The sequence below is a fragment of the Spermophilus citellus genome (assembly GCF_964194105.1).
Source record: "Spermophilus citellus genome assembly, chromosome: 3".
NCBI lineage: Eukaryota > Metazoa > Chordata > Mammalia > Rodentia > Sciuridae > Spermophilus > Spermophilus citellus.
In genome coordinates, this window is record NC_138184.1 from 78757317 (window position 1) to 78989816 (window position 232500).

General features: G+C 43.5%; 10 protein-coding genes and 1 long non-coding RNA gene across 14 annotated transcripts in view; 6 read left to right on the forward strand and 5 right to left on the reverse strand.

The window, feature by feature from the left end:
• Positions 1-5830: 5830 nt before the first annotated feature.
• LOC308643740 lies at positions 5831-10592 on the reverse strand. Its single transcript, XR_014020797.1, has 2 exons — positions 10374-10592; positions 5831-6122 (listed from the first exon to the last, which is right to left on the reverse strand). It is a non-coding gene; the product is annotated as an uncharacterized lncRNA (long non-coding RNA).
• Positions 10593-10731: 139 nt separating this feature from the next.
• On the forward strand, positions 10732-13514 carry POP5 (POP5 homolog, ribonuclease P/MRP subunit). 2 transcript variants are annotated; one of them, XM_081283865.1, is made up of 5 exons: positions 10732-10848; positions 10925-11067; positions 12142-12291; positions 12461-12544; positions 12651-13514. In XM_081283865.1, the coding sequence occupies exons 1-5, from the start codon at positions 10829-10831 to the stop codon at positions 12761-12763; spliced, it is 510 nt and encodes a 169-aa protein (XP_081139991.1). In that variant the 5' UTR covers positions 10732-10828; the 3' UTR covers positions 12764-13514. The 2 variants fall into 2 exon arrangements, with proteins under 2 accessions (XP_081139991.1, XP_081139992.1); XM_081283866.1 differs by lacking the exon at positions 12142-12291.
• Positions 13515-14476: 962 nt separating this feature from the next.
• RNF10 (ring finger protein 10) lies at positions 14477-50543 on the reverse strand. 2 transcript variants are annotated; one of them, XM_081283858.1, is made up of 17 exons: positions 49911-50543; positions 39344-39540; positions 34116-34315; positions 32159-32249; positions 29827-30011; positions 29611-29747; positions 26045-26205; positions 25147-25272; positions 24493-24763; positions 24147-24280; positions 21674-21791; positions 21351-21452; positions 20248-20403; positions 18196-18296; positions 15900-15957; positions 15643-15801; positions 14477-15040 (listed from the first exon to the last, which is right to left on the reverse strand). In XM_081283858.1, exons 1-17 carry the CDS (start codon positions 50065-50067, stop codon positions 14964-14966), a joined length of 2430 nt encoding a protein of 809 aa, XP_081139984.1. In that variant the 5' UTR covers positions 50068-50543; the 3' UTR covers positions 14477-14963. The 2 variants fall into 2 exon arrangements, with proteins under 2 accessions (XP_081139984.1, XP_081139985.1); XM_081283859.1 differs by lacking the exon at positions 49911-50543 and adding an exon at positions 45292-45394.
• Positions 50544-53932: 3389 nt separating this feature from the next.
• On the forward strand, positions 53933-71991 carry COQ5 (coenzyme Q5, methyltransferase). The gene is made up of 7 exons (XM_081287543.1): positions 53933-54155; positions 54884-55033; positions 58136-58357; positions 64244-64350; positions 66740-66828; positions 68655-68766; positions 68849-71991. Exons 1-7 carry the CDS (start codon positions 53969-53971, stop codon positions 68948-68950), a joined length of 969 nt encoding a protein of 322 aa, XP_081143669.1. The 5' UTR covers positions 53933-53968; the 3' UTR covers positions 68951-71991.
• DYNLL1 (dynein light chain LC8-type 1) lies at positions 68967-105748 on the reverse strand. 2 transcript variants are annotated; one of them, XM_081287550.1, is made up of 3 exons: positions 105495-105748; positions 76133-76270; positions 68967-74647 (listed from the first exon to the last, which is right to left on the reverse strand). In XM_081287550.1, the coding sequence occupies exons 2-3, from the start codon at positions 76262-76264 to the stop codon at positions 74510-74512; spliced, it is 270 nt and encodes an 89-aa protein (XP_081143676.1). In that variant the 5' UTR covers positions 76265-76270; positions 105495-105748; the 3' UTR covers positions 68967-74509. The 2 variants fall into 2 exon arrangements, with proteins under 2 accessions (XP_081143676.1, XP_081143675.1); XM_081287549.1 differs by lacking the exon at positions 105495-105748 and adding an exon at positions 76475-76630.
• Positions 105749-105897: 149 nt separating this feature from the next.
• Positions 105898-113989, forward strand: SRSF9 (serine and arginine rich splicing factor 9). Its single transcript, XM_081287544.1, has 4 exons — positions 105898-106209; positions 109068-109228; positions 110674-110846; positions 112242-113989. Exons 1-4 carry the CDS (start codon positions 106022-106024, stop codon positions 112383-112385), a joined length of 666 nt encoding a protein of 221 aa, XP_081143670.1. The 5' UTR covers positions 105898-106021; the 3' UTR covers positions 112386-113989.
• Position 113990: 1 nt separating this feature from the next.
• GATC (glutamyl-tRNA amidotransferase subunit C) lies at positions 113991-122944 on the reverse strand. The gene is made up of 4 exons (XM_081287545.1): positions 122786-122944; positions 122532-122704; positions 115127-115230; positions 113991-114163 (listed from the first exon to the last, which is right to left on the reverse strand). Exons 1-4 carry the CDS (start codon positions 122864-122866, stop codon positions 114060-114062), a joined length of 462 nt encoding a protein of 153 aa, XP_081143671.1. The 5' UTR covers positions 122867-122944; the 3' UTR covers positions 113991-114059.
• On the forward strand, positions 122930-125229 carry TRIAP1 (TP53 regulated inhibitor of apoptosis 1; the record flags this gene model as incomplete). Its single annotated transcript, XM_081287548.1, has 2 exons — positions 122930-123115; positions 124252-125229. The coding sequence occupies 2 exons, from the start codon at positions 122930-122932 to the stop codon at positions 124333-124335; spliced, it is 270 nt and encodes an 89-aa protein (XP_081143674.1). The 3' UTR covers positions 124336-125229.
• A 3050-nt stretch (positions 125230-128279) lies between these two features.
• COX6A1 (cytochrome c oxidase subunit 6A1) lies at positions 128280-130747 on the reverse strand. Its single transcript, XM_081287546.1, has 3 exons — positions 130600-130747; positions 130324-130466; positions 128280-128546 (listed from the first exon to the last, which is right to left on the reverse strand). Exons 1-3 carry the CDS (start codon positions 130706-130708, stop codon positions 128463-128465), a joined length of 336 nt encoding a protein of 111 aa, XP_081143672.1. The 5' UTR covers positions 130709-130747; the 3' UTR covers positions 128280-128462.
• A 63490-nt stretch (positions 130748-194237) lies between these two features.
• On the forward strand, positions 194238-216783 carry MSI1 (musashi RNA binding protein 1; the record flags this gene model as incomplete). The annotated part of the gene is made up of 15 exons (XM_081285105.1): positions 194238-194296; positions 194466-194506; positions 195068-195149; positions 195251-195335; positions 198243-198284; positions 199801-199893; positions 203336-203384; positions 204776-204858; positions 205290-205407; positions 209841-209921; positions 211454-211510; positions 214273-214341; positions 215107-215261; positions 215727-215790; positions 216654-216783. The coding sequence occupies 14 exons, from the start codon at positions 194238-194240 to the stop codon at positions 215766-215768; spliced, it is 1056 nt and encodes a 351-aa protein (XP_081141231.1). The 3' UTR covers positions 215769-215790; positions 216654-216783.
• Positions 216784-230935: 14152 nt separating this feature from the next.
• PLA2G1B (phospholipase A2 group IB) overlaps positions 230936-232500 on the forward strand; it is a gene marked incomplete at both ends in the record, with an annotated part of 8272 nt that continues 6707 nt past the window's right edge. Inside the window, one exon of the mRNA XM_081287721.1 lies at positions 230936-230969. Within this exon, the coding sequence (XP_081143847.1) occupies positions 230936-230969 (34 nt within the window). The remainder of the gene's footprint in view (positions 230970-232500) is intronic.

Sequence of the window (232500 nt, forward strand, 5' to 3'; positions counted from 1 at the left end):
GACCCTGTCTCTAAATAAAATACAAAAAGGGCTGGGATGTGGCTCAGTGGTTAAGCACCACTAGGTTCAATCCTCCATACAGAAAAATAAAAAGCCAACAACAAAAACTAACTCAAATTGGATCAAGAACTTAAATATAAGAGCTAACAGTATAAAACAATTAGAAAAAAACATAGGGGTGGATCTTCATAAAGCTGGGTGTGGTGGTATAATATAAATAATCCCAGCAGTTTGGGAGGCTGAGACAGGAAGATCGTGAGTTCAAAGCCAGCCTCCACAAAAGCGAGGCACTAAGCAACTCAGTAAGACCCTGTCTCTAAATAAAATACAAAATAGGGCTGGGGAGGGGCTCAGTGGTTGATTGAGTGCCTCTGAGTTCAACCCTAATTCTCCTCCCCCCCCCAAAAAAAAAATCTACATGACCTTAGATTTGGCAATGCATTCTTTATATATATATATATATATATATATATATATATATATATATATATATATATATATAAAACTTTATTTTACTTGTTTATTTTTTTAATGTGGTACTAAGGATCAAACCATGCATGTGCCTCATACATGCCAGGCAAGTGCTCCACCACTGAGCCACAACCTCAGCCCCTTGGCAATGCATTCTTGATTTGATATCAAAAGTAAGAACAATAAAAGAAAAAAAAGTTGGACAACAAAGTAAAAGTAAAAATGTATGTGTATCAACAGATGCTATCAAGAAAGTGAAAAAAAAGAGCTCATATACTGATAAGAGTCTTAGTGTCTGCATGAATGAAGAACTCTTACAGCTTAACAACAAAAAAGACAAACAAACCAACTAAAAAATGGGCAAAATAATTGAATAGGCATTTCTCCAAGGACTAGATGCAAATATATGCCAAAAAGCACATGAAAAGAAGCTCAATATTATCGGTTATTTGGTAATTGAAAAACAAAACTACGAGATACCACCTCACACCGGCTAGAGATGGCCTTAACTCTTTTTTTTTTTTTTGGTGTTACTGGGACTTGAACCCAGGCGCACTTATCCACTGAGCCACATCCCCAGCCCCTTTAATATTTTCTTTAAAGAAACGGTCTCACCGAATTGGTTAGGGCCTCACTAAATTGCTGAGTCTGGCTTTGAACTTGCGATCCTCCTGCCTCAGCCTCCCAAGCTGCTGGGATGACAGGTATGCACTATCATAACCAGCGCCTTAACTTTTTAAAAAAAGATGGTGGCAAAATAGGGACTTTTGTTGTCTTAGCAAGTTAGGTCTGTCTTAAAGCACCATTTGGGCACAACAACCTATACCTGTGATCCTAGCTACTTGGGAGGCTGAGGCAGAAGGATCTCAAGTTCAAGGTCAGTCTGGGCAATTTAGCCAAAAAAAAAACAACATTTTTTTTAACTAAAAAACTTTTTAAAAGTATTGTAGGGGCTACGGTTGTGGCTCAGTGTCATCCTCGCCTAGTATGTATGAGGCACTGGGTTTGATCCTCAGCACCACATAAATATAAAATAAAGATATTGTGTCCACCTAAAACTTAAAAAAAAATTATTGTAGACTGGATGGCTTATAAACAACAGAAATATATCTCTCACAGTTGTGGAGACTAGAAGTCCAAATCAAGATGCTACCCGAGCTATTTTCAGACCCTGTCTGAAAGTAAAAAATGAAAAGAGCTGATGATGTAGCTCAGAGGGAAAGACCCTGGGTTCAATCCCCAACACACACACACACACACACACACACACACACACAAAGCCAGCATGATCCAGTTCTGGTGAGGGCCCTCTTCTGAATTGCAGACTATGCCGGATTTCTCATTAGCTCCTCACATGGCATAGAAAGAGCAGAATTGCTTTCTGGGGTCCCCTTTATAAGGGCTGCACCCTCATGATCTCATTAACTCCCAAGATCCCACCTCCTGATGGCATCATGTTGGGGGTTAGGATTGCCACAAATGAATTTTGGGAAGACACAAACATTCAATCCATGACACTCGTACTTTGCCAGCAGGAGTGTAAAATGGTGCAGCCGCTGTGGAAAACAGTTTGGCGGTTCCTCAAAAAGTTAAACATAGAGCTACCATATGACACAGTAATTTCATTCCTAAAAGAATTGAAAGCAGGGACTCAAACAGATACTTGTTCACCAATGTTCACAGCAGCACTATTCACAATAGCCAAAAGGTGGGAACAACCCAGATGTCCATCTGCAAATGAGTGGATAAACAAATTGTAGTGTGTATAGACACAATGGAATATTATTCAGCCACAAAAAAGGAATGAAGGGCAGGTATATCCTACAACTTGGATAGTCCTTGACAATATTATGTTAGGTGAAAGAGACACATATTGTATGATTCCTTTTATATGAAGTGTCCAGAACAGATCTATCTGATGAGATAGAAAGTGAGTTAATGGTTGTCAGGGGTTGAAGGAAAAGAGCATGGGGAACAATTGCTCAAAGGATATGGAGGGTACAAATGTTTTGAAACTAGGAAGAAGTGATTGTTGCACATTGTGAATGTGTATAAGTGTTACCATATTGTACACATAATTATATGTATATCGACTAATCACTGTTATAAAAGAGGTTGAGCTTGCTTACCCTCCCCTTGAGTCAGACTGGTCTTGAGACTGATGTTGACCATTAGGCTGCAGCAGAAGGAATGTTCTGGAACTTCTGTGGCCAAGCCTTAAGAAGGCTGCTTCTGCTTCTTGGAAGTCAGTTGCCATACTGTGAGCAGTCCTGCCCACAGAATCCTAAGAAATTAAAAAGATAGTTGTTTAAAGCCACAAAGTTGTGGGGAGATTTATTATGCAATAACACATAAATAATTCTACCTCTAAAAACTTCACAAGGCCAGCCGGGCACAGTAGAACATGCCTGTAATCCCAGCAACTTGGGAGGCTGAGGCCGGAGGATTGCTCAAAGCCAGCCTCAGCGATTTAGTGAGGCCGTAAGCAATATAGCAAGACCCTGTCTCTAAATAAAAAGGGCTGAGGATGTGGCTCAGCGCTAAGCACCCCTGAGCTACATCTCCAGTTCCCCAAAGAATAAAAAAAATAAGAACTTCACAAGGCCACCTATTTCACTCTATCCCCACCACCCTAGTCTGAGTCTCTCTTCTCCCTCCAGGCAGCAGACTCCAGCTAGAGTTCCTGTTCTCAGTCCAGTTCTGGAACTTCACCTTCCCTTGTAGCCAGAGGGAAGCTTCTAGGCCCATCTCATCCTCTCAGTCCTCCAGATAGTAACCGGGCTCTTTGTTGTGAGCTGCACGGTGTCCCTGCCCATCTCCCCAGGCCCAGCGCCCTCACCCACCTCCACCCCCTACTTTTTTTTTTTTTTAATATTTATTTTTTTTTTAGTTCTCGGCGGACACAACATCTTTGTTTGTATGTGGTGCTGAGGATCGAACCCGGGCCGCACGCATGCCAGGCGAGCGCGCTACCGCTTGAGCCACATCCCCAGCCCCACCCCCTACTTTTTGCAGTTCCTGGACTCAGCACTTCCCCTCCTCAGCAAAGGCTGTTCCCTCCACCCAGAGCGTTCCTACCGCCTTCCTGGGTGGAGCTCAGCCCAGACACCAGTAACTCCAGGAAGCCCTCCCTGACCCCCAAGCAGAGTTAGGTTCCTCCTCTGGGCAGCCGTTGGCCCTGTTTTTATGCCTGTCCTCACAGCAGCCGCTTCTGGGTGGTTCTGGCCTTTTAACAACCCGTCTGTTTCATCATGCCACGAATAATTTCAGGTCAGGAAGAGACTAGCGTGGGGCCGGCACCTAGTAGGTACTTATGGAAACCCAGGGAAAGGAAGAGAGAGGTCTATGATGTGGTCTGGGGCTGTCTAACTTCTCACATGGGACTGTTGTGTGAGAGCTGGGCTTCCCTCACACACACCTGGCCCTGGCCACCTGGAGAGGCCTGGAGAAGAGGTCTTGGAGGAACGACGAGGGGCTTGAGTGATAAATGACAAGGTGTTGGGAGTGGAGTGCTCTTCTGTGTGCTCAGCATCTCCTACCCAACCCCTGTATGGCAGCAACCCAATGGCTTATCCATCTCCCCATTGAAGCTATGCAAATATGCAGAGCTTATTTGCATAGGCTATGCAGGTAGGCAGACCAGCTTTCAAATCCTGACTCCACTAGCTCCCAGCTGCGTGAGCCTGGAGGATCGCTTCACGAACTCTCTGATCCATTCTCCCTTCATCTGTAATAAAGGGCAAGATAATGGCACCTCATAGGTTGTCATGAGGATTAATGAGATAATGTGTCTAAAAAACACTTGTCACAGTTGCTGAAATGTTAATGAGATCGCTTCCTGTCACCCTGTGAGCTGTACTGACCTAGGTCCAGCACGGTGCCTGACATGTGAGAGGTGATCAGCCAATGCCTTAGGAATGAAGGAGTGAGGGTTCAGAGAGAACACAGGAGCGATCACAACTGCATGTAAATACCCACTCACTCATTCAGTGTTTACAACCTCTAAAGGACTCGAGTGGTACTATTGAACCCACTTTATTGGTAGGAAACTGAGGCTTAAGGGTGTGCAGGAACTAGGGCATGGAGGATGGATTTAAGCCTGGCAATGCAAGTCCTTAGTCCTTGAGCCACCAACCCGTGCTGTGCTGCCCCACTAAGCACCACGTTCACCTCTCCTGTCAGTGTGGCCTCTATCCCACTCTGTGACCTCAATCATGTGCACCTCTTGCTGGGCCAGTCACCCAGGGTGCCAAAAGAGGACTGGAGGAGCCAGTGTTGAGGGCGCTTCCTACCAGTTTAATAATCTAGGCCTTGGCTGGCGCCTGCTAATGACCTGATGACAGGTGGGTTCATGGGCTGGACTGTCACCAGGGGGTCACCGCAGGTGGTCTGCTGCACTGTCCACACATACACACTGGGGGAGGGGTCTAGCCTCTGCCTCTTCCTAGCCCCCTGAAGGCCCGAGAGAGGCTGAGACAGCCACCCCCAGATGTCTATTCCTGTCCCTGGCCTAGTGCCTTGCTGGGGAAGCAACAGCTATTTTGAGGCCCTTCTCCCTCCAAGCGTGAGTGGTGGGAAGACGCTGGGAACATCCTGAACTAGGAGGCTGCCGGTCGCAGCCTTGCCCTGGATCTTGGCCACCCCAAACCACCATGGCCCTGCCTCAATTTTTCAGCAAAGGCATTATGACCATCTCTGAACAGAGCCACCACACGGGGATAGCCCAGGGGAATTGATCCCAGGGGACTTCTGGTGTCTAGAGCACAGAGCGACTGGGCCTGGCTCTTTGGGGGAAAGGACTGCAGCAGCTATAGCTGGACCCACTCAGCTGGTCTGAGCTTGACATTGGGAAAGAGAATTATCAGAACAATGGCATAAAAATACCTGCCGTTTCTTGAGTGCTCACAATGAGGCAGGCTCTGTTCCAAGCACTTGACACAGAAGTGATTTAACCTTTGCATAGAGGAAACTGAGGTTCAGAGAAGGAAAGCAACTTGCCTGAGGTCAAACAGCTGATGAGTGGCTGAGTCGGGACTAGAACCTAGGCAAGCTGGTTCCAGAGTCCATGTTATAACCACTTTTCTTCCCTTGAGCCCTCCAGGCCCAGGGAACTAATGTGAATAAGGAGAATGAGGCACTGGCTCCAGAATCAGTTCCCCTTTTCAGGTTTCCACCCACAGCACTGCTCCCTCATCTGGAAAATGGAGATAGGATAGTGCCCACTTCCAGAGTGGAGGTAAACATTAGTAATATCATACTTTTAAGCTGGGGGTCAGTAACTTCTTAAAAATTGTGGAATTAACATGTACGTGCCCATTCATTTGTCCAGGCGGTCATAACAAAAACACCACAAACTGGGTGGCTTGCACATCAATTTATTGTTCATGGTTCTGGACACCCGGCAGTCCAGAATCAAGGCACCAGCAGATTGAGTGTGTGATGATGGCCCACTTCTTGGTCCATAGGTGGTGTCTTCCTCCTGTGCACTCACATGGCAGGAAAGGGTGAGAGAGCAATTGACATCTCTTCCATAAGGGCACGAATCCTATTCTTGAGGGCTGCACCCTTATAACCTGATCCCTTCCAAAGGCCCCACCTCCTGATACCATCATGTTGAGGGTTAGGATTTCAACACAAGGATTTGGTGGGAGCTGGAAGACACAAACATTCAGTGCATAACAATGTGGTAAAATAAAATGGTACAAAAGGAACCAGGGATTGAACATGGGACACTCAAACACTGAGCCCCATCCCCAGCCCTATTTTGCATTTTATTTAGAGACAGGGTCTCACTGAGTTGCTTAGTGACTAGCTTTTGCTGAGGCTGGCTTTTAACTCAAGATCCTCCTGCCTCAGCCTCCCAAGCTCCTGGGGTTATAGGCATGTGCCACTTTGCCTGGCAAGTCCCTCTTCTTAATGCACATTTTTTAATTTCTCTCCCCAGAGGTAACCACCATCAACAATTTCTTGTGTCACCTTTTGGAAATGTTCTATGCAAAAAAAAAAGTCAGAAAAGCTCTATGGAATAATAGTTACAAACACAGTCTTCCTGGTCAAACCATGGCCCTGAGCTTCTAGCTTCAAGAAGCTTGGGCAAGTTACTTCTTCTGAGTCTTTGTTTCCTCATATGTAAAATGGAATTAGTAAAATTAAGTACAGACTTGAGTGTGGCTCAGTGGTAGAATGCTTGTGTAGCATGTGCAAGGCCCTAGGTTTGATTCCCAGGACTGCAGTGAAATAAGTATGTACTTTATAGGTAGCTGCAAGGACAAATGTATCAAGCTTTGCAAAGTGTCTACAACACTCTCTGGCACATAGCTGTCCAATCACTACGCATTCTGATAAACATTGAGGTGACTTTTTGCCATTGCAAACAATGCTGCAAGATACATCCTTGCTCACCTGTCCTCTGGCATGTGCAAGAATCCTGTGGGATAAATTCCTGGTGGAGAAATTGCTGGGTCAAACAACAGTGCCCTTGGATTCTCAATTAGTTTTTGGATGAGCCAATCTCACAGGACACAGGGGTGGGATTGAGTGAGATGCAATGTTCTATCTCTGAGGTTCAGGGAGGGCTGTGTCTGCTCCAGCAACCTGGAGGAGGTGGTGGCTCCCCAGGCCCCCGGTCAAAAGTCTTTACAGGAAATTGATTGATAGGATTAGAGGAGCAGGAGCCCCTAATGAGCAGTGGTTGCTTTCCAAAATGCTGAAGCAGATTCAATTTTCCTTTGCCACCAATTTTCCAAGGCAGCATCCAGATGCTGGTAGGGACTTCCTAGATGCCAAAGGCACCTTAGAATGGCACCAGATCAGACCTTCCTTCCTTGAACATCCTTCTAGTTCCTGGACATCCCAGAGTTGGGAGTAGAGAATAAGGGGATAAGAGCACAGGTTTGGGGGTAAGACAGAAGTTGGCCCAAATTACAGTGACCTTGGGCAAATCACTTCCCTTTCTAACCCTCATGGGTATGGAGTCACACCCAGAAAGTATTTAGTGCAGTGCCTGGTACACGTGAGAGCCTAGTAAACCGCCCTGCAGGAGACAAGCATGAAGAACAGCAGCTACTCTGGACCCCACATCAGAAGACCCAGGGAACATTCCTGCCCCCTGGTAGCCTCCTACCCTCACCTAACTGCAGCTGCCCCAACCGCCTCCTAGGGAATGCTCCAGATTTTCCAGCCTATGAAATGGGTTGTGTGAGTTGTAAGGTAAATGGGAGCAGGAACTCTCAGACGGGCAGGAGGGGAGGAATCCAAAGGAAGTTTTCCAAGCCCCAGCTCCGCCCCCCACCACCACCATTTATCTGATCTGATTTAGGATCTACGACTGTAATAAAGAGTAATAATAGCAACTACCCCATTGATCCAGGCGGCAGATGAATCTGTTAAGGGCACAAGCTCCGGCTCAGGCTCAGACCGACCTATTCTGGAGTGAATCATGCTCAAGTTCACTTCTCTAAGCCTCAGCCCCTTTCCTCACCCTAATGCCAGGTAAAGGGATGGGAACCAGGAGGGGGCAGACTGGCGTATTGGGGACCGGGAGGCCGCCGCCCCTCCACTCCTCCGCAGGCGGAGTCCCCAGCGGTCTCCCGCGCCGCGCGGCGGGGACCCGGGTGATTGCAAACAGCCGCCTGCCTCATTAGGAGACGTGTAATTAGCGGCTGATGGAACCCGAGCCGTGCAGGCTAATTATCCTGAGAGGCTGCTCCGCCGCCGCGCGTCTGCACCCCAGCGGGGCCGGGAGGGGCCGGACCTGGTTCAGAACCAAAGACCGAACCCGCGTTTGCTCCCCGGGCCGTGCTGTGCATCAGGAGTAAATCGTTCATTCAAAACAGCGTGTATTATGCGTTCATGGTGCCGGGCACAGTGCCCGTGTAATCCCGCGTAAACTTCCATTCTAATAATTACTAATAATAGACACTATTATTAACCTATTGCAGAGACCGGGAAACTGAGATCCAGAGACGTGAATTAACCTCCTCGACAGCACCTGGCTAGTAAGTGAAGAAAGAGGGGCTGGAACCTACGATGCCATCGCTCCATTTTATTACACCAAGTGGATGGTGAAACGGGGCACCGGAGGACAACAGTCGCATAGATGGGATTAGGGACGCTGGAGTCGGAAGATTTGGGGTTCGAATTCTGCGCCTGCTCCTTATTGAATACTTGACTCTATTCTGGACCCCAATTGCATCTATAAAATAAACGCGGCGTTAAGATTAAAGGAACGAAGGCTGAGAAGGGTTAGGGATGGGTATTTTTAGGGAGGTAGGAAGCTAGACACTCAGGCTGAGTCAGGCTGGGTCTTGAGCTCTCCGCAGAGGGCTTCTGGCGCCCCCTGCCGACCAGAGGACGCTGGAGATCGTGTTTCTGGATCATGAGGTAGTTCTACAGTCATTGATCCCTACACAGCGCTACCACCTACCCTCACGTTTTTCCTTCCGGTGGAAAAAAGAGTAGGGGATGATTGTCAATTATCAGTTGTGAAACCTGTCTCTCTTCTTGAACCGCACAGAATGAGCGTCATGACAAATAGGGGTGGACGTAAAGACCTAGCTAGCTACACGGCTAGCTACACGGCTATCCATCCAAGTATTGGGTGTAACCAAAAAAAATCTGGAGATGTTTTAAACGTCCATCAAGGGGATATTGACTAACTTAACAGTGATTCATTCAGACAATGTAATAATGCATAAGAATATTGTAACAGAACAACTGATATGATAAGTCAAACAAGAACGAGTCTTACAATGATGTTGGATGAAATACGCCAGACACAAAACATGCTGTAAATTATTTATATAAAGTTCAACAAGCAAAACTAATCTATTGTAATAGAAGGCAGTAGTTCCTTCCTAGTAAGGGCTTTGACTGGGAAGAAGTCTACACACACATAGACATTCATTTAGTTGTACATGTAAGAATATGCCATATACATTTTTTTTTCATGAAAAGGAAAGAAATAGTATGATCCTCTATTCTTCAGTGTTTTATTTGTCTCAGGATTCCTATAGAGTCTTACTGAGGATTCCAAAGGATTTTTTTTTTTTTTTTTTTTTTTTGCGGGCTATTTCTATCAATATTTACCATGAACATTGGACTTTTTGTGTGCGTGGTGCTGGGGATTGAACCTAGAGCCTTGTGCATGCAAGGCAAGCACTCTGCCAATTGAGCTATATCCTCATCTCCTAAAACTGAGAAATGTTTAAAATAAATACACAATTCCATTAGAAGTCAGAGCAATGGTGTCATCACATGTCACTCAACCTCTGGAAAAAACTTCACTGTCCATTTTGAGAGAATGAAAAAGGCAAATGACATCTTTTTTTTTTTTTTTTAAAGAGTGAGAGAGGAGAGAGAGTGAGAGAGAGAATTTTTTTTTAATATTTATTTTTTAGTTCTCGGCGGACACAACATCTTTGTTGGTATGTGGTGCTGAGGATCGAACCCGGGCCGCACGCATGCCAGGCGAGCGCGCTACCGCTTGAGCCACATCCCCAGCCCCAAATGACATCTTAATGTTATTATGAAAGTAATTTTGAAGCTGGGGACTCCTTGAGTGGTCTCAGTGGTCCTTGATCCATACTTTGGGAATTTATTTTATTTGTGTATAGTTTAAAAAAAAATCCGGAAATATGGGCTGGAGTTGCGGCTCGGCGGTAGAGCGCTCATCTAGTATGCGCGAGGCTCTGTGTTCGATCCTCAGCACCACATAAAAATAAATTATATACAGGTATTATTTAACTAAAAAATAAATATTTTAAAAATCCGGACAATACAATGACTATATATTGTTTTTTGCTAACAAAAATGTTACTAAAGCACCCACCTTCATAAGACTGCTGAAAAGCCCAAATAGTAACATAACTTTTAATTGTACCGAAGAAAAATCGAGCTCTAACCTGAAAATAAGAGTCAGATTTCCCGAGTGTTAATTCTTGGCAGGCCTTAAGATTTTGGCCTCAAAAGTTCCACCGTCCGTTTGGGGGACAGAATATAATGGCATACATAACTGAACCGGAGGGTCCCAAGGGCACCAAATACGGCGGCTGACACCAAAACTGTAAATCCGGATGTGGAGCAAAACCACCCATCACGGCCACAAGCCACTCAATTGCCGAGTCCCGCCCCCAAACTAATTTAGGAAGGCTCCGAGGACTCACGCGCCCTCACAAGCGCAAGGGAAGGCGGGGCTTTGAGGAGACTGACACAGAACTCGGCCTCTCAAGGGCCTGGTTCCGCCCCCGTCCTGCCTCCCTCTGCGAGTGGCTGCGAGGCCGAGAAGGCCAACTTCCCATTGACCACGGGCGGGACCGACATCCGGTGTGTACGTCATGCCTGCTGGGGTGAAGCCGCCATGGTGCGCTTCAAGCACAGGTAAGCGGCTGCTGGGGCACCCCCGCCCGGCCCCCAGAGCCCCACCTCGCGCTCACCGCCTTCTCGTCTGCTGCAGGTACCTGCTCTGCGAATTGGTGTCTGACGACCCTCGCTGTCGCCTGAGTCTGGAGGACCGAGTGTTGGGCGGTCTTTTTCGGGACACGATTGCCCGCGTACACGGGACTTTCGGCTCAGCCGCCTGCTCTGTTGGTTTCGCGGGTGCGAGGGCGCTGGGGGACGGCGGGATTTGGAGCAGGCAGGCGCCGTAGAATGGGGAAAGAAGGGGCGCGAGCGACCCCTGAAGCAACCAAGTCCGTGTACCATCCTTTGTATTGGAGGTTTTGGGCGTCTGGGACCCGGAGCGGGAGATCGCTAGGAACCGGAAATTGGACAAAGAGCTTAGAGTGGGGACCTGAAGGCATTGGGTTTTTGGACAAGAATCTTTTCTGTACCTGACTTCTCTTGAAGATTGTGATTGAATTTAATACAATTGAGGGAAACCATATATAACTCCTGATAAGAGCTACTATTTGGATGTATTGACACCACACGGAATGTGTCACAATTACCCCCTTAGACACACACCTGGAAAAACCTTGAAAGACTAATATAGACTTCGATTGCTGTGTATGTAAATGCAGAACGAGCCCACGCAGAGGCCCTTCTTCCAACAAGTACCACATAGTTTACAGTTCTCTTCCTTCCTAAACCCAAACTTGAATTCTGGAAAATTAAAAGCATGTAGACATCACAGGTGAAGACTCATCTGGCTACTGAAAGAACCCACACAGCATAATCCCAGTTACCTGGGAGGCTGAGGCAGGAGGATCCCAAGTTTCAGGCCAACCTGTGCAGTTCAGCTAGACCCTGTCTCAAAATAAACATACCCAGAAAGGACAGGGTGTTGGGTGTGTGGCTCAGTGGTAAAGCACTCCAGGGTTCAATCCCCAGTACCACCACCAAAAACAAACTATAGAGCCCAATTGTAGTACAACCACCTGTTTTTCAGGTAAGGGTCCCTCTGCCCAGTGAGGATGGACCTCTCCCATCCCATTTATTTGGTCAGGGACAAGAGTATTTTAAATAAATTCATTTACCATTCATTGTGTACAAGGCAATGCCTCTCCATAAATAAAGGTTTGTCCTAAGGTTTTCTTTCAGGGATCCATTTTTTACTGATGCATCCTCCCAAGTGCCACTTGTCTAGAAGAGTCTCTGGTACATAGGCTTTTCTCCCAAGGTTGTTATCTACTGTGAATCCAAGGTTTTCCAAAAGTTTTTCTTTATTTATAGTTCGATACATCAATGCTTATACTGGAATAGTGCTACTTCGGTGTCGAAAAGAATTCTATCAGCTCGTGTGGTCAGCTCTTCCTTTCATTACGTACTTGGAGAACAAAGGACACCGTTATCCTTGTTTTTTCAACACCTTACATGTGGGAGGTAGGAGTGCCATGTGGTATGGCTGATGATTTTTAGTAGGTGACAGATTCAAAGATCAATCATGACAAATGGGTGGGCGGGCTTCCTGCTGACCCATTGAGAACAAGATACTTCTGCCTATCTCTTTTAGAAACCTTTCACAAGCTGTTGACCACAAAATCTCTTTCAGGTACAATTAGAACTTGTCAGAAGTTTCTGATTCAGTACAACAGGAGACAGCTGTTGATCCTGTTGCAGAACTGCACTGATGAAGGTAAGCAACACTAGTTCAGTGCCTACCAAGCAGTGACTGAGCTTCAGTTGAATAAGAGATGCTCCCAAAGACACCCTTCATCCCTGGTTTGTATGCTTTTCTCCAGGAGAGCGGGAAGCCATCCAAAAGTCTGTCACAAGAAGCTGTTTATTAGAGGATTCTGGTGAGGAAGAGCTTTCAGACAGTGGTGGTGAAGAGGCTGCTGAAGCAATGGAGTGAACTTCTGCTTGCCACACAGAAGGCTGTTCAGGACTACTTGTGGAAACAGAACATTCTAGGAGGCACAGCATCTACATACAGTTCTCCAAACTGGAAGACTACCAACCAGAAGACAAGTAACCAGCTTGAAATGGAGGACTTAAGTTACCTTTATGTAACATCCCTTGGATCCTGGTCTGCAGGTTGTAAAGGCTCTCTAGTTACATTTTTGTATCTAATTGCTTGGTTAAACAATGCTATAAATTATAAAAGGGCTTACAGAATTCATGTGTGGCCAAGTCTCCCCATCTACAACCTGACCTTGGTGAGAAGACTTAACTCCCTCTGTGGTATTTTAACCTTCCACTTGAGGCTTTGTACTCTCAACCCCCAAATTGGATCTTAAGCAAAACATGTCACGTGAAGTAGAAATAAAGACAGCAACTCAACTTTGTGCAGACCTATAGCTGATCTAATCTTGGCTTTATAAATACCAGATTCCTTCCCAATATTTAATCAGGTGACTTGATAAGAAATACACTTTTGCACTTTGGAGACTGGCCTCACTTGCCCTCATTATTTACATGGCCCTAGAGCATCTGCCAAATTCAGTTTTCTACAGTTCCACTCTTTTCCTGTGGCCTTAAACGTAACACCAGAAGAGACTGCCACACTCATAGGAAGGAGTAAAAGTCTTGTGACCACATTTAGCCTGCTACCTCCTAATGACATCTCTAGGATCTCTTTTCTCCATAATAAAAGGATACAGAAGGTTTTTTTTTGTTGTTTTTTCTTGGTACCAGGGATTGAACCCAGGGGTGCTTATCCACTGAGCCACATCTCTATAGAAGCTATTGGGATTATAGGCATGCACCATCACATTTAATAGAAAATCTTTATTAAGATTTGTGATATTTACTTCAATATACCCCGTATCTAAGGCTAAGCACCTTCCTTGACCCAGGATTTCTCAAAACTGATAAAGCTAAATTCAGCTTTAAGCCTCATACCAGAGATATTAGTCCATGCTAGCTGCTATGAGTTTGCACAATTCTATTTAATCTAGAAATAATGTGCCTAGCTGACCTGTAAACAGAACTTTAAAAAAACAAAAAACCCCAGTGTTACTTGTGCAGGTGATTTATTGCAACTTTGTCTTCATTCTATTATACCTAGAGGTCACTTTTTTTAAGCAGCAAAAAGATTCAAACTGAGCTAAAACCCAGGCATAGGAAGCTGCTCTAGGGCTGGGTATTGTGGCAAATGCTTATTGTTCCTGTTCCTGCTAGCAGAGAGGCAAGAGGATCCCAATTTTGAGGCCAGCCTGGGCAACTTAGCAAGAAAAAAATAAAGGGCTGGCTAGGAGCTCAATGGCAGGCCACTTGCCCATGATGCCTTGGATTCTACCCCCAGCAATCGGTATAGGGTTTGGGAGGATGGAGCTGCTCTAGATAAAAGAGGCTAAGCATTGGTGACCTGGCTATTAGCCTGCTCTCCAGGAGTGCCGGATTCTTTCCTATAATTCATGCTACTGTCAAAATAAGCTTGTCCAAAAGGAAGAGATGTCCCAAAGGCTTTCTTAGTGACAACTTTTTTTTTTTTTTTTTTTTTTTTAAAGCAAAGCCAAGTTCAAGGGGCAAAACTCCCTCACACATGGCAAGTGTCCATCAAGCTGCCAACTCAAGTCTGGCACCACACCCTGGCCATTTGTCAGAAGAAAAACTTCAATTCAAACTGGGTGTCCCAAATCCATTTTATTCCCATCCCTCTGTTTCTTTAACAAAGAGAACTGAACAGGTAGGAAAGATTCAACCATTTTTAAAAAGACAACTAATAGTATGCAGAGAGACCAGGAAGCCTGACACATGATGTCACAGCAGAGCAGTGTTGTGGTTTGGGCTGCTCCAAGGGGTGCTGAAGGGGCTCAAAACTTGTTTGGGGTTAAATTACACGTGGATCAAAAAGGCTAACCTGGCAACAAACTAAAAGCTTTGGCAGGGAGAGATCTCATGTGAGTGTCAATACTTTATTTTGGTGTAAAGACGGGAAGCTGGAAAATACACTGTATTTAAAATTTTTTGATTCCCCCTCACATTGTGGAAACCCCCTCCCCCCACCCCAAGCTAATCTGTTCAAACTCAAATACTTAAAATTACAGCAGCAAAACAAAAGCACAGAAAAAAAGAAAACCAGATGAAGAAGGTAGCCTTGGCCAGTAGTGTCACTTGGTATGGACAACTGAGGTGCTGAACAGGAGCTTCTGCTTCTGTTTTTTCCTTTTCTTCCCTCCTTTCTCTTCTAAAGGAAAACAGAAAAGAGAGGCTCACTTAATTTACAATGCCATCTTGGTTCCCTGGCCTTTCCATTACCAAGACATTCAATGTCAGCCAAAGTACAGGCTCTGGAATTAGACTTCTGAACTCAAATGCCAGTCATAGCATATACTAATATTTGTCTTGATGCTACCTCCCTGGCCCTGGCTTTCTCAACTCTAAGTTACACCTATTCAATATGGTTGTCGGGAAATTAGCACAATGCTAGGGACATATAAAACACACCATAAATTTGTAATTCTTGTTTAATCGTGAGTACCAGAGTGGATACTGACTTACACATCTATGAATTACCTTTTATAGACTGGTCGACCAGTTTAGGTCTTCAACAAGTCAAGTATTAACTAATTTGGTTTGTCAGAACCTGTTTACCAACCCAAATAAATTCTTGAGGCCTAGAAGGAAAATTTGGATATTTTTTTCTTCCAAGACAGTGGAGAGTAGATCCTGCCTACACTTAGAATCTTGAGTTGGTAGTGTTTGCTGCCGAGTACAGGCAGGAATGGCAGCACCTGTGTGGTAAGTTTTTAGAGTCCTGTGTTGAGAACTCCAGTTCACTGCCCTTACCAGAGAGGGGATCTGAAGTAGCTGGTGTGTCCAGTTTCATGAAGGCTGCTTCAATAGCTTGGCTGAAGGAATTTTGGAAACTGGGCACAGGAACACGGTCAGAGTTATCACTCTCTCCATCACTGTCCACAGGGGCAGGAGGAATTAAGCTGTTCTCATCTGGGGGGAAAAAATAAAAAATCAGTGTTACACTCCTATGAACTAGCATTTTAATGAAAAGAGGACAAACTCGCCCTTCACCAGCAGGCCCTCCTCACCTTTCTTTGGTGCAGGTTTGGGCCACACATCTGCTTTTGCTTTTCCAACTCTCAGCATCTATGGAAGTGGAAAATGAGGTAAGTTTTTAGTTCAACTTCTTTTCCAGACACCAGTCTTGACATCAACTGGTTAGGAGGGCACAGAACCAACCATCACCTGTGAAATCTTTTCTCATTAATATACTATTTCAGTCACATCCATTATTATCCTGTGTAAACCACAAAGTGGTAAGGCCAATCTGCTCCTTTGGGAAACAGGTAAAGAATACCACACAGAAGGAGTAAGCGTTTCTTACTCAGATGCTCAAGCTGGAAATGCTTTTTCTAATCAACTTTCCTTTTCTCCTTGAAACCCCTAAAAACATCAAAATGTTGGAACAAGCAACATCGTACCCCCTCCAGTTTTAAAACCATGTGGCTACTGAACTTCAGTTATTTAAAGCTATAAAACTCAATTTTATCCTGAAAGAGTAAAACACTCATTCATTACTTTTTTTTTTTTTTAAAGGGTTTTTAAAAATATTATTTATTTTTATGTGGTGCTAAGGATTGAACCCAGGGCCTCACACTTGTGAGGCAAGCACTCTACCACTGAGCTACAGCCTCAGCCCCTCATTCATTACCTTTTAATCTTTGCTTTTTGAATAGCTTAATCATTAACTTTCAGATTCAGCCACAGACCTATAAAATTCTTCCAAGTATAGTAAATCAGAACAACCCTTCTGTCTCTGGATAACTGGCTTCATCTCAGTCAAGGCCACGTTTTTTTGTTTTGTTTTGTTTTTTTTTTTTTAAAGAGAGAGAGAGAGAGAGAGAGAGAGAATTTTTTAATCTTTATTTTTTAGTTTTCAGCGGGCACAACATCTTTGTTGGTATGTGGTGCTGAGAATCGAACCCAGGCCGCACGCATGCCAGGTGAGCGCGCTACTGCTTGAGCCACATCCCCAGCCCCAGACATTAGGTCTTAAGATGAATCTAATAAGGAGTTCTCGACTTTATAATGATGCAAAGTATACACATTCTGTTTTTCATCTTTGGAACAATAAATGACACCAAAGATGACAATCAATATATTATAAAATGATTCTGCTCTCAACTATAAGCTGGGCATGTTTTTAGGGAAGCTATGATGTTCAGGAGATTACGATGCATTTTTTTGACTTACAGTATTTCAACTTATGATAGGTTTATTATGTGTAACCCCATTGTAAGTTGAAAAGTGTTATTCTCTAAGAACTGTTAAGGAAATTATTCCAAACTAGCCCCACAGAAATTAACAGTAACTTCTTACAGGGGTGTCTGTCCATCATCTTTAGTTATATGGATGCAGGAATGCTGAAGGTTAGCATGTTAAGTGAATATTTGCTTAACAGAGTGATCTGACATCCAATCTCAGTAGCTTGGTGTTTTCCCACCTTGCTCCATAAGGATGCTGCTTTGGCTAGTTACAGGATAACCCAGATAAACTTTCCCTTCTCAAAGTGCAGAGGAATGATTTATTTTATGTAACAAATACCAGTTGAACAAGAGATCCTAGAACTAGAGAATCATTAAAATTAATTGATGTATTCCCTAGACTTTAGGACAGTGTCTAGTTTACAATGTAGTGGGTTTTGGTTTTTTTTTTTTAATAATTAAAACTCAAGATTTTTCTTTCAGCTATTCTTGGCCTCTTTCCTGGGTAAGTCTATAGTAATTGTTGAGACTAAACCCAAGAACTTCCCTCTTAAGAAAGCCTCCATAAGCTAGGCACAGTGGTACATGCCTGTAATCCCAATAGCTTGGGAAGCTGAGGTAGAAGGATCCCAAGTTCAAAACCAGCCTCAGCAACTTCATGAGACCCTGCCTCTAAATAAAATATAAAAAGGGTTTGGGATATGGCTCATGGTTAAGCACCCCGGATCCAATCCCTGTTACCAAAAAAAAAAAAAAAGCCTCTGACAATTATGTATTAGAATCAATGCAGCTTAAGCCTGTAAGGCCCTTCCCTTCCAACAGAGGGGATATCCACAGAATCTACTCTTAGCCACTCCTGGTGGCATACAGCTCCAAGAGGCAGGCAATTTCCCTCATACCTATCAAAGGACTAAATGGGTTCAGCTGTTATTAGAATGAGGAACAATACACTTGAAGCTAATGCATGAAATATGATATATCAAGAGCTTTGTAAGGTTTTGAACAACCAATTAAAAAAAAAAAAGAATGAGGAACAGTAATCCTTGGATGAGGTTCCCAGAAAAACCAGCAGCCGAATTCATGTTAAATACCTTGGGCTGCTTCACAAGCAAATTATTACCTGGGCAAAAGAAGGAAAGGGAGTGTCTTCTTCCAGACTCCCAACGCAAAATGAAGGACTGCCCTGACTGGCAGCGGGTGACACAGGGGTCAGCAGAAAGTCTGAAAAAGAACCAGACACCTGATTATATAAGTTCCAAAAAGCTAGCACCTATGAGATGACGAGATGAACCCTTGAGTCAGATCTGAATAATTACCAAAACCCACCCATCCCTGGCCAAAAAGAACCTTGATCCAATCTTCAATTCTGCCATGTTTTTCCAAAGCCAAGAACACTAATGATTATTTACATCAGTGATCAGTGGAGGGAGAGAAAAGGCTTCAGTTATAATGCTAGAAGTCATGGTAGAATCTGTTCCTACAGCAAGAATAACCCTTCTTATGAAATGCTACACTTTTCCACAAAGAAACGTGATAAAATTTAATTAGATAAGCCTTTATGTTCCAGCCAGCAGTTAATAATGTGGAAATGTTTGGTTAGGATTCACGACAGATGGTGGCACATGCCTGGAATCCCAGCTGAAGCTGAGACAGGAGGATCGCCAAGTTCAAAGCCAGCCTTAGCAACTTTGCAAGACCCTGTCTCAAAATAAAAAGAGTAAATAGAAAAGACTGGGAATGTGATTCAGTGGTTAGGAGCCCTTGGGTTCAATTCCCAGTAATCATGCACCCTCTCCACCCAAAAAAAGAGATGTCTAAAATGATGGTCAATAACTCTTAAGTGTTTCATTTCATAACATGGTTATACTTAGGAGTGCTTGTCTAGCATATGTGGCCCTGGAGCCAATCACCAGAACTGCAAAAAAAAAAAAAAAAAAAGACAAAAATGAAACACGAATACATTTTTGTATAAGAAAAAAGTGAGTGTGTGTGTTCATTTTTTTACTTTAAAAAGGACAAGGGTAGGGCTGGGGTTATAGCTCCAGCGGTAGAGCACTAGGTAATAGGTTCGATCCTCAGCACCACATAAAAAATAAATAAGATATTGTGTCCACCTTTAAAAAAAAAAGACAAAGGTATCTTTGAAAAATCTTTCAATCCTTATCTCAGAGTACTAGTCTGGAATGTACCTGTCCCAATATTCTATACACTTAGATAAATGCACAATGAAATGCTTTGTTACTTTAAAACCCACAAAATTCTACAACTTTTTTTTGAGCAGTACATGGATTAAAGGCAGGGCCTCAAACATCCTAAGCAAATGCTCTACCTCTGAGCTACAACTAGCCCTCTACAACTTCCTTTTATCTTTCCATGGTTCATAAAGACAGCTATTATTTTCTTCTTCAATATGAAGTATTTCATAGCATAAATGCTACAGTTTAGTCATTTCCCTATCAATAGATTCTGTAGGCCATTTCTTCTTTATTATTATTATATATGCTACTACAATAAAGAAATACATACAAAGAGGCTAAAACAAAGGGTAGTATCCCAAATGTGAACACTAGAGGTAAAACAGCTGGGTCAAAGTAAATTTCCTACATAGTGAGCTACCTTGAGGTTTTATTTTTATTATTCCTTGGTACTGGGGATTGAACGCAGGGGCACTTAACCACTGAGCCATATCATCAGCCTTTTTTTTTTTTTTTTTTTTAATTTTGAGACAAGACTTTTGTTGAGGCTGAATTTAAACTTGCAATCCTACAGTCTCAGCTTCTCCAGTCACTGGGATGACAAGTGCCACCACCTGGCTACCTTGAGCTTTTTAGAGGTTGGCAAGGTATAAAAAGTCAGTACAGGGGATGAGTGGCTCAGTGGTAGAGCGCTTGCCTAGCATGTGTGAGGCACTGGGTTTGATCTTCAGCATCACATAAAGTAAAGGTATTGTGTTCATCTACCAAAAAAAAAAAAAAAGAAAAAGTAAAGTCAACGTAAAAAGTAAATCAAATGGCAAGAATTTGATGTAGTTTAGAACTACCCAAGTAAAAGTCATCTGCCTGAAGAGAGCACCCCATGTTTATCATCCACCCGATTAAGTAAAACCCTTTAAGCAGCTGTGACCTAAAGTCTAGTCAGTGGCTGAATATATTAAATCTCAATAGTTATTTACCTGTATGGGAACCTGGACTTCTGCTAAGAGGAGAAAGGGAGAGGGCTCCAGGACCCTGGATGCTGGTAGGACCCAAAGCAGAATCAGAGGAGCAGGTATAGGAATTGAAGGCAGGAAACTGCTGTAGGTTTTCTAGGGGAATGTGGACTTCTGGATCTGCAAAGGAAGACAATAACACTAGGACCATTTACAATTCCTCAAATTTTCCCAACAGCCGAGGAAAGCCAGTATGTATAAACAACCTCAAGGTTCTGAAAGATGTAGACAGAAATTTAACAACTCAATTTATAGCAACTGCCATCCAATAATACGTTTTTAATATAAAAATGCTTGTTCTAACTAGTCATAAAAGGTGGACGATAAATATGGGGTGCTCTCTACCTGCTTGTTTGAATATTTCCATAAAAATGTTAAAAAAAAAATCCTGTTCTGTAAACATTTGTTTTCTCCAAGTTTAAGACATGTTCCAAATATCTACACAGTTTTGGAAGCTCAAGTATATATTTGGCACAGTTTGAGAAGTAAAATTTAGTGTTTGTCATACCATGTGGAATCACAATAACTAAGTCCTTTCCCTACCCAAAGACTCAAATCCTTGTTTTCTAATGGATAATTAGGCCTGTGGGTCACACTAATCCAGTGGATTCTCTTACACAGGAGAACCAGATCAGAATACTCTGTGCTTACTGACACAAGAGCTCTCAAATTTAACTTCCTGCATGCATTTCCTGGTTTTCAAAGTTTCTACTTTATTAGACATTTCTGGCACTCACCAGCACTGTTCCCTTTAATAGCTAGGAGGTAAGATCCATGATCTACACATCACATGGGATAACTGCCCCCAGCTTTCTCAGCAGAGTTTCAATTCCTTTCCCTGGAACAGATTTTTGTCACTCACTATGCCAAGGTGAATTTCATTTCCATATGTACTATGTGCTATGCACATTGTGACACATATGAACTCATTAAATTTATCAAATGAGTCTATAAAGGAGGCTTTCATGACCTAGGTAAAAACTGAGGGAACAAATGACAGAGCGAGACATGAACACAAGCAGCCTGGTTCCTGGTCACAGAGCCTTGTTGAGAGCTCCTGAACTTACACTTGCCCTGTTTCTTGTTCTCCTCCATTTCAATCCTACGCTCTCGGCGGCGTTCCTCCCGAGCCTTCTTCTGGCGTTGACGCTTCCTCTTCTCAATGTCATCTGTGGGTTGGTCAAGCTGTGAGAAGGCAGATCCCAAACCACCTGGCCATTAACTCTTCCCAGCTGATTAGCTGCTAAGCCCACACCAGTGGGCTGAGCTGAACTAGATGAATGGGGTGAGGTGTCTCAGGAGGAACTGCCCACCTTTGGTTTCCAGCATGATTTCCAAAGTCCCTGAACCCCATACCCACTATAAAGAAAAGCAAAATGGGTGTTCTCACCTGAAAACATCTCTAGGGTTTCTTTAGAGACCACAGGAGGCTGCAGAGCCAGTTCACAGATGCTGAACTCACAGGTGAGAGGCAAGTGAGAGAGATATCTATGACGCTGCCGAACATCCTACATGGGAAAAGTGACCAATACTCCAGTAAGGTGTGACTTAACTCTTGAGAGAAAAGGCTGCCAACTCAGATTTCCAACAGTATACATACACTCACAGACAGCACTGGGCTTAAAGAGTAGTTCTCAAGTTACCATCTTTTTGAAAAGCAAAGCAGAAACTATGGATACAGTCAGGCAGAAAAAGCAACTAAATTCAGTTTTTGCTTGTGCTACAAGTGAGTAAATTCAGCCTGGTAACAATCTAATCAGCTGTTTCCGATTGCCTGGGGTCCACAACTGATGGGAGAGAACAGGGAAGATAAAAGAAGATAAACATTTCCCACCGGGCGTGGTGGCGCACACCTGTAATTCCAATGGCTTGGGAGGCTGAGGCAGGAGGATTGCAAGTTCAAACCCAACCTCAGCAGCAACAGCAAAGTGCTAAGCAAGTCATTGAGACCCTGTCTTTAAATAAAATACAAAATAGGGCTGCGGATGTAGCTCAGTGGTCCAGTGCAGAGTTCAATCTCCAGTACCAAAAGCAAAAGAAAACAACCAGATTTCCTTACTAAAGTGTGGCCTAAAACAAAGAAGCCCATCAATTTAGTTTTTTTTTCTTCACATTTGAAAAAAACTGATAGTACTCAAAGAGTTTCTATTTTGAGGCATATGATAAATTTATCATCAATACAGGATAATATCCAAAGGGAAAAAAATTCACATATGTGAATTATAAGACCATAACTCAGATATCTGCTAAGCTAAAAATGCATTTCAAGCCTATATACCTAACTTAAAGCCTCCATAGATTTTTTCAGGGTTTTTCTTTCGTTTCATTTTTTTCTGTATGTTTGTGCTGAGGACTGAACCTAGGGCCTCTGGTATGCTATGTATAGAGTTCTACCACTGAGCTACTACTCCCTCTGGACTTTTTTTTTTTTTTTAGTTGTAGATGGACACAATACTTTTATTATTTATTTTTATGTGGTGCTGAGGATTGAACCCAGTGCCTCACACATGCGAGGCAAGCTCTCTGCCACTGAGCCACAATTCCAGTCCCTGGACTTTGTTTTTAAGATTCCCACCTCCCTTCTCTGGTACTCAAGATAGAACCTAGAGGTGTTCTACCACTGAGTTAAAACCCCAGCCCTTTTTATTTTGAGTCAATCAAAGCTACCTAGAGCATCACTAAGTTGGTGAGACTGGCCTCGAACTTGCAATTCTCCTGCTTCAGCCTCATGAGTTGCTGGGATTATATAGGTGTGCACCACTGTGCCTAGCTCCCTGGCCTTTTTATTTTTTACTTTTGAAACAGGATCTCCCTAAGTTCCTGAGGCTGGCCTTGAACTTGCAGTCCACCTGCCTCAGCCTCCTGAGTTGCTGTGATGACAGGTGTGTGTTACCACACCCAGCTTCTTATTGTTTAAGAAATATCCTAGGGCTGGGGATGTGGCTCAAGCGGTAGCGCGCTCGCCTGGCATGCGTGCGGCCCGGGTTCGATCCTCAGCACCACATACAAAGATGTTGTGTCCGCCGAGAACTAAAAAATAAATATTAAAAATTCTCTCTCTCTCTCTCTCCTCTCTCACTCTTAAAAAAATAAAAAATAAAAATTCCTTCTCTTTCTAAAATAATTTAAAAAAAAAAAAAAAGAAATATCCTAGCTGAAGCCAGGTGCAATGTTGCATGCTGGTAATCCTAGCGCTCAGGAGGCTGAGGCAGGAGGATCACAAAGCCAGCCTCAGCAAAGCGAGGCACTAAGCAACTCAGTAAGACTTGTCTCTCAATAAAATACAAAATAAGGCTAGGGGGATGAGGCTCGGTGGCCAGTGCCCTTGAGTTCAATCCCCAGTAGCCCCCACCAAAAAAGGAAAAAGAAAAAATATCCTAGCTTAGAAGCCCTCAGCAACTTACCAAGGCCCCGTCTCAAAATAAAAAAAGCTTGGAATGTAGCTTGGTAAAGTGCATCTGGATCCAATCCCAAGTACTAAATAAATAAATGAGGAATGAGAAGAAATCTATCTCTCAACACAACAAATGTACCTGAGAAGCAGGGGGCATAGAAAACTGACTTACCAAAATGCTGGCACATTAAGGAAGAACAATCTAATTTAAAAAAAAAAAAAAAAAAAAAAAAAAAAACAATTCACAGCACCATCACCAACAAAAACAGACTTCAAAATACATAGGGCTGGGGGTATAGCTCACTAGAATGCACAAGGTCCTGGGGTTGATCCCCAGCCCATCACGCACACAAATACATCAACTAAAGGCCTTGAAGGTTTAGGAACTTGGGCCAGCTCAGTCTACTCTAAATAAATTAGTTTAATGTTGCTTCCCAAGCACCACCTCTCCTAAAAGGCAAGCCCTTACCTCAGACATGGAGTAACCAGCAATCTCTACTACAGTCGCTGAGATCTTCTCTGGGCTCTGTTCCAGGCTGCCATACTCCCGCACGAGGCAACGTACATTCACAGGGTGCAGGAACATGTGTTGCCCATCCTCGGCTGAAGACAAGAGCTTTATCAACCAACAGTCTCTGCCAGCCCTCAGCACAGACCCTCTCATTGCTAGGCCCCTCCCCTTCCCAATGCTGAAAGGCACAACTAGCTATCCAACCCCCAGGACCAGGAAAGAACCGTCTGCTCAGAAATCCAGGCCATCCCTCTCAAACATATCTATGGCAGGAAACCCCGTCTTCCTCCTTGGGGGCCCTCACCTTGGTAAAAGTAGTAACAAGGAGAGCTGCTCAGGTGTGTAAAGCCTGGCTTGGTGATGGGTTCCTGCTGGCTGGACTCAATACGAATGGTCCCTTCCCCAAGATTGTCAGCAGCTAATTCCAAGTCATCACAGGCCTCTGAAAACCCCTCAGGCTCTGGTTCAGATACTGCTTCCTCTTCCTCTACCAGAGGGAGAGCAAGAGGATGAGAGTCCAGAGAACAAACTTCTGTGGTTTCTTCATCAAGAGCAGACAGATACTCTAGAACACCCTGTTGGAACAAACTCTAGGTCAACGGAAAGTCTATGTCCTGTTTTCAAGAAGCAATGCAATGGACTGGGGTTGTAGCTCAGTAGTAGGGTATGGGTGAGGAACTGGGATCGATCCTCAACACATGAAAAAATAAACTGTGTCCATCTACGACTAAAAATATATTTTTTTAAAAAAGCAATGTGACATAAGGAGGAGACATAAGAAGCTCCCTAGATGTTTATCATATCGACTTAATACCCACAGTAAAAAATTACAAACCAAAGATAGTCATAGTCCACTCTCCTCCAAATAAAGTTGAGGTTTCACAGCAATACCTACCAGCTTAATAATAGCAACTGAAGAATGGCTGTCACTTAAAGACTATAACAGGGACACACTAACCTTCCTGGGTTGAAAAACGGACTCCTTCGCCAAGGGAGCCATCAGCACCAGTTGTTCCAGAGCAGCCACAACACCAGTGACCTTCTCTCTGCTTTCACTCAATCCTGACAGAGCCTCTTCCCGAGTCTAGGGCCAGAGAGACCAGAGAAGGCTAAGTTTCCAGAAACATACTCAATGTGGAGAGCAAGGACTCAGAATGGCCCTTCAACATGAGCTAAAGATGGAATGGACTGGGGCTATACCTCAGTGGTAGAGCAATTGCCTCACATATGAGGCAATGGGTTCGATCCTCAGCACCAAATAAATAAAAATTTTAAAAAGTGGGGGACTTCTTCACTTGGGTAATTCTTGCTACTTAAAGGATCCTCATCAGGTATTGCCAAGGCCCAAATGGGCAAGCACTAATACTTTCTCCACATTTCTCTCAAATAAAACATCTCTAAAAACAAATCTAAAAGCCCACCTTGCTTAACCAAGAGCAGGGCTAACCTAAGAAACCCTACTGTCTAATTAGTCATAAAATTTGATAGGTAACTAGAGATTTATCCCAAGTACTTTTTATTTGAGAAAGGATCTCACTAAGTTGTTTAAGGCATTGCTAAATTGTTGAAGCTGGCCTTGACCTTGCAATCCTATCTCAGCTTCCCTAGCCAGTGGGATTACAGGTGTACACCACTATGCATAAAATCATTTGAACTATTCCTTTCAGCTCTAGAAAAAGCTTGAAAAACCTCAGCTCTTCCTTTCCATTACAACATAAAGCCCAGAGCAGAATGCTTTTTTAGCCATTCTGGCTTATTAGCCTCAATGTGGGGTTAAAGTACCTAGGTCCCACTGTCTATCCCTGAATAGAAAGGTTTAACATCTCTGGCTTTTAGTTTCTAATGCATCCTCTGACCTTGAGTTCCTGGATAGCTGCCTCAATAAAGCAGGACTCGGGAGTGTGCTTCTCCTCTGCCAGTTGCTGCTCCAGTGCTACTTTCTCTTCCAGAACTACCCGGTGCAGCACCTGTTCCTTAGAGGCCAACAGTAACTTGGAATACTGGCTGTGCTGTTCATCTACAAAAAAGTCAGTAACATCACAAAATGCAAAACTCAATGTTTGTGACACTGTAGTTAAACAACTTTCTCACACGCACCTTTTTTCCTAGGATTAAGATGGGGGTTAATTTAACCTAACTTCCTGAAAAATAATTTAACAGAAATCTCAAAATAAGGTTTATAATTGACCCTATAACACATGTCTAAGAGAATAGAGAAAGTAATCAAATGTTTATTGTATAATGTGTAATTACAGCATTACATGTAATATCAGAAAAGCTAAAACCAATCCATAAACCCAACAATAACAAATGGTTCGCTACATGATGAAATATTTATAGAGAATTCCTCTGACACTAGAAATGGTTTTCTAAGAGAGCAATTAGTGAGACTTGGAGAAATACCTACATTCTGTGAAAAATGCAGATGTCAGATCACTCTAATCCAATCTCATAGAAATATACATACATAGAAAAAAAGTTTGCATTTAACATTTTGGGGCACTTTCAGGTAAAAGGATAATAAATGATTTCCTTTACTTCCTTCCCCCATATTTTCTGTACTTTTACAAAGTTTTAAAAATGTTATCTTGACAGTGGCTTGGGAGGCTGAGTCAGGATTCCAAGTTCAAGGCCAGCCTCAGCAACTAAGTTAGGTCCTAAGCAACTTAGAGAGATCCTTGTCAAAATTAAAAATTAAAAAAAGCACAGGGATGGGAGGGGAGGGGAGAGGAGGGGAGAGGAGGGGGGGATAGGAAGGGCAGCACAATACAATAGACACTAGTATGGCCCTATGTATAAACGTGGCTGTATAACCAATGTGATCCTGCAATCTGTACACGTAGAAAAATAAGATTATGTACCCCATTTGAATCAAATGTATGATGTCAAGATCACTAATGTTTTGAGCAACTAATAAAAAAATTAAAAAAAAAAAAAAAGCACAAGGGATGTAGCTCAAAAGTTAAGCACCCCTGGGTTCAACCTCTGGTAACAAAAAAATGTTATCTTGAGACCCTCTTAAAATGCCTTAAATATTTGCCTTTCCTATCCTGGTGCCATTTAAAAGATGCCATTTACAAATTTGAAATGTAGCCTTCAATTTTTTTCCTATACATTTATACACATGTTCAGAAAAAAGGGTTTCTTAAAAATGATAAACTGTGCATGTTGTTCTGTAGCTTATTTCTCAACGTGTCTTTAAAAATCTATGTTGAAACAGATCTACTCCATCCTCACCTTCCAGTATACAATGATGAACTATAATAAAGTACTTTTCACACATTAGATTACTGTCAATTTCTCACCATTACACTAACAAAAAAAAAATCTTCATGCCTATTGTTAAGAATTTTATGTACTAATGTTAGATCAACTATTATAACTATCTTTAAATCTTACAAAAGCCTGTTATTAATTTACACTCCCAAGAACTAGAGCCTCCACCTTCCCAATTCTTTACAAAATCCAGTGTTACTAATATTTTGGCGGGGGGGGGGGGGGGCAGTGAATGCAAATCTGATGGACATCTCAGATATGTAGAAGTGGGTTTCCTTTACTGGGAAATGCTGTGTTACATGCTTAACTCATTCTTCCACTGAGTTAAAATAATTTATAGAACATCTCTATGTTCTGGACATTAATCTTTAGAGCACACTTGGGTTCAATCCCTTGTACAAACACACACACACACAAAACAAACATACCAACCAGTCTTACTTTATAGCATTTATGGTTTCAGCCTGGTTCAAAAATGAGAATATTAAATAAGAATGTACAAAGATAAAGTAATCAAATGTTGTCTTAGGGCTGGAGGTCTATCTCAGTGTCAAAACATCAGCTTAGCATAATTAAGGCCCTGGGTTCAAACCCCAGTACCAAAGTTAAAAAAAAAAAAAGATATCCAATATTTTGTTTGTCTGGATCCCTTTTTTCTTTAGTTTTTTTTTTTTTTCTTTTTTTCTCCTTTGGGACTGGGGATTGAACTCAGGGGCATTCAACCACTGAGCCACATCCCTAGCCTTATTTTGTATTTTATTTAGAAACAGGGTCACACGGAGTTACTTAACACCTCGCTGCTGCTGAGGCTGGCTTTGAACTCATGATCCTCCTGTCTCAGCCTCCCAAGCTGCTGGGATTACAGGCGTGCACCCCTGTACCCAGCACTTTAATTAGGTTTTGACTGCCATCCATTCCCCCCAACCCTATATTTTCTTTTAAGGTTTAAAATTTTTGGACTTTAAGTTCTTCAAGCTATCTGGAAGTACCTTTTATGACTGGTACAAAACTGGTATCTAATTTCATATTTTACCATGAGACCAGTCAATTGTTTCAATACCATTTATTGAGAGTTCCACCTTTACCCTAAAGATTGAAATGTACATATCACACTCTTATCCTGATGGCCTTTATGTGTGTCTACCAATGGCCTCTTCTTTTAGACTACCGAGTTCCTTGATGACAGGTGCCAAGACTTGCTGACTATGGAACCCCCAAGACTGGGCACAATACCAAACATTGTGCGGGAAAGCCTGGTAAAGCTGGGTGTGGGAGTACATGCCTATAATCCCAGCTACTCACAAGGATAAGGCAAAAGGACTGAAGTTCAAGGCCAGCCTGGGAAACTCAGTGAAACCCCGTCTCAAAATAAAACGTAAAAAAGGACTGTGGATATAGCTCAGAGGCAGAGCACTTGCCTAGCGTGCACAAGGCCCTGGCTTCAATCCCCACTACTAAAAACAAATTAAAAAAATAAATAAAGCCCAGTAAAAAGAAAAATGAGAGAGAGAGATGTGTGTATGAATGAAAGAAATCTGAAACCAGAGTTAAACCACTCCATGCAAACTCTAGTATTCTTTCTTATTACTTTTAAAATTTATTTATTTATTCTAATTTGTTATATCCTACTGGAATTCTTGACTAATCTGGAAATGCTGGAACTAGCTTGCCCAAAGGCTAAATTTCTTTCTTTTTTTTTTTGTCAATACAAACTATTGGGGCTGGGGATGTGGCTCAAGCGGTAGCGCGCTCGCCTGGCATGTGTGCGGCCCAGGTTCGATCCTCAACACCACATACAAAGATGTTGTGTCCGCCGAAAACTAAAAAATAAATATTAAAAAAATTCTCCGTCTCTCACTCTCAAAAAAAAAAAAAAAACTATTGAACCCACCCAGAGGCATTCTACCAGAGGTACATCCTCCATCTCATCCTTTCCTTATTTTATTTTTTTGATCAAGATCTTGCTAAATATCCCAGGCTGGCCTCCAATTTGCCATCCCCCTACTTCAGCCTCCAAAACAGCTATGATTATAGGTGTGTGCTACCACCTCTAGCTAAAGGCTCAATATTTGACGCTATAAAGATATTCAATAGTTTTAAAAGAGCATACTTGAGATTATCTGTCCCCAAAATCAATAGAACTCACCTCCTAGATGAATAGGGTGATCTACATTCATCCACTTGGATTTGGGCAAGGCCACCAACACTCCTTTCTCCCTCTTCATCAGCTGCATTGTAATGGTATCACCGACAACATACTGTCGAGATTCTGTAGCAACAACACTGTAACATGGATATTTAGGTGAAGCAGAACAAGGAGCAGGCTGACTGAGGTCTTACCCAATACATAGCTCCATCTTACCTCTTGAGATCCTTCTTATGCACAGAACTATAACAGATGGGACATTTACTCCAGGTCTTTTCACTCAGTGAAAGATAGTGCAGGATGCATGCCCAGCAGAAGATGTGTCCACAACGGGTTATCTTGGCTGCAGTAGGTGGATAGAGGCATATTGGGCAAGATGGCACTTCATGGCTACAGATGCGCTAAAACAAAATGCCACAATTTCATTACTTCTGGAATGACTAAGAGCTGTCAAAGTTAAGTCTCTCCTCTCTCATCCCCACACATTTTTTTTTTTTTTTTTTGGCACTGGGTGCTTTACCACTGAGCTACATCCCAGTCCTTTTTATTTTAAAACAGGGTCTCACTAAGTTGCAGAGGCTGGCCTTGAGCTTGCAATACTTCTGCCTCACCCTCCCAAGTCACTGTGATTATAGGTGTGTGCTACTGCACCTAGCCACTCAACACACCTTTATGTAACTGCCTAACAATGTAAGTATACAGATGACAGCACCTTTTCTTTTCTTTTTAGCACCAGAGGATTGAACCCAGGGGCACTTAGTTTAACCACTAAGCCACATTCAGAGCCCTTTGTATTTTTTTTTTTTTTTTTTTTTTTTGAGACAGGGTGTCGCCAAGTTGTTTAGGGCCTAAATTGCTCAGGCTGGGCTGGAACCTGCAATCCTCCTGCCTCAGCCTCCCAAGCCACTGGCAAATGACAACACTTTAAGCAAATCATTAAGAAAACCAAAGTAATGATTTAATAAAACAAATACATAGCTGGCTGCAATGGTACACACCTGTAATCCCAGCAACTCAGGAGTCTGATGCAAGAGGATCATGAGTTCAAGGCCAGCCTGAGCATTTTATCAAGATCCCATATCAAAATAAAAATAAAAAACAGCTGAAGGGTGTAGCTCAGTGGTAGAGCACCCCCTGGGTTCAATCCCCAGTACTGCCCAGTATTGGAAGGAAAGAAGGGAAACAAATACATAATGGGTATTCTGGAGGCTTTACATTAAAGGAAAATATGACAAGACATCATTTTTTTAAAAAATATGTAGATACATATATAGAAAGGCATTGAGAAAGGTCCAGCAGTAATCTACCAGTAATTTCCAAAACACTTTAAGATTTTCACTTTATATTTTATCAGTGTATATCATACACACCCACACCACACACCCCACCTCCCCAAAGGTGCTAATTAACCCAAAGGTGCTCTACCACTGAGCTACATCCTCTTATTTTTTGAGATAGGGTCTTGTTAAGTTGCCCAGGCTGGCCTCAAACTTACAATTCCTCAGTCTCAGCCTGAGCAGCTAAGATTACAGGCGTATTGTGCCACCATACCTGGCTATATATATATATATATATTTTTTTTTTTTTTTAAGAGAGAGGGAGAGAGAGAGAGAGAGAGAGAGAGAGAGAGAGAGAGAGAGAGAGAGAGAATTTTTTTTTAAATTAATATTTATTTTTTAGTTCTCGGCGGACACAACATCTTTTGTTGGTATGTGGTGCTGAGGATCGAACCCGGGCCGCACGCACGCCAGGCGAGCACGCTACCGCTTGAGCCACATCCCCAGCCCCCGAGAGAGAGAATTTTTAATATTTATTTTTTAGTTCTCGGCGGACACAACATCTTTGTTGGTATGTGGTGCTGAGGATCGAACCCGGGCCGCACGCATGCCAGGCGAGCGCGCTACCGCTTGAGCCACATCCCCAGCCCCTGGCTATATTTTTGAACCAATACATATATAAAATTAAGTTTTATAGACCTTCTGTCATTCTCAGATGATTTTATAAATTTTCACAATAGTGAGCCCAAGAGTTGGGTACTTATTTTAAAAAAGAGAAAAGAAAAATATTTGTAATTTTCAAGTTTAGTCTATATTAGATTCCCTATTAGGATCGACAGGGAGACACTGAGAGTTCATAACTTCAGTGCTAAACAAATAACAGCTTTGATGGAAAGTGCAGCTGTGTGCTAATTTGACACTGATTACACAAAGGGCTGCCAATAAAAAATGTCCACATAATCGAGCTCCTCTGGGTAAGGAGGGAAATTAAGAGTCTCTCTCTGGGTTACGACTTCCCAGTAGTAGCTGGTAGACAGATCTGCTTATATACCTTTGGATCAGAACCTTCTACACTCTATCTCCTGAGGCCAGACCAATTAGTAACAAAATAAACTCCAGGAAGAACCAGGAACTGACCTCTGAGAATGTCTATCATAAGGCCAGACAGAAAAGGAACTCAATCAGCAGTTAACACAGCCAGCAGATGCTTTGTCACCACTGTCCCTATTTTGTTCTCTCACCTACAACTTAAAACTTTTTGAGCTACTTACCACTTGTTCCACAAAGTCCCAGTTGACTAAGGTATCAGGATCAGCAAAATGAGCTGTGTAGTCTTGGTCTTCAGATACCACAAATTGGCAGCTAGAAATAGGGAAGAAAACAGAAAAAAGGCCGACTGTGAGAATCGCCACATCCTCAGCTGAATTCAATCATCTCTTTATTTAGAATTAAATGTAAGTCATTAGCAGCCCTGATTTGTGAAGCACCATCTTCACAATGCCTCAATTCCGAACCCTGAACCCTGATTCTGGAAGAAACTCAGCAGACCGAGGTCCAAGGCCAGCCAAGTTCTCTGTTGGTCTCCTTTGAACTAGAAGTAAACAGATTTCCTCCCTCAACCCCTGGAATCCCAGAACTCGACTCATTTTCAAGGAAGCTGAAAACTGTTCTCAAATCATCTGTGATCAGTTTTATAAAGCATACAATGGTTACTTCAGTCTCAATACAAGGTCAAACCATCATACCTAATGCCACACATGAGAAAACAAAGGGGAGCTGGGATGGAGTCATACACCCCTAGTCCCAACTACTCATGAGGGTGACATAGGAGATCACTTGAGCACAGAAGTTGAAGGCCAGCTTGGGCACCAACACAAGATCCCATCTCAAAAAGCGGGGAGGAGGGCTGGGGTTGTAGCTCAGTGATAGAGCACTTGCCTAGCACATGTGGGGCACTGGGTTCAACCCTCAGCACCATATAAAATATTTTGTCCATCCATAAAAGTGGGAGGTGCAGTTGCGCACGCCTATAATCCCAGTGACTCAGGAGGGTAAGACAGGAGGATCGCAGTTCAAAGTCATCTTCAGCTACATGGCAAAGCCCTGAGCAAAAAACTGTCACAAAATATAAAAAAATAAAAAGGGCTGGGGATGTGGCTCAGTGGGTGAGAGTCCCCTGGGTTCAATCCCTGGTACCAAAAAAAAAAAAATGCAGAGGTGGGGAAAAGTTGGGGATTTAACTCAGTGGCACAGCACTTGCCTAGCACATGCAAGGCACTGTTTTTGATACCCAGCAAGAAAAAAAAAAATGGAAATCAGTATTTCAGCAAATGTCTGCTAAGCATTTCAATCTGTCATTAAATTATTCCTTAAGAAATTTCCTCTTGGGGTCTGGGGATGTGGCTCAAGTGGTAGCATGCTCGCCTGGCATGCATGCGGCCCGGGTTCGATCCTCAGCACCACATACAAAGATGTTGTGTCCGCCAAAAAACTAAATAAATATTTAATAAATAAATATTAAAAATTCTCTCAAAAAAATGGGAAAAGGAGGAAAAAGATAGGTAGAGGCCTCCTTTAAAAAAAAAAAAAGAAATTTCCTCTTCTAGGGGCTGAGATTGTGGCTCAGCTTGCCTCGCATGTGTGAGGCACTGGGTTTGATCCTCAGCACCACATAAATAAACATAATAAAAATATTGTGTCCAACTAAAAAAAATATATAAAAATATAATTTATGTGTGTGTGTGTGTACACACACACACCCACAAAAATTTCCTCTTCTAGCCAGGCACAGTGGTACACACCTGTTAATTCCAGCTACTCAGGAGACTGAGGCAGGAAGATTACAAGTTTGAGGTCCCATCTCAAAAAATGGTCCCATCTCAAAAAATATAAAGGGGTGGGAATGTAGCTCAGTGGTAGAGGTCAAGGGCATGCTTACAATGTTCCACCCTAGGCTCAATCCCCAGCACCAAACCAGGGGGAAGAAAAATCTCTTCTTTATAAGGAGATTCAAATCAGATCCAATTCTACTTTTTCCACCTTTTCAATATACTAATGCCATTTATTAAAGCACCAAAAACACCTACTTGGAAAGAAAGTGAAAAAGGCAAAAAAGAGGCATCGGTTTCCTTTCTGCCTCTCTCCTATAGTTTAAAGGAGTGCTCCTCCCAGCAACCCAACTATCTCAAGTCTCTCAATTCCACTTTCTCCCAGAGAAGCAATACTTACTTGGCCTGTAAAAAGAGTTCCTTGTTAAAAGGCTTATGTCCCCACTTGTTCCTTTTTCCCCAGCTGCCATGTCCACTGCCTTCAAAGTGACCTGTCTGGCCACGAGGTTCAAAAGTGAAATTCAACAAGTGATTCAGGTTGATCTTCTTAGGACCAGAGAACTGGGCAGGGCTAAACTCTGCCCGTTGAGCCTCTGCTACCTAGGGAGAATTAAAGTGTTTAGGATCAGGACAAAACCAATTTATAGTAGAAACCAGCACAAACCCTCCTTGACACAGCTTAAAATATTAAAAAAAAAAAAAAAAAAGACTTAAATATTATCTTCCTAGGAGGAGATAATGCAAAACCCTATTCCAGACCTAGATGAGAGTGAAGGGGGTCAGGGGAGAGCCTTTAACATTCCCATTACTTATTTAGTCTGCGCTTCAGTTTGGAATTGTTGAAGACCGAAATTATTTAGTTGGCGCTGCTAAATGGCAAATCAACCATTAAATGACAAAGCCCAGCACAAACTCCTCCTAGCTATCTTAAAGCTCAAAGATCTATTTACTGGATTAATCTTCCCATAGTCCTATAGGACTCCTAAACCTCCATTCTTCTGTCTTTGTTGTTTTGTGGTGTTGGGATCAAATCCAGCACCTTCACCATGCTAGGCAAGTGCTCTACCTCTGAACTAAAAGCTGAAGTCCACACCTTCATTCTTATTAGCTTTTTTTTTGAGTTTTTTTTTTTTTAATTTTTATTTTTAGTTGTAGATGGACACAATATCTTTATTTTTATGTGGTGCTGAGGATCGAACCCAGGGCCTCATTTGTGCGAGGCAAGCGCTCTACCACTGAGCTACGATCTCGGCCCTTGAGGTTTTTTTTCTGACAGAGCAAGTCTGTGGAGTCACCCTCTGGAGGCAGTCCAAAGGCCACTGTAACTGCCATAGGTTTCTGGATCCTGCAAGAGACTTCCTAAGACCCACACTGCTATTCCTGGTTAATTAAAACTGACAGAATTAGAACACCTAGACAGACTACCTTTGTGTCCAGAAATAAACCCAATCAGCAGATTCAGAAACAGTTTACAAAGTGGCAAAAAAACATATATAATAGTGCTGCATACAAAGATGAAAGAAATGTCAGGACACATTTCAGTCTTCAACAATTCCAAACTGAAGTGATAAAGGTAAGTGCTAAGACAGCTAAGTACATTTCTCACCCTCGCTTTCCTATTGAATACTATAAAACATTCTGCCACATCAATATCAGTATACTATCACTTTACGTATCATTACATAATACGGGCATGCCATATTTTAATGCCTTATTTATGACAGTGTAATTTTCCCACTATTACAAATTGTTCCAATAATCACATTTGTGGATAGATCTTTGTACACAAATATGAAGGCACCTGCAATTTATTTATGCATGCATGCATGCAAGGGATCAAATCCAGGGCCTCACACATGCTAGGCAAGTGCTTTACTACTGAGTTATACCCCTAAACTCCAATTATTTATTTTCAACATACAGTAATAATTATTGGGCCAAAGGAAATACAAACGCAAGCCTTTTGCTGCTTAGTCAAATTACTGTGCACATCCATGGTGAAGATTCTAAAGAGTACAAAAAGGAAAACTACATTCTATTCCAGAGGCAATAAATATGCCGAGACATTTTATGTATACAGAATCATAGTACATGACCTTTTAAAATAAATATAACAAAAATAGATAAAATAAATATAAGCCATGGCATACCAGACAACTTTCTTTTTTACCTTAACAACCTATCTTGGAGCTTGCCCCACCCTATTTATGTAAATCACCACAGGAAGCACCAGGCTTCCCAGATCATCCCTTATCTCTTGTGCCCAGGACTCTGTCTACATGGCTCTGATCTCCCCTAATTAGTCTTCCATCCCCAATGCCCCAAACTCAGATCTGAGAGCTTGTGCTCAGTCAACAAAACCCTACCCATTCTCCATCTTCTATCTTCAACTATTGTCCTCATTGGTTCACTTTCTACAGTACCATCCATGTCAATTCCCGATCATTTGCCCAAGATGCTGACCTATCAAGTTCTCTTCCAATCAGCCTTCCTCACCCCATTTGAGGCACCCACTTCTATAGACAGGTATACCTTCTAGAGCTGTTATCAAATACAGGAGCCACTACCTAGATATGTCACATATTAAGTTTATTTAAGTATACTTGGTTAAATATGTCAAAATTAATTTAACTTGGCTGGGAGCAATGGCGCACGCCTGCAATCCCAGCAGCTCAGGAGGCTAAGACTGGAGGATTTTGAGTTTAAAGCCAGCCTCAGCAACGATGAGGCTCTAAGCAACTCAGTGAGATCCAGTCTCTAAATAAAATACAAAGACTGGGGATGTGGCTCAGTGCCCAAGTGCCCTGAGTTCAATCCCTGGTACCAATAATAATAATAATTAATTTCATTTGCTTTTTAAATTTTGTTTTGGAAACAAGGTCTGCTATATTGCCCAGGTTGGCCTGGAATTCCTGGATTCAAGCAATCCTCCTGCCTCAGCCTCCCAAAGTATATAAGACTATAGTTACAACTGCCTAAGCTTGTTTCTTATTTTTCATTTTTAATGTGGCAACTAGAATTTTAGATACACGATTTGCTTTTCCACTACAGAGCACTACTTTATAGTGTAGATCGTGCTTGTTAATGATCATATCATTAATTTTGAGCACCCTACTGTCCAGCCAGAAATTCATTCTGTTCAAGGGTTAGTCCTTATTGTAATTCTTTACCCTTAGGTCTCCAAACCAAGGATCCAATCTCCTAACTGCCTTGCTTTATTTGGTTTAGATCCTGTAGTTCATTGCCCTTTCTCTCATCTGCTGTATTCACCTTCACCTCCATAGCAGCCCAAAGGCAGCAAAACATAGCTAAAAATCACACAACTGGTCTCACCAAAGAAGCCCTTTACACAGCCTAAGATTCATACTGCAATCCTACTATTCTTCCACAGTCCTTTTAGTCTCCTATTCTCCCAGAAAACTCCTTCATGCCTCAGGCTCTCCAACCTCCTCTTTCAGCTAACTTTATGTATTTCACTAAGAAAATGAGCACGATATTCAGATAGAACTCCAATATTCTGCTAACGAGTCTTTCTCTTATTACTATGGATAAGCTGACAAAACTCCTAAACCAATTCTTTCACTCTGCACTAGATCACAAGAACTCACTGTTCAGCATTCTCCCCTTTTCCTCTCTTATCATTTTTTCCCCTCTCATCATAATCATTAGGTTAGACAAGATCTAACCTTCCAAATCTTAACATTCCTGTCAACATCATATTCTCAAGCTACTATCTTACCTTTTTACTTCTCAGAGCAAAGCCACTAGAAACTATCGTCTAACTTGCCGTTTCTTCTTCCCATCCTACTTTTCTTTTGGTACCGGGAATTGAAGCCAGGTGCACTTAACTACTGAGTCACATCCTCAGTCCTATTTTTTTTTTTTTTTTTTGAGACAAAGTCTAAGTTGCTGAGACTGGGTTTGAACTTGCAATCCTCCTGCTTCAGCATCCCGAGATTCTGGGATTATGGGTACGCACCACCACATCCAGCCCCGCTCTCTCTTTTTTTTTTTTTTTAACTTTTTTTTTTAGTTGGAGATGGACACAATACCTTTATTTATTTTTATGTGGTGCTGAGGATAACCAATGCCTCACACATGCTAGGCAAGCACTCTATCACTGAGCTACAACACATCCCCATCTCTTTTGAATCCATGTTGATCAGTTTTGGGTTTTTTTTTTTTTTTTTAACTGGGCATTGAACCCAGGGGTGCTTTCCCACAGAGCTAGCCCTTTTTGAGACGGGGTCTCACAAGATGCTAAAGCTGCAAAGTTACAATTCTGCTGCTGCCTCAGCCTCCCAGATTGCTGGGATTACAGGCATGACACCACCATTTTCAGCAACCTATTGCTGTTTTACAATTTAACTCCTTAATGATACAGCTCATTTAGTTTCATAGTTCTAAAAAACAACTATATGCTACCGGCTCTCCAACCTGGGTCTCCTCTTTAAATTTCAAATTCATAATTAACTGTCTACTTCTATTAGATGTCTAATAGGTATTCCAATGAAAAATAACATTTCCAAAATAAAGTTCTTGATTTCAATCTTTGTACCTCCTCCCTGCAAAAATCTGTACTCCTCTTGAAACCTTCCCTACTATAGCAAATGGTACCTGAATTGACCTCATGCCAAAAACATTACTCAGACTTTTCTCTTAGTCCCCATATCTAGCAAATAAAATACTGTTGACTTTAAAGTAATATCCCAGATCTGATCATTTCTCATCACCTCCACCATTACCACCCCTTGCATCACTCTCACCAAGAGTATCTTCACCAGGCTGGGGGTGTGGCTCAGTAGGAGTGGGCTTGCCTAGCATGAATGATATCCTGGGTTCAATACCCAGCATCAGCAAAAACAAACAACAACAACAACAACAAAAAAAAAAAAAAAACAGCAACTCAGAACGCTGAGGCAGAAGGATCAAAAGTTCAAGGCCAGCTTAGGCAACTTACTGAGACTATCTTAAAATAGAAAGCATGCCAGGTGCAGTGGTGCACATCTATAATCCCAGCTGCTCAGGAGACTGAAGCAGGAAGATCACAAATTCACAGCCAGCTTCAGCAACTTAGCAAGACCCTGTCTCTAAAATACAAAAAAGGGCTGGGCATGTGGTTCAGTGCCTCTGGGTTCAATCCCTGAGGCAAAACTAAAAATTAATTATTGTCTCTCCAAACTAGAATATAAGCTCCCAAAGGACAAAAAAACTTTTGTTTAATGCTGTATTCCCAACTCCTAAATGGTATTTGGTGCAAGTAGGCAAGGAATAAATTCCCAGTGACCGAGTGAACAACTATTTTATTCTGTAATGGTTACAGAGTATGGACCATTCAAGCAGAATAATTACTCACTCTTGCTGACAGGCGTTCAGGTTAATATACAAGTAAGGTCCCAAATTATGCCATAATTTCTCACACTCCAAAATTATGAAACCTTCTTCCTCAGAAAATTTTAATAACCTTCAGAAGAAAAAAGAGGCAAAGCTCCAGACCTAGTTAAATCTAAACTACTCAAGATTGCTTTGGTTACCCATTCTTCTACCTCTTGCTCCCCTCTCTCAACTACAGGAAAAACAAAAAAACTCATGCTCATATTCTAGGAATGACAATCTCAAAGTCCATACCTCATCTCGTCTTCCACCATTAAAAGAAGAGCTAAAGAGTTTGCTGCTGCCGCCGCCCCTCTGAGGAGGCATCTTGTTAAAAGTTTTGCTTTTCTGTGAATTGGAGCGACGGGACTGGTTGCTAAAATTTTCATTTTTGGGGTAGGAAGGTTCACGCTTGCGATTATAACGCTTGGATCCACTTGAATTCTTTCCGTCTGAAAAGAAGAAACACAAAGGAATTAGTTAAGAAGTTACATATTTAAATAAGTGAAATAATTTTTCTCCACCTCCCAGAAAAATTGTGTTTAAATAAAGAGAAAATGGACTTTTCCACAACTTCCAAAAAATATGCGTTTAGCCAGCCATTGGTGCTTTGAGGAAGACAACCCTTATGCAGGATTTTTGTTTTGATGATAGCCTAAGGAGTCCCTCCCCCAGGACAAATAGAGTACAGATCAAACTATGGAGATTATCAGTTCATAATGTCTCTTTTACAAGCCTAGGCATGTATCTTGTAAAAGTCCATTCAGATAAAGAGGAAAGGAAACAGCCATTCTATATTAAGAAAAAGTACTTTATCTGGCAGCAGGACAGAAGACATTATTCTATACTGCAAGGGCTGACCTAGGCTTAAGCAGATATAGTCAAGAGGCATAGAAGCAAAACAACATTTATGTTTTAGAAGCCAAACTGAGAAGCTACTAAATTGACAGAACAAAAGTTGAGCTCTAAAAGAATACTAGATGAGTCTGATTTATATCCAAGTTACATCCTTTTTAAAAATGTTTCTTATGCCAGGCATAGTGGTTCACACCTGTAATCCCAGCTACTCAGGAGGACCATGAGTTCCAGGCAAGTCTGAACAAGTTAGCATGACCCCGTCTCAAAATAAAATTTAAACTAAGGGCTGGGGATATAGCTCAGTGGTAAAGTACTTGCTTGGCTTTGAGGGAAACTCCAGGATAAATCCCAACTATTGCAAAAAAAATAAATTAAAAAAAAATGGCTGGGCACATAGCTGAGTGGTAGAGTGCTTGCCTTGCCTGTGTGGGGCCTAGGTCCGATCCCTAGGACAAGGAAAAAAAAGTCTCTTGCTTTTTTCCTTCAATTACATAAGAATATTAAATTTTGAAATTATCCAAAAATAAAGTTGCCAGTATCCACAAAACACTGACTTATTAATAGTTTTAATTTCCTTTCAATATACTTGCCACATGTTCTATGTAAAACAGCAAGCATACAAGATACATTGTCTTTTACTTGTTACTCTGAACATTTTCACCCATTCCTAGACTTCAAAAGCATAATTAACGACTGCACTACTGTCTGCCATACATTTACAGCACAATATATTAGGTAGCATCTAAAATTCTGCTGCTTTAATAGACTATGTCAAATTCTCAGAATGAAATTAGCTGATAAAGTATGATCATTAAAAGTCTTTTACACATCTTCAAGTTGCTTTCTAAAACTGTTATACCAATTTATGTTCTAACAGCACTATAAAAGAGAATGCTAGTTCATTTTACTCTTTCGAATACTCTAACTGAAAGATCAAAATGCCTTAATTTTAAACCTGAATTTCTCATAACTAGCAATAGGGAGGATTGCAGGGATTGAACTCACTCAACCACTGAGCCACATCCCCAGTCCTATTTTGTATCTTATTTAGAGACAAGGTCTCAGAGTTGCTTAGCACCTTGCCATTACTGAGACTGGCTTTGACGCCACAATCCTCCTGTGGGTTGGCACAATCCCAGCCACTGGGATTACAGGCTGTAATCTGCTGACCATGTGTATTTTGTGTAAAGAGTCTTTTTATATTCATTGCTCCATTTTTTTCCACTAGAGAACTGCATGGATTTTCTTTTGTCCCAAATTAAAGAACCTTCATGAGCATACTTCATACATGCTAAGTTTACCAACTTAAAAAAGAATAATAATAAAACCAAACCTATCTGAGAACCATATACAACTAAAAGTAGAAAAAGGTTGAAGAAGGTTGAAGATGTAGCTCAGTGGTACAGTACATGCCTATGTGCACAAGGCCCACAGTAACACCAAAAACAAAGTTTTTCCTAAATCACCCTATTATTATACTATTGCAATATGGAAATATGAACCAGTCTACATAATAATTTAATGACTAAAAGCAAAAATTTAGAGTGGAAAGTGAGGGTGGCTATTTCAAAGAGCAGGCCTGAACTCCTGGGCTCAAACTATACTCACCCTTTAACTTTTTGAGTAGCTGAGACTATAGAATAGGCATGCACTGAGCCTAACTGAAATTGGAGGACTTTTCATTAAATTAAAAAAAAAAAAAAGATCCATCAGTTTTATGCTCAGAATTAAGGGTTTGGTAGAGATAATTTATAAAATTAAGAGATTCCAGCATGAACTTCAGAAACTACAAAGGTTCCTACTCTCCCAAATATAGTTTCATCTTGCTTATATTAAAAGTATATAAATTAATAGATCCATGTAAACCAAGGAAATATACCACACTGTTAATGACAGTTAATTTGGGGGAAATGGAGCCATTCACTTTCATCCTATTACAGTGGTTTTCAATCCTGTTATTCACAGGAATCATTCAGATGAGCTTTTTAAGGGATTCCTGTGCTCAGGCCTCACCTCTAAGATTATGACTTAACTACATAGAATTGTTGTTCTGAAGATTTATCAGTAATTTTTAAAACCAATATTTATAAGAAATTTTTCCCAGATAAGTAAATTCACTAGCTTACTTTACAGCAGACTAAATAAATTCAAATAAAAGGAAATATGAGTTCAATCAACTAATGGGATAAATGAGAGATAAGCCATCCTGTCCAAACCTAACCAACTACAACCTGGAAATTGAACCAATAACAACATGAAATGGCAGCAATGTAAGCGGAATATACCATTACAGAAACACAGCCAGGGTAGGCTTAATCCACTAATAACCATAAAACAGGGAGAGTGACCAGAGTTTTAACCTAAAGAACTAAACTTGAGGCTGGGGATGTGGCTCAAGTGGTAGCGCGCTCGCCTGGCATGCGTGCGGCCCGGGTTCAATCCTCAGCACCACATACCAACAAAGATGTTGTGTCCGCCGAGAACTAAAAAAAACAAAAAAAAAACAAAAACAAAAAAAAAAAACTCTTAAAAGAACTAAACTTTTCCCTATTCCTCGGTTGGCAACAATTAGCAAACACAGCACCAGTGGTAGCAATTAGAAAGTAAAGCTAAACTGGGCAGGTGATACAGGTCTGTAATCCCAGCAACTCAGGAGGCTGAGGCAGGAGGATCTCAATCTCAATCTCAAATTCCAGGCAAGTTTGGACAATTTAGCATGACCCCGTCTCAAAAAAAAAAAAAGACTGGGGAGGTAGTTCAGTGGTAAAGCACCCCTGGTTTCCATCCCAGTACACCGCCCCCTGCCCTGCAAAACACACACACGCGCGCGCTCTCAAGCAAAAAGTAAAGCTTCGGGTCTCATTCACATTTTGCCTTATCCTCAACCAACGAAGTTAGTTTCATGAAAAAAATTTCAAATATGAAAACTGGGAGTATAGCTTGGTGAGAGCACTTGCCTAGGACACATAAGGTCAATATTTTAAGCACTGTTAAAAAAAAAAATTTCCCATATAAATGAATTCAAGGTATACAGAACTCCAGGCTAACTCTTCCCCTGCCCCCAGTTGTGTATGAACTGCATGTCTTTATTTTGTTTTTACGTTGTGTAAGAATTGAACTCAGTGCCTCACACGATAGGCAAGCACTCTGCCTACAGTCCCAGCCCAACTCTTCACCACTGAAAACTAACCTCAGCCATTTTCCTGCTTCGTTCTTCTTAACCCCATTCCACATCAACTCATGATAACAAATGAAGTCTTATAAGAATAGACATACAAAGAAAACAGGGGCTGAGAGCATAAAGCTAAGTAATAATAGCTTGGCACATGGAAGGCCTTTAGTTCAATTCCCCAGCATTGTAGGAAAAAAAAAAAAAAGAAAAAAGAAAACATTCCCCAAACGTCATCATTCAAGGCTGTTTCATATGATCCTGCATTTGACTCAACTTGTTTTCAAGAGAAGCACTTTCCTAGGCCAGGCACCATGGTGCATACCTGTAACCCCAATGACTGACAGGAGGACAGTGGATTGCCTCTGAAACAGCAAGGTGCTAAGCAACTCAGTAAGACCCTGCCTCTAAATAAAACACAAAATAGGGCTGGGGATGTGACTCAGTAATTGAATGCCGCCGAGTTCAATCCCCAGTACCGAGAGAGAGAGAGAGAGAGAGAGAGAGAGAGAGAGAGAGAGAGAGAGAGAGAGAGAAGGAAGCACCTTTCTACAGGCACGGTGGCACACACCTGCAATTCCATAGCCTTGGGAGGCTAAAGCAAAAAGATAACAAGTTTGAGTCCATCCTCAGCAATTTAATGAGACCCTCAGTAACCTAGCAAGATTCTGTCTCAAAATAAAAAAATAAAATAAAAAGGGCTGAAGATATTATAGCTCAGTAGCAAAGCATCCCTGGATTCACTTCTCATTACTCCCCAAACAAACAAGGCACCTTTCTGGGGATGTATCCCAATAGTAGAGCACTTGCCTAACATGCATGGGTTGGATCTCCAGCACACACACAAAAAAAGGTCAGAGGATCCTCCACCAGAAAGGCACTTCAGTTTCCACAAATTTAGGTGAAGCCAAATTCTACACTGTAAGAGCTTAAGAAAATAAACTAGCATTCAGCAAGAGGACTGTTTTCATTTCTTCATTTATTACCACACTAGCAAGGAAACCATTTCATAACACAGAAATGCTCTCTGGTGGACAGAGAACTGCTTGCTCATTTCTAAATCAGATTATATGACAGATCACATAAGAATTCGTGATTTTAGTGGCTAAAAATCAACTCCTCCTCATCTTCTACTTACTTGAGGGTATCAAGTCAGACCTCTCAAGAGACTGGCTCTTATCTCTCAATCCAGGCAGTAAGTAGCTAAAAACTGAAGGAACTGTCCTGCCTGGGACCCAGAGATAAAGTTTAGTAGTGCTATTTGAGATATTTTGTAAACAGCTTGCCAGAATATATATACAGAATTCACACTCTTTTCTCTAATAGAAGCAATGAGATGATTTACGTTAGATTTTGGAAAACAAAAAAGTCAAGTTCTTGGGAAAAAATGTCTATGATATTTTTCTTTTGGTCGTTTAAAAAAAGAATTTATTCTTTTTGTTTTATGGTGAAGTTTTAAACCTCAGCATGATGGCTCTCAATCTTTGCTGCACAACAAAGTCTCTCTTCCAGTTTTAAAATTATGCACACCCAGGACCCTAAGGCCCAATCCAGACTTAAAGAATCAGATTGAATTGCCAGGAAAAGGCCCCACAAGTATTTTTAAAAAGTGTCTTCAGGCTGAGCATAGTGGCCTGTATCTGTAATCCCAGCAACTCAGGAGACTGAGGCAGGAGGATTTCAAGTTCAAGTCCAGCCTCAGCAATTTAGTGGGACCCTATCTCAAAAAGCAAAAAGGACTAGAGATGTAGGAGATGTAGCTCATCAGGAAAGCACCCCTGGGTTCAAATCCTCAGTAGCAAAAAAATAAAAAAAGGTCCTCAGGAGATTCTGATGCACAGAGCTAAGAATAACTGCTAAGAATAAATAATGTTAAGACACAATCCAGAACGGAGAAGAGCATTAGTTAAATGGCTCAAGTCCAGAACTTTGGCTCTCAGGGTCAACAAAAGACTTAAAAACAATCAAGTGTCTTAGTTTTTCCACACTTCCCAAATGGAAAGTAACAGCGGTCTCTTCCCCCATTAAGGGGCATGAGTTTTCCAGAGTTAAAATTATTTGGCATCATCAACATTTCTAGCTCTAGTTCTAACAGGTGGCACAGCCTAGAGGTCAGAATACCAGCCAGGAAGTTTCTGTTGCTGATTCATGCTGTAATCACAAGCAAGTTGCTTACCCATCATCCAGAGTGGTTGACAAGCACCTCCAGAGGGGCAACACATGGCCTTACTATAGAATCAACTGACAACAAATTGAATCCAGCTGTAATTAGTAATTCTGAATGAAAGGAAGAGAGAGGTGGTATCAGGAACGATGCATGCGCCAATAAGTTTGCTTGCTAAGTGAGCTTATTATATAAAGTATATTTATAAATGTCTCCTAGGATTCCATAAGAATTTACTTAGACAAACCAACTCTAATGCCTCTTAAGCCCTGGTTTTCTCACCTTGTACAATGGGACTAATACTTTACCCTCCTTCCTCACTGAATAAGAAAAAAACTTCTATAGTGGCTAGCACACAGCTGCCTTGATTTGAAAGCCTAATAAATAAAAATCATTCTAGACAAGAGTACCCACTAAACTTCCAACTTGTTAAGCCACATAATAAATCAAGGACTCCAGCCAACAGACCCTCAAATTCTTACAACTTTTCTAAGTGGTTTTACTGAAGGCTTTAAAATCAGGATTTTCAAAGTCAAAACTCCCAGGTCCACTTACAACTCAGAGGTATTCTTCAAAGCAGATCACCTAGTAACCTAGCTTCTGTTACCAGAATAACAGGAAGAGTATCAGGACGGTGCTTCATACCACCAACCTCAAAATAACTGCTTCATAATAACTGACCTTCCCTTAACCTCCATTACAGTGCCATTGGCCCAGGATGGGGCAAGAGTCTAGTTCCTGGCCAGGGTCCACTCTTAGGCTATAAATTGCCTAGCCTCTTTCTTGCCTCTTTTTACTTTCTCTATGAATTCTCCACTCACTAAACATCTCTCTCCTCTGAGTTTTATATTCATGGGATATTCACTGTTGAAATGTTATAAGAACAGCATGTTAGCCCTACTGGAATAAAGCTATAGAAGTATACTCAAGAAAAAGAATGTTCTGTAAATATTTGAAGCAATTAGCCAAGGCAAAGAAACTGTGGTATGCAATTCTGGTCGGAAAGATCAAGAAAATCCCAGTACCAAATTTATCCATTTCCTGTGAACAAATGAAGCACAAACAAGCCAGCCACAGAAACAAAGGCTCAAGGAAATGCAGCTATGTAGCTAGGAAGCAAATGACCATTTGTGTCTCACATGATTTAAAGTATAGAAACAAAAGAGTTTTTTCCTCATGAGGTAGGAAAGAGAAAACGATTAAATATTTAAGTATGAAAAATCTTTTGTTCTTTACCTTAAAAAAAAGGCAAACTATGTCTTTGCATCTCACCCTCCTTTTTTCCTTTAACTCGGTACTCTAAAATTTGAGGCTGTCCTTTCAATAATTCCCACAGGATCAACTATATCAGGTGTTTAGTCAGCTTTTGAAATACTTCAGAAACCTTTTCACGAAATTATGCAAAACCTGAGTGTACCTTTTCTTTAGCACAACCATCTCTGAGTCATTGTATCAAAGGTTCTAAGTATCTGATGTAACAGTTTTGGCATCAGCTGTATCCCCTCCCCCATCATTTTGCTTTCTGAGACCAGGTCTCCTTATGTTGCCCACTACTGCCCAGGTTGGCCTCCAACTTGCTATCCTCCTGCCTCCGCCTCCCAAGTATCAGAATTACAGGTGCCTGCCACCCTGCCCCACCCAGCTACAATGCCCTTAAGGCAGCATTTGCTAATTTTTAAAAATATTTATTTTTTAGTTGTAGGAGGACATTAATATCTTTATTTTGATTTATTTTTATTATTTTTTTAAGGATCGAACCCAGGGCCTCGAGCATGCTAGGTGAGGCTCTACCGCTAAGCCAAAACCCCACCCCAGTTTGCTAATCTTTTAATCCCTTCCCATCAACTATATTTCTAAATGCAAGCTATTCCTAAATGCAAGCGGTACATTGTGGTTGGTATAGAAGTGTATATTCAGCCAAAGCAACATCCTTCAAGCCAAGAAAGTAGGTGCTGACAAGGGCAAACATGGTCAAGCTTTCTAACAAACACTTAAAAACTAATGCCACCTGGGAGCACACTTACATACTTCATGAAATCTAACATCCTTGACACGAATTTTTTCTTCCTCAGAAGTTTCCAATTAAAAAGGTGAACTAGTGGTGCTTGCCTGTAATCACATGGAGAGATTGAGGCAGGATGGTGGCACATTTGAGGACACTCCAGACATTTAGCAAGTCCCTGTCTCAAGAAGTTAAAAAAGGTTGGGCATACAGTTCAGTGATAAAGTGCCCCTGGGTTCAATTCCCATTACCAAAATAAATAAAGGGAACCAGAGTTTTAAGTTCACTTTGTAGTATTTAACCACATTAAAAAAACAGAAATCGGGCTGGGGTTGTCTCAGTGGTAGAGTGCTCCCCTAACACTTGTGAGGCACTGGGTTCGATCCTCAGCACCACATAAAGATTGAAATATTGTGTCCACCTACAACTTAAAAAACAAAACACACACACACACAGAAATCACTTTAAAAAGTCAGAGTGAACCAGGCATGTGGGGTACACATACAATCCTAGCAACTTGGGAAGTCAAGACAGGAGGATCCAAAGTTCCAGGCCAGACTCAGCAGTTTGGCAAGACCCTGTCTCAAAACAGGGCTGGGGATGTATCTCAGAGGTAAAGTGCTCCTGGATTCAATCCCCAGGACAAGAAAATAAAAAGTGAGAATGAACCAAACAATACCTATCCAAATTAATTGTTAGAAATATTAACACTTAGCTGGGCACAGTGGTGCATGCCTGTAATTCCAGCGGCTCAGCAGGTGCCGAGGCAGGAGGATTGCAAATTCAAAGCCAGCCTCAGCAACTTAGGGAGACCCAGTCTCCAAAAAAAAAAAAAAAAAAAAAAACAGGCTGGGGATGTGATTCAGTGGTTGACTACCCCTGCGTTCAATACCTGGTACCAAAAAAAAAAAACAACAACAAGAAAACACTGACAAATCATTTGCTTTGGTCAAGCTATAATAGAATTCACAGTTAGATAATCAGCTCCATTAAACATTCAAAGGGCATAGGAGTAAAATGCCTTAGACACCTCAGTTTTTGTTGTTTTGTCTGGGTTATCACAAGCTTTCACCTACTGCTTACTAAGGAATAAACTTTTTAAACAATAAAATTTATTGCAGCTGACTCATGAATGTTTGTTAGTGGCTTAAAGAAGGGTCCTAGAAAAACTGAGAATTCAGATAGTTGGAGATCCAAATCATTATATAATATCATACCTGGAAAACAGAGTGCAAAAGAAAAGCTATTATCAACTGCCTTGAGAAAAACGCAGACCACACTAAACCAATTCCAACACTGGCCAAAAGGACTCACTATCCTTAATCTTTGGAGGGATCATGATGAAGATCCACACGTATAAAACCCCCAAATTAGTCTACATACAAGTTCCTGATTGGCCTGAGAGTTTATGCTAATCCCTTAAATATTTAAAGCATTACTTTATTATGGAGACAAGCAGTTTCCACCTGAGTTCCATCAGCAACCTCTACAAGTCCTCAGGCACACCAGGTAAACAAGTTTGTCATAACCAGCTGGTAAACTCTGAACTCATCAGTAAACCTTAGAGTTTAAGTTAGCCTTCCAGTTTTTTAATCTTAAGTTTTAAGCAACTGGACCTCTACATTTAAGGATTCCAAATGTTTCCCTCTGCCATTACCCCCACTCTCACCAAAAACACCTTTCTAGTACCATTAATATAATGGAAATACAAAAGAGAAGAAACTAGTACACAGGCTTTGAAATAAGATGGAGAACAGACTCCAGACTCTGCCAACTCCTAACATTCTACCTTTTCAGCTTGTTCCTTCCTTAAATAGGAACAATTCTACCTTGCCAGACAAGTTAATGACTGGAGTAGTGATAACAGATGCAATAGCCTAGACTAGTACTTGGTCCATGGGAGCCCTCAATAAATGCCAGCTATCATATGGTCACAACTTAAATATGACCAGAAATATCTTCCCTGTTAAAACAAAAACAGGCATAATGTTTTGGGTGCCTAATAGGTGTCAGGTACTCTTAACTATTTATTATTTAATATATTAGTTCCACCTTGAAAGATAAGGAAACTCGGACACTCAAGGCCTGAACCCAAAAATATTGAATCCAGAGTCTGCACTCTTCACTGCTAACTATTAAATAAAACTGTATTAACTATATTAAATAAAACCATTGAAAGATGAGGACCGTATCCGGGGTCAAATTTTTAAATATTAGACTTGAGTTTGAAAAGTCCTTGGGCCCTACCCTCTCTTGTTTAAATTTTAATACTATCCAATGCTAATTCAACATAAAGGTACAACAAACTTAGTAGTTTTTAGAGCATGGACTGATGAGTCAGTTAAACCAGGTCTCAAGGCCTGCTCACAGCTGAGTGACCTTACCCTTTTCAAAACTCATCTGCAAAATGGGGAAAGGAATAGCATCTACTACTTTACCAGCTGTTTTAAGTTTTGATGCAAGGATCCACGTAAACCACGCTGTACGGTGCTGATTAACTTAATTGTAAATAATCTGAGCCATGAAGATGGTGGTGAGAAAGGAACTGGAGTAGACAGTGTGGTTTGTCCCTAGGGGACCCAACAAGACAGCAGTCGCCCCCAGCCCGCTCCCGTGGGCCCGATCTTACCGCTCTTGGGTTTAGACTCGCCGGCTGGCCCCGCCGAGGCGGAGCGGGGCGGTTGTTGTCCTTTGCTGCTGCCCGAAGAGGCGGAGGAGCTGTTGGAGCCGCTGTTCTTGTCCATGTCGGAGGCGGTGGCGGCGGCGCTGGGGGAGCTCTGCGGCATCAACGGGGGCCTCGGCGGCGGCGGCGGTCGGAGCGGAGCGGGCGCGGCGGGGACCCAGGCTCATGGCGTTCAGGGCCGGCGGGGGTCGGCGGCGGCAGCGGTTCTCGGCCTTCATGGCGACATTTTTCCTTGTTTCCTTCCTTGGCTTCTCAAATTGGGAGGAGAAGCGGCAGGCGGGGCTACCGAGCCCAGCGACGGCGGTGACCAAGAAGGAGGAGTAGGCCGGGGCTCGGGAGTCCGGGCCGGGCCTGGCGGGGCGGAGGCTTGCAGGGGAAGGGGAGGCGAGGGAGGGTGCGCGAGCCCCGCCGGCCGGCCGGACACGCTCTCCCGCCGCGGGGCAGGAGAGAGAGCTGGCTGTCTTGGTGTCGGGGACCAATGTCTCCGACACAGCGACCGACACTCGCCTCTAGGCCGAGGGCGAGCTGCTCCGGGAATGGCGACGAGTCGCCAAACAGCATCTCGAAGAACCCGGATGGAGTATTTATACTGGAGAAGTAGGAGTGATGTATTCTGGGAAACGTAGTTTTCACTTACATCCGGGTGCGATGATTATCCCCCACTACCCTCCGCCCAACTAAGAGCATGGGATTGTGGGATTTGTAGTTTCTGCCAAGTCCGGACTTTCTTAGCATTTGTTACTATTATATAGATTGTTAGAGTACTAACAACAATGCAGACAAACATTGAAATACTAATATGACTCCTTTATGGACTTATTTGATTTATGGTTCTTTTTCTAGTATTAATATCAATAGATATATAGCATTAATTCTCTTATGTTATTATAAATACTAGTGTTAATAATAATGACAGTACCTGCCGGGGTTCGTGGCCCAAGACTGTAATCCCAGAGACTCTCGAGGTTGAGGCAGGAGGTTTGCAAATTCAAGACCAACCTCAACAATTTAGCGAGGCCCTAAGCAATTTAGCAAGACTCTATCTCAAAATAAAAAAAAACTGAAAGGACCCTGCGGGTTCAATCCCACTGTCACTAAAGAAAAGAAAGAAACTTCCTATGTGCCAAGCATCGTGCTGGGCACAAAGAATGCCAAAGATTATAAAGTTAAATAAAACTACAATCAAGAACATGATAAGGGATACAACATAGTTAACTACAAAATGCTGATCAGAGTAGACACAAGAGAGAAGTACTGACAGTTAAGAGGAGTAAAGGACTTCCCATAGGTGATGTCACATGAGCTGAACACAGAAAGATGAGTGCAATTTCATTTATTTATTTTTGGATGCTAGGAATTAAACCAGGGCCTCATGCATGCTAGACAAGTGAGTTACCACTGAGCCACACATGATGTGAATAAGTGGAATTTAACTGTCATTTCAGAATGAATGGGCAGACATGATAACCTGCACCTGTAATCCCAGCTACTTGGGAGACTGAGACAGAAGGATGTCAAGTTCAAGGCCAGCCTGGGAAATACAACAAGACCCTGTCTCAAAGTCAAAAAAAAAAAAAAATGAGAAAGGGGATGGGGATGTTGCTCATTGGTAGAGTGCTTACGTAGCATATGTAAAGCCCTGGGTTCTAATCCCCAGTACTACAAAATAATGATGATGATGATGATGATGAAGAAGAAGATCTCTAATTGGGCCTTCTTGGCTCCTTATTAGTCATTGCATGGAATACAAGACATTAATAAGCACATAAATAAATAACTTTCTTGGAATTAACAGTTTAAACTAGGATGAATGAAAATAGCTGTGTGTGTGTGTGTGTGTGGAGATTAAAATCAGGGGCATTCTTCCACTCAGCTACATTCCTAGCTCTTTTCATTTTTTGAGACAGGATCTCCCCAGATTCTTCAGGCCAGCCTCAAATTTGCATTCTTCCTGCCTCAGTTTCCAGAGTTGGTAGGATTATAGGTGTGTGCCACTATATCTGGCTGAGTACCATATTTTTAAAATTTTTTTAAATGCCCTCTATCCATTCTTTTCCTGCTTCCCTTTTTATAGTTCCCCTCCACACACACAAATAATGATGAAGTAAGAAAATAGCTAAACACAATTAATCTGGAAACTTAATTTTATGTCCAGAAGGATCAGCCCCAAATCCTGGGGTCTATTCTTTTATATAACTAGGTGTGGAGATTTTACCAATTCCCTGATAAACCTTTACTTCCTTTAACAAAGACATGAAAATTCTGAGTTCATGGATGAATCATTTCTTCCTTCTATCATTCATAAAAATAAAAGAGAAGGAAATCTGAGTGTAGTAGGTGTCCATCTGTCAGGCTATATTAAACCAGGAAGAGACTTTTCATTTCAAAATAGTTTCTTTGGATCCTTGGCACTTTCTCCTTGTACAATATTTACAGAAAATATACATTTAAATAGGGAATTAAAACAGAAACGTACAGAAATTCAAGCAAAACAACAACCTACATTCTCTTTTGTGCAAGATGGTCTACGTTATTCTTTCCATAAAAATAAAAAGGACTGGAAATATGGGGTTTAAGTAAAACACTCATGACATGCCAATTGAAGCTAAAAATGTGGCATGTATCAGCAGGAGACAAAATGTGCATAGTGTTTGGTTCTAGCTTTCTAAAATGATACCAGAATTTTCATTCTCTTTAGAACTTCCTAGGTTCACAAAATGGACAGGCCAAAGAAGTCTTTCCTATGTTTATTTCTCAGTGTTTTTCCAGAATGGTGTGCAAGCCAGGCAAGGATGTGCAGAACTGTAATCCCAGCAATTTGAGAGGCTGAGGCAAGAAGGATCGCAAAATTCAAGGCCAGCATAGGCAATTCACTGATACCCTGTCTCAAAATAAAATATAAAAACGGCTGGGGATGTAGCTCCATGGTAGTGTCCCTGAGTTCCATCCCCAGTACCAAAAAAAAAAAAAAAAATGTAAAGTGTAAAGTCTGTTAATCTCTTCCATCATAATCACCAGAGAAGTTTATTCAAATAAAGATCCCATGCCTGTCCAGCATGCCCAAGGCCCTGGATTACGCGCGCGCGCGCACACACACACACACACACACACACACACTCACACTCCAGAGATACATACCAGATTTACTGATTTAAAAATCTCTGGTAGTTGGGGTTCAAGAATCTGTATTTTAAAATTAAATGAGCCAGAGGCTGGGGATGTGGCTCAAGCGGTAGTGCGCTCGCCTGGCATGTGTGTGGCCCGGGTTCGATCCTCAGCACCACATACAAAGATGTTGTGTCTGCCGAAAACTAAAAAATAAATATTAAAAAATTCTCTCTCTCTCTCTCCTCTCTCCCTCTCTCTTAAAATAAATAAATAAATAAATGAGCCAGGCAGGCCTGTAATCCCAAAGACTCAGGAAGCAGAAGGATCGCAAGTTCAAAGCCAATCTCCTCAGCAATTTAACGAAACCCTAGGCAACTTAGCGAGACCCTGCCTCCAAGTTAAATATAAAAAGTCTGTGGCTCAGCGGTTGAATGCCCCTGGTTTCAATCCTTGGTACCAATAAATGAAGCTCAAACGAGGTGATTCTTAGACTTAAGTTTTCAAGAACTGGCCCGGTGACCTTGGTCTTTTAACTACACCATGCCTCAGTTTCCCCCTTTTGCACCAGAAAAAAAGAATTACTAGTTATCTCGCAATTTTGGGTCCTAATATATCTGTTGTCAGAATTAAGACACGTCTGAGAGGTGATTGGGTGCTCACCCTGAGGTCTCCTCATACCTGGCGAATTCTAAATTCAATCTGGGAAAAGAGATAGGAAGGGCTTTCAGATGGATGTTCAAAGAGAAAGTAGCTTCTGGGTCCCAGAGATCAGTCCATGCCTCTTTAACATCTGATTCCAGGCGCGTTCCAATACACACTGTCTCCAGCCGGCCTCCGTCGCGCATCCGGTGATGTAACATGACGTAAGCTCTGGCCCCCGTCGCCCGGCTGTCAAGATGGCGGCCCCCAGGAGCTGTGGTCTATGGGGTTACGCCCGCGCGATGAGGAGCTACAGGTTCCCAGGGCTTCGTAGTTCCTGGCCCGGGAGCCTGCTGAGCGCCCGCCTTTTGTCCCAAGAGAAGCGAGCACCGGAAACGCACTTTGGGTTTGAGACTGTGTCGGAAGAGGAGAAGGGGGGCAAAGGTGAAAGGGGCGAGAGGGCGAAGGGAGGGATCTGTCCAGTCGTGATCTGGTTTTCTTCTGTCCAAGTAAGGGTTGATTTAACTCCTTTTAACTTCATTCTGTTGTCTGTAAGGTCGTGACATCAAAGGATTATCCCACTGCCCGACCCGGCAGAGCTTAGCCGCCCGCCACTTTTATATTACTATTATTATTATTATTAATATTAATATTAATATTATTATTATTATTTCATCATTATTGTTTTGGTCCTGGGGATTGAAACCAGGAGTATTTAACCACTGAGCCACATCCCCAGCCCTTTTTTATATTTTATTTAGAGATAGGGTCTTGCTGAGTTGCTAAATGCTTCCCTAATCTATCAGACTATCTCTGAACTCATGATCCTCCTGCCTCAGCCTCCCAAACCATTGGGATTACATGTGTGCACCACCATGCCCAGCTATTTTTTATATTGAGACAGGTTCTCACTAAGTTACTTAGGGCCTCACTAAATTGTTAAGGTATGCCTCAAAATTGTGATCCTCCTGCCTCCGCCTCCCAAGCCACTGGGATTACAAATGTAGACCACCACACCCCGCTTAAGGTATAGATTTGGGCATCAAACATTATGATTTAATATCACCTTTCAAAGACAGGCGTGTTCAGAGAGTGGCTTCAGAAGCTTCCTTTTTTCCAGGTAGGATTTTCTCATTCCTACTAAGAGCAATTGTGAATTTCTCTCATATCAGTCTATCAGGTGTTTGAAAGTGTGGCCAAGAAGTATGATGTAATGAATGATATGATGAGTCTTGGTATCCATCGTGTTTGGAAGGATTTGTTGCTCAGGAAGATGCACCCATTACCTGGGACCCAACTGCTCGATGTTGCTGGAGGCACAGGTAATATTGAATTTGGTGTCCTTAGGTACCATTGAGCATGTATTACAGAAATTAGTTTCTCTTGTTGGAATGAGTTAGCCCACTTACTGTTTTAGTCAGCTTTTTCACCATTGTGACTAAAAAAACCCCACTAAAACAATTGTAGAGGAGGAAAAGTTTGAGGTTTCAGGGGTCTTAGTCTATAGAAGGCTGGCTCCATTCCTCCGGCCTCTAGGTGAGGCAGAACATCATGGTGGGGGAGTATGGTGGAGGGAAGCAGCTCATATCATGGTGATCAGGAAACAGAGAAAGACTTCACTGGCCAGATACAAGGGGACATCTCACATCCAAACCATATTACCTACCATTAGTCCAAAGGTAATAACTGAAAATCTGAATACTTATAATATCCGAGAAGGGTTTGCAAAAATATTAGTCAAAAGCAGCTTTAGGGCTGCGTTGTGGCTCAGTGGTAGAGCTCTTGCCTAGCATATGTGAGGCACTGGGTTCGATCCTCAGCACTGCATAAAAATAAATGAATAAAATAAAGGCAGTGGCACATACCAGTAATTCCAACTACTGAGGAGACTGAGGCATAAGGATTGCAAGTTCAAGGCCAGTCAGGGCAATTTAATTAAGATCTTGTCCCCCCAAAATAATAAAGCCTGGGGGTGTAGCTCAATGATAAACCATTTGCCTAGCATGTGCAAGATCATGGGTTCAATTCCTAGCACTGGGGGGAAAAAAAAGAGCAGTTTTGTGCTTCTCACTTTTCTGTTAAAATAGGATTTCAAAGTAAAAAGACTAGTTTTTGACTCCAAACACTTTCCCATCTAAATGACTGGTTTATCTTTTTTCTTCTTTTCTGGTATGTGGGACAGAATCCAGGACCTTGAACATGGCCAAGCAAGTGGTCTACCACTGAGTTATACCCCCAACCTGTTTTATCTTCTTTTTAGCCCTCAACCCACTTTTCCTCTCTATTTGGGGAGAAAACCTCTTAGCACATTATATAAGCTTTCTAAGAAGCCCTTTCTACCTAATCTGCTATCACATCAGTTATCAAAAGCTTAATTGTTATGCACAGTCCTTTGTTATTTGTTGCACACTGGGCATCTGGGGAGAAAAATGTCCTGTTTTCTAAAACATATGTTGATGACTAGCACGCAGTGAGGCCTCAGGTTTGATCCCTAGCACTGTAAAACAGAAATCTAGTGTAATGTAAATAGTTATTATTCTTAATTGCTTAGGATATGATGACAGGAGAAAAAAATCTGCACATATCCAGTACAGTCAAAACCATTGTAGGCCTACTACATTTTGTTTATTTATTTATTTTTTTATTACTAGAGATTGAACCCAGGGCTCACACATGATGGGTAAGCACGTTTCCATTGGCTGTGTCCCAGCTGAGAGCCCAGGGAGAGTCCCACAGTCCCACTGAAGGCTGTCCCTCTAACTTGCTATCCTCCTGCCCTGGTCTCCTGAGTGATTAGGATTATAAGTATGCACCCCCACATCCAGTGCTAATTATAATTTTTTGGTACTAAGGATTGAACTTGAGGGGACTCTACTAGTGAGCATCTCCAGCCCTTTTTACTCTTTTGACGGGGGTGGTTACAGGAGGGATTGAACTCAGGGACACTCGGCCACTGAGCCACATCCCCAACCCTTTATTTAGAGACAGGTTCTCCCTGAATTCCTTAGTGCCTTGCTGTTGCTGAAGCTGGCTTTGAACCCATGATCCTCCTGCTTCAGCCTCCCAAGCCTCTGGGATTACAGGCATGTGCCACCACACCTGGCTCCTTTTTACTTTTTTATATTAAGACAGAGTCTCATTAAATAGTCGTAGCTAGCCTCAAACCTGTAATCTGGGGCTAGGGATATAGCTCAGTTGGTAAAGTGCTTGCCTTGCATATACAAGGCCCTGGGTTTAATCCCCAGCACTACACAAAAACAAACAAAACCTGTGGTCTGCCAGCCCCAACTTCTCCAGGCAGTGGGATTACAGGTACGCACTACTGTGCCTGTCTCTAACTGCATTTTTTTTTTTTTTTAACAATTTAACCTTAGGCAAGCATAGTGGCACACACCTGTAATCCCAGCAATTTGGGAGGTGAGATAGGAAGATTGCAGATTCAAAGCCAGCCTCATCAACTTATCAAGGCCCTAAGCAACTCAGCAAAGCCCTGTCTAAATAAAATATAAAAAAGGGCTGGGGATGTGGCTCAGTGGTTGAGTGCCCCTGGATTCAATCCCTGGTACTAAATAATAATAATAATAATAGTAATTATTATTATTATTATTATTATTATTATTATTATTTTATTATTATTATTATTATTTAGCCTTTATTTTATTAATTTATTTATATGAGGTGCTGAGAATTGAACCCAGTGCCTCACTCATGCTAGGGAAGTGCTCTACCACTAAGGTACAACTCCAGCCCTCTAACTGCATTTTTTTTTTTTTTTTAAAGAGAGAGTGAGAGAGGAGAGAGAGTGAGAGAGAGAGAGAATTTTTAATATTTATTTTTTAGTTCTCGGCGGACACAACATCTTTGTTGGTATGTGGTGCTGAGGATCGAACCCGGGCCGCACGCATGGGAGGCGAGCGCACTACCGCTTGAGCCACATCCCCAGCCCCTAACTGCATTTTTGATCCATAGTTGATTCAGTCTTTGGATGCAGAACCTGCAGATACAGAAGATCATCAGTATATATTTATGTTTCTGTTATAAAAATTATTTCATGGGCCAGGTGTGGTGGTGTACACCTATAATCTGGGAGGCTAAGGCAGGAGAATCACAGGTTCAGAGCCAGCCTCAGCAACTTATCGAGGCCCTATTTCAAAAAATAAAAAAGACTGGGAATGTGGTTCAGTGGTTAAGTGTCCCTGTGTTCAATCCCCAGTATAAAAAAAATATAAAAAGTGCTGGAGACGTAGATGTTTGTAGAAACAAAACAAGGAAGAGTTGTTGAAAAACAAAGGTTAACATTGAAAAAAGTAGAAATTTCTATTTTCATGCACTCATCCACTCCTTTTGTTACTCCTTTTGGGATTAGGAAATGCTTTTTTTTTTCTGTTTTGGTTTGTATCTTTCCTCCTATTGGCTTCCCACAGGTGACATTGCATTCCGGTTCCTTAATTATGTTCAGGCACAGCATCAGGGAAAGCAGAAGAGGAAGTTAAGAGCCCAACAAAATTTATCCTGGGAAGAAATTGCTAAAAAGTACCAGAATGAAGAAGATTCCCTGGGCGGCTCCCGTGTCATGGTCTGTGACATCAATAGGGAGATGCTAAAGATTGGAAAACAGAAAGCGTTTGACCGAGGATACAAAGCTGGTGAGTCTTACATAAAGTTGACACAGGGTATGTTTATAGAATTAGGTGGATTACATAACATTGAAATGCTTTTTAAAAAATATTATATGGAGGCTGGGGATGTGGCTCAAGCGGTAGTGTGCTCACCTGGCGTGCGTGCAGCCTGGGTTCAATCCTCAGCACCACATACAAATGAACATGTTGTGTCTGCCGAAAATTTAAAAAAAAAAAAAAAAATCTTAAAAGTTCTCTCTTTCTCTCTCTCTCTCTGGAAAAAAAAAATCTGAAAAAATATTATATGGTATTTTTTCATATTTTTGGGGCACATATTGATGAAATTTGTTGTTATATATTTGTACTGAAACACTCCCTCACCAATTTTTTGATATTAGGAATTTAAACCAGAGGCACTCTGCCACAGACCTACACCCCCAGCCCGTTTTAGTTTTCATTTTCAAACAAGATCTCACTATGTTGCCAAGGCTGGCCTCCAACTTGTGATGCTCCTGCCTCAGCCTTCTGAGTTGCTGGGATTACAGGCATGTGCCACCACACCTGACTCTTGAAATGCTTTTTATTCCAGCTTTCAGAAACTCATTGTTAGAAGTTGAAGATCGTTTATGTGACTAATTCTACATTACTATGGTATTCATTGTACATTTATTTCAGCAACCTGTTAAGCTAAAAAATGACTAGCCCTATGTGACAGGGAATATAACCAGAGCCCAAAAGGGTTAAGGTTCTTACTCAAGTCACAAAACTTAGTGGCAGATCCTAAATTGGAGCTGAATCTTTGGATCTCAGCTCTTGGACCCTAAAATGGAAGTTTTGCTTCCAACTCTCAGCCGCTCTAGGATGACCTCAGCATATCATATCTATTCTTAATTCATTCCATTCCCTATCAGTACTAGGATGGCTTGATTCATGTAGAATGTAAGCAAGCTGCTCAGATTTCCTGTGAAGACAAAACTTGCCCTTCAGCCCCAAGACTACACTTGGTTAGCCATTCCACTATTAGTAATTTATTCTCTCCCTCAGATTTCAAGCAAGGCCAAGCTCTTTCCTGGCAGCCCCCAGACCACAACTGAGCACTATGTAGTTTCCAGGGCCTGCACATTTCCCAAGCAGGACTCTTAACAGTCAGTCTTTGCTCCAAAGATCCCTAACTGAGTAGACTGAGGCCTCATTACAGCTGCATCAAGGTCTAAAGACTTTTCCTGCTTCATCTTTCTATCTCCTCCTTTTACCTTCCCCAAGTATTGCCCCTGCCACCACCAGAAAAGCAAAAATGAAAAAATCTTTCTACTCCTTCTTCTGTTTTGGCATCTGTTTCTCAGAAGTCATAAATGACCCAGAGAAATATCCAAACAGTACTCCTCAAACTTCCTTACTTTCACATACACCTGTAATCTCAACAACTTGGGAGGCTGAGACAGGAGGATTGCAAGTTCAAGGCCAGCCTAGCAATTTAGCAAGACCCTGTGCTCAAAAAACAAAAATCAAAAGAGCTGGGGATGAACCTGGCACAGTGGTGCACACCTGTAATCCCAGTGGCTCAGGAGGCTGGGGCAGGGGCTGGGGATATGGTTCAGTTGGTAGAGTGCTTGCCTTGCATGCATAAAGCTCTGGGTTCAATCCCCAACACCACCAAAAGAGAGAGAGAGAAAGAGAGAGAGAGAAAGGAGGATTGTAAATTCAAAGCCAGCCTCAATAACTTAGTGAGACCCTGTCTCTAAGTAAAATATGAAAAAGGGCTGGGGATCTGGGGATGTGGCTCAATGGTTGAGCACCACTGGGTTCAATCCCCAGTAACAAAAAGGAAAAAACAAAAAAGGGCTAGGGATGTACTCAGTGGTAGAATGCCTCTGGTTTCAGTCTCCAATACCAAAACAACAACAGTTTCCTTACTTTAGTAGATCAGGCAGATTGGTGACTGCAGGAGCCCTCTGCAAGCTCAAAATGGAACAAACTCAAAATGGAACAGTTGAGCTCCAGCATGAAATATAAATTTTAGGGGGGCTGCAGATATAGCTCAGTGGTAGAGCATTTGCCTAGCATGTGCAAGGCCCTGGGTTCAATTCCAGCTCTCTAACAAAAAAAAAAAAAAAGGAAAGAAAATGTAAATTTTACATTTGTCTTTCCATTTATTTTAATATTTTAAAATGTTTCTGCCCCTGATTTTTTTTTTTTTTAATTGTTGGCTGTACCCTGTTGACCCAGCTTTTCAAGGCCACTGCATTGCCCTCTTCTTAGCTGGCCAGGCACTGCAGGCAGCCACAGAGAGGCAACAGTAGGCAACAAAGAAAAGAAAGTACTTCACGTCAACACCTGCATTTGTCCTTTCCTCCTGCCCGCTTGAATGTCTGTGGTTATTTTAGCCCAATTCTTCTTCCTCCTCCTCCTTTCACCCTCAGAAGGAGCTGCCTAGATGAACTACAGCCTACTTGGCCCCCAAGATGAAGGGCTCTTTTGTTAACCATCAACACTAACCAGAAGGCAGACAGTCACTAGTGTTTTTAGACAAAGGCACTATGTTTTCTAACTCCTACTGATAACCCTGTTTCCGTCTCCCTGGTGTTCACCCTAAAGAATGGAGAACAAAGGGGCTGGGGATGTGGCTGAAGCGGTAGCGCGCTCGCCTGGCATGCGTGCGGCCCGGGTTCGATCCTCAGCACCACATACCAACAAAGATGTTGTGTCCACCGAGAACTAAAAAATGAATATTAAAAAAAAAAATTTAAAAAAAAGAATGGAGAACAAAGATATTGAAATGAGAGGTAACATTCTATTTATGGAATCATCTCTTAAATAGTAGCTTGCCTTCCAAGCTCTCCCAGCAGCCAGGAAAAATGTACCTGCATAGGAATTAAGTGTTCCATAGTATGGTTTTCTTTCCTTCTTGCTTTAGTAACATCCAGTAATGCTTTTGCAAAACATTTCATGCAAAAACAAATTGAAACTAAGTAAGGGGATCTTAGAAATTATTTAACAGATGTAAAAGTTAACATTTAAGGGAATTTTGTATGTCTAATACTATTGTATATTTTATAGATACACACACACACACACACACATTTGTGCATACATTAGGGATCAAATTCAACTCCCATACCAAAACAAACAAACAAACAAAAAAAACTCTTGTTAGATGTTGTTTATTTGCTTTCTGGACAGTTTGTTTTCATTTGCCTCTTCTAGCCTTCTTTTTATATTTTATGTCTGATTGGATACAGGTGAAAAGGACAGAATTACAACAGTGTAGTTAAAAGATCTTAATTGGTGTCATTTGCAATTTTTTACTCTGGCAACACTTCATTCCATAAAAAATAATAATTGTGTTCCCATGGGCCAAGCAAAAGAGGTTAATTTTTTTGTTTCATTGTTTTTTTGTGGTACTGGGATTGTACACAGGGGAGCTCTACCACCAAGTCACATCCCCAGTCCTTTTTTATTTTTTATTTTGAGACAGGATCTTGATAAATTTCCCAGGCTGTCCTCAAATTTGTAATCTTCCTGCTTCAGTCTCCCAAGGAGCTGATATTGCAGGCATGTACCACTATGCCTGGCAGGATGTTGGTTTCATAAACAGATAAAGGCTAAAGAAAGCAGCTCGGTGGGCTCACATCTGTAATCCTAGTGCCTCAGGAGGCTAAAGTGAGAGGATCACAAATTCAAACCAGCCTCAGCAATTTAGTGAGTCTGTGTCTCAAAATAAAAAATAAAAAGGGCTGGGGATGTGGCTCTGTGGCTCAGTTAAGCACTCCTGGGCCAAATCCACAGTTATGGGCCGAGGCGGGGCATATATATAAGAGTTGCTTTCTTTGTACTGAGGTTGCCCTTGAACTTGTCATCCTCTTGCCTCAACCTCTCAAATTGCTAGGGTTTATAGGTATCTGCCATAGTGCCCAGCTGAAATTACTCTCCTTGTAAAACAAGGCCAAAACAATAGAAAAATAACTGACTGGTCAACAACAGATTACATCAGTTTTTTTGTTGTTGTTGTTATTAGAATTAAAGTCAGAGAAAACTTCATGACCATGCTGATTGAAACTAGACTGGGCCAGGCACTGTTGTACACAACTGTAATACCAATGATTTGGGAGGCAGAGGCAGGAGGATTGCAAGATCAAGGCCAGCATCAGCAACTTAGTGAGGACCTAAGTAATTTAGTGAGACGCTGTCTCAAGATAAAAAAATTAAAAGGGGAGCCAGGCACGGTGGCATACACCTGTAATTCCAGCATCACGGGAGTCTGAGGCAGGAGGATCATGAGTTCAAAGCCAGCCTCAGCAACATAGTGAGGGCCTAAGCAACTCAGCAATGCCCTGTCTCTAAGTAAAATATAAAAAAGGGCTGAGGATGTGGCTCCTATTCCCAGTACCAAATAAAATAAAACTAGACTGAGAAATTTGGCTGTTATTTCTCATTTCTTCTAGTTTCTCAGAGGGTCAGATAAACAGCTTATTTTCAGCGTGGTGATGTAGAACTTTTGTATGAGTGACTCCAAGTTTTATTTTTAGCCTGGTCGGTGGGGACTTAGTGCAGGAACTCCAAAATAGTATCATCCTGTAATTTTTATTTAACAGCGTTAAAGTCAAATCATTGTCCTTAGAGGAGATAGTATGTTTCTGAATTTAAGACTATTCTTGGGGTCTAGACACTTTCTCTATGACTCCAATAGAACCAGTATAATAATTCTTTAATATCCACAAATAATTTATTTTAAGAACTCCCAGAAACTTAGTGAGACCCTATCTCAAAATAAAACATAAAAAGACTAGGGATGTAACTCAGCTATACAGTACCCCTAAATTCAACCCCCAGTACCAAATATAAATATACACACACAGCTAAAGCTGAGAGTGTGGGTCAACGATAGATTGCTTGACTAGCATGCTCAAGGTTCTGGGTTGGATGCCCAGCACTGGGGGGGAAAAAAAAAAAAAAAAAAAAATATATATATATATATATATATATATATATATATATATATATATATATATATATATCGCTAATGATGAATCTGGTATTAGAATCCAAGCAGTCTAACTTCAAGAACAGGACTGTTAACCACATGTTCTATCCAAAGCACTTAGTTGGATAAAAATTGCTTGAGGATAGAGCTGGGTATATATCCCAGGCTAAAGCACTTTGCCTAACATGTGTGAGTTCAATCCCTAGCATGATTTTTTAAAAATAATGCTCGAGTTTAGTATAAGTAAATAAACATCAGGTTATACTCTGAAACCCTAGGAGGAAAGACTCAGATCCTGCTAAACTTCTAGGATACCAGCTTCAAATGTTTTAAGATTAAGCCAGATGGGATGGCACATGCCTGTAGTTCCAGCAATTGCAAGGCTAAGACAGGAGGATCACATGTTCAAGGCCAGCCTGGGCAACTTAGGGAGACCCTGTCTCAAATTCAGAACTAAAAAATCCTGGGGTATAGCTCAGTGATAAAACATCCATGAGTTCAATCCCCAGTCCTAAACAAAAGCAAAAACAAAAAAAGACTTCTTAAGATTGAAGGACCGTGAAGATAGTGGCCAGGAATAAAATGGAGAAGAGAGGTTAATCATGTTTTCTGACATCACTTCTGATACCAGATGTGTGTGTGTGTGTCTTCCCAAAAGCAAACAATTCTTCAGTTTGCTGACACCTAGTAGGTGTCCAACAACTCAGTACAGTTCAGTTCTGACAATACCAAGTTTGTATCATACTCCATAGATTTAAGGGCTCAGTTCCACAAAACTGCCTCCACTTCAGATGCTAGTCAAAAATTGGCTAGCCTAGGCTATTCACAGTTCTGCCTGGCAGACTACAGATTCCTCAGGTTCAGTAATTCACTGGGTACAACAAGGTAGATAGCTACCCAAACTGAGACCCCAAACTGATTTTGTCTTCCAGGACTTGCATGGGTACTGGGAGATGCTGAAGAACTGCCCTTTGATGATGACAAGTTTGATGTTTACACCATTGCCTTTGGGATCCGGAATGTCACACACATTGATCAGGTATGGATGCCTGCATCCTGAGATTGTGTGACTGTCAGCACCAGGCAAGATGGTACATGCTTGTAATTCCAACAACTCTGGAGGCTGAGGCAGGAATATTGCAAGTTCAAGACCAGTGTGGGCAATTTAAAGAGCCCTGTTTAAAAAAAAATTAAAAAGACTGGGGATGTAGTTCAGTGGTAGAATGCCCCTGGATTTGATCTCCAATACTGAAGGGAAAAAAAAAAAAAAAAAAATATATATATATATATATATATATATATATATATATAAAATCAGTTGTCTGGAGCGGATCCATAGCGAGCGGGTGAGGGAAGGAGATTCTGCTCTGGGTTCAGCACTTGAGTGGAGTGAATATTTTAAGCTTAGAGGCTTCTTCCTTAAAATTGCCAAGTTTCACAGGGTATGGTGGCACGTGCCTTGTAATCCCAACAGGAGGTAGAGACAGGAGGATCAGAAGTTCAAAGCCAGCCTTGGCAACTTAGGCCCTAAGCAACTTAGTAAGACCCTTGTTCAGAATTTTAAAAAGGACTGGGGATGTGGCTCAGTGGTTGAAAGGCCCTGAGTTCAATCCCTAGTACAAAAAAAAAAAAAAAAAAAAAAGCCAACTTGCCTAGCTATAAAATTGAAAAGGTCAAAAATCACAGAGCAGCTCCCATAGGAGTGTTTGTTGCTTGGGTTGACATTTACATCTTTGGGATGGTTAGTCTTGCCCTGGCATTTCATCTGTTTCCTCTCATTTATGAAGCTGTGTGAGCTTACAGACGATCAGAGATATGATCAGAGGCTGACACTGAAAAATGTACTCAGGTACTATTCTGTCAGAAGGTAGCTTCATAGTTCCTCTGCAGGGAGAACGGAATGTTCATTTCTTAATCTGCTTCAGTTCTTTATTTCTATTTTAGTATTCTGTTCAAAACATTTGCTAGGGGCTGGGGTTGTGGCTCAGTGGTAGAGTGTTTACCTAGCATGTGTGAGGAACTGGGTTCGATTCTCAACACCATGTATAGAAAAATTTAATAAATAAAAGAGCCATTGACAACTAAAAAATATTTTAAAAGAAAAAATTTGCTAGCTGGGCATAGTGGTGCATGCCTGTAATGGAATTTGGAGGATTGCAAGTTCAAGACTAGTCTTAGCATCTTTTGCAAGATCTTTAGCAACTTTCACAATAAAAAATTAAAAGGACTGGGGATGTAGCTAAGTCTTAAAGTGTCCCTAGGTTTAATTCCCAGTACCAAAAAGAAGCAATATGTGATTATTACAATTATAAATAGTAAATGTTTATTATAAATGACACATTAAATGATAACATTAGATATATTAAAAATATAGATAATGTATCTATAAATATATATTTTTTTCCATGTTAGGACATAAAGAACACTGGTTCCTCTTATTTGCTTGTTTTTACAGGGAAGTGAACCCAGGGGTACTTTACCATTGAGCTACATTCCCAATCCTGTGTATTTTTTATTTTGAGACAGGGTCTTGCTAAATTGCTGAGGCTGGCCTCAAACTTGCCATCCTCCTACCTCAGCCTTTTGAGTTGCTAGGATTGCAGGCATGTGCCACTGTGCCTAGCCTTATTTTTTATTTTGAGACAGGGTCTTGCTAAGTTGCTGAGGGCCTCCCTAAGTTGATAAGGATGACCTGGAACTTGTAATCCTTCTGCCTCAGCCTCCCAAGATGTTGGAGTTACAGTCATATGCCACCATGACCAGCTGATTTCTCCTTTTTAAAACAGCTGAATAGATTCCTTTTGTGTAGCTATTCCCTAATTTAACCAGACTCTTGTTAATAACTAATTTAAGATGCCTCTAATCACGTGCTATTCAAACAGCAAATTACCCTTATTCATGACATTTCCACAGCAGAAACATTTCTGTAAGATTACTTAAAGTAAAATTGTTATGTTGAAGAGGACATCCAGCCAGGTGTGATAGTACATGACTGTAATCCTAGAGACTCAGGAGACTGAAGCAAGAGGATCACAATCTGGAGGCCAGCTTTAGCAACTTAGCAAGACCCTGTCTCAAAATCTAAACTGAAAAAGACTGAGGCTGCAGCTCAGTGGAAGAGTGGTAGAGTGCTCCTGAGTTCCATCTCCAGTACCAAAGAAAAAGAAGATATCCATTGATTTTGATCCCCAATTCTAAATTTGGTCTTCATGGAATTTTACCAATCCGTATAGTCAGTGAACTTCTCCAATTATGGGCAGCATTTAGGATATGTAGGGTTATTTCTGCTGTTATCTTTGTCCAACTGAGAGTAAATCAGGGATTTGTAGGAATTAATATTTATAATGCCCACAAAACTAACACTGTCTCAGCTACATTGGAATTGAGTGAGGTTGATGAAGCATGTGTCCTGTTCTTGTCTTTCTTAGGCTCTCCAAGAAGCCCATCGGGTCCTGAAACCAGGAGGGCGGTTTCTCTGTCTGGAGTTTAGCCAAGTAAACAATCCCCTCATATCCAGGTTGGTATTCATAAAAGGGCTTTATCTTCATTGTCTATCCAAAGGGTTTTCCACCCCAAAATGGATAGAAAATAGCCAGTAAGCTATAACATGAACTTAAAAATTGAGTCCCAGGGCTGGGGTTGTGGCTCAGCAGTAGAGCGCTGGCCTAGCAAGAGCGAGGCCCTGGGTTCGATCCTCAGCACCACATATAAATAAATAAATGAAAAGAAAGGTATTATGTCTGACTACAGCTAAAAAAATAAATATTGAAAAAAAAAAATTGAGTCCCAGAGTCCCTGAAAGACCTCAGAGGTCAGGCAGTTGGGAGTGATGATTCTTAGGCCAGAAGAGACCCAAGCTGGCCCACATTATATATTTTGTTTGGCTTATATGGTATTTTAAGAAATTGACTTAAAATATGGAAATTTTATGCCAGGCATAATGGTGCATCCCAAAAACCTCCGTGACTCAGGAGGCTAAGGCAGGAGGATTGCTAGTTTAAGGATAACCTCAGCAACTTCTTGAAGCCCTAAGCAACTTAGTAAGACCTTGTTTCAAAAAAAATTAAAAGGACTAGGGAGGGGCTAGGGTTGTAGCTCATTGGAAAAGCACTTGCCTAGCATGGGTGAGGCACTGGTATGATCCTCAGTACCACATGAAAATAAATAAGATAAAGGAATTATGTCCATCTACAACTTAAAGGGGGAGGGGGTTAGGGAGATAGCTCAGTGGTAAAGCACCCTGGGTTAAATCCCCAATACTAAAAAATAAAAAGTTGGAAGCTAGCCCCAGCAACTTAGTGAGACCTTACCAAATAAAAATTTTAAAAAGGCTGGGGATGTTGCTTAGTGTTAAAGTGCCCCCTGGGATCAATCCCCAGTCCAAAATTGAAATTTAAAAAATCAAAATTTTATGTGAAAATTTTAGTGAAGGAGTTCAGCTTCACTTGAGAAATCAGATACCTCGTGGCAACCTTGGGTAGGCCCATCTTCCCACATGCAGTATTCAGAACCTAGTATTAACTGCCTCTTCTTACTTTTTTGGTACTTCCTAACTGAACCTGTCACCATACTTCTTGGTCTTACACCTGACCCACTTCCCTTATTTTTTTGAGAAAAAGGAAAAAGAAGTTGTATTGCTTTGCTAACAAAGGAGAAATACAAGGGACTTCCATCCCAGAGGCTGTGATTCTCCCCTACTTCCCTTATTTCAGGTATTTGCTTAGCCTCCTCTAGGCATGAGAGGAATTGTGACCTGAACCTTTCTTAGAACCTGGATTCTTTTGTTGTTGTTGTTGTTTGTACTAGGGATTGAACCCAGGGCACTTTACCACTGAGCTATGTCCCCAGCACCGCCCCCAACCCCCTTCCTTTTTTTTTTTTTTCTTTAGAGACAGGGTCTCCTTAAGTTGCTGAGGGCCTCACTAAGTTGCTGAAGCTGATCTTGAATTTGAGATTGAGATCCTTCTGTATCAGCCTCCTGAGTTGCTGGGATTTAGGCACGCGCCACACCCAAGGCAGAACCTTGCTTCGTAAGGGAAGAATTCAGGCACTTTTTTCTCTTTTTTAAATTTTTTTTTTTTATTTTTAAACTTTTTTTTTTTTTTTAAAGAGAGAGAGAGAGAGAGAGAATTTTTTAATCTTTATTTTTTAGTTTTCGGCGGGCACAACATCTTTGTTTGTATGTGGTGCTGAGGATCGAACCCGGGCCGCACGCATGCCAGGCGAGCGCGCTACCACTTGAGCCACATCCCCAGCCCCTTTTTTAAAAATTTTGATAGAGTGTGGGGAAATGAATCCAAAGCATATTCTAATCTTAATCTTTTGCCTTTTTTGTTTGCTTAGGCTTTATGATCTATATAGCTTTCAGGTCATTCCTGTACTGGGAGAGGTTGTTGCAGGAGACTGGAAGTCCTATCAGTACCTTGTAGAGAGCATTCGAAAGTTCCCATCACAGGTACAGTATTTCTGTAGCTTACAACAAAGAGCCTAAAGTTGAAATCCAGACAATTCTTGGTGTACCTATCCTTCTGTTTTAGGAAGAATTCAAGGAGATGATAGAAGATGCAGGTTTTCAGAAAGTGACATATGAAAGTCTAACTTCAGGCATTGTGGCCATTCATTCTGGCTTCAAACTTTAACTCCTTTTCTATCCTGGAACATGAACCAGTCATGCCTGTTAAATGCCTGGAGCTGAAGAATAATCTGACTGATGAGGCAACAGCTGAGCAACTTAAGGATAAGTACCCTGGACTCAAGTTCTGAATCACCCAGTCTCAAAGAGGAAGAAACCAATTCTGTCGTTTTCTGCAGCTTTCATTAGGAGCTGCTTGGGCCTTCTCCCAAAGGCATTGGTCTGTTGTTTTGTTCAACTCCTGCCAACTTCTCTTAGCTATGCATTGTTGGATTCAGGTAAAACTAGCACTGAGCACTAAAGCACAGATTTGAGGTACATTTGTAGCTTTCTAACAGTGCTGCCTCCCAAAGGAAGGATCATTTGAACCCAATGATGATTTTGAGTCAGAAAGCTTAATTGCACCTGAATCACCTTTCAGCCTAGGACTGAATCTAGGGCCAGAAGCCAAAGCCCCAATCAAAAGGCTAACAATCAACACTCGAATTCTGGGCCCGAGGTAATATATAGCACAGTGGCAGACTCTGTGCTTGGCACTTGTGAGACTCTAAGCTCTATGCTCAGCATTCCCCCCACCAAAAAAAAAAAAAAAAAAAAACACCTTGAATTGTATGTTGAACCAGTAAATCAGTTTACAATTTGAGTGATTAGGAAAATACATTTTTTTAAATTCTTTCAATTCTTTCTGGTGGAAGAGGTTCCACCGGAAGACACTGTTGTGTACTATGTCAGAAAGAAAAGGACTCATAGCTTGGTGTGGTAGCATACACCTGTAATCCCAGCTACTCAGGGAGGCTGAGGCAGGAGGATGGCAAGTTTGAAGCCAGCCTAGGTAACTTGGTAAGACCACATCTCAAAATAAATATAAAACAAACCTGACACGGGGGCACACATCTGTAATCCCAGCAACTCAGAAGGCTGAGGCAGGAGGCTCGCAAGTTCAAAGCCAGCCTGGGCAACTTAGCTGTAAAAAGTAAAAACAGCTGAGAATGTGGCTCAGTGGTAAAGTGCCCCTGGGTTTAATCCCCAGTACTAGCAAATAAATAAATAAAGTATAAAACAACAGGGCGTAGCTCAATGGTAGAACATGCACAAAGCCCCAGTACCATAAAAAATAAAAATCACTCACTACTAAGTCCTTTTTAATAGAATAAATGTACTAGCAAAGTCCTGTTTTCATGTCTTGTAAAGGGAGTTTCTTGGTCAGAATATATTTGAAGAAAGGGTAATAGCAAAAAAAAAAAAAAAAAGTTTGAAAACTATTTATGTAGCCTAACCCCCACTTCAATACTCTGGGATGGATCTGGGCAGAGCTCATCTTCTTACTACAGTTCATTGTTTTTTAAGAGGCCATAAAAACTGGGCACATATCTCAGTGACTCCAGGGGCTGAGGTAGGAAGATCACCAGCTTAAGACCAGCCTCTGCAATTTAGCAAGATCATGTTTCCAAAAAAAAGTGGATGGGGGTGGGCATGGTGGTGCATGCCTGTAATCCCCAGTGGCTGGGGAAGCTGAGGCAGGAGAATTGCAAGTAAGTTCAAAGCCAGCCTCAGCTATTAGGGAAGGCCTTAAGCAATTTAGCAAGACCCTGGGGGTGGGCTGAGTGCTCCTGGGTTCAATCCCCGGTGCTTAAAAAAAAAAAAAAAGATACTGTAGAAATTCATCTCTGAGTTGGCTAACAGTTTAATTATAGATAACTTCATTCAAGGTTATTTGAAGACTTCAGATATGCTCCTTGGCTCAGCACAGTAGGGACAAGATCTTGCCCTGTCACTTCCAGGTATAGGTAGCTACAAACAACTGTCTCAAACAAGAACAGCTAAGAGCATTTGAGAAAATTCTAAACCTTAGAAAAACTTAGCTTATTTTGTTTTCAGCCAGCCAGCTGGAGCCTATAGGGTTTTGAAATAAATAGGAAAGAGCGGGTCCTGGAAGGAACTTCATAAAGCCATCAACTCAATTTTGTGGGATTTTTTTTTTTTTTTTTTTTTTTTTTAGTTGTAGTTGGGCATTTATTTATCTTTATGTGGTGCTGAGGATGGAACCCAGTGCCTCACATGTGCTAGACAAGCACTCTACCGCTGAGCCACAACCCCAGCCCATTAACCCAGTCTTTATCTTCATAGCAATATGGTTTCCTCACATCTGAATCAAAAAATGGAAGTTAAAAGTTGCCAACTTACTGGCAGTAGATAAGGTACAGAACACTTAGGTTAGAACTCTCATTGTCTACCTGTATGGTCTTGAATCAGCTCAAGGGTCTATTACTGAAGACTGATCATCTGTTTGGAGTAGGGCTAACTGAACAAGGAATTTGGAAACCAAATTCCTGTTGTTCTTTAAATAGAAATATAGCCAGGTCACCAAAGAGAGAAAGGGGATAGAAAAGAGATGATTAATGGGAACATTTTTAATCTGTTTACAGAAAAACAAACCTAAATCACCCCAATTATAGTCTCCTTCCTCAGTACTTTATCCTTCTTTTCCTGCAGACAGCAGGGGGAAAACTCAACTGCCTCAAAAAATAGTAAAATCAATTTTTGTACCCCCAACGCTGAAACCCTTCCAGTCCTAATGTAGCACAACTTCACTAGGATTCTAAAAGTGCTGATCAAAAAAATTACAAACTTCCAAAGATGTTACTAAGCTAATGCCACACTTAAGACAGAGTCATCACTTATCAATTCAAATCTAGGACTCAGCCATGCACAGTAGTGCAAACTTTGTAATCTCAGTGATTCCAGTGGCTGAGATAGGATTACAAATTCAAAATCAGCCTCAGCAATTTAGCAAGTCCTCAAGTAACTTAGACTCTGTCTCAAAAAATAAAAATGGGGCTGTGATTGTGGCTTAGTGGTAGAGCATTTGCCTGGCATGTGAGAGGCATTGGGTTTGATTCTTAGCACCACACATAAGTAATAAGGTCTATCAACAATTAAAAAATTAATTTAAAAATTAGTAAATATGGGGCTGGGGTTGTGGCTCAGCAGTAGAGCACTTGCCTCGCATGTGCGAGGTCCTGGGTTCGATCCTCAGCACCACATAAATAAATAAAGGTATTGTATCCAACTGCCACTAAAAAATGAATATTAAAAAAAAAGAGACAAGTTACTATTTAAAAAATAAGTAAATAAAAAGGGCTGAGAATGTGGTTTTTGAGGCAAATCTCCTGTGTTCAGTCCCCAGTAGCAAAAAAAAAAAAAAGGTAATAGAAACCTCGGGTTGCTCCGAAATTTCAAGATTTTTTTTTTCTCATAGATTTCTTATAGATCTTGCATCTTGTAGATCCCAGGTCTGAAACAAAAGCCTTATCTCATGTGAAAATTATGTGGGAGGGCTGGGGTTATGGCTCAGCGGTAGAGTGCTCGCCTAGCATGTGCAAGGCCCTGGGGTTCAATCCTCAGCACCACATAAAAGTAAATAAAGGTATTGTGTTCAACTACAACTAAAAAATAAATATTTGAAAAAAAAGAAAATTATGTAGGAAACCTAAAAGTCAAGATTTGTCTTAAAATTTCCCAAGATGGGTACAGGTTGTCTTAGCTCTGTTTCTTGGTGTGGTCCGGGGATTAAACCCAGAGACACTTTACCACCAAGCAACATCCCTATCCCTTTTATAAATTTTGAGACAGGGACTAAGTTGCTACAGCTGTCCTGGAAGTTGGGATCCTTCTGCCTCAGCCTGCAGAGTCCCTGAGATTGCAAGCATGCACCATTAGGCCCAGCCCCCACCCCCCGTTTTTTTCCCCTATCTACAAAAAAGCGAGTCTCAAAAGTGTGGTGCCCACACACGAACTCAAGGCAACTCAGGAGGTTGAGGCTGGAAGACCCCTAGTTCCAAGCCACAGTCAGCAATTTAGAGACCCTCAGCAACTTACTGCGATCTTGTTTCAAAAAAAAAAAAAAAGTCTGGGGTGTAGCTACGTGGTAGAGCACAAATTCAATCCCTGGTACCAAAAAGCTAAATCTCTCTCATATGTGCTTCTCTTCATAAGACTATTTGGTCTCCATAAAATTGGGAGGAAACTTTTGATGGTTACTTTGGTTGGGGGGAGGGGTTTACTGGGAATGGAAACCAGGGGCGCTCTATCACTGAGCTACATTCCAAATTCTTTTTATTTTGAAACAGATCTCCCAAAATTGCAGAGGCTGGTCTTGAATTTACAATCCTCTTGCCTTGGCCTCCTGAGTCACTGGGATTATAAACATGCACCACACCTGGCAATGGTTACTTGTCCACAATTTCAATTGGGTTCTTTAAAGAAATCAGTTTGAGGACTGGGGTTGTGGCTCAGTGGTAGAGCGCTTGCCTAGCATGTATGAGGCACTGGGTTTGATCTTCAGCACTACATAAAATCAAACAAAGATATTGTATCCATCTACAACCAAAAATATTTAAAAAAAAAAAAAAACTTTGACCACAGCCAATTAAAACACAGTGAGTACAGCAAGTATAAAATTCCAGCAAAGGCTTTATTAAGTGAACATGGAGGATGACTGCTCAGAAAATTTTGTTTTCCCCTTTTCAGGACCACCTTCTAGAGCTGGGGATGTAGCTTAATGGTAGAACACTTACATATGACAAGCCCTGGGTTCAAATCCCAGCAAAAATAAAAGACTACCTTATAGCCAGGCATCTACCTGGGAAGTGGAGGTTGAGGTAGGAGGTTTCCAAGTTCAAGGCCTGGGCCATTTAGTAAGACCCCCTTCCCAAAAAAGGGATATAGCCCAGTGCTACAATGTACTTGTGATCAGTCCCCCTTACCATCAAAATCAAACCAACTTCTATCATTAATTGTAGCCTTTGGGAGAATAGGGTAGGAGCAGGGAAGACAGCCTACACAGCACATTTTCTTTTCCCAATTCTGTAATGAGCTATTACCATTTAACAGCCATAGAAAGCTTAAAGGAGGCTGGCCTATAATCTCGAGGGAGGCAACTGTTGTAAAGTGCACCTGGGTTCAAACCCCAGTCCCCTACCAAAAACAAAAAAAAACATGCATCCATCCACTCCACTAAGGCTTGAAACACAAAATATTATTTTGAAAGAATACTATCCTTAAATGCCATTTCTTCAGACATAAGACAATCTCAAACTTCTCTGCCATGCGTTTAACATGGACAGCTGTTGCAGGATGGGTAAAAAGACTCAAGAGTACTCTAATGGCTAGTTCCATAGAAATTTGACTTTGAAGACTCGCTCTCACCAACCTGGTCACCTGACCCAATTAATAGGCCACCTTCAATCTTGTTATTTGAACAAATTGTACTTCACACACACATACATCTCCAACAGATTTATTTTTTAAAGGAATGGATTGAGAGAAAAAAACATGGGGCACAGAAGTATGGAATAGAAAATAAATACAAATGTAAGCTGTTTTGCTAATTGTTTTATAACCACAACAAACTAGTACAGAGAATGCCCTGTACAAAACACAATAAATGTTCAAAGATCAAGCTGTTCCCTTAGCAAGGCTAAAGATTTCAGTCTCTGGTATTTGGAATTTAGGCTGCAGTCCTTATTTTTGGATGGATCACTGGTGTGTGGCACAGTCCATGCTTTTAACCAGATTTGAACAGAAGAATGGCCACTTGGCCCAGGTAGAAGTAGATGAAGTGCTTGGTTTCGTGTGTCACGTAACTACCGAAGTTCCTCCCCACAATGCAGTGCCAGGTGGGGTTGTACTTCTTGTCAAACTCCTGGGAAAAAAGGAAAAAAAAACAAAACTAGAATTTTAGTTCTAAACCAGAACCTGTAGGAGCAGAAAAGAAGAACAGCAGCATCTGCAAATTCTTAGAATGAAAGAATGAATGTTCCCTAGCTCCAAGTCGCCCACATAGTACATTAATGCAAACATGCTTGCAGTCTGAGCTAAGATGGGAATGGGAGCTGAGGCGGCCAAAGTCAGAAAGGTCAGCCTCAAAGACAGGGTGCTTTGTTATAATGATAATTACACCTTCCTATCTTCTATAATATTCTTAACTCACTGACAGCAGGTGACATCAGCAGTTATACTTTATTATATTCTCTGGGTAAACAGACCTAAATTGTCCTCCCACTACATATGCCATGCATCCAAAAAAAAAAAAAAAAAAAAACTAAAAAATTGAGCCAGTTTCAAATGATTCTTAACTGCACTCCTGCACTACTATAAACAAGACTTCCAAAGGACAAAGCTTCAATTAGCAACTAAACCAAACAAGTGCAGATCAAAATTTAGATTTAAGGGGATAAGATTCTATGAAAAGAATGTTGGAAGCTGGTCAAATTTTATCAGAACTTAAACTACCTCCCCCCAAAAAACAACCAAAAACCTCCTTTCCATAGCTATATGATGCTAAACCTATTACCTGGTCCTCAAGGTTAGCAACTCTTCCCTATTTCTCCCACTCCAAAAGGCATTGGGACTAGTAAATCTGTGCCAACATCTTCACTAAACTAATGTGTAGGCAAAGACCAAATATAATCTCTATAAAATAAATTATTATTCTTTTTATGGTGAGTTAACACAAAATTTAGCTTCTATTGCATGCAGTGTGAAAAACCTGTTAGGTGTACTAAGGAGACTATCTGTCCTACAAGCTAGATGCACATACTGCTGTGTTTGTCAATAAAGATATTGATTTCTGTTCCATCTTAGTCTTTCATCTTCCATTCTCCATTGGAAGGGAATCTTCCCAGGCTTAGGCTGCCAGCTTCATTCTCTTCTAGCAAAAGGTAGCTCGAGAAGTCGGCAGTCCTGCCAGGTTTCTGATTACCACGTACCAAACCCCTACCTACCCCAGGCGCCAACCACTATCACCACCCACTTGCCTTAACTGCCGACTAATTCCCCTTGGAAGACTGGCAAGATCTCCCTCTGGCCGGGCTGCAAGCACCCACGCAGCTCCCCCTCCGGAACACCCAGATGGATCCCCGATGCAGGAATCCTACAGAAGGGGGAACCGCTCGCTGCTCCCTGATCTTGGAAACCGTTGCTAGGTGGCGCTTTCCCCCAAGGAGATGGGTAATTAAAAAAAAAAACTTAGGGCTCTGAGGGTCTGGTCTTCCCAAGAGAAGCGCAAAATCCATTTGCGTTCTTTCCAGAAATCTCTACGCCCCGAGCCCTAAGAATCTCTGCTAGATGCCTTGAGGACGCAGGATCGGGAGAAGGAACTAAGTTATGACGCGCGCCAGGTCCTCACCTTCTTGATGTGGGCCGCAATATCCTTTTCTATATTATATTTCTCCAACGCCTGAGTAGCGCACTCCACCGAATCCTGTTGCATCTCTTCCGACATGTCCGCATTTTTTATCACCGCCTTTCGGTCGCACATGGTTACCTGGTGGACGAGGACGGCGAAAGGAGTCAGGGAATAGGGTCCCGGGAGCGCCTCTGAAGCGCCGGTTCCCCACCCCCGGCCCGCGCCATCCCGGGACGCCGCCCCCACCCCACTTTTCAGGAAACGCGGATCGCGCGGACCGCACAGCGAGGGAAGTCCAGCAGGTGGGGGTGAAGCCAGGTGGCCGGGACGCCTGAGTCTCACCGTGGGGGCAGCGGCTGGGCGACTGCAACGGTCTCCTGAGGGAGGTGCTGGCGCAGCTCAAGCCCAGACAGAGTTGCTATCGCTACCGAAGCCGTGGCGCATCTAAGCAGCCCCACGCCAGCCGCCGCCGCCTAGTGCTCAGGCCCCGCCCTGCTCCCGCCGGCCCCGCCCCCACCGCACGTCCCTATTGGCTTAACGCAGCCTCCATAATTCTCCCATTGGCCCAAGGACTCAATGGTTCCCTCAGGATCTTTCGCCTGCATTTTGTTGCAGACCACAATGCACCGCTCACGGCGTCGGTTGCCCTGGCAATGAGCTGGCGCACGAGGTGAGGCCCACATACCCGGAAGGTGGAGCCTGGGCTAGGTGGAGAGGACCGCTAGCTGTCTGGAGAGCTGCAAGGGGAGCTTTTGCCCTAAGCCAAGCGAGGTGATTCAAAATTCACGGAGGGCGTGTTGTCAAAATTGACAGCCTCAGGAAATTGGGTGGCCACCTCCTCATGTACCTCCCACCCCCACCCCAGATCAGAAAAATTTACGGATTTTGAGGAGGCCTTCCCTTCACTGAATGGATATCTGTGAAGCAGGGCCGGCTTCTTGGGAAGCCCACGGTGCAGTCGCACAGAAGAGGTTCTCGTGCGTGGTTTAATACTCTGCTGTCTCATTCTTGAAATTTAGTATTTAAACAAGGGGCCCCACATGTCCATTTTGCACTCGGCTCCCTGTGTCGTCGATCCTGCTCTGAAATATTTGTTGTGCGGAGGAGGGTTGGGGACAGTCTCAGGACTGAAGGAGGGGTTTCAGGAAGGAAATGAGTTTCTGAATTAAGGAATTTCCTCGGGAGTGGGGTCTCTCTGCCAGGCAATGCAGATTTAAGGGGCTCAAGATGGATTTAGGAGGACTGGGGATGTTACTCGGTGGTAGTACACTTGCCTGGCATTTACGAAGCCAGGGTTCGACCCCCCACCACCACCCTATTCCGTACCGCAATAAAAGGGGGGGGGGTGAAACTTCCAGGTGGATTTGGAGTGTTGAGCCTTGGGGTGTTTCCAGAGCGGGGCTACTTGGCTCCATTAATGGAGACTTTCTTGTGTAGGAGAGTTTCTTGGTCGGATCCTAATGGACAAGAATGGGGTCCTCCGAGGTGTTTCTTGGCTTAGGGAGACTGAGCACTAAGAAAATTCTTGGCTGAGAATATAGCTCAGTGATAGAGCCCTGGATTGGAAACCCAGCGCAGCAAAAATAAAGCCCAGCATAGTGGCACTGGTCTCTAAATCCCAACAATTTAGAAGACTAAAGCAGAAAGACCAAAAATCTGTTTGAGGCCAAACCAGGGTGGTGGCGCACACCCCTAATCCAAGTAGGGAGGCTAAGCCAGGAAGACAATTGGAGGCCAGGCTTAGCAATTTAGGGAGACCTCAAAGTAAAAAATAAAATGGAGCCAGGTGTGGGGGCCAATGTCTCTAATCTCAGCAACTCGGGAGGTTGAGGCAGGAGGATCCCAAGTTCAAAGTCCACTTTAGCATCCTAAGGAGACCCTCAGCAACTTAGTGAGATCCTGTCTCAAAAAAATAAAATAAATAAAAAGGGATGGGAATGTACCTCAGTGATAAATCGCCCCTGGGTTCAATCCCCAGTACAGAAATAATAATTTAAAAAGTTTGAGGCCAGTCTGCACATGCCTGTAATCTCAGCTACTAGGGAAGCTAAAGGCCAAGGCCAGAGGATCATGAGGTTGAGGCTAGCTTCAGCAGAGTAAGAAGACCCTGTCTCCAAAATAAAAAGAACTGGGAATGTAACTCCATGGCGGAGCATTTGCTTATTCAGCATGAGGCCTTAGATTCAATTTTCAGTACTGCTTAAATAAATAAATTGCAAGGGTGCCTGGCTCAGTGGCCTACACCTGTAATCCCAGCAACTCAGGAGACTGAGGCAGGAGGATCTCAAGTTCAAGGCCAGCATCAGCAATTTAGGAAAGCCCTAAGCAATTTTGTGAGACACTGTCTCAAAATTAAAAATACAAAAAAGGCTGGGGATTTGGCTCAGTGGTAAAGCACCCCTGGGCTCAATCTCCAGTACCAAATAATAAATAAATAGCAAGGACTTCAAGAAAGTGGTCAAATCTAGACCTAAATCCCAGCACTGCATTATGTATAATTTTAATGCACCAATAAAAAATAAACTTCAGCACTATCTGAACCTCTGTTTAAATCTGTAATAAGAAACTAAATGTAAAAGGAAACCACTTCATAGGCTTGTTGGGATTATTAATGAACTAATGCTTTTAAATTCTCAGCACCGCATGTAGGAAGTAACTACAAGTTATTGTCAGTTTAAAAAACAGTCCCAATCAGACACAGTGGCACAGGATAATGATGCCAGTGACTCAGGAGGCTGAGGAAAGAGGATTGCAAGTTTGAGGCTAGCCTCAGCAATATAGTGAGGACCTAAGCAATTTATCAAGAACCTGTCATAAGGTCTGGGGATAGAGTTCAGTTGGTAGAGTGCTTGCCTTGCAATGCATAAGGCCCTGGGTTCAATCCCCAGTGAGCTCTCTCTCACACACACACACACACACACACACACAAGATTTTAAAAAGGCTAAGGATGTAGTCTTGTGGTAAGGCCAAGGGTTGTTTTGTTTGTGGTTTTTTTTTTTTTTTTTTTGTGGTACCAGGGATTGAACCTAGGGGCACTTAACCACTGAGACACATCCCCAGTCCTTTTTATTTTGAGTCTTGCTAAATTACTTAGGGCCTTACTAAATTGCTGAAGTTTGCAACCCTTTGCACTCACTGTTACTCCTCACAGCAGCTCTGCCTGAGACCCCTTTCCTCTTACCTCCCTCTTGGCAAAGCTATTTCCTCATGTGGACTTCAGCTCAAATGTCACCTTCCCTGAACTCCCCTCTCTCCACTTACCCACCACCAGCTTTCAGTTATGCTCTACAACACCTCTGTGTGTGTGTGTGTGTGTGTGTGTGTGTGTGTGTGTGTGTGTTTGGTGCTGGGCATCTAATCTGTGGCCTCATGCGTGTCAGGCAACCATTTTACCACTGAACTATGCTCCTGACTCCTCTAAAACACTTTTTTTGTGGAGGGGGTGGGGATTGAGGATTGAACCCCAGGGAAGCTTTGCTTCTGAGTCACATCCCATTTATTTTTATTTTGAGACAGGGTCTCACTAAGTTGCTGAGGCTGGCCTTGAACTTGTGATTCTTCTGCCTCAGCTTCCCAAATTGCTGGGATTACAGGTATGTACCACTGTACCCAGCTCTACAACACTTTTAATTCCTCCACCATATTTGCTTCATTTATTCTTTCAGGGGAATTACCTTATGTATTGGTTTGCCTAGATATTGTCTATCTGCTCCTGACTGTTTTGGTTACTACTCCATCTTCAGCATTAATTCAGTGTCTAAGACCAGGGATGTAGCTCAGTGGTAGAGCTCTTGCCTAGTATTTGCAAGGTTCTGGGTTCTAATCCCTAGCTCTGGAAAAAAAGGAAAGAAAGAAAAAAATTCAGTTTCTGGCACATAACAGATACTCAATAAATAGACTGAATTTAAGAAGTCAGATCTTATGTCACCATCTTACATATTAGAAAATTGATTTCCAAGGACATGCTGTTAATAAATGAAAGTTCGTGTTTGGATTACTCTAAAATCCATTCTCTAAACTTGGGTATTATATTCATACATTTAGCAGAGTAGGCAGTTTGCCTTTTTCTTATTTATAACTTTGAAGGAGTTTGAAATGGAATGATGGTAAGGTTTTCTAAAACATAACAGGATTTCATTTAATAAATGATGCTAGGTATTTCTCAGTTGTGACTCCTGCCCTTCCCTGACATCTGTGTTTATACTGCTCATTCTCAACCAGCTCTTATTCTGAAAGAAGGTGCCATCAGAAACCAGGGCCTCCTTGGCCTATGTTAGTCCCCATTTGGGGGGGGGGGATTGTCCAGCTAATTTGGAGGGAATTTTTTCTAGGAACCAAAAGCATTTCTACCTTTTTCATACCTTTATCAATCACTTCTGTAGATTGGTTCATTATTTATCTACCCACTCTGAGTAAGGCAGGCAGCAAATATCTCCTGATTATCAGAGAAAAGTACTGTGCTGCATTTGAATGCTTGAAATTTGTGTTTAGAATCAGTCACAATCCCCTCCATAAAGAGCTTCTAGTCAACAATAAATTAATCCTTTTAGGGGCTGGGGCTGGGGCTCAGTGGTAGAGTGCTCACCTAGCATGTGCGATGTGCTGGATATGATCCTCAGCACCATATAAAAATAAATAAAATAAGGGTATAAGAAAATCACAACAATCTTTTAAAAAATTAATCCTTTTGGTATCTTAGGTTTGGGTGTTTTAAGGGAGTTTAGAAATATAGGGATTTAGCATTAATAAGGAAGGCAGGTGGCATAATAGGGAGTGGTAGGGAGTGTGGTAAGTTGAAAAACCCTTTTTAATGGTGCCAGATATATTTTGCCATTTTGGAATGCTGGCCCTTTGATTTTAAAGAGAGATTAGTAATCTCAATTATTTTCACGGGAAATACTCCATTTTACTTTATTTTGCTTTATTTTATTTTGGTACTTGAGATTGAACCTAGGGGAAATTAACCACTAAGCCACATCCCCAGCCCTTTTTATTTTTTATTTTCAGATTTTGAGATAGGATCACAATCACAATAAGTTGCTTAGGGCCTCACTAAGTTGCTGAGGCTGGCCTTGAACTTGCAGTCCTCCTACCTCAGCATCCTGAGTCACTAGGTTTACAGGCCTTTGCCACTGGGCCCAAGTAAATACCCATATTTATTTGCCTATTTGTTTCCTTATTTATGAGAAAAAGAAAAAAGAACCTTGCTAGCAAAGGAGAAACACTGGGACCTCAAGGCCCAGAGGCTATGATTCTGCCCATCATAGAGGAGAGGGTTTTTGTTTGTTTGTTTTTGGTATTAGGATTGAACACAGGGAGGCTTAACCACAGAGCCATATCCCCACCCTTTTAATATTTTATTTAGAGACAGGGTCTTGCTGAGTTGCTTAGGGCCTCACTAAATTGCTGAGGCTGGCTTCAAACTCCCAATCCTCCTGCCTCAGCCTCCCGAGCCACTGTGATTATAGGTGTTGCACCACTACACCCACTTGGGATAGGGTGGGTGATTTAAAAAGAGGTGATTCAAAGGGTGTTCTCTGTATGAAGTTGTAATTCCCTTGTTAATTTGGGAGATAGTCATTTCTTAGATCTCTGGTGCCATCCCCAAAGTCTAAATTACTTGTTCCTGTTGTGGGTGTATGTTCAAAGACAATATCTCTGCCTAGGATGGGGAAGAAAGGCAATTATGTTTTCCCTGAGATTGAAGATGGGGTGAAGTTAGGGAGGGAGAAGGAGAGAAGAGGAGAAAGAAACATGTCCATTTTAAAAATAAGTCACAGTGGCAGAGCAGCAGGTGTTATATTCAAAGCATAAAGTGGACTGCTGTTACATTTTCCCCACTGTCAATTTCTACCTTCCATTTCTAAGGAAAAATGGGCGAGAACATCATCTCTAAGCTGCTTCCTGCTGAGAGGGGCAACTTGGGGGAAGTGACCTGAAGTCCTTGTTTTCTATCAGGTATGGTATAGACAGTTAGGGGAAATACCCATTTAAAAATATAGGCTATGAGCCAGGCATAGTGGCACACATCTGTAATCCCAGCAGTTCAGAAGGCTAAGGCAGGAGGATCGAAAGATCAAAGCCAGACTCAGCAATTTAGCAAGGCCCTAAGAAACTGTTTCAACATAGAAAATATAAAAGGGGCTGGGGATGTGGCTCAAGCGGTAGCGCGCTCGCCTGGCATGCGTGCGGCCCGGGTTCGATCCTCAGCACCACATACCAACAAAGATGTTGTGTCCGCCGAGAACTAAAAAATAAATATTAAAAATTCTCTCTCTCTCTCTCCTAACTCTCTCCTCTCTCACTCTCTCTTTAAAAAAAAAATATATATATAAAGGGCTGGGGATGAGACTCAGTGGTTAAATGCTGTTGGGTTCAATTCCTGGTACAAAAAAAAAAAAAAGCAGGTTACAACTTCATTTGTTAAAACACTGTGCAGTCTAAATATGGCTTGTGGACTTCCAGTGAGCAACCTCTTATTCAGTTTGACCTTAAATCTAGTGCTTTTTCCTTTGTATCAGACAGGTTAGTTTATTCTTGGGCATCAGGACTGACTGTATGCTTCCTGGGGATACATGGAGCATGAGCATGGACTACCTAACTTGGCACATGATGTTTGCTGAATGAATCCTGAATGAATGGATACAGCAGCAAAATGCCTGCACTTAGAGTTGCATGAAGGCAGTATCTAGTACAGGGATTTTTTTTGGTGGTGGTGGTGGTTGTTGTTTTGGGTACTGGGGATTGAATTCAGGAGCACTTGATGACTAAGCCCCATCCCCAGCCCTATTTTGTATTTGATTTAGAGACAGGGTCTCACTGACTTGCTTGGCACCTCTTCATTGCTGAGGCTGGCTTTGTGGTCCTTCTGCCTCCCTCTCCCAAGCTGCTGGGATTACAGAGGCCGGCTTGCAGTTTTGATTAGCATCAAGAAGGTTCCATTCAAAAGCCAGATGCGTTGGTGCATGCCTATAATACCAGTGGCTTGGGAGGCTAAGGCAAGAGGATTATGAGTTCAAAGCTAGCCTAAGAAACTTATGGAGGCTTTAAGCAACCCAGCAAGACCCTGTCTCTAAATAAAATACAAAAAAGGGCTTAGGAATGTGGTTCAGTGGTTTAACGCCCCTGAGTTCAATCCCCAGTACCAAAAAGAGGGGGGTATTCCATTCATTGTGGATAGTAAGAGAATTCCATAGGAAAACAAGGAGAAAAAGTGGTCTATTTTTGGTTGATAATAGCCACCCCAGTGGGTGCGCTGATGTATGCCTGTCGTCCCAGCAGCTCAGGAGGCTGAGGCAGGAGGATCTTGAGTTCAAGTTAGCCTCAGAAAAAGCAAGGTGCTAAGCAACTCAATGAAACCCTGTCTCTAAACAAAATACAAAATAGGGCTAGGGATGTGGCTTAGTGGTCAAGTGCCCCTGAGTTCAATCCCTGTGCCAAAAAAAGGAAAAAGAACCACCCCATCAGATTCAGAATAACCAAGAATAGGTCATTTCCAAAGTTATCTGGAAGTGCTTCTGTTGCTAAAGCAAAGCCTCTGTGATTCTACCAAGTAGAAATACTGGAGAGGCCCAGTGTGATTGGAACTTGCCTGTCATTCCAGCAACTCAGGAGGCTGAGGCAAGAGGATCACAAATTTAAGCCTAGCCTGGGCTACTTAGTGAGACCCTGTCTCTTAAATAAAATATAAAGGAGTACTGGGTTAAGCAGCCCTGGGCTAAATCTAGAGCACTACCAAAGAAACAAAGATAAAAAATGCCAGAGAGATTTCCTAAATCATCACCATGATTTTTTTAATATCCATACACTACCCTCTATTATTATTTACTTAATATTTTATTATAAAAATTTATATGTAGGGGTTGGGGTTGTGGCTCAGTGGAGTGCTAGACTAGCACTTGCAAGGCACTGGGTTCGATCCTCAGCACAAGGTAAAAATAAATAAATAAACAAAGGTACTGTGTCCAACTACAACTAAAAAAAATTTTTTAAATAAAAAAGATTATATGTAATAAAATTATGGTTTACTAATAGTCTTTTCTATAACATTTAATATTTTTCTTTAAACTCCTGTTATATTTTGTGTTTTACTTACCCCCAAAGGCATAGACAGAGATTTATTTAGGAAAGCGCATACATATTCAAGGGAGAATGAGAAGCTCTGGATATAAGTTAGTGGTAAATCACTGATCTAGGGCTGGGGATGTGGCTCAAGCGGTAGCGCGCTCACCTCGCATGCGTGCAACCAGGGTTCGATCCTCAGCACCACGTACAAAGATGTTGTGTCTGCCAATAACTAAAAAAGAAATATTAAAAAAATTCTCCCCCCCCCCACACTCTCTTAAAAAAAATTAAAAAAAAAAAAAAAGAATGTTTAGCTTTAAAAAAAAAAAAATCACTGATCTAGCATAAATGACCCCTGGCTTCAATTCTTAGCAAAACACACACAAAAGGGAGGAGAGAGTAGTCTTAAGAGAGAGATCCCTTTGAAGTAAAGCAAGGACTACACATTCAAGGAAGAATGCAGGCTATCTGCAGAGGGAAGGCCCTCTTTATATTTTGTTTCAATTTCATTGACTGAATAAGAGTGTATTTTTTTTTTAATATTTATTTATTTATTTTTTAGTTCTCGGCGGTCACAACATCTTTGTTTGTATGTGGTGCTGAGGATCGAACCCGGGCCGCACGCATGTCAGGCGAGCGCACTACCGCTTGAGCCACATCCCCAGCCCCAAGAGTGTATTTTTATTAATTTTTTAAATTTTAAAAATTTTCTTTAGATCAAAACCAGATTCTCTGACAAGCTAAGTAAGTACTCTTACCACTGATATACATTTCTGATCCAATAAATTAATTTTTATTTTATTTTATTTTTTGTTTAGGGGATTGAATTCAGAGTTGCTTAACCACTTAGCCACATACTCAGCCCTTTTTATTTTTTATTTATTTATTTATTTATTTATTTATTTATTTATTTATTTATTTATTTTTGTGTGTGGTGCTGGAGATTGAACCCAGGGCCTTGTGCATGTGATTGCGGCAAGCACTCTACCAACTGAGGTATATCCCCAGCCAGCCTTTTTTTTTTTTTTTTTTTTGAGACAGGTCTCCCTAAGTTGTTCAAGGATTCACTAAATTGCTAAGACTTGCTCAAAACTTTGCAATCCTTCTGCCTCAGCCTCCTGAGCCGTTGGGATTACTGGTGTGCACCACCACACCCAGCTAAGGAAGATTCTTAAATGGTGTCCATGGATGGATTTCAAAGGTTTCAGAAGACCCTTGGAATTGTGCACAAAAATGTGTTCAGGGTTCAAAGACATGTTTCACAAGCAGAGGAGCCATAGCTCCTATCAGATTTATGAAGGAATTCAGAGCCTGAGGAGTTTGGAAAACACCTAATCTATAATAATCCAGAATCCTGGGATGAGTGCCAGATTGCTTCACCAGGTCACACTAAATTGGCCCATCTCTTATTTAGACAACTCACTCTATTTAATTCCTAACTGCTAAATTTGCCTGAAAACTTGCTCCTTCCTTCCTTCCTAGGATTAAATCCAGAGGTATTTATTTTACCACTGAGCTACATCCCCAGCCCTTTTTATTTTTAACTTTATTTTTAACTCCCCAAGTTGCTGAGGCTGGTTTTGAACTTGCCATCCTCCTGCCTCAGCATCCCCAGCTGCTAAGATTACAGGCATGTGCCACTGCCTGCATTTTTCATTCTCAACACAAGAAATGATAATTAAGAGGGAGGAAACATTACCAAGAACACAGCCTTTGGAATCAGATCTGGGAAAACCTAAACTGTGATCTTCAAGTTCATTAACCTCTCTAAGATGCAGGTTCCTGATTTTTTACATCTTCTTTGTAGAGTGGTAGCAAGATTTATATTAAATAACGCATGGACAGATGTATTCAAACTGCATGTAGGGGCACACGCCTGTAATCCTAGTGACTCAGGAGGCTGAGGCAGGAGATCACAAGTTTGAGGCCATCCTGAGCAATTTAGCAAGGCTTTCAGCATAACAAGAGCCTGTCTCAAAATTTAAAATAAAAGTTAAAAAAGCTCTATGAGGTAGGAACTGTTGGTCTCTCCATGATGCAGATAAGGAAAATAAAGCTCAGAGAGGTGAAATCCCTCACCTAAGCTTATACTACTAGAAAGTGTCAGGGATGGGATTTGAATTTTGGTGTGTATGACTCCAGAGTCCCACATTGTAGTATTACCGATGGACCTGGGAGCTACAACAGCTTCCTAGATAATCAGGGCTGACATTTCAGAAGAGAGTAGTGTCCCTGCAGACTCAGAGCATCCCTGGTCCCTGTGGGAGCTCCCTAAATATGTGTTGGACAGTTGAGTGGATGGATAGAAGAAAGAACGGATATTGTTTTTCTTCTTTCCTTCCTTCCTTTTTCCTTCTGTAAGGGCCTCACAACATGCTAGGCAGGCACTCTTCCCCTGAGCTACATCCTCAACCCAAGAATGGCTATTTCTTTTTCTTTTCCTTTCTCCTTCCTTCCTTGTTTTCTTTATTTTTTCAGCCCAAGGCCTCATGTATGCTAGGCAAGCATTCTACTACTGAGCTACATCCCCAGCCCCCAAGAATGATATTTCTAACTAATTCAGCATTCCTTCCTCTGCAACAAATATCACAAACTTGACCCTGGATTAGTCCTTTACTTCCTGAACAGAAATCCTTTTCCATTTTGGCCATCAGACTTTCCCAGGGCTCCCAGATAGCCGTTCAGAGTTGTCATTCACAAACAGGCTAAGGGATTCCTTGCAGGGCCTACAGCTCTACCCACTCACAAACAGTCTAGAAACAGCAGTGGTCTGCCCCACCTCCACCCCACCACTGCCTTAGCAGAGCTGTGTTCCCAACCCTGTCCAGCATTCACTTTTCAAGCCTCCTGAGATCTTGAGCCTTGTGACCAATCAAGCAGCTCAAATCCTCTCTAATCTAAAAGGAAGTGTGAGGTGACCTTGTAGCTCCAAACTTGATTTAGGCACCCTTTCCAGAAAGGAGGGGCCCTATAGGAGAGACAGTAAGATCTAGGTCTGAATCTGGAAGCTTCCTCCCCGTGGAGAAGGGCTGGCACTAGTCTGGGGCTGGCAGGGAAACTGAGCTTTGGAGCCAAGGACTGTGTTGCAGTGCAGAGAGTGGGGCCAAACAGGCTGAGGAATCTCAGGGAAGAATTCCCCTCTGGCCAATAACCAAGCATGACCTGAGTGACAGATAGTCTGCTGTCCATGGATGAAGCAGATAAGTCAAGTGTATCCAGAGAGGTCTAACAGAGCAACCCAGAGCAGAGGTGAAAAGAGGCCAGATGGTTTCAATCAATCCCACCTCTGACCCATGTAAGTAGTATGGCCTTAGGCAAGTGAGTTCACTTCTCTGAACCTCGGTTTCCTCATCTGTAAACGGATTTTGATACTCCTTGTTTCTCAGGGATGATGTGGAGATTAGATGGTCCATGTTTACTATGTAGTATAGTATTAGAGGCATATGTCAAAGATCAATGAAGCCTACTACTAATTATCATTAGTATTAATCAGGATTTCTTAACTTTAGCACTGTTAACATTTTGGACCAGTCAGGCATGTTGGTGCATGCCTTTAATCTCAGCAACTCAGTAAACTGAGCCAGGAGGATTGCAAATTTGGGGCCAGCCTCAGCAACTTAGTGAGACCCTGTCTCAAAATAAAAAATAAAAAGGGGTGGGGGGCTGGGGATGTGGCTCAAGCGGTAGCGCGCTTGCCTGGCATGTGTGTGGCCCGGGTTCGATCCTCAGCACCATATACAAAGATGTTGTGTCCGCTGAAAACTAAAAAATAAATATTAAAAAACTCTCTTTCTCTCTCTCCCTCTCTCTCACTCTCTCTTAAAAATAAAAATAAAGGAGGTGGGGATGTAGCTCAGTGGTAAAGGGCCATTGAGTTCAATCCCCAGTACCAAAAATATTTTTTTTTAACCAGAATGATTTTTTATTGTTGTTGGGGAAGCTATACTGTGCATTAGAGAATGTTTGACAGCATCCCTGGTCTCTACTCATTAGATACCAAACCCACTGCACTCCCAGTATCAACAACCAAAAATGTCTGCAGATGGTGCCAGATGTCCTCTGGAGAGAGAAATCACTCACCCCCAGTTGATAAGCACCACCCCAAACAATCTGGACTGAGTCTGATGTTACAGATTTCATACTCACAACCCCAAGGTAAAAGCCACAAGGTAGGCAGGCCTATTTAAAGATGAAGGGATGGGGCATATGGTAATTACAGAACAGGCTAGCTCTAGTATAGAATTCAGGCAGGATATGCGTTCTGCTCTAGGAGCTATGGAGACTCCTTTGACTCAGTAGATGACTTCAGTGTCAGTCTTCAATTACATGCAAAGTGATCTCCAGTTAACTCTCAATTATTCTAGGTCAGGTAGTTGGTATCTGAGAATGGCGTCTCCATTCTGATTCACCAGAACAAACTCTGACTCTCCAGAACTGAAGAGTTCCTTCAGACCTTCATTCAAGATGACTAAGAGATATCTGAGTGAGAATTTAGTGTCAGGCACTGTTCTAGGTGCTACAGAAACACAAGAGAACAAAACAGTCAGGCTTGGAGTGTAGTTCAACCATAGAGTGCTTCCATAGCATGTGCAAAGTCCTGGGTTCTCCAGTATTGCGTCACACAGACACACACACAAAGGCCAAACTCCTTCTTCTTGGAACACATATTCTAGCAGGAAAATAAGGATTAAAAAAAAAATCAGACCCCTAAGTGCAGAATAAAAATAAAGTATAATAAGAGAACCAAGGTGTCAGGGTGAGGAGTTTTGTTTTAAATAGAATTTTTAGGAAGGCTTAAGAAAGTGCCATTTGAACCAAGATGTGGTGACCTGGCTAGTAGGTGGAGGAGAGAGTCTGGGGAAGTCAGTAGCAACAGAGGCCACTTGTAGGCTATAGCAATGCCCAGGTGAGAGGTAATGGTGACTTGGGCCAGGATGGTAGTCACAGAGGTGGGGATAAGAGATGGTCAGATTTGGGCTGTATTCTGAACATCCTTGAAGCACTCAAGGATGTTGTGGCTGAAAAATTAGAAGAATAAATTGAGACGGGAAGGCTGGCAGGAGAAACAAAAAGTTCTGTTTTGGCCATGTTTAGTTTGAGATGTCCCTTAGACATTCCAAGTGGAGGTGTCAAATAGGCTCTATGAGTTCTGGGAAGAGGTCCAGACTAGAGCTATAATTTGGGGAGTCATCAGCTTATAGATGGCATTTAAAGCTATGGGACTGGATGAGATCACCACTGAGGGAGGAGTACGTGCAGATGGAAGAGGAAATGCTTATTCAGCTCACAGGATTCTCTGAGCATTTGCTGTGGGCCAGGCCCTGAGTGAGGTGCCAGGTACAGATGCACTTCCCTGGGCTGGGGATATAGCTCAGTGGGTAGAGTGCTTGCCTTGGATGCACTTTCTTAGGCATCTTCCCAAGAGGAGTCCCAGTACTGACTGACTTTTTTCTGCTGAGGTGCTTGGGCCATTTAGAGGATGGGCTTCAGAGTTTGTGCCCTGCCTCTTAGTCACTTCTTTCCCCCCAACATTTATTGAGCACCTTCTTGATATAATAAAGTCCCCATGTAGGTACTAAGGACATGGAGGGGAACTAGTCACACATGCTCCTGTCCTCAGGTAGAGGCAGCCCTTGAACAAGAAAGCACACAGGAGGTGATTACAGTTGTGCCAGAGGCAACAAAGGAGAGAGAGGCCATTGCTGGGGGCTCTGCTCTAGCCTGGGCGTCTGGGAGGCTTTTCTAGGAAGTCACACTGGAGGAGCCAGGAGAGCAGGGAGGAGCAGTGCGTTCAAGGGCCTGAAGCTGGAGGGAGGTTGGCAGCCTACAGAGAAGTTGTGGGGCGAGTGTGGGAGAGATGAGGCCCGAGGGTGGACATCAGTGAGACCTTCTGGGGCTTGTGAGCCTGGTTAACACACAAGGACTTCATCCTGAGCCACCAGGGGCCCTGTGGTTTCAGGTGGGGCCCACGTGATCAGAGATCCCCTGAGGAGTGTGGGTCAGCAGGGCCTGGCGAGACTCCAGGGAGGAAGGAGGTCCCTGCTTCAGTCTCACCCCCCCACTGTCAGCAGCCTTTGCAAGGCCTGGTTCTCTTGGGGTGAGGAGGAGGTGCCCAAAGTTGTTCTCATTTAAAAGCAGAATTCCTGGTACTCCTAAACTTGTCATTTGGGGATCACAAAGAAAGAGCTTAAGGCTGAACATAAAAGTCTGTTTTCTTCCAGAACTTGCTTCCCTGCAGAAGCTTCAAAGGTGCTGCATGACTTCATTAGCAGGGGTGCCAGGTTGTGTGGACAGCGCCTCTCTATTTTCCATTTCAGTCCGTATAAATCAGCGTCCCCTTGGATTTATGGGCCCTTTACTGCCAGGAAATAAAGTACAATGATGTAATTAGTGCAACCAACTAAGGCTGTTCTTAGACTTGATGGCCAATCCACAATGTGGAATATTTACAGAAGCCTTAACCAATCAGGTTTTTTTTTTAGGGGGTGTTGGGAATTAAACCCAGGGCCTTGTGCAAGGTAGACAAGTACTATACCACTGAGCTAAATCTCCATCCCCCTGATAACCAATTTTTATTAAAGAATGCAAAAATAATAAATGTAATACTAAAATATACAGAACACAAAGATTATAAATATTAACTATACAGAGATAACAATATTTTGCACTAAATACATCAATATTTTTCTATGCATATGTATGCATATATATACTATATCTTATATGTGTGTGTGTGTGTGTATGTGTACATATATATCCATAGTATTAGGTTTTTCTTATTTTTGTTTGTTTGTTGTTGTTGTTGTTTGTTTGTTTTATACTAGGAATTGAACCCAAGGGCACTGAACTATTTTCCCAGCCCTTTTTATTTTGAGACAGGGGTTTTACTAAATTGCTGAAGATGGCCACAAATTTCAGATCTTCCTGCCTCAGCTTTCAGAATCACTGGGATTACCGGAGTGTGCCACCATACCTGGCTCCTCCTATTCTCCCTTTTATCCACTGCCCCAAAACAGTTCATTTATGTCACCAGTGACCACCATGCTGCTAAATACACTGGCCATCTTCAGTGCCCTTCATCGACGTACTTGTCATTTTTTTTTTCTTCCTCTCTAAAGCTTACTGAGGGAACTTGCCTGGCTTCTGGGACCCCCACCCCTCCACTCTCAGTTCTCTTTACTTACTAGCTGTTCCTTCGAAGTCTCCTAGTTCTTCTACTTCTTCTCCCTGAGCCCAAAAGTAAGGAGTGTCCCAGGTCTTCCTTTACTGGGCCACCTCTCTGTTTAAACTCTCCCTTGGTAGTCTCCATAACTTTAAATACCATCTCTATGTTCATGATTCCCACATTTGAATTTCCATCCCAAACTTCTTCCCTGAATGACCATCCCTTGTTTCTAAGTCCTTCTTCCCTGAATGACCATCCCTTGTTTCTAAGTCCTATTTGAATATCTCTGAGATGTCTAATAAGCATCTCAAACCTAACACACCCAAAACAGACCTGCTTTAATCCCAAACCTGCTAATCCTGCAGTTTTTCTCATTGTAAATAGCAATCCATTTTTCTACTCCATTTCTACTCAGGAAAGAAATCTAGAAGTTTTCCTTGATTTCCTCAATTTTTACATAAAAAATGTTTTGGGGGCTGGGGTTGTGGCCCAGTGGTAGAGAACTTGCCCGGCAAGTGTGAGGCACTGGGTTTGATTCTCAGCACTGCATATGAATAAGTGAATAAAATAAAGGTCCATCAACAATTTAAAAAATATTTTTAAAAATTGTTTTGGACCACACTCTTGCACTAGGCCCAAGCAGAACAGATTAAAAATCAGAATGGGTGTAGCTCAGTGATAGAGCACTTGCCTAGCTTGCACAAAGCTGTGGGTTAAATCCCCAGCCTCACACACACACACACACACACACACACACACACACTCACACATAGTAATAACTAGGAAAAAAAATTATGAAAAGTAACCTGATATTAACCAGTTATTTTTCTGTTGCTCTGTCTCTCTGTCCCCCATCTTTCCAGGAAAATAACTTTGAAATAACCAACCTATGTAATTGTTAGGGCTGGGGATGTGGCTCAGTGGTAGAGTGCTTACCTAGCATGTGTGAGGCATTGGGTTCAATTCTCAGCAACTCATACAAATAAATTAAATAAAGGTCTATTGATCACTAAAAAATATTTATTTATTTATTTATTTATTTGGACAACTAAAAATATTTTTTAAAGATATTTGATTTTTAAATCAAGCCCAGGTGTGATGGTGCTAAGTCTCTGATCCCAGCAATTCAGGAGTCTGAGGCAGGAGGATTGCAAGTTCAAAACCAGCCTCAGCAACTTACCAAGGCCCTAAGCAACTTAGGGAGAACTTATCTCAAAATAAAAAATAAAAAGGGCTGGGGATGTGGCTCAGTGGTGAAACACTCCTGTTTTGTTCAATGCCTGGTACAAAAAAAAAAATTGCTAAATCAAATTATTTTAATTTTAAATGGGATAGGATACCAAGTTCTTGGATAACATGGTCAAATGATGCAAAAAATAAAAAATAATTCCTTGGGCTGGGGATGTGGCTCAAGCGGTAGCGCGCTCGCCTGGCATGCGTGCGGCCCGGGTTCGATCCTCAGCACCACATACAAACAAAGATGTTGTGTCTGCCGAGAACTAAAATAAATAAATAAATAAATTCTCTCTCTCTCTTTCTCTCTCTCTCTCTCTCTCTCTCTCTCTCTCTCTCCCTTTCCTCTCTCTTTAAAAAAAAAATAATTCCTTGTCTAAATTTATAGATTTAACACTATTCTAATTAAAATGCCAACAGGATGTCATACAGACTGAATAAAATGATTCTAGACTGTGTTTAGAAAAATCAAAAGGCAAAAATACTCTGAAGATAATAAAGGAGCATTGGGGTACACAGGCCTTTCAGAGGCACAAATTGAGGGGAAAGTACTAGATTGGGTCAAAGGTCTAGGCATCACTGACAGCAATAAGTGAAGGTCTGGGACAGCCTGGCCAGGCAGATTGGAGAGGCAGAGGCAAGAGAGAAACAGGTTCTAGGGAGAGGAACTAGGCCATGCCAAGGCTCAGAGGAAGGGAGGCACAGGCTTCCAGCAGATCCTACAGAACCTGGCAGGGGAGTGGCACCAAGTGAGGAGAAACTGTTGGAGGCAAATCTTGAAGGCCGAGGTAAGGGTGTGGAAAGAGATGGGGCCCTCTCCAGGGAATAGACACTCTGTCACCTCCTCTGCTGGGTCCCTAGTATCTAGCACAGGACGCACAAGAGGTGTTCCATGGATATCTTGAAGATCTTTTCATATCTGCACACGTGGTTTTGGTCTGTTATTCTCCCCAAGAATACTTTACCACTGAGCCCTTTATATTATTCCCAGCCCTTTATCTATTTATTTACTTATTTAATGTTAAGGCAGGGTCTCACTAAGTTACTGAGACTGGCCTTGAATTTGAGATCCTCCTGCTTGGGCCTTCCCAGCAGCTGGGCAAATGTCATGGTGCCTGGCTATGATTTTGGTCTTTTTTTTTTAATATTCATTTTTTTAGTTATAGGTGGACCCAATACCTTTATTTTATTTATTTCTTTTTGTGTGGTGCTGAGGATGGAACTCAGTGCCTCACGTGTGCAAGGCAAGTGCTCTACACCTGAGCCACAACCCCAGCCCTTCACATTTGTTTTTTACATTTAAAGAATGTGTTTGACTTAGAACTTCCATTACCAAATTATATTGATATAGTTCATTAATAATCTGCCTAGTACAAAATTGATTTGGGTCCAGAAAAATGAGGATTCTATTAAACAAATGCAGCATTTTGTTGCATCAAAAAACTTACTTAGCCAGGTGTTGTGGTGCATACCTGTAATCCCAGCTACTCTTTAGGCTGAGGCAAGAGGATAGCAAATTTGAAGCCAGCTGGGCAACTTGGTGAGCCGCTGTCTCAAAGTAAAATTTTAACAAGGGCTGTGGATAGATCCTGTGGCAGAGCATTTGTATAGCGTGTGAGGTCCTGGGTAATCCCTAGGAAAAAAAGTTTAGCATTGTTTATCTTCTACTTTTTTGCTTGTGTTTCCGGTTTGCTGTGTCATACAGTAAGACTCCAAGTGATGTGACAGAATGGAGTACGTTTAGGGGAAAGTTTTGGGTTGAGGGGGAGGAATATGGGGCTTAGAAAAAAAAAATTTAAAAAGAAAAAGATAAAAGTGACCTTGAGGAACCCATTTGTCATTTTGTACCACAGCTCCCTCTTTCTGGAACTAAAGTAACTCTTCTTTTTTTTTTTTTTTATTTTAAAGAGAGAGTGAGAGAGGAGAGAGAGAGAGAGAGAGAGAGAGAGAGAGAGAGAGAGAGAGAGAGAGAGAGAGGGGAGAGAGAGAGAATTTTTTTTTAATATTTATTTTTTAGTTCTCGGCGGACACAACATCTTTGTTGGTATGTGGTGCTGAGGATCGAACCCGGGCCGCACGCATGCCAGGCGAGCGCGCTACCGCTTGAGCCACATCCCCAGCCCTCTCACTCTCTCTTTAAAAAAAAAAAAAAAAAAAAAAAAAAAGACTGAGAGAAAGGGGAATTCACTGCAGGACCCAGTGGGGTTCTTGGTGTGTATGACAGAAAAGAATGAAGGCACATGCCAGTCAAAAGTATAGACAGTGGAGCTGGGGTTATAGCTCAGTTTGTAGAGGGCTTGCCTCACGTACACAAGGCCCTGGGTTTAACCTCCAGCAACACACACACACACACACACACACACACACACACACACACACAAAAGTACAGACAGTTTATTTAGGAAAGTAGTTACCTATTCAAGGGAGAAGTCTGGCCATCTCCAGAGGGAGAGACAACAGACTACAGTAGTTGAGGGGTGTTATAATTTATAGAGGGACAGTTGCTAGGGACTGGACTCCTGGTGGGGTCGGGGCAGAGTCACACAGTGTCTACCAGTTTTCCTTGCATTTGCAAATTGCCCTTCTGTTTCTTTCTTATTTTTTTTTTCTTTTCTTTTTTTCAGGCAAGGACATGGTGGGGTCAAGGCTAAGGTCCCAGGGTATGGATTAGGTCACTCAAGGGTTTCAACTGTTTTGGGGCCTTTTCTGCATTTCAATGTTCATGGGTGTTTCCTGCTTATCAAATGAAATGGTTCCTGTTTGTTTTCTTAGGAACTCAGTATCTTTTCTTTTTTTTGGGGGGGGGGTACCAGGGATTGAACTCAGGGGGCACTCAACCACTGAACCACATCGCAGCCCTATTTTGAATTTTATTTAGAGACAGGGTCTCACCACCATTGTTGAGGCTGGCTTTGAACTTGTGATCTTCCTGCCTCAGCCTCCCAAGCTGCTGGCGTGAGAGGCGTGCGCCACCATATCTGGCTCCTTTTTTTTTAACCCCCAAATTCCTGTTTCACTATGTGCCACAGTAGTTGCTCCTTTTCTTAAGGGTAGTGGAGGCATGGTTTATAGACCTTTGGTAATGAATTCCAAAGAAGCTCAAGTGGTAGAGTGTGTGCTTAGCACATGTAAGGCCCTGGGTTCAATCTCCAGTACATTCAATCTCCAAAGATACATCAATTGTGAGTGAACTCCTAAACTGTCCTAATGGTAGTCACTGGCATATTGGCTAGTAAAATTCAAATTAAGTAAGTACAATAAAGTACAATTTTAAAAATTCAGTATTTTAGTTGCAGTAGCCACCTTTTTGGGGGGCGGGTACTGGGGATTGAACACAGGGTGCTTCACCACTGAGCTACATCCCCAGTCCTCTTTATTTTTTGAGACAGCATCTTATTAAGGGTCTCACTAAGTTGCTGAGGCTGGACACAAATCTGTGATCCTCCTGCCTCAGCCTCCCCAGTAGCTGGGATTATAGGTGTGCACCACCATGCCTGGTTTGCAGTAGCCACATTTTAAATGCCCAGTGGCTATAATGGATACAATGGAGAACTCAGAATATTTCACATCATTGTAGAGGGCTCTATTGGCCAGCCCTACATGGATATTCTCCCTAGAATGAAAAGACTATCTGTTCTGGTACATTATTTTCCATATAATTTGTATAAGTTTTCAGGGTCAGGGTAAAGGAGTTAAAGGTTAGGAGAACAGGGAGATAGCAATTCCTGATCCTTGGAACCCATGAATCCAACAAAAAAAAAAAAGCCCAGATAGGAAAAGTTTTTTGAAAATAAATGCACAAATAAATAAAGTGGGGGAAAGGAGGGAGGAAGCTAGTTGAAAACATCTCAGAATATAACAAGTTTGCAAAAATAGAGCAACCAAGCTGCTACAAATTCAGTATGCTCACTGCTTTAAATAACCTCATATAAAACCAGGCCCTTGTTTTCCCACCTGTTTGGCCACATTAAAAAAAATTCATTTCCTTCATTATCTAAAAATAATTGAAAAACAATGTTGAAGATTTCTGCAGTCTCTGAAGAAACCACCAAAGGGGAATTATATTCACAACACACTGCAAATCTTCTTGAATTATCTTTCCCATCTCTGTCTTCTCATCCTCCCACGCTTGGCACATGCTTCCCTAAAGCTCCCTGTCCCCCATTCCAAACTCTCCCAATCTCCAATTCTGCTTCTCCCTTTCCTCCCCTGCACAGCTCAGTTATTATGTAGCTCTCCAGAAATATTTTATTTATTATCTTCTTTTGCAGTGCTGAGAATTAAATTGAGGGCTTCACACACAGAGGCAAGGGCTCTATGACTGAGCCACCCCCATCCCAAGTTTTTTTTTTTTTTTTTTTTTTTTTTTGGTACCAGGAATTGAATTGGCTCTTAACCACTAAGCCACATCCTGAGGCATATATATATATATTTTAATATTTAAAAATAATAAAAAATATTTAAATATTTTTTAGTTGTAGATGGACACAATACCTTTGTTTTTATTTTTATGTGGTGCCGGGGATCGAACCCAGTGTCTCACACATGCTAGGCAAGTGCTCTATCATTGAGCTACAACCTGGCCCCCAGCCCTTTTTAAATTATTTAGAGACAGGGTCTTCCTAAATTAATTAGGGCCTCCCTAAATTGCTGAAGCTGGCTTTGAATTCACCAGCCTCCAGCCTCAGTCTCCCAAACCACTGGGATTACAGGTGTGCACCACCACACCCAGCCCAGAAACGTTTTATTTTACCCCATCTCATAATAAATATAGTGGCACATGACAGAGAACAGTCTCCAGGCTGCTGTGATCAGGAACACATTCCACAGTAACCTAGTCCTGCTTTCCCTGCCAGCCTGGACCAGCTTCTCTGAGATGACTCATTTTCCCACACCTTATCACTTCCCCTTCTGCCTACGGTTGCCACGGGCCAAGGTCTGGAAGAAGCTCATGACAGCCTAACACAGAAGGAAACATTTTGCTGAGATGCCAGAGGAGACTCATGTTACAAGGAAAGGGAGAAAACCAGATGGGCAGGTTTGAAGGATGTTTTAAAGCAGGTGTAAACTGTTGTTTTTGTTTTTAAATGGGCACTGCCATACTCTCAGGTACAGTAAATGGTTGGCTGTAGGAAGGAAATGTCTTTTACTTTTTTTTTGGTGGGGAGTAGGGATTAGGTACTAGGGCCCTTTACCACTGAACTAAATCCTTAGCCCTTTGTATTTTATTTTTAATTTTTTTTTTTAATTTTAAGACAGGGTCTCACTAAATTGCTTAGGGCCTCACTAAATTTCTGAGGCTGGCCTAAAACTTTTATCTTCCCTGCCTCAGGATTACAGATGTGGGCTACCACTCTGGCAGTTATTGACTCTTTTTGTTTGTTTTGGTGCTGGGGATTGAACCCAAGGGCATTTTACCATTGAGCTACATCCCCAGTCCTTTTTATTTTTTGAGACAGGGTCTCACTAAGTTGCTTAGGGCCTCACTAAATCGCTGAGGTTGACCTTGAACTTGCAACCATCCTCCCTCAATCTCGCCAACATGCCTGACAGTTACTGACCTTTTTAAAAATTAATTTATTTTTTTTAATTGTAGATGGACACAATACCTTTATTTATTTATTTTTATTTGGTCCTGAGGATCTAACCTAGTGCCTCACACATGCTAAACAAGTACTCTACCACCGAGCCATAACCCCAGCCCAGTTACTGACTCTTAACAGTAGGCCAAGGTTAAATCTGAGAAAAGCCCATTGGTACCTTTCCTATTATTTTAGTAGGAATGATGAATATTTATTAAGCTTCCACATATATTTTTTGGGGGTGTTACCGGGATTGAACTCAGGGGCACTAGACCACTGAATTACATCCCCAGCCCTTTTTCATATTTTATTTAGAGACAAGGTCTCACTGAGTTGCTTAGTGCCTCACTTTTGCTGAGGCTGGCTTTGAAGTAGCAATCAGCCTCAGCTTCCTGAGGCACTGGGATTACAGGCATGCACCACCATGCCTGGCTTGGCGCTATATACATATAAATATATAGGATATATATATATACACATTTATTTTATTCATTTATTTATATACGGCACTGAGAATTGAACCCAGTGCCTCACACATGCTAGGCAAGTGCTCTACCCCTGAGCCACAACCCCAGCTCATTGGTCCCATATATTTTAAGTCAAGGATTTTCCCTATCAAGGGATGCCTGGTATCATCATTAGGTTGTATACCTGAAGTTATGTTTTTTTAAAATTAGAGCTTTATGGTTACACATAGTAGTTGGGTTTATCCCGACATACTCATACATGTGGAGTTATGTTTTCAGTGGAGAGGGCACATAGAGCTTAAGGCCACTGAACCTCCTTACCCTTCCTTATGTTCCCCACACGCATCTGAACTTATCATTATCCGCCCCTGAAGATCAGCTCCTCTCCTGCAGATCAATTCTTCTGCTTTCTTTATTCTCCATCTTAGAATGTTACCATTACCCAACCAGTTCGCCAAGCCAGAAACCTGAGAATCAACTTGGACATTTCCTCCTTTCTCAGTCCCCATGTCCAATCCATCTCCAAGTTGGGATTTTCTCTGAGAGCTCTCATCTCCTTAGTATCTCTTTACCTCCATCACTGTACTGGGGATAGAACCCACCAGGGGTACTCTACTCCTAAGCCACATCTCAGTCCCTTTTGATTCTTGTTATTTTTTATTTTGAGACAGAGTGTGACAAAGTTTCCCAGCCTGTCCTCAAACTTATGATCCTCCTGCCTCAGTCTCTCAAGTGGCTGGGAGACTATACTACAAGTGTATGCCACCACGCCTGACTCTATCATCTGACATCAGGCCATGGGCATCTCATACTTGGAAGATAGCCACTGTCTCCCAGTAACCACTCGGATATCTTGCAACTCCACCCTGTTACTTTCCTGAGTAACCTGCTAGTCAATGGGCCATTTGGGGATATCCCTGACTTACTCTGTATTCACCCCTCAGTTAATCTGAGCACACTGGCATATCCCTGAGAAAACTAAGAATCCAACTCCCAAATCATTTATAGATAATGTAGATAATTTTAAACAACAGTATCTCTGAAGTCACAGGAGGGAAATTTACGCTATAAATACATAGTGTGCTTCCTATTGCAGTCCCCTAAACCATTCCTCCCCTTTTCATAGGTTCCCCCATAACGGCAGCTGCAGTCACATTCCTCCTTGCTCCATTCCCTTCCTCTGCTATCCTGCAGCTGCTCCCCAGTCAAATTAGCTCCCAGTGTCCTCCTCACTTTATTTATCCAACCCTCTTAGCTGTCACTTCCCATTGAGAGAGTCTCCACCCATTATAACTCCTTAAAATCCTATAGTGCCTATACACTGCTCTCAGCAGAGTCCAAATGCCTTAAGTATTTTTGTACTGGAGCTTGAAACCAGGACTTCATGCATGCAAGGCAGGCACTCTACCACTGAGCTATATCTCCAGGGGTAGGGTAGAGGGATTTCACCTGGCCTGTGATATTTTCTTCTATCTGGGTGATCACTCATTCTATTCTTTTGTCTGAAATGCCCTTCCCTTTTCTCCTCTGGTTAACTCCTGCTAGTCCTTTAGGACTCAGCCTATGCTGGGCATGGTGGCACACACTTGTAATTCCAGCAACTTGGAAGGCTGAGGCAGGAGGATTGTGAGTTCGAGGCCAGCCTCAGTAATTTAGTGAGGCACAAAGCAACTTAGTAAGACCCAGTCTCAAAATAAAAAACACAAAGGACTGGGGATGTGGCTCAGCTGTAAAGCACTCTGGGTTCAATTCTGAATTTAAAAAAAAAAAGGATTTAGCCTACACATCTCCTCCTAGAACCTAACCTTAGGATCTCTAAGACATTGTCAGATGGCCCTCTACCATGGTCTCAAGCAATTTACCCCCTATCACAAGTGTATTCTGCATGACTTTGAATAGCACCTTGTATATAGAACTTGAGGACAGAGTTTAATTACTAGATGTCCTGGGTCTCAAACAGGGCCTAAATTATAGTTTGTATTCAAAGATGTTGAATAACTTGATGAACAAATGCTCAAAATGGCATTCCTTACTAGAATCTGTGGCTTTAGCAGAGAATAGAGCCCATGAACCCTTTGTGCATGAAGTCATAATTTTGTACTCATTTGTGTTCTCCACCTGAAAAAAATCGGTATCTGGATTCAGAGGAACAAAATTCACCTCTGGAATTTCAAGAATGACCATAAATGCCTCTTAACAAATGTAGCTCTTCTCTTTATAATCCAAGAATTTGCCACATCCTGCATCTTCTGTGCTAGGTAACTAACCCCCTTCAGAAGATTTTGCACAATACAATGCACTCAGTCGTTACTATTCTTACTATTTGTAAGTAGTCTTCCACCTAGAGTCTTATAGGTCATTTAGTTGGCTCCTCTCTCCCTAGGAGACTGCCCAATTGACTCCAACAACATTTTCTTTTTTTAATATTTATTTTTTAGTTTTAGGTGGACACAATATCTTCATTTTTTATTTTTATGTGGTGCTGGGGATTGAACCCAGTGCCTCATGCATGTAGGCAAGTGCTCTACCTCTGAGCCACAACCCCAGTTCAACACTTTTCTTTAAAAAAAAAAAAAAATCTATACAGGCAATAATTAAACAGGAGTGATAGGAATGAGAATGGTATTATCACACCTATGTACACCCCTAAAAATGAGAAGGCATATGGACTATGGGATGCCTTTAGGATAGGTAAGCTCCTAGATGATTGCACACTTAGACTTTGGATCATATTTGGGGTGAGCATGGCAGTGCACATCTGTAATCCCAGTTACTCAGGAAACTGAATAGGTTAGGTTAGACTGGGAAATTTAGTGAGACTCTGTCTTAAAATAAAATTTAAAAATGGGCTGGATGTAGCATTCAGTGGTAGAGCACTTGCCCAGCATGTGAGGCCCTGAGTTCAATCTCCAGTGAAAACACACACACATACACACACACACACACACACACACACACACACACACACAAAATCATATTTGGCTACGTATCTTTTCTGCTTGCTTTCTGAAGCCCAGCAGAGAGCTGTTGGAGGCAATACATAATCCAGGATATAACACACAGTCTGATGTTTTATTTAGAAATCATTTATTTTTATTTCAAATTCAAAGGTAGTACATGCTAGATAAAATTTGATACAGAAAAGAATAAAATTAGAGAAATCAATATCATCAAGAGTTATCTTCACAAATTAACTAATTTATTTTTGGTACCAGAGATTGAACCCAGGGGTGCTTTACCAGTGTGCTACATCCCCAGTCCTTTTTATGTTCTCATTTGAGAACATAAGCTGGCTTCGAACTTATGATCCTCCTGCCTTAGCCTCCTGAGTTGCTGGGATTACAGGTGGTGCCACTGTGTCCGACTTCTTCACAATTAAAAAAAAAAAAAAAAGGAAAGAAAGAAAAAGAAAGACATATCTCCAAAATATTTGGAAGGATATTTTTTTTCTACACTTTTTTGTAACAAGCAGCAAATATATTGTATTAGAAGTGAGCGAACATTTTATTTATTTTTTATTTGTTTTTAAAGAGAGAGAGAGAGTGTTTTTTTTAATATTTATTTTTTAGTTTTCGGCGGACACAACATCTTTGTTTGTATGTGGTGCTGAGGATCGAACACGGGCCACACGCATGCCAGGGGAGCACGCTACCGCTTTGAGCCACATCCCCAGCCCTGAGAGAACATTTTATAACATTTGATTTCCTTTTTCGGTTTATTTTATTTTCAGTGTATGAAGATGGAATATAGTTGCACTAGTTGCAATAATCTTAAAGTCTATAGAAATGTATGTCATCTAAAGTGAAAAGTTTCAACCAGTATTGGTGGCACATACTTATTATCCCAATGACTCAGGAGGATTGTAAGTTCTAGACCAGCCTGGGCAACTTAGCAAAACCTTGTCTAAAAATAAAGTAAAAAGGGGTGAGTGTGGTTTAGTAGTAGAGGGCCTCTGGGTTACCTGCCCCCCACCCCCCTACTCCCGCCAAAATAAATGAAGTGAAAAGTTTCTACAGTGGCATTTTTTTTTTTTTGATTGCTTGTTTTGTTTTGTTGTGGGGATTGAACCCATACCTCATGCATGCTGGGAACATGTTCCACCACTGAGCTTACATTCCCAGGCCTCCACTGTTGCATTTTTTTTTTTTTTTTTTTTTTTTTAGTTTTAGATGAGCACAATACTTGTATTTTTATTTATTTATATGCTGAGGATTGAACCCAGGGCCTCACATATGCTAGGCAAGTGCTCTACCACTGAGCCACAATCCCAGCCCAACACTGTTGGATTCTTTATAGACAACTGGTATTAACCAGTTTACTAGATGTTTTCAGAATATATATTTACATGTATACATATTAGACATTTTTTGGTGGGGTGTGTTACTGGGGATTGAACCCAGGGGCACTGTTTTTTCACATCTCCAGCCCTTTTTATTTTTTCAGACAGGGTCTCACCAACTTGCTTATTAGGGCCTTGCTAATTGCAAAAACTGGCCTTAAACTTGAGATCCTCCTGCCTCAGCTTCCCAAATCCCTGGGATTACAGGTGTGCACCACCATTCCTACTTAAGCACAATTTTTAATTCACTTTAATTTTAACTAAAATTAATGTGACCTTAATATCATATTAAAACATGGATTAGCTGGGTGTGGTGGTGCTTGCCTATAATCCCAGTGGTTGGGGAGACGGAGGCAGGAGGATTGCAAGTTCAAAGACAGCCTCAGCAACTTAGCGTGGCCCTAAGCAAGTTGGCAAGAACTTGTCATGAAATAAAAAATAAAAAGGACTAGGGATGTGGCTCAGTGGTCAAGCTCCCCTGGGTTCAATCCTTGGCACCAAAAAAACAAAACAAAATTAAATTAAAAAAACATAGCTTGGGGCTGGGGTTGTGGCTCAGTGGTAGAGTGCTTGCCTAGCATGTGTGAGGCACTGGGCTAGAGTCTCAGCACCACATATAAAGAAATAAAGGTCCATCAACAACTAATAAAATATTTTAAAAATATGGCTTAATAACTAGACAACATTTGATGTTATTGTATTGAACCACTCTCTTATTACCAGGAATTTAATTTTTAATTGCACAGAATACGATGATAAATATACATAATTACTGTGTAGATTTTTTTAATGATAAAATCTTTCAAGCAGAATTACAAGATCAAAGGTATGTGTAAACCAGGTATGGAGTCGCACACCTGTAATCCCAGTGGTTTAGGAGGTTGAAACGGGAGGATCTCAAGTTCAAAGCCAGCCTCAGCAACTTAGCGAGGCCCTAAGCAACTTGGTAAGACCTTGTCTTGAAATAAAAAAATAAAAAGGACTGGGGAAGTGGCTCAGTGGTGAAGTGCTCTTGGGTTCAATCCCGTACCAAAAAAAAAAAAAAAAAAAAAAAATATATATATATATATATATATGTATATAGTATATGCATATTATCAGGCACTCATGTACACTATTAATTTGCCTTGGAAAATGACTATTCATTATTCAGTAGTTACTTTGTGGGTGACTTATTTTAGTTGTTGTATTTGTTTTGTTTTGTTTTTGTAGTACTGGAGATTAAACTCAGGGGCATTCTACCATTGAGCTATACCCTCAGACCATTTTGTTTTTTATTTTGAGACAGAGTCTCCTAAGAACTGAATTGTGATTCTCCTACCTCATACTCCTGAGTTTTTGGGATTACAGGTGTGTGACACAGTGCCCAGCTTTTTAAAAGAGGCTCAGTGGCATAACCAGAAATCAACAACCTTCTGACTAAATGTTGACTTTATTCCTTTGATACTGCTAGCATTAATGGAGTCTGTTTTTAAGAAATTTTCTCAACCAGGGGAAGTGGCCCATACCTATAATCCCAGCTACTTGGAAGGCTGAGGCAGGAGGATCACAAGTTCAAGGACAGCCTGGGCAATTTAGCAAAACCCTGTCTTGAAAAACAGAATTAAACAGGGCTGAGGATGTAGCTTTGTGGTAGAGCATCCCCGAGGTCAACCCCATACCAGAGGGAGGGGAAGAGAGAGAGAGAGAGAGAAAGAAAAAAAAAATTCTTATCTCCTTCAATATTTTATTGTGAAAAAATTTAAACAGAAAGGTTGAGAGAATGGTACAGTGAACACCCACCCACTCACTGGCTAGAGTCCATAGTTAACATTCTGCTATTTTGTCCATCCATGAAGCCACCACCATTTCTTTTTCTTTTCTCTTTGGTGATCAAACCAAGGAACTGTGCATGCTAGGCAAGTGCTTTACCAAATGAACACCCCAGTTGAAGTTTTGTTTTTGTTTTTTGGTACTGGGGTCACATCCTCAGTCCTTTTTATTTTTAAATTTTGAGACAGGTTCTCTCTAAATTGCTTAGGGCCTTGCTAAATTGTTGAGGCTGACCTCGAATTTTCGATCCTCCTGCCTCATCCTCCCCAGTTGCTGGGATTACAGGTATGCACCACCATATCCGGCACAAGTCCTCAGTTATAATGTCCCAGGTTACAATGCTCTGTTTTAAATGGTTTGAATGTGAACTGCAAGGTGGGAGTTTAGCTGGGTTCTGTATTTGCACTCAGGATGCAAACAGGGGGCATGGCTCTAGATTCTAATCCTGACTCCACTCTGAGACTTCAGTTTTCTCTCCTGTAACACTGGGGGGGGGGGTCCCTCCTTCCTGGGTAAAGATTCAAAGCGCAAATCACCAGATAACATTCTAACAGTAATGGCTGTGATAGTTCTCATGTAATCTTTTACACCCTCATCCCCCACAACCACAAATCCAAGATCTGAGGACCACCTACGGTTTACACCATCAGGTCTAAGCAGCTGTTAAATGAGCACAGGGTGGGCCAGAGGGCTACTGACCTGAGGCTGCGGACCGCGTCAGTCCACCACTCGGGACTCGTTCGGTTCGCTGCAGGTCGGCCTGCGATCGGGCCTGGATCCTTCCCTCCGGCGCCCTGCACGCAGAGTGACAGCTGCGCGCCGATCCCGAGCGTGCCCGCGTCACCTCAGGGAGTGCTCATAAAGGCCTGTGAGGTAGGCGGCGCTACAGAGGGAGAAATCGAGGCTCAGGGAGTCTCTCGCTCAATCCAAGCAGCGGGTTAGCGAACTGCTTTTGAGGATTGAACCCTAACTGCGCTACCTTTGGCGTCTCGGAGACCCGCCTGCACCTACAGGGGGCGCCGACAGTCGCGCATGCGTAATCATCGCGGCCGCGTCCCCTTTAAGAAATTCCTTTAGCCTCGGACCCCTTTGCTTCCGCTCCGCGTTCCCACAATGCTGTGCGGCTGAGCGCCTCGGAGCCCGCGGGGACGCTGCCGGGGAACCCGGGCTGAGGCGGCAGCGGCGCGACGTGGGCTGCGGCGGGCCCGCGGCGTCGGGCGGTGCGGATGTCGGGCTGGGCGGACGAGCGCGGCGGCGAGGGCGACGGGCGCATCTACGTGGGAAACCTTCCGACCGACGTGCGCGAGAAGGACCTGGAGGACCTGTTCTACAAGTACGGCCGAATCCGCGAGATCGAGCTCAAGAACCGGCATGGCCTCGTGCCTTTCGCCTTCGTGCGCTTCGAGGACCCCCGGTGAGGCCCCCGCGGGTCTGCCCGCCTGCAGGCCCCAGCCCCTGCCCGCGCTCCGCTCCCCTCCCCCCGCTGGCCTCCCTTCCCCCTCAGCGCGGACCCCTCGCGGCGCCCCCGGATGGAGGAGGAGGAGGCCTCTTCTCGCCGCGGGCTTCGGGCGGTCCTCTGCTCCGTCGTCACTTCCTTTATTATTATTTTATTTAGAAACACAAAATCGAAGCTTTTGGAGGGCCAGATCCCGCCCAAACTGGCCTTGGGGATGGTAAAAATTAGCGTTCGCTCCTTCGCGGCCGGAGAGGCGTCCGCAAGGGGACGCGGACCGGGCTAGGAGAGCTCCGGCCCCTAACTAGCCCCGGGGGAGACTCGGCAGGGTGCAGAAGTAACCCCCGCCCACCCACCCCCCCTGCCGAACTCGCCGTTGGGGGGAACAGACTGCGGGGGCACGGATGTTTTGGGAGGTGGCAAAGAGGGCTCTAAGAAGGCTCGGTGAAGGACCCGATCTCCAGCCCGCGCGCGCCTCTCCACAAGGCCAGAACCTGGCCCGGATAAAGGACTCGGGGGCTTAGGGGGACTTCTGAAACAGCTTGAAGGACGGTCTTTCATCCCACTCCTCTCTAATGAGGGAGGCCTTACTAGATGCTGAAGGTCCCAGGGATGTGGAAACTTTAGATCCCTAGACTTGCTCGAAGGGATCTTTGTGATTTTGCAAACATTGTTGGGATTCTGGCCGGAAAAAGCCCAGGAACTTTCAAAAACTGCGGTCGATGCTCAGAAGCTACTGCTCTGCACTGGTCACTATTATTTAGCTGGGGTTAAATAGGAGCTGGCCCCATTTTCCCAGCATCGTGTCGAGGAAGGGTTCTCTGCTTCACTGCCAGGAATATCCGTAGCGTGTGTCCTGCCTCCCGGGAGAGCATCTGAGGTTGAGGTGGCAGGAAGCACCCTGAGGCTTTGATGGCTGAAGACTGACAGGGCTAGCTGCTGATGTCTTGCCATTTGCCTCAAAAGTGGAAGGGGGCATTTTTACACCTAAACAAGAAAGGGCTGTGTCCCCGTTATTATTACAGTCCACTGTGTATTTTCCACAGTGTGTCAGATCCATGCTGTATACTTAGCATTTTCAGTAATCTATAGGGAGATACTGTTAGCCACATTTCATAGTTGAGGAAATGAGGATTTGGAGAGTTGTGATAAAAGAGTCTAGTAAGGGTTCAAATCTTATTTGTTCTGCCCTTAGAATACATACTTGCTGTGTGCTATGTTACATTGTCATTTCTTCTTTTAGTCCTTTCATAATAGAAAAGCTATATTCTGATATCAATATGTGAGAAGTTTCAAAGTATTTTGCACATTAATATCTCATTTTATCCTTACAGTAACTCTGTGACATTAGTATACTGTTCATGTTAGAGATTTAAAAGCTTGATTACACTTAACCATGGGTGATTACTAGTAAGAGGCAAAATGATTTAAAGTCAATTTTTTGTTTCATATTGGGGATTGAACTCAGAGACACTCTATACTGAACAGCATCTCTAACCCTTATTATTTATTTTGAAACAGGGCCTCACTAAATTGCTGAGGCTGTCCTCCAATATGGGAACCTCCTGAGTAGCTGGGATTACAGGCATATACCACTATGCAACTTCAATTTATATTCAAAATCTATTCTTAACCCTAGCAGCTATGCCCCTCCCATATTGCATTATAATCCAGGTTGCTCTGGGATGTGGTCCTTGTTGCTTTTCATCCTGGAATATCTCAGGGTTTTTTTTGTTTTGGAGTTTTTTTGTTTTTGTTTTTGTACTGGGAATTGAACCCAGAGGCACTTAACCACTGAGCTATATCCCCAGGCCCCCCTTTTTAATATCTTTATTTTTTAGTTGTAGATGGACAATACTTTATTTATTTATCTTTATGTGGCGCTGAGGCTGGAATCCAGTTGCTCACACATGCTAGGCAAATACCACTGAGCCACAGTCCCACTCCCCCAGCCCTTTTTGTTTATTTTGAGGCAAGGTCTTGCTAAGTTGCTTAGGGCCATATTAAATTGCTGAGGCTAGCTTTGCACAGTGATCCTCCTGCCTCAATCTTGTGTTGTTGGGATTACAGAGAGGGGACACCATGCCTGGCTCTTTCTCTAGTCTTTAAGGTAGTTGGCCTTGTGGAATAACTTCCAGGGGCTTATGTTTGGTATGCATGGTGGTGCACATCTGTAGTTCAGCTACTTTGGGAGGCTGAGGCAGGAGGATCAGTTGAGTCCAGGAGATGGAGACCAGCCTGGGCAACATAATGAGACCCACTCTAAAAAACCAACAACAACAACAACAAAATATAACATGAGAAACAGCTCATCAAGGTTGAAGGAACTGGATTATTGGCAAAATTAGTTGTCTGCCAACAACCTACATCTTCTTTAGTCTTCTTAGAATTTATCCTTTTACCTGTCCATTATCATTTCATACCTAGAAGACTGTGTTTGACAGCTCTAAAGTTTAATTCAATACCATGAAAGGTTTTCATCCAAAGCAAAGGTACATTAAGATCCTGTTTTATGCTGGGCCCAGTGACACTCCTATAATCCTAGTGACAGGAGTTTGAGGCAGAAGGATCACAAGTTGGAGGCAAGCCTGGGCAATTTAGTGAGACCTTGTCTCAAAATGAAAAATTAAAAGAGGCTGTGCATGTAGCTCAGTGGCAGAGCGCCCCTGGGTTCAATCCCTAGTATACCCCCCCCTCAAAAAAAAAAAAAAGAAACTGTTGTTTTCCCCCTTTACTTTCCATTTATACTCACTTTATGCCTCTCATTGGGAAATCAGTCAGCTTCCTGGGCAGCACTAATTTCAAACCTTTCTTTGCAGAGATGCTGAGGATGCAATTTATGGCAGGAACGGTTATGATTATGGCCAGTGTCGGCTTCGTGTGGAGTTCCCCAGGACTTATGGAGGTCGGGGTGGGTGGCCCCGTGGTGGGAGGAATGGCCCTCCTACAAGAAGATCTGATTTCCGAGTTCTTGTTTCAGGTATGTTCCTTTCAAACTTGATGAAATGATACATACACCACTTAGTGTAGAGTCTGGCTTCTAAGGAATGTTAGTGGTTATTCTTCACTGCATGGAATATGTGGGCTTTCTTTTCAGTAACCTGTGCCAAAGCCCTGCTCTGGCCTGCCAGTGAGGCAGGTATCCTGCAAATGGTATTGCAGTAGTAGTTCACTCTGGGTAGAACATAAACCTGATTATAAAGGAGTTACCTAGTGGTGAAAAGGAAATTGATGTTAGAACTCTTTGAGTTTGAAATCTGAAGATGTTTTTGTTAGGAACATACCTTGATATCAGACTTGCTAGAAAGACATCACAGGAGCCAGATTGGAACAACTTACTCAGCCTTAGATCCTTAAAAAAGGCGAGATTTTGTGGTGATTTGAGAATTATATTAAAAACCAACCAAAGAAAACTCCACAACCAAATCTTACTATATTGGAAAGTATGAAACATTTCTGTTTATCAACAAGTGATAAAATTCTTAGAGGTTTATGTATCTTTGAAACATTAACACAATGGTAAAGACCCAAGGTCCTCTACACATTGCAGAGAAATATTAGGGCCCTAGTGGAGTGAAATGTATTGAGGAACCTGGCACCTTTTTAATATGTGAATGTTCTACAATCACAGCCAGTTACCATGTGCTTAAAAGTGATACTCAGTATCTGCCTATCTTGTGTCCCTTTGTAATTTTTTTTAACCCTAGAACTCTATTCCCTCCTTCAGGATGTCATACATTATCTTTTTTTCTCTCCATGCTGCTCTGAAATCCTGCTTAGAAAACTATTAGGAAATGGCTGCAGTCCTGAGCTGTGAGCGGTAAACACAGCCTTTGAGAGCAGGAGCACATTTCCTTTTCATGACACCAGGTAGGGTTGTATGACTCCCGACTAGTTTTAGCGTCTGAGTATTACCTTTCCCCCCACTGTAGTGAAGAATGTTGGTGATCTCTTAAGAGGTACTTTGTTTGGTTTGTCAGTCACTTGCTCCTATGAGAAAACAAACTTTTTTAGATTTTTGTTGTTAAATTTCAGCTACACTTTGGTTATTTTGTTGGCTTATTTCAAAATTTCCATGTCCTGGGAAAACCTGCAGGCAAGAAATAATTGGTACTGATAAATTTCATAATGGGAAGTTTTGGGAGTTTGACATTGTCTATGAAGAACAAAGAAAGAGGCTATGAATTTTGCTCTGTTGGGAAGGTTTGGTCTCTAGAAGATAAGACTAGGACCAGCTTCTCAATTACCACACATGTATCTCAGTGCTTTTCTCTGGTTTTGAGTCCCTTATCAATATTTGCGATTTGGGGACCCTTAGGAATTAAGCAATTCATAGAGAAGAGACCATAGATATTGCTGACTCTTATCAGGGCAGTAGACATGGCTGAAGAATATGGGTTCTTCTCTTATGTTTTCTGTGCCTAGGACTTCCTCCTTCAGGCAGCTGGCAGGACCTGAAAGATCACATGCGAGAAGCTGGGGATGTCTGTTATGCAGATGTGCAGAAGGATGGAATGGGGATGGTCGAATATCTCAGAAAAGAAGACATGGAATATGCCCTGCGTAAACTGGATGACACCAAATTCCGCTCTCATGAGGTAGGGCCTTCCTTACCTTCTATTTCTAGGTCATTCCACCCAACCCTAACCTAGCAGTAGTACTAACAGGCTATGCATTTGCTATTTGTTTGATGATCTCACATTACCATTAAAGATCTATTTTAAGTGAAAAAAAAATTGCCATGCCTAAAATACTGATGTAGTCTATCATAATGTGGTGGATTACCCTGTGATACTACCCCCTATACCACTGGCTCAAATAGCAATTTCTCTTATAACTGTCCCTCTTCTGTGTCTAGTCTGGGATTTATAGGCCAACCTCTTCCCTTATTGGTACTGCTGACAGTACTGAGTTATTACCTTACTGTTCCTTTTCCATTATAGTGCAGGTCTCTTTTGAAACTTGAGCCACCTTGCCATCATGTTGTAGTAGCCACCTCATCCTTGGGGCAGAGTTCCTGATGTTCTTCCTTTCAGGAAGACAGCTGCTGCTTTGGATCTCTCAATTTGATTCAAGTGGTGATTGTCCCTTTGGTACCGTTTTGCCCAGACACCAGACTGTCAATTGGACACTGACCTTCTTTTCTGGTTATCTATCCTGAGTTGCTATGGTGTTTGGGGATACCTGGGGAAGATAGAGCTCTAGGCTCATTTCTTTTTCTGAGAATTCATATAATTCTCTAGTTTTATGATTTGGAGGCTGGTCCTTGCATGGCTTAACAATGCTTTAGCTCAGACTGTCATTTACAGCTTGAATTTGGAAACAGAACAGTACCTGGTCCTCCCTATAAGGCAGGGCTTCAATAAGGGTAAATCCAATGACTGACTTTTACCTAATGTGACAAACAATTGGTTGAGAACAGAGGGCTGAGAGAGAGTCCAGCCTAGATATGATTCTTCTTCTGGTTATTAATTTTTTAAAAAATATTTTTAGTTGTCAATGAACCTTTATTATTGAATTCGTTTATATATGGTGCTGAGAATTGAACCTAGTCCCTCACACATGGTAGGCAAGTGCTGTACTACTGAGCCACAACCCCAGCCCCTGGTTATTAATTTCTTAGATTGTGTCCATATGTAAAATAGTTTCATAATAACCTGGTCACTGGACTTACCAGGAAGCTAATCTAGGAGGATAACAAGAGCATTAGCCCAGGACCTACGAGGTAGTAAACAGGAGGTAGCTTCTGTAGATGCACATTTAAAATGTCAAATTGCCACTTATTATTTGTGTCAGTCTTCATTTTCTTCCTTTTTGAAATGGGATAGTAAAGAGTACCTACCTCTAACATTGTGAGGATTTAATAAGAGAGCACTGCTAGATATGGTAAGAGCTAAGGACTTATTGTTAGGCAGCTGATTAGATCTTGGTTTGCTTATTCTTCTGGCTCTTATTTTTTTTTTTTTCTTTTCTTTACTCTGTTCAAATTTCAGGGTGAAACTTCTTACATCCGAGTTTATCCTGAGAGAAGCACCAGCTATGGCTACTCACGGTCTCGGTCTGGGTCAAGGGGCCGTGACTCTCCATACCAAAGCAGGGGTTCCCCACACTACTTCTCTCCTTTCAGGCCCTACTGAGACAGGTGATGGGAATTTTTTTCTTTATTTTTTAGAAGAACTGAGCTGCTTTGTGCTCAGAATCTACATTCCAGATTGATGATTTAGCGTCTTAGGAAATTTTTTTAATTTTTTTTTTAAGGAAAAAGAAAACTACATAATTTCTACCAGGGCCATATTAGCAGTGAAATGTTTAAACTGCAGAATTTGTGGTTTTGGTTCAGAAACAAGTTGTATATTTTTCACCCCTGATTATGGGAAAAAAAATCAGTGCTATGTCTTTGTGGGTTGCTCTGCTATGGAGATCAGCAGTTACTGTGACTGAGTCGGCCCATTCTGTTTAGAAATATATTTTAAACGTTTAGTAATTGACATGTGTTGTTGTCCTTGATTAAGTACATAGATTTCACCTAAGAGGTACACTGGTTTAAGGAAAAAAAAATTATTGAGTCATAGGAGCACCTTGTACCAAATTTGTTTTTGTATTTTGATGCTGGGAATTGAACCTAGGGGTGCTTTTACCACTAAGCTACATCCCCAGCCCCTTTTTATTTATTTTGAGATAGGGTCATTTATTTTGCTTAGGGTCTTTTTAAATTGCTCAGGCTGGCCTCCAACTTGGGATCCTCCTGTGTCAGCCTCTTGTACCCAATTGGTAAGGAGTAGATATAGATTGTTTTACTTGGGGATGATAGTTGCTCTGATAGTGGTTTGAGAACTTCAACCTCAAGTACAGATTCAAAATTCTAATTCAAGGCCAACCTTGTAAATTAAATTGCCTAAAAGAAAAAAAAAGGGAGCATTGCAGATAAGAGAATGGGAAGAATCAAAATGCCCAGGGCTTTTTTTTTTTTTTTTTTTCTTTTGGTAGCAGGAATTGAGCCCATGGTTGCTTAACCGCTGAGCCACATCCCCAGGCTTTGAACTTGGGATCCTCCTGCCTCAGCCTCCTGAGCCACTGGGATTACAAGTGATGGCCACTGCAGCCTGCTCCAGGACTATTTTTATAAGTTTTTTTTTCTTTTTTTCCCAGAAAGAGAAACTAGTAACATATTTGCATATAATCACTTTGTCGGGTGGAAGAAGGTTTTAGGTTAAGAGTTCAAGCTATAATCTACTTTTTTTTTTTTTTTTTTAATGTTGAGACAAGACCTCACTAAGTTGCTGAGGGTGGTCTTGAACTTGTGGTCCTCCTCCCTCAGCCTCTTAAGTGGCTGGACTTACAGGTGTGTCACCACACCCAGCCAATTTGAACACTTTTAAGACCTGAGCAGAAAGTTAGTCCTCTTGTTCTGAATAAGGTGGATACCCAAGAACAAATGCAGGTACAACTGGTAAGGGAAAGATAGATGACAACTCAGGTTGTCACAGTAATCAGATACTGTCTACCAGATTTTTATTAATATTCTACCAGAGTTTATATATATATACAAGTTCACTTATATAGTTTGGTAGACAGTTTTTTAGGAGGAAATAATGTTTTCCATACTGAACAGGTCTGTAAGCAAGTACAAGATTGATTTCCTTGGAAGCTGACTTTTGCTCTTTACTATCAGGAATTCAGTGCCTTGTTTTGGCCAGATTTTTTCCAGCTCTGTCTTCAGAAGAGTCAGATACTAAGAAATGCTTAAACATCCATTTTTTTCAGGTGATTAAAGAAGTGGGAACGATAGGGTTCACAGTAACAAAATACCATCATTGCTCTTCCACATGCTCATGGGGTATCCCCTTCCCAGAATGACTACTCGAGTCTGTTGGGAAGGGCAGTTGTTCACCCAGCTGTGGCAAAGAGATATTACCTGTTTGAAAACAATAGGAAAGAATGTTACAGCTGAACCTGCTATCCACCTGGCTCTAGCCAGATCTAACTAATCACTTGTTTTTCATGGAAGTAAGTGTGGCTTCAATCCCATTTTCCTGGGTATCTGAAAGAATTACAGTTATAAGTGAAGCCAAGTTAAATGCACACTTTTCAATAAGGAGTAGAGATAGACTGCATTCATTTTGTTCCAACAAGTGGTCTGAAGCAAGGTTTGTTTGGAAGTTAGTATGTATTTGATCAGTAATCATCTGCTGAAGCAGTGAGAAGTTTATAAAATTTCTTAAGTGAATCAAAGGCATGTTTTAGAATTAGGTCGTAAGTTTGCTAGCCTGCCTTTCTATCCTTGTGGCAACCAGAACTGTCCTAACCTGGATGGTCTTAATGAGTCCCTTGAAGAGGTAACCTCTGCACTGACTAGAGCTGATGTTTTATGTGGAGGCTGCCCAGAATGCTTCTCCCCCAAGAGATGTCCCATTCTCAATTGCCAAAGGGGTGTAGCAGCTCTGAGTACTGACACATATGCACAGGAGATAAAAACACTCAACCTACCCATGATTCTGGATTTTATTGGCGAGGAGTTCTTTTAAAGCTCCTACAGTAAGGTTAAAGATGACATTCTCCAGGAATCTGGCTTGTAGGTATGTTTTATTTGGCCTGCATAGTACTTCATTGTTTTTAATTTGAATTGATTGCCAACAATTAAAATTTTGGAAATATCTTACAAAAATGCCAGATACCCACATTCTCTGGGAAAATGGGCTCACATTCCTACTTGATGGTCTCAAAAGAAGCAGTGAATGCCAGCTATTTCCTTAGGCAGTGCTTCAGATTTGCCACCCACCATAAACCCCCCGTCCTGTTTTGCTGTTTCCCAATGCTTACTACACCATAGAGTAAGTATGATACCTGGACTCTACTGCCCTCCTAATGCCACACATACCTGGGGGGGCCACAAAATACTCTTCCACCACACGATGGGAGTTTTGCAGTAGTTCTTCAGCACAGTTGCCTTCTGCTATGTTGTCGGATCTCAAGTACAGACATCTACAAAACCCAGAAGCTCAAAGTTACCATTGGAGAGAATGGGGCTTCTAGGGCAGTGGAGAAGGTCAAGAATGGGAGAACAAGGGAACAGCATATTCTTGATTTATGGTCACTGCTCCAGGATAAAGGAGCTATGATCGGGAGTAGACCAAATATTCATCTACAGTTTATAGATTCTCCCAACAACTATGAGGTAAGTGGTAATTAATTTTCAGAATCTATTTTTCTTTGCCGCTGGTACAAGGAATTGGACCCAGGGTCTCATGCAAGCTAGACAAGGGCTCTAGCACTGAAATACATCTCCATCTCTTTTTAAATTTAGAGATAGGGTTTTGCTAGTTGCTGAGGCTGGCCTCCAACTTTGGATCCTTCTGCCTCAGCCTCCAAGTCACTGGGATTACAGGTGTGTGCCACTCTGCCTGTCCCTAATGGGATTTGAATTTTGTCACAGAAGGGCAGGAATAACATGAATACCTGGGCAAAGGCTGCCTGTATATGAAGTCTAAGTTAAAAGATTCTTTTAAGAAAGGACTAAAAGAATCCTGGCATCCATCCCAGAGCTAGAAACAACAAATATTTACTCATACTATGAGAGTTGGTCTTAATCTATCTTAACTGTGGCCTTGAAGAGTGATCTTATCAGAACTTAAGTTTGTTCAAAAAATGAGGGCTATGTGTTGGTATTTTTAATGGGATTGTGCATTCATTTAAGACAACTTGGAGAACAAAAATAAAAACCACCCATAAAGGTAACCACTGGATTTTCTTTTTCTTTTTTTTAATATATCTTATTATTTTTTCCCCTGTCAGACTGGGGCTTGAAACCCATGTAGAATGCTTCATGATTGCTGGGAAGATTGAAAATAATGGCATTAAAAATAAGACCAGGGGCTGGGGATATAGCTCAGCTGGTACAGTGCTTGCCTTACATGCACAAGGCCCTGGGTTCAATCCCTAGCAGCCAAAAAAAAAAAAAAAAAAAAAAAAAAGTGGTGGGGGGAGGGCTGTGGCTGTGGCTCAGCGGTCGAGCGCTCGCCTCACATGTGTGAGACTGAGGGTTCGATCCTCAGCACCACATAAAAATAAGTGAAATAAAGGTATTGTGTCCAACTACAACTAAAAAATAAATGTTTTAAAAAAAATTAGAACTGGGGTAGGGACTCAGTGGTAGAGCCCTTGTCTAGCACTTGTGAGGCACTGGGTTCAAGTCTCAGCACCATAAATGAATAAAGGTCCATCAACAACTAATAATTTTAAAGAAAAGTGATCTCATATTGATGGGCCCACATTCCTTGCATTAAAAAGTGGGTGCTGAAGAAAAAAAGAAGGTGCTGAATGGCGTGTTCAATTTTCATAAAGAGCCAGTAAACCTACTATACCTTGGTCTCCATCACTTATTTGAAGTATTTGAATGTTCTGACAAAGATTCTGCTATCAACAACAGAAGCTTAAAAGCCACTGCTTCCCAACAGGTTTAACAGTAATTGATTCGTTCACTCATTGGATACAGGTTTCCTATGTAAGTGAGATTCCCAGGAAAACAAAATTCACATCTTTAAATAAATATCACATTTCCACTTAATTACTATTTACAATGAAGTCATTCCTAATAGATATCCCCATTTTCTTCTTCATCATGGGCTAATGAAACCAGCACCTCTGCTAGTGGCACAGCAAACCCCTTCATTTGGCAAACTGCTTAACTTTCCTGTACCCAGGATCTTATTTAAAACAGGAGCAGATGAACTATTCTGGTCTTTATTGTTTTTGTGGTATTGGGGATTGGATGCTGTGCCTCAGGTCAGTTATTGCTTGAGAAAGGTCCACTTCCTTTCTCAATTAAGAGTTCTATAAGATAAGTTAATATAGGGGCTAGGGTTGTGGCTCAGTGGTAGAGCGCTCATCTCGCACGTGTGGGACCCTGGGTTTGATCCCTCAGCACCATGTAAAAAATAAATGAGTGAAATAAAGGTATTGTGTCCAACTATAAAAATATTTTTTTAAAAAAGATAAGTTAATATAAATACTCCTAAGGCATTCATTTTGTGAATAGATCGATTTATTTCCTATGCATCGGGGCTAACATTAGTTATGTACTGTTTTTGAAAGAAATAAAGAAAATACTTCATTTTTTTTCTGTGTTCTGATCAGATGAGGAACCCTGGCAGAGCACTCACCTAGCACATGCAAGACCCTGGGTTTGATCCTCTGCACCACATAAAAATAAATAAAGGCATTGTATCCAACTACAATTAAAAAAATAAAATATTTTAGAAAAAAAAATCCCTCCCCACTAAAGCACCAAACCAAATCACACCAGAAGCTGAGGAAAGTGCTACTAAAAAAAAAAAAAAAAACAAACAAAACATGGAAAGTGCTGTGACACCACAGAATAAAGAAAAGTGACTCATTTGTGCTTCTGCTGGTCCTTGGGCTAGCTGATGGGCCAGTTCTGCCAAAGCTTTTTTTATTTTTATTCCAGGGGTGGGGGTAGATTAGGAGTGGGGATTGAACCCAAGGATGCTTCACCACTGAAGTACATCCTCATCCCCTTTTTGTTTTGAGACAGGTTCTCAAGTTACAACATGAGTTGCTCAGGGCATTGTTGAAGTTGCTGAGGCTGGCTTTGAACTCAAAATCCTCTTGCCTCAGCCTCTTGAGCCACTAGGATTATAGGCGTGCAGCTAGGGGTTCACTTTAGCTGGCATATCTATCGTAATGAGAGAAGAGGATTCTCTAGTATCTGAAATTCTGAGCCTTTGCATCTAAAAACATGCTTGTCTTTCAAGGTTGTGATAACTGAGATAATGCATATAAAGTCATACCCTAACATTAAGCACACTAATGCTTTTTAGCTCAAACCAAATGATATGTTACTAATATGCAAAGAAATTTCTCTTGGCCAGTCAGGACTTTTACACCAAGTATTGACTATTGCCTAAAACCCTGGTGAATACCTGTCTTTACTTTACCAGGTTCTGTTTCAGATTCAGTTAGTTTGTTCAAAAATTTAAGTCCCACAAATATCACATTTAAATAATAATAATCGTTAACCCAAACAATTTAAAATTTATGGAGACAGTGCAGGTCAGTAACAGGCCAAAATGAGATTCCAGCTGCAATTTCCTTGTTATCTTTTTCACAAACTCTTTCTAATGGAAATGTAATAGACTATATCCACCCTGTCCTCTTCCCAGCTGCTATGCATTTCTTTACAGTTACACACTGGTGACTTAGGAAATCCTGAATTCTTTGTTCTGTTTTCTTTTAACAAGGATATTAGTAAAGAACATTCATTCAGCCAGGTGCAGTGGTGCACACCTGTAATCCCAGCAATTCAGGAGGCTGAAGACAGGAAGGTCACAAGTTGAAGGCCAGTCTCAGCAGTTTAGCAAGGCCCTAAGCAATTTGGGAAGACCCTGTCTCAAAAAGGACTGAGGAGGTGGCTCAGTGGTAAAGTGCCCCTGGGTTCAATCCCCAATACCAAAAAAGAAAAAAAAAATTTCATTCAGCGAAAATGGAGTATCTACTCGGTGCTAGGCATTAAAAACATCAGGAGCAAAATCAAATATGCTCCCTGGATGAGCATGAGGAGAGGAGTAGACAATCAACAACCTTCATATAGAAGTATAAATACAAGTGATTGTCAGCTTATTGAACATCAAGAGAGCCACATGTCCTGAAAAAGGCCCTAACTCATTATGGTTTGTATCTGGAATGGTCACCTCAAGTTTCATAGTTTCAGGCTGAGACTGTGGCTCAACTGTAGTGCACTTACTTGCCTGGCATGTGTAAGGCACTCAGGGTTTGGTTTTCAGCACCATATATAAATGAATAAAAGATCTATCAACAAGAAAAAGAAATTCATGGTTTTGGGTGTTTTTTTGTTGTTGTTGTTGTTTTTTTTTTCTTTTGTAGGGATTGAATCCAGGATGCTTTTCAAAATAGACTGTTTTTAGCTGGGCACAGTGGCACACATTTCTAATCCCAGCAAATCTCAACTCAGGAAGTTGAGGTAAGAGGGTCAGCAACTTAATGAGTCTCTAAACAATTTAGTGAGAACCTGTAACAATAAAAACTAAAAGGTGCTTAGGGCGTAGCTCAATGGTAGAATATCCCTTGGTTAAATCTCCAGTACCCCTTCCCCACCAAAAAAAGAATATTTTTTTAAATTGTATTAAGATTTAGCAACAGTTGGTGGGTAGCTATATCTTTTTTGTATTCACAAGCCAGTTTGTCAATGACCTACCCCGGAAAATTGTACTACACTACTTCACTAGGTCCACCATGCGGCCAGCGCAATGGTTTCATTAATGAGGTTCTTGGCATAAAAGTTAGCTAGAATAGATCGAAATAAAACACACAGACTCAGTTACCTTATTTCTATTGCCAGGTCTGAGACAGCTCCCCTCTCTGGTTCCCACCTCTAACCGCCCAGCAGGGCAGCAAGGATTACTCAGGGCTAGCAGAAGAGAGAGAGAGAACACGCCTGGGAGTAGCCTTTTATTGAGGAACAAGAGATTCAGGGGAGAATTCCATCCAATGAAGACTGAGGGGGGACCGCATTCCAAGGTCAGGGTCAGTGATTGGGCCCCCAGGGTCAGTGGTCAGTCACACCCCCACACAGACGGGTTCTCTCATCAGGAAAGGGCTGGGAAAGTTCCGACACAGCCAGAACGCCTCAGACCCTTAACGGGAGCCACTCAATCACATGTCAGAAATGGCTTCCCACAACTAGGTATTATTCTGCCCCCTTAGGCCTTTATGTTTGGGGTCCCTGGTATAAAATATATATAGTATAAAGTTTCCTTCCACATTCCCACCTTTTTTTTTTTTTTTTTAAAGACCAGTTTCCTGTGTTGCCTAGGCTGACCCTGAACTAAATTCAAGCAAAGGTCTAGCCTTAGCCTCTGGAGTAGCTGGGACTACAGTGTTGGCCACCACATCCAAGTTCCTGTTTCCTTTAAAACTGGTTAACAGTATTTCTTGTATAAAGAATATATAGAATATAAAAATAGGTTACATAATTTTTGGTCTTTTTATTGAATGTATCTTGGGGACTTTTTTTTTTTTTTTTAATACTAGGGAGATTGAACCCAGGGAAACTTAACCACTGAGTTACATCCCCAGCCCCTTTTATTTTGAGACAGGGTCTCATTAAATTACTTAGGACCTCACTAAGTAGCTGACACTGGCCTTCAACTTGCAATCTTCTTGCCTCAGCCTCCTGAGCCATGTACTACTACATCTGGCTCCTTTTTCTCTTTGGGGACAGGGTCTCACTAGGTTGCCTAGGCTGGCCTCTATCTTGTGATTCTCCTGCTTCACTCTCCCCAGTCACTAGGATTATAGGTGTGCACAACTGCACCTGGCTTATTTTAATTTTTTTCTTTTTCAGGTACTGGGGATAGAACCCAGGGGCCCTTACCTCTGAGCTACATTCCAGCACCCCTGCTTTTTTCTTTTTAATTTGAGACAGGGTCTTGCTAAGTTGCCTAGGTTGGCCTCTAACTTCCAATCCTCCTGCCTCAGCCTATCAAGTAGCTGGTACTACAGGTGTGCGCCACCATGCCTAGCTTTTCTTGGAGACATTTCCATATACACGGTTACTTGACTTATATGCTGATAATATGACACATAAATAACATGTTTCTTTTTTTAGGGAGACAGTGGGTATTGAACCCAGGGGCATTCCACCACTGAGCCACATCCCCAGCCTCTTATTTTTTGAGATAGGGTCTGGCTAAGTTGCTGAGGCTTGCTTAGAATTTGTAACCCTCCAGCCTCACCCTCCCAAATAACTGAGATATCAGGCAAGCACCACTCTGCCCAGCTAGTTAAGTTACATTATTTTGAACAACTGCCAAATATTACATTGTATAATGATGTATTTGTTATTTATTTAGGTTGTTTATGGGTTTGGCTTGGTTTGGGGTGTTATAAACAGTTTTGCAGTGGACACTGTGCATTTTAATTTTTTTCTTTCCCACCCCCTGCCACCAACTGGGAGTTAAACCCAGGGCTTCCCAAGTGCTCTACCTTGGAGCTAGATTCCCAACTCTTTGCATCTGTATCTTGATGGACTTTCACATATCTTTCCATAAGAAAACATTAGGTCAATTTGTACATATGTACATTTAAATTTTTGAAACAGTAATAACACTAATCAAGGCAGAAAATTAGCTCACATTGTAATAATTAGAGACATAAATCAACAAAATATAAAATGTTGGCTAGGGAGAAAGCTCAGTGGTAAAGCACTGGCCTAGCATGCATGAGGCCCATCACCACATAAATATCACAACAAAAAAGATTATATATGTAAAAAATAAAATGTCAAGGAAACAAAAGGATAAAGAGTGAGCAGTTGGAAGGAGAGAGCAGTTGCAGCGGTGAGGAGAGGCTCTCTTAGAAGAGCTGAGAATCAAGTGCTTCTAAGTGCTATGCAACCATATGGAGGCCCGATTGGTGGTGGTGGTGGTGGGGGGGGGGGGACAAATGCAAAGATCCTAGGAACGGAATGAACTTGACTTAGTGGGAAAGCAGTTAAGGAAGCCAGTGTGTTTTAATCCCAGCGGCTCAGGAGGCTCGCAAGTAGACAGCCTTGGCAAATTAACAAGGCCCTGAGCAACTTAGCCAGACCCTTTTTTTTTTTTTTTTTTTTTTTAAGAGAGAGAGAGAGAGAGAGAGAGGGAGGGAGGATTGTTTTTAATATTTATTTTTTATGGGCGGACACAACATCTTTGTTTGTACGTGGTGCTGAGGATGGAACCCGGGCCGCACGCATGCCAGGCGAACGCGCTACCGCTTGAGCCACATCCCCAGCCCCAACCCAGACCCTTTTTTTGAAAAAGGGATATTTTTTTGAAAATAAAGTGCTGGGATTGTTGCTAAGTGGTTAGCGCCCCTGGAGTTAAATCTCTAGTAGCAAAAAAAAAAAAAAAAAAAAAAAAATACAAAATACAAAATAAAGCCGGAGCGGGGCGGTGTATAGGGAGGGAGGGACTAGTATGTCAGATTGGTTAGGCAAGGACTAATGTAGGGACTGAAAGGTGATGATGATTAACACGCAGTTCGGATTTCGCCCCTCCGTACGCTGAGAGGACTCGTGGATTCTAAATGGGAGTGACAGGATCCATAATGAACAAAGCGAAGGACGAAGCCACTTACCAGCGGGGTGACAGTGGGCAAACTCCCAATCGCGCTACAGCTCTTTCACCCTCTGAAACCGCACAACAACCGCCGCCACAGACCGCTGTGAAGGCCCACAGTCAACCCTTCGGAAACCGCAGCGACTTTACCTGTCCTCGAGTACCGACTCCATGGGCTCCACCCCGTCAGTGTCCACCACGCGGAGCCGGTCAGCGAAGGCGACGGCTTTCTCCAGCCGCACCACCGCCTCGCGGCTGCCGAAGTCCACCAGCGCTAGACGTTCCAGGTGCTCAATCACGTCGGCCGTGATCCGCCCGCTTCCCTAGGGATACGGAAGGGACGTGGATCACGGAGAGGCCTAGGCCATCTCTCAGCCGCCCTCCTAGACGCCCCTGGCCTTTACCTGAGAATCCGCCTGGCAGGTGAAGCCCCGGCGCCCGCCCAGCGGGACCCGAAGAGCCAGCCACACCGCCCGCGCCCACATTTCTTCCCTTTTCGGCCTCCGTAGTGCGCCCAAATGAACTGCCCAGCGATATGTTTAAGAGTGATGACATCAGAGTGCGCCTCCGTCGCCTCCGCCATAGCCATGAACAGCGTCGGGGAGGCTTGCACCGACATGAAGCGCGAGTATGACAAGTGCTTCAATCGCTGGTTTGCCGAAAAGTTCCTCAAGGGAGACGGCTCCGGGGACCCGTGCACCGACCTCTTCAAGCGCTACCAGCAGTGCGTGCAGGTGAGCCGCACCCGAGTCCTGGTCTACCCCGAGGCCCCGCGTTCTCCGCTGTGTCCCCAGCCACAAGCCTCGCGTCTGACGGACGTTGGCATCAGGAGGGTGGAAGAAAGCCTCAGTGAGGCCGGTGGCAGCAGCCCTCTCCCCTACCATCACCACTGAGTCCCCCGAATGTCTCTCCGGTTCAACGTTTTTGCAATGCTTCACTTTTTACGGAGCACAGTACATTCGTTGGTTCATTTTTTAGGTGCTCTTCCTGAACTTGCAAAGTGGCCGCAGTTATCTATATTTTATATGTGGGAAACTAACACTCAGAAGCGTAAATTAATTGGCTTAAGTTCACTAGTACTAGGTTTCCGTGATTCTTTTGCCCGTGGCGCACCTTTCTACTGTTACTGTAGGGTGGGCCAGGTGGTTACCGTCTTCTGGCCTGTTCCACACTGTGGAGGGTCCCGTTGTTTTCGTATAATTCCTTCCTTGGCCTGTTTTTCGGACCGGTTACTAACTGGAGCTAATAAAGCTTCATTCTTGCGCAAGGGGCGTATAAGTGCTCTGCGTTGTAAAAAACAGCCCTGGGAAAAGCACTTCGCTAAATTAACCTAAAATATCCTTCTGTAATTCCACCAGGGAGTTGCTGCCTTTACCCTATTTTCAGATGAGGACAGTGAGGCTGGCAAAGCCAGTAAGCCCGGAATCCAGATTTGAACTCATGTCTATCACTAAAATAGTGGGGATGGCATTTGTCAGATTTCACTTCTGAATTTTGAATTTTAACGGTTCCCTTCGCAACTCCTTTTGAATCTCTCTGTTCTTACACTTGCTTTCTTTATAATGGTACTGTTAAAAAGTATGTCATTTGAATCTTGGGTTGTGAGTCTATGTAATTCATTCTTTTTTTTTAATGTTTATTTTCTAGTTGTAGTTGGACAGGATACCTCTATTTTATTTATTTTTATGTGGTGCTGAGAATCGAATTTGGGGCCTCTCACATGCTAGGCAAAAGCTCCACCACTGAGCCACAACCCCAGCCCCTATGTAGTTCATTCTGATTCTACCTTTGTGGCAACACATTTTATTTACAAAGTTTTGATTTTAAGTTTTCTATACAACTTTATAATGTATTTTCTTTTTTCCATCAGAAAGCAATAAAAGAGAAGGAGATTCCCATTGAAGGACTGGAGTTCATGGGCCATGGCAAAGAAAAGCCTGAAAACTCTTCTTGATATTAACTGTCACCTTGAAAATGGATTCCTATATCAGGAAATTGAGGACTCTGGATTTTGTCAACTAAGGCTGTGAAGATAGCTGTAGGATTCAATGAATATAGGAGGAAATTATTTTATTTCTTCTCTATTGATGTTTTCCTCTCACTTGTAAAAGATGATGAACCACCACTCTGCTTTGAGATGATTTCTCACTTGATCTGGCATCTTCCAGAACCTCAGTGGGCTGAAACTGAACAGTTTCTTGGGATTATGGTTGCAATACCTGGTCTGAAATCAGCTTTAAATATATCTTGTATATAAATTATTGATAAACTAGTCAAGATGAGCAGGGTTGCCTGACTTCTTGGTTTTGCTGCAAAGGACATTAGCTACATTGTACTGGGGTCGTTGTTCATGAAAACAATTGGTTAGGACTTCTTTCTTCTCTCAGGGAGCTAATGCTTTAAAAAAGGGGTCCAGGCACAACAGTTTCATCCAGTTTATTTTTATAACAGTTGAAAAAGATTGCTGGTGGCCTGGGTAAGCAAAGAGGAAGACATTCTTTAACAGACAGTTCCCTGCCTTAATAAGAGGTATCCAATTAAGACATGAAAGCTTCAAGAATGTTAAAACAAACACCATTTCAGAGCTCACAGCATAGTTCTGGAATTACGTTACTTGGAGTTGCTATGGCAAAAGAATCCAAACTACAAAAATTTGTTATTGCCAGTTATCAACCCAAGTTAATGAATTAAGTCAACCTGCATATCATAAAAATGTCAAAATGCTGCATCTGGTTAAATGGAGGGGAAAGGTGCTTTCTTCATTTGCCTTGTTTGCCCACCCTGCCCTATATATAATGTCTGTAATCATGATGATGAAATAAATTTTAACATTTAGTTTTTATCATTATTTGCCCCTGGAATTCAAGTGTACTTTATGGAATACCTATTACTTTGTTACCCTACATAATCTCATATATACACTGAAGAGAGGTTTGTGCTTTATAATTTAAAGCTGAAGAAAAAATGAGAATTAGCTAGTGTGGTGGCACAGCCTATAATCCCAGTTACTTGGGAGGCTGAGGTGAGAAGTTTGCAAATTTGAGGCCAGATTGGGCAACTTAGTGAAACACTAATCTTAATTAAAAATTTTTAAAAAGGGCTGGGTGCAGTGGCTTGGGAGGCTGAAGCAGGATTGTGAATTCAAAGCCAGCCTCAGCAAAAGCAAGGCTCTAAGCAACTCAGTGAGACCTTATCTCTAAATAAAATACAAAAAACAGGGCTGGTGATGTAGCTCAGTGGTAAAGCATTTGCCTAGCATGTGTGAGGCCCTGGGTGGAACTTCACAATTCTGAAAAAAAAAAAGTGAAGATTTGTCTAACTTAGGTAATATGGTGTAGAACCGTGTAGAGGTGAGGTATAGAAACCTCGCTTTTTCCTAAAATTTATATCATAGTAGTCTACACAAAATTTTCTTATTTTTGGTACTGAAGATTGAAACCAGGGGTACTTAACCTCTGAACCACATCCCTAACCCTATTTTGAGACAAAGTCTGCTAAATTGCTTAGGGCCTTGCTCAGTTGCTTAGGCTGGTATTGAATTTGTGATCCTGCTGAAAAAGGATCCAACTCAGCCTCCTGAGATGCTGGAATTACAGGTATATACCACCATACCCCACCACACTTTCTTAAAGTAAATTTGTATTTCATTACCAGAAAATGTCAGGAACAGATGATTACTTACATACTCTAGAAAGTAATGTAATCCCCACAAATACCTATCTTGAAGAATTTGGTTTATTATTATATGCCCAAAGATAGTATGAAGTTGATTTTCAGGAGGCCTAAATTCTGTTTTTTCTCCACTTGACCAATTAGAACTTCATATTTAATGTGACTGGCCCTTAATGTCATTTCAAAACATATTATAGAAAAAATAGAAAGGACTGGGGATGTAGCCCAGTGAAGTGCCCCTGGGTTCAATCCCTAGTACCACTAAATGTATATGTATGTGTATGTATCTATCTATATTGGATATATACATACATGTTTGTTTACTTGTTACTCAGTTAAGGAAAGCCTGACAGCAAGCTGAAATTAAGTACTGTTAAGTACTTCTATCCTAAATTCAGACTGGCTACTAGCACAACAGCTTTGTAAGAACTGAGTGCAGAGTACAGCCAAGTGTGGTGGTGCATATCTGTAATCCCAGTGGCTTAAGAGGCAGAGGCAGGAAAATCATGAATTCAAAGTCAGCCTCAGCAATTTAGCGAGGAGCTAAGCAACTCAGTGAGACCCTGTCTCTAAATAAAATTCAAAATAGGGCTGGGGATGTGGCTCAATGGTTGAGTGCCCCGAGTTCAATCCCCAATACCAAAAAAAAAAAAAGGAACTGAGTGCAAGGTGGTATATCACAAAATGCAAATATAAAATTCTTTTTTTCTTTTTTGCAGTACTGGGGATTGAATCCAGTGGTGTTGTAATACTGAACTATATTTTTATTTTTCATTTTGATACAGGGTTCACACTAAGCAGCCTAGACTGGCCTCAAACTTGCAGTCAATCCTGTCTCAGCATCCTGAGTAGCTGAGATTACAGGTATTCGCCACCGCATATATTATCACTGATTGCCAAAACAGATCTGTTAAGAATTCTTTGCTGGGTGTAGTGGCACACACCTGTAATCCTAGTGAATAGGAGACTGAGGCAGGTGGATCACAAGTTTGAAGCCAACCTCAGCAGATTTAGTGAGCCCTAAGCAACTTAGGGAGACCCTGTCTCAAAAAACTTAAAAGGGCTGGGGGGTATGGCTCAGTGACAAGGCACCCTGGGTTCAATTCCCAGTACCAAAAACAAGTAAACAAAAACCAAAACAATCCTTCAAGTTGCATGTGCCAATAGTTCCATCCACTGAGGTGCTGAGGCAGAATTGTTTAAGCCTAGGAGCTTGAGACCAGCCTGGGCAACATAGCAAGATCCCATCTCAAGAAACTTCTTTGATGTATATTTAAAAGCTTATCATATTCAAATTATTGTTAAGTCTAAAATATCCACATATTAATAGCTTTCTTGCTTCATGGACACATTCTGGCAAAAGGAATATTTAAATTGCTACTCAAAAAATAATTCTGACTGTTCCTTATCCTATTTTGACTTCATCCTCTCTAGATGTGACTCTAACTACCTCAGCTACTTTAAAAGTTTTCAATTTTGATGATAAATTTATCACCCTTTCAAGGCAATTTTGTAACTATTACTATTTCTAATTCTTTTTTAAAAATATATATTTTAGTTGTGGATGGACATGTTTATTTTACTTATTTTTATGTGATGCTGAGGATCAAACCCAGTGCCTCATACATGCTAGGCTAGTGCTCCACCACTGAGCTACAGCCCCAGCCCTGTTTCTCATTCTTAATGGTTATGGGATCATTTTGATTTCAGAAATAAATAAAGCCAAGACTACCAAGCAGAAATGTGTCCCACTGACTGTATTTCTAAAGGTTTCTGGCCTTTCCAACCTTGAAGATGCTAAATCTTAACCCCAAGATTAAAACAACTCCTCTGGAGAAAATTTTCCAACCATGCAGAGGATTCTGCACCAAATGCTTCTGGACTTGGACATGAGAAAGCTGAAACCCAGAGGAAGCACCTCCTACTGAATCGCAGGTATCTCAGGTGTAAACTGCAGTCAATCTGCTGGCTATTAAATGTCTTGGCACCCCCAGTCTGTCAGGAACCTCTTTTAATACCTCATTAGCTCTGGTGTTCTGTATACTGGTCCCTTGGCTTTACCTACCTTAGGCACAAGAAACCAAGAATCTGTTATAGTTATTTAGTGAGGTGAACTGGATCTTAAATACTATCAAAAGCAGACTTAGACCTTCACTGCAGAAACAGAAATAACAATAATGTTAATTTCTAAGAAAAAATAAAGAATGTACTTTCACTCAATGCAACTTAAGTTTAAGTTATTTATTTAAGCCATCTCCTGCCTCAAAGAGATGGAAAATCAGTATAATGGTCATCAATTGATAAATGTAAGGTGAACTTAAGGTCCCATATACTTTTCTGGTCTTCATGCAGAGTAATGGTCCAAACCAGTGCTGTGGTCCCCAGTGCCTGAGTCATGATCCAGATGCTCTATTCATCTTCATAGCCAGTTGGAAGTGGATTCACATGAGGATTATGGAAGAGAGTATGGTTACCATCTCCCCAGGGGAAGGGCTGTGAAATGAAGATGTCAATTAGATACTTCCAGAAAACAGTTCAGAAAGAACACTGCCATGAACTACTTAGAACACGGTAACATACAAAAAGCAAAACAAAAATGGAAAGTAAGTCCTTTATTAGCATATTTCAACATTCCCATAATTTAAGGGAGCTCCTATAATGACTGTGGGGGGAGGTGTCTTTTTTTTCCTTCAGTACTGGGGATTAAACTCAGAGGTGTTTTACCACTGGGCCATATTCCCAGGCCTTTTAAATTTTTTTATTTTGAGACAGTCTCACTAAATTGCTCAGGCTGGCCTCTAACCAACTTGAGATCATCCTGCCTCAGCTTCCCAAGTAGCTGGGATTGTAAGTGTGTACCACCACACCTGGCCCAGGGGCCATTCTTAAAATAGACAATAGAAAAAGAGTGCTCAAGTTAGTTGTTACAAGTCTCTCCTTGGTAACTAGTACATCCAGTGCTAGATTTTTTTAAGTATTTTTAGTTGTAGTTGGACACAATATCTTTATTTTATTTATTTTTATGTGGTGCTGAGGATCGAACCCAGGGCCTCACACGTGCTAGGTGAGCACTCTACCGCTGAGCCACAATCCCAGCCCCTCCAGTGCTAGATTTGTGAAAATGTAATCTTTAAACCTGGCACGGTAATGCATGCCTATAATCCCCCAACTACTAAGGAGGTGAAGAAAAGAAGTTTTTTTTTTTGTTGTTGTTGTTTTATGGTGGGGCGGAGGGAGAACCCAGGAGCTCCTTTATTTTTTAATTTTGAGACACGGCTTCACTAAATTGCTGAGTCTGGCATCAAACTTGCAATGCTCTTGCCTCAGTCTCCCAAGTTGCTAGGATTACAAGCATATATCAGTGGAATCAGAAGATTTCTTGAGCCCATGAGTTTGAGAACAGCCTGGGTTATGCAGTGAGACCCTGTCTTGGGTGGGGAGGAAAAAAAGTCAGGTTGGGATATAGCTCAGTGGTAGAGCACTTATCTAGTATGTGTGAGGCCTTGGGTTCCTTCCCAGTATTGCAGAAAAGTAAAGAAAGAAAAAGTGTAATTCTCAAATCGCCTGTATCAGAATGGTACAGTGGAGGAGATACTTATTTAAATAAGATTTTAGGCTCTATCCCAGACCTAAAACACTCTCTGGACTGGGAAACTACAAACCACCCTCAATTACTTTGCTCACCACATTTGAAAACATGAGCAATGGTTTCCAGCCCAGGGTGGTTTTTGCCCCTCCAGGGTACACGGGTAGTATTTGGAGACATTGGGGGATGAACAGTACTGCCATCTAGTGGATAGTGCCCAAGGATGATGTTAAACAAATGACTGCCATAGCTGAATAGCCAAAGGGAAAACAAGATAGATATTGTAGAGGGTAGAGGAAGCTATCAGTCTCTTTATTATGAAGGTAGCACCTGGCAGACGCTCAGATTTTAGAAAGCTGAGCTATGTTCAGACCTTGCCACTCCATAAAGGTTTCCCAAATCCCAAGTTTTATGCAACAAACAGCTGTTTCATAGAACTTCAGAACGCAAAACGTTGGATGCATCAGAAAAAAGGAAACTTGAAGGGCACTCACAGTTATGACCTCGGAAACAAATGACATGACCCCAAACAGTTTCCCTTCCATGAAATGGGAGCATATAAATTTCTAATTGCGAGAATTAGACGAAAAACTGTGCACGCCAGGCACCCACGCTTTTAGAGCATGAAGAACTTGTACTAGGGCACACGCAATGAAAAGAGAACGGACAACTGCAAGGGCGTACCTTGGTTCTGATGCGGAGATGGGGATAGGCGATGAACTCGGGTCTCTCGTGCTCTCCGTGGTGCGATTTGAGGAAAACATTCAGCATGCTCACTCCCACCCCCGGGAGAGCCACGAAGTAAGTGAGGGCCCTCCACATTCGAGCTGCAAAGGGGTCACAACCGCTGAGCCCTGGCAGACCTGCCCGGATATCATTCTCCCTCCCCCAAGGTCACAGTCCCGCCCAGCGACGGTAGTGTGGGGATGCGGCACGTCCCGCCGACCCCAACCCCAGTACCTGAGCCCTCTTCGCCGTGGGCGCCACTCGACATAGGCCGCCCCACCTGTGGGCGAGACCGACCCAACAGTCTAGAAAACCGGGACGCAGATACAGCCGCCGCCACCATTTTGACCAGGACTACCTGAGACCGGAAGCGGAAGAGGAAAAGAGCCTTGAGGACGGGACCAAGACCTAAAACACAAGTTCCTATTGGACGACACCTTCTCAATGGCATTAACCAAGCCCGAGGAGCCTGCGCGCTATCATCCCCACGAAGGAGTACCTTGTCAAAATCCTCCGAGTCGCCGAGTCCAACAGAGCATGCGCTCTGCCGAATCCTCCAGGATGCGCCCTCTCTTCGAGCGCATGCGTGTTCCCTCCAGTCTCCTTGCGGTCCCACCTTGGGAACGCAGAAGGGAAGTTCGAATGCGGCTCCCCCCTATCTGGTCGCTGTTTTAGTGGAAGTCCATGGACAGCAACTGGAAGTTCCAAGCGCAGACCACCATGTCCAAAATGCCATTCCACTGGAATATAAATTCTGTGCTACCAAGCGTTTGCCATTGCAGCACTCTCAGAATTCTATCTGGAAATGGTATGATTTGGAATCGTGCCTGGCACATAGCAGGTGCTTAATACAATTTATAGCAATCGAAACCAGAATTGGTACCAGAAAATCTGGATTCTAATCTCGGCTCAACATCCTCAACTTTTGGCCTCTGGTCACGCTGGCTTTCTCTCCCTTAAAATTCTAGAAATAAATTGTAGAGGCAATTTTTTTTTCCTTCTCATCTTTTTCTTTTTCTTTTTTCTTCCTTCTACATGTCCAAAAACACTTTGAAAAAGAAAAGAAGGGCTGGGGGGGTAGCTCATTGGTACAGCACCTGCCTAGAATTCTCCACTTCAATCCCAAGTACCTCAAAAAATTTTTTTTAATATTTATTTTTTAGGTGTAGATGGACACAACACAATGCCTTTATTTTTATGTGGTGCTGAGGATCGAACCAGGTCCCGCCTGCGCTAGGCGAGCGCTCTACTGCTGAGCCACAATCCCAGCCTCACCTCAAAAATTTTAATACATAAAATAATGAAAGTTTAAAAATATATGTATAGGGGCTAGGGATTTCCTCAGTGGCAAAGCACTGGCCAAACATGGGAGTGGAGTTGGGTTGGACCCACACACACTAAAATACACACATACACACATACACACACACGTATGATGAATGCAAACTTTTTTAAAATATTTTTTTAATTGTAGTTGGACACATACCTTTATTTTATCTTATTTATGTATGTGGTCCTGAGGATCGAACCCAGCACCTCGCACGTGCTAGGTGAGCGCTCTACCGCTCAGCCACAACCCCAGCCCAAATGCAAACTTTTTGATTGTAGGCTCCTTTAGGGATGAAATGAAAGCTTTGAAGCATTTTCACACACACACACACACACACACACACACACACACACACACAAACTCACCTGTGAGCTAGGTAAGGTGCTTGTGTAGCATGTGCAAGGCCCTGGATTCAATCCCCAATATCAAAAAAAAATAAATAATTTTTTAAAAAAATTTACCTGCATTGAAGTACACAGTTTTAGCAAGGTTGGGGGAAGATCTAGATATCTTCTAGGAGTATTTGTGCTTCAGATTAATAACCCTTGGGGTAAGAGACACACAGGAACCCTTAGTGTTTAAAGACTGAGCTCACATCTTCTCCATTACAGCCTATATGATCACCTGGGGGCAAGTTAGATGAAACGAATGCTTTCACGTCATGCAGTTCCATGAACACAAACATTTAAGATCATATTACTAGAGCTTTACTATCTGACCCAGAATTATATCTTTCTAAGTTTCATGGTGTGATCAGGATCATCAACTCCCCAGGTATCGTTAAACCCAAACAGTGTATGATACGATAACCAGGGCATAATCATAGGTAGGGGATCAAGCTCAGGGATCAGGAAATCTAGGTTGATCTAGGTTGAATCCCTGATCTGTCAGCTGCCAACTAGATTTCCTCTTTAAAACGAGACTGTAGGGGCTGGGGTTGTGGATCAGCAGTAAAGCACTCACTTAGCATGCGTGAGGCCCTGGGTTCGGTCCTCAGCACCACATAAAACTAAATAAACAAAATAAAGATATTATGTCTAACCAAAAAGTAAATATTAAAAAAAAAAACAAGACAAGACTGTAATACACATTCCTTCACCCAACAGATATTTTTCAAAACCCAGCTTCACCCAGTGCAGTAGTGCACACCTGTAATACCGTTAACTATGGAAACTGAGGCAGGAGAATGGCACCTTCAAGATCCGCATGAGCAACTTAAAAAATAACTCTACCTTGGGAAGTTACTCAACTGTAATAATGAGGGTGCTCATTTAATATTAACTAAAATGTCAATTATATGCTAGGTGAACACAGTAGTCGACAAGAGCTGTTATCTCTCTCTCTCTCTCTCTCTCTCTCTCTCTCTCTCTCTCTCTCTCTCTCTCATGAAGCTTGCATTCTAGTCGGGAAGATGGGATTAAACAAAAATATTCATTGCCTAGAATAAATTCAACAAATGGGCTGGAAGTGTATCTGGGTGGTAGAGCACCTGCCTAGCATGCACCAGGCTTCTAGGTTCTATCCTGAGCACTTCCAGAAAAGATCAACAAATGTTCATTCTCTCACAGGACTTTCTTACACCTTGCAGGGTGGCACACTGCTAAGTAAAGATTCTGCCTATCACATGCTGGAAGACACAGTACATGATAGGTATGATGTTATTGACAGGTATACTCAGCATTTGCAAAGCCTTGGATGACCAAATTTAGCCAGCCCAGAAAACCAAAATCATCAATATGAAAAAAATATGAATATTTATTGAGGACTTATTGTGTGCCCAAATCTGTGCTAAGCAGTTTGTGGAAATTATCTTCCCCACATCAGGAAACCACCACTTCTTTCAGGTCAAAACGACCCCCCGTCACACACACACACACACACAATACATACACACCACAAATACAATTTCATATCTAATCCATCAATAAATCCCGCCAACTCTTCCTTCAGCTATACACAGAATCTGACCACTCACCATCCACTGCTGCTCATTTAGTCAAAGGTATTCTCATCTCCCACCTGGACAGTTGCAACAACCTCCTGATATCCCTGCTGCCCCATCCCCCGGTGATCTGTTCTCTACATCAAAGTCAGAGGAATCCTTTAAGTCAAGTCACCTACCTCCTCTCCTCATAGTCCTCAATGGCTCCCATTTCCCTCAGAGTAAACAAAAAAATACGTAACGGGAGCTACCAGGGTCTACCTAACCTGAGCCTAATCATCTCTCTGACATCACTCCGATCTCCACCACCTGCTGTCTAAATATTTCTAGCTACATTGGCCCTTTTGCCTTTCCTTGAACATATCAGGCATGCTCTTGCCTCAGGACTTCTGCATGTGTTTATTTCTCTGCCTGACAGAGTTTTCTCCCCAGATAGCCCAGTGAATTACTCTCTTACTGCACTCAGGTCTCTGCTTAAAATTCATCTTACCGAGAGACCTTCCCTGGTGGAAGAGAAATAGCCCCTCCCCACTCTGACACTCTATCCGCCTTGCGGTGCCGTATCCATCTTCATCACACTCACCACCATCTGCTATATTAAATATTCATGGAATTATTGTCTGTCTTCCTCCACCAAACACCACAGGGGCAGGGATTCAGTTTTGTGCACTGGCACATGCCACATGATAGGCACTCACTGAGTATATATTAATACCAACCATGGTAGATACTGTTCTCCCCATTTTTTTTCAAATAATAAAACTGAGACCCAAGATGTGCAGGAAAGTGCCCAAAGTCACACAGACTTAGGTAAGTGGCAGACCTAGGCAGTTAAGCACTCCTGATATTTCTCTTAGCCTCTTAGCCATACAGGGTTTGGTTTAGAAATAAACCAACTCCAAGAGGTCACCCTATCTAGCTCATGCTGATCTGATGCTCTAAATAGGAGTCAGTGAGAAAAAGAACGACTGTTGGGACTGGGGTTGGGGCTCAGTGGCAGAGCGCTTGCCTTGCATGTGTGAGGTACTGGGTTCGATCCTCAAGACCACATATAAATAAATAAAAAATAAAGGTACATCAACAACTAAAAAAAAGAAAGAAAGAAAGAAAAGAAAAGAACAACTGCTAATTTCTGTCTCCATGACTGAATGGAGAATAGTGGTTACTAGAGGTTGGGAAGGATGTGTGTTTGGTGGGGAAGGTGGATAAAGGGAGTTTGGATTGAATCAGCGTATGCTGTCTGCACATGTGGAAATATTTCGCTGATCCCTATTAATATACACAATTAATATAAGTTGATAAAAATAAAATGATTTAGAAATTTCTGTTCTTGGGGTGCTGAGGTGGCAGATCTGCACGTGCTCCCTCTCACGGAGACACGCCACCCAGTCTCCCCAGGACACCCAGCCTCTCTGTGTAAGGAGCTTCTCCAAGGCCATAAGCAGCCAGGCCGGGATTTGACGTCATCCTCTCTGGCAGCTGGTGATGTTTACACTCAGGCTGAGGCCACTCAGTCTGTCTCTGATGCCCTAGTTCCTTGAAACAGGGAGGTGATAGTGAACACCTCCATGCTGGGGCAGCGGCTGGTGGTGGAGGGAGATGCTGGGGTGAGACAGGAGGGGCTTCCCAGCCAAGGACAGGACTTACTGAAGAAGAAATTTTTTCTGGGACATCCCACATGCTCCTTCTATTCTGGTTTCTCCCAGCTAAGAGCACCTTTCATTCCTGATCCAATAAATATTTGTCCACCAAGCAACTAATCCTGGGAGAAGGAGCTGGCACTGAGGCATATTTCCAACAGGCTTCAGGAGAACCAGGGAGTTGTGGCCACTACCTCCACCCTCTCCATACCTTGACTGAACTGCTCAGTGTCTTTCATTCATAACAATTAGGGTCTCAACTGTGTGCCTGGACTTGGGACACAGCAGTGGCATTTGTGGAATAGGCGGGTTTCTTTCTTTCTTTTTAATACCTGGGATTGAACCCAGGGGCGCTTACCTCAGCCCTCCTTTTATATTTTATTTAGAGATAGTGTCTTTTTTTTTTTTTTAGAGAGAGAGAGAGAGAATTTTAATATTTATTTTTTAGTTTTCGGCGGACACAACATCTTTGTTGGTATGTGGTGCTGAGGATCGAACCCGGGCCGCACGCATGCCAGGCGAGTGCACTACTGCTTGAGCCACATCCCCAGCCCCTAGAGGTAGTGCCTTAATAAATTGTTTAGGGGCTCACTAAGTTGCTGAGCCTGGCTTTGAACTTGTGATCCTCCTGCCTCGGCCTCCCGAGCTGCTGGGATTACAGGTGTGCACCACCCCACTCTGCTGAAATAGGTGATATTCATATCCCCATTTTAGGGATGAGGCCACTGAGGTACAAAGAAGTTAAATCATTTGCCTAAGTTTCACTCTATAAGTGACACAGCCAAGACTGAAATTCAGAGGCACATTTAACCACTATAAGAAACTGCTTTGTTAACTCAAGTGACCTTAACCATGCCTGGCACAAAGTGAAAGCTCAGCCGGGCACAGTGGCACATGCAGGAGCATGGCAAGTTCAAGGCCAGCTTCAGCAATTTAGCAACCTTGTCTAAAAAAAGAAAAGGAAAGGAAAAAAAAGCCAGGTGTGGTGGCACATGTCTGTAATCCCAGTGGCTCAGGAAGCTGAAGCAGAAGGATTGCAAATTCAAAGCCAACTTCAGCAACTTGGTAAGACCCTGAGCAACTGAGCGAGATTGTCTCCAAAAAAAGTGGGGGGGGGCTGGGGATGAGGCTCAGTGGTTAAACTCCTTTGGGCTCAATCCCCATTACTATTAAAAAAAAAAAAAGCAAATGCTTAATACTTGTTAATCTGGGAATGTGGGCACATGCCTGTTGTTCTAGCACTTGGGAGGCTTAGGCAGGAGGATCACTTGAGCCCAAGATTTCAAGGACAGCCAGGACCAGACAGTGAGAATCTATCTAAAAGAAAAAAAAAAGTTAACTGTTGGTATTGTCATGATCAAGGGAGGAAGGTACAGGATGTATGGAAGCAAAGCAGAAGGGCATTTGGTATGAATTTTGAAGGGGGCAGTCAGGAAGGCTTCTTGTAGGAGGTGACACCTCTCCCCCCAACACACACACACACACACACACACACACACACACACACACACGAGTTAGGGAGTCAGGGATAAGTTTGTGTTGGGAGGGAGATGGAAAGAGTTTTCCAGGAAAAAAAAATTGGGGTACTAAATCCAGAATTCCAACCAATGCCTTAAGGTTGGAGATGTGAGGGTTCAAAGACTGGTCCTTCCAGGTTCCTGTGGGCCATGCTGAGTTAGGATCTCTTTGTTTCTTATGATGATGGGGATATAATGCAGGGCCTCCTATGTGCTGGGCAAGGGCTCTATCACTGAGCCACAACCCCAGCCCTCTGAGTTAGGATCTTGACTAAAGGGTACTGAGAAGCCTTGGTTTTAGGCTAGGAGGGAGGAAATCAGCTTTGTAATTTAGAAAGATCCCTGACAGTGTATATCTAGAGGTTTGCAGAGAGGGCTGAACATGAGAGTCTATTTTCTAGGGACTCAAGTGATGATGGTGGGGGTTGTTCATCCAGGCAGGCAGAATCGTGTAGCTATGCAGGTTAGGGCACTAGATTCAGACCCTGGGCTAAGTGGCTTTGAGACTTGGCCCTATTCTTTCCTACCAGGAGGGCCTGGGGCAATCAATCCACTTTACCTCTCTGAGCCTCCTTTCCTTAATTTATAAATGGGGCTAATAACTGACCATCTTCCACAGATACTGTGAGTTTAATGTGATAGTTTAGACAGAGAGCCCGGAACAGGGAGAGTGCACAGTGAAGGGTAGCTATTGCTTATTTCTACAGTTCACCTCCCAGATCTCTGCCTACCTTGATTGTCAGCTTTTGGAGAAGACTCCAGGGATCATTATCCCTGTAACCCACTAGAACTTGGTGCTCAATTCTATCTTCATCCTGGTCACTGCTAATGTTCGTACACACGTCTTCATCCAAGGCTTTGCTCAACTGGGTCTCCTGGCTGAAAATGCGCTTCCCACCCAGTCTTCACCTCTCATACTGCAGCCTTTCCCGGTTACCTCCTGCCCTCTGCCTCCATTCCTCTGAATTCCCTTGAGGGAGGACACAGAGCTGGCATTAAAAAAAAAAAAAAAAGGGTTAGGAACTCAGGTTCTCAAAGCTGAATTTTTTTTAATGATTCTTTTTTTTTTTTTTTTTTGGTACCAGGGATTGAACCTAGGGCCCTTTAATTACTGAGCTACATCCCCAACACTTTTCATTGTTTTTTTTTGTTTTTTTGTTTTTTTTTTTTGAGACAGGGTCCTTGATAAGTTGCTTGGGGCTTCACTAAATTGTTGAGGCTGACTTTGAACTTGCTATCCTCCTGCCCCAACCTCCCCAGCTACTGGGATCACAAGCATGAGCCACTGTGCCTGGCCAAAACTGGATTGAAATCTTCCTGGTTCTATGGGTTTTTCCTCTACCAATGCCTTCATCTCTCTGTACCTCAGTTTTTTTTCATCTGCCAAATGAGGGAAAAAAAATAGTACCTACTATTAGGATGGTTGGGAAGACTGAATATGAACTTATATGTAAAGCACTTAGCACTTGGCACTTGGCTGAACAAATAGCAACAACTGGTATTATTACTATTTTGTTTGTTATTTTGGTACAGGGTCTCACTGAGTTACTTAGTGCCTCTCTAACTATCTGAGGCTGGCTTTGACTCTCCATCCTCCTGCTTCAGCCTCCCAAGCTGCCGGGATTACAGGTGTATGCCACCCTGAATACTATTACCTTTTTTTTTTTTTTTTTTTTTTTTTTTGAGATTGGTAGTTTTTTTAGTTAGACTGTAAGCCTCCTGAGGGCGGGGACCCCTCCGGCCTGGCGCGGAAGGAAGGTTTGCAGCCCGGAGCTGGACGGGGCGTCTCTGCACCCGCGCCTGCAGTACGGTGCTCGCCCGGTGGGTGGCAGACTCCGCATGTGCGGGCACCGCCCAGGAGCCGGCCTGGGAGTCGCGCCCGCGACCTTCAACGTGGCTGTCTGGTGTCAGGATCCTTTTGAAGGGAGGAGAGAAGGGGAACCTGTGAAAGCTAGTGGGAGACTCGCCCGGGCTTCAGGGACTCCTTCTTAGGGCCCTCTGCATCTTCCCGAGGGTTGGAACAAGAAGAAAAAATCTTCACTTCCCACCTGGGTCGAGGGCAGAGGGGACAGACTGGAAAACCTCTGCCCTGAGCCTGAGAAAGAAAAAGAGAAAGGCTCATCCTGAAAAAATCTTCATCGTCATAACTCCCAAGTCACCGGGTGCTGCCCTGGACAGTCCATGCATTGTCCCCACCCAGTACCTCCTTTGATCTTAGGAGAAAGGGAGGTGTGCCCATTTTGCAGGGGAGGGCCACTGTGACTGGTGGAGGTAGAGCCCAGTTAGACACTGACCTCTGCTGTGCTGCGCCTAACTCCAAAGCCCAGCTCTCTACCCACCCCTGTAGGTCAAACTAAGACCACCCTGCAGAGGCGTCTGCCCACCTTCCTTACTACTACTAATTCATATAACTCCTCTTTAGCCTACCCTTACTGGGATGATGGCACTTGGCATGTATTATTTAATTTAATCCTTCCAACAACCCCTCAGAGTAAGACTTTACTATCATCCCCCTTTTACAGAAGGAAACTGAGAAGCAAAAATTAAACCAAATTTGGGCCAAAAATAAAATTCTCAAAAGTCTGTGCTTTCAGCTGGTACTGTATTTTTGTTGTTGTTGGTGGGGTTTTTTTTTTTTGTTTGTTTGTTTTTGTGGTTGTTGTTTCTGTTATATTGGGGATTAAATCCAGCAGTGCTCTACCACTGAGCTACATCCCCAGTCCTTTGTATTTTATTTTAGTTTATTTTTTTAATTCAAGGTCTTACGCTGGCCTGGAACAATCCTCCTGCCTCAGCTTCCTGAGTCCCTGGGATTACAAACATGTATAGCACCATGCCTGGTTGCTTGGTTCTTTTTTTTTTTTTTTTTAACTTTTTTTTTTTTTTGAGAGAGAGAGAGAATTTTTTTTTTATTTTAATATTTCTCTTTGAGTTTTCAGCGGATACAACATCTTTGTTTGTATGTGGTGCTGGGGATCGAACCCCGGGCCGCACGCATGCCAGGCGAGCGCGCTACCCGATTGAGCCACATCCCTAGCCCCTGCTTGGTTCTTAATAATTATTTAAGTATTGAATAGGTAATACATTCCTACCTACTACTTATTCAAATTACCATAAATAAACCAACAAAGGACAAAGGATGAAAAATTTGTCCCCATTCCTGTCCTCCAGCCACCCTGGTCCAGTGTGTACTGCTAAGGGTAGCACCCTGTGAGTTATGAGTTATGTCTATGAAGATTTTCAGGATAGCTTCTCCTTTTTTTCTCTGTCTCCCAGACCCTGGTGGAGGAAAGGGGTGTCTTCAGTATTCCTCTCTGCCCTAGTTCCAATCTGTATCCTAGAGATTTCTCTTTTTGGGGGGGTACTGGGGATTGAACTCAGGGACACTCGGCCATTGAGCCCCGTCCCCAGCCCTATTTTGTATTTTATTTAGAGACAGGGCCTCACTGAGTTGCTTAGTGCCTCACGTTTGTTGAGGCTGGCTTTGAACTCACAATCCCCCTGCCTCAGTTTCCCAAGATACTGGGATGACAGGCTTGGACCACGGCACCCAGCTCACCCTAGGGTTTTCTGTTATATTCCTCCGGAGATATTCTCACCACCACCCATGCTGGGGATTAAACCCAGGGATGCTCTACCACTGAGCTACATTCCTAGTCCTTTATATCTTATTTTATTTATTTTACTGCCCTTCATACACTCACATTGACTCTCTCAAACATAGGAAAAGCCATGTTATCTTCTAGAACTGGAAGTGATTTCTCTTCTCTGATTCCTTGGGTTAGCATTCAGGGCCTCCTGAGAACACCTCTACCTCTATCCACCTTGGTATCCAAACTCTGGGTCCTGCAATCATCTTCCCAGCTCCTTTGTCTCTCCTTCCTTCCTTCCTTCCTTCCTTCCTTCCTTCCTTCCTTCCTTCCTTTTCTTTTCTTTTTAATATATTTTAGTTGTCAATGGATCTTTTTTATTTATTTACATGTGGTGCTGAGGATCGAACCCAAAGCCTCACACATGCCAGGCAAGCACTCTACCACTGAACCACAACTCCAGCCCCTCTCTTGCTTCTTTCAACGGTTCCATCTTTTGAAATCCCTTTATCCCCTTGAGTGTCCCCAGCCAGAATCTCTACCACTGAGCTACATCCGCAGCCTGAGGAGCTCAGTTTAAGCCTTGCATGTGGTGACCATTCTCAGACTTAAATCAGACTTTAGGTTTCCATTCAAGGGGCTGGGGATGTGGCTCAAGCGGTAGCGCACTCGCCTGGCATGCGTGTGGCCCAGGTTCGATTCTCAGCACCACATACAAACAAAGATGTTGTGTCTGCCAATAACTAAAAAATAAATATTAAAAAAAAATTCTCTCTTTTTCTCTCTCTCCCTCTCTCACTCTCTCTTTAAAAAAAAAATAGGTCTCCATTCAAGTCTGTGAACATTGACAGAACTTGAACCCTGCTGAGAAATGGTGAAATTAAAACCCTTAAAATTTGTATTTGTGAAGTTCAAAGCCAGCCTCAGCAACTTAGCAAGGCTCTGAGAAACTTAGCAAGAACTTATCTCAAAATAAAATATAAAGGGCTGGGGTTGTGGCTCAGTTGTTGAATACTTGCCTAGCACATATGAGGCAGTGGGTTCGACCCCCCAACACCATGTGAAAAAACTAAATAAACAAAATAAAGGTATTGGGGCTGGGGTAGTGGCTCAGTGGTTGAGTGCTTACTTCATGTGCATGAGGCACTGGGTTCCATCCTCAGCACCACAGAAAAAATAAATAAATAAATAAATAAAATAAAGATGTTGTGTCCATCTACAACTTAAAAAAAAATTAAAAAATAAAGGTATTGTGTCCATCTACAACTAAAAATATTTTTTAAAAAATAAATAAAATAGGGCTGGGGATGTGGCTCAAGCGGTAATGCGCTCACCTGGCATGCGCAGGGTGCTGGGTTCGATCCTCAGCACCACATAAAATAAAATAAAGATGTTGTGTCCACCAAAAACTGAAAAATAAAAATTAAAAAAATATTTTAAAAATAAAATAAATAAATAAAATAAAAAGGGCTGGGGATGTGGCTCAGTGCTAAAATTCCCCTGGGTTTAATCCCCAGTACCAAAAAAAAAAAAAAAAAAAAAAAAAACAAGCCAACTTCATTCCCACCTCAGGGTTTCTGCAGCAGCTATGCCTCTGCTTGGCGTGTGTCCCCTTAAATATCAGACTTTTTAGAGAGGTTTTCCATGGTTACTCTTTCTTTTTTTCTTTCTTTTTTTCTTTCTTTTTCTTTTGGTACTAGGGATTAAATACAAGGACACTTTTACCACTGAGCCACAACCCTAGCCCTTTTTCTTTTTTTAATTTAGAGACAGGGTCTTGCTAAGTTGCTTAGGGCCTCGCTAAATTACCAAGGCTGGCCTCGAATTTGCCATTCTCCTGCTTCAGCCTCTTGAGGCACTGGAATTACAGGCATGTGCCACTGTGCCTGGCTCTCAGTTCTCTTCTCTTTTATTTTTTTAGTTTTCTCTGTGTGTGTGTGTGTGTGTGTGTGTGTGTGTGTGTGTGTGTGGTGCTGGAACTCAGGACCTTGCACATGTTAGGCAAGTGCTCTATTATGAAACCACACACCTCCAGCCCCTGTTATCTGTTTTTGTTTGTTTGTTTGTTTAGTTTACTCTCTTGGTTATCTCTCCCATTAGACTTTGCATTCCAGTAGAGCATGGTGGTGCACACCTATGATCCCAGTGGCTGGGGAGGCTGTGGCAGGAGGATTGCAAGTTCAAAGTCTCAGCAATTTAGTGTGGCCCCGAACAATTTAGCAAGACTCTCTCTCAAAATGAAAAATGAAGTGGGGCACAATGGTGCACACCTGTAATCACAGTGGCTTGGGAGGCAGAGGCAAGAGGATCTTGAGTTCAAAGCCAGCCTCAGCAAAAGTGAGGCCCTAAGCAACTCATTGAGGCTCTTTCTCTAAATAAAACACAAAATAGGGTTGGGAATGGGGCTCAGTGGTCGAGTGCCCCCGAGTCCAATTCCCTGTAGCCTCCCCGCCTCCAAAAAAAAAAAAAAGTGAGAAAGAACTAGGGATGTAGCTCAGTAGTAAAGTGCTTGGTCCCCACACCCCTGCCTGCTGACAAAAGAAGTTCAGATAATTAGAACATGGCTATGAAAGGATTTGAATCCAGGCTGCCAAGGACCGGACTTATCCTACCCACCTAAAGATTATTCATCATTGGTAGCCAGAGGGTAATTCCTAGAGTGAAGAGAGCCTGAGCTTCTTGGGTGTTTTCCTGGTGCCATTACAAAGGAAATCTTCGTGGTAAAGTACTTTAGTGTGCTAGAGACCCTGGGTTAAATTCCCAGCACTGGTTACTGCTGGGCACAAAGATTTATTTATTTATAAACAAAGGCTTAGCTGTTGATAATGGAGGTGAAAACAACATTCAAATTAGAGGGTGATTCTGGGCCCTGCATCCACCCTTAGTCAGCTGATAAGGGTCCTGTAATAGGAGCCAGGAATGGTGGCACAAGCTGCCTATAAATCCTAGCTACTCCGGGGGCTGAGAAGAAGAACCACAAGTTCAAGATCAACCTGGATAATTTAGTGAGACCCAGTTTCAAAATAAAACCGGTTTGGGTATGTGGCTCAGTGGTAGCGCACTTACCTACCAGCATATATGAGACCCTGGGTTCAATTCCCAGCACCGCTAAAAATTAAAAAAAAAAAAAATAGAGGGGGAAGGCTAGTTTCTTACTTCAGTTATTCATTCATTCAAGTTCTCATTTATTCAACCAAGTATCAAATATTTCTTGAGGGGCTACAGTGTGCCCAAATCCAGAGATGAACTAGACACAGTCATTATCTTAGTGTCTACTCCTTACCTCCTACCTCCTGGCCCTAGGCATCCCCTTCTCCATCGTGCTGACACGATGCCTATGGGTAGTTGGCCCCTTCATCAGTAAATCTAAATTCTTGCCCCAGTTGCATGCTATACCTATAGATAGTCACTTTCTCCCTGAGCCTCAGTTTCCTAATCTGTAGAAAAGGGGCAATAATGCCCACTGCCCAGAGTTGTAAGAATTCAATGGAATAAATTTGTCAGTCACAGTGGCTCACACTTGTCATCCCAGTGGCTCAGGAGGCTGAGGCAGGAGGATCCCGAGCTTAAAGCCAGCCTGAGCAACAGCGAGACCCTAAGCAACTCAGTGAGACCCTGACTCTAAATAAAATACAAAATAGGGCTGGGGATGTGGCTCGGTGGTCAAGTTCAATCTGAGTACAATCTCTGGTACAAAAAAAAAAATATTTCAATGGAATAAATTGATAGTACTTTATAAACTTTAAAGTGCTTTATAAATTGTAAAGTACCAAGCCAATATTACATATTATTGTTTAGAGAGAGATGAAACTGAAATCAACAAATAAATGATAATTGTACAATCCCCTCTTTTTTAATTAAAAAAAAAATTGTAGCAGGATCTTTCTCTTACCCTATCAAATCAGACAGGTAGTTCGTAAGTTTATTGAAAAAGTCCATCAAAGACAGGCGTGGTGGTATATACCTGTAATTCCAGCAACTTGGGAGGATCACAAGTTCCAGGCCAGCTTCAGCAACTTAGTGAGACCTTCAGAAATTTAACAAGACCCTGTCTCAAAATAGAAAGTGAAAAAGTACCGGGGGGGGGGGGGGGGGGGGGGGGGGGGGGGCTGGGTTTGTGGCCAGTGGTAGAGCGCTCACCTAGCACGTGCGAGGCACTGGGTTCGATCCTCAGCACCACATATAAGTAAATAAATAAAGGTCAGTCAACAACTAAAAAACAATTTTTTTAAGTACTGGGGATATAATTCAGTTGTGAAGTACCCCTGGGTTCAATACTCAGTACCTCAAAAATAAATAAATAAAGGGCTGGGGATATAGCTCAGTGGTAGAGCACTTGCTTAGCCTGTGTGAGGCCCTAGGTTCAATCCCTAGTACCACAAGCAACAAAAAACTGTAACCAAAAATTTTTAATCATTTTCTGTTTTAATGAATTTGTGTGTATTGGTGTGCCAGGATTGAACCCAGGAATGCTCTACTACTGAGTTTCAGCCCCAATTTTTTTTTTATTTCTTATTTTGAGACAGGGCCTTGCAAAATTGCCCATTCTGGCCTCAAACTTGCAATCTTTCTGCCTCAGCCTTCCAAGTAGCTGGGATCATAGGCTATGCCACTCTATCTGCATGGCTAATCAGCTTTATTTTTTGGGAACAGTTTCGGGTTCACAACAATATTAAGCAGAAGGTACAGATACATTCCATCGACTCCCTGTCCCCACACATGAACAGTCTTCGTCATTATCAATGTCCAACACCAGAATGATACACTCATTACAGTTGGTGAACCCACATTGACACATCCTTATCACCCAAAGTATAGTTCATATTAGGGTTAGCTCTTGGTATTGTGCATTCTATGGGGTTGGAAAAATGTATAATGACATTTACCAGGAAATGTTTTAGACTTTTCCCAAAGCATTCAACCGCTCATTTGTAGCATCATTAGGGTTTTGTTTTGTTTGGTGGTGGTACTGGAACCCAGGGCCTAGTGCATGCTAGGCCAGTGTCTACCCCTGAGCTATATTCCCAACCATCACTTTTCTTGTCCCACTCTCATTCATTGGTTTGTAGTATACAATTATGTGATTTAATAACAAGAGTGACTGGAGACTGTAACACAGTCACATCTGAAGTTCTTGGAAAGAGTTAGTAGCTGGTCATACTAGAGTCAAATCCATCCGCTGCTGTGGGTATCTTATCATTCTGGCTTTTATGGGAGACAAGGTGAGCAAACATTGGTTATTTCAGTGAGCCAGCAGAGTGAGTTCTTCCCCCCCCCCCATACTGGAGATTGAACCCAGGGGTGCTTCACCACTGAGTCAGATCTGCAGTCCTATTTTAATGGTTTATTTTGACACAAGGTCTCCTTAAGTCCTTAGAGTCTTGCTAAGTCGCTGAGGTTGATCTCCAACTTGCAATCTTCCTACCTCAGCCTCCTGAATTGCTGAGATGACAGGTATGCACCACTGCACCCAGCCTTCTTTATTCTTTATTTAAGACAGGATCTCACTAAATTGCAAAGGGTCTTGCTAAATTGGTGAGGTAGGCCTCAAACTTGGGACCTTCCTGCCTCAGCCTCCCAAATTGCTGGAATTACAGATATTCACCATTGCTCCTGGACCCAGTGCAATTTTTTTAATAGTTGTAAATGTACACAATAACTTTATTTTTTTAATTTTTTTTTTAATGTGGTGCCTCAAACCCAGTGTCTCACACATTCTAGGCAAGTGCTCTACCATGGAGCCACAACCCCAGCTCTCCAGCGAATTCTTAATCAGGTGAGTTGTTTAATCCAGAATATTTTACTATACAAAAAATTTAATAACAGCAACAACAACAAAAAAGCCATCTCTCAATTAAAAAAATAAAATACGAAAACCATCTCTGACTGACTCTATCCTCTTCTTGCTCCTTTATATTTTTCAGAAGTGTTTCTTTTTATATGTTTGTTTTGTTGCAACTTTAAAATAGATGAAAGTTTGTTTGGTTGTTGTTGCTTGTTTTTTAGAGCTAGGGATAGAGCAGAGCACTCTACCGCTAGAAGAAAGTGTTCGCTCCCTTCCTTCCTTTCTCTCTTTCGTTTTTCTTTCAACTTAATTAAGACTGCAGGACCACATATGCGAAGTGCTAAATGGGCTATACTAAACTTCAAATTCCATGAATCAAGCCTATTGTAATAGACTGGACATGACATAACATGCCTAATTGGGATAATGACAGTGGAGAAATCTTGGTATTAAGCAGTGGTTCTCGGAAGTGTGCCCCAGGACCAGCAGCAGCAACATGACCTGGGAATTTGTTAGAAATGTTCATTCTTGGACTCCACCCCAGACCGGCTGCATCAGATACTTTGGGGGGTGGGGCCCAGCAAAGTGTGTCCCAACAAGCCCTCCAGAGGGTTCTGGTGCTCCCTCAAGTTAACAGATGTTCACAGGTCAGGCTGACTTACCACTTAGAGGCTTTGTGATCTCAAACAAGTCACTGCACCTCTCTGAACCTCTTTCGACTCTGGAAAATAAGAATAATATGCCGGACATGGTGGTGCGCACCTATAATCTCAGCAACTTGGGAGGCTGAGGTAAGAGGATCGCAAATTAGAGGCCAGTCTCAGCAATTTAGCGAGGACCTAAGTAACTTGGTGAGACCCTGTCTCAAAAAAAAAAAAAAAAAAAAAAAATGAAAATGGCTGGGAGCCAGGTGTGGTGGCTCAGGCCTATAATCCCAGCAGCTCTGGAGTCTGAGACAAGATTTGTAGTTCAAAGCCAGCCTCAGCAACAGCGAGGCATTAAGCAACTCAGTGAGACCCTGTCTCTAAATAAAATACAAAATAGGGCTGGGGATGTGGCTCAGTGGTTAAGTGCCCCTGGGTTCAATCTCCGGTGTCAAAAAAAAAAAAAAAAAAAAGGAAAGAAAGAAGAGTAAAAAGTAACCAGTGTCTTATAGAGTAATTGAGAAGATTAAATGTAAAGTTCCCAGTATAATGCTTGACACACAGCAGGCACTCCCTACATGTTAGGAATTGTGAATATTTTTAGGAAACTCCTGAGTGGCAGCTTTAATTAGAGTGACAAACATCTGGAAGAAAAGGGACAAGATGTTTGAGGGTTAAAAATATTCTAGCAGGGCCTGCATACATATAATACCGGAGGCTCAGGAGGCTGAGGCAAGAGGATCACAAGTTTAAAGCCAGCCTCAACAAAAGTGAGGCCCTAAGTCACTCAGTGAGACCCTGTCTCTAAATAAAATACAAAATAGGGCTGAGGATGTGGCTCAGGCGTGAAGTGCCCCTCAGTTCAATCCCCGGTACCCCCTCTCCAAAAAAATCTGGCAGGTACTCTGCTCTCATTGTGTTCTTTCATCTCCTATTACATGTGTTAGGGTGGGAGTCCACATGATGATATGGCCTGACCCCCCTCACAGACATGAAGACTGAGAGCCATGGAGGCTGAATCACAGCTAAGAAGTTGCAGTGTTGGGACCCATGTGCCCCACTCTACCCCCAGCTTCAAACAGATGCAGGCAGATGCCCATTCCCCTATGTTCCCTGCAAACCATCTGCTCTCAGAGTCTGTCTGTCCACCCCTTCACCCCAAATTTCTTGCTGGGGTCACTTACAGCAGGATTGTTTTCAGGGTTCTAAAACTCACAGAAACCAGAACTTTCAACTCATTTGCACAGGGATCTCCTGGTTCTGTTCCTTGGCCTCTTTCTGCTGCCTCGATCCTCACCCAGCCCCAATTGACACCAGCGTGATTCACTTATGGACCTGAGACCATGAATCATAAATGCATTAATTCATTAATTTAATCAGATATCCTACCTGCTGTGTGCCAGGCACTAGAAGCATAGGGCTGAACAAAACAGATACAGGCCCTATCACAGAGAGCTTAACTGAAGGACACACAGCACCAAATACTGTATAGCATGTTCAATGCAAAGATAGGGACACAACCGGGCTTTGTGAGAGCCCAGAGGAGGTCCTGATCCAATCCCAGGGTGGGAGGAAATCCAGAAGGGCTTCTTGGAAGAGGCAACCCTCTGAATTGACAGGAAGGCATTTGCCGGCCAGAGTGTTTCATCCGTTTCTTTGATACACGAAGAAATGAATCTAGAGTTACTTCATCGTTTGTTCATTTAAACGAGCAAACGTTTATCAAGTATCTACCTTTTCCCCAGGATTCAGAGGTCAATAAGGCATCAGCCAGTCCCATAGGATACACAGAGTCCTCAAGGAACCCCAGGACTTTACCACTCACTGCTCTTTTGTATATATTTTATTTTATGTTACCTTGTTAAAAGCCAGGGTTTTTGCAGTATACTTGACGTAGAATAAAATACTCCCTGTTTAGTAGACAGTCCCATAAATTTGACAAATACATATAGTCCTGTGATCACTCTTATAAAGGAGACTGAACATCATCGGCATCAGATGCTCATCCCACTTCCTGAGTCTGAGCTTTCCTCCTAATTCAGAGTGTTATCTTGTGCAAATCTTCCCTTCTCTGAACCTTAGTATCTTCATCTATAAAGTGGAAATTGTAATGCCCCCATGGCTGAGGATTCCTGGCATATAGTAAGCACTCTATAAACACCGGCTAAAATTTTACTAGAATGTTCCTCCTTCACACTTTCTCCATTCTGGTTCTTTCAAACTGTGTGTGTGTTTCTCTCTCTCTCTCTCTCTCTCTCTCTCTCTCTCTCACACACACACACACACACACACACACACACAAAGACATTTTTGAAGCCTCTTGTTTCTCAGAGAGGTTTTATTTATAGGCTGCGCCTCATTGTGAATGTGAAAAGGAGAAAGCCCAGGCCCTCCGTAGACCTTTCATGTGTAAATCAGCCTGGGCCAGGAGCAAGGGGTCACCAGGAGGAGGATTTCACTCTTAATTACTCCTAGAGAAAGCCGGCAGGAGTGGGCCTCGCTGGGAGCCCAGAGCCTCGCCTGGCTCTGGGCTCCTGGGCCCGGGTTGGGCCACACTGGGGCCAGCACTTCCTAGGTCTGGCCTTGATTTCTGCAGAACCTGGGGGCCAAGGCAGAGGTGCAGGTGCCGCCAGGGAGTGGCCCCCAGTGGTTTTTTTGAGGGCAAGGAGTTTGGATGTGGAAGGAGGGCAAACAGCTTTGCAGAGTGGGAGGTATCCAGGGATGGAAGCTGATAAACAGCCAGAGAAGAGGCGGGTTCATTTAAAATAAAATTTAAAAAATTTTTTAAAGGTCTTTTATTCATTCTTTCTTTTCCAATGTCAAAAACAACATATTCTAGAGAAAAAAAAAATGTGGAAAGATTTCCACTAGGCCTTTGACGCTGTTTACCTCAGAGGGTAAGTTTGGATGTGAGGAAAGGAATATTATTAATATTTTCTTTACACATTTTTTTTTTCTGCCTGTGTTAGAGATCCAACCCAGGGCCTCTACCCCTGAGCCACACCCCCTGCCCTATGTTTCTTTATTTGTGACTTATTAAAATGGTATATATTGCCTTTTGTAATTAAAAAAAATAGGGTTTCTTTTGATAATATCCATGTTGTTGTTTTCTGATTAGAAGATAAATTCATATTTATTGTAAAGCATTAAGAAAACAAAATGTGAAAACAACCCATGAGGACCAGGCATCATGGTGTATATCTGTAATCCCAGCAACCAAGAAGGTCAAGGCAGAAGGATCTCAAGTTTGAGACCAGTCTGGGCAATTTAGCAAGAACCTGTCTCAAAAGAAACAAAGCAAGACAAAACCTCTGACAGTCTCATCCAAAGGAAAAAAAAAAAAAAACCTTAAATATTTAGTTAGATGGCCTTTTCTTTTCTTTCTTTTATTTTTATTTTTTTAATTGAGGATTGAACTCAGGGGTGCTCCTGTCCGTCCAAGCTACATTTCCAGTTTTATTATTATTATTTTTTTAAATTTTGAGATAGGGTGTCACTAAATTGTCCAGGCTGGCATTGAACTTGCAATATTCCTGCTTCAACCTCCAGAGTAGCTGGGCTTACAGGCATGAGCCACCATGATCCGAGGTATATGGCATTTGATTATTTATTTCTGTGCAATGTTTCTGTTTTTATTTTTGTTCAATTTGTATGCTTGGGCTGGGGATGTTGCTCAGTGGTAGAGCACTGGCCTCACATGCCCAAGGACCTGGGTTAATCCCCAGTACCAAAGAGAAGAAGTACTTCATTTTTTTTTTTTTTTTTTTTTTTTTTTTTTGTACTGGGGATGGAACTCAGGGGCACTCAACCACTAAGCCACATTCCCAGCCCTATTTTGTATTTTATTTAGGGACAGGGCCTCACTGAGTTGCTTAGGGCCTTGCTAGATTCCTGAGGCTGGCTTTGAACTCCTGATCCTCCTTCCTCAGCCTCCCAAACCGCTGGGATTACAAGCGTGCACCACCATGCCTGGCCCTCAAATCATTTTGCATGCTTAAACTGCACAAACTCAAACTGGGGATTGAACCCAGGGGCTCCTAACCCATGAGCCACATCCCCAGCCCTTTTGCTGTTTTATTTATTTATTTATTTATTTTAAGAAATAGATTTCTTGGACTGGGGATATAGCTTAGTTGGTAGAGTGCTTGCCTTACATGCAGAAGGCCCTGGGTTTAATCTCCAGCACAACCACCAAAAAAAAAAAAAAAAATAGGTTTCTTTTTTAATTATTATTATTTTTTTAGTTGTAGATGGACACAATACCTTTATTTTGTTTATTAAGTTTTTGTTTTGTTTTGTTTTGTTTTTTTAATGTGGTGCTGGGGATTGAACCCAGTACTTCATGCATGCTAGGTAAGTACTCTACCACTGAGTGTTTTATTTTGAGATGGTCTCATGAAGTTGCTTAAGACCTGGCTAAGGGCTGGGGATGTGGCTCAAGCGGTATCGCGGTCGCCTGGCATGCGTGTGGCCCAGGTTCGATCCTCAGCACCACATACAAACAGAGATGTTGTGTCTGCCGAAAACTAAAAAAATAAATAAATATTAAAAAATTCTCTGTCACTCTCTCCTTAAAAAAAAAAAAAAAAAGACCTGGCTAAATTACTGGGGCTGGCTTTGAACTTGTGACCCTCAGCCTCCTGAGTTGTTGGGATTACAGGCGTGCACCACTGTGCCCAGCACTTTATTTATTTACTTATTTATTTTCAGTACTGGGGATCCAACCCAAGGCCTGAGCCTGCCAGGGAAGTGTTCTACCACTGAACTACATCCCAGCCCTTGCACAAGCTTTTGGGTACAACTTAACATACTCAGGTTTTCTTCCATTCATTTTATCTATTTGTGTGTGTGTGTGTGTGTGTGTGTGTGAGAGAGAGAGAGAGAGAGAGAGAGAGAGAGAGAGAGAGACTAGATGGTGATATCTGGAAATTCAAAACAGTGTACACAAGAAATGTAAGGGGTAAAAATTTGCCAGGAACTTTCAATTTTTCACCGTACACCTTTGCATACTGATTGAATTTTTCTTTTAATGTGAGCATAGGTTATATTTATAATTTTAAAAATTAGCTAATAAAATGTGGTTTAGCTATATATAATTCTAATGTACAGTCATTAAAGGAAATGCAATGTTCATTAAATGAACACTAAGTTTATTACATACAGTGTTGATTAAGAAAATACAGGGCTGGGGATGTGGCTCAAGCGGTAGCGCGCTCGCCTGGCATGCGTGCGGCCCGGGTTCGATCCTCAGCACCACACACCAACAAAGATGTTGTGTCCGCCGAGAACTAAAAAAATAAAAGTATTAAAAATTCTCTCTCTCTCTCTCTCTCTCTCTCTCTCCTCTCACTCTCTCTTTAAAAAAAAATACAATCACACACACACACACACACACACACATCCAAAGATAACCATGGTTAACTTTTGTTTTATTTCTTTCTAGTTTTTGTTTTGTGGTACTGAGGATGAAGCCCAGGGATGCTCTACCATGGAGTGGAGCGACATCCTCAGTAACCCTCCACTTTTTTTTTTTGTACTAGAGATTGAACCCAGAGGCACTTAACCACTGAACTACATCCTCACCCCTTTTTATTTTGTATTTAGAGATAAGGTCTTGCTAAATTGCTTAGCGCCTCACTTTTGCTGAGGCTAACTTTGAACTTGTAATTCTCCTGTTTCAGCCTCCGGAGCCTCTGGGATTACAGGTATGCACCACCATGCCTGGCCTCAGTTCCCATTTATTTATTTATTTATTTGATACAGGGGATTGAACTCAGGAGTACTCAACCACTGAGTCACATCCCCAGCCCTATTTGTATTTTATTTAGAGACAGGATTTCACTCAGTTGCTTTATGCCTCACTGTTGCTGAGGGTAGCTTTGAACTTGTGATCCTCCTGCCTCAGCCTCTGGAACTGCTGGGGTTACAGGTATGTGCACCACCATGCTCGGTTTTATTTTTATTTTGAGAGAGGGTTTCAGTAAGTTGCTTTATTTTTGTTGTTGTTGAAGAAGGACAGAGTACCTTTATTTTGTTTATTTTTATGTGGTGCTAAGGATCAAACCCAGTGCCTCACACATGTCAGGCAAATGCTGTACCACTGAGCTACAGCCCCAGTCCCAAGCAAGTTGCTTTTGATCCTCTTGCCTTAGCCTCCCAAGTTTCTGGCATGCACCACAGCATCCCATTTCCTTCTAGTTTTATCTCTAAATATATTCTGTTAAACTTTATAAAACATACACATGGGAAAACAAACACAAAAATACAATTGTGGAAATTTAGAAAACAAATGCCGCTTGAACTGTACTAGAAATGACCACTATTGTTGGGAGGCTGGCACCTGGGAGGCTTAGGCAGGAGGATTGTAAATTTGAGGCCAGGCTGAGCCTGAGAAACATAGTGAGAGCCTGTCTCAAATAGAATAAAATGGGCTGGGAATGGGAATGCAGCTCAGTGGTTGAGCAGGTGCTTAGCATGTGTGAGTCCCTGACTGAACTCAATAAACAGCAAAAAATAAAAATGTGTCAGTCTTCTTTGTGTGTGTGTGTGGTACTGGGGACTGAACCCAGAAGTACTCTATAACTGAGCTATACCCTCAGCCTTCTTAAGCTTTATTTTAAGATAGGATCTCACTAAATTGCCCAGGCTAGCCTCAAACTTGTAATCCTCCTGCCTTAGTCTTCCAAGTCACTGGGATTACAGGTATGTGCTTGGCAAGACTGTATAGGAACACCTGGAATAGGAATATCCATCCCTGCTGGAAGCTCTCCCCTTTTCTTATTCTCTAACATGACCACCAATTTTATTATTTATCTATATTTTTTGTGGTGCTGGGGATTGAACCCAGAGCCTTGTGCATTCGAGGCAAGCACTCTACCAACTGAGCTATATCCCCAGCCCCACCACCAATTATTGAGCCTTTACTTTGTCCCTGGGCACTGTCCTTTCCACTTCATACGTGCCATATTATTTAATTCTCACAAGAACTCTACGAAGTTGGTGATCTCATCATCCTCATTTTACAGATGAGGAAACTGAGGCTTAGAGAGGTAAATATAGCTGGTAAGTGGTTCAGCTGAGATTAGAATTAGGTCATATGACTTCCTTTGCATGAATTTGCATATTCAAACTCTCCTTTTCTTAAGTACCAGGAATTGAACCCAGGGGCACTCATCCACTGAGCCACATCCCCAGTTCTTTCTTATTTTTTAATTTTGAGACAGAGAGAGAGAGAGAATTTTTAATATTTATTTTTTAGTTCTCGGCAGACACAACATCTTTGTTGGTATGTGGTGCTGAGGATCGAACCCGGACCGCACGCATGCCAGGCGAGCGTGCTACCGCTTGAGCCACATCCCCAGCCGAGACAGGGTCTCACTAAATTACTTAGAACCTTGCTAAATTGCTGAGGCTGACTTCAGACTCATGGTTCCTCCTGCTTCAGCCTCTTGAGCTGCTGGGATTACAGGCATGTGCCACCATGCCAAGTTCAAATGCTCCTTTTTCAGGTTGAAAAAGTAGGATCCTAAAAAGGGTTGTGATATGCCAAAAGACAAGGAAAGTGCCCAGCTTAGATTACTAGATTTTTCCCACTATACTCCATCCTGTGGCCTCAAGGTGACAATCTAAGGACTTGAGGCTGTAGGAACTCCAAAACACTGCCTTAGAAAACTTCCCATGGGGGCTGGGGCTGTAGCTCAATGGTAGAGAGCTCATCTAGCATACATGAGGCACTGGGTTCCATCCTCAGCCCCACATAAAAATAAACAAATAAAAATAAAGGCATCTGTCCATCTACAACTACAAAGAAAAAAAAAACTTCCCATGGGGCTTTTGAGTTCCAACAAGACTCAAAGCTTCTCAGAACTACACCCCCAGTTTTGCATCTCCCCTCCAGGGCTGGGCGCTGCCTGTCCATCACCAAAAAAAAAAAAAAAGGAAATAGTAGTTAGGGATCACAAGCCCAGACAGGGAGGAAATCTGGCAGCCCCAGCACGTGTTCAGCCATGGCTGTTCCATTTTTGGGAGAATGGAGCACTAAGAGGAGCAGAGGAAAATGCCTGAGAAGGAGAGTACTTAGGAACCGAATTGCAAAAATAAACAGGAGAGAAGAAGATGGTACCTGGATGAACTAAATTGGGAATGGATTGATTCCCACAAGTGAAAGAGGACTAACTGCCTTGGCACAGTTCCTACTGCAAAGAATTGTGCATTATATATGCATAAGCCTTCTGCAGCGGGGAGAGGAAGGCTCACCACTCCACCCCAGGCCACAGAGCTGAAAGACTGGGATTCTGCCACTGCCTCTGAGGTCTCCCTCAGTTCTACACTGTCCCATCATCTCTTGGCTGAAAGTCAGAGCCCCAGGAAGTGAAGATCTAGATCTGTCTTCTTCACAAGGGGCTGAGTCATGCTCCCTATGGATGTTGACCCAGATGCTCTTACGTCAAGGATAGAGAAGAAACTATTATGATGGAAAATTCCAGGAAGACCAGGATACTAAGTATCCATCCATCTATCCATCTATCCATCCATCCATCCAGGTATTCATTCATCTGAGGCTCCAACTGTCTGTCCATCCATTCATCCATCTACTTCATCCATCCATTCATCCTCTGTCGGTTCATTGATTCATAGGTATCCATCATCCATGCTAACACTAACTACTCAACACAGAGGTCTGCTGGTTAAGACTGAATTCTCTCATTCATTCATTTCATCCTTCTTTCTTTCTTTTTAGAGACAGGGTCTGACTATGTTGCTTAGACAGGCCTTGAGCTCTTCGGCTCAAGTGATCCTCCTGCCTCAGCCTCCCATGTAGCTGGGACTACAGGCATGTGCTGTTGTACCCAACTAAGACTATGAGTGAGTTCTTTTTTTGGTACCAGGGATTAAACCCAGGTGTGCTTATCCACTGAGCAATATCCCCAGGTCTTTTTAAATATTTTGTTTGGAGACAGGATCTCCCTGAGTTTCTTAGGGCCACTCTAAGTTGCTGAGGGGCTTTGAACTTGCGATCTTCCTGCCTCAGCCTCTCAAGCCGCTGGATTACAGGTATGCACCCCAGCAAGACTGGAAGTTCTGAAATCAGACTTCATGAGTTAGAAACCTGGCACAGCACATATAAGCTGCATGATCAGTAGCAAAATTGCCTAGGCTTTCTGTGTCTTAGTTTCCTCATCTATAAAATGTAGATAATTATATCTACATATAAGGTGGTTGTCATCTTAGGGTGGTTGTCATCATTAAACGAGCTAATCCATGTTAAGCACTTAGAACTGGTTCATGTCTATTGAACAAATGCTTGTTAATGTTAGCATCACTTATTATTAGTCAAGGATGTACTCAGTGGGATCCTGAGGTTTGAACAAGACCAAAGCACTAACTTGGAGGGCTAATTCTGGGAACGTTGAGTCTCTGTTTTCAGAGACTATTTTGGAGTCCAACAAGGAGAGAATGGACCTCTCTCCAGATATGGTCTGAGAGGTCCAGCCCCCATTCCCTATTAGGTTAGGCATGCATTTCCCGGGACACTGGAAGTGTCAGTTGCAGACTGCTCACCTGGGATCACTGGTTGAGGAGAGTCATCTCACCAAGGTTACAGTCCCTTCTCAGTATAACTCGTATCCTTAGACTGGTCGGCAGGTTTAAATGCCAAGCCCTCTCATCCCTACTCAGGACAACTCTGATAGACCATCTCGGCTTCAAACCATGGGGTTGGCTGAGGCTTCCGCTGAGTTGATGCTTCCACTGCATTACAGCCCCCCTCTACCCAACCCTGCTTCCCTCCCTTTCTTTCCACGAGTGTCAACACCAAGAGCACTGTTATGGTTAAGATAGGAGGTGTCCCCCAAAACCTCACATGTGAGACAATGCAAGAAAGTTTAGAGGTGAAATGATGGGCTGAAGACCTTCACCTGATCAGTGCATTAATCCCCTGGGATTAACTGGGTGGTAACTTCGGGCAGTAGGATGTGGATGGAGGAGGTGGGTCACTGAGGGTGTGCCTTTACGGTTTACATTTTGTTGGTTTATATTTTCTCTCTTTCTTGGCTTCTTGGTGGCCATGTCCTGAGCTACTTTCCTCCACCACATTCTTCTGCCATGATGTCCTACTTCACCTTAGGCCCAGAGCAATGGAGCTGGCTGTCTACGGACTGAGACCTGTGAAACTGTGAGCCTCAAATCAACTTTTCCTCCTCTAAAATTGTCCTTATCAGGTCTTTTGGTCACAGCAATGAAAAATCTAACTAAAACAGGCACCTCTTAATAAAATTCTGCACCCCAAACTCTATCTTTGAGTCTGTTTCCCAGAAGAGCTGGCCTGTTAGACAAAAGTCACAGCATCCTTTAAAGGTGGCTTACTGTGTGCTACATCTACACAAAATTCTTTTTTTTTTAAATATAGAACACTTCACGAATTTGCATGTCATCCTTGAGCAGGGGCCGTGCTAATCTTCTCTGTATCATTCCAATTTTAGTATAAGTGCTGCCGAAGCGAGCACCAAAATTCTTAACAACAATGCAAGGGGGTATTATGATCCCACTGGCAGATAAGGAAACTGAGGCACAGAAAGGTGAGAGAACTTGCTCAGAGACATAGCTGTTCTGTGGGAGAACCAGAAACAGCAGTCAAGGATAGGGTCTGTGTACTTGATCCACACACTACTCTGCCTAATGGGTTCCGACCAAGTCCAGGAATTAATTTAATCTAGGGAGGGTGAGTGTATCAGGGCGTGAGTGGGGGATGCAGGTGAAGCCACACATCTGTCTACATGTCCCCAAGTGTTCACTGTGAACCTGGCTGCAGGGGTGCATGCACATCTTAGCCTGTGCTCTGTGGCATGTGGGACGTATGTGCCCATGGATCCCCCTGTTCCCAGTTCCCACAGGACCCATGTCCCTGGCTTCTCTACTTCCCCTTAATCCATAGGAGGCATGAATGGCCAGGAGGAGCCAGGTTTTGGATTCCAAAGCCAAACTGCCATTTCCTTATTCCTACCAGGTCTCCCAAAAGTGCTAGGGCCTGGACTCTAGTGACATCAAGCTCTCTGTTGACTAGAGTTGGCAGGAGTAGAGTTGGGATGTGGAGCAGGAAAATCAGCACACTGTATGACTTCCTCTGGGAGAGAGCATCCCTAGCCACTGGCCCTGTGTGGCCTCCCATGTGGGTGGCTGATCTCTCCTACCATAGTGGGGGACATATGGTTATGATTAAGGGAAAGCTACGGAGTGAAACTGTTGATTTCAAATCCCGGCTTTGTCTCTTAGCTGTGTGATTTCAGCAACTGACTTATCCTCTCTGATCCTCTGCTTTATCCCCTGTAAAGGAGAAATATTATAGCAGCAGTAACTTTGAAGGGGTCATGGTAAGGCTGACTACAACTAGAAAGAATTGTAAGCCCATATTAGGTACTTAATAAATGTTAGTTTTCTTATTATTTTGAACCCAAACTGGACAAGTAAAGGACAAAGAAAAGCACTTTTCCAGAGGAAAGTTCTTTCATCAAGTCACTACATGATCCTGCCTTGTGAAGCCCGTACTATCATGTCCATTTTATAGATGAAAACTGAGGCTCAGCAAGGTGAGGTATCTTGTCCCAGGTCACCCAGCAAGTGAATGATAAAACCACATTTTTTTTTCTTTTTGAATTACAGTCAGTTGTTTCTAGTGGGTCTCTCTTTACTTAAAGGAATCAGATAGGGGCTGGGGATGTGGCTCAAGCGGTAGCGCGCTCGCCTGGTATGCGTGCGACCCAGGTTCGATCCTCAGCACCACATACCAACAAAGATGTTGTGTCCGCCGAGAACTAAAAAATAAATATTGAAAATTCTCTCTCCTCTCTCACGCTCTCTTTAAAAAAAAAAAAAAGGAATCAGATAATCTTTTCCCATATTTTTTTTACTGGTGCATTATAGTTGTATATAATGTTGGGATTTGTTTTTCCATATTCTACATGCACACAATTTGGCCAATATCACTCCCTAGTAAAAACCAGACTTCAAACATGGATCTGACTCCAATTTCAGTGTTCTTCCTACCACCCAACAGCTACCTTGTTGTTTGGTCTAGAAACTTCCGGGTTGTGGCAACTTGTCTTGTAAACTCTAGCCTATGCAAATAGGTGCTGCCTGTATGATTGTCGCTCCTGCTGCCTCTATAAAAGAATACATGAGAGAATACGTGGGGATTTGCAGGTGATCAGATTTTAGGGGGGAAAAACAGATACTCTTCTTTATGCAGAAAGAAATGCAAGTGAGACAGCAAATGTAATTGAGCAGGGAGCACTTACAGGAAAATAGGAGGTTCAAAAGGCAATTGATGCCTCTGTTTGCAACTGTAAACAGATAGTTACCAGCTCTGACACCAGCGACAGACAGACAAAGGGCAGACAGAAACAGTGCACCACAAGGAAGCTAGGCACAGACTACGCCCAGGGTGGAAATTAAATGTTTTCCTGAAAGCAGAAAAGAAAACCCTGGTTAAAACCAAGCCGTGACTCTGAGTCTGAGACTCCACGGCAGTGGAGGTTGAATGAGTAAAGGCCTTTAATTTGTACCTAGGTGTTGTGAATCTTAAAGTCTTACTCGACATTTTCTCTTGACCTAAGTTTGTAAAACAAAAGTAATAATTAGAAGTGAGTCTCCAACATGCGCTGTCATTTTTAATTAAAGATAGACAGGATACATATATTTTATATTCCTATGTCTACCTATAAAAAGAGAGGAAAAGAGAAAGTGTACCTTATTGACATGTTCAGTCAGAACATTTGGTTGTCAGTGACTGAAAACTCAAATAGATGCAAGCAAAAAAAAAAATCATAGTAATAATCATTATTCCTCACTGACTCACAATAAGATTCATGAGTTCAAAGATTTCAGTTAATGTCCTCCTGGCCAGGTCTTGGTTCTGCTTTGGGGCTCAAAAGCTTTAGGCATCCTTTCCCTCCCAAGGGGAAAGTGGGTCTCTCTTCAAAGAAAAAAAAAAAAAAAATCTCAGTCCTCCCTCTGATTGGCTCTCACCGGGTCACATGCCCAGTCTTCCACCAATCCTGTGTCCAGGCTGGGTCTCAGGTCTATCCCTTGCTGCAGGGACAGAGGAAGGTCCATTCAAGGTAGAGAGGGACTAACATCAGACGGGGGAGATTTCCCGGGGAAAAATTGCAGTGCTGATTCTTCCAGAAGACATGTGTTCAACATCTGGTGGTTTCTGCCTTCCAGTTAACCTAGTTTAAGGAGAGGCTGTCATCAGGAATTAGAATAATGATAATGGTAATAATAAATAATAATAATGGCAACGTTTATTGAACACTCATTATGTGCTAGGCATGATGTCAGCTGTTTTCTGTGTGTTATCCTATTTACTCTTCACAACAGCCCATCTTTATTCCTTATCTTCATTCCAGTTCACTGAGAGTTTAAGGAATTGGCCCAAGTTCATACAGAAAGTAAGGAGTGGAATTAGCCAGTCATTTTCCAAATCCTGAGCTCTCAACTTCTCCAGAAATGACACTGAAAGCTGGTCTGTCAGAATGGTCGGCTGGGTGCCAAAGAGGAAGCCCTGAGCCTCCTCAAAGGCCACCTTGCGAGGCTAACCAGTGTGGGATGGCAGATATCAGCCGGATGCTCATTTAGAGTCATTTATGATCTGCAGAGGGCTTATCCTGGAGCAGCGCCTGGATACAGGGAGGTTTGACAAGGGAAGTCCAAGCCAAGAATGATCGTGGACCCAGGGACCAGGATTCCTTGGTGCCCATGCCTCCCCACCCACCAGGAATGGTGGCCAAAGAGTATACCATGAAGGGAGGGGATCCTATTCTGCCACTAACCAATTGTCTACATCCTCAAACAAACTCCCTCAATGTCTATGAGCCTCAGTTTCCATATCCATTAAATAGACATAATAGCATCTTTCTCAGAGAGTTGTGAGGATCCCCTCCCCTTTTTCTTTTTCTTTTCTTTTCTTTCTTTCTTTTTTTTTTTTTTAGTGCTGGGGTATTAAAATAAAACCCACCCATCACCCAGATTTCAGTGCCTCCAGTCATGTTCTCTCCCTTCCACATCACCCCTCTTCTCCCCCTTGCATGGACATAGCAAGAGCAAGAAGAGACAGGAAAGCACCTGTTGCCCTCTTCAGCCAGCCTGCCGGGCTTTCCTTCTTTCTTCCTCCTCTGCCCAGCACCCATAGCTGCCATAACCCCAAATGAGCACTGTACATGTGCTTCCTGGGTTTGAACCCAGCTCAGCCACCCTCTTTCCTAGCCTTGTGGCGCTAAGTCCCTCTACCTGGCCTCAGGTGAAGAACACACCTCCCACAGAAGGTCACATGAAAACCCCTGGTTTGTCAAGCCTGGCACGTGGCTTGTTTATTCTTTGAAACAGAAATGGTGAAAGGAACTCTGGGTGGGTCAGACTGCTCTGGGCAGGACCTGAGCTGGTCTGGTCAGTAGAGGGGCCCCTCTCTTCTCCACTTCCCATCTCCTGAATAATTCATGACAAACAAAATGGCTGGGCCAGACCTGGGCCGTCTCTCCTCCTGCCAGGGAAGGGAGAAAAGTTTCTAATTACAGATCAGCGCAGGCCAGGCTCCCCGGCCCCTGGGCGCAGCACACAGGGGGTATTTATGGGCAAAGACCGGAAGGGGAGGGGCTGGGTCCCAGCCCCTTTCCAGAAGGAGTTCAGCTCCTTTTGAAATTGTAACCTTGGCCTGCCAAAGCTCGGGAGGGACTGGGGAAAGAAACCTAGAACAGCAGGAAGAGAAAACCCTGTGGGAGGGGTCAGAGAGAAGTGTCCAGAAAAAAAAAATGCGAGGTCAGGAAGGGAATCTGGGGAGACCTGGCAAGCAGAACTGACTGGACATGGAGGGAAGAGATTTTTGCCAAAGTCTCATTGAGCATGGCAAAGCCAAGCTTCCAAAGGGGGGATGTCCTGGCTCCTGAACCACACACAGTCTCTCAGCTCCATTACAATTTCCTCATCTGTAAAATGGGGAGAAACATCATACCTTTCTTAGAGCCTCTTTGGGAAGTTACATGAGTTAATGCATGTAAAGTGCCCGTCGGAATGCACCCTGCACAGACACACTACCATATGTATATATGTCAGCAGTCATTTGTTTTTTGGTTGTTAAGTCAGTAAAAAGGTAAAATGACAAGAACAGGTACACGAAGAAAGAGAAGAGGAGAAAAAGTACCTGTGAAGAAATTTAGTATAGTGATGAATAGTAAGAACTCCCTTTCAGGATTGTTGGCATGGCCCATGATCCAGCCTCTCAGGAGGCTGAGGCAGGAGGATCACAAGTTCAAGGCCAACCTGGGCAACTTGGTAAGACCCTGTTTCAAAACAGAAAATAAAGGGCTGGGGCTGTAGCTCAGTGGTACAGCACCCATGGGTTCAGTCTCCAGCATTAGTCTGCCTGGGTTCAAATCCCAACTCTGCCTCTCACTAGCTTCATAATCTTGGCCAAATTACTATACTTTTCCTATCTTCCACTTACTATCTTTAGTAAATGGTAGCCATCATGACTGGTGAAAAGTGGGGAACAAGATGAACAAGGTCCCTGTTCTCATTGGAACTTACAGTCTAGCAACAATGATTATCGTAATTGGGGCATTTGTTGCACATCTATTATGAGCAAGTCCTATACTCGCTGCAGACATCCCCTCCACTAACTCTCATGGCATGCACCCCCATTTTATGGATAAAAGGCTGAGGCTCAAAGAAGTCAGGAACAGGGAAAAGACTTGAAATGAAGAGGACATTCAACAGCATGGATGAATCTCCAAACTAGCATGCTAAGCGCACCCCTCCACACACACACACAAAGGCAAACACAAAGGGTGTGTGTGTTGTATGATCTCATTTACATGAGATTATAGGAAATGCAAACTAACTTATAGTGACAGAAAACAGAATGAAGGTTGTCTAGGAATAAGGGTTGAAGGGGCATTGACTGCTAGAGGCATGCGGGACCATTTTGGGGAGACAGAAAAATATATATATTTTGGTACTGGGGATTGAATGAACCCAGGGGCATTTTACCACTGACCTACAATCTCAATCCCCCCCTTTTTTTTTGAAAGAGGGTCTTGCCAAGTTGATGAGGCTGCTTCAAACTTGTGATCCTCTTGCCTCAGCCTCCTGAATAGCTGGGATTATAAGCACATGCCACCATGCCCAGAAATGGAAAAGTTTAAGTGACAGTGTTACTAGTTACACAGGGTTCAGTGTTCATGGAGATGGACACTTAAAATGAGTACTTTCTTGCAAGTAAATTCTATCTCAATACAATTAATTTTTTTTTTTTTTTTGGTATTATGGATTGAACCCAGAGGTGCTTAACCACTGAGCAACCTCCCCAGCCCTTTTTATATTGAGACAGTGTCTTGCTCAGTGGCTTAGAGTCTTACTAATTTGCTGAGGCTGGCTTTGAACACACAATCCTCCTGACTCAGCCTCCCAAGACCTGGGATTACAGGTCTACGCCATGGCAACTGGCTGAAATTGATTTTTTTTTAAAAAGGGAGGTGAGTGGGTTGTGGCTCAGCGGTAGAGCACTTGCTTAGCATATGCAAGGCGCTGGGTTTGATCCTCATAAAAATAAATAAACAAAATAAAAAAGTATTGTGTCCAACTACAACTAAAATAAATAAATAAATAAATAAATAAAAAGAAAGAAAGAAAGAGAGGTAAAGGAATGGTATACCAGATTCCAGAGCCCTGCATTCCTTCTTATATTACTTGAGTGTTTGAATTCGAACTCATTTGTGGACAGAAACTGTATTAGATTCATCTTTAGGGGCTGGGGATGTGGCTCAAGCGGTAGCGCGCTCGCCTGGCATGCGTGCGGCCAGGGTTCGATCCCAGCACCACATACAAACAAAGATGTTGTGTCCGCCAAATACTAACAAATAAATATTAAAATTCTCTCTCTCTCTCTCTCTCTCTCTCTCTCTCTCTCTCTCTCTCTCTTTAAAAAAAATTCTAATTAACAGATGTAATTCTATATGTAAAAATAAAAAAAATAAATAAATAAAAATTAAAAAAAAAATAAAAATTAAAAAAAAAAAGATTCATCTTTAGATCATCTCCTTGCTTACCCACTCCAAGGCCTCGCAAAATTTTAAACCTAATGGTTTAGATTAACAAATATATCATGGGTGTCTTCTTTGTGCTGGGTGCTGAAATCACAGAGCAATAAGTCTAGTATGAAAAAAACAGAATAAAATAGACAAAGTACAGTGCTTTGTCTAAATATTAAATATTCTGACGGGGCAAGTGATTCATTACTGAGCCAAACTAATAGATCCTACACAAAGTCAGGAACTTGGAGTGGCGAAAATCTCAGGTCCTGGGATCTATTGCCTGGGTTTGAATCCCTGTTCTGCCACTTAACTAGTTGTATGACTTTGTGTCATACCAAGCCTCAGTTTCCACCTCTGGAAAATGGAGATCAAATTAGCTCCAACCTAGAGGGATGTTGAACCGATTAAAGGAGTCAGGGGAGCCATAGTAAGTGCTCATAATTATTAGGTGCTCTGGGTAACTGAGGAGCAGGGGGCTAAAGAGGGGCACAGAGGGAGGCTTCCCTACCCAACACAAGGGGGTATAGGTGTCGGGAATGCGGTTCTCAGAGAGGTGATGCCTGGAAGAGGAACTGGCCAGTTTAAGCGGTCATGGGGACAGGAGGGAGTGGGAACAGCTTGGAGCAAATGCTCAATAAATATTTGCTCAATAAATAAAAAAAAAAAAAATAGAGACTATGCAAGGCTTGCCTGTAACCAGGGGGACAGAGAAGGCCTGCCAGGGCAGTCTGGAGGGTCCTCAGGAGGCGGGGTCTAAGTGGCGGGTCCTATTGGCAGCTTCCAGCACTGCCTGGCCTGGTCTGACCCCACCCTGTCCCCTGGTAGACTCTGGACACCCCCAGACCTGCAGCCTGAAGCCTGTGGGAGGGTGAAGGATGGTGAAAGCTGGGAGGACAGGGGTCCTCGAGGGCCTTTTCCCTCTCATAAGAATGGGCCAAGTCCCTGCGAGGCGCCTCTCCCGCCCCCGTTGTCCGAGCCACAAAGGACTGGGATCAATGGAAGGCGGGAGCGGCCGAGGGGCCTCCTCTTTGTGCGGCTGTCTCAGGCCTGTTTGCGCCGCCGTCTCCGCGCCCCCATTGATCAGGCATGTGGAAAGATTCCGCCTCCCGGGCTCCCTTTGTGGCCGCGTTGCCAGGCTGCGCCCGCCGGGACTACAGCGTGCAGGGCGCTCCCGCCTGCGGTGGGCACCGGGCTGCGAGGCCGGGCGGGTCCGGGAGGGCGGGGCAGATAAAAATACAGGATGCCCCATTAAATCTGAGTTTTTGACAAATAACAAATAAAATCCAAAGCAAAAAAAAAAATTAGTATAAGTATGTCCCAGATGTTATATGGGACATACTTATACTAAAAAAAAAAAAAAAAAATTGTTCTTTATTTGATGTTTGAATTTAAGTAGGCATGCTGTATTTTATTTGGTACCCAGGAGAAGGAAATCCAATAAAGCTCCATTGCCAAGCATGTACAATTCCCCTAAATTTAGTCATGGGAATTTTGTTTTGTTTGCTTGCTTTTTCTTTTGACGGTGTCTGCACACTTCCTGAACCACTGTTTTTATTATTATTATAATTATTATTATTATTATCATCATCATCATCATCAATGGTACTGGGATGACACCAGAGCTTTGCACATGCTAGGCAAGTGCTCTACCACTGACCTACACCCACCCCCGACCCTGAACTAATATTTAGATATTATTTTTTTTCTGAATTTTTTTCTGAATTGAATTTTTTAAAGTAACTTATCCATAATGACTTTTGAGAACCACATTAGCTTGAACAAGTTTTAACTGTACCTCTTGATCCATTGTTACCTAATGGGAACACCCCTGTGGCTCTGCCCACATCAGGATATCTAATATTCCCATCACCCCAGAAAATTCCCTTGGGTCCCTTGGCAGTATCCTTTCCTGGTGACAGCCATCATTCTCACTTCTGTCCCTAAAGATTCACACTAGTGTTTTTTGTTGTTGTTGTTTTGTTTTGTTTTTAACCAGGGATTGAAACCCAGGGTGCTTAACCAGTTAAGCTACATCCCAGCCCTTTCTTATTTTTATTTTATTTTTTATTTTTTTTTAATTTTCAGATGGGGTCTCTCTAAATTGCTTTGAGCCTTGCTAAATTTCTAAGGCTGGCTTTGAACTTGCGATCCTCCTGCCTCAGCTTCCCACGCCTCTGTGATTACAGTTGTGCGTTACCAAGTCCAGCACATTAACTATATTCTTGAACTTCATATAAATGGAATCATATAGCTTTCACTCTCTTGAATCTGGTGTTTTTCATTCAACATTATGTCGATAAGGTTTGCCCACGTTGTGGGTGAATCTGTTACTTTTGCCTTTCTCTGCTGGCTGAGGAGATGTTTTGTTCATCCTGTCTTGTTAATGGATGCCTCAGCTTTTTCCAGGTTTTGGTTACTATGAACAAAACTTCTGTGATCATATTTGTTCTAGTCATTGAATGACTTAAATATATTTAACCTAAGCAATAATTATTTATGAATATATTTTTTGTGAATTATTATTTGTGAATTCACAATATTATTTGTGAATTCATATGCTTGAAAAGATAATTTTACTTTTTTTTCTCCTGCACATTAAATGTGCATTAAACTATTATATATATTTATATAAGTGCCTTTGTATGGACCAAGCCCACCTTCTGTAGCATCAATAGTCACATGTCAAACTACAGAATAGAGTTTCAAAGAACATGCTAGTGCTAGGGATGTAACTCAGTGGTAGAGTGTTTACCCAGTATGTGCAAGGTGCTGGGTTAGAGTCCCAGAGTCATTGGGAGGGGGAGACACTAGGGGGGAGCAATAGGGAGATAAGGAGAGAGAGCAGAGAGAGAAATAAAAGCTAGCAGGCTATCTTGGGGTGGATCCTGGCAAATGAATTAGCTCCTCTGAGCATTGTTTCTTCATCTGTAAAATGGGTGTGATAGTGCTAATTATCTCTCAGTAATTGAAAAGGCAAAATGGGATAATGCTTTATAAAAGTAAATAGCACATGGCTGGCAGGACATAAAGTGGGTGCTCCATACTTGAGCTATTATCAAGTGTTTGATGGACAGCTGTAATTGATGAGCTGGGCCTGTTAGATGCTTGCTTTCATTCCATCCTCATTTCAGCCCTTTGAGGGAATGGGCGGAATTATCAGCCCATTTTGTTCTTATCAGCCCATTTTGCAGATAAGGAAATTGAGGCTCTAGGAGGCAAAGTCATTTGCCTGAGATGACCTACTTAAGTCGCAAAGGCACCTACCTCCCAGAGTGATTTCTGCAGCCAAGTGGCAGGAGGGACTTATAAGGCTCCTGCCTGAAGATGAGATTGGGTTATAAGGAGGAGCTAAGTACCTTCTCCTCCTGTCTCTGTGTCCCCCATGAGCACCCAACTCAAAGGCAGGCAGCTTTCTCTTTGGAGGGTGGGAGGAACTGGGTTGGACCTTCTTAGGAGAGGCCAAGACTGCCAGCCAACAGGCAGGTGGGAGGACAGGCAAGGCGAGTCTGACGGGGTAGATGGGGGCAGAGGAAGCAGGAAGCAGGAGAAGCCTAGCCTTCCTCCAGCCGAAGCCGCTGGGCAGAGCCCAGCATCACTACCTGCCATCTGAAGGGCACGGGAACTGCTGATCTCAGGCGATTAGCATAACAATCCCGATCCTTCGTCCTCGGGCCCAAAGCTGGGTCTGCACAATCCCATTTCAAGCCAGTTCTTTCTTTAGCTAGCTAATTAGGGAGGGAGTGCGGGGGCAGGTGGGGGGGGGCACAACCTTCTTAAAGGGCTCCTGCACCCAGGGCCCAGGCTGGAGCTGAGAGCTGGAGATTGCCTGATAATACCTTCCGCCAGGGCCAAGTGTGGGTGCCATCCCAGTGCCTCACCCCAGGCAGACTGAAAATATTGGCCCACCAAAGATTTCCCTGGACTCCCTGTTTCCACTGCCTCATCCCCTTTAGTAACAACCATGCAATAAATATGTCCCACTCACAGTTGCATTCCAGGGCTCTGCAAAGGGTGGGTGCTCAAATAGAATTTAAAAATATATATATATACTTTATTTTTATGGGATGTTGAGGATTGAACTCAGTGCTTCACACGTGCAAGGCAAGCGCTCTACCGGGGAGCTATAATCCCAGGCCCTCAAATAGAATTTTTGAAATAAAAAATGTATGCATACTTTTGAATGAAATAAGGTCTCATTATGTTACTCAGGGCTCAAGGCATCTTTCTGCCTCAGTCTGGTGAATAGCTGAGACTATGTGTGCAAATCACCAAGGCTAGCTCTCAAGTAGAACTTTTAAAACAGGTAACAGGCTGGGGATGTAGCTCAGTGGTAAAGCACTTGCCTAGCAAGTGTAAGGCCCTGGTTTTGATTCCAGAACTGCAAATAACAACAACAACCATTATTATTATTATAGTAAAATAGATAACTAAAGCACAGAACTGATGATTCAGAACTCAGGACTTTACCTATTAATAAGGCTGGTCCCAGTGAAGCTCACTGAGGCAGCCCTCTCTTGTCAGGGACCTCAGGATCTTCTGCCCTTTCCATTCTCAGGTCCTCAGTCCCTCCTCACCCTGTTCCAGCTTTCAGGCCCCAGAAGTCAGAGAGGGAACGTTGGGTGAGTGGGCACTTTGGGATGACTCTTTTCCTCCTGTGGGTTTTTTTTTTTTTTTGTGTGTGTGTGTGTGTGTGTGTGCGTGTGTGTGTGTGTCTGGTTTTGTTTTGTTTTTAATGGTGTTGGGGATTGAACCCAGGGTCTTATGAATGCAAGGCAAGCATTCTACCAATTGACTATATCCCCAGCTCTCCTCCTGTGTGTTCTTGAGCAAATCTCTTAACCTCTCTGAGGCTCAATTTTCTTATCGGTAAATGGGGACAATTAAAACCTGCTTCCAGGGACTGGAGGTGTAGTTCAGTGGTAGAGCACTTTGAAGCATGCACAAGGCCCTGGGTTCAATCTCCAGTATCACAGGACCTGGGTGGATTGTTTTAGAAATGGAGGTGTAGCTCAGTCGTAGAGCATGTGCCTAGCATGTTCGAGTTCCATCCCCAACCCAGGATAGTGAGGGGGTCTGCTTTAAAACTTGTTTGTTTCACTCACTAGCCTGAGTGAAGCCCAGGACATCCCCACCCTGAACACACAAAATTGCATGTATGCATTTGTTAAAGCACCACAGGGGAATACCTGCCACACTTGGGGGGTTCTTCTCTCCCCCTTCCATAAAAACATCTCCAGCCTTACTACTAATGGGGTTATTGTTTATCAGGTGCCCATTATGTCAGTCCCTGTTCAGTGTCTACGTTCTCTCTTCTGTTCTCCTAATGCCCCTGCGAAGTAGGTTCTGTACTTTTTGAAAAGGAAAATGAAGTCCGAGAGGGAAAGTGACTTGCCCAAAGCCACACAGCTAGAAATTTCCTGAAGGAGGCTCCAGCCCAGGTGACCCTGTAAGTAGTGCAAGGCCAAGAAGGGGACCCCTTCCCCACGCAGGCCTGCAGGCCGCTCAGATAATGCTTGGTCCCCTAGGAAGCAGTGGGGAGAGAGCATTCTGCTGAAGTCTGACCACAGAGAAGTCATTTTAGCCAGTGACAAGTGCCTTCCAGGCAGGAAGACAGGATGATGGGAAAGAGAGGGGCAGAGAAATCTTTGCAGGTGGGTGGGAGGCAGGCCGGGTGAGACCCTGAGACAAGACCCAGGTTGGGCCCAGTGTGGCTGGAACGCTTGGAAAGGGGGTGTGAGTGGAGTGGAGGAGGCTGGAGAGGGAGGAAGGGCCTCAACCAGGCAGGGACCATGGGACACAATAAGAGCCTCTTGCCTCTTCCCCTTCCCTCCCTCCTTCTCTTCCTTCCTCCCATGGCTACTATTTCCCAGGCCTTGGACCAGGGCTGAAGGCCTCTGAGTTTCTCTTAGCTTTCCCCCTCTTCCCCTCTTCTTCCCAGCCCCCTCCTCCTCTCCTGAACAGCTGCCCCACCCCCTACTGGTCCAGCTCTGCCTCCTCCCCTCTCCAGACCCTCCCTCAGACAATGAGGACTGAACCCTGAGACCAGCTCTCCATAGGATTGTCCCTTTAAGGAATCCCTAACTCCGGACACCCCTCTCCTCCCCCACCTGAGAACCAATTAGGGTTCCTGAATTCAAGTAGAGGCTTTTGTGTGTCACGTGTTTGGGGAACAAAGCCCTCAGCGGCAGGAATAAAAGCTCCTATTCAGGAGCCAGTTTGTTCTCATTCTAATCGTTTCCACTCCAACCTCGCCTCCTTCCTTCCTTCCCGGGTTCCCAGGGCCGCCCAGCTCAGCCTCACCTACCTGCCTCAGCACCCCATAGGAGCACCCTACCCAAAAGCAGGTGGCCACAGACCCAGGGCTCTGCCCACCTTCTCTTCCTAAGAGATCAGATGACACCAGCAGGCTGGAGCTGGGCCCTGGGCTTCTCCTACTTGATCCTGTAGGGCTGCTAATGTCCTCACTGCTATGGAGGAAACTGAGGCCTGCCCTGCAGCTAGGAGGAGGTGGGTCTGGACTTGACTCTCTGCTGGTCAGGGTGAGGACAGGACAGGGTGACGGAGAAGCTACCCTGATTGTAAAAGTCCACGGGGCTGGGCAGCTGCTGGTGTTGGGGACTCCTCAGGATGGCCAGGGAAGGAGTGACAAGTGAGGTCAAAGTCACAGACAAGTCCAGGGAAGGACAGGAGTTGGAACTCAGGTCGTTGAGGGAAGTAGTGGAGCCCTCAGGTCTGCGAATGGAGAGCCAGGGACAGTAGGGACATTTATATAATGGAGCCATTAAGGAGGAGGTATTGATAACGAAATGGGAATTGACGTATTGCCAAGAGAAGAAGGCAAGCGCTGACCGTAGTCTGATCACATCTGTGTAAGAGAACAAGGAAATACACAGGCAGGTTGCAGGTTTCTATGTGTATAAAAAACACTTTGGAGAATATAGCATAAATTAGATGTTTGTGTTTATTTCCTTGGAAGAGTGAAGATGAGGAGTAGAAAGAGGGCACTTAATACTTTTCTGTACAGTTTGAGACTCTTTTTTTTTTTTCTTACCTGGATCATATGTTTATTTTATAAATAATAATGATTATTTTGGTCTTATTTATTATTAATTAATTTATTATTTTGGTACCAGGGATTGAACCCAGAAGCACTTAACCACTGAGCCACATCCCCAGCCCTCTTTATTTTCTATATATATATAGATTTTTTTTAAATAGAGTGAGAGAGGAGAGAGAGAGAGAGAGAGAGAGAGAGAGAGAGAGAGAATTTTTAATATTTATTTTTTAGTTCTCGGCGGACACAACATCTTTGTTGGTATATGGTGCTGAGGATCGAACCCGGGCCGCACGCATGCCAGGCGAGAGCGCTACCGCTTGAGCCACATCCCCGGCCCTTTATTTTCTATTTTGAGACAGGGTCTCAGTAAGTTAGCCAGGGCCTCGCTAAATTGCTGAGGCTGGCTTTGAACTTGAAATCCTCCTGCCTCAGCCTCCAAAGCCACTGGGATTACAAGTGTGCACCACCGCCACCGCACCCAGCCTCTAAGACATTTTCTTTACCCCAAAGGCAAACTCCTCTCCCCTCAAGGAACAACTACCGATCCCTCCATTTCTATGCCCGATAATCACTCATCTGCTTTCTCTCTATATAGATTTACTGATTTTGGATATTTCATATAAATGGGGTCATACAATATGGCCTTCTATGTCTGACAAAAGGCACTCTTGTCCACTTATCATGCTGTGTTGTAGCATGTATCAACCAGTACATCATTCATTTTTATGGTTAAATTGTATTTCATTATATGCTTTTACCACATTTTGTTTATCCGTGCATCACTTGGAGGACAAATAATTTATTGATTTTTATTTGTTTTAATTAGTTATACATGACAGAATGAATTTTGACACATCATACATAAATGGAGTATAACTTCTCATTCATCTGGTTGTACATGATATAGAGTCACACAGGTCATGTGATCATATGTGCACATAGGATAATAATGTCCGATTCATTCTACTGTCATTCCTTCCCCATGCCCCCTCACCTCCCTTTACTCCCCTCTGTCTAGTCCAAAATACCTCTATTCTCCCCCTACTCTTTACTGTGAATTAGCATCTGCATATCAGAAAAAAACATTTGACCTTTGGTTTTTGGGGATTAGTTATTTCATTTAGCATAATATTCTCCAGTTCCATTCATTTACCAACAAATGCCATAATTTCATTCTTCTTTAAGGCTGAGTCATATTCTATTATATATATATATATATATATATATATATATATATATATATAAATTACAGTTTCTTTATCAATTTATCTGTTGAAGGGTACCTAGGTTGGTTTCATAGTTTCTGCTATGACTTTTCATAGACAAATTTTTGTCTAAACACCTGTTTTCAATTCTTTTAGATGTATCCCTCGAGCTGGGTCATATGGCAATCCTACATTTTACTTCTTGAGCAGCCCCAAACTCTTTTCCACAGTGCCACACAATTTTACCTTCCCACTACCAATTTACAGAAGGCTCCAGTTTCTCCACATTCTTGCCCACATTTGCTTTTGCTGATTGATTGATTGATTGATTGATTGCCATACTAGTTGGTGGTATCTCATTGTGGCTTTGATTTGTATCTCCCTGATGGTTAATGGTGATGAACATCTTTTTATATGCTTTTTGGTCACCTGTATAAATCCTTTAGAAAAATACACATTCAAGGGACTGGAGTTGTGGCTCAGTGGTAGTGCACTTGCCTAGCATGCTTGAGGCACTGGGTTCAATTCTCAGCACCACATACAAATAAATAAAATAAAGGTCCATCAACAATAAAAAAAAATTTAAAAAAAAGAAAGAAAAATATGCTTTCAAGTCCATTGTCCATTTTAGTTGGGTCCTTTGTTATTGAATTATAAAGTTCTCTATATATTTCAGACATTAGACCTTTGTCAGATATATGATTTGCAAATATTTTCTCCCATTCAACAGGCTATCTTTTCACTTTCTTGATAGTGGCCTTCTAAGAGAAAACATTTTTAATTTTTTTTTTAAATAGTTGGTGGCTACGTGTATGTGCACACATCTCCCTAATTACTCTTTTTTTTTTTTAAAGTGAGAGACAGAGAGATAATTTTTTAATATTTATTTATTTATAGTTTTCTTTGTTTGTACGTGGTGCTGAGGATCGAACCTGGGCCGCACGCATGCCAGGCGAGCGCACTACCGCTTGAGCCACATCCCCAGCCCCAACATTTTTAATTTTGATGAACCTTAATTTATTGATGTTTTTCTTTTGTTGTTTATACTTTTGATAACATAACCAAGAACTAAGAATCCTTTGCCAAATACAAGGTCATGAAGTTTTTTTTTTTTTTTTTTTTTTGGCGGGGGGAGCCTTGTGCATGCAAGGCAAGCACTCTACCAACTGAGCTATATATCCCCAGCCCCCAAAGTCATGAAGATTTAGTCCCATGTTCTTTTCTAAGATTTTTATAGTTTTAGGTCTTTGATCCATTTTAAGTTAGTTTGTGTATTTGGCATGAGGACCAACTTCATTCTTTTGCATGTAAATATGCTATAATAACTGATTTTTTTTTGATACTGGAAATTGAACCCAGGGGCACTTTACTACTGAGCTACATCCCTAGCCCTTTTAAAAAACTTTTTCAAAAAAAAATTTTTTTAATATTTATTTTTTAGTTGTAGTTGGATGCCATACCTTTATTTTATTTATTTTTATGTGGTGCTGAGTATCAAACCCAGGGCCCCACACATGCCAGGCGAATGCTCTACCACTGAGCCACAACCCAAGCCCAACTTTTCAAATTTTGAGACAGGGAGGGTCTAAGTTATTTAGGGCCTTGCTAAACTGCTGAGGCTGGCCTCAAACTTGTGATCTTCCTTTCTTAGCCTTCTGAGTCACTGGGATTACAGGTGTGTGCCACCACACCTGGTATAATAATTGTTTGTTTGTTTTTTTGCTTTTTTAAAATATCTTTTAGTTGTTGTTGGACACAATACCTTTATTTATTTATTTATTTTTATGTGGTGCTGAGGATCGAACCCAGGGCCTCGCACATGCTAGGCAAGCGCTCTACCACTGAGCCAAACCCCAGCCCTGTTTGTTGGTTTCTTTCTTTCTTTTTTAAAATATTTTTTTAGTGTTGATGACCTTTATTTTATTTATTTATATGTGGTTCTGAGAATCGAACCCAGTGCCTCACACATGCCAGGCAAGTGCGCTACCGCTGAGCCCCAGCCCCAGCCCTGTTTCTTTATTTTGTCCTTGTCTTTGCTGTCTTAACCAGTGATCTCTCAAATTTTTGTGACTATACATCCCTAAGAGGAAATATGAGCCTATACCTCTAGCATATCCAGATTTACTTATTTAGAAAGTATATACACGTACAACTGTACTGTTATCACATCTATGTTAAAAAATACAAATAAATAAATATAGATGCACATATAGGCTGGGGTTGTATCTCAATGGTAAAGCATGTGCTTAGCAAGTGCATGGCCCTGGGTTCAATTTCCAGCACCGAGAAAGAGAAGAGGGTGGGAAGAAGGAAGGAAGGAAAGAAGGATGGATGGAAGGAAGGAAGGTATGTAGGTCAGCCGATGGATTGTTGGATACTGGAGTCTCTCCTATAAAATGGCCAAGTATCTGACATAACCTATGTGCATCCTCCATTACACTTTGAATCACCTCTAGATTACTTATAATAGCTGATACAATGTAAATGCTGTGTAAGTAGATGTCATATTGTATTTGTTTAGCAAAGAGTGACAAGAATAAATACGTTTGTACATGTTTGGTACACATGCAATTTGTGTGTGTGTGTGTACACGTGTGTGCGCTGGGGATTGAATTTAGGATCTCATTCTCCTAGGCAAGTAAGTGTTCTACCACTGAGCTATATCCCCAGCCCCAGATGTAATTAAAAAAAAAGTATGATCCATGATTTGTTGAATTCTTAAATGCAGAACCCACAAATACTCGTATGGACTACTGTACACAGAAGAAATTATATTAAAAAAAAAGAAATATAAAAAATACACATAGAAGATCTGGTCTTCTCTTGCTGGATCATCCTGGGTGCTCCCAAGGGCTTCTTCCTCTCTGGAGCCTGTTGGTGCTGATGATAGAGGAAGATCAGCACTTTCAAGGGGCAGCTGGGTGTGCCACAGTGAGGCAGAGGAGTGAACTTTCCAGCTTGGGTCTGATTTCCTCTCTTCTGTGTCACAAAGTCTGATGTCAGAGGGATGGGTGTTTGAACCTCAGGACTGACTGTTTCCTAGTTGAGTGTTACTGAATGAGGAGCAAAATCCATACAGACCTTCTGACCCTTTACTGCTAACTACAGAATCCAAGGCAGGAAGCCCTCACTGGAGGAACTAAAGGAAGGCACAGGGGCTGGGGATGGACTCAGTGGTAGAGTTCTCTCCTGGCATGCTGGAAGCCCCGGGTTCAATCCCTAGTTCCTTGTGGGGAGGGGAAGGAAGAGACAGGAGAGAGCTACAGGGAAAGACAATCCTGAAGGGGCCAGCCTTTCTTTCTCTGAGGAGGTGCAGTGTGATGGCAAGCCTTGCTCAGGATGGAGAGGCCTGGGAGTGGAAGCCTTGCTCCTCCTCTTATCATCCATGTGACTTTGGCCAAGGGATGACACTTTTAAGAACTTCAGTGTCCTTATCTGTCATATGGGCATCATAGAGTTAGCCAATGAGTCACACAACAGGCAAAAGTGCTTAGCCTGCAATAAGATCGGCAAACAACAGGGATTTATGTTATTGCTTAAGGACTGAGGGGGACCAAGTGTCTGCCACACTCTTTACCTATTTGTCAGTTCAACCAAGATGTAGCCATACCCTGGGGAACAAGAAGAAAACGGTCTTTACTTTCAAGAACTATGTCATTGAGGGATACACAGACATTAAGCAAGTCTCTCTCTCTCTCTCTCTCTCTCTCTCTCTCTCTCTCTCTCTCTCTCACACACACACACACACACACATACACACATTGTGGCAAGTGTTACAGGAAAAAGAATCAGGGAAAAGGCAAAGGGATAAAGGATCAGAGCGACGATTACGGAAGGTGTGTGTGGGGACATGACATGTATGCTGAAAACTGAAAAGTAGAAAGAAATTAATGAACAAGGCATGGGGGGAGAGAGGGATACTCCAGTCTGGGAGAAGCATGCTCCAGCTGTGGAAGGGTGCTCAGGTTCAGGGCAAGGTCCTCCATGGTAGAAGATGTCTGCTCCAGGATGAGAAAGGATGCTCCAGGCAGGGAGACGTTAGATGCTCCGTTAGAGGAAGGGATGCTCCAAGCTCAGAAATGGGGTGTTCCAGACTAAGAGAAGGTTGTTCAAAGGCCCGGTGCAGAGAATGAGTTTGGTGATTGTCAGACTCTGCAAGGTCAGTTATAGAGAAGACGTGAACTGGGCTGGAGATGAGGTTGCAGAGGGAGGCAGGGATAGGGCTGTGCAGGGCTTTGTTGGCCACTTTAAGAGTTGGGGTTGGTTCTGTCAGCTCAGGGAAGTCATTGGAGAGTTTCAGCAGGGCTGGAGGGTGATGATGGCCATCAGAAGGTGAGATGTGCTATGGCATCCTCCTGAGATACCTCGCTGAAGGAAGATGGTTCCTGAACTTTGATGTTGGGCAAAGAGATAGATAGAAGTGATGGATTCAAGAGTGATTTAGAACCTGTGTCCAAATCCCAGCTGACTATTTCTCTGGTGTGTGGCCTTGGAATGTTACAAATCCTCTCTGGGTGTGGGTTTCATCTTCTGTAAAATGATGATAATAGGGGGTGGGGGCGTAGCTCCATGGTAGAGCACGTGCTTAGCATGCAATAGGCCTTGGGTTCAATCCACAACACCAAATTAAAAAAAAAAAAAAAAGTGAAGATAATAAATGTATCTCTTCTAGTCCCCCACCCCCCTTTGGCAGGAGGATGAGAGAGACTAAAGGAATCAATGAATATAAATTGCTTAGCTTGTGGTAAATAGTAATGGTGGCTGTTATTGTGGTTGTTGTATTATGTCAGGTAGAGAGAGGTGGGTGGAGTGTGGTGGCACGTTCCTGTAATTAAAGCTTCGCAGGGAGATGAGGCAGGAGGGTTGCAAGTTCGAAGCCAGCCTGGGCTACTTAACAAGACTCTTTTCAAGAAATAGAAAGGTTAAGGATAGAGTTCAGTGGTCGGGTACCCCTGGGCTCACTCCCTGGTACCACAATAAATAAAAAATGAATAAAAATGTCAAGAGAGGTGAGCTTGGCAATAGTATATTTGACTCAAGTTCCAATAATGCTTAGAAGGTAAAAGATATGTAGTGTTGAAGTAATGAAGGAATTAATGCACATTTCTCTCTCCATTTCCTTCCTTCCTTCTTTCCTTTTTTATTTTTTCTTTACTTTGTCTTTGTTCATACTGGGAATTGAATCCAGGGGCACTTAACCACTGAGGGACATCCTCAGCCCTTTTTATTTTTTTATTTTGAGACAGGGCCTCACTAAGTTGTTAGGGTGGCCTTAAAATTGTGATCTTCCTGCCTCAGCCTCCCAAATCACTGGAACTATACAGACGTGTGCCACCATACTAGGATTTTTTGGTTGTTGTTTTTTTTTTTTTTTTTTTTTTTTTTTTTTTTTTTTTTTTGAGACAGGGTCTCACTGTGTTGCCGAGGCTGGGCTCAAGTGATCCTCCTGCCCCAGCCTCCTGAGCAGCTGGGATCAGAGGTATACACTCTTGACGTTTCTGATGAATGGGTTTTATCCTGCATCAGTTAACCAACGCTGACTGTGCTTTAACATAGACCCAGCCGACACTGGAGGCAGTAGAAGGGCAGATGGGAAATACACTGGCCCACTCCTCCATTTCTGCCTTTCTGATTCAGCTTAAGTGCCAGTCTTCCTTTTCCTCTCCAATTGACTGCTCCATCTCCCTCCCTTGAGCTTCTAAAGCTCTCTTAATGTCCTCATGCTTTGCTTTACATAATTTGCCTTTTATTAGAGCGTAAACTCCTCAAGAACCGGCAGCAGGTCTTATTTGGGTTGAGTGAGATATCTCCAAAGTACCTGACGCAGTGGAAAAGGCATATTGGATTCATGGAAAGTGAAGAGGCTAAGATGGAGTCGTCAAGGACTAGCTGTGTGACCTTGAGCAAGACACCTCTTTCTTTGGATCTGTCTATCTGTAAAGTAAGAAAAGGGCAGCTTTCTCAACCTTTCTGAAATTGGGACGTGGACACATGACCTTCCCGTGTGACACGTTTCCATGGACATTCAGATAAAATAGCCAGAAGTCCTGTGTAACCCCAGTTCTTCCTCTTGCCCTCAGGAGAGCATGTCCAAAGGCCAGGGAGCAGGAGTGACATTGTGGATGAACATAAACTTGACTCCACTATTACTCATTTGTTTCTTTCTTTTTCTTCTGTATTTGTTTGTTTTTATTTATTTTTTAAGTGGGGAAGCCTTTTCAAGCTTCGTAGAGGTAGTGGTTAAGAAAATCAGGCCAAGCTGGGTGCAGTGGCTCACACCTGTAATCCCAGTGACTCCAGAGGCTGAGGCAGGAGGATCTTGAGTTCAAAGCCAGCCTCAGGAATTTAGCAAGGCCCTAAGCAACTCAGTGAGACCCTGTCTCTAAATAAAATATAAAAAAGGGCTGGGGATGTGGCTCAGTGGTTAAGCTCCCCTGGGTTCAATCCCCAGTACCAAAAAGAAAGAAAGAAAGAAAGAAAGAAATACATCTTTACCATCTCCAAGTGGATTGTCCTTGAGCAAGTTACTGAAACTTAGTTTCCTCATATACAAAAGGAGGCCCATAACAGAACAAACCTCTGAGGGTTGTGGAGAGGATTAAATTAGATCTTGCAGGAAAACTCTGAGGACCATACTGAGAGGATGTCAAGGACTCATTAAAGTTGTCAATGTCTACTTTTTTTTTTTTTAGTTGTTGATGGATCTTTATTTTATTTGCTTATTAATCACTGAGCTACATCTCCAGCTCTTTATATTTTATTTATTTATTTTTTGGTACTGGGGATTGAATTCAGGGGCACTTGACCACTGAGCCACATCCCCAGCCCTATTTTGTATTTTATTTAGAGACAGGGTCTTACTGAGTTGCTTAGCTCCTCCCTTTGGCTTTAAACTTTCGATCCTCCTGCCTCAGCCTCCCAAGCCGCTAGGATTACAGGCATGTGCCACCGCACCTGGCTGGCCCAGCCTTTTTTGTTTATTTATTTATTTTGTGGTTCAATCCGGGATTGAACCCAGGGCCTTGGGCATGCAAGGCAAGCACTCTACCAACTGAGCTATATCCCCAGCCCTAGCCCTTTTTATTTTTTTATTTTGAGACAGGTCTCTCTTAGTTGCCCAAGATGGCCTCAAACTTATGATCTTCCTGCGTCAGCCTGTTTTTGGGATTTCAGGCCTGTGCTACCATACCTGCGTGTTTTGCCTTTTAATGAAATATCATTTTTTTTATTGAGGCATAATTTCCATAAAATAAATTCACATATTTTATGTTATTATTTATTTATTGTGGTACTGAGGATTGAACCCAGGGCCTTATGCATGCTAGGCAAGTACTCTATCACTGAGCTACATCCTTAGCAAAATGCACAAATTTTAAGTGTATAGTTGAATGAATTTTTTTTTGGGGGGGTACTGGGGATTGAACTCAAGAGCACTCAACCATGGAGCCACATCCTCAGTTCTATTTTGTATTTTATTTAGAGACAGGGTCTCACTGAGTTGCCTAGCACCTTGCCATTGTTGAGGCTGGCTTTGAACTTGCAATCCTCCTGTCTTAGCCTCCTGAGCTGTTGGGATTATGGGCGTGTGCCACCGTGCCCAGTTTGATGAATTTTTATCTATAACTACAATCTGGACTAAGATACAAACTGTGTTTTCCATCCATCACTTGTGCCTACTGAGCTCTTGAAGTGTAGCTAGTCCAGCCTGGGAAGTGCTTTAAGTGCAAAACATACATTAGATATTAGAGAATGTGAAAATGAATGTAAAATATATTATTAGTAATTGATTACATGTTAAAATGTAATGTTTTGAATATATTATTAAAATAAAAATAACCTGTTTCCTTTTATGTCTTTTTTTTGGGGGGGGGTGTACCAGGGATTGAACTCAGGGGCACTCAACCACTGAGCCATATCTCCAACCCTATTTTTTTTTTTATTTTGGTGCTGGGATCAAACCCAGGGCCTTGTGCATGCAAGGCAAGCACTCTACCAACTCAGCTATGTCCCCAGCATCCCCCCAGCCCTATTTTGTATTTTGTTTAGAGATAGGGTCTCATTGAGTTGCTCAGCACCTCACTGTTGCTGAGGCTGGCTTAGATCCTCCTGCCTCAGCCTCCCGAGCTGCTGGGATTACAGGCATGTGCCACTGTACCTGACCCTTTTAAGTCTTTTTAATGTGGCTCTCAGAAAATTTAGAATAACATATGTGGTTGGTAACTTTGCCTTGTATCTTATTTCTGTTGGACAGTGCTGATATTTCCTTCCTTCAAAGTTCTCCCCTTTTTTCTTTCTTTTTTTAAAAATTTATTATTTTTAGTTATATATGACAGTAGAATGCATTTTGGCCAATTATACATACAAGTTAACTTATTGTATTTAGGTTCCCATTTTTGTTCTCTCCTTGTTCTAAGCCAATATTTGCTCCTCCCTCCTCAAAGATAAACAGTATTCTGATTCTTCTTCCCAAGGATTGTTTTTGCCTATTCTAGAACTTCATATAAATGGTATTTTTTTGCATGTATTTGGTTTTGTCTGGCTTCTTTTGCTCAACATACTATCTTAGAAATTCACCTGTATTGTTGCATGAATCAGTCAATTGTTCCTTTTAAAATTTGTGTAGTATTCCATTATATGAATATATCATAGCTTATCCATTCCTTTGTTGATGGATGTTTGGATGACTTCCAGTTCCTGACTATTATAAATAATGATGCTATCAATGCTTTTGAATAGTCATAAAGTAGTCTTGTTCGAATATTTGTTTGTTTTTTGTTTGTTTATTTATAGTACTAGAGATCAAACTCACTGAGCTATGTCCCTAGCCCTTGTTGTATTTAATTTGAGACAGGGTCTCGATAAGCTGCTGAGCCTGGCCTTAAAGTTGTGATCCTTCTGCCTCAGGCTTCTAACTAGCTAGGATTACAGGTGTGTGCCACTTGACTTGGTTTCAGATTATTTTTACTATGTTTGTTAAGATGAATCCAGGCTGGGCATGATGGCCTAGGCCTATGATCCCACTGCTCCCAAGGCTGAGGCAGGATGATCCCAAGTTCAAGGCCCTATCTCAAAGTAAATAATAATAATAATAGTAAAATTTTTAAAGGGGCTGAGGATGTAGCTCAGTGGTAAAGTGCCTCTGGGTCAACCCCCAGTACTGAAGGAAAAAAAAAAGATGAATCCATACTTACAAAAAAAAAAAAAAATCTATGTTAATGGTTTGATGTAAATGGCTACAGTTTGGTGTAATTCCTTCCAGACTTTTCCATCACATATAGAATCATGTATTATCTTTATTAATAGAATTGTCACTTTGGTGGTTTCTCCCTTGGCTGACTGATCCCTGGGGAGGCTGCCTAGCTCTGGATCCTTGTGATGCTTTTTCTAAAGTGTGCAGACAACTAAAACTGGAAAAGACACAGAGATCATCCAATCCAAGGAAGGCTAATACAGTTGTCCCTCAGTATCTAAAGGTCAATTTGTTCTAGGAATCTCATTGATACCAAAATCTAAGGATCCATTATATAGTGGAGTCATATTTGCATAGAACGTATGCACACGTCATATACTTCATATCATCTCTAGATTATTTATAATACCCATTACAATGTAAATGCTATGTAAATAGGTATTGTATTGTTTTGAGAATAATGAGAAGTTTTAAAAGGTACTGTATAGTTTCAGTACAGATGCAATAAAGAAATATTTCCAACGCATGTTTGGTGAAATTCACAGATGTGAAATGTGCAGATACTAAAGCTGACTGTATACAGCACACCTTCCATTATTTCCTGATCACCTGCATCCAAGGCAGGCACCCCTAAAAAGTCAGACATTTCTATCCTTGCCCAGCCCTAGCCACTACCAATCAGTAGAAAAACTGAAACCAATTTCCATCTGTGGAATAATCTGGCCCCTTTCCATTTTGCACATGAATAAACTAGGGCTCAGAGAGGGGAAGAGTCTGTCTCAAGGTCAGAGACTGAGCCCCAGGCTCCTGACTCCCTATCTAATGTTTTTTCCACTGTATTCACTGACTCCAAAAGCTATTTTCCTGGGATTGCTGAAATCTGGTCTCTAGGGAGAGAGCTCCGAGAGAGGACCCTGCCTTCTTCTACCCAGCCCCTTCATCTCTATGCCCTGCCTGAGTGTAACAGAAGCCCCTGCCAACCGCCTGGCATCCCCTCCCCCACAGTCACCACCCACAGATCTGCGGTTCCAGTTCTCCAGGTCTGCAGTTTCCATTTCCCAAAATAAACATTTAAAAAAATAAAAAAATAAAATAAAATAAAGACGGCCTTGCTCTTAGCATCGTTAGCTCTTTAGCCTCTGAATTGTGGGATTATTAATTGACCAGACTAAATCAAATAGTTAATTACAGCAGAGAGGCAACTTCAGTTGCTGAAACCATAAAACTCCCAGAGCATCCCCCTTTCACTAACCCATCAAACTGGCTCTGGCTGTCATTGGAAGCGACAGTGAGAAAGTGAGAAAGTGGAAGAGTCAGCAGGTCCAGGCCAACTGTGGGTGTCCTCAGCTGGGCAAGCAGAATCGAATCGTTTATTTAATTCCCTCCCGGGCCAGACCAAGGGGGGAAAACAGAGACAGGGTAGCACAGGATGTTTGCGTCAAGTGCAACCGGGCTCCTGGAGTGGTTGGCTGTCATCTGTAAGACAGGCATAGGAATAGAACCTACCACATGGATTGAAATGTCACACTGTACCCCACAGATATGTCCAATCCCTATGGGTCAATTAAAAATCAAAATGTAGGGCTGGGCCCATTGGTTACATTGGTTAAGGCAGGTGAATCTCTTGAGCCTGGGAGTTCAAGCACAGCCTTGGCAACTAATAAAATAATAAAGAGCAAGGCACTGTAATGCCAGAGACTAGGGAGGCTGAGGCAGGAGGACTGCATGTTTGAGATCAACCTGGGTAACTTAGTGAGACCCTTTCTCAAAATAAAAAGGGCTGGGGATGTAGCTCAGTGGTAGAGCCCCCCTGGGTTCAATCATTAGTACTAAAAATAGATAAATGTGTCTTTGGGGTTGGGGGAGTATTTTAATGGCAGAGCTTGTGCTTAGCATGTGCAAGGCCCTGGGTTCAGTCGCTAGCACCAAATAAATAAAAGTAGAAAATATATATTTAGAGAGGGAGGGTGGGGGAATGTCTACTACACTGCAATGTTTCAAGTTACTTGGTTAAAAAGAATTACAGTCATGTACTGCATAATTATGTTTTAGTCAACAATAGACCACATACAGGACGATGATTTTATAAGATGGTAATGGGCCCTATTGCCCAGTGATGTCATAGCCCTCTTAAAATCATAGCAAAATGCATTCATTGCTCATGTGTTTGTGGTGATGCTGGTATAAACAAACCTTCTTCACTTTATATAAAAGTAGAGTGCGTACAATTATGTACACTACGTAATACTTTATAATGATAATAAATGACCAGGTTGCTGGTTTATTATTTAATATGCTGGACTTTTTGTGTGTGTGTTGTTGTTGTTGTTTCTCTCTCTCTCTCTCTCTCTCTCTCTCTCTCTCTCTCTCTCTCTCTCTCTCTCGGTATTGAACTCAGGGACATTTTACCACTGACTTGTAACCCCAAGATAGGGTCTTGAGATAGGGTCTCTCTAAGTTGCCAAGGATCTCTCTAAATTGCTGAGGCTGACCTCCAACTTGCAATCCTCATGTCTCAGCCTCTCAAATTGCTGGGATTACTTGCATGTGTCGCCAGTCTTGTTATTTCTCATTTTATCTTTTTTTTTTTTTTTTTTTTTTTTTTGGTACTGAGGATTGAACCCAGGGCCTTGTGCATGTGAGGCAAGTACTCTACCAACTGAGCTATATCCACAGCCCTCATTTTATCTTTTTAATATTCTGTAATATTTTTCGTGCTGAGGCTTGAATATAGGGCCTCACTCATGTTAAGCTTTTGCTTTACCACTGAACTATATCCCAAGTCCTATCTGTTTTCAAAAAAAAAATTTTTTTTTTTCAGTATTGGGGATGGAACCCAGGAGTGCTCTACCATGGCACAACATTCCCAGATCCTTTTATTTTTTATTTTAACTCAGAGTCTTACTAAGTTGTCCAGGCTGGCCTCAACTTGAGATCTCCTGCCTCAAGCTCCCAAGTCGCTGGGATTAGAGGCGTAGACCGCCCTCTCATTATTTTATTTTGTTTTTTTGGTATTGGGGATTGAACCCTAGGGCACTTAACTACTGAGTCACATCCTTAGCCCCTTTTATATATTTTTTTATTTAGGGCTCATAATTGCTTAGGACCTTACTAAGTTGCTGAGGCTGGCTTTGAACTCTCCATCCTCCTGCCTCAGCCTCCCGAGCCAGTGGGATTACAGGTATGTGCCACCATTCCTGGCCCTATGCTTATTTTAGAGTATACCTCTCCTACTTATAAAAGATAAGTTTACTTTAAAACGGACAGCCGTATTACGCTGGCAGCAGCCCCATACACCTTGCGATGCAATCATGAGGCCACATGGTAACTGACCCATACAACCGAGGCTTGTGTAAGAGCGCTCTGTGAAGTCCACACAACGATATCACTTAACCACTCATTTCTTAGAATGTATCCCTGTCGTTTAGTGACACACAAATGTACATATAACTCTGTCTCTCTGTGAGAAACAGTAGCAATTGCTGTCTCATTTACCATCCCAACTTCAGCTCTTGCCAAGATTGAATGGACTTAAAAATACACACACACACACACACATACACACACACACATATATAAAATATATAATACATATATTATCTTAGTAGATGGACACAATACTTTTATTTTATTGATTGATTTTTATGTGGTGCTGAGGATGGAACCCAGTGCCTCACATGTGCTATGTGCTACATAAGCACTCTACCACTGAGCCAAACCCCAACCCTCTAACTAAGCTCTTGACAACGACTGAGTATTAAGTACTCAGTGTAAGGTCTGGGACCTGAGAATGAGGGTGGTAGTAGAAGAAAATTCAGAAGCTTTGCACAGTGTCCCTTCCCTTAAAGAGCTTTCATTCCAGTACAATAGAGAGTGTAGAACCGAAGTTCAAAGCCAGCCTCAGCAACTTAGCGAGGCCCTAAGCAACTTAGCGAGAACTTGTCTTTTTTTTAAATATTTTTTTAGTTGTTGATGGACCTTTATTTTATTTATTTATATGTGGTGCTGAGAATCGAACCCAGTGCTTCACACATGCTAGGCAAGCATGTTACCACTGAGCCACAGCCCCAATCCTGAGAACTTGTCTTTAAATAAAATATAAGGGGGCTGGGGATGTGGCTCAAGCGGTAGCGCGCTCGACTGGCATGCGTGCGGCCCGGGTTCGATCCCCAGCACCACATACAAAACAAAGATGTTGTGTCCGCCGATAACTAAAAAATAAATGTTAAAATTCTCTCTCTCTCTCTCTCTCCCTCTCTCACTCTCTCTTTAAAAAAAAAAAAAAATTAAAAAAAATATAAGAAGGGCTGGGGATGTGGCTAAGTGGTTAAGTGCCCCTGGGTTCAATCCCCAGTACTAGTAAAAAAGAAGAAGAAGAAGAGGAGGAGGAGGAGGAGGAGGAGGAGGATCTTCTGCAATAATAGGTACATTATATATGCCTGAAGTAGTTAGACAGTATAATGTCATGCTTCATAATGGAGATTCTGGCATTAAACTTGACTTAAAACCCCAGCTCCCTCACTTGCTGACAAACTGATCTTTATTAGCAAGTTTATCGCTCAATGCTTCTGTTTCCTGATTTGTAAAATAGGGTCTTGCTTCATAGAGTTGAAAGGATTAAATTTATACCCTAATGCAAAGTGCTTACTATAGTGCCTGGCACATAGTAATTACTCAATACATCTTAGCTATTACTTTATCATTTCCTATGTGACTTTGGACAAATTACTTACCTTCTCTAAAACTTGTTTTTCTGATCTATAAAATAGAAATATAATATTTAAATACACTAGAGTTGCTGGGAAGATCACAGTTGACTTGAAAGGAGGCTGAAGCAGAAGGATCACAAGTTTGAGGCCAGCCTCAGCAACTTTGTGAGATCCTCCTTCAAAATAAAAAGGGCTGGGGATGTAGATCAGTGGAAAAGTATCCCTGGGTGCCCACAGTCATGCAAGGAAAATAAAATAATAGAATTTCTGGGAGAATAAATGGAAAGCCCCTGAAAAGTGCCTGGCACTGTTTAGTGTATGGAAGGTGCTTAATAATTTCTATATAATAATAATGATAATAATAATAAAGGTTAAAGAAAGGTATATGGGAGAAGAGAATAAATTTATGTTGTTGGATCAGGGAAAAGTTCATACTAGGCAAATTATTTGTGTGTGTGTGTGTGTGTGTGTGTGTGTGTGTTGTTTGTTTGTAACACCATTATGGAGATATAATTCACATATCATCCAATTTACCCACTTCAGTGTTTAGATTCACAAAATTGTGAAACTCAACTATAATCAATTTTAGAACGTTTCCACCATTCCGGATAGGAATCTGGACCCACCAGCAGTCATTCCCTATTTCTTTGCACATGTTTCCCTTACCCCCCAAACTCTAGGCAACCACCACTTTACTTCCTCTTTCTATTGATGGATCTGTTGTGGACACCTCATGCAAATGGAATCATAAATACATGAACTTTTGTTTCTGGTTTCTTTTGCTTAGCATAATGTTTTCAAAGTTCATCTGTGTGGTACCTGGGATCACTACTGCATTCCCTTTTATGACCAAATAATTCATTCATTCCTCCCTCCCTCCCTCCTTCCTTCCTTCCTTCCTTCCTTCCTTCCTTCCTTCTCCGGAGGAGGAGGAGGATTAGACCCAGGGAGCACTTAACCTCTGAGCCACATACCCAGTTCTTTTTATTTTATTTTTTTAATTTTCAGGCAGAGTCTCCCTAAGTTGTTGCTTAGGGCCTCACTAAGTTGCTGAGGTTGCCTTTGAACTTGCAATCCTTCTGCCTCAGCCTCCTGAGCTGCTGGGACTATAGGCATGTGCCACCACACCTGGTTTAGACATACGTTTCAATTTCCCTGGGGTCCAACCTAGGAAAAGAATTGCTGGATCATATGGTAACTTTTTTTTTTTTTTTTTTTTGGTACTGGGGATTGATTAAATTCAGGGACACTCTACCACTCAGCTACATCCCCAAACCTTTTTATTTTTTTATATTGAGAGAGGATCTTGCTAAATGGCTTAGGCTGGCCTTGAACTTGAGATCCTCCCAATTCAGTCTCCCAAATAACTGGGATTACAAGTGTGCACCCAGCTCATATGATAACTCTGTTTACTCTTTTAGAAAACTGCCACAGTGTTTTCCTTAACTCCCCACAATTTTACATTCCCATCAGCAACATATGAGGGTCCTAATTTCTTCATATTCTTACCAACACCTGCAATTATCTACCTTTTTGATTATAGCCATTCTAGGGGGTGTGAAGCATATCTCACTGTGGTGCTCATTTGCATTTGCCTGACGGCTAATGATGTCAATGTCTTTTCACGTGCTTATTGGCCATTTATCTATCTTTTTCTGGAGAAATGTCTAGTCGGATCCTTTTCTCATTATTACTTTTATTTTTTCCCCAAGTAATAATTTTATTTGGGGCCTGAAAGCACACGTTTCTGGGACATAGAATGGGGTTTTACATTAGGGTCCTGGATTCTAAAATAAGACTTTATTCACCCTCTTTCAAGGCTTCTTGGGAAATGAATCAGAAAGGGGACAAGTCATGGTCTGGAAATAAATCATTATTGTTCTTGGGAAGTTGCAAAGGGGAGAGCTTATTCAAATTAATGTCATATAACAACATCAAGAATGAAGAGGTGGCATGGAGACAAGTTCTCAATTCCAGGTGTGGGCAGTGATGTTGGCTTCTTTCCTCTTCAAGGACTCATCCCAAATGGAGGGAGCAGAGTCAACGTGACAATTTATTTATTTATTTATTTATTTATTTAGTGCTGGCTATCTATCCTAGAGCTGGATATCTATCTACCACTGAAATACACACCCAGCTCTGAAACTGGCTATTTTTTTTTAATATTTATTTTTTAGTTCTAGGCAAACACAATATCTTTATTTTATTTTTATGTGGTGCTGAGGATCAAATCCAGTGCCTCACACATGGTAGGCAAGCGCTCTATCTCTGAGCCATGACCTCCACCCTGAAACTGGCTATTTTGACTGCAGCAAGTCCTGAGGCCAAGGGATCCTCAGTGTCCTCTTTCCTCCCTGAGGAATTCAAAGAAGGGCAGGGTCTCTGTCATGGACTCTGCTACTCCTTTGATGAAGTCGGCTGGGTTTATGTCCCATTCTGAAAGGTCCACATGTTCATAGGTGCTCAGGGTGACATGGACCTTTTTATGCACATTAAATCATTCAGGATGGTCATCCAATTTTTCTACCTGAAGGGCCATTCTTGTCATGAACCCCCCAACTGCTTGAAGATAGCATCACAACCTTCCAGGGCATTCTACCCCATAGTGCTTAGGTTTGGTAGCAGCTGTTCAGTTTCCTCAAGCTTAGCCCGGTATGGAGGTAGCAAGCTGCAGGTGGCAGTGGAAAGGGCAAGTGGGGCTGGGTACACAGATGCCACCCCAGGATACAGTCTGCCCATTTTAATATTTTGTTATTAATATTTTGTTATTGCTTCTATACATTCTAAATACAAATTCCCTATCAGATATATAATTTGCACTTTTTCCTCCCATTTTGGGGGTTTTCTTCTCTCTCTCTTTCTCTCTCTCTCTCTCTCTCTCTCTCTCTCTCTCTCTCTTTAGTATTGGGGATTAAACCCAGGGCCTCTGGTGCATACCATACCAGGCAAGTTTTACCACTGAGCTACCTTCCCAGTACTTTTAATTTTTGAGACAGGGTCCTATCTCAGTTGCCCAGGCTGGCTTTTGAACTTTTGATCCTCTTGCCTCAGTCTCCAGAGAAGCTGGTATTACAGGTGTGTGTTACTGCACCAGATTTCTTTTTACTTTCTTGAAGGTATCCTTTGAAGTATAAAAGTTTTAATTTTGATGTTGTTCAATTGATCTCAGTCTTTTTGTTTTTTCTCCCTGTAGTGCTGAGGATTGAAACTGGGCCTTAAATGGGAAGTTATACTCCGTGTATGTATGATATGTCAAAATACATTCTACTGTCACATATAACTAAAAAGAACAAATAAAAAATTCTTTTAAAAAAATCAATTGACTATAAATATGAGCATTTATTTCTTGATTCCCATTTTTTTTTTTTTTTTTTTTTTGGTGGTGCTGGGGATTGAACCCAGGGTCTTGTGCATGCAAAGCAAGCACTCTACCAACTGAGCTATATCCCTAGCCTTTTTTTTTTTTTTTTTTTTTTTTTTGGTACCAGAGATTGAACTCAGGGGCACTCAACCTCTGAGCCACATCCCCATTTATTTTGTATTTTATTTAGAGAAGGGGTCTCATTGAGTTGCTTAGTAACTTTTGCCTTTGCTGAGGCTGGCATTGAACTCGAGATCCTCCTGCCTCAGGCTATCGAGCTGCTGGGATCACAGGCATGCACCACTCTGCCCATCTAGCACTCCAAGACTTGAAGTAACTGAATTTGAGTTGGACCAAATTAGCTGGATTGGGAATTAACTTCCTTGTGTTTTCATAATGCTTTAGTGTTTTAAAGGTGTTTCTGTATACATGAGCTCACATACTTCTTCAAGCAACTCTGAAAAGAAATGAAAGATTAGAAGGTTGAGTGGAGTATCTCTAGACTCACTCAATCAGAAACAGCAGGGATCCCAGGACCAACCACCAGGTCTTCTGACCCTCAGTCAAGTGCCCTAATAATCCCAGTTGGTTAATTCCTGGTTGAGTCCATACATTTGAGAGAAAGAAAAAGTAAAGAGAAAAACATTTTTTTAAAGTAGGGGATTGAAAATTTATGTCCATACATATAAAAGCTGCACATGTCTGTTTTAGCATCTTTTTTTTCCCTTAGTTGCCAACATTTGAAAGCAATCAACAAGTCCTTTAATAGGTGAATAGATACACCAGGATACAATAAAGACTGTGGAATATTATTTAGCACTAAAAAGAAATAAGCTATCAAATCATGGAAAGACATAGAGGAAACTTAAATATATATTGCTAAGTGAAAGAAGCCAATCTGAAAAGATATATACTGTATGCTTCCTACTGTAAGATCTTCCAGAAAAGGCAAAACTATACAGACAGTAAAAAGATAAGTGGTTGTGGGGGCTAGGGAGAGGAAGGCTGAATATATGAAGCATAGAGAATTTTTAGGGCAGTGGACATATTCCATGATTCCATAGTGGTAAATGCATGTTATTCTGCATTTGTCCAAACCCATAGAATGTACACCAACAAGACGGAACCCTCATGCAAACACTATGGGCTTTCGGTGATAATGATATGTCAATGTAAATTTACCAATTATGACCAAATACCACTCTGGGGATATTGATAACAGGGGATGCTATGCATGTGTGGGGGAAGGAGATATATAGGAAATCTCTGTACCTTTTGATCAATTTTTCTGTGAACCTAAAACTACTCTAAATATGAAATCTATGTTTTTAAAAAAGTGGAAGAAAGTTGTAAAATGGACTGATTTAAATGAATGGTTTCTAATAAACTTCAATAAATTTTTCCTTCTCCTGTACAGACAAGAACTGGTATGTTCTGGGTAATCCAGGGCTTTGCTTGGGTATTGCCTTTTCAAAGAATAAGAACAGAGTGGAATACTTTCAACCACTGAAACCAAACATACTATAATTTGATCTTTAGCTTTGTTGTTGATGTTCTCAAAGATTCATCCATATATTTTAAAGCAGTGCTTCTCCAAGAGTGGTTGAGGAAATACCTCAGGTACCAGCATCATTGGACAGACTGGCTTGTTTTAAAACTGCAGTTTTCAGAGCCCCTACCCATCCTGAGTCCACTGCACAGCACCAGGTGATTTTAAAAATGCACATCAAGGTTTGGGAACCAGTTTTAGAGAGTGAAAGTCAAATTAGGAATATCAACTATCATCTGCACTTAAGAGTTGCAGATATTCTGCTAACATGAATGTCATGGATAACACAGCAAACTCAAATAGCTCTTTTCCTTCAAATCTTTGCTAACATATCACCTTCCCTTATGAGCACTTTCTGGATTCAAAATTGCAATATCACCTTCTCCCCTATGCTTCCCATCTTCCCTATTCCCCTCCCTTCTCCGAAGTACTTAATAAAGCTACTATTTATTTCTTTGCCCCTCCCATGCATTCTAGGAAATACTCTACCAGTGACCCTTATTTTTCTGACTCTTGTCCCTAGAAATTAAGTTTTGTAGAGTAGGGGCTGGAAATATAGCACTTAAGACAGTACTGGAACGCAAAAGGTAGACAATAGATATTTGTGCCAAGTTACATCATCTCAGTGCTTGAGCATAATATCATTTCTTCACTGTCTTTTTCAAGATTTACAAAATTTATGAAGCAAATCATTCTTTTATTTTCTGAGTGATGCTTTCCTAATTCTGGAGTCTGGGCCAGTTGCTTTTTGGATCATTTTCCCTTGATACTGCTGAGATCCTCCGTTTACTACAAGGATCAAGTATTCATAGCTTTACTGTCCTGTGAGCCCCGCCCCACACACACTCCCAAGGATTTGTTGCCTCCACTGCGAACAAAGTGGACTGGAGCTGCTAGATGGAGATAAACCCACAGGTGGGAGGAGACTTCTCTTAAGTCCACCCACCTGTTCCGTCCTACAAACCAGGTTATTGACAAAAGGAAGTAAATGCTTCCTCCTCTGAAGTCTTGAATGAGGATGCTAATAAATGGATCCTAGCTCAAGCTGCTTCTTAAACAGTCTTGGCTGGCTTTGAACAAATGACCCTTATCCACTTCCTATCCTCCAAGCCACCAGCCAACAGCACCAGCACACAAATCAAACTCAAGGACAGTGGCGCTCTGCCCTCTGGGCATCTCTCCTGAAAGAACCTGAAGTTCAGTCCTAGGAGCAGTCAGTTCCCTAACTGTGGGGGTGCTGACCCTCATCTGTGTCTCTCCCAGGACACACCTGATGTTCCAGCTTGTGTGGAGATGCTGAGAAATGCTCCGTTCCCTTCCCCCCAGTCCCCAGTCCAGAGGATGCTGAGAAACTGGGAAAGGTTAGGGGAATACAAACAGGAAAAGGCAAGTTTGTTTGTAGTGTTATGTGCACAGGGTGCCAGGATACACCTGCTGAGCACTGCAGAAGGTCCCCAAGGAAACCATTAACGTGAGTCTCTCACATTCTTAAATGTGTGGTGGTGGGGTGGGGAGAGGGAACGTGTGCTAAGAGGAGGGGGATGGGCACATTTCTAGGGAGCAAGGTTACCGTGCTAGAGCCCTGGCACACCTTAATAAAAGGTAGCTGAATACAGGATGGATGTGAAGGTGAGCAGCAAAGGGCTTGTCACTAAGGGTGACACTGAGTTATACTGGGTGGATTTAAAGGAAGGGAGATGGGAAGGAATGGGAGGTGAGTTGGGAGGGAGAGGCTTTTGTGGCACCGAAACCCCCAGCCGAGAAAGGAATGGGCGTGGATGTTAGTTGCCTTAGCCTCCTGCTTTGACTCTGCCTTAGTTGGTTTCAGCCAGGGAAGTGAGAGATAGGCTCGGATATGCAGGGAGTTACCAGGAGCAGAATGGCCTCTGGCTTCCATGGCAATCCAGAATGGACTTTCTCAAAGTTGCTCCCAGGCTGGAGGGAGGAAGATTTTGGAGTGGGTGAGGTGGCTTGGGTTGAAAGCATTGGGGGATCCCTGAGACCCTAAAGATGGGAGTGGGGAGGAAGGAGTTTGCCCTAGTCTCAAAATGAGACCGACCGAGGGAAGTAACTCCAAACGTCGTGGGGTAGGTAGTTCAGATTCTTCCAACCGGAGTGGGTGGAGCTAGAACTCTGCAAAAGAGTGGATCATTTGGGGGTAAGGTGCACCGCTGCGCCATCGGACTTCTAAACTGGACACCGGATGAACTGACTTTTCTCCCCGTGCCTCGGTGGGGAGCGGGCGCTGAGCGTCTGGTACCCAGTTTCCTGAATCCAGACAGGAGTCTGAATGGGGCTGACAAGAGCGAACCAGGGAGAGAAGCAGCAGAGACTCCTCACACTGGGGGTGGGGTGGCGGCAAAATGGGAACCCAGGCTTGGGGCGGAGGACTTGCTCAGCAGACCACCCGGGCCACAGAGCGGAGAGAGGGATTTGGGGGAGTTGAGTGGGATTCTTACTCTGGGCATCAAGGGTCAAGGAAGGTTGGGGAGAAACTGATATCGTTTCTACCGGGATGATGATGGAAGCTTCCCATTCGGGACGCGAGGCACACAGGGGGTTCTCCAAATTCGATATGGGATAATGGGAATGGGCTGAGAGCCACTGAAGGGGGACTCTAAATTAGATTAGAAGAAATCGGGGGCTCCAGGGCAGATTCTTGCTCCGACTGGGGTAAAGAAGGATTCTCTCCAGTTGGAGTGGGTGGGGATTTGGGGCCACTGGGGCTATCTCCTCCCCGGCCCAGGGAGATTGGGGGGGTCTCTTCAATTCTGGACAGAGGGGACCTGAGAGGGAGAACTGGGGGGGGGGGGATCCCGATCCGGAGCCGAGCTACCTTGAAGGCACCGGGAAGCGCTTCATTCCGGGAGGGCGTTCCCGCGGCCCGGCCCCCGAGCTGGTGTGGGTGGGGGGTGCGGCCGCGCCCTGGTCCCGGCCCGCACCAGGATTCGGGGTCTCTCTCATCCCGGGGGACCCGGGAGCCCGGCGGGAAGGGGGTCCCGGCGCCGCCGCCTCCGCGGGCGCCCGGGCGCGCGGGCGAGCGCGGGGCTTTATGCGCGCAGGGCGGCGGGGGGAGGAGCCGGCAGGTCGGCCCCCGGCGGGCCCTCCCCTCGGCCGTCCCCGCCCGCCCGCCCGAGCGGGGTCGGGGGAGGGGGCAGCATGGCCTGTCCGTCCGGCCCCCTTCGCCGCGCTCCTCATCTGCCCCGCGCCGAGCGCCGCCGCCGCCGCCGCCGCCGCCGCTCCGCTGCCCGCGCCGCCCGCGGCTTCCGATGGAGACTGACGCGCCCCAGCCCGGCCTCGCCTCCCCGGACTCGCCGCACGACCCCTGGTACGGCCCGGCCCAGCCCGGTCGGGCCTGCCCGGCCCGCGCCCGCCCCAGCCCCGCCAACATGGCCGATCCGGGTCGGGCCGGGCCTCCCCGGGGCCCGGGCCCGCGCCCCCTGCGCCCCGGCGCCAGGCGCTCACGCGGGCCCTTTGTGTCTCTCCTCCTCCCGCAGCAAGATGTTCATCGGGGGACTCAGTTGGCAGACTACGCAGGGTGAGCCAGCCCAGGAGCGCCTACCGGCCCCGCAGAGCACCCCGGACCCCCACGGCGCCCCAGACCCAGACACCCCAGCCCGGCCCTGCGCCCTGCTGACCCCAGGCGCCCTCGTGCCCTCTTTCGCGCCCCGCCCGGGGACCCCGAGAGCGCAGGGCTATCTGCTAGCGCGCACGGCCCAGCGGGTGATGGGGAGCAGTTGAGGGGTTCAGGGGGCATCGGGGGCTGGGCCGGGCCCCCGGGACCCGCCGGCGGCAGCGCCAACTCCGCTCGCACCTGCGGCTCAAACTTTTGTGAGGCGGCTCCCGGAGCGGCGGGAACACGGCCGGAGCCGTCCCCCCTCCAGCCCAGCTTGGCCCTTGGCTTCCCGGGGCCCCGGTGGGCGCCACCAGGCTGCACGAGAGCCGGGCGAGGGCGGGAGGGGGTGCCGGCAATGGAGAGCGCGCCGGCAGCTTGGCACGGGGGCGACCCGGCTGCGCCGGGGTCAACGGGGGCAAAGGACGGGGGAGGGGGGAAGGGCGCGGGGCCCGGGTTGGTCCGAAGGCGGGTGTGTGGTTACAGAAGGGCTGCGCGAATACTTCGGCCAGTTCGGGGAGGTGAAGGAGTGTCTGGTGATGCGGGACCCCCTGACGAAGAGATCCAGGTGAGCCCCTCACCCCCTCCTCCTGCTCTCGGCTCACCCCCCTCCACCACTGCCACTCACTGCCTTGTAACCATCTGCCTCTCCCTCACTACGCCGCGCAGGGGTTTCGGCTTCGTCACTTTCATGGACCAGGCGGGGGTGGATAAAGTGCTGGCGCAATCGCGGCACGAGCTCGACTCCAAAACAGTGAGTGGCCCTCGGGGCTTCGGGGGTCCTTTGGGTGAGGGAGGCTGCCGGAGGAGAGGGTCAGGTCTCTCTCCAGGGGACAGTTGGATGAGGTCCTTGAGGAAAGTGGGAGTTTTCTGAGTAAGAGGTCTGCCATGCTCTGAAACTTTGTCACTAGAGTTGGGGGCAGAGGGAGGAGAAAAATCCCAGGCCTGCGATGAGATGCTACACCTCCTCCCCCCCCCCCCCCCGCCCCGTATTGGTGAGGGAAGCAGTAGCCACCACCCCCTTCCTATAAGTACTAATCTCCATGCCTCAGAGCTTGGGGTGGGGCTGGGTCCCACCCCTAGCCCAAATTGGGTGAGTCAGGGCTGCAATGACCCACCCGGTGGCTTCTCTGAACTCTAACTAGTATTTGGCTCCGAGACACCCCCCCTTCCCTTCCAGACCAATGGCAAAGCGTCACTGAGTCCCTCTCCCTCCCCTTTTCTCTCCTCCCCTGACTTTTGGTCAATGAGCTCCTTGCTTTGTGTAGAAGACACGGACCTGCTTTGACCATGAAGGGGATTTATGAGGAGGGAGCTAGCTAGCTTGATTGGGGGGGAAAAGAAAGAAAGAAAGAAAGAAAAACCTTCTCAAGACTTGATCTTAGGAGGAACTGTTTGTTTGGCATTCAAACTCCTGGAACATTTTGCTGCTGTCCCACTGATCCCCAGTGTCTTGGACCCTGCAGGCGGCGCTGATGGAGGCCAGCTCAAGGGGAGAGGGAAAAGGAGAAAATCAGAGGAGGGCTTACTGGGTGATGGGGGTGTCTGTCTGCCAGGGGGCTGGGACAGTGTGATCTCCTCTCTCCACACTCCCCCACTCTCCCCCTGTCCCTGGGCCTCCCTGCTTGGGTCAGTCACTGGCTCCTGTTTACCTGCAACAATGGCTGGTTGTGCCCAAGAATTTGTTAAATTACCGCCTGTCCCCAGCTCCTGTTATCTCTGCCCAGTGGCTCCCACTCCTGCTCACAGTAATGAGCAAATGAGGCCAGGCCTCGACTTTGCCGGCTCTGAAAGGATCTTCTTGGCGCAGCCTGAGTGACCCAGGCTGGGAAAGGAGAGACAGTGGCCTATTGTTTTTGGTGATTATCTGCCATCAAGCTGCCTGTTCTCCTACCATCCCCTGTCCTCAGAATGCACTGGTGGCTTCTGCTGCACTCAGGAAGCTGAGATTTAGGGGCTGGGGCTGGGGCTGGGGGCTGGAGGAGTGGAAGATTGATAAGGGTGAAGAGAGAGAGGGAGGAAGGATGGTGAGATGGGTATCCTTAGGAGATTGGGACTCACCAAGGGCAAGGGCTTTGTCTGTGTTTGGCATCTCTGGGCCGGGGAAGGGGATGGGAGGGAGGTTTACTGTGGGGAGTCTATTTTGGGTTCTGACTTTCACCTTTTATTTACTTGTTGGGTTTTATTTATGTTGCCAGCTGTGAGTCAGAGTGGAGGGGGGGTGTGTCAGGGATTGGGTGTGTGTGGGTCTGGGGGAGTGGGTCTTGGGTACTGTCTCCCCATCAGGATCTGTGCAGGGGAACTTATGAAGGTGTGTGAGTGGCTAGGGAGAAATAGAAGGATGAAAATGCTACAGATATATGAAATTCATGACAGCAATGGGAAGCTTGGATTTTCCCTAGAGCCCAGTGGGCCTTTGCAAGAGAGAAGGCATTGCCTTAGTGTGTACTGTGGAGGCTCCATCTCTGTGGGCAGATTCCAGTGGGAGAGCCTGCAGGATGCTGGTTCCTGGTCTGTGCTATTCAGGCAGAGGGAAGCCAGAGCCAGTTGCCTAGAATGAGACTGAGTTTTGAAAGAAGGAACTTTGGGGAAAGATAGATCTTCTCTGAGATTGGCTGTTGAACTTCTGCATGCTGTCCACCCATGTGGGTGGCAAGAAACTCTAGCAAGACCTGGCCTCATAGGTCCTGCCCTGGTCTCTCGCTGTTTGTCAGCATGGCTGGAGTATCCAGGAGTACCCAGGTGCATCTTGATTTTTCCCTCTGTTCACAGCAGAGGGCAAAGGTGGCCTCCTAGTAATAGCACCTTTGTTTGTGCAATGAAGGGCAGTTCACAAAAGGCTGCTTTCACCCATGTTATCTCATTTGATTCCCTACAGCTGCCCCTGGGAAGTATGGGTGTGATTGTCCCCACTTTTCGGATGAAGGAACTGAGGCTCAGAAGGGCAAGCAAGTTACCAAGATCACAGGCTTTGGCAAGCAGCCCAAAGTTTCTAAGTCCAAGTCCCATGCCCTTTCAGGTCACCAAAGACTGCACTCTGCCTCACCCTGAGCCTGGCTGCATTATCAGGAGCTGTTTTCTTACAGCCTCTAAGAGGGCTGTTAGAGACTAGAGGTATTGGAGAAACAACTGAGTCTATTCTTGGCAGTTATGAACTCTCATCTTGTAGACTTTTTCAGGCAAAGAGTATTTCTATTTGCTAGATTTCCAAAGTCAGAATCACATATCTTACCTTGACAGGTATCTGTGTGAAGTCAGGTTAGCAAGGAGGGCCCTCAATATACCTGATGCTTGAGGGAATAAGACTTGGTTTGCATTATTTTTGGTTCTTGCTGTAAGCTAGACACCACACCAAGTGCTTTGTATGCCTTATCTCAAAAAATCTGCAAATGACCCTTTGAGGTGGGTATTATTATTTGTCCATTTTGCAGGTGACCCTAAGGCTCTGAGAGGTTAAATAACATGCCCAAGGTCTTATAGTAGGGAAGCAGTGTGAGATTTGAACTCACGCTTAACAACTGTGCTTTCCTGCCTGAGACTCTGGTGGTTTCTGTCACCTCTGTGTCCTGAGATGAGAGAGGTCCTCACTGCTTAAGGCTGTAATGGTCACAATCTGAGGTGTGATAAGCAAGACCCTTTCTACCTTTCCCTTCTCTTTTAGATCGACCCCAAGGTGGCCTTTCCTCGGCGAGCACAGCCTAAGGTAGGTGTGTGTTGGTGGCTGGGAGGAGCGCTGTCACTGAGGGCAACTCTGGACAGGGATTTCTATTTTGTGGCAGATGCTTCTAGAACCTCTGGAGTGTTTCAGGATAGGCGGAGGTGTGAAGAGGGGATTCTTGATGTCCTTATTCTGTGGAATGAAGACAGTATGCATCTTCCCATCTGCTCTGGAGAGGGGGCTGCATGTGTGGGAAGAAAGGGGAACTGCTCAGGGAATTCTTTGTCCCTATATTTGAAGTCAGTGCAGTTTGGACCCCAAGTCTAATTCTGACCTCATAGGTCACAGCCTCCTTGCCCAGAACCTTAGCAGATCAAACACAGGGCAGACTTGCCCTGCCTCTGAAGCTGAGCTAGATTTGGGCCAGGGAGCATACCTCTGACCCCCTGCAAGTCACCTTCCAAGCTCTGGAATGAGGTGTGTTGGACTTGTAGAGGGGGAGGGAACCAGGAGGTCTGTCACCTGTTGTCTTTCCATTTAGATATCTTTCCCTGGTGTTTCGGAGAGAGGGGCAGTGCATACAGAAACTGGATTTCTGAGAAGTTGGGCACTAGAACACTTAAAACTTTTGGTGCAGGGCAGGAGCCTCAGGTTTGAGTCTAGGCCTCCTGGCAACTCGCCAGTTCTTAATTCTTAAGTCTTCCCCTATAGAAGACAGGAGGAAAGGCTAACTTATAGGGAGTCAGGACCCCTGAGTTTGTTGACTCAGCATGTATCCTAGGACTGGGTACCTCTCCAAGAGATCTCGGTTTCCCCTTTTATCAGAAGTTGGTGGAAACCAGGATGCTTTATGACTCTAGCCCGTGAATTCCATCAAGGTTCCCAGAGCTCCTGCCAGGGTAGTGGGAGAGGAACTGTTTTAGGAGATAGGAAAGGGGCATCTCTGGAAAAGGTCCAGCAGAGGGCCTGAAAGCAATTATGGAGCAGGTATTCCAAGGAAGCCGCACCAGGGAGCACATGGTCGGAATTGGGTTAATTCCATTAAGCAGTTTGGTGACAGAAGGTGCTTTAGTGTTAGGATGGGGCTGGGAATTGCCGCGGATTAGCCATGCGCTCCTGGGGTAATTAGGACCATGTGTTCTTCCTAAAACAGGGCTGGGGCCACTGGGCTGCCAGAGGTTGGGCAGGGAAGAGGTTGATGAGGAAAATGTCGGAGTTAAGTTCAGGGAGACCCTGCGATGGCCTTGGAGGTCTCCCAGGAGGGCTGGTGGGGTTTAGGAGCTAGGCTGTGGGTCTGGGTCATTGACCCACCCCCTTTCCCTGTGTGAGTCCTTTGGGAAGGGATTTTTCCAGATACAGACCCCAGGGAGGGAGACACACTTAAGAAGTTAGGGTGTGACAGGCCTAGAGGTGGGGGTTAGGAGGAGCTTGGGGAGGCCTTCTGAGAGGCTGAGGCCACAGAGCTTGTCAGCTGGCAACCTGGCAGGGGGGCTGGAGCCCCTGCTGGTGGCGGTAGGCTACAGGCCTCAGATGCCCACTTTCTCCTTCCCTCCCCTAACAGATGGTGACTCGAACGAAGAAGATCTTTGTGGGGGGACTGTCAGTGAACACCACAGTGGAGGATGTGAAGCAATATTTTGAACAGTTCGGGAAGGTGGGTCTTACATGGGGGTGGGTGCTTGCTGGGGCTGAGAATGCTAAGAGAGTGGTCAGGAGCCAGTGGGGGTCAGGCAGGTCATCCCAATTCCTGCAGAAGGTGTAGGGGAAGTTGTGTCCTGCAGGTGAGGCCAGGTCAACTCAGCTTTCGGGCTCCTGGCCCATCTATGGGCTTCTGACTCTTGACATCCCCTGGGAGCGGAAGCCACACAGAAGCGGCCCTGTTGCCCCTCCTTCTGTATTTTTCTCCTGCTTATCTTCTTTCTCCTGAGGGAGGCGGTGCTCCTGTAGCCAGTTCAATCCAGTCACTCCTTAGCCTCTTGGGAGTTTGCACCTGTCCAGGCCATGGGCGGTTGTCACCATCCCCCAACCCCTTCCTGGGGGATGATAAGGAGGCAATAAATATGACTCCCGTTGCACTTGGTACCTTGCTGGCCCAGGTGGGAAGCTGGGAGCAGGAGCCGAGGGGCTGCTAGGTATTGGAGGAAACTGAAGAAAGCACCCCCAAATTCTGATCTGGCCCAGAGAACGTGCGCTCACTTCTGGGTCATATCAAGCTTTCCTTTCTGAGCCTATGAAGAGGTAGGCTATGGGAAGATAGGCCGAGTGTGGCCATGTCAGACAATAGGGTGTCCCTAGGAAGGTGAGCAATGTGAACTTCAGGGTCCTATGGTGAGATGGAGAGAGGGACCCCAAGTCCCAGCGGTCGTGGCTTGAGACCCAGTTCCCTGGTATTTCTTTTAGGTGAGTGAGGGCGGCTAGAGGCTGGGTCTCCACTTTCCCAGCAAGGCATTTGGTTCCCAGCAGGCCCAGCTGGAGGTGGCTAGAGAAATAGGCTGTAAGCTTGTGTGGCTGGTTGGGGGGGGGGGGTCCCCTGGCCAGCGGATGCTGACGTGTGTGTGTGTGTGGGGGGGCAGAGGCCTCGGCTCAGGCACACCTCCTTGGGGACCTGGGTCCAGGAGGCTGGGCAGGCTGGGCCTGGGCCCCAGAGGGAAGGGCGCTCCTGGGAAGCAGCAGGCCCGGCTCGGCTTCGGCGGGGTGTCTTTGTGTCTGAGCGCCGAGCATTAGAGCTCGCACTAATCTGATCCAGCAGCTGTGATTGGAGGCCGCCTGCCCCCGGGGCCGGCGTTGCCATGGCAACCGGGCCCCAGGAGAAGCCGTCAGCGGCCGCGTCTTTTGTTCGGGCCTAAATCGGCGTTGGCATGTGAAACCGGCCCGGGGAGGCCAGGGGGAGCCGGAGAATAGGCTGCCAGGGAGCGAGGGGGACAGCCGGGAATGCCAAGGGCCCCGCGGCAGGGGGCCCCCCGCCCGGACCGAGGGGCCCGCCGCCGAGGGGGGAACAATGGTCAGCCGCCATGGCTGCCACTCAGGCTTAGCGGCCGCTGAACTTGGCGGCTCCCACTGGTCAGCAGGCCTCGGTCGCCTCCCCTCCCCCCGCCGTCCCCCCCTCCCCGCCCGATCCCCCTGCCCCCGGGTTCCCATGGAGACCAAAGCCTATTAAGGACACTGGGCTGGGAGCCTCCCTCCCCTCCGCTGGCCCCAGGAGGGGACACCGCTGGAGGTTACCCTGGACCCCCAGCCACTCTCCTTGCCCCTTGCCCCCCCCCCTGCCCTCAACCCCAGTGCCCCATCGGAGGTCTGTCCCGCCAAGGCCCAGGTTGAAGGTTGTGGGGCACCAGGGAGGTTGGACTGGGAGGGTCATGGGGAAGAAGAAGGCCGGAAGGACTGTGGATTTGGCCTGAATCAGTCTGTGGATCAAGCAAGAACTCCAAGCTGTAGGATTAAGGAGGAGGGTGTGGCTGGTTCTTCGGTTCATTCACTCATCCATTCAAAAAAATAATTAATTGAGCACAAGTCAAGGTGCTCAGTAGAATGGTGATCATGGTCACAGATGACCCACTGTCCTGGTGGAACCTTCCAGCTAGGGTGTTGGGCTGCTGCTCCCTCTAGTTTTGCCACCTTCCCCCATGTGACCGTGGGCAAGTTCCTCCATAATAAAGATAATAACAGCAGTTGTTATTTATTCCTCACTTACTGAATCCCAGGGGCTGTGAGTTAAGAGCTATGTGCACTATCTCATTTAACTCTTTCCTATGCCCATTTCACAGATGAGGAACTAAAGTCATGGGGACATAAAGCCACTTGCCCAAGGTTACCGAATCAGCAAATCCAGGATCCAGGATTCCAGTTTGGGCCTGTCCTACTTAAAGCCTGTGCTTTGATCAAAACCTGTCTGGGTTTCTCTTTTCCATTGCTTAAGTGAGGGATGGGGAAGATGTGTAGAGCCTGAAGTGTCTGTCCAGCTGATTTGGGATTGGGACCCAGAATTGGGGTGGCAGGGATAGTACTCTGCTGTAGGGTTCTGGGGATAGGAAGCCCCTTGGGAAGGAAGGTATCATTTCCTTCTGAGATTCTCCAGGAGCCCCTCTGTCTCCTGGTTAAGCAGCCTTGATACCTAGCGAGAGCTGGAGGAGCGCCTCCAAGGTTTGCATTTTCTACTTTAATGAGGCAGAGGAGGCCCCTGATAAGGCAGGTAGGGTCTGGAAGTAGAAGAAAGGAGGGGGGAGAGACCCTGTGCCCTGTGGCCTGAGGAAAGTTTTCTCTCACCCTGCAGATGGCAGACCATTTGTGCCAGGATCAGGGGCTGGAGTGGATGGGATTGGGGAGGATCAGAGGCAGCCCCTAGGGTGACTCAGTCCTAGTGAAGAGGGGACAACAGATCCAGGCACAGGGAAGAAGGTGGGACATCCTCTGGCTGGAAAAGCAAGGAGAGAGATGACTGGGGTTCTAGAAAGGGTAGCGAATGGAGACCCTCCCCCTTCCTCAGTCCTTTCCCCTCCCCCAGACAGTGGGAGGCAAGCAGTCCAGGCACTGAACTCTACTTGCTTTAATTACAGCCTCTAGCTAAAGGAAACCTCAATTAGAGAAAAGATCTGTACTGGGAGAGGGGAGTCTAGTCTGCCTGTTGTCCTGTCCGCCTGGCCTTTTGCAAAAAAAAAAAAAAAAAAGAAGAAGAAGAAGAAGAAGAAGAAGAAGAGGTTTTCTTAAAGCATCTCCTAATCTTGCTCCCATATTTTCTCCTCTAGTACAGCCCTGTGCCGCCTCCTCCCTCCAGGACTTGCTGTGTAACCTTGGGCAGGCAACTTCCCCTCTCTGAGCCCATTTCTTGACACAATGGGGATTTCCCCCTCCAGGAAGTGTTAGGATGATGGTTAAAGTGCTGGGCACCTCTTTGGAACTCGATAAATGTAGGCAGATTGATCCATTGAGAATCTGGTGACTTAACTAGGGGGTTCTGTGGTGTCCAGTGGGGTCGCAGATGGAAAGTTATCCCCTGAACTGGGAACAAGCTTAAGGGAAAGCCTGGCAGGGGCAAGAAGGGAGTGGTTCGTGGGAGCCCCTGGTGTCTGGTGGGTCCTCCATGGCAGGCTGTGTTTTAGGTGGATGATGCCATGCTGATGTTCGACAAAACCACCAACCGGCACAGAGGTGAGTGTGCCCCTCCCCCTTCCCAGGCTGGGCCTGGGGCCTGTGGTCAGCCAAGGGGGCTGCAGGTCACAGCTGCCCTTTCATCTCCTCTCCTGACATCCTATCCCTGAGGATCTGCATCCTCTCCCGGCCTGGCCTTACAGAAGGCTTTTGTCCCACTAGTTTCCTGTGCTAGAAAACTGGCCGAATTGGAATTGCAAGCAGAGGACGGGCTTCCCACCAATGGCGCCCTCCACCCCCACCCCAGCCAGTGTCTGCCTCTGCCCAGGCTTACCTTGTTCCTGGTAACCAGAGCTTAGGCCAGGTTGCCCCGGGGTCACGCTGACTCCAGAGCCCCAGGGAGTCTGCTGTGCCACTGCCCCCAACTCCTTTGGCCCTGAACCTGTGAGCATCTGGGCCACACTCTGTGATCGGCCTGGTTGTTTTTCTCTTAGGGGCCTTCTGAGAAATTCCACAGTAGCCCCTGGGGCACACTCAGGAGGAGACAGGGTAGTTTCTCCAGTTGATTCAGGGCTTTGGGCCTTTTAGCTTTTCTTGGGCCATGTGTGTGCAGCACGCATGCTCAGGCACGTGTGCATGCCTGAATATGTATGTATGTCTGGTATGTTGGGGCAATAGTACGTTATAGAGAGCCCACGGGTATCTTTGGGATGGGTGCCTAGGGGTGTGTGTGTGTCTGTGTACAGAAGTATGTTCGGGCATGTGCACCTTTGTGTAAGTTTGTCCATGGATGTTATTTTTCCCCCTCTTTGGTAAGCATCTGAGGGAGAGAGAGAAGGCAAGTTAAGTGTACATGGTCCTCTGTATCTGTGCATTCGGTGTTTTTGGATTCAATCAATTGTGGATCAAAATTATTCAGAAAAAAAATTCTATCTGTACTAAGCCTGTGCGGCTTTTTTTCCTTGCCATTATACCCTCAGCCGTGTGGTATAACAGCTCTGTGCGTAGCATTCACGTTGAATCAGGAATCAGAAGTAATTTAGAAATGATTTAAAGTATAAGGGAGGCTGTACATAGGTTCTACGCAAATACTGGCCTTTTTTAAGGGACTTGAGCATAGCATGGATTTGGGGGCCTGTGAGGCATCCTGGAACTAATCCCCCTCCCATTCTGGTTACGTTCTCTTGGCAGCTTTGCCATTTTCGAACTTGCTGTGTGACCTTGGGCAGGTTACTTTACCTCACTGAGCCTTGGTTTGCTCATCTGTAATTTGGGACTTGATACCCTGTCTCAGCCGGTAGTTGAGAGAATCCTAGGCTGTGGGCAGAGCCTTTCATTAACTCTCAGACACTTGGCCACAGGAGGAGATGTGGTATGGGGATGGCCTGGGGCTGGGTTTTGACCATGAGCCCTGGTTCTGACCCTGCCCTTGCCCCTTGTCCAACCTCTAGGGTTTGGGTTTGTCACATTCGAAAGCGAGGACATCGTGGAAAAAGTGTGTGAAATCCACTTCCATGAAATCAACAACAAAATGGTAAGCTGAGATTGGATGGAGAGGGAAGGAAGTGTAGGGAGAGCTTGGAGCTCCAGGCTGAGCCATCCAGGGAATCCCCAATGTTCCAGAGGTGGGGTGTGGGGGGGTGAGGAGGTGTTACAATGAGCAGGGCAGAGCTGGTCCTCTCACCTCTTGGAAATCTAGACGGGGAGGCAGTGTCACTGATTAACTGGGTTTCTCTCTGAGCCTCTGTTTCTTCATTGTAAAATGGGAGCCATAGCAGTACCTCCGTCATAGACTTGGTGCAAACGTTCAATGACTATGGCATGCAGAGCCTTTTATGCAGGGCCTTGCACAATGCGTGCTCCATAAATGGTAACTATGAAATTAATAATAAAAAGGCCTGCCGGGGACTCAGAGGGATGGCGACCCTAGCTGGAGAAAGAACTGACCATCAGGTCTTGTTGCAGGTGGAATGTAAGAAAGCTCAGCCAAAGGAGGTGATGTCACCGACGGGCTCAGCCCGGGGCCGGTCTCGAGTCATGCCCTATGGAATGGACGCCTTCATGCTGGGAATCGGCATGCTGGGTACGAGCTAGGCCTGCACCTGCGGCTTCTTCCTACCCGGAACTACTCCTGGGACTTCCAGGGGCTGCGTGGGTGTTGCATCTCTTCTGTGGTCTGCCCTCCTATCTGAGTCACTGGGCGGCAGTGGAGGCCAGGCATCTCCGTCAGGGCTGGCAGTCCTACCCAGGGTGGGATGGTTTGGTTGTGGAGTGCTGCCCTCTCGTGGTTAGCCAGAAGAATGGTCCAGCTGCTCTCTATTGATTGGTCCTCTGTCCATCCATCCATCCATCTATTCAGTAAATAGGTGCCGAGCACCTGCATGGGCCAGGCAGCCTTCCAGGAATCCCAGCCTTGACTTTCCTCAGCTTTATGGTCTGTCAGGGCAGACAAGTGAGAAAGAAGACAAATAGATTTAGGGTGGAATGCAGGATGCCAAGGGAGCATTGGCATGGGGAACTTGACCAAGACTTGGAAAAAATGGAAAATAAGTACTATTTACACTGATTCTGCAGGTTGAGTAGAAGCCAGTTATGGGAGGGCAGGAGCAAAGAGAATGGAAAAGTATTCCAGAGGAAACAGCACTTGGCTAAGGCCTCTTGGAAGGCAAAAGGAAGGCTGCCTCCTCTTATTCAAATTTAAAATGTTTTAGTTGTCAATGGACCTTTATTTTATTTATTTATATGTGGTGCTGAGAATTGAACCCAGTGCCTCACACATGCTAGGCAAGCACTCTACCACTGAGCTGCAACCCCAGCCCCTATTTTATTTATTTTTAAGTGGTGCTAAGGATCAAACCCAGTGCCTCACAAGTGCTAGGCAAGTGCTTTACCACTGAGCTACAACTCCAGCCCCGAGATTTTAGAGGAAGGATACCAGGGGTTGAACTCAGGGCACTCAACCACTGAGCCCCATCCCCAGCCCTGTTTTGTATTTTATTTAGAGACAGGGTCTCACTGAGTTGTTTAGCTCCTCACTTTTGATGAGACTAGCTTTGAATTTTTGATCTTCCTGCCTCAGCCTCCCAAGCCACTGGGATTACAGGTGTGCACCACTGCACCTGGCTCCAAGATATTTTTTTTTATATATAATCACAGTATAATTGTTCATTGCAAAAATTTATTTCATTTAGCTTTTCAGGGTCAGGACCTGCCCTCATGGGGTTCCCCTTTTAGTGAGATAGGAGTAAGTGAACACTGTCATCACGGAATGTTTGGGGACTGTGAGAGGCCCAAGGGAGGCACCTAGACCCACATGGGAGTAGGGGGGCTCCCTGAAGGGGGTGAAGGGTGCCTTGAGCCTTGAAAGTTGAGCAGGTGGCAGTCACAGTTTGGGCCCAGGTAAATTTGGGTGGCAAATTTGAGAAAGCTCGCCGTTTCCCTGTAAAGATGTATACACATAGGAAGAGGATTGATTGTTCAAGGGGGTCTTTATGCCTGCTATGGGGGAGGGATACACAGAGAGGTGCTCTGAGACTTCAGAAGCTGGGGGCCTAGCAGGGCTAGAGAGTCAGCATTGTGATCACAGGAGAGGTGAGGACAAGAGTATCCTTCAAACAGGATGTAATCTTCTTTTTCTTTTTCTTTTATATTTTTTTAGTAGATAGACACAATACCTTTATTTTATTTATTTTTTAAAAATGTCTATTTTTTTAGTTGTAGTTGGACACAACATCTTTTATTTATTTTTATGTGGTGCTAAGAATCGAACCCAGTGTCTCACGTGTGCTAGGCGAGCGCTCTGCCACTGAGCCACAACCGCAGCCCAACACAGTCTTCTTGAAGAAGTAGTTCCAAACTCTCCAAAGAGTGGCAAATAATAGAATAACATAAAAACATAAAAGAACATGTTTCAGATTTGCCTGTTGATATTCGATCTCTTTGCTTTATCATTCTCATGCTGTGTGTATGCGTTTACACGTATGTATATACATACCTATGGGATATTTCCCTAAATCATTTAAGGGTAAATCACACATATGACCCATTTACCTTTTTCCTTAAGATTAGAGATAATCTTTCCTATAACCACAGTATGGTTGTCAATTTCACAAATTTATATTGATGCAGTTATTTTCATTTAGCACTGGGATGTGGCTCCGTGGTAGAGCACTTGCCTAGCCTGTACAAGGTCCTGGGTTTTTCACTGAGGGGAAAAAATTTCATCTAATCTATCTTTTGTTTTTTAATATTATCAATAACACCCCTCGTATGGGCATCGAACCTTGTGGCACTTTACCATTGAGCTACATCCACTCCTTTTTTTTTGTTTTGTTTTTAATTTTTAATTTTTTGTATTTGTTCTAATTAGTTATACGTGACAGCAGAATGCATTTCCACTCATTATACACAATTGGAGCACAACTTATCATTTATCTGGTTGTACATGATGTAGTCGCACCACGTGTACAGTCATACGTGGACCTAGCATCCACTCCTTTTTTATTTTAATTTTTGCTGAGTTGCTAAGGGCCTCAAACTTGTGATCCTCTTGCCTCACACTCTCACTAAGATTACAGGTGTGTACCACCACACCCAGCCAATGATGGTCTTTATAACATACTTACTTTTGTTCCCCAGAACAACATCTGGGCTAGAATCAGATTTTAAATTTAGTTGTCTTGTCTGTTGAGCCGCCTTTGATCTTGTACTTTAAGAAAGTTTTTTGTTGTTGTTGTTGTTGTTTTTTTTTTTGGTATTGGGGATTGAACTCAGGGGCACTAAACCACTGAGCCACATCCCCAGCCTTATTTTTGTATTTTTTAAAAACATTTATTTTTTAATTGTAGTTGGATACAATACCTTTATTTTATTTGTTTTTATGTGGTGCTGAGGATCAAGCCCAAGGCCTCGCACGTGATAGGTGAGTGTTCTACCACTGAGCCACAGCCCTAGCCCCCTATTTTTGTATTTTATTTAGAGACAGGGTCTCCCTGAGTTACTTAAGGTCTCAATAAGTTGGACAGGCTGGCTTTTTTTTTTTAATATTTATTTTTTTAGGTGTAGATGGACACAATACAATGCCTTTATTTTTATGTGGTGCTGAGGATCGAACCTGGGTCCCGCCCGTGCTAGGCAAGCGCTCTATCGCTGAGCCACAATCCCAACCCCAATCCCATCTCAGCCTCCTGAGCTTCTGGGTTTACAGGCGTGCACCACCCCCACCCGGCTTGAGTAATTCTTGATCTGATTTCACCTTTATTTAAAAAGAAAATGTCTAATAAGAGGTGAGACTGGTTAGGAGTATTGGAGCCAGTCACGTCTGAATTTGAATCCCAGTTGTACCATTATTACTAACTATAGGATCTTCCTTGATTTTTTTAACAGAAAACCAAGCCTTGAAGAAATCATGAAATAAGTTCAGACAGTGATCATCAGTGCTATGAAAGGGGGGAAAAACTGGCTGGGGTTGTGGCTCAGTGGTACAGGGCTTTCCTTAGCACATGTGAGGCACTGGGTTCAATCTCCAGCGCCACATAAAAAAAAAAACTAGGGGCCGGGGCTGGGGCTCAGTGGTAGAGCACTTGCCTTGCCTGGTGAGGTACTGGGTTTGATCCTCAGCACCACACAAAAATAAGTAAATAAAGATATTGTATCCATCTACAACTAAAAAACTATTTAAAAAAAAAACTAAACAATGAATGAGAGGAGAAAAAAACAGGGTGACATGGTAGAGATTGTAACTGCTAGGAAAGGAGGACTCCTGTGGGAGGACCTCTTTGAGACTTGTCCAGTGAGGACTCAGTCATGCAGTCATCTGGGGAAGAGTGTTCCATGAAGAGGCAACAGCCTATGCAAAGGCCCTGGTGTGCGCATGACCTTGGATTTAAGAAACAAGGAAACCGGTGTGACTTAAGCAAGGGAGTGGGAAGCAGAGTGTAGGACATGAGGACAGAGGGAAGCAGGAGCCAGAGCATGAAGGGCTTTGATAAGGGGTTTAGAATATTCTCGGCCAATAAATATTACCTCTCTGAGCCTCAGTTCCCTTGTCTACAAAATAAGGTTGTTTGAACATGGTGGTGCACACCTGTAATTCCAGCAACCCATGAGGCTGAGGCAGGAGAATTGCAAGTTCAAAGCCAAAATAAGCAACTTAGGGGGGCCCTAAACAACTTAGCAAGACCCTATCTCAACATAAAAAGGTCTTGGGATGTGGCTCAGTGGTTAAGTGTCTCTGAGTTCAATCCCCAGCACCAAATACATAAATAAATAAATAAAGTGAGGCTATTAATAGTACCAACTTGTTATATACTATTTCCTTTTGAGGTTTAATGAGATCGTTAAGTATACACTGCTTAGCACTGGACTTGGCATTCCAAAGGTACTTGGAAAGCAGGACTGAGGATTATTCATGTTAAGGAGGTGGGGGAGGAGGAAGTGATTGGTTCAGATCCTTCCTGTCCTAGCAGGGTCTGAGCTGTGGGTAAGGCATCTGACGCTGCCCCTTTGCCCCATCAGGTTACCCAGGTTTCCAAGCCACAACCTATGCCAGTCGGAGTTATACAGGCCTTGCCCCTGGCTACACCTACCAGTTCCCCGGTAAGTCCTGCTTGGTGTCCCTCTATGGCCAGCATGTCCCCAGTTCCCAGGCAGTCTCACTCCTCAGGGTGGTGTCTGGGGTGCATGGCTGGGGGTCTGCCTGCTGGAGGCTTGGAAGGAAGGGCATGTCTGATGAAGGAGGGCCTTTCCCCTGACCTTTCCCCAAAAGCTGGGGACAAGGGCTCCCGGTGTGGCCCCTGCATGGTACTGTTCTCTCCCAGGCCCTTCTCTGCCTGCCTCCTACTTTCTGTCCTCCCCTCCCAACTCTGGGGTTGCCACTTCTACCAAAGAGGACACCAGATTGGCAGTAGGAGCACCCTCCCTAAGGGTCATTGTGAATTGCGCCTTCACGGACATATTACAATGACCAGGTGCTATGCTGAGCCCTTTCAAGGTCACACAAGCCCTCTTGAGACTCTAAATGCCAAGAAACAAAAGCATTGTAATCACCTTCAACATAGACTAGACCTTAAAAAAGTATCAGGAAGCCCAACAAAGTTCTGGACTGTTCCATGATGAGTATTCAATGTGTTTTCTCTGAAATATTAAATATCAGGTTTTTAAAAAAAATATTTTGCTTTAGTTGTAGTTGGATACAAAATAATTTTATTTTTATGTGGTGCTGAGGATCGAACCCAGCAACCCACAAGTGCTAAACGAGCAGTCTACCACTGGGCCAAACCTCCACCCCCTAAACATCAAATTTTTACAAGGCAACTTACTTATTTATTATTTAGTTTTGCAGTGCTGGGGATGGAACCTGAGGCAAGTGGTCTACCACTGAACTACACCCCCAATCGGTTTTGGTCTTATTTTTATTTGAAAGGTTCCTAAGCACTTGTATCCTCTGCCCCTTGGGTATTGTTTAACTAGGAATCCTTTATTTACATTATGTTGTCTAATCCTCCCAATAATTCCATGGGAGGGATGATTATACCCATTTTAGAGATGAGGAAACAGGTTTGGAAAGGAAATGTGACCTGCTTAGATGATAACTAGGAAGTGGCAGGGCTGGGAACTGGACCAAGCTGGAGTAGGACTTACTCTATAGCCACTGTTTTTCTTTAAGCTGCCTCTGAAGCTTTCTCCTCATTAAAAGTGAGAGAGAGGGGGAGAGAGAAGATTCTGGAAGGCGTCTTTGGTTCAATCCTAAACCTTTTTTGTTCTCTTGGTGGTGCTGGGGATTGAACCCAGGGCCCGTGCATGCTAGGCAGCACTCTGCCTCTGGGTAGATGGCCCCAGCCCCAGTCCTAAGCCTTTAAAGGAATACCCAGAGTTGTAGGGGCAGCACTGCCTGTGCCTAGGGTTCAGGTGGCAACTCCGCCTGTTCTTTTGCTCTCTCTGCTTCTCCTCTTTGTGTCTCCTTCCCCTCCCTTCCCTTCTGGGGACTTTCTTTCCCCGTCCTCAGCTCTTGGGTCCTGTGCATGGCCTGTCCCCTCACCTAGTGTCCCTGTGGGTACATTTGTCCTCCCTGGGCCATGTCTGAGGGGCCTCCCATACTTCTTCCTAAGCTGTTTTACGTTTCATTTTAGAATTCCGTGTAGAGCGGACCCCTCTCCCGAGCGCCCCAGTCCTCCCCGAGCTTACAGGTCAGTCGCTCGGATTTCATACATCTCCTAGGCCACATGGGGAGAAAGAGAAGGGCCCAGAGACCTCTGGGGAAAGCCAGCGGGACTCTCTTCTCCTGCCCACCAGTCCCCTGGCTGGGAGGACACAGCAGACTGTGCCTGGGCACTGGCCAGTCTGTGGAGCTACGTTGCCCTTAAGGGTGGGGTATAGGGCCAAGCCAAACAGATGGAGGCAACATCACTCATTCACCCATTTGGCAAATATTTACCTAGCACCTCCCGTGTGCCAGGCACCACAGAGGATCTGGGATCCAGCAGTGAATAGGCCAAGATCTCAAAAGCAGAGTGGGCCAGCGAGGAGGCCAGGGAATTCTGGGCGTGTTTGGTGGACAGGCCTGCCTTCCCTGCGAGCCTGTCCTTGGCGGAAGGGGATGCAGACCCAGCCTTCTCCAATCTCATTTTTTTAGACAAGCCAGAAATCCAATTTTTGCTTTCATATGAATTTTTTGATCATTTTTAAGGATTGACAACAATTTCAAATTATCATTTGGAATGGCCAAATGAAACCCATCCAAGGGCCAAATCTGGCCCTCAGTCTGCCCATATGCGATTGCTGGGAAAGTTGGATGGAGGTGCTTGGCCATCCGGGACCATTTCTCCAGCTGGAACCTTCATTCCAGCCAAGCAGCTCAGCTGCAGAGCTGGGGCGAGGCCGAGTTGGGGGGCTTTGTACACAGGATGGTGGGCTACAAGGGGTTTCTCTGTCCCATCTGCTTCTACCCCCACCCCACCCCTAGACTCTCCCCCAACCTGGCCGTGTGTGAGCATGGATGCTGCTTTAGATGAAACCTTCCTTCCAAGGGGTGCTCAGGGTTCCCCCAGAATGTGGGAGGGGGGAAGGGAAACATGGGGTGAAGGAAGGGGAGGGAGGAGAGCCCTGGTGGCAGAAGTCCCAGCGGCTCTACCATGAGCAGAGGGGTGTTGACAGCAATTGGGGAGGAGGGTAATTCCTTTTTAATCCAGTGAGAACTGTGCATTGAGGACCTACTATGTGCAGCATGCACTGCCAGGCCCTGGGGGCAGACAGGGACAGAACAGAGCCAGACCCTGCTCTCATACAGCATGCCAGCTAGACAGGAAATGAAATACCATACAAACAAGTAGTTGTTTACAGTTGTGATAAGCACTAGTTAGAGTTGGCTATTCTCTGACTTTGCTCTGTGGTGGCCAAAAAACAGACTTCAGCACCCAGCCCCTGCCCCCATCCCTGCTCCTGTCCCTGCCCCTACAGACCAGATGTAAGCAGTGTCCTCTTAACTGATATTTTGGCAGGGGAGGAAGTAAGTTCTGAGCTCAGCAATTCTTGAGAGTCCAGGGTCTGAACTTTTCTCTTGCCTTGGAGAAAAGGGGACTTGGGTGTTTCCTTCGTGTATTCAGTACATATTTATAGTGCTGGTGCTGGGCTAGGCACGGGGACACTACAGTGAATAAATCAACAAGGCCACTATTTTCTGGGTGCTGGTATTCTGGAGGTAAACGAGGGTAAGAAGTTCCCCAGGGAAGATAGAGCAGGAAGCTGTCCTGCGGGATTAGGATTGGCCCCAGGGCTGCCTGAATGGAGGGTGACCAGGGAAGCTTCTCAAGAGGTGACTTGTGAGTGGGAAAGAGGGAGCTGTATGAAGGTGCTGGAAAGATCCCTCCAAGATGCAGGAACTATAGTCCTCCTTTTGAATCTCCCAGTCCAGTGGCTTTGCCAAGGATTTGGGAGGGCCTTATCTAAGGTCCCTATCCCTAGGTCTGTCCATTTCAAGGCCAAAGTCACCCAAACAGCCCCAAGGGGCACTTTTTGGGGTGGGAGCATGGTGGCCTAAGGCTTGCCAAGTGCAAATCCCGAAAGACCATCCTCAGCATGGGGTGGAGCTCCTTGGTGGCCACAAGGAGTGGAGATACCTCAGCCTCAGGGAGTTCCCTGCTCAAGCCAACAGGTTATCTAAGCAGAGGTCCCTTCTACTCCTTCAGCAGACAGTTATTAAATACCTGCTGTGTAGAGGGAAAGGTGGGAGGTGCCGTGGGGTTGATGGATAACAAGGCAAGAGCCAGGTCCCTGTGCCTGGAGAGGGCTTGACTAAAAAGATGCTGAGAGCATTTGGGAGAAGGAGTGGTGATTTACGGGCTGGGTGGCCAGGGAGGCCCTGAGGGGTGCTCTTGGAAGAAGGGGATTGGATTGAGAAACACAGGACACACAGTAGAAGCAGCAGTGGCCCAGCTGTGGCCTCCACTGGAGTCTGTCCTCAGCCTGACTCCATGGCGAGTTCTGGAGCCCTGATGTGCCAGAATCGGTCACACATTGGGGCTGTGGGACTGGCTTTCTGCACCCCTACCCAGTTGGTCCCTGTCTGGAAAGAGGGACATAGCCTTCTGGCCACCTCTGGGCTACATGACCTGTGTTGTGCCAAGGTGCTCAGGAGAAGGGGCATCTGTACTGAGGACACAGAGCAGCCCAGGGGCCACCCTCTGGGAGTCGTGGGTTGCTTCAATGTATCCTTTGAGTCTGGGGGGACACTGAGGCTGAGCAGCTTGCTGGGAAGCTTTCCTCCCTCCTATCTTTATTCTACCCATCAAATCAGGGCATGGATGGTGGCCCAAAGTGGCTCTTGGTGCCTTGGCCCTGGGGATGCATTGAGATGGGGTCAGGAGGGAGAGCCTCTGCCAGAAGTTGGGGGCCTCCTTCATCCACCTGCCCCCCTCTGGCCGCACTGAGACGCTCGAACCTTCTCTTGCAGCCATTCCTCTCACTGCTTATGGACCAATGGCAGCGGCAGCAGCAGCAGCGGCTGTGGTTCGAGGGACAGGTGAGGCCTTCCGGGGTCGGGGTGCAGGGGACAGAGAATTCTAGTAGGGAGATGAGGTGGCCATCGCTATACCTTGACAAAGGCACCAATTTATTCACTCAAGTGTTAACTGGGTACCTACCCTGTACCGGGTGTTGTGCCCACATCAGTGAGCCAGGATGGACACTCACAGGCCTTCTGCCATGTGGGGCTTCCAGGCTACTGGGGACAAGGCTGTGATTCCAGAGGATGTTTCTGCTGCTCGGGGGGGGGGGGGGGGGATCAGGTGCCAGAGCAGCTCCCAGCCGGGGCTTCTGAGGAAGGCCAGGGAAGGCTTCTAGGGCAAAGGGCCTCTTGACTTGAGATTTGGAGACAAAGAGGAGGAAAAGTGTTTTGGGCCGGGGGAAGAGCACTGCAAAGGCTTGGAGGCTAGTTGCATGGGTAGTGCGGGAGTGGGGACAAGGGACAGTGGAACTTCAAGCAGCAGAATGACAGAGGTCAGATTTAGAAAATGTACTGGGCTGCGGGGTGGGGACAGATTTGAAGGGGCTGAAGGAGGAGGCTGCGGAGTGAGCAAACAGGAAGCGATGGGGGTTGGGGTGGTGATAAATGAATGTAGAGAGATCTCCATGGGGTAGACCCATAGGACTGCTGGGATGTAGGGGTCAAAGTCAGGGTGGAGGAGGTTTGGTGGGGTGTCATGGGGCAGCAGTGGACACCAGGGCTATCACTATCTTCTTTCTGGGTTGCCAGGCTCTCACCCTTGGACGATGGCTCCCCCTCCAGGTTCAACTCCCAGCCGCACAGGGGGCTTCCTGGGGACCACCAGCCCTGGCCCCATGGCTGAGCTCTATGGGGCGGCCAACCAGGACTCGGGGGTCAGCAGTTACATCAGTGCCGCCAGCCCCGCCCCCAGCACCGGCTTTGGCCACAGTCTTGGGGTGAGTGGTCAGGCCTGGTGGCCTCCACCTCCCTTTACCCTGCGAGACCCCAAAGTAAGGGAGGGAGAGGTGTTTGTCTTCTCTGGAAAAAGGTCAGGTGAGACATGATGGATGGGGAAAGAAAGTGTCACTAATGGGGAACAGTAGAAATTAACATTGGCGTAGTAGGCATTTAATCGTCACCTCTGCGTGTCAGCATTTGGTGGGCTCTGAGATGGGCCAGTGGATTCATACCCTCTCTTCCCGTAATGAGATCTGAGTCTAGCTCAGGTGTACCCTAGTATTAACCAGGGTGCTGGTTATATGTAAGTTCCCAGGCCTGCCTTGGAGTCTCTTTGAACCAGTCTATGGTAGGGTAGAAAAAGATTTGTGCCTTACCTTGGGCTTCTGGTGAGAGAGGAAAGGAGTCCCTAAACGTTCTGTACTTTCTGCAGGATTCTAGGAGTCTAATTATTTTCTTTTCAGGGTCCCTTGATTGCCACAGCCTTCACCAATGGGTACCACTGAAGCAGGGGACAGGTGGCAGGAGGTGAGAAGGTGGGAACAGGTATGGGATAAGGGTGGCACCAGGCATCTGATCCTGGATGATCCCATCTGGGACACAGATTCCCTTCCCTGTCATCACAGAACCATAGTCTACTAGGGAAGACAGTCCTTTATTTTAGCAGTGATGAGTGAACATAGGAAAAGCTGCTCAGCTGGGCATGTTAGTGTACTCCTGTAATCCTAGCAACTCTGGAGGCTGAGGCAAGAGGATTGCAAATTGGAGGCCAGCCTGGGCGACTTAGCAAGACACTATTTCAAATAAAAGGGACTGGGGATGTAGCTCAGTGGTAGAGTGTCCCTGAGTTCAGTTCCCAGTATGACAAAAACAAAACAAAGCAAAACAAAACAAAAATCCCAAACTGCAAAAATAACTATAATGCCTCTCAAAAGGAAAATGATTAGATAAATTAGTGTACCTACAGTGGGGTATTACACAGCTATAAAATAGGACACCCCTGGTACATGGGACTGGTGCAATCACCAGTGTCTGTCGGGATGGTGGAGCACCCTGTGAATTGGTGATATTTCATTCTTTACCTCATTTGTTCAAATATTTATTAAGCACTATTCTGGGACAGAGAGATGAGCAAGTGAGATGAGGTCCTCTCTCATCCCAGACAAACGTGGAACAAACGAATGAGAGAATCCTAAATAGTGTATAGGGGATTATTTTAGGGTTCAGAGGTATCCCTGAGAAGGTGACATTTGAATAAATCCAGCCACTCCAAATCTGGGAGACAGTGCCCTCTGGACAAAACTCTTCTGGAAGGGGACCAGAGGGTGTATGTGTTCTGGGGACTGCCCCCTACCCCCACAGGCCTCTTTAACCTGCCATTGTCTTCCCAGCGCCCCAGCCTGAAGCTGACAGAGGACCATGAGTGAGCCAGCGAGGGGGTGGGGACACCTCAGCCGCAGCCGCCGCCCCCTCCCCCTGCAGCGACTCGGATGCTACTGCCTGCCCCCCACTCCCTGGGCCCCCCGGCCCCTGCCCTGCTGCCCCCCCACATCCGTCTGGCTCCCCTACTAACCTCCCCTTCTGCCCTTGCCCCCTCTCCACCTGCCTCTCTCCCTGCCCGCTTTTATTTATTTTGGATTAGCCGGTTGTCCCCTACCCCTGTGGATGCCCCCTCTCGGTCTGCCCCCTCCTCCCCGCCACCCCTATAGGACACGCCCCCAGAAAGGCTTTTTGTATTTGTGCATAGCTAGAGTGAGGGCGGGGGGCCTGCTACAGGCCTAGCCCCTACCCTTGTTTTTTATTCTGATTTTTCCCTCCTTTATTTGTTCCTTTTTTTTTTCTTTTCTTTTCTTTTTTTTTTTTTTTTAAGAAACTGTTTTTAAACTATTTCTAGGTTTGTGAATGTGAAGCCCCAGGCCGCAGGGGGCAAGGGGCCAGGTGCCCCCCACCAGCTGAGAACAAAGTGTCTATGTGGGTGTGGCCCCTGGCCCGCCTCCCTCCAGCCCTGGAGAGGAGGGCAGGGCTGCGGGTAGGCCAGGCCGAGCCCCTGGAACATCCCGTCCTGTATCATATGTAAATACTGTGAGGTGAAGCCCCCCACCCCTCTCTAAGCCCCCTTGGGGGTGAGGGCATTGCCTGGACCCCACAGGGCAAAGGTCTCCCCCACCCCTCCTCTGTCCCCTCAGACACCGTTACTGTAAGCTTGCAGGCCTCGGCCTGGCCGCAGCAGGCCCACTCTCTCAGGCCCTCAGGGTCAAGGCCTTGGGCCTGCTCACCCCGAAAACCCAGTGTGGGGGCGAGGGAAGAGAAGGGCTTGCCCAGAGCCACTGCTAGAAAGGAATTAGCTCTCCAAAGGTCTCCCCTGTCCCCTGCCTAGGTTGGACCTTTACTTCTGCTCTGAGCCCCCACTCCACTGAGTGGAAACCGGGGGCACTTGGGTAAGGAACAGACGCCAGGGGAAAGCAAAGGGCTTCTCAGGGAACCCCCAATTCTCTCACTGAAGTTTCCCACTAGGATGGTCCTGTGGCCAGAGGCCCTTGGCAGCCCCTTACCCCAGAGCCCCCTTCAAAGGAAAAAGAGGCTCAGGGTATGATTATGAAGGGAAACCTAGCTGGCGTGGCAGGGCTGATGCCCACCCACTGTCCCCCTTCTGTGTCCCTCTCCCCCAGGCCTGAGGCTGGGGGCCTCAGCTCCCTGCCCCATCAGAGCCCCCACCCCATCCATCCAGCCTTTGGAGAGTTAATTGCCCGTGTGAGGTGCTTAACCTATTAGCCCTGAGAACACAAAGCAATAATCTTTGTTACTGAGATGCGCGGCTGTTTGTTTGGTTTTTTTCTTTTTCTCTCTCTTTTTTTTTTTTTTAATGTTTCCTAATAAAAGAGAAGCTGCATTTTATTGGTTTTTATTTTTTATTTTCTACACATTTGAGCTGAGTCCAGAGAAACTCAGCTTCTCCCTTCTTCTCATCCCTTGACCTTCCCACCCCACTGGGCCCAACCATGGGCTCAGGGCCCTGGAATTCCGTTTTCTGAATTGTTTGGGAAATTTTTTTTTTTTTAAAGATGTTACATGGTGTTTTGAAGCCAGCAAGTTACCACCCTCCGGTGTCTCTTCTCTCCACATCTGTAACTTCTTTTCCAGGTTTTATTTTCAGTTTTAAATTCCTAATAAATTATTTGAAAACGGTGCTGAGCTTGTGAGCATTTTTGTCTGTGTGTTCAGGTCACGGTGCCCCAGGATACCTCATTTTTCTGTACAGAGGTGGCAGAACTCCATCCTCTTAGGGTCCCTGATGGGTCCAAGGACTGAATTGACTTTACATGTATTAAAAGAAGAAAAGTATACTCATTTATTTAATGTAAGTTTTACATAGTGTGGACATCTTCATTAAAAAAAAATGAAAACTCTGCAGAGAAACCCTTCAACAAAATTCAGCACGTGTTCATGATAAAAACACTGAAGAAACTAGGGATAGAAGGAAAATACCTCAACATCATAAAGGCTATCTATGAAAAACCCAAAGCCAACCTCATTGTAAATAGGGAAAACTGACAGCATTTCCTTTAAAGTCTGGAACAAGACAAGGATGTCCATTCTCACTACTCCTACAATAGAGTATTAAAAATTCTAGCTAGAACAATTAGGAATGAGAAGGAAATAAAAGATAAAAATAGGAAAGGAAGGGGCTGGGGTGGTGGCTCAGTGGTAAAGCGCTTGCCTAGCATGTGTGAGACACTGGGTTCAATTATCAGTACCGCATGTAAGTAAATATAAATAAAGGTCCATTGACAACTAAAAAAGATATTTTTAAAAAAAATTTGGAAAAGAAGGCTGGGCATGGTAGCGCGTGCCTGTAATCCCAGTGGCTTGGGAGGCTGAGTTCATGAGTTGGATCATGAGTTCAAACCAGCCTCAGCAACTTATTGAGGGACTAAGCAACTCAGCAAGACCCTGTCTCTAAATAAAATACATACAAAAAGGGTGGGGGGGCTGGGGATGTGGCTCAGTGGTTAAGTGTCCCTGGGTTCTATCTCTGGTACCAAAAAAGAAAAAAGAAAGGAAGATGTCAAATTATCACTGTTTGCAAATGATATGACCCTCTACTAAGAAGATCCAAAAAGCTCCACCAAAAGACTGCTAGAGTTAATAAATTCAGCAAAGAAGTAGGTTACAAAATCAACATTCAAAAATCCACAGCTTTCCTATGTACCAACAATGAATCTGCTGAGACAGTAATCCGGAAAACAATCCTATTCACAATACCTTAAGACAAAACAAACAACAAAAAAAAAAAACCTAGGAATAAATCTAACCAAGGAGGCAAAAGACCTCTACAATGAAAACTATATAGAACATTGAAAAAGAAACTAAAGATGTTAGAAAATGGAAAGACGGCCCATGTTCATAGATAGGCAGAATTAATATTGTTAAAATGGCCATACTACCAAAAGCAATATATAGATTCAAGGCAATTCTCATAAAAATACCAATGACATTCTTCACAGAACTCGGAAAAAAAAAAAAGTCCTAAAATTCATTTGGGAGAATAAAAGACCCAGAACAGCCAAAGAAATTCTAAGCCAAAAAAACAATGCCGGAGTCATCACATCTAACTTCAAATTATACTACAGAGCTATAGTAACAAAACTGCAAGGTACTGGCATTAAAACAGCCACACAGACCAATGGTACAGAATAAAAGACACAGAGACAAACCCACACAGATACAGTCAACTGATTCTTGACAAAGACACCAAAAACATTGGAGAAAAGACAGTCTTTGTAACAAATGGTGCTGGGGAAACTGGTTATCCATGTGTGTAAGAATGAGACTAGACCCTTTGCTTTCACCCTGCAAAAAAATCAACTCAAGATGAATCAAAGACCTCAGAATTAGCCCAGAAACCATGCACAGGCAATAATATTCTCTCTCTCTTTTTTCTTTTGTGGTTCTGGGGATTGAATCCACAGCCTTGTGCATGCAAGGCAAGCACTTTACCAACTGAGCTATATCTCCAGCTCGCCTTTTTCCCAATAGGACCTGTAAACCTCAGGAAATAATGCCAAGAGAATAAATGGGATGGCATCAAATTAAAAAGCTTATGCACAGCAAAAGAGGAAACAGTTAGGAATATGAAGAGAGAACCTGCAAAATGGGAGAAAATCATTGCAAGCTACCCTTCTGACAGGATTAATATCTAGAATATATAAAGAATCAAAAAACATCCAAAAAATAAACATAATCAATAAATGGACAAATGAATTAAATAGACATTTCTCAAATAAATACAAATGGCCAACAAATACATAAGAAAATGTTCAACATCATTAGCAATTAGGGAAATGCAAATCAAAACTGAGATTTTTTTTTTTTTTTTGGTACCAGGAATTGAGCCCAGGGGCACTTAACCACTGAGTCACATCTCCAGGCCTCTTTTGTATTTTATTTAGAGATAGGGTGTCTCTGAGTTACTTAAGATCTTGCTAAGTTGCTGAGGCTGGCTTTGAGCTCATGATCCTCCTGCCTCAGCCTCCCGAGTTGCTGGGATTACAGGCGTGCACCACTGTGCCCGGCTACACTGAGATTATATCTCACTCGATTCAGAATGACTGTCATCAAGAATAAAACAATAATAAATGCTGGAGAGGATGTGGAAGAAAGGGAACACTTTGACACTGTTGATGGGATTGTAAATTAGTTACAACCACTATGGAAATCAGTATGGAGATTTCTCAAAAGACCAAGTATGGAACCACCATAGGACCCAGCTATCCCACACCTTGGTATTTATCCTAAAGAATTAAAGGCAGCATACTAGAGCAATCCATGCATAGCCATGTTTATAACAACGTAATTCACAATGGTCAAACTACGAAACCAGCTGAGGTGTCTATCAACAGGATAAAGAAAATGTGGTAGAGCGCCCGCCTAGCACGGGCGAGATCCGAGTTCGATCCTCAGCACCACATAGAAATAAAGGCATTGTGTTGTGTCCATCTACACCTGAAAAATAATATTAAAATTAAAAACTCATCAGAAACATAGAAGTGTTTCTTTTAAAAAATGTGGTATATATACACACAATGGAGTTTTATTCAGTCATAAAGAAAAAGCAAATTGTGTCATTTGTAGGAAAATGGATGCAAATTGAGACCATTATATTAAAGGAAATAAGAGAAACTCAGATGGTCAAGGGTTGAATGTTTTCTCTCATGTGGAAGCTAGAGAGGAAAAAGGAAAAGAAAAGTGGGGGCAGTCTCATGAAATCAAGGAAAGATCAGTAAGACCCAGGAAAGAGGTCGGGGGAAGGGAGGAGGGAAAGGCAAGGGGGAAACACTGGGGGGTGATATTGGCCAAATTATATTGTTCTATTGCATGCACACATGAATATGTCATAACAAACACCACCATTATATACAACCAGAATGTACCTATTAAGAAAGTCAGGCACTCGGAAAGCTGAGGCAGGAGTTCACAAGTTCAAGGCCAGTCTCAGCAGCTTAGTGAGGCCCTAAGAAACTTAGTGAAACCCTGTCTGAAAATAAAAAACAAAAAAAGGAGCCAGGCACAGTGGCACACACCTGTAATCCCAGCGGTTTGGGAGGCTGAGGCAGGAGAATCGTGAGTTCAAAGCCAGCCTCAGAAATGGCATTAAGCATCTCAGAGAGGTGCTGTCTCTAAATAAAATACAAAATAGGGCTGGGGATGTGGCTCAGTGGTCAAGTGCCCCTGAGTTCAATCCCCAGTAACCCCCCTCGCAAAAAAGGATTGGAGATGTGGCTCAGAGGTTAAGTGCACCTGGGTTCAATCCTCAGTACCACCAAAAAAAGAAAGAAAGAAAGAAAGAAAGAAAGAAAGAAAGAAAGAAAGAAAGAAAGAAAGAAAGAAAGAAAGAAAGAAAGAAAGAAAGAGAAAGAAAGAAAGAAAACTCAAAGAAGTAGGTAGCGATGGTTAGTTATACACTGGACAAAGTGGTAGGTTGGTAGGTTAGGTGGGAAGGATTAAAAGTTCAAGGTTATTTTAACATCCTAGCCCCCAGCTCTGTGCCCAAACACCCCTGGCCTAGTGTTCCTGGTCCTCGTCATAGGCCCATAACACTGGTGCTTTGCCACCTATTTCACCTGTCCTGAATCCTCACCGTTCCTGGCTGCCCTTAATTCTTGGCCTAAGCCAGCTTGCCTTATCACCAAGTCATTGTTCATTACTTTATCCAAAGACATTACTCCCCTGGCCCTATGGCTTATCCACATTTCTGTCCCCGACCACATCCCCATTCCCAACCCTACCTGGCTTTGTCCAATTGGCTTGAGGCTCTGGGCAGTCAACACTCGGCTTAACTGTGCTTACCACCTATCTTTATTTAACTGGCCTATCTTTATTTAAGGGGCACTTTTGTCCTGGCTATACTTTCTCTCCTTATTTTCTAGGCACTCCACCTGTGCCCTAGTCCCTTGCCCAAACAACCCTGGCCTTACTAATCCCTTCATCCAAAACCGCCTTACGACGTGGTGTGAGCCACCAATCTTTACTTAGCCAGCCCGCTAATCCTTGTCCCACCCTCCAGGGATTTTTTTACAGGTCAACCCAGCCATGGTCCCCGACCCTACCTAGAGTTCCTACTTCCTCCACCTGGGTCCTGTCTACGCCTCCTCCTCCCTCCACATCCTTATGTCTTGAGCCACCTGGCTTTAGCCATCTACCCTTGACACAGCCTTACCAGTTGGTGCTGACCACTTATCTTTTACTTAGCTGCCCTTCACACCCTGGCCTTAAGCTCTGAGGCTTAAGTGTCCCTTGGTACCCTTATGCCTCTCACCTTACTTTGCCGTCTCATTGCCTCAAAAACTGGCCCTTAGGGAATCATTTTGAATCATGCATCTTTATTTAATTAATGTTAGCATCTAGTCTTTTCTCCCTGACCTTAACTACCTGGCCTTGTTCCCTCTCCTTGCCCACCTGGCCATTTCTCCAGCCAGACCCTTGGCCATATTTCCATTATTGTACTCCCTGCCCAGCTCTGCTACCTACACCCCCATGCCAAGTCCTACTTGGCCTTTCCCTCCTGGCCTTAAATTCTTGGTCTGATCAGCATGGTGTTAAACCATATGGATTAACTGAGGTGGCCTTAATTTTTGGCCTTATCTTCTTGACCTTACCACCTGGCCTCACCCTATTGGTCTTTTTGCCCTATCTGTGCCCACTGGACTTACTTACCTGGTCCTCCATCCTCACCCGGCCCTACGGCCTCCATTCTGAAGCTCATACACTCCTTTGACTTGTATACCTGGCCTGCACCTCACTGCCCAAAGCACCTGGCCTTGCCAACTTGGTATTAACTGCCTATCTTTATTTAGCTGGACCATAGATCCTGGCCCTACCCTCCCAGTTCCCCCATCCAGTCATTTTCTCCTTCTGTATACATGGTCTACTCCTCTGGACCCTCTGGCCCATCTGATTGAAATTTGGGGTCTTTTTGAATTTTTTATTTCAACACTAGCAATTGAATCCAGGGGCACGCTCCCACTGAGCTATACCCCCAAACCTTTTTATTTTAGTTTGAGACAGACCCTTGATAAATTGCCCAATTGTCCAGGGTGACCTCAAGCTTGGGATCCTCCTGCCTCAGCCTCCTGAGTTGCTGAGATTATAGGTGTGTGCTAGAGCTCACAAGTACATCTTACTTTTCTCATATTCTATAGGAAATTTAAATTAGAAAGTAGTTCAGGAAATTGCCCATGACCTTGCTAGAATTTTCATCAGTCTCTGAACTTTCAGTTGGTGCCCCTCAGTCTTTTGACCTGTGACTTCTATCTTGAGTCATATTGTGGGATTTGAGTTTCTTACCCTGATCCTCTGTGAAAGAGAGCATTGGGGTATATTCGGTTTATATACTGTTTTTTGGTACTGGGGCGAACCTAGAAGGGCTTTATCACTGAATCACATCCTTTTTATTTTTTATTTTGAGACAGGGTCTCATTAAGTTGCTGAGGGCCTTGCTAAATTGCTGAGGCTGGCCTTGAATTTGAAATCCTCCTGCCTCATCCCCCTGAGTTGCTGGGATTGCAGGCATGCATCACCAGACCAGCCATCTCCCATTTCTTGACCAGTGCCAGTGCTTAGTGTTGAAAGATAACTGTTTCATGCAAAGGAAGGGAGGGATGCTGGAACACTTGTGCATCGCTGGTGGAAATGTAAAATAGTGTAGCCACTATGGAAAAGATTTTGGCAGTTGGGCCAGGTGGCACACGCCTGTAATCTGAGTGGCTGGGGAGGGTGAGGTAGGAGGATCTTGAGTTCAAAACCAACCTCAGCAAATTAATAAGACCGTAAGCAACCTAGTAAGATCCTGTCTCAAAATAAAAAATAAAAAGGGCTGAAAATGTGGCTCAGTGGGTTAAATATCCTTGGATTCAACCCCTAGTACCAAAAAAATAAAAAAGGAAAAAAGAAAACATTTTGGCAGTTCCTAGAAGCTACAAATAGCTAGGCACAGTGGTGTATGATTGTAATCCCAGCAGCTAGGGTGTCTGAGGCAGGAGGATTGTTAGTTTGAGGCCAGACTCAGCAACTTAGAGAGACCCTGTCTCACAAAAAGAAAAAAAAAAAAGTGGAATGTAGTTCAGAGGTAGAATGCCCCTAGTAATGATCCCTAGTTCCAAGTAGTAGTAGTAGTAGTAGTAGTAGTAGTAGTAAAAGAAGAAGAGGAAGAGGAAGAAGAATGTGGGGTGTAGATAAAAAAAAAAAAAAAGACTGGGAAATGTAATAAGAATTGAGGCTGTTTGGTAAATGAGTTCACAATACTATTCTCTTTCCTGTATATTTGAAATTTTCACTAGTACACAATGAAAAAAATAAAGAAAAAAGGTGAAGAAGAGAAAAAAATCTATGTAGCATATACAAGTTTTTTTTCTTTTTAGGTTTTGCTTTTCTTCTTTTGTTTTTTGGTGTGTGCATGTGTGTTTAAATAAGGTCTCACTATATTGCCCAGGCTGGTCTTGAACTTCTTGGTTCAAGTGACCCTCCTCCTCCCTCAGCCTCCTGAGTAGTTGAAACTCTAGGCTTGTGTCACCATGCCTAAACTCAGACATAAATTTGTATGAAATAATATTATGAATATATTCTATTTTTTTTTTTGGACACACTTAAAGAAACACAGGCCAAGCACTGCTCTATCACTGAGCTACACCCCCAGCCAGCCCCAAAGTTTTAAAGCTTCATACCTAAATAACAGCAATAAGCCACTACCCAAGTTAATATTCTTTTTTTTTAAATACCAAAGCAATTGTTCTTAAAAACTATATAATCATCAGAATCACGTAGGAAATTCGAAGAAACAAAATATAAAGCACAGGAACAGAAGTGTAGCTTAGTGGTGGAGGACTTGTCTAGTGTACACAAGGCCCTGAGTTCAGTCCTCAGCACTGCAAAATAAGTATAAAAAATAAAAAAAGCACAGATTGGGGGCTGGGGTTGTGGCTCAGTGGTAGCATGCTCACCTAGCACGCATGGGGCACTGGGTTCAATCCTTAGCACCACATAAATGTAAAATAAAGATATTGTGTCCACCTAAAAAACTAAAAAATAAATATTAAAAAAAGCACAAATTGCAGATCCTAATGATCCTCAACCTGCACCTTGTGCTCCAAGAATCTACATTTCTGTTAAGTTTTCCAGGGGATTCCAGGGATCACTTGAGTTTGGGAACCACCAATACTACATCACGTGCCTTCCACACCTTTTCTGGATAGGGCAGCTAGGGAACGGATGTTGTGAGGAGTTAGAAAGCTAGCATGAACATCCACATGCTGAGAATGGTGGCTTTGGGTGCAGAAAATGGTTTAGATACTTTGACGTACCGTCTCAGTTTATTCATCTATAGGAACACTTGATTGTAACCTCAACTGTGTAAAGCTCTATCCTGGCATAGCACTCAAGGTATGTTAGCTGCTGCTACTGTTATTGTTATTATTATTGAAGAAAGCCCTGGACTAAGAAGCAGATAGACACAGGTTCAAATCCTATCTCCACCACTTTCTAACTGTCTGACTTTGAGCAAATGACTTAACCTCTCTGAACCTGTTTCCCCATCTGTCAAATGATGACAATAATCACAGCAATCATATTATGTGAGAAGATATGTTGTTAGGCCGAAAGACAATGTAAAGCTCAGTGCTCACAGTGCTAAGCCTATAAAAGCATTCAGCAAATAGAAGCAAGTAGCTGTTTTAAAGCATTTCCTGGAAGAAGGGACCTTATCCTCCAGGGCCCCAGCTTAGGTGACCTTGCTGGACTGTGGGTATGCTATCACCTGAGAAAGTCAAAAAGCTATCGTGAGCTGTTCTTTCCACTGGGAGCTGTTTTTTTCTCAGGCTGGGAGAGGCTGTGCTTTACACACCTGTGCATGGACCTGGGCCAGCAGAAGGTAAAGGAACAGAGAGTGCAGAGGCTTGGAGAATTCTACTCAGTGACTTCCAGGTCCATTCTTCTACCCTGTAGTAGGTGCCACAGAGGTTCGGGCTGTTACAGTTTAGCATGCCTCTTCCAATGGAAGAGAGCTGTAGCTGTCCCTCTCCTCCCCTCAGAATTCACCCAGAGGACTTCCAGCGGCACCTCTGGGAGTCCCTGTCCTGAGGAGCTCTTCTGGTATCATGCACACAGAACCCAACTCACATCTTGATTCTGCCGTGTGACTTTGGGGCAGTCACTTAACCTCTCTCAGCTTCCACGGCCTTCTCTATAAGATAGGGTTTGTCATTGGAGCTACCTCGAGTCCAAGCAGTACCGTTTCCAATCTATAGCAAAGGTTTGTGCCAGTTCCTATTATGCAACCTGGTAGGTTAGTGCTCTGCTAGTGGTAGTTAATACTACCAGCCTTAGAAGACTCTGTAGCACCTGTAGCGACTCCTTCCTGGGATCACCCCTAATCACCACTGAGCATCCAGGCCCCAAGCCAGGAGCCATGCCTATTTCTGTCTTGTTCTCACCAAAGAACCCACACAAGAGGGATGTAATGTTTTGCCATCCACAGCAGCTTCGCAGCCATCACTCAAACTGGGGCTGAAGAGGCAAAATGAGTCAGTTGGACTGAAATGGGGTCCTGAACTACCCCAATCTCCCTAGGTCAGCACAGGGACAAATTCTGTGAACATCTGTAATCACTGGGCAGTAGAATCTTCTGTGATAATGAAAACAGTCTACTCCTACACAGCTACTAGCCACATGAGCTCATTGAGCACAGGAAGCATGGTTAGAGACTGAGAAACTAAATTTTGTTTTCTTATTGAATTTTACCTTGACTTTTTTTTTTTTTTTTTTTTTTTGTGGTGCTAGGGATTGAACCCAGGGCCTTGTGCATGCAAGGCAAGCACTCTACCAACTGAGCTATGTCCCCAGCCTCCTACCTTGACTTTTAGGCTGCGTTTCATTGTGTTATACAGGCTAGTAATTCATAGGTTCAAGCAATTCTCCTGCCTCAGTCTACTGAGCAGCAAGGACTATAAGTATGTTGACTCCGAGTAGCAAGGACTATAGGTATGTGTGACTCTGCTGGTCTCTATTTCGTCTCCATGGTCCTGATGTATCCTCAGGGGAAACCTCGGTTTCCTTATGAGGAAAGTGGCCAAGATGCATGCCAGAAAAAAATAAATGATTAGATGAAACACAACCATGTACTTGAAAAAGACACTTTACCTCCATGGTCTTGACCCCTCAAACCCATAACTCTAATTATGAAAAAAACATCAAACTAATTCCAATAGGGCAGAACCTACAATTCTCTAACCAATACTCTTCAGAATTATTAAGGTCATTAATAAGGGAAGTCTCAGGCACTGTCACAGCCAAGGGAGCCCAAGGAGACATGAGAGCTAAATTGAAATAGGCTATCCTAGAATAGAAAAATGTCATTTGGCTGGGTTCAGTGGCATATACCTATAGTCTCAGCTTCTCAGGAAGCTGAGGTAGAAGAATTGAAAGTTCAAGGTCAGCTGTGGATGTAGTTCAGTGTTAGAGGGTTTGCCTAGGATGTGCAAGGTCCTGGGTTCAATCTCTAGTACTGCAAACAAAAACAGAGTAAATGATAGATTAAATAAATTAAAACAACAAGGCCTCTTTCTACCTCAAAGAGTAATTGCAGACATCACATAAGAACCCAATAGGAGGACTGGGGTTGTGGCTCAGCGGTAGAGCACTTGCCTAGCATGTGTGGGACACTGGGTTCGAGCCTCAGCACCACATAAAAATAAATAAATAAAATAAGTTATAGTGTCTACCTACAACTAAATATATATACTCAACAAGAAAGCACCAAATAAATCAATTATAAAAATTATAAATATTATATTTTATGTGTTCCAATATCCAAATGAATAAGGGATATTGGAACACATAAACTCAGGAGGCTGAGGCAGGGGGACCACAAGTTCAAAGCTAACCTCAGCAACTCATCTGGGTTCTAAGCAACCTAGGAAGTTATAAAAAATAACCCTTTTATGTGTTCCAATATCCCTTATCCAAAGGGGGATAATCCTTGGGAGCTGGGTGCAATGGCAAATGCCTGTGATTCCAGCAGCTCAGGAAGCTGAGGCAGGAGGATCACAAGTTTGAGGCCAGCCTGGGCAACTTAGGGAGGCTATCAGTAACTTAGTGAGACCCTGTTTCTAAATTAAAAATAAAAAAGGGCTGGGGATGTGGCTAAGTGCTTAGTGTCCCTGGGTTCCATCCCTGGTAACAAAACAAAATGCAAAATGCTTGGGATTTGGATTTCAGATTTTGTTGGATTTTGGAATATTTTCATATACATAATGAACAATTTTGGTGATGAGATCTAAGTCTAATCAATGTTTTCTGTATGCCTCATACACATAGCAATAAAGTAACCTTACACAATACTTTAAGAGTGCTTATGTTTTGACAGCAACCTGTCAAATGAAGTCAGATATGGAATTTTCCACTTGTGGCCTCATGTTGTGGATTTTAGAGCATTTCAGATTTTCTTTCTTTTTTAAAAATTTTTAGTTGGGCTGGGGATGTGGCTCAAGCGGTAGCGCGCTTACCTTGCATGCGTGTGGCCCGGGTTCGATCCTCAGCACCACATACCAACAAAGATGTTGTGTCTGCCGAGAACTAAGAAATAAAAATATTTAAAATTCTCTCTAAAAAAAAAAAAATTTTAGTTGTAGATGGACACAGTACCTTTATTTTATTTGTTTATTTTCATGTGGTGCTGAGGATCGAACTCAGTGCCTCATGCATGCTAGGTGAGTGCTCTGCCACTGAGCCACAACTCCAGCCCCGCATTTCATATTTTCAGATTAAGGATGCTCAATCTGTATGTAAATATCCCGAATAGGTTAATCTGTAGAGTCAGATAGCAGATTAGTAGTGGTCAAGGGATGTGGTAGAATCACTGCCTACAGCTACAAGATTTCTTCTTGGGGTGGATGAGGTTCAGGAGGCTAAGACAGAAGGATTCCAAGTTCAAGGCCAGCCTGAGCAACTAAGCCAGACCCTGTCTCAGAACAAACAAATAAACAAACAACAACAACAAAAACAAAACAAAACAAAAAAAAAAACTGGGGGTAAGTAGCAGATATTGAAACCAGGGGAGCTTAAAGCTTAACCACTGAGACAGGGTCTTGCTAGTTTGCTTAGAGCCTCAATAAATTGCTGATGCCGGCTTTGAACTTGTGATCCTTCTGCCTCAGCCTCCTGAGCTCCTGGGATTACAGACTTGTGCAAAAAAAAAAAAAAAAAAAAAAAAAAAAAAATTTAAAGGCAGAGGATTTAGCTCAATGGTAGAGCACCTCTGGGTTCAATTTCCAGTACCATACACACACAAAAGTTTCCTCAGGGTGCTGAAAATGTTCTGAAATTAAACAGAGGTGGTAGTTCCACAACACTGTGAATGTTCTAGATACTACTGAACTGTACACCTAAAGTGGTTTAATGTTAAGTAAATTTCACCAAAAAGGTGTTTATGTAGACATTTGATATGACAGTTCCCAAACTCTCTTCTATTTTACAAGTCAGACCCAAGTCTTTGAAACTCCACAGCCCAGGATTTTTGAAACCCAAACTGGTGAGTAGGGAAGAAAAGTGGTTTTGGCATTGGGGGGTGGGGGTGGTGAGACTTGTGCCTCAGCATCAGACAGACCTCAGCTTGAGACCCTGCTCTGCCATTTGCTAGCTGGATAACTTTAGGCAAGTACCCCCTGCCCCCACCCCGCGAACTAGTTGCTTCATCTGCAAAGTGCATGATTGTTGGAACTATTCAATGACACCCACTGCACAGACCCAGGCACTTGACTAGACCAGGAGGCAATAATCATTTCCTTCTTGTCCTCCTTTCCCAGTCGCACTGTACAGGACGGATGGCTTTGATCCCCTCCCACAGAGCTGGCTGAGTGCCAAAGAATGGGGGGTGAGAGTCAGGGTTTCAAGGTCTACAAAAAGCCAGAAATCATCTTTTTAGTTAAAAAGTGCCAGCCACAAATTCATAATATTTTTTCCATCGATCCCTTGCAGGCAAACTCATCAGGGCTGTTCCCCTAATAGACTCAAGGCCAACCCAAATTGGCTGAGAGCAAAATAAACAGCCTTATCTTGGGGTTGTGGGGCCCCTTACTATAAAAACAGGAGGCCACTGGTCTCTTTAGCGTCTTTCCTACTCAAGATGAAATTCCTCTTGCTGGCTGCTCTGCTTGCAGGTAGGTACCCCTTTCCCATTTGTTGGGCTAGATATTCCTCCTCATAAATGGGGAATTCAGATCATGGGAGTCAGGGCTAGGCACAGCTGGAAGTCTCGATTTGAAACTCCCTGTGGGACTGAAGATCTCCTGGGTTGGGGGTTCCCTCCTCATCTCTCAAATCCTCAACATCTGAAACCTTTTCAGTCTCCAGGTTTGAACTCACATGATTCCTTTTAGAAAGGTCTCCCTTGCCCAACCACCCAAACTATGAGACACCCCCACTTTTTTCCCCCTCTGCTATATTGCCTTGGCATGATGACCTCCCAGAACATAACCTGTGTCAGCAATTCTCATCTTGTTGATTAATTGATTTGTTTCTGTCCCACTCACCTGGCTGGCTGGCACCTTGTACTGGGTCAGACACAATGAATCAAACTCAGGTGGAGTTTGAATCCCACTCATTCATCCATCGTTCATTGATTCATTCAGCATTGATGGAGCCCTCCGAGGAATCAGGCTCTGAGTTGAGACCAGCAACTCAGAGATGAATGAGCCCTAGTCCCAGTCCAGGCGCGCATGCGTGCATACATAAACATACACACGCACGCACCAAGCCAAGGTTCTTGGCTGCTGCAGAGTAGGGCCGGCTAGATCAAAGGGAGAGGGAGGGAAGCAAGAGAAAAAGCAGGGGAACAGGGCAGTTGGGTCCCTCCTGCCTGAACAGGCTCTAGGCCTCTGCTCCTCCTGCACCTGTTAATTGCCACCACAGAGCCACTCACAGAGAAGAGCAGCCAACTGCCATTCTATCCTTGGCCCTGGAGTTTAAGCACAGTGAGTGGTCCCAGTGTGCCTCCCAGAAAAATTGAGAAAAAGAGGGGCAAATCATGGACAGTAAGAAAATATTGATGGCTGATTAAATAGGACCCTGGCCAGGCATGGTTATACATACCTCTAATCCCAGCGATTTGGGAGGCTGAAGCAGGAGGATTGAAAGTTCAAGGCTAATCTGGGCAATTTAGTGATACCCTGTCTCAAAAAAGAAAAAGAAAAAGTAGTTCAGTAGAGTGCTTGCTTAGCAAGTGTGAGGCTCTGGGTGCAATCCCCAGCCAACAGAAAAAAAAAAAAAAATCAATCTAGTATTGTACATTTTAAGTGATTAAAATGGTCATTTTGGGACTGGGGCTAGGGCTCAGTGGTAGTGCATTTGCCCGGCATATGTGAGAGGCATTGGATTAGATTCTCAGCACTGTGTATAAATAAAAAATAAATAAATAAATAAACGTCTATCAACAACTAAAAATATTTTTAAATGGTTAATTTTATGTTATGTGGATTTCAATAAAAAGATGTTTTTAATTTTTTTATTAAAAAAAATGTTGGGGAGGGCTGGGGCTGTAGCTCAGTAGTAGAACACCTGCCTCACATGTGTGAGGCACTGGGTTCATCCTCAGCACCACATAAAAATAAAGATATTGTGTCTATCTACAACTAAAAAAAAAAATTTTAAAATAGTGCTGGGGATGTGGCTCAGTGATTAAGTGTTAAGCGC

What these genes read in the sequence shown, in the direction of transcription:
- POP5 (XM_081283865.1), top strand. Translation starts at nt 10,829, where the DNA reads ATGGTGCGCTTCAAGCACAG. An exon ending in ATGGTGCGCTTCAAGCACAG is followed by an intron (nt 10,849 to 10,924) that starts GTAAGCGGCTGC and finishes CGTCTGCTGCAG; the next exon opens with GTACCTGCTCTGCGAATTGG. An exon ending in CAACACCTTACATGTGGGAG is followed by an intron (nt 12,292 to 12,460) that starts GTAGGAGTGCCA and finishes AATCTCTTTCAG; the next exon opens with GTACAATTAGAACTTGTCAG.
- RNF10 (XM_081283858.1), bottom strand. Translation starts at nt 50,067, where the DNA reads ATGCCGCAGAGCTCCCCCAGCGCCGCCGCCACCGCCTCCGACATGGAC. An exon ending in CCGTTTTTCAACCCAGGAAG is followed by an intron (nt 24,764 to 25,146) that starts GTTAGTGTGTCC and finishes TTGTTCCAACAG; the next exon opens with GGTGTTCTAGAGTATCTGTC. An exon ending in CCTTTCCTTCTTTTGCCCAG is followed by an intron (nt 15,958 to 18,195) that starts GTAATAATTTGC and finishes CCACTTCCATAG; the next exon opens with ATGCTGAGAGTTGGAAAAGC.
- COQ5 (XM_081287543.1), top strand. Translation starts at nt 53,969, where the DNA reads ATGGCGGCCCCCAGGAGCTGTGGTCTATGGGGTTACGCCCGCGCGATG. An exon ending in CGATGTTGCTGGAGGCACAG is followed by an intron (nt 55,034 to 58,135) that starts GTAATATTGAAT and finishes GGCTTCCCACAG; the next exon opens with GTGACATTGCATTCCGGTTC. An exon ending in TTCGAAAGTTCCCATCACAG is followed by an intron (nt 68,767 to 68,848) that starts GTACAGTATTTC and finishes CTTCTGTTTTAG; the next exon opens with GAAGAATTCAAGGAGATGAT.
- DYNLL1 (XM_081287550.1), bottom strand. Translation starts at nt 76,264, where the DNA reads ATGTGCGACCGAAAGGCGGTGATAAAAAATGCGGACATGTCGGAAGAG. An exon ending in TTGCGGCCCACATCAAGAAG is followed by an intron (nt 74,648 to 76,132) that starts GTGAGGACCTGG and finishes CTTTTTTCCCAG; the next exon opens with GAGTTTGACAAGAAGTACAA.
- SRSF9 (XM_081287544.1), top strand. Translation starts at nt 106,022, where the DNA reads ATGTCGGGCTGGGCGGACGAGCGCGGCGGCGAGGGCGACGGGCGCATC. An exon ending in GTGCGCTTCGAGGACCCCCG is followed by an intron (nt 106,210 to 109,067) that starts GTGAGGCCCCCG and finishes CTTTCTTTGCAG; the next exon opens with AGATGCTGAGGATGCAATTT. An exon ending in CCAAATTCCGCTCTCATGAG is followed by an intron (nt 110,847 to 112,241) that starts GTAGGGCCTTCC and finishes TTCAAATTTCAG; the next exon opens with GGTGAAACTTCTTACATCCG.
- GATC (XM_081287545.1), bottom strand. Translation starts at nt 122,866, where the DNA reads ATGTGGGCGCGGGCGGTGTGGCTGGCTCTTCGGGTCCCGCTGGGCGGG. An exon ending in CCTGCCAGGCGGATTCTCAG is followed by an intron (nt 122,705 to 122,785) that starts GTAAAGGCCAGG and finishes CCGTATCCCTAG; the next exon opens with GGAAGCGGGCGGATCACGGC. An exon ending in GTATTTTGTGGCCCCCCCAG is followed by an intron (nt 114,164 to 115,126) that starts GTATGTGTGGCA and finishes GTTTTCAAACAG; the next exon opens with GTAATATCTCTTTGCCACAG.
- COX6A1 (XM_081287546.1), bottom strand. Translation starts at nt 130,708, where the DNA reads ATGGTGGCGGCGGCTGTATCTGCGTCCCGGTTTTCTAGACTGTTGGGT. An exon ending in CCACGGCGAAGAGGGCTCAG is followed by an intron (nt 130,467 to 130,599) that starts GTACTGGGGTTG and finishes ACCCCTTTGCAG; the next exon opens with CTCGAATGTGGAGGGCCCTC. An exon ending in ATCTCCGCATCAGAACCAAG is followed by an intron (nt 128,547 to 130,323) that starts GTACGCCCTTGC and finishes TTCATTTCACAG; the next exon opens with CCCTTCCCCTGGGGAGATGG.